The sequence below is a fragment of the Argopecten irradians genome, chromosome 12 (genome assembly GCF_041381155.1).
Source record: "Argopecten irradians isolate NY chromosome 12, Ai_NY, whole genome shotgun sequence".
NCBI classification, from domain to species: Eukaryota; Metazoa; Mollusca; class Bivalvia; order Pectinida; family Pectinidae; genus Argopecten; species Argopecten irradians.
The window spans coordinates 29,092,252-29,339,555 of NC_091145.1; the positions used below are offsets into that span (position 1 = coordinate 29,092,252).

Genomic DNA, 247,304 nt, shown 5'->3' on the forward strand with positions numbered 1-247,304 from the left:
AATTGATTCACTCTTACAATGAAATATAATATCTTTTTCATGTCTGAAATAAGGTCTTCTTAAAAGTAATGTATTCTCCATTAAAAATATGCTAACGAAATTATTTAATGTACCGAAGGTTTATGTGTCATATACAACTTCCAGCACTGCGGACATGTCAGCACAAATCGTGCCAATTTGGAAATCAACTACAACACAACTTTACGATTTTGAATTTGCAATAATTTTCAAATCAAAAATATCATCGTGGATTTTGTTTACGTGTTTTTAATACATTTTAGAACAATAGCTTTTTATCTTTTTTCATCATGTTATGCAATATCAAAATCAATTTTTATAATGATCTCTGTAGATATACATATTTTCGGGTAATATGAATTAATAAATGAATACAGCAGCATTGATATTAACAAATCATTTGTGGAGGACGAGATATACAAATTACATTAATATGGTATAACATGTGATAAACATACTTATTTATATTTAATTTATTTATGCTTATGACAGACATGGCCGCATCAGAAATGGAAATGGAAAATAAAGCAAATTAAAACCTCCATCATTTATAGATTGAAATCATATTCAAATATTACCAAACCGATCATCGTCAGAATTATTCGAACGACGGTAATTTCCTATCAATTACTACATTTACAACCCATTGGCAAAAACTTTTAGACATTTACCATATTAAACTTATAACAAAAATGCATCTTTGTTTATGTTTCATGTTGAAATATTGCATCGTTTTGAATGAAAACAATTTATATACCTGCACATCTATAATCTACATCTTTTGGGAACAAAGCATTACTGTCGTTCTGTTTAAAGATATTTGATTGTGTAACTCGTATACTTGTGTATCGACTAATTCTAGAGTAGATTAAATCGCTACATGTCAAAGGTAAAATTAACGCATTGTGATTTTGCTGAAGGTGTATATAAATAAAAGGACGTTACATTAAGAACGTCGTTTTACAAATGTTCACATAAATAAACTTTGAAAAAAAAATTTTTGTAAATCAAGTATTACGCTACGTAAAAAAAACCTAACGCTTTCTCTCGCGCTGTAAAAATACATGACTGTTTTGATCAGGGTGTTTTTTTTCGTATGCACCTTATTTAGAAATAGAAAAATGGCCTTATTCTAGATATGTGGAGGCGTTGACGAATTCATATGCATTAGAAATGATTAAGTTCCTTGACGAAGCAATAATTGTAGGAGGAAGATTTTGGAAATTGACCTGTGTTTGCGTTTTTGCATAACAGACATAATTTGTGATAATAATCTTATCAGTCTGAATGGCCGACCACACTGTATGGACAGATAAAATGTTGCAATATTTCATTGCCATGAATCATATTCAAATATGTTTATTTGTCGAAGTTCACAACGGGATTTTAATCATGTTGATTACGGTACAAAACCAGCTATTATTACTGTGTGGTTATTTTTGTTTATCATGAAAACAATATAAATCTCTTTAAAAAGAACCTGTTTTATTGTGATATTTCGTAAAACACTGAAAAAATGTTCTGATGACCCATTTTTACGAATGACTGGTATCACGTGGTTTATTGTGCACACATCTTTCTCTTCTATCTTTTTGGAACACTGCATTAGAGCCATATTCATGCGATAGTACTGACTATTTGCAGATTGTAACATGTGCAGATTCAATCATCAACTTAGTAATCGGTTACAATAAAACGTAGCAATGATTTTTGACAAGTAAATGTATATTTAGTAATATTAAGACACAATACCAATATAGCTGATAAATCCGAGCTCGTCACGTTTGTTACATGCGATATAAATTAGAAAATACTAAAATCAATTCACACGTCGCACGTCTTATTTATATGTGAATTGTCAATAGCCTTTTAATTGACTGTATATGAGTAAGATGTTGAAATATTTTAATTGAAGTTTTGCATTACGTAAATGACCATTGTAGATTACTGAAGGCAAATATCATTGTGTCATCAATACTTTTTATTAGTAACTCCAACTTAACCACATATGAACAGATGTGACCAATGTGATTTGTTTTAAACATCGCCAGAAAACAGCTGCAACGTTGTGAATTATAAAAATACCGCATGTTTCTGTGATGGACACCGGTTTTACTAATTGAATTTAGTAGTAAATATTTCATGTAAATCAATACGCCATGTCATATTTCTTTTATCTACGGACGATGACGGTTATTTCCAGCAACTCGGAAATATTCGAGCACCATTTTGTGCATGTTGTTACTTATCACTATGTGGCCTCGCATAAGATCAATATTTGTGTTTTACAATAGACTAAATACATTTGCAATGAATTTGCTGATTATATGTTTCTCTGCAGAAAACACTCAAAATTGAACCCGGCATCAGTGATAGAATAAAGCACAGATTAGGATACAACTATTGGTTGATCGTAAATATAAATATTTTGAATGAATACAGCGTCCATTGAAAAGCATATTTCCTTCAGACCATGTGCTACGGAAATACTAAACGAGGTTTCATGTGATCATATACATTAATTTTCTAGCTCACCTTGAGTAACATGGTAAGATACTAATGTGAAATTCACTTACCGTCTGAGAATGCCGCATCAGATGTGCAGTAACGTATGGGTTATACGGGATTCTTAGCAACAAGTAATAAACCATCTCATCATTGTGCATCATGACGTATTTGTAGCAAATATTACCAAACCGATCGTCAAAATTTCTTGCAACGGAATTTCAACCTATGTAAATATACTAAATTAATACAGTTTACAACCTAACATTATGAATGCAAAACTTATTAATTTACAATGAATGATAATACATAATAACTTACCCGTCTTTGGCAGCAATATCTGTTTCGAAAAAGATAATGCTTGATACATTTACATCATTGCCAATGAAAACAAATTTATATACAACAAAAATCTTGCAACGGAGTCTTATCAATTACTTGATTTTAATGGGAAGTTTGGCATACTATTAAGCATATATGAATTTACAAATACTATTATAGAACAACAAGAATCCATCTAATATTTTCATAGGCGGTTGACTAATAAAACTATTACAACTACTTTTTGATTTACATGTTAGATAGCGAATATTTCTTAAGCATTGATCAATTATATGCTAAATAAACATGAAGATGCTTTCCGCTTCAGTAACGTTTCCCTTAGCGGTTTACATTCGATACAAACAAAACCTTCGCGATAAATTTAAATCATTCATCATTATAATTAACATAATCACGTATGTCCTAACCGCTTGATAACGATGTTAGATACGAAACAAATGTTTTAAATTGTAGACTATATAATAATAGTGTTTAAAAGCGTTTAAAAGATTGACATTGTTAAGTACTGATAAAAGCGAAATATCCTTGTGGTCAGGGGAGGAGAAGTTACACTCATATTTTCAAGAAGAAGAGCAATTTATTGTAAAATCGTACATGAAAACACTACGGTTTATAACTTTAATGTAAAAATAATCTGGTTCTGATGGCGGTCCTGGATCTAGGTTGGTATCACTGTGGACTACCTACAGATGTCCCTACTCTGATTTATGTGTACCACAGCCAAGAATAATGGCATTCGCCATTTTAATGAATTAGCAGTGATATATACGCTTCCCTGCTGACCACATTCTCAATCGGCATCAGTTGGATTAAAAAAAAGCACCAATATACAACTATTTGCATTCACTCGTCAGCAGCCGATCGAAATAAAAAATCTTTCCCAATGACCCAAAAAGGCAGTCATCTAAAAGTAATGTTTCTCTATTGAAAGTGCTACGGAAATGACCTAGACTAAGGTGTATGTGTCATATTCAACTCTACCACTTCGCATGTCAGCCGTGTCCAATAATAAATCCGACAAACAACAACGTGGAAATTTGCCAATATTTGTCGAAACGAAACATCACATCTCCACTTGTTTGTTACAACATTATTACAGAAACAGCATCGTACCAGTTACCGAAACATCACATCTCCACTTGTTGTGTTACAACATTATTACAGAAACAGCATCGTACCAGTTACCGAAACATCACATCTCCACTTGTTGTGTTACAACATTATTACAGAAACAGCATCGTACCAGTTACCGAAACATCACATCTCCACTTGTTGTGTTACAACATTATTACAGAAACATTATTACAGAAACAGCATCGTACTTGTTACCGAAACATCACATCTCCACTTGTTGTGTTACATCATTATTACAGAAACAGCATCGTACCAGTTACCGAAACATCACATCTCCACTTGTTGTGTTACAACATTATTACAGAAACAGCATCGTACCAGTTACCGAAACATCACATCTCCACTTGTTGTGTTACATCATTATTACAGAAACAGCATCGTACCAGTTACCGAAACATCACATCTCCACTTGTTGTGTTACAACATTATTACAGAAACAGCATCGTACCAGTTACCGAAACATCACATCTCCACTTGTTGTGTTACAACATTATTACAGAAACAGCATCGTACTTGTTACCGAAACATCACATCTCCACTTGTTGTGTTACATCATTATTACAGAAACAGCATCGTACCAGTTACCGAAACATCACATCTCCACTTGTTGTGTTACAACATTATTACAGAAACAGCATCGTACTTGTTACCGAAACATCACATCTCCACTTGTTGTGTTACAACATTATTACAGAAACAGCATCGTACCAGTTACCGAAACATCACATCTCCACTTGTTGTGTTACAACATTATTACAGAAACAGCATCAGCATCACATCTCCACTTGTTGTGTTACAACATTATTACAGAAACAGCATCGTACCAGTTACCGAAACATCACATCTCCACTTGTTGTGTTACAACATTATTACAGAAACAGCATCGTACTTGTTACCGAAACATCACATCTCCACTTGTTGTGTTACAACATTATTACAGAAACAGCATCGTACCAGTTACCGAAACATCACATCTCCACTTGTTGTGTTACAACAACATTATTACAGAAACAGCATCGTACCAGTTACCGAAAACATCACATCTCCACTTGTTGTGTTACATTATTATTACAGAAACAGCATCGTACCAGTTACCGAAACATCACATCTCCACTTGTTGTGTTACAACAACATTACAGAAACAGTACAGAAACAGCATCGTACTTGTTACCGAAACATCACATCTCCACTTGTTGTGTTACAACATTATTACAGAAACAGCATCGTATTTGTTACGGAAACATCACATCTCCACTTGTTGTGTTACAACATTATTACAGAAACAGCATCGTACCAGTTACCGAAACATCACATCTCCACTTGTTGTGTTACAACATTATTACAGAAACAGTACGTACTTGTTACCGAAACATCACATCTCCACTTGTTGTGTTACAACATTATTACAGAAACAGCATCGTACCAGTTACCGAAACATCACATCTCCACTTGTTGTGTTACAACATTATTACAGAAACAGCATCGTACCAGTTACCGAAACATCACATCTCCACTTGTTGTGTTACAACATTATTACAGAAACAGCATCGTAGTAGTTACCGAAACATCACATCTCCACTTGTTGTGTTACAACAACATTACAGAAACAGTATTAGTACGTACTTGTTACCGAAACAGCACGTACTTGTTACCGAAACATCACATCTCCACTTGTTGTGTTACAACATTATTACAGAAACAGCATCGTACCAGTTACCGAAACATCACATCTCCACTTGTTGTGTTACAACATTATTACAGAAACAGCATCGTACAGTTACCGAAACATCACATCTCCACTTGTTGTGTTACAACATTATTACAGAAACAGCATCGTACCAGTTACCGAAACATCACATCTCCACTTGTTGTGTTACAACATTATTACAGAAACAGCATACGTACTTGTTACCGAAACATCACATCTCCACTTGTTGTGTTACAACATTATTACAGAAACAGCATCGTACAGTTACCGAACATCACATCTCCACTTGTTGTGTTTACATCACATCTATTACATTACAGAAACAGCATCGTACCAGTTACGAAACATCACATCTCCACTTGTTGTGTTACAACATTATTACAGAAACAGCATCGTACTAGTTACCGAAACATCACATCTCCACTTGTTGTGTTACAACATTATTACAGAAACAGCATCGTACCAGTTACCGAAACATCACATCTCCACTTGTTGTGTTACAACATTATTACAGAAACAGCATCGTACTTGTTACCGAAACATCACATCTCCACTTGTTGTGTTACAACATTATTACAGAAACAGTACGTACTTGTTACCGAAACATCACATCTCCACTTGTTGTGTTACAACATTATTACAGAAACAGCATCGTACCAGTTACCGAAACATCACATCTCCACTTGTTGTGTTACAACATTATTACAGAAACAGCATCGTACCAGTTACCGAAACATCACATCTCCACTTGTTGTGTTACAACATTATTACAGAAACAGCATCGTACTTGTTTCCGAAACATCACATCTCCACTTGTTGTGTTACATCATTATTACAGACACAGCATCGTACCAGTTACCGAAACATCGCATCTCCACTTGTTGTGTTACAACATTATTACAGAAACAGCATCGTACTTGTTACCGAAACATCACATCTCCACTTGTTGTGTTACAACATTATTACAGAAACAGCATCGTATTAGTTACCGTACCAGTTACCGAAACATCACATCTCCACTTGTTTGTGTTACAACATTATTACAGAAACAGCATCGTACCAGTTTACCGAAACATCACATCTCCACTTGTTGTGTTACAACATTATTACAGAAACAGCATCGTACTTGTTACCGAAACATCACATCTCCACTTGTTGTGTTACAACATTATTACAGAAACAGCATCGTACTTGTTACCGAAACATCACATCTCCACTTGTTGTGTTACAACATTATTACAGAAACAGCATCGTACTTGTTACCGAAACATCACATCTCCACTTGTTGTGTTACAACATTATTACAGAAACAGCATCGTACCAGTTACCGAAACATCACATCTCCACTTGTTGTGTTACAACATTATTACAGAAACAGCATCGTACCAGTTACCGAAACATCACATCTCCACTTGTTGTGTTACAACATTATTACAGAAACAGCATCGTACCAGTTACCGAAACATCACATCTCCACTTGTTGTGTTACAACATTATTACAGAAACAGCATCGTACCAGTTACCGAAACATCACATCTCCACTTGTTGTGTTACAACATTATTACAGAAACAGCATCGTACCAGTTACCGAAACATCACATCTCCACTTGTTGTGTTACAACATTATTACAGAAACAGCATCGTACTTGTTACCGAAACATCACATCTCCACTTGTTGTGTTACAACATTATTACAGAAACAGCATCGTATTTGTTACCGAAACATCACATCTCCACTTGTTGTGTTACAACATTATTACAGAAACAGCATCGTACTTGTTACCGAAACATCACATCTCCACTTGTTGTGTTACAACATTATTACAGAAACAGCATCGTAGTAGTTACCGAAACATCACATCTCCACTTGTTGTGTTACAACATTATTACAGAAACAGTATCGTACTTGTTACCGAAACATCACATCTCCACTTGTTGTGTTACAACATTATTACAGAAACAGCATCGTACCAGTTACCGAAACATCACATCTCCACTTGTTGTGTTACAACATTATTACAGAAACAGCATCGTACCAGTTACCGAAACATCACATCTCCACTTGTTGTGTTACAACATTATTACAGAAACAGCATCGTACTTGTTACCGAAACATCACATTACAGAAACAGCATCGTACTTGTTACCGAAACATCACATCTCCACTTGTTGTGTTACATCATTATTACAGAAACAGCATCGTACCAGTTACCGAAACATCACATCTCCACTTGTTGTGTTACAACATTATTACAGAAACAGCATCGTACCAGTTACCGAAACATCACATCTCCACTTGTTGTGTTACAACATTATTACAGAAACAGCATCGTACCAGTTACCGAAACATCACATCTCCACTTGTTGTGTTACAACATTATTACAGAAACAGCATCGTACCAGTTACCGAAACATCACATCTCCACTTGTTGTGTTACAACATTATTACAGAAACAGCATCGTACCAGTTACCGAAACATCACATCTCCACTTGTTGTGTTACAACATTATTACAGAAACAGCATCGTACCAGTTACCGAAACATCACATCTCCACTTGTTGTGTTACAACATTATTACAGAAACAGCATCGTACCAGTTACCGAAACATCACATCTCCACTTGTTGTGTTACTTGTTGTGTTACTCATCATTATTACAGAAACAGCATCGTAGTAGTTACCGAAACATCACATCTCCACTTGTTGTGTTACAACATTATTACAGAAACAGCATCGTACTTGTTACCGAAACATCACATCTCCACTTGTTGTGTTACAACATTATTACAGAAACAGCATCACAGTAGTTACCGAAACATCACATCTCCACTTGTTGTGTTACAACAACATTACAGAAAAACAGCATCGTACCAGTTACCGAAACATCACATCTCCACTTGTTGTGTTACAACATTATTACAGAAACAGCATCGTACCAGTTACCGAAACATCACATCTCCACTTGTTGTGTTACAACATTATTACAGAAACAGCATCGTACCAGTTACCGAAACATCACATCTCCACTTGTTGTGTTACAACATTATTACAGAAACAGCATCGTACTTGTTACCGAAACATCACATCTCCACTTGTTGTGTTACAACATTATTACAGAAACAGCATCGTACTTGTTACCGAAACATCACATCTCCACTTGTTGTGTTACAACATTATTACAGAAACAGCATCGTACCAGTTACCGAAACATCACATCTCCACTTGTTGTGTTACAACATTATTACAGAAACAGCATCGTACTTGTTACCGAAACATCACATCTCCACTTGTTGTGTTACAACATTATTACAGAAACAGCATCGTACCAGTTACCGAAACATCACATCTCCACTTGTTGTGTTACAACATTATTACAGAAACAGCATCGTACTTGTTACCGAAACATCACATCTCCACTTGTTGTGTTACAACATTATTACAGAAGAAACAGTACGTACTTGTTACGGAAACATCACATCTCCACTTGTTTGTTAGAACATTATTACAGAAACAGTAGTACAGTACCGTACTTGTTACCGAAACATCACTTCTCCACTTGTTGTGTTACAACATTATTACAGAAACAGCATCGTACTTGTTACGGAATACATCACATCTCCACTTGTTGTGTTACAACATTATTACAGAAACAGCATCGTACCAGTTACCGAAACATCACATCTCCACTTGTTGTGTTACAACATTATTACAGAAACAGCATCGTACTTGTTACCGAAACATCACATCTCCACTTGTTGTGTTACATCATTATTACAGAAACAGCATCGTACCAGTTACCGAAACATCACATCTCCACTTGTTGTGTTACAACATTATTACAGAAACAGCATCGTACTTGTTACCGAAACATCACATCTCCACTTGTTGTGTTACAACATTATTACAGAAACAGCATCGTACTTGTTACCGAAACATCACATCTCCACTTGTTGTGTTACATCATTATTACAGAAACAGCATCGTACCAGTTACCGAAACATCGCATCTCCACTTGTTGTGTTACAACATTATTACAGAAACAGCATCGTACTTGTTTCTAATAGTTACCGAAACATCACATCTCCACTTGTTGTGTTACAACATTATTACAGAAAAAGCATCGTACTAGTTACCGAAACATCACATCTCCACTTGTTGTGTTACAACATTATTACAGAAACAGCACGTACTAGTTACCGAAACATCACATCTCCACTTGTTGTGTTACAACATTATTACAGAAACAGCATCGTACTTGTTTCCGAAACATCACATCTCCACTTGTTGTGTTACAACATTATTACAGAAACAGCATCGTACTTGTTACCGAAACATCACATCTCCACTTGTTGTGTTACAACATTATTACAGAAACAGCATCGTACTTGTTACCGAAACATCACATCTCCACTTGTTGTGTTACATATTTATTACAGAAAAAGCATCGTACCAGTTACCGAAACATCAAATCTCCACTTGTTGTGTTACAACATTATTACAGAAACAGCATCGTAGTAGTTACCGAAACATCACATCTCCACTTGTTGTGTTACAACATTATTACAGAAACAGCATCGTACTTGTTACCGAAACATCACATCTCCACTTGTTGTGTTACAACATTACATCTCTACTTGGTGTGTTACAACAACATTACAACATCACATCTCCGCTTGCTTGTGTTACAACATCATTACAGAAACAGCATGGTGGGATGTGAATATGTATGCAACACTTAATCATACTCTTTGTGATAACAGTTCATTACTAATTTTAATGTTGTAAGATATGATAGATTATAAATAGTTGGAATGATGCGTCCTGTAAGCATACAAAGTTGGAGCAAGGTTTTACTAATTTATCTGGATATAGATTGCATGGAATGCCGCTGGAACGCCACTTTGGCTAATGTCAGATACAACAGGTTTTCCTCATAAACAACTCAACACATATTTGGATTATTCAACATTTTAATTGATGAAAGCAAAAAATAAGATAACTTTAGTATAATACATTGGAGAAAACATTACATTTTTTTTTAATTTAGCTTTTTTGTTGTTACATATATTCTCCATGTTACAAAAACACAAGAAGAAGCAAAACAGTATACATGTACTAAAAGTTCAGGAATTTGTCAATTATAAATACATACATATTTATGTAAATTTAATTAGCATATTTTCTTCCACTTATCTCCAAAACAATTGGCCACAAAAAGATTTTGATGTTTGGGTGTAATATCACCTTAGTTACTGATTAACTCAGTCACATGAAAGCATTAAATGAAGCCATATTATGTATACAAAGAAATAGCCAAGCAAGAATGACATAGAATATACAAGACAAACAACAAGTACACAACGTTATCATTTTCCTATAATGTCCAGTTCTGGTTTTTCAAAATTATTAAAAAAAAAAAAAAAAATGAGAATGCTAATTAACTGGAAAAAAACTGCTGTCCACAGCTTATAGTCTGCAAACAAATCAAATTAGAAATATTTTATTTGCAATAAAGAACACGAAGGTATGGTAGAAACATATACATGTATACAAGAACATAATAAACATGTTTAACATAAGATGTCATATACTCATATTTATATTACAGACAGTTCAGGCAGTTGACAAAAGAAAGTGTAAATAATGAAATGTAACGATAACAATAAAAAACAAGTGTGACTTAGATAAAAGCTACTGTACATTAAATTCAGATTGATAATTATAACATTATGAAGTTGAGTATTTACTGTAGATGATCAAGGTAATATTTTGGACTAGAAACTTTGACCATATAATTTTGCAGAAATTAGCAAGATTTCTAATAACTCTGACTGATGTCATAACTTGCAAAAAGTGTATGTACATAATGTAGCTCGTACAAAAATGGGCATCTTGTAAAGTATACATTTATTTTTTCCGTTCAGCATGGAAAAAGGGGCATACTATGATATTGTGACATTCATCTCCCACATTGTCGCCATTGCATAGTGGACAGATACTACTACTTTAAGGATGATACTTGTTCATACAAAAGACCCGTCTATGCTGCAAAGAAATATTATTCAAATAACTTTCATATTCACATTTATACTTTATGCATCTATTATTTTATATAAATTCGTTTAAGATACATATTAGCTAAGCTAGCTGGTTTATTGTTTTTCAGACGTTTTACAACTTTCACCACCTTCATAATGAAATCACTATTGATAAATTCATTTTCAGACGAGTTCAGAATATGATTGACGTCATTATCATCTGCTGTCCTGGTCTAACTTTTGCTGGCAACTCTCTGGTCCACAAAGTTATTACCCGGGCAGCCGAACGCGAAGGGTTCTTACTCTAGTATGCTAAAAATAAATTTTATGCGTGTAGCTGGCTTGGTCGTGTATAAATAAAGTTCAAGAACTGATATATGGAATTCTTTTTAAGTTTTTGACATAAGTTTTTGAAATAAGCTTTTGAAATTTAAAGATTCTCTTTTAAAAAAAAATTAAAAAAAAACCAACAACATTTGAATAACGTTGTATAAATTCTACTCTAATTATCCTCTGATAAAGATATACTTGGAGTATTTTGTTGAGCATGGTTGTTTTAATACGATTACTTTGTTTTATTCTATATACAGCATACACTTATCTTATTAAAAGAATATACATGTATATTTTCAATTATTTTCAGGAAATTTAACAGTATTGAGAGCAATGACAAGTGTATATACACATGGACTGTTGGTCATTGTCTGTCAATATCTGAGCAACATTTGGTCTAATTAGTAATATAACATGTTCTTGTATTAAAATAATAGCTGTATTTGTATTATGTGTGTTGTGTGAATGGAGTATGCAAAAGAGTTATCTCCCTTTATCTGTTGTAAAATTTCATTTCAAAACTTAAATATAATATCTATAATTGATGTAAGTTTAAACTATTACTTTTGCCACCATTGGAGAGAATTTATATAGGCTTTGCCTGTTATTTAATTCATTTGACTTGTAACATCTTTGTCAATAAAATTTGTTGAAATGAAAAAAAATATATGGAATTCTGTTTATTACGTTTCCCTTTTTCCATAACTCCATATAACGTAGAAACTACGTTATTAGCAAAGTACATGTACATATATTTGAAACCGATTACTTTTATGTCATAATTTCAGCCGATTTTCATCTTGAAGCGGGCGTTTTTTCATTGTTTTTGTGTGCCCGATATCACTTCCGATGACGTAGGTTGTCCCCATTGATGAATATTGTGAAATATGTAAACATAAACATTGACAATTCAAAGGAGTAAAGTGAAACCGGAAGTAATTCCGAGAAACAGTTGAAATCGAAAGTATAATTTTCCGAGAAAATTATTATACTAGGCCTACATGATCTTATAAATGACCAGAATTAACACTTGTATGGCCAGATTTAACACTATCTCAATACATCTATGCATATGTGAAATACTAAACATATTTTAGTTACATCAGTTAACATCAAATGAAATCTATGCAAAGAAATATCATAACCTTAGCTAGAATGTTGAAACGTTATTATAAACTATCTACGGAGGAGGGGACGTAACTCTTATACACACATGTTATGTGCGCGGGAACGAATGTCAATCCCTTCAACAATAATATAATCAAATATGATAGATACTGAGGAACATGCAGGTTCTTTAGATGCGTAAACATTACACCATAATATCTCAAAATAAAATGCACATATGTACCTTATTCCCTTACAACCAGCAGCTATTATTTAAGTATAATTCGTTGTGTTTCACTTCCATAGTGCACATGGCCATCTTCTTGTTTCCGGAAGTTACAACAGAGCATGCGTGGACAAACTAATATAAAAAGGCATACTATCAAATTTCCGGAAAATGAAATTTGCAATAAAAAATATTGAGTACAATTTTTACAAATAAAAAACATTTACAATGCGGAAGGTGAAGGTCGTTTTCAGAACCCTCGTAATTCGGAAAGTTTGTTCAGAGTTAAAATGACGGAACGAGGCTGGCCGTTTTCATTTATTTGGAACAACCGGTTCGGCCGTTTGACAAAGTGATTATTTCAAGTATAAATGCTGACTCAACTGCAGGTTTGAAACAAGCAAATATCACGTCTGCTGTTCCTCGTTCCAGTTTCTATGTTTGTAGATCTTTGCTCGACGTGTCCCGGGTCCGTCTGGTCCTGGCTTTTGGTATACTTGGTTTTAAATTAAGTAATTTTACTCAAAAGATCAGTCAGAATTTGAATTCTGATAATAAATTTTATTAAGGATTAGGATTAACACAATTTTACAAGGTAGAAAATACCTATATATCTTATCTCTATAACATGGACACTGTTGCCGATTATTGGCGAATATTGGCGAATTTTGGCGAAATTTCCAAATTAGATAATATCTATATATTTACCGACTCCGATTATATGAGAGTACCGTTGTTATAAAACTAATACTTATATTGTAAGAAAATACTTTAAAACTTGGGGATTGGAGAATAAAAATGGCGATTGGATCTAAAGGTTTGTTTACAAAGTGAATTTCATTGATTATTATAATTGTTCTTTATACAAGAACTCTAATAATCACCTTTTCGTCTCGTTCCATCTTTGTATTATACGGGGGTATGATCCGCACAAGGTATTGAAGGCTAACTTGAGAGATTCAAGTTATCTCTTGAGAGGAGTAAATCGCTCTGATCGAAAATACCGCCGGTCGCAACTTTTATAGTAAAATTTTCCCGCCCCTAATTATGATTTGTCAATTATAGAAATTGATGACGTAATTAAACTCGGAACTCTTTAACAGTGATGTGGATAAAATCCGAGAGATCCGAATGTAAAGTAAACAATATGGCGGAGCAGATGCTCGTAGAGTTGCATATAGATGTATGATGTGGAATATTAAGTAAAATATGATAAATTAAGCTATATTATTGGATGCGATAGTTACCTGGTACTCTCTGTGTTTAAATCATTCACTCCTCAGAACCGGTAAGTAAATCATATTAGATAAACGAAACAATAATCGCAAGTTACTTAGCCTAGCTCAATATTTACTTCAGTAAAATAACCAATGTATACCACATAATACAACTATTCTAGAGAAATAACATCCTAAATAACTTTGCAGGAACGATGTATTATATTGAAATATATTTAGAAATTCTGTTATATCTATGTAAATAATGGAAAGGCATAGCCGTTACACTTATAAGGGTTGTGTCAAGACTCGTTTGAAATAATAAAAAATCATCAGATCCGTCTTTAATTCATAAACAAACAACTAGAGCTCCAACCAGTCTAACCATATAAACGAAAACGGTCTTACTCTCGGAGTGAAGCATTCGGCTGACAGAGAGTATGACATTTCTATAAATAACCTCATACATACTCGATAGTTGCCAGTCGAAGGCAACCCTGTTGGAACCGAATCGACCCTATTTACACTAAAGTCCAGAATGAAGAACCCGAATGACGTGAAATCCATACACCTATTTATCGACACGGACATTGACATGACTGCACGGACAGTACCAATATCACAAGGATGGAATGAAAATAAAAGTGTGATAAAATGACGAAATGTAACAGACACAAATAAAAGTATGGAAATAGATAATACACATCTATTTTTAAAGGTGCAGTATTATTTGTGTGCAAGGAGCGGACCTGGGAAATAATTGTGGATTGTATATCGAGAACATGGAACTAGCTCTTGTTTGGTCAGACAGTACATTTCAGTAGCATTAGTGTTTAAATAAGCGGACATTATTCCGAATCCACTGAGTGTCAACATAAGAACATCACATTTCGCGAGAACAAAAAAGTCAACCACTACTTTTCTGTAGCCCTCGTCCAAATTACCCCCGGTTGTTTTCCAGTCGATATGAATGATTCGTCCTTCCACCTCTATCAGGAGGGGGAATAACTCCTTTGCTCGATCTCTGACAAATTGTGCGTCTGTTGCAATAAAAATGCTATAATTTCTGTTTTCAAATCTCTTTAGTAGATCCCAGATAAATTTAAGCTGTGATTTGTCCGTGTGTTTATCGTCTCCTGGTATGGTTTTACTTCCACCCATACGAATATGAGCACAGGCAAGTTTTTTTGCATTTTTCACAATACCATTAACTGCTTTAGTGATTAGTTTTGTTGGCTTGAAAAATTTATGAAAGAAGGTGGAATAAATATCAGCATAATGCAATTCGAACAGCCATGGAATAACACTATGTAAACCAGGAAATTTCCTAAAATATTGAGTGTAGTCCCAGTTGATTCTCACGAAATTGACGTCTTTTGAGAACATGCTTCGAAGTCCAGTTATACTGCATTCTCTGATTTCTTTTGGAGTTTTGATAATTAAATTCGTATAGCCCCATGATCTCCCCTCAAGAAGGGAAGAATTGTATCGCCAGTCAAGGGAGTTAGGACTGAGATAGTCAGTTAATTTTCCAGAAATTGTATATTTGATAAGAAAATGCTTACTTAAAATAACGGAAATGACATAGGCACTGTACATACCGGACATCCGGTCTGACCACCCTCCGCAACCTCCCGGATGTTCATTGTCACATTCGTAAACAATGTAGCCTTTTAACGGAAATGTTTTGATGGGATTTACGCATGTTTCTGCCATAGTTTTCTTAACTGCAGTTTTGGAAGTTATCTTGGGTACAATGTGGAGAGATGAATCCTTTCCAGATGCCAATGTCTCATTTTTCTTGAATGGATCTTTGACAACTAACATTGTCCCATTTTGACTGATTATGTTCTTGGTTGCAGATGTTGTCGAGTTACGCTGGGAAACAGTTTTGATAGATGGTACTGTCTCTGGTTGATGGCGAACGGTGTTTACAGAAAAGACTGACATTTGAATGTTTCTACTCGTGTACATATATCCTGTTAGTAACACCAAGACACATGCTAAACTGCAGACGAGAATGATCCACCTGTTCTTGCTCTGTTCCAAACAAAAAATAATAAAAAATGAACGCGAGACTATCTGTATCTACTTACATGTTAATATATATATAAATAATGTAACAATAATACAGTAGACATGTGATATTAATATATAATAATGTCGAAGAGTTATGGATCAGTTGAGTTGGTCAACATAACATAGCATGGACCACAGGGACCTGGCACGAAATTTTTTAACCAACAGTATATATCTATATATTATAGTATCAAGGGTATGAACTCGGCGGTCGAGAAAAACTGACCTATTTTCTTAAAACCGTGATTATTTTAATAAATGGGCTATATACAAAATTGATGCATATCTTATCTTAAAGAGAAATAATTTATCTTTCCATTGAGTGCATGATGAACAAAATTGGCCAAGTATTGGCGAAGTTATGGCTTGATGAATCGGGAAATTTACGAAAAATATGCTAGGTAGACATTTCCCTGTCCGGTCGAAATGTCGTTTCGGCTCTAATGGGTACCTCAAAAACCAAGCCAAAATCACAAAATCTACGCTTGTGGTGATAAACAGTACCCATAACTGTGTTCATCCACAATCTCCTTTGGAGGTGTCATGTGCCGTACTTTGTAGAAATTCCGTTTAAACATCGTGTAGCTCACTTACTTTCACCATCACCGCCATTTTCATTTATTCTTTGGAACGCTTCTTGATTTTACATATCGTTACTACATTATGCAAATTTGAAGTGTTGTGCTTGTAGGTAAAATCGAGAAGCGTTCCGAAAAACAATTGAACATGGCGGTGATGGTTAAAGTAATTGAGCTACACGATGTTTAAATGGAGTTTCTACAAAGTACGGCACATGACACCTCCAAAGGAGATTGTGGATGAACACAGTTATGGGTATTGTTTATCACCACAAGCGTAGATTTTGTGATTTTGGCTTGGTTTTTGAGGTACCCATTAGAGCCGAAACGACATTTCGACCGGACAGGGAAATGTCTACCTAGCATATTTTTCGTAAATTTCCCGATTCATCAAGCCATAACTTCGTCAATACTTGGCCAATTTTGTTCATCAAGCACTCAATGGAAAGATAAATTATTTCTCTTTAAGGTACGTTACGCATCAATTTTGTATAGATCCCATTTATTAAAATAATCACGGTTTTAAAAAAATAGGTCCGTTTTTCTCGACCGCCGAGTTCATACCCTTGATACTATAAATATATATATGTATACTGTTAGTTTAAAAAAAATCGTGCCAGGTCCCTGTGGCATGGACCTGCGAATAGGTATCGATAAGAAAACCATGTTCAATATTATTATCTTTTTTAATATACCTCTACTTTATTGACGCTGTACAAAAGTTACTTAGTTAAATTGACTAGCTCCCTACTTTTTAAAAAAAAAAACCTCGCTCAACTGTGTGTTGGTCTAGCCAGCACACACCCGGATTCGGCTATTCCCGTTTAACCAATCAGATTCGAGGTGAGCGGGACTTGTTTCCGATCAAGCCATCACTTACCAGTCGACGTAACAATTGGGCGGAGCTAGTTTCGGATCACGCCATCTCCGTTGACGTAATCAAAAGACGTTAGTATTGATCGGAAACTGTTACCGAACACGTCGTTACGTTTATCTTGTAAGTGAAAGGTTTGTGAAAAATAAAATGGGGTCAGAGGACAATATCTTTTATATGTAGATGTACGTAAGTTGTCATGTACATTTTTAGGCTCTATAAGTGGTTAACGGCTCGAAATTTCAACAATACATGTATATAAATTTTGCATACTGCATAGTGATATAAAATGTTGAAATATTGAGAAATCATAGCGGAATCAAGTTAAAACTTATTGTTTGAATAAAAGCAAAACAAAACGGACATGGAATCACAATTATCATCTCGGAATAATTTGAATGTTTGAAGCTAAGATTATGTAGATCTGTTACAATGTAAACGTGTCTCAATCTCTAATGACCGTGACCGTACGCGACAGTAATATAGCGTATGAGAGAAACACTATTTCTCTCATACCTACAAGTCTAATACTGGATGGTCCAGGGCATTACACTCATGTCGCCTGAAGCTGTATTACATGGCTACCCATGCAATAAAGCCTCGTGACGTCCCAAAGTCAACAAAATTACTATTTTCTAGGCACGATTTTAACAATTTCTTATTGAAATTAAGCTGGATTTACTTTAAAAGATACAAACAAGGGGATCGGCATTGAAAATATCACGCATTTTTTATGTATGGAAATTTGACTTGCGGTCGCTTTTTTAAAATGTATTTCAAAATGGTGGAAATTGAAAATTGCAAGAAAACGTCGAGGTATGAGAGAAAATTATTCGGGATCACAAAATCGGCAAACCTCGGGTTTTACAACATTTTGTGACCCTCAGGTAGAATATCCCTATCCTTCATATCCACGTATAAAAGAGTCTTGTATCATGTCTAATCACAGCTTATGTATATATCGGTATATCAAACGAGTTTAAGTATGGGATTGAGCGATATAGCAAGTCTCTTTGGTTTCCCTCAAATATGCCTATTTCTTTCGGCTTCGACTCGGGAAATTTACTTTATCTCTCAACCGCATACTTTAACTGTATAATAATATATTTTTTATATAGGGATTGGATTGCGCTTTTATGTTAACCATGCTTGTATGGAGCAATTCATCTAAGAATATATTCTATGGGGCGCGTTAGCGCGTTAATTGAGCAGCGAAAATGACTCTTCACGTAAGGTAGAAATATTCATCCGCGACGACAATAAAGTTTAATATTTCATTGTAAAATAAACATGACAAACAGAGTAAATTTCAGAGAAAATTTTATTATTTCATCAGATCAGAACTTTAATATTAAATATTAAATATTTTATATATTAAATTTTGCTAAAAGTTAATATATAGCGTAATAGCATAAAGAATTTGTACTCGACCACATGTGTGAATTCAATGACCGTTTTTGTGCAGCGAGGCGAAGGTAACGCAGGCTTACACACTGGAGTTTGCCGAAGTTGTCAAAACACCGATGTTCAAGTAGCTCAACGTGTTTGAGATTGTCGTCTGACTTGACGATATTACATTCTTGGGAGCCATGTGATTATATAATCTACGCTTAGATCCATCGCCATCTACAGACGGAACATTTTCACTCGTGTTCGATGGGTACAATGTATTTGTGGTGACGCGTAACTGTCAATGCGTGGATTACTAGCGGTGCATGTTTTATAATACACATGATTAAATTCTAAAAGAACAAAGACAAGAGGATATGTTTATAACTGACCTCTGTCAGAGGGTCTCAAGCCCGTCCACCCCAAAGACGCGATCGCAGGATGAACACATACACAGAGGTAATGTTACATTTGACAGCACTTCACGTCGCCCCGGTCGAGATATTTTTCCCGTTTCTTATTAATTTAAAAAATGTTGGTATCATATATAAATATAAAACATATATGTATTGTTTACATTTCCCCAAAATTCTATGAAAAACAGCAATATACACGTAATGTTGTGTCAAAATGTAAACAAAGCCAGTAATTTGTAATTGTGTGTTTAGGCATAAGGACTTATATATATAGATGTTCCTCAACAAATGACTGCTGTTTATCATGTTTATCAAACTCGAGTTAGTTAATTTCCAAATTTTGAAAAGACACGAGCTTTAGCGATAAACATGATAAACAACAGTCACGCGTTGGGGAACTTATTTATAGCATTAACTTTAACTCTATATTTATACCGTGGTGACCATTTCTTCGTCTTCTTACCAAAGTACAACGTGTAGTGATATATTTCCGCCATAAATATAGTGCCTAAATAGAGAGACAATATTCTATTGTTTAATACATATATTGTGAATAAGCAACTACCTGTTAGACAGTAAATACAATGATATTTAAAAGAAAATGCACTGTAAAAAGTAGTCCGAAATTGAGAGCCAATCGGAATCAAGAGATCTTGAAGTTGACCAATCAGAGGCGCTGTAGGTGTTTACAAACTGGAGTGTGTAAACATAAACGATAACCAACTGCTATGGAATTTATCACATGGATTTCCCATTGTGAAACATGCTTAATTATGGGATAAATACCATTAAATCATAAGAACTATTTCATTATCAATTTCACTATTTATTACTCTATTATGGAATCCGAAAAGCAATGATTCTTTATGAAATCTAAAAGGAATAAGCAGAGCATCAATACAATATTCCAAAGTGTTGTAAAACTCTTGTATTTTGTAACAGTCCCAAAATGTGTGTTCAATAGTTTCTATTTCATCATTACATAGTGAACAAAGAGGGCTTTCTGTAATACCTAATCTAAAAAGATGAACATTTGTTGGAAGTATATGATGGTTTTATGGTTTATTGTAGCCACTGCAGTTTTGTATTTTGAGAAACAAAAGAAAAGGGGTTCTATCAATCGTTTTCCATTTATCATTGTCAAAGTTAAAAATGTCTTCCCATTTTTTTCCATCCTGTTGCAATATATTGGCATGTAAGGGGAATTCAGAGTTACATTTGTCAGATCACGATTGGCAATATATCTTCTAATACTAGTAACAATGCATTCAAACTGGAGAAAGGTGATATTAAAATCATACAGTTGGCAAAATTCATTGAAATAATATAAAATATTATCTTTTTTTTTATAAAACCATTAACTACAAAAATCCCTTTTTTGTACCAATTGTGGCAAAAAATACTTTTGTTTTCAATTTTGAATAAATTGTTATGCCAGATAGGTGTCTTTAATAGTGATTCAACACCTTTTTCCAGTGATGTATTTTTTTTGTTCTAACATATACTAAGCTTTTAAAACATCTTTCCAAAAAAGGTTTTTACATTTTTTTTCACAATGTGAAATATATTAACTTCCACAATATGCAAGTTTATTCAAATCAATAAATGTTATAACAATGATCTCAAAAGATAAATTTAGTATATACCACAAACGCGCCAACGTATCGAATAGCATAACGTTTGTATTTGCTGTTTCATGAATGAAGCCTCTTCAAACTTTCATTAATTAAACATGTTTTATTCATGTCTGTTCTGAACACAGTGTAATCCTATTGCTTTGTTTTATTATAGCCGGAACGCTTACTAACATTTTCAGATTAGGAAATACCTCTTATGCTCTTAACCTAATACCACCGGAACACATATCAATTTATGGAAAAATCGTAAAAAAATGTTTGTTGTAAATCTATTGTTTTTCAGTCTCCCGTTTCAGTCTGTTCGCTTTCATGGTTCATTGCCTCTGCCTGCATAATCGATTCGATTAATGGACAGATGCATCATTTTGTAGTTTGGATGATTGCGGTTAGACACTACTAAAATTCGGATGGCATGTACATTGTATTTGCATATCTAAACGAAAATACGGACGTCCCTTTTCAAGATCTTTTATTGGAAAAGATGTGTTATACATTTTGAATATAATTGAACAAAACCGAATGTTTTTTAAAATCATTATGAAACAATGAACAATAAAGTTTTCGATCGAAATGGTTTTTAAATGGTTGTACAATGGTTACTAGAACATTATAAAGCAAGCTGGTCTCACAAGTCACAATAAAGTATTTAGACTAAATGCAACTTTGTCCTTGTGATTATGAAAACCACTTTCATTGATTCGGAGAATTTCCTAATATGATTAAACAAGATAAAAGAATGTTGATAACATACAAGGGATTAAAGATATCGCATTGAATGTAAATCGTCCAATATATCAATATCTCAATGGAAAACAATATAATGGTGATCCCATATATAAAGGGGCTGATGTTATAACAATATTTAACGTGAACCTTCCAAATGTATACATCTACTTACATCTGGAAACGTTAAGAAATAAGCCACATATTCTGGTGAAATTTAAATCGACTTCAAATGAATCAAACAACTCTACAGTTATGTCAAAAGATGGAGAAAATGGAACATGCTACTGTCGATATAAAAAGTGGGGACAAGTTCCTCAGGACAAGTATTGACTGTTTGATACATGAAGAATAGAAACAGGAGAATCGTAATCATGGTCTATTTAAGTCAGATTGAATTTCTATCCCTTTTAGTTATACAATTCCTGTACTCGTTATGTTCACTTACAACAATGCATTGAAACAATGTAAACATGCTTAATACATACCATTTTGAACTGTATCCTATGGGCGGATGCTGTGTAAATACCTAAAACTACCATACGCAACCTGTTCTACGACATTAATCAGAACATAACGCGTACGCATGCGTCAATGTTAATTGGCTTTTAGGTGTGATGATCGATGACAATCTATTTTTGGGGTATACAAGCACAAGATGTTTTGAAATACACTACGAATTATTCATTATATGTGTAGATTATATAGTGTTCCCAGTGGACAACCATTTGTCAAATTGAAATGGCTGCCTTTCACCCATAGAGTCGTTTGAATATATCTTGATGTATAAAATTATAAATAATTTGTGTCCTGCCTACCTATATTGTAACATCCAAGTCAGTAGTGTGCATCCCATTTAAACAAGATCATCCAAAATAGCGAAATTTGTTTTAACAAGACATAAAACAGCCAAGTTCGGAAATTCTTTTAAATTTAATAGTCCAGTACATTGGAATAGTTTTTGCAAGAGTCAAGGAAAAATCACCCCTGAACACTTTCAAGGTAGAATGCAGAAGACATTTCTTTGAACATTATAACAATATAAATTATTGATGGACTACACTAAAGTCCGGAGTGATGAACCCGAATGACGTAATAGTGCATCGACCTATACATCGACCCGATATGGACAACACCAGTATCACAAGGGTAAAATGTTGTGGTAAAAATAACGCGTATCATTTTGAGAAAGTGCTTTATAGATGTTGTCAATTGTATATCGAGATCATGTAACATTTCAGTAACATTAGTGGATATAACTCTGAATTCACTGAATGTCAATATCAGAACATCACATTACGTGAGAACAAAAAAAAGCCCACCACTACTTTTCTGTAACCTTTATCTAAGTTACCCCCCCCCCCCCCCGATTGTTTTCCAGTCGATATGAATGATTCCACAAACTGTGAGTCTGTTGCAACAAAGATTTTGCTATTTTCTTTTTCCATCTTTTTCATTTGATTCCAGATTTATTTAAGCTGTTACTTGTTTACGAGTGTGTCATCTCCAGGAATAGTTTTACTTCTACCAATACAAATATGATCACAGGCAAGTTTTAGTGTGTTCTTGAAAAAGTCGGAATAATGTAAATTAAACACCAATGAATTGATATTTTGTGAATCAGTAGATCTTTGAAAATGTTGAGTGTGGACCCACTTCAAACGCACAAAATTAACATACAAACGGTTCCTCTGCCAACTGGGATGTTCCTGGTCAAATTAGGTTAATTACATGGAGAACTCTATGACTATTGACTAGTAGCAATTTAAAAGATTTACTCTAATTCCCCTATTGGTCCCCGCCCCTCCTGCCCCCGAAGGGTTAGAGCCAAATTTAAACAAACTCTGTTCCATTCCCCCCAAATATGTTCCCTTTCCTCCAAGGATTTGGCCAAGTTGGTTACATTCAATGCAGAATTCTATGACTGGTAGCAAATTAAATTATTTATTTCTATTTTCCCTATTGGGTCCCGCCAAATTAGAGCCAAATTCAAACAAACTCTGTTCCCTTCCACCCAAAAATGGTTCTGGCCAATGCAGAATTATATGACTATCGGTGATTTAAAGGATTTACCACCATTTTCCCAATTGGGCCTACCCCTCCTGCCCCTGGTGAGAGGGGAGCCAAAATTTATATTAAGATTAACTTCACTCCTTGAGAATGTTTCTGGCGAAATTTGGTTACAATCCATGAAGAACTCTTTGATTAGTAGCGATTTAAAGGAAATGTTGACAGACGGACAGACGGACGGACGACGCACACCGCGCCATGACATAAGTTCACTATAACTATATACTGTTAAGCATAAATATACAAATTAACTATGTATTGGAGGAAAGAGGAAAGTGTGAACAAAATATTATAAAAAGTTATTGAACTTTGCTTTGAAAAAGGGATCACTTAATGAAATAGTATAAAACACTGTTTCCATTATACACACATTAGATATATTTAGCATAGTGATTCAGAAATCCCTTACTTCGATTTCATTTTTTTATCTGAAAACTGTCGTCATACAGTTGTAATATGCTGATGTGCGTCGTAGGTATACCTCTCACGTGAAGAGATAAAGCATTTTTACAGTATTATCGAACTCCCGAATTACCGGTATTGAATACCATCAACATGTATTATAGTTTTTGGTTTGTTTGTGTGACTAAATCAATGTCGTACATCCAGGGTGGTTTCAAGATACTATGTACACCGCTAACAAATGGTATTTTTCTCTATAAAAATAGGAGCAGACAGGAATTAGCATTTATTTTCAGTTATAAAAGTTTCTTACTTTATACCATTATCGAAAGGTGATATTATGTCATAACATCGATCACAAAAAGTTGTGTGGCCGATATTGAATAGGTTTACCTCGGTCAGTCAGCCAGTCCTTAACAAAACTCGTATTCAGACTGCACATTCATACTCATTTTCGCCAATTTAATCACTGCAAATAATATTTTTACACCTAATTCAGAAGAAAATTGGTTGATTCAATCAATACGATTATCTGCAATGAATAGTTACTCAGAGGAGTTAAGCTTAATACTTAAGCTTAAGCTTAAAATCTATCCCTGGTTTATTAGGTTGCCCCTAGTAGAAAATACCTTAACTTGATACCAGTGTGAACGCCCCCAGAAAATGGTGTCCCCGATATAAAAATCGACTTGGTAAAGTTAATCCTATAATTGTATTGGTAGTATCTATCGACAATGTACCTCATGTATAACCTGATACCTGATGGGTCATACCGGTTAATTATAGACAAGTAGATGTAGTTATCAGCCTATACAACAAGTCTGTTTGTAGTCGTAACGATAATTCCCAAGGTTAGGATATATAGTCATAATTTCGGTTGTAGGGAGTTTTAATGGATATATCATGGTTATGATTTGATTGCTTTGTATTAGGATGAAAGTATTAGCAGTATCAAAATAATTGAAATTTAATTTTTTCTCAAAGCATTTAGTCCACTAAACATGCCTATATTATTTGTTTTTTTTTCTTCGTAACATATACATTAGGGAAAAAACTAATAATATCTTGCATTTGCATATTATAGAGTTATCTGTCCTTGTCGGTAAGTATTAATTATGACGTCATGTGTTTGCGAGCGTAACGTCATACTTTTCACACAAAAAACGACGTGAAGTGCGCCCACAAAATAGTAAGGTCACAATGGATACCAACTAGCAAGTATGAAATATGCAAAGACGGAATAGGCAGGTCTACTGCCGGACTACATAATTGTGTATAGGAATGTTGTAGTATCAGGTACGGGCCTGGATAATGCAATTAAGGTACATCTTAACTACAACACAATTTATGTTTATGTTATAACCATGTGACTAATTGGCATACATTCGATTATTTCCAATATGTTTTAGCAATGCTAATAAAAATAACCCTGAGAACTATGATACTGTAATGGAATGATGTACATGTATATGTAATTGATAGGCTTCTCCTCCGAATGTTATCAAATACATTACAAAAAAATAATACTATATAATTGGCTTATGGCAATTGTTTTTAAAGAGTAGTCCCTGTGAAACTTTTGGGGTATACAAGCACAAGATGTTTTGAAATACACTACGAATTATTCATTATATGTGTAGATTATATAGTGTTCCCAGTGGACAACCATTTGTCAAATTGAAATGGCTGCCTTTCACCCAAAGAGTTGTTTGAATATATCTTGATGTATAAAATTATAAATAATTTGTGTCCTGCCTACCTATATTGTAACATCCAAGTCAGTAGTGTGCATCCCATTTAAACAAGATCATCCAAAATAGCGAAATTTGTTTTAACAAGACATAAAACAGCCAAGTTCGGAAATTCTTTTAAATTTAATAGTCCAGTACATTGGAATATATTTTTGCAAGAGTCAAGGAAAAATCACCCCTGAACACTTTCAAGGTAGAATGCAGAAGACATTTCTTTGAACATTATAACAATATAAATTATTGATGGACTACACTAAAGTCCGGTCTGATGAACCCGAATGACGTAATAGTGCATCGACCTATACATCGACCCGATATGGACAACACCAGTATCACAAGGGTAAAATGTTGTGGTAAAAATAACGCGTATCATTTTGAGAAAGTGCTTTATAGATGTTGTCAATTGTATATCGAGATCATGTAACATTTCAGTAACATTAGTGGATATAACTCTGAATTCACTGAATGTCAATATCAGAACATCACATTACGTGAGAACAAAAAAAAAACCCACCACTACTTTTCTGTAACCTTTATCTAAGTTACCCCCCCCCCCCCCCCCCCCGATTGTTTTCCAGTCGATATGAATGATTCCACAAACTGTGAGTCTGTTGCAACAAAGATTTTGCTATTTTCTTTTTCCATCTTTTTCATTTGATTCCAGATTTATTTAAGCTGTTACTTGTTTACGAGTGTGTCATCTCCAGGAATAGTTTTACTTCTACCAATACAAATATGATCACAGGCAAGTTTTAGTGTGTTCTTGAAAAAGTCGGAATAATGTAAATTAAACACCAATGAATTGATATTTTGTGAATCAGTAGATCTTTGAAAATGTTGAGTGTGGACCCACTTCAAACGCACAAAATTAACATACAAACGGTTCCTCTGCCAACTGGGATGTTCCTGGTCAAATTAGGTTAATTACATGGAGAACTCTATGACTATTGACTAGTAGCAATTTAAAAGATTTACTCTAATTCCCCTATTGGTCCCCGCCCCTCCTGCCCCCGAAGGGTTAGAGCCAAATTTAAACAAACTCTGTTCCATTCCCCCCAAATATGTTCCCTTTCCTCCAAGGATTTGGCCAAGTTGGTTACATTCAATGCAGAATTCTATGACTGGTAGCAAATTAAATTATTTATTTCTATTTTCCCTATTGGGTCCCGCCAAATTAGAGCCAAATTCAAACAAACTCTGTTCCCTTCCACCCAAAAATGGTTCTGGCCAATGCAGAATTATATGACTATCGGTGATTTAAAGGATTTACCACCATTTTCCCAATTGGGCCTACCCCTCCTGCCCCTGGTGAGAGGGGAGCCAAAATTTATATTAAGATTAACTTCACTCCTTGAGAATGTTTCTGGCGAAATTTGGTTACAATCCATGAAGAACTCTTTGATTAGTAGCGATTTAAAGGAAATGTTGACAGACGGACAGACGGACGGACGACGCACACCGCGCCATGACATAAGTTCACTATAACTATATACTGTTAAGCATAAATATACAAATTAACTATGTATTGGAGGAAAGAGGAAAGTGTGAACAAAATATTATAAAAAGTTATTGAACTTTGCTTTGAAAAAGGGATCACTTAATGAAATAGTATAAAACACTGTTTCCATTATACACACATTAGATATATTTAGCATAGTGATTCAGAAATCCCTTACTTCGATTTCATTTTTTTATCTGAAAACTGTCGTCATACAGTTGTAATATGCTGATGTGCGTCGTAGGTATACCTCTCACGTGAAGAGATAAAGCATTTTTACAGTATTATCGAACTCCCGAATTACCGGTATTGAATACCATCAACATGTATTATAGTTTTTGGTTTGTTTGTGTGACTAAATCAATGTCGTACATCCAGGGTGGTTTCAAGATACTATGTACACCGCTAACAAATGGTATTTTTCTCTATAAAAATAGGAGCAGACAGGAATTAGCATTTATTTTCAGTTATAAAAGTTTCTTACTTTATACCATTATCGAAAGGTGATATTATGTCATAACATCGATCACAAAAAGTTGTGTGGCCGATATTGAATAGGTTTACCTCGGTCAGTCAGCCAGTCCTTAACAAAACTCGTATTCAGACTGCACATTCATACTCATTTTCGCCAATTTAATCACTGCAAATAATATTTTTACACCTAATTCAGAAGAAAATTGGTTGATTCAATCAATACGATTATCTGCAATGAATAGTTACTCAGAGGAGTTAAGCTTAATACTTAAGCTTAAGCTTAAAATCTATCCCTGGTTTATTAGGTTGCCCCTAGTAGAAAATACCCTTAACTTGATACCAGTGTGAACGCCCCCAGAAAATGGTGTCCCCGATATAAAAATCGACTTGGTAAAGTTAATCCTATAATTGTATTGGTAGTATCTATCGACAATGTACCTCATGTATAACCTGATACCTGATGGGTCATACCGGTTAATTATAGACAAGTAGATGTAGTTATCAGCCTATACAACAAGTCTGTTTGTAGTCGTAACGATAATTCCCAAGGTTAGGATATATAGTCATAATTTCGGTTGTAGGGAGTTTTAATAGATATATCATGGTTATGATTTGATTGCTTTGTATTAGGATGAAAGTATTAGCAGTATCAAAATAATTGAAATTTAATTTTTTCTCAAAGCATTTAGTCCACTAAACATGCCTATATTATTTGTTTTTTTCTTCGTAACATATACATTAGGGAAAAAACTAATAATATATTGCATTTGCATATTATAGAGTTATCTGTCCTTGTCGGTAAGTATTTATTATGGCGTCATGTGTTTGCGAGCGTAACGTCATACTTTTCACACAAAAAACGACGTGAAGTGCGCCCACAAAATAGTAAGGTCACAATGGATACCAACTAGCAAGTATGAAATATGCAAAGACGGAATAGGCAGGTCTACTGCCGGACTACATAATTGTGTATAGGAATGTTGTAGTATCAGGTACGGGCCTGGATAATGCAATTAAGGTACATCTTAACTACAACACAATTTATGTTTATGTTATAACCATGTGACTAATTGGCATACATTCGATTATTTCCAATATGTTTTAGCAATGCTAATAAAAATAACCCTGAGAACTATGATACTGTAATGGAATGATGTACATGTATATGTAATTGATAGGCTTCTCCTCCGAATGTTATCAAATACATTACAAAAAAATAATACTATATAATTGGCTTATGGCAATTGTTTTTAAAGAGTAGTCCCTGTGAAACTTGATCTGGGTTTGAAATCAGAGATCAAACGATTTTGACAAGCCTGACTTGTTTTCCATTCAGTCGATTCGCAGTTAAAATGTATTATTTCAAAATAATTAACTGTTGAATGACGCATACAACGGTCAAGTAGACTTTGATTTTGGGGTTTTATTCTGAAAACAAAATCTGTTGCTGTTACAGAGAAAACACTCGTTAAAGGCCCACTACCTTTCCGAAACAAAATTTAAAGTTTCACAAAAACAACGATACGAAAAGAAAATATATATCGATGGCCTAAGAGAAGGTTACATGACCAAACAAATGCTAAGATTTCGTGATCTATGTTAACAGGAGATATTTATTTAACTAACGGTAATTAAGACGATGTCGGTAAAAATAAGGCGACCCGCGTTATGAAAAAATAACATTTTATTCATTTTTATTAAATTGTTAATAAGATGATGATGGGTGTAGTATTGACTAAATTAATTACTCTTGCAACTCTACAACATTCACATTAATTACCATTTTAAGAATTTAAACTGTTTTGGAAAGGTAGTTGATCTTTAAGAATCTATAATTATTAAACGCTTTGGCAGCCACTAGAGATATAAAATATTTTAAAAAGCTCTTCTTAATTCGTGAGTATGGAAATTACGGCATCTATAACTATAGGCATAATAGTAAAACCCCAAATCCAGTCAACATTGTACCATTAAACAAATAGGATGAAGCGTAAAGGGATCATGATCAGTATGTCTTGAAAAGAATGGAACATTTCAGTGTCTATAAATAACGTCCTCTTGATATGACTAAAGTGTTGACGTCATTTCAAACTCAATGTTTTTTAGCAGAATCAATATATTAATTTTCCATTCTATACAACAAAACTCTACATTGTACGTCTTAAAATTCCAAATATCATTTTCGTTGCAAACACATATCAGAAGGTAATATATATTGAATACGTAACATAATTTAAGGGATATCATCTTTGTTTTGTTTTGGGGTATTTTGTTTTGTTGCTATTTTAATTTCATTGTTTTGTGTTAGATTTTATGTTTTAAGGATCTGTGCTGGTGAAATTTTAATCTCGTTTTCTTCTCAATTCGTCATTAATCAGAGAGGTTTTGTGATTTAAAAAAAAATATTTTCTCTATTTGTAGCCAGTTACCATAAAGGGAATAAGTCACAACAATAGACTTCTATTGTTTGTAGATTTTGTTATACGCGAAGTTAAAGAAAGGACCAATTTAGTGGCCATTTTGTAAAGAGGTGACATTTTCATATATGTTACATTTCGAAATACAATTTTTTACCGTTGAAAATTTAATCTGATAATATTACTTAGCAGATTATCCATTTTATAGCTGTTTTAGGAATGCGCACTACATGTACGCAACAACCCCTTTATCCAGGGTTATTTAAGGTCAATCAGTTACGAATGACACCGCGTTATAGAATAATTACCACCAGGCCATTATTTACTTCTCTATGTATGGTGCAAAAAACCCAGCTAAATAACGAGATTTAAAATCGAGTGTACATGCTCGTTAAACATATCGATTGTACATATGCTCATTAAACACATTCAATACACAATTCTTTGTAAACCTGTTTCTCTTGTTTCACAAAAAAATCCTTTGCGTTCTTAATATTATTGAAAATTCTGATACCAAAATTTCAACACACTTTTAGTAAGGGTAAACAGGGAAATGGCGTCTCAAGTGTTTACCTGTGTGAATGAACACTTATATCATAAAACGATTAATTATGAAAATACTGTCGTAGAAAATGGTAGTTAATGATCTCTGTACGTGCAAAATTCCATCAAACAAAATATGGTCAATGGAAAAACGTCCAAATATATAGTATATAGGAAATCGTTATTATATATCCTTTAATGATTATGATAAACATTATTTATTCACCATCGTCTCGCAAACAATTGATTTGGTTTCATGCTTTAATCATGAATATATATATAAAAAAAAAATTACGACTGACTTACGCTCGCGCTGTTGCTCTAAAGGGAGCTCTCCAAAATGTCTGAAGAGCTCCTTTCGATGCAACGAAAGTGCTAACGTAAGTCAGTCGTTATATTGTTTTTATTTATTGTGTATATCTTTCGTCCGTATGGATTTTTCTATAGATGTATATATGATCTCCCGATAAACATCGAAGCTTCGAAAGCGCTTCAGATCGCACACCTGTTTAAATTTATGTTTTAATACATGAACCTGTAAATATAACAATATTAGGTAATACTGTGATATAAGCGCGTACTCCATTTATCTTTATTTTTAACAATAGGTCATGCTAGATTTATATTTAGTAGACAACTTTACCAGTTGTAGATTTTTCATAAATTTTCGTTATCTTCAGTCGACATAATTTTCAAATGATTAAAAAAATATTTTTCTTTACAAGAACCTGAATAGGGTGTAAAATTGAAAAATAAAATTGTTAAAGAAAGGTTCATACTTGACCATTTGACCAGTAGAGAAATAGAGGTAAATCCTTTAAATTTCTACTAGTCCTAGAGTTCTGCATGGATTGTAATCAAATTTGGCCAGAAACATCCGATGGGGAAGGGGAGCAGAGTTTGCATGAATTCTGGCTCTGACCCCCTTGGGGCAAGGAGGGCGGACTCAATAGGGGAAACAGTGGTAAAACCTTTAAATCGCTATTAGCCATAGAGTTCTTCATGGATTATAACCATTTAGTCAGAAATTGGTAATTGTGAAAGGCTAAGTATATATATGGACGATATCTTGTTTATTGTACATCTTAAAATCAGTAAAATGCATTTTCTAAGTACTATTGGCTCATATGATATTCATGGTACTTTGTATATGGTAAACAAGCATTAAAGTAGAAAGGTTTACATAGTTTGCTGATTGTTTTAACGACCTGAAACTTAGATACTGGCTACTATTGCGAATTATTAGGTGGATGGCCACTTGTTTAATTATGATATATAATTTTGTCTTATTGTTAACAAATCATTTTCAAGTTTACAATCGGACACCTATTTGTTTACACTCAAAGCAAATTTGCATTTTTCTATTTCTTTTGTACACTAAGATTCCTTTTCTCATCAATTCTAAAGTTCCTTTATTTTCGTTAAGTGCGTCATAAACGAAAGATAGCATGACAGGAATATAGATATTCTTCACTTAAAATATTATACCAGGTACAAGCGAAAATCTCCTCCTCTCTGGTGATACTGTATTCTAAAAACAATATCTCTTAATGGCTCATTATTCACTATGTGTACACGGATAATCAATAATGTTTTAATGAAAACACATGATAATTTTATGTAAAATATGATACATACCATTTTTGTAGGTAATAATACTAATAGTACGATGATTGTGTTCCCTGGTAGTATGGATATTAAAAATCCAGTTCCAATATATCCAACGTACTGTATATCGAGATCCCATACAGCGTGTACAAGTCGAGTCTTGTCCCCAGGTGAGAGCTTTTAAAGCGGACCAATCACAACGATTGATATCAGCATACGGTCTTGACAAGGGGATCTTTGATAGAGAATATGATGTGCAAAGATTGGTATCATCAGCTTAAAAATATTCAGATCAGTTGTACAGAGAGGTTTTATAGAAACATAAAGGTTATGATATTTATCGCAAACAGGTAGGAAGTTTTCACTCATTGGACAGTTCGCGATTATTTTTTTTTCAAATGAACCCCATAATGGTTTCCACACAAGGTAGAACTAGGTCGATGCAGGAAAGTGTCCATCTAAAAATACATAAGGCATAAAAAAACAAGAATTTTACATTGCATTAATGCTGTGTTGCAAATAATTATTATAATGCATCTTATATGTTTCTCTGACCTTTTCAATGATTTTCACAGCTTAATTCATCAAACCTGGTGGTTTGCAATAGATTAGTGAGGGAACAAAAGTATGTCAAAAGTTTCGCCCAGTTGTGGCACAAATCACTTTAAGGCACCAATAATACTTCTGTTTGAAGTTCAGAAATTAGTCGCTTAATGTTTATAATGTTTATAACTTAATTTTTATAATAATATATCAGTTATACAAACCTTTCACAGATATTCGTGTGAATTCTGTTAGTGTATATATGTATATAAGAAATGCCTTCAGAAGTATATATATATAGCTATTATTAAAGACTTCCTGACACATTTTTAATATCCCTTAATCAAGTCCAGTTTATTTTGAATTCTTAATATTCTCATAATCAAAACACGTTCTATAGTCTTTAGTGTGTGGTCGTATAAGATTGGTGCCACTGTCATGTCATTTGTCTTTCATCAAGAATTAGACATGATGTGATACATACTATGTTGAATGTCCAAGTTGATATTTTTGTTTTTTAAAATTTACTTCAATTTCACCAAAACTGATTTATAAAACGAATACTAAGGTTAGGCATAATTGGATGGATGTGGCATTGAATGTATTTATTCATGAATCTACTTGAGATTAGATCATGAATTTTAGTTATAACATGAGACGAAATTTGTTTACAATTTTACTAACGGTAATCAGTTGTACGTTTGATTCACTTTTGATTAATGTTACGGTCAATCTTATGATTTTCAGTTCATAATTTACCCTGTCATTGAGGTAGGTCTTTGTCCCAATTGGTATCTGACAATATGAAAGCCGTTAAAGTTTCGACGTAGCCATAACAACGTCCTAAATTTCTATGAATAATCCAATCGAAACAGACGTTATGTCAACATTATGCGGAGCACAATGGTTACAAAGATATGCTGATACCGTATGAAATGTCATCAATATTTAGATAGGTTTCACTCTTTGGACATTTCGAGATTGCTTTTTTCAATTGACGCATAACTATCCCATGAACGTTCACAATCAAGGTAGAATTAAGTCTCAATGCGGCCATGCGCACCCAGTCTTGTCGATTTCAAAGTTCATTGAATAGTAAGATAAATATGACATCATACATTTGGTTCACTTTCCACAATGATATCAGACCGTGATCCCGCTATTTACAATATAGAACTATCGCTTAAAAAACCTGCTATGCTTAATGGTGGTTTTTTATATCTTTTTTTCAATTATCTAAATTTCATACCACCAAAAGAATTAAAACAATATTGAAATATCATAATGGGAATATGATTTTAAGTATCCCTTTGCCACAATAAATGGAAACGGTAATTCGCCAGGGCAGCAATCATACGTGAAACAGCTATCTTATTAACTAGTAGGGAGACAGTAAGTCGCCAGGGTAGTAATCATGAATTGTATATCTGGAACAAGGCATCAGTCCGTCCTTTGTTAGACAGTACATTTCCGTAACGTTAGTATTCAGGTAGGCAGCCATGATACCAAACCCACTCTTCGTCAGTAACAGAACGTCACATTTTGTGAGAACAAAAAAATCTACCACAACTCTCCTGTAGCCACTAGCTAGTCCATCACCTTTAGGGTTCCAGTCTATATGGAGGATTCTTCCCTTTGCTTCCAATAAATTATTCAAAAACAGTTTGGCTTGGTCACGCACAGATTTAGAGTCTGTCGCTACAAATATGTTGTAATTTTTACTTTCCAATACCTTAAGCATGATCCAAATGTCTTTCAATTGTGACTCTGTCGTATGTATATCATCTCCAGGTATTGTCGCACTTCCACCCATACGAATTTGCGCACATGCAAGTTTGGGCGCTTTTTCTACAACCATTTTCACTTCTTCATCGATGCTCTTTGTAGGCTTAAAAAGGGTATGAAAAAACGTGGAATATAAGTCCGCATAATGTAATTCTAGTATCCACGGAATTACATTTTGTGCTTCTGTAAACTTTCGAAAATGTTGAGTAAAATCCCAATTAAACCGAACAAAATTAACATCTTTTGAGAAAAGGTTATGAAGACCAGTTAAATTCCTTTTCTTGATAGCATCAGGAATTTTGCTGAAGAAGTCTTGATAACCCCATGACTTTCCTTCGAGAATGGATGAATTATATCGCCAATCAATTGCTGTAGGACTTAAGAAATCTCTCAGATCGCCTGATTTCGTGTATCTGATGAGAAAATGCTTTCGTAGAAGAACGGAAATGACGTAGGCACTGAACATACCGGACATCCGGTCTGACCATCCTCCGCAATCCCCCGGATGTTGCTCGTCACAATCGTAAACAATGTATCCTCCACGTGGTTGTGCATGAGGCGTTGTATTGTATAAAAAAGCTTTTATATCTTCGTCTGTTATGTCTGGTGGTATCACAGGCTTACCGATAAGTCTGTTGTAGTATATCATTACAAGGAATATTATTGCAAAGGCTGCACTGCATAGGTACAGTGATTTCTTCTACAAAAAGAAAATAAGGAAGTTTTTAATAACATATCGTTTTATCATTCGCATACCTAGTAAAGTCATGTATTGTTCAACAGCCTTGGACCAGAAACATCGGACTCCATTATTATTATAACTTTTTTTTTTTTTTTATTTTTTTTTTTTTTTTGCAATTTTATCCTAGTTTAATTTGAGGTCATGCTATATATACTAACCTGAGAAAATTTGAGCGGGAATCATATCAAAAAGGAGAGTATACTTGCTGAATCCAACTGACATGAATACTTTACCTTTCTGCTCAACATACTTATATGGAATGTTTCTCCTTATAAGAATCAACAATTTAACTCAATATGATTTTTGGGGATTTCAACTATGGTCATTATATTTCCAATCTTTAATTCAAATAAACAAAACGATATCCTCTTACTAATTTGCATCATATTGTTATGGTATTAAAATAAATTCATCTTTAACATTAAATTGATTACATAACGTACAAACTTAAGTACTGTTTCAATCTTTTGATTACGACCCGGTTTAAACATTTAAAATATTTCTTTACGTGGCGAGAAAAGTGAACGGTCACGGCAGGATTAAAAGTAGTATTTGACAAGTCTACGATTAATTCCACATTTTATTCTCTAAATAAAAAAAATATTTCATTAGTTATAATATATCATGCATTATTTGTACACCAATTTTATTTATTCTACAACCCTGAATGGAGATATCGTTAATGAATACTTCCACGATCATCAGACTTTTTCAGTTAGTAATCAAATATAAAAGCATGAACATAATATCCTGTCATCGTTGACTGTCGTAGTTTATCGATTATTAAAAAATCCTTGAACTTATTGAATGACTCTTTGCGATCATATTTAATTCAATTCATACGACATGAATCATACAAATACATTAAATATCTTTATGACATAGAGACGTGCGCTGCTGTCACTTTGACTGTAAACATACAGTTGTCAAGTTAGGTTGTTGGATCGGTGTGTTCTCCATTTGCCCACTTTTTAGAGAACAAAGAAAAGTGTTGGTATAGGAGAACAATGGAAAACCAATTATAGTCAGTTTCATAATAATTTTTACCTGTGCTTACCTGTTTTCATTTACCTGAGCTACCTATAGTTTGTCAAAAGTGGGGAAATAGAGATATCAATATATACAGTACAGTACTATATATATATTTTATATGTTACATCTTTGTAAATTTCAACATTAAGATAAGAATAAAGAACAATTTGCATCCAAGTTTTAGGCAAAGTGTCATAGGAAGAGCAAATTGTTTTTTTACCAACTATTTCAATTTCAAGAATTAGTTAAACTCATAAAAACATCTACATCTGTCATTATTAGGAGAACCCAATCAAGACAATAATGCTTGTAATGTTGGCATGTGTACTTGTGTAGCTATATAGAGGATATATCACAAGAAACTGTTCAATTCTATAGGATGATACATGTAACAATACACATATAAAATATGCATGTATCTAATTAATTATATCATATACAGTTGTATTCCATATATCTTGTATATCATACTTTACTGATGTCCCGACATTCCAATTTTACAGTAACAAGAAAGTCAAACATACATGTACTGTATATTTGTATGTTAGACATTGACAAAATCAAGCTATTTTTCATCAAGGAAGATATTTTCGCAATTTTTTGGAAACATAAAATATCCTACATGAAATAATTACTAAGTATGAGATATTAATAAATTAAATATACTTTTTATTCAGAATTTAATATTTGGATTAATTGAGATATCTTTTGTTTACAGTAACCTGCATAAATTAGTAAATTTGCATAATTTGATAATACATGTATTATATATATCAATGCGCATCACTTTTATCACACTATAAAAAAAACTCAGCATTTCTACAGAAGATAGACTTCTGAAAACTGCAAATTGTTTGAGAGAATGCGAATGTTATACTATAACTGAAGAACAATGAGAAATTGTTCAAAGTTTTGCTGATTTTGAAATTTCGTTAACTTATATACAGTAAACCTCCGGATAGTTTGAACACGCAATTTTCCAAGAAAAACAGTAATTTTATAGCTAGTGATGACTTTTTATAATATATTCTTCTTCGGATAGTTTGCACCTGTCCAATGATGAACATAAAAGTAAGACTTTTGTCGGCAAATCGGCACAATGTGGCCCTAAATTGACAATATATTGCAGAGTATTTCAGTAAAATTGTCAAAAAAGTGATTTCTAATGAAAAGAGGCTATATATATATTATAAAATGTATGATACATATTACCATAAACTAGATGAAGTTTAATGTAGTTGTATGTATGTATATATTATATGTTAGAAAGAATGTCAAAATGATAGAAAGAACTTTTGAAGTTAGTACCAAATATTAATTCTATGTTTGATGTGTTCAATTAACATAAAAATATCAAGAACATAACTGAGATTACAAAAAGAGTAACATATTAATAGATGTTTCCATGTAATAAAATTTTCATGCATGTACATGTTATGCATAAATGATACCCTTACGGAATAAGTACAATAGCACAGGTGAAATTCACAGGTAAAACACAGGTAAATCCAGGTTTACTTCTCTGAAATAGACTATAATCCTTGTCATAACATTCTGCTAATTATCAGATTATAAAAAGTGGGCAAATGGAGATACAGCCGTTGGATCAATCGAACCATTTCTATAGAAGGTAATGATACCCCATTAACAATATATATAACGTGATAAGCTACCCGGCCAACTAGTCGGGTGACGGGTTTTGGTAATTGTGAAAGGCACGTGTATATATATGGACGATATCTTGTTTATTGTACATTTTAAAATCAGTAAAATGCATTTTCTAAGTACTATTGGCTCATATGATATTCATGGTACTTTGTATATGGTAAACAAGCATTAAAGTAGAAAGGTTTACATAGTTTGCTGATTGTTTTTTACGACCTGAAACTTAGATACTGGCTACTATTGCGAATTATTAGGTGGATGCCCATTTGTTTAATTATGATATATAATTTTGTCGTATTGTTAACAAATCATTTTCAAGTTTTCAATCGGACACCTATTTGCTTACCCTCAAAGCAAATTTGCATTTTTCTATTTCTTTTGTACACTAAGATTCCTTTTCTCATCAATTCTAAAGTTCCTTTATTTTCGTTGAGTGCGTCATAAACGAAAGATAGCATAATATAGATATTCTTTACTTAAAATATTATACCAGGTACAAGCGAAAATCTCCTCCTCTCTGGTGATACTGTATTCTAAAAACAATATCTCTTAATGGCTCATTATTCACTATGTGTACACGGATAATCAATAATGTTTCAATGAAAACACATGATAATCTTAATTAAGATATGTTACATACCATTTTTGTAGGTAATAATACTAATATTACGATGATTGTGTTCCCTGGTAGTATGGATATTAAAGATGTAGAAATATGATAGTTTGATATCCAGTGTACCAATATCCAACGTACTGTATAGGAGATTTCAGAAAAGATGGCGTGACGTCACAGAAAATTTACATCCGGGTTCTCAAAGGTACAAACACAGTATGGCGACTGATAAAAACAATAACAGATACGTACATCCCTGCTTCAAAATAGATACTTTGTCAAAAGTTTACGCTTTCATACTTGCAAATTCTGATTTTGAAATGGTTTCTTATTGTTTCACAGGTTACGGATGTTGACATTTTTATATTTTCATTTGTTTATTGCTAAATTTTAGTGTCGAAGCCACCTATCGAAGCGCTGCCGGGACATCACACGTAGGCCTACCCGACTTTGTTCATACGTATACATTCAGGTTGTGAAAAGGTGTTTATGAAAAGATGATCTATTTCAATGTATAATGTTTCTGTTATACATGAAAAACTGTTCACAATACGATATGATATAAACAAAACGTGAACCAGCTGACCAGACCACGGCCGCTCGTGGATCCATGGCTTCGTCGCTGGTAGATCACCGCAGGCCACAGCATTGTTGGGGAAATAAATCATATTAATAATTATCAACACTTTTATCTCAAAAAGTACTTGTTTAAGATATATATTCGTTATTTGATATGTACATGTTGTTTTAATGGAATACTCTTGTATCAACTACTGTTTTACACGTACACGTATGGCTGCCGATCTCGTAAAATAATATGGTGAAATCGTTCAGTTTTTATGCTGTAGATTTCATTTTTAATATTTCATTATCAGCCGCTTTTATGCCATGGACTGCTGTGTTAAGTCTCAAACTGAAGTGGTATTACTTTTAGATAAGTGGAATACATATTAGAGACTTCATTTAAATTGATATAAATTACAGATCGTAGTACTGTAAATGCTGACCAGGATACATATTGCGCACGGCTTCGAGAATCCTAAATACTCAAAGTTTTGTTTAAAAATATGATAAAAAGAACCTACAAACTGATTCATTTGTATGTTATAAACTAAATCCCAAAATTGATGACAAAAAAATAACCAGAATACGTAATTTAATGACACTGAAAATGGACGAAATTCGGGTTCTCGGCTGTACTGTAATGGCTGCCGTGAGCTTGGGGTAATCTACGAAAGCAAATGTTTAATTTTGCACTAATCACACATCGTAAAGTGTTTTATCAAGAAACACTTCGAAAACAGTAATTGCTTATAATTATATTTTGAGGAACTTTGAATTTAATTTGTAATTTCAAGTTGATATTTGCAATATATCTGTCAATGTTTATACGTAATGGCGACCGTGTTTTCTCGTAGCGGTCGAAAATGGAGTATAAACAGAGTAAAATATATGAATACTATATGTTTAAATTTGTATGTTATTGTAAAATATTTTTATTTACACTTTTTGAAATGTAAATAACGCAATAGTTCTCGGATTGGCGTACTATTTATTACAATAAAATGTAAACAAACATCGCAAGCGGCTGTGTTCCCATAGTATCCACATAACCTTTTTCTGAGTTATCGCCCTTTGTAAAGCGATAGTGGCGCCGAGAGTAATGCAACTGCCGGTTTACATGGACAGAGCATTGTATGGTAGTAGATGTCGGCTGATCTTTCGCGTAAAACACGTTAATTACCAAACTTTAAAGGTATATGTATGTTACTTTTTAATCTTGAACTGTTGGTTAAACCGCGTGAAAGATTATTGTTAACTGTCAAGTCATATTTACTACAAAAACTACCGATTCAAAAGTCGCCGGTAACGTGATAATGGCGGTATTACACTGTACATGTGTACCTTACGCGTAGATACATTACTGTTGACTGTGATTTGACAGCTGTATAGTATGTACAAATGTAACGTCTACATATCAGATTTGTTTGTAGGCATCTTACACCTAAAGTAATCGTTTTCAATGAAATTGATCAATAAATATTGTGTCTTGTACCACATATGTATGTAATACGGTTCTTGATATATAATATGTAGACCTACAGATCCACATAAAATACTCCTTTATGCTATAAAATAACATGCTTATGCTTATCATTATTGACAGAATGCCAAACTTATGTGTTTGAACTGAATAAAGTATTGAATGTTAACATAACATTTTGTTAAATTGTGTTATGTACTTTTTATGCTTGTAAACATTTCCCACGATCATAACAAATTGGAACAGACTACAAATATGAACCTCACTCACTCAGTAGACTGAGGTTGTTTAATAAACTTCATCTGGAAACATGAATGATTTAAATATTTAATCTTAAATCTATCATCATATAGTCTTTAATTAAATGAATTTGGTTATTATGTACATCATAACATGTACATATGTAGATGCAGACAACATTCAAAAGTGTATATTTATGATTTTACAACAATTATACACTGTATGTACGTTAAACAGGGATCAATTACCTGGTAAGTTTTAATTTGGTACCGTTTATGGGTAGTTCCCTCAAGGATTGAATTGCCTGAAAGTTGCCTCTAAACTTAAAAAAAAAACCTTTTGGAGTTAAAAAATGAAAATTTTATGACAAAAGTTCCCCTTTGTTTTATTTTTCATCATCTTTTAGACTTGTGGTTGTAAATGCATTATTTATCGTATATCTACTACATATAACTATTAAACTTGTCACGGTCATTTGAGAGCAACAAAATCTTCAAACCAAGGACATCGACACTTATAATCCTTGCTTGAAACTAACCTGAATAATAATTAATCATTTCTGGTAGCAATGGTGGGGAAGATGTCATCATAGGTGATTTATTCATGTCTGAAAGTGGACCTGAAAGAATTATTTTTCATAAATTTCTAATGTATCACCCATCTGTATTCCATTTTAAATAACAAACAATTATGTCTTCAAATTATCCTACAATCATCACTATTTATGATGTGCCTGACATAATATACATAGTGTATTTTTTTACAGTTTTCCTATGTGTCACGGTCATGGCCTTCCCTTAAAGGGACAATTCAGTGAGGCTAGTGAGGATGAGACACAAAATTTCTGTCAGTTTGAACAAAAAAAATAATTGGAAATATCAGGATTTGAAAATTGTTTTTAGTTTTTGATATATAGGATCCCTGATTCTGTTTTTTCTGAAGTTTGAAGGTACCAAACTGGCTAAAAGGTAATTATTGTATAGATGGATTTCTAGCATACTTACAATGTACTATGTTGTAAAAAGTAAAAATAAAAAAAGACTTTATGCTATGCATTTTTACATCAATAACTGCAGTATTATGCATCATCATAGTATATTTGTATCACAGCATGGTTTGATCTATGTGCATATTATATGAAAAAAAATATTTATATTTATCATCAAACTATAAATAATTGTTTAATTGTTGACAATCTACTGTAATTTATACAATGTAAACACATAAAAATGGAAGAGGTAACAGGTTTAACTTTTTCATGAAGGCGATGGAATGCAATTCACAGAAATGTACATGTACACACACAAGTACATACATGTACATTCTTCCAGCTTCCTCTTCATATAGACGAGCAACACCTATGAGTGATTACCTTTTGTTGTCATCTGTTTACCAACTTTTAATATTTACATGCAGATCATTTCAATTTTTTATATGAAATAATGTGCACCTTCAGGATTCATACATGTTTATTTAAATAAATCAACAAATTGCTATGAAGTATGTGTAAAGAGTGTAAGTGCATTTCATTTTGAATATGAATAATATTGAAATATATTAATCTACAATTTACCTAAAGGGATCATGAATGGCATTAAATATTCCATATTGGAATAAATAGAATATTATATTTTACTAAGTCTTTCAGAAGAAAGCAAACCTTTTAAGGTACAAGTCAAATAATCCATTTAAGATTTGGTTTCACATAAATGATTGATTCAAAGTATACCAGTAGCAGAAAGATTGACAAAACAGTGATGATAAGATTTAACAGTATTATTTCCAGAGCCTAGGATGCAGAAAAGAAATCTATGCACAAATATCATCCTATTTAGATTTTTGGATGGAAGGATGCTGTTTATAATAAAAAAAATCTTTAATCAACAGTATATTCTTCCTATATCAAATTTAGATACAGCAACATGACTCATATACCTTATATGGACAACTTGTATTATGTTTTGAGTAAAAATAATAATTCCAAATGACATGAAAGAATTCCATATTATAATAGCCATTGCCTATAACTAATGAAAGGTACATGTACACAGTACTAGTGCGTTATAAGTTATCAGTCATCAATTTTGATCATGCACTTATGAATGACTTTTAAAAGGAACTATAAACTTGCACTACATGTATAACATAAACCAGTGATCAATAGGCCTAAACAGTTTGCAGAGGAGCATTATGATTTTCAAATTTGAAATTTCGGCGTGACTTTCAAGTGAAATCACCGAGTTCTTTTTCTTAAGGTGGTTCGATACAGTTAGGCCTAAAAAATTCCCCTCGTTTAATTTTCTTTAAAATTTGCTCACTGAAAGATTGGTTGATAAACTGTTTATTAAGGCTTTTATTTGAAATTTGACCGTGCGGTTTTGGAAATATTGTACTCTCAATAACCCTACTTTACCGTCTGTTTTTCTCAAAATACAATTTTACACACATATTTTCAAAGCTTGGTAATTGACTGAAATATAACAAACAACAACATTTTTTATCTTTAATATGTAAGTTTATATGGCTATCAATGACCTCAATGTCGTTTCCACTCTTAAAAATACATTAATTGTGATTTTTTTACGCGAATGCGTGTAAATGAGGCCTAAAAAGGGCCAATTTTTGCATTTGAATTTCAACTTAAATACCTAATTTCAAAAAATTGTGTCGTTTAATTTTCTTCATTTTTTGTCCACATAATTAGACAGCTGTTTGGGTTGTGATGAAAGAATATAAAAAAAATTGACCGCGGAATTTTTGAGTAATTAGCCTTTCTATACCCCTACCCCCTAAAATGACCTTTTTCACAATTATATTATCAGACCAAAATCGAGCGGTAATATTTTTATAAACAACATCTTCTATATTCAACATTATAAAGTTTAATAGTCTTATAATATAAATTGTTATACCTGTTAAATTTATGTCACGATGCCACCGATTTGATGCTATGCAAAGCTAAGAAATTGCACAAATAAACCTATTTTGCCTGGATATAATATCTGAAAAATGAATATGGAAAATTCCATGTAAAGATTCCACTTTTATTACCCTTTAGACAATCCATGATTTTATATTGTTTTAGCGAAAAATATTTTATCAAAATCTATCTTTCCATCGTCAAGATATCTTAGCTTCAATAGTCGTTTGAGGCAGATATCAAGGCATAAATTTGAATTTGGCGCCAAAATTGTAGCGATGAAAAGTGTCTACGTGACAACGATCGAAGTTGATAACTTCAACTTAATCACAACAATGTCGATAAAATCGATGTCATCGTACACAATTGTTTGTCTTTGTATATATTTTTGAGGAGATATCTGCATATCTAATACATGTTGATATATATTTATTATCCTAAGTAAACTAAAACAGATTTTTGGATCATCAATATAACCTATACGGCAAGTGTACAGTTTCTTATTCTGAATCCTCGATCTACGTACAGCTGATTACTGTAGAGTGAGGGTACGTAATTTCGCACAGTACGTAATTTCGCACACCTGACGATTTTTCGCAATCTTCCTTTAAATGTCAGAAAGTTTTGCTCTGTTGTTTATGTTGTGACTAAAGGAGGCCTCTCACTGTGATTTTGTCATATTTAGTTAATTTTTTCAGGATAAGTTGGTTTTGAAAAAACGAAATCGGAACAATACGGCCCATCTCAGTAAAGAAATTTATAGAAAATAAACCACTTGACATAAAATAATTCTGGGTGATAAATAACTGATTCACGTACAAATATGTAGAGAAACTATCCTTTTTTAGAATACATCGAAACCCGTATGAAAATCCATCAAATATAAGCGGAAAACAGATATTTTCTGCGGACACCCTATGACTTTCTTGACCTCGTTTACATTGTTTACTATAGGGAGCGGTCATTTTTCATATCGAAAATGGCGGCGAAATGTCACTTTTTCATTTAGAAATATAATTGTGTTTTGATGTCATTTCAAGATTGGAACTGTACTTAATCTTTGTTTATGATGTTGTTGGTCCATGAAATGTTTGAAAATGATTATTTTCTCCAAAAACAAGAAAGTTTGAGGTGTGTGCGAAATTACGTCCCCCAAACCCGTTCAACTACAGGTTAACATCAAGTTAATAACAGCTCCCATGCGCAGTGATACGTCTGCGCATATCCGGTTACATACTCGTGTGTTGTGAAGCACTTGTACATCTGCCGATGTAAGTTCAGCCTTTTTGGTTCGGAATGAAAGTATTTGAAATTCATTAAAATCAATGCCAAAAGTGTGCGAAATTACGTACCCCCACTCTATACAGGTAAATAATTAGTTTATGCCTACATGTACATGTTTAGTTTCTATACCACAGATATAATACTGATGTTGACACTAGCTTACGTGTGCTTTTTCGTAAGATAATATTTGATCAACCGAATCCGAGTACTTCCATGCATTTTCTCAAAACAGGAAATACATGCATCATCTAATTATAGTAGGCCCTAGTTAGGCCTATGTCTTATCGTACATGTATACAGTAAATAAAGTCGTGTTTCCCGAACGTGTTAGCGCTTATTGAAAATCATATTAGCTAAACATGATACATATAGACATATACATACGCAATATTCAAATATACTAGCTTGTACAAATTGAACGAAAAGCAGGGGTGGGGCGATGGAGAGATGGCAATATTTCTGTGTCTGTAGTTTTATACTAGAAGATTACTCGGCAAAATTGGAATATCTTGATTTCATTATGCATCTCCCTTGAAACACATGTATATTAAGTGTCAAATATTCACAGTTTAACGGAGTTGAAAACAAAATGTTTTAATCACTTGATTGTTATGAAATCTTATTTTATTCAGTACAAGATTGAGACCGTATCGGCATATATCAGCCCGTTTGTATGAGTTATGTAATTTGCTTCTCAAAACAGGGCATCCAGTAACCCGAGATCTCGCGTCATTGACGCGTGAAAATTGTATTTGACGCACCGATAATCCTTGCCACGGGTCATTCTGACGCGTGACTTATGACCCGCGACCCTCGACCCTTGTTATCATCGATCAGCAGACTGTTCTGAGGCCTCGCTGCTCTGTGAAAATTTACCAATACAATACAATACAATATTTTATTTATTAGAGTGTCACACATTTTTACAACAGGGTAAAAAACAGCCATGATAAATAATTTACCAATTAGAATAAAAATGCCCAGCCAGATCTGACTTACGAGACACTTAAAAGAATATATATATATTTAAAAAGTATCAAATTATCCAGTTAAAAAATTCGTCACGATCGTTAAATGGTGTCTGTTCTATCGTATATCGGTAAGGAGATACCTGATCAGTATCGTTATCTAGGTTGGGATTCTTAAAAGCATGTACTAGTACATATTATTATTAAACAAAATCAAAACATAATCTTCGTCTGTACATGTTATATAATGTGGCCGCTAACGTGGATTGAAGGTTCGTATTCTGCATAAGAAATTGTAATTTAAGAGAAGAATCAAGGTTTGTGAAGTTTGGTAAATAAAAAGATGCTTTGTTGTACAGAGAAAGTTTCAAATCTGAATAAAAGTCACAATCTATCAGAAAATGAGTCTCATCTTCTATAGAGCCTGAATTGCACAATGTACATTTTCTCTCCTGTAAAGGTATAACAGGATGAGAATACCGTCCCGTCTCTACTTTAAGTTTCAAGTTCCCACAGCGAAATTTGGCTAAGGTTTGTCGATGTTTATAGTTCATTATTAACGTCACATATGGTTCCGGAGCAAGATTATTTTTATACGTTCGGTAGGTCCTAAGTTTATTTCTGTTGTCTTGACCAGAGTCGTTCCACATTTGTCTATACCAGTTAGTTACATCCTCCTGTTTGAATACTAGTTTTGCATTATTGAGACCTAATAGAGAGTTCAAGTTCCATATATTTAACATGGATTCCACTCGTTTATCCCAGCTTTACCTGTAAACTTATCGGGTCAGTGATTTTATGACAAGCACAGCGGGTATCCGACAATCACTGTCGGAAAAGCATACAAATAACACAGTTAATCAATTGATTGGCGCGTGTGAAAGTCGACTTATTGTAAAGAGCTTACGTAAACAGTAGACGGGCACACGTGGAATGGTTTTATTAGCGGAGACTTGTCACAACATACATGTATGGACCAGATGTGAAGTTAGCTTGGGTTATGTGACAAAAGATACATGTTGCTTCATGTTGTATTAGCCTAGCTAAATTCAAAGATCTGACAATATTATTTTTTCTATTATGTCGAAACTAGGTCCTACACCTACCGTACAAACTTTGATTTTCACCCGGTATCAAGCTTTCGGCAAACCGAACTAAGTACAATATCGACAAATACTTCATTTATCGACTATACTATCCTGATTTTAACGTTAAAAGGTAAGATATCGTTAGACGGATAATATATAGATCGCTATTCTTCATAATCTTAGTCACAAAAGAGTTTTCATGTGTAGTTCCGAATGCACGCATTGACCCGAGGAAGTCCGTCTATGTTAATTGGCTTTTATGTCTGATGATCGACGACAATCTATTTTTGGGTTATACAAACACAAATATTTTGAGATAAACTACGAATTATTTCATGTGCAGATTATAGTGTTCCCAGTGAACAACCATTTGTCAAATTGCCTTTCACCCATAGAGTTGAATTCAATTATTATGTCTTAATGTATAAAATTATGAATAATTTGTGTCCTGCCTACCTATATTGTAACATCCAAGTCAGTAGTGTGCATCCCATTTAAACAAGGTCATCCACAATAGAGAAATTTGTTTTAACAAGACATAAAACAGCCAAGTTCGGAAATTCTTTTAAATTTAATAGTCCAGTACATTGGAATAGTGTTTGCAAGAGTCACGGAAAAATCATCCCTGAACACTTTCAAGGTAGAATGCAGAAGGCATTTCTTTGAACTTTATAACAGTATAAATCATTGATGGACTACAACTGGATTTCAATATTGGTATCTTGTTATGTGTTAAATTTTAAATCCTTATTTTAGTATTTCATGTTATTACATAACATCTACTTCTTGTTTTAATCTGTGTTATATATATACTCTGTTTGACTATTTCCGATTTGTGTGACCTCTCTAAATTTGACCCAGTTAGTGTATTCCATGCATATCGAAGAATTATTGTCGTTCCGAATTGGTCTCCATTGTGACGTCATTATTTTGTAAGCGAGTAGATATAATAGGACCCGTATTTGGCCTTAATTTTTCAGGCCGAAAAATATTAACTCTGATCCACATCAATTTCACATCAATAAATACTCTCATACTTGCCATTCATCAAAACATAACTTTTTATAACCATGTACACGATATGTGCTCAACCTATGACGTCATCAAATTGATGATTTTCCTCTTCTCGCCAAATTTTGCTAGAAATTCATCATCTTTAGGTAAGAAAAGGCTTGAAATGGATTTGGCCGCCACCTTGGAGCAACTTTATATTTTGCATGGATATGCGTAAATACACGATACACTCCGTGTGAAAATCCCTTTCTGCTCCACGAAGGCGGCCACATTTATTTTAAGAGAAAACAACTAAATAGCATGATTTTTCAAAGATTTTTGTGAAAAATGGTGGGAAACGGCATGTTGATGACGTCATAGTGAACATAATTGGCACATGCGGGATATTTTCTGGATGTAATGTGTTAGCAAATGTATTCAACTGTTATATGGGAAAAATATATTGTTCTTTACTGCAGAATTAATTTTGCGGCCATATTCGAGTCTTAACGTCCCTTCTCCTTTGACACTGTTTGTGTATTCCGTGCATATCGAAGAATTATTGCCGTTGCGGATTGGTCGTCATTATGACGTCACTATTTTGTGAGCGAAAACATTTTTTCTGACACATATGATGTTACCCTCGGATATACATGACGTCACATTCAATAAGTACCCACAAGAGCAGATAACTCTATAATATGCAAATACCACATACGGGGTACTTTGAAATGAAAATTAAAATATATCTGTTGCCCAAAGTTTGTCGTCTACATCGGAATCCGAATCGACAACACTTAGGTCCGGAGTGATGAACCCGAATGACGTGATAGCGCATCGACCTATACATCGACCCGGACATTGATATGGACAACACCAGTATCACAAGGGTAAAATGTTCATCATCACAGATAAAAGTGTGATAAGAAATACAAAAGATAAAATTAAATGTATAAATAAATAACGCGTATCATTTTGAGAAAGTGCTTTATAGATGTTGTCAATTGTATATCAAGATCATGTAACATTTCAGCAACATTAGTGGACATAACTCCGAATTCAAGTCGAGCCAAAATTTATATTAAAATTAACTTCACTCCTTAAGGACGTTTCTGGCGAAATTTGGTTAGAATCCATGAAGAACTCTTTGATAAGTAGCGATTTAAAGGACATGTTGACGGACGGACCAAGGACAGACGGACGGACGGACGACGGACACCGCGCCATGACATAAGCTAACTATAACTATATGCTGTTAAGCATAAATATACAAATTAACTATGTATTGGAGGAAAGATGAAAGTGTGGGCAAAATATTATAAAAAGTTATTGAACTTTGCTTTGAAAAGGGATCACTTGATGACATATTATAAAACACTGTTTCCATCAATACACACATTAGATATATTTAGCATAGTGATTCAGAAATCCCTTACTTCGATTTCATTTTTTATCTGAAAACTGTCGTCATACAGTTGTAATATGCTGATGTGCGTCGTAGGTTTACCTCTCACGTGAAGAGATAAAGCATTTTTACAGTATTATCGAACTCCCGAATTACCGGTATTGAATACCATCAACATGTATTATAGTTTTTGGTTTGTTTGTGTGACTAAATCAATGTCGTACATCCAGGGTCGTTTCAAGATACTATGTACACCGCTAACGAATGGTATTTTTCTCTATAAGCAGACAGGAATTAGCATTTATTTTCAGTTATAAAAGTTTCTTACTTTACACCATTATTGAAAGGTGATATTATGTCATAACATCGATCACAGAAAGTTGTGTGGCCGATATGGAATAGGTTAACCTCGGTCAGTCTGCCAGTCCTTAATAAAACTCTTATTCAGACTGTACATTCATACTCATTTTCGCCAATTTAATCACTACAAATAATATTTTTACACCTAATTCAGAAGAAAATTGATTGATTCAATCAATACGATTATCTGCAATGAATAGTTACTCAGAGGATTTAAGGTTAATACCGGGTGAAAATCTATCCCTGGTTTATTAGGTTGCCCCTAGTAGAAAAAAATCTTAACTTGATACCAGTGTGGACGCCCCCAGAAAATGATGTCCCCGATATAAAAATCGACTTGGTAAAGTTAATCCTATAATTGCATGTTAGAGTCTATCGACAATGTTCTTCATGTATGGTAATTATAGACAAGTAGATGTAATTGTAGTCGTACCGATAATTCCCAAGGTTATGTTATATAGTCATAATTTCGGTTGTAGGGAATTTTAATGGATATCTCATGGTCATGATTTGATTACTTTGTATTAGGATGAAAGTATTAGCAGTATCAAAATAATTGAAAATTTAATTTTTTCTCAAAGCATTTAGTCCGCTAAACCTGCCTATATTATTTGTTTTTTTCTTCGTAACATATACATTAGGGAAAAAACTAATAATATTTTGCATTTGCATATTATAGAGTTATCTGTCCTTGTCGGTAAGTATTTATTATGACGTCATGTGTTTGCGAGCGTAACGTCATACTTTTCACACAAAAAACGACGTGAAGTGCGCCCACAAAATAGTAAGGTCACAATGGATACCAACTAGCAAGTATGAAATATGCAAAGACGGAATAGGCAGGTCTACTGCCGGTCTACATAATTGTGTATAGGAATGTTGTAGTATCAGGTACGGGCCTGGATAATGCAATTAAGGTACATCTTAACTACAACACAATTTATGTGACTAATTGGCATACATTCGCTTATTTCCAATATGTTTTAGCAATGCTAATAAAAATAACCCTGAGAACTATGATACTGTAATGGAATGATGTACATGTATATGTAATTGATAGGCTTCTCCTCCGAATGTTATCAAATACATTACAAAAAAATAATACTATATAATTGGCTTATGGCAATTGTTTTTAAAGAGTAGTCCCTGTGAAACTTGATCTGGGTTTGAAATCAGAGATCAAACGATTTTGAAAAGCCTGACTTGTTTTCCATTCATTAGATTCGCAGTTAAAATGTATTATTTCAAAATAATTAACTGTTGAATGACGCATACAACGGTCAAGTAGACTTTGATTTTCGGGGTTTTATTCTGAAAACAAAATCTGTTGCTGTTACAGAGAAAACACTCGTTAAAGGCCCACTACCTTTCCGAAACAAAATTAAAAGTTTCACAAAAACAACGATAAGAAAAGAAAATATATATCGATGGCCTAAGAGGAGGTTACATGACCAAACAAAGATTTCGTGATCAATGTTAACAAGAGATATTTATTTAACTAACGCGCGGTAATTAAGACGATGTCGGTAAAAATTAGGCGACCCGCGTTATGAAAAGTAACATTTTATTCATTTTTATTAAATTGTTAATAAGATGATGGTGAGTGTAGTATTGACGGTAAATTACTCTTGCAACTCTACAACATTCATATTAATTACCATTTTAAGAATTAAAACCGTTTTGGAAAGGTAGTTGATCATTAAGAATCTATTATTATTAAACGCTTTGGCAGCCACTAGAGATATAAAATATTTTAAAAAGCTCTTCTTAATTTGTGAGTATGGAAATTACGGCATCTATAACTATAGGCACAATAGTAAAACCCCAAATCTAGTCAACATTGTACCATTAAATAAATATGATGAAGCGTAAAGGGATCATGATCGGTATGTCTTGAAAAGAATGGAACATTTCAGTGTCTATAAATAATGTCCTCTTAATATGACTGGAGTGTTGGCGTCATTTCAAACTCAATGTTTTTTTTTGGCAGAATCAATATATTAATTTTCCATTCTATACAACAAAACTCTACATTGTACGTCTTAAAATTCCAAATATCTTTTTCGTTGCGAACACATATCAGAAGGTAATATATTTTGAATACGTAACATAATTTAAGGTACATCCTCTTTGTTGTGTTTTGGGGTATTTTGTTTTGTTGCTATTTTAATTTCATTAATCAGAGAGGTTTTGTGATTTAAAAAAGGTATTTTCTCTATTTGTAGCCAGTTACCATATAGGAAATAAGTCACAACGATAAACTTCTATTGTTTATAAATTTGTTATACACGAATTTAAAGAAAGGACCAATTTAGTGGCCATTTTGAAAAAGTGCCTTTCTTACATTTGTAAAAAGGTGACATTTTCATCTATGTTACATTTCGAAATACAATTTTTTTACCGTTGAAAATTTAATCTGATAATATTACTTAGCAGATTATCCATTTTATAGCTGTTTTAGGAATGCGCACTGCATGTACGCAACAACCCCTTTATCTAGGGTTATTAAAGGTCAATCAGTTACGAATGACACCGCGTTATAGAATAATTACCACCAGGCCATGATTTACTTCTCTATGTATGGTGAAAAAAACCCAGCTAAATAACGAGATTTAAAATCGAGTGTACATACTCGTTAAACATATCGATTGTACATATGCTCATTAAACACATTCAATACATAATTCTTTGTAAACCTGTTTCTCTAGATTCACAAAAAATCACTTGTTCCTTTGCGTTCTTAATATTATTGAAAATTCTGATACCAAAATTTCAACAAACTTTTAGTATGGGTAAACAGGGAAATGGCGTCTCAAGTGTTTACCTGTGTGAATGAATACTAATATCATAAAACGGTCAATTATGAAAATGCTGTCGTAGAAAATGGTAGTTAATGATCTCTGTACGTGCAAAATTCCATCAAACAAAATATGGTCAATGGAAAAAAGTCCAAATATATGGTGAAGAATACTTGCCCATTGACTGTATAATGATATATAGGAAATCCTTATTATATATCCTATAATGATTATAATAAACATTAGAAGAAAAAAACACTACGTGTTTTATTCACCATCGTCTCGCGAACAATTGATTTGGTCTCATGCTTAAATCATGAATATATATAGAAAAAAAAAAAGAAAAAAAACAGTAACGACTGACTTACGCTAGCGCTGTTGCTCTGAAGGGAGCTCTCCAAAATGTCTGAAGAGCTCCTTTCGATGCAACGAAAGCGCCAACGTTAGTCAGTCGTTATATTGTTTTTATTTTGTGTGTATATTTTTCGTCCGTATGGATTTTTCTATATATGTATACATGATCTCCCGATAAACATCGACGCTTCGAAAGCGCTTGAGATCGCACACCTGTTTAAATTTATGTTTTTAATACATGAACCTGTAAATATAACAATATTAAGTAATACTGTCATGTAAGCACGTACTCCATTTATCTTTATTTTTAACAATAGGTCATGCTAATAGATTTATATTTAGTAGACAACTTTACCAGTTGTAGATTTTTCATAAATTTTCGTTATCTTCAGTCGTCCTAATTTTCAAATGATTAAAAAATATTTTTGTTAACAAGAACCTAAACAGGTGTAAAATTAAAAAATGAAATTGTTAAAAATAGGTTCATACTTGACCATTTGACCAGTAGGGAAATAGAGGTATATCCTTTAAATTGCTACTAGTCCTAGAGTTCTGCATGGATTGTAATCAAATTTGGCCAGAAACATCCGATGGGGAAGGGGAGCAGAGTTTGTATGAATTCTGGCTCTGACCCCCTTGGAGCAGGGAGGGCGGACTCAATAGGGGAAACAGTGGTAAAACCTTTAAATCGCTATTAGCCATAGAGTTCTACATGGATTATAACCATTTAGTCAGAAATTGGTAATTGTGAAAGGCTAAGTATATATATGGACGATATCTTGTTTATTGTACATTTTAAAATCAGTAAAATTTATTTTCTAAGTACTATTGGCTCATATGATATTCATGGTACTTTGTATATGGTAAACAAGCATTAAAGTAGAAAGGTTTACATAGTTTGCTGATTGTTTTAACGACCTGAAACTTAGATACTGGCTACTATTGCGAATTATTAGGTGGATGGCCACTTCTTTAATTATGATATATAATTTTGTCTTATTGTTAACAAATCATTTTCAAGTTTTCAATCGGACATCTATTTGCTTACACTCAAAGCAAATTTACATTTTTCTATTTCTTTTGTACACTAAGATTCCTTTTCTCATCAATTCTAAAGTTCCTTTATTTTCGTTGAGTGCGTCATAAACGAAAGATTGCATTGCGGGAATATAGATATTCTTCACTTAAAATATTATACCAGGTACAAGCGAAAATCTCCTCCTCTCTGGTGATACTGTATTCTAAAAACAATATCTCTTAATGGCTCATTATTCACTATGTGTACACGGATAATCAATAATATTTCAATTAAAACACATGATAATTTTATGTAAAATATGATACATACCATTTTTGTAGGTAATAATACTAATATTACGATGATTTTGTTCCCTGGTAGTATGGATATTAAAGATGTATAAGTATGATAGTTTGATATCCAGTGTACCAATATCCAACGTACTGTATATCGACATCCCATACAGCGTGTACAAGTCGAGTCTTGTCCTTAGGTGAGAGCTTTTAAAGCGGACCAATCACAACGATTGATATCAGCATACGGTCTTGACAAGCGGATCTTTAATAGAGTGCGAAGATTGGTATCATCAGCTTAAAAATATTCAGATCAGTTGTACAGAGAAGTTTTATAGAAACATAAAGGTTATGATATTTATCGCAAACAGTTAGGAAGTTTTCACTCATTGGACAGTTCGCGATTATTTTTTTTCTTCAAATGAACCCCATAATGGTTTCCACACAAGGTAGAACTAGGTCGATGCAGCCATGCACATCCATATTGATCGATTAGAAAAGTCTTGGGGACAGGTAATATGAATGTGAGGTCGAGTAGGGGCTGTCAGGCGCATCCGTGACTGTAGCCGTATCACTGCTGGTACCGGACGTCTGCGGTCGTACCGGATATCAGTTACTAGACTGTTTCGGTGCATTCGAATGGCACTTTGTAGATAATGTAAACAGATAATAAAGAAAAGAAATCGTATAACTTACACCCCTGACTATACTCATGCTATACAACACATTTAAATTAAGTCTTTGTCTAAAGATGTACTATACAACATAAATAACTTACATCCCTGACTGTACCTGTGCTTTACAAAATATATAATTTACATCCCTGACTGTACCCGTGCTATCAAACATATTATATACAATTACATCCCTGACTGTACCCGTGTTATCAAACATATGATATATAATTACATCCATGACTGTACCCGTGTTATCAAACATATATAACTTATAATTACATCCCTGACTGTACCAAACATATAGTTTTAACTTACATCTCTGACTGTATATAAGATATAGAAATATTGACTTTTTGTGTGTTTATCAGCTATCGCAGGTTTAAAAATTTCTTGTATTAACCTACACAAAGTCAATAATTGTTTTTTTTTTATATGAAATGATGCCTATAATACAAGCTTTGCTGTTTGAAATAAAACTTTGAAACAAGGACAGCACAACGACTAATAAAAAAATAATATTTATAAACTTTTAGTACTTTTGCTATGCTTCTTAACAATATAACATACAGCTACATAAAATGTGTATAATATTTTCCATGATGGCGTCTATTTCTCTATGATTGTCGATGCTCTATTTTGATTGGTCAAAAATGTAATAGACATGGAATTTCCAGTGTCTTTTGATCACAGGTTACCGGATTTGCAATGGCAATCTCTGAACAGGTTTTAATCGGTTGCAGGTTGACATTGCATTTTTAAAGACCTGACCGATCGTCTAGATCAATCAGAAAACGGGAAAACTCGCAGTCATATAAAAAAGATTTCTGACTGTACCCGTGCTATAAAACATTTAAAGTTATATGTGCCGTATTTTTCATACTCACGAATCAAGACGAGCTTTTAATATGTTATTCAACACCAAAAGTTACCAACATTTTGAGAATTACAACACTTTCAATCCACAGGTTTTAATTTACATGTACAAATAAGAGCTGAAAATGATTTTTGGCAGTACTGCCAAAAATCATTATATTAAAGGCCCACTACCTTTCCGGAGCAAAATATAAATATTTCTTAAAAACATTAATTACCTCAGAAAATATATACCGATGGCCTAAGATGAGGTTACAACACCAAACATATGCAAGATTTCCTTCGTAATATATGATAACAGTGGAGAGTCATTTCGCTGTTTTACCGTCTGCCGCAGTGATAGTCAACTACCGCGCGGTATTTAGGCTAGGACGACGGGGGGAAATATAAGACGACCCGCGTTATGAAAATTAACATTTTATTTATTTTAATTAAATTGTTTATGAGGGGATAATAAGTGTAGTATTAACGTTAAGTTAATAACTTTTGCCTCGCGACAAAATTATTAATCTCGTTTTACATTCCCATTTAAAGGTAGGTTTCGCCCAATGAAATATAAAGACTACGAAATTGAAATTTATCCTATACATAGATATAATCTACAGATCATTTTCAATGCATACAGCGAACGATATGGGTGGTCAGTTGCCTAGCTTGACCAGGAAAATACTCCTCTAAAAATAGAGCGAAGTCAAGCTTTACATAGAACATGACGTATTTTTTCCAAAACGAGGCCGCAGCAACAAACGGAAGCGTGCAACAAAATGTCAAATAGAAGTGACAGTCTTGCCACGGCATGTTTAGTTAAAAAACAACAACAAATCGAAGTGCGAGGGACTGTTTATACATATCATATAATCTAGAACACTTCATGTTACTTACATACGCTCGCTAACTTTGTACACCAAATATACATGTAGTTAGTCTGCGGTTGTTTGTGCGCTGGCATATGTGTTGAAATTTAACTCACCACGTGTAATGCCGTTACATGAGTGCCGTTAAACGAGTCCCAACAGATCCCGGCAAGTTCCGCTTGAGATGTGGCTTCTGTTTCTTCTATTGCTACATGCCATCTCTGAATTCAATTCCCTATAGATATCCTAGGGTGCTACCGAATCCATTATAATTTCCTCCACTTTGTTGCCGATTCAGATATATTTTTTTCATCTCACACACTTTCGTTCAGCCATTTTGTTTACTTTAAGTGCGTGACAATGCGCATGCGCCAAACTTCGACAACACAATCCATCGCAGCTTCATTTGCATATTATTTTGTCTGACGGACACCGTAATAAATCAAGGATTTCCTTCAATTTTGGATTCAAGACACATTTGTTCAATCACAAACACATAAAGAAATTAAATTGAGATATTCTAATATGTATTTTCATCGTTTCTTCCGCTTATCGAATTTCACAAAAAATATTTATTTGGTTTGGCGAAACCTACCTTTAAAAAATCAAAAATCGTTTCGGAAAGGTAGTGGGCCTTTAACATTTTCAGTGTAGTGAAATGAGTACATAAGGTCAGACCATGAAGCCACATTGTTCTCTACAATCAATTTCATTTCACATTTGTACAGCATTATTAATTATTGTAAAGTGATTTCTGAAGGTATGTTTTCATCAAAACATGTATAAGGCTTAAAAAACAAGAATTTCACAGTACATAACCTATGTGTTCTAACTAACGTTTATAAGACATCATATATGTTTGTCTGTCCATTTGAATTATTTTCACAGCTTTATTCATTAAAACTTATGGTTTTAAATGGATAATTGAAGAAAAAATAATATGTCAAAATTTTCGGCCAGTTACGGCCCATATAACTTTAAGTATTTATTATGGGTACATGAACACGTGTGGGGGAAGCGGGGTTAAAGTCATGTGTGCCGTAATTTTCATACTCACGAAGCAATAAGAACATTCAATATTTTATTCGCCATCGCACATTACCAACATTTTGATAATTACAATACGTACAACGTATATTTTAATTTTACAAGTAGAGCTAAGAGCTGAAAATGATTTTTGGCAGTGCTGCTAAAAGTCATTATGTTTTTATGTACAATACAGTAAAATATGTGCATACGGTCAGACCATGAAGCCAGGTTGTGGTCTACAAATACATTTCACATTTTTAATAATATTGTTATTAGTAATGATAAATTGATTTCTGCATGTATGTTTCTAGGTAAAGACAAAAGGCATACAAACAAGAATTTACAGTGCATATAAGGTAACATACATGTTTGTTTGTTTATTTGAATGATTTTAGCGGCTTAATTAATCAAATCTGGTGGTTTTCAATATATCACTGAGGAAAATAAAACATGTCAATTTCCGCCCAATTACGACACATAACTTTAAATACGTAATCGGTCGGGTGGATAGGGTAATTGTATCTTTTCCTTGTACTGGTGTTTGTAAGTAGGGTCTTCGGTCTCAATACCCCGCCCCTCTCCAACTCAACCCTGTATTAAAATAGTTCTTGCACTATTGTCATTTTCCAGAATATCTTCGCCACATTCCATTGATGTCATCTGAACATAGTTCAGTGTTTGAACGTGTGTGTATTGGACGGAGTGCATGGAGTGCGTCTTTTCCCAGAGAAGCTAGGTCGTACCCATCTCAACTGGACCATTCGACAGGATACAAAAACAATCATCCCTTTGTTCACGTCCGTGTCGATTTCATTGTAGTAAATCGCTATTAAATCCTGCTGAAGCTCACCATAGAAGCTTCCTCCCCCCACAAGTGTTTGTGTTTTGATAAATCATTTATATTAATTTGAAATGCTCTAATAAGAACTTATTTAACTTACATCCCTGACTGTACCCGTCACATACAAAATCCTTACATCCCTGACTGTACCCGTACTGTACAACGTATATAACTTACATCCCTGACTGTACCCGTCACCTACAACATATATAACTTACATCCCTGACTGTACCCGTCAAATGCAACATATATAACTTACATCTCTCACTGTACCAGTCACATACAACATATATAACTTACATCCCTCACTGTACCCGTCACCTACAACATATATAACTTACATCCCTGACTGTACCCGTGCTATACAACGTATATAACTAACATCCCTGACTGTACCCGTGCTATAAAACTGATAGAAGAGATATCAAAGTAAGAGAAAATAGAGAGAAAGGGGAAAGGAAGGGGAAAATAGCACCGATTTCAAAAAAAAAAAAAAAAAAAAAAAAACAAGTCCCACGCGCAGGTTTCTGCCTTCCATGACCCGTGCGTGGTGACCTTTAGGGGACTTCCGGTGACTGTTTTTACTTGTTTGTAGTGTGTGCTGTTTGTTATCATCGTGAAAATGGCATCAAACCGAAATCTAGATGCAAACTGCTTTCATAGATGGCATTTGTAATAACCTACTATCAAAATTGAGTCAAGTTCGAATCCTGCCGGCCGTCGAAAGGATATCATACAGTGTAGCATGCACGATGAAGAAAAAATGAGAAGGGGTGGTGTGTGTGTTCATTTTCCAAAAGGCGAAACAACAACATGACATTAGCCAGTCACGGAATCCTATTGATATTTAACTCTAATAATTTATGAATTTCCTAAAGTTCTTGGCCCGGTAATGAAATATACGACTATTTGAAAGCTAAATTTCTTACTGAAATATCGTTTTTTAGGTCACCTGAGACGAAGTCTATTCTAATCGCCTTTTGTCCGTCGTCGTCCGTCGTCCGTCGTGCGTCGTATGTCCGTAAACAATTTACATTTTCGACTTCTTCTCCAAAACTGCTGAAGCAATTTCAATGAAATATTGCCAAACCTTCTAAGGCATAAGATCAATCAAAAGTGTAAATTATATGGTCCCCACCCCCAGGGGGCTGTGGGAGGGGCCAAAAGGGGTAAAATTGAGTAAAATTTCAAAAATCTTCTTCTCTACTCACATATATGGTAGAATCAAATACTCTTCACAGATAGAAAGGTCTTAAGGTCCTTTACAAAAATTGTGAATTATATGACCCTGGGGTCTCACGTTTCCCCCTGTGGAGGGGGTCAAGTTTACTATAGTTTATATAGGGAAAACACATTTATGAGCTTTCTTTGCTCAATTTTCTTTGAAAATGAGTCAAACTTGGTTAGAATTATTAGCCTAAGATATAGCATTTTAACATCCATATCAGTCCTCGATGACCCCCTGGGGGACCAGAGGGGCAGGACGAAACGGGGTCAAAATGATTAAAATTTCAAAAAATACTTCTAAGTTCACAAGTTTGATGGAAGCAAATACTCTTCATAGACTAAAAAGTCAAATTTATAAATCACTGACCAACTTCAAGGCCCAGCATATAGTATTTATATGTCTTTAATTTGTTTCGTTATTTGATTCATTATATATTCTAACTCAGGTGACCGTTAAAGCCCATGTGCCTCTTGTTTCCAATTACACATAATATGATTATATTATTAAAAAGCTGACAATGCAAGTTAAAAACATGCATTTGAAATTAAAAAAAAGTATATTAACGAATACAAAAATTGTTTCTGAGACATCCCCTAGTTATGACAGTGTGGTATCTAAGGAAGTGGCAGCCATTTTTCAACCTTGACTGGCCAACCCCCTATATAAAGCACGGGACACTTGACACACGTGTGTCATTCTAAACATGTCTTGTCTCAGATACACATGCCCCGGTATTGCAAATAACAATGTCAAATTGAAAATAAACACTGCACTCACCTGACAATATTCCATTGAAGTAATAGATGAATGTGTTGTCAGCTATATCCCAACATATGTCCAATACGAACTAATAAAACACTTCAATATACACCAAGTTTTAAACGTACATGCACATCGACACGTGTGTGTCCTTGATAGTTGTCGCTCGTTCGGGTCAGGTACGTAGTCACGTGTACATGGTCAGTTGAGTGCATCGAGTACGATGATATACGTGGAGATATGTGGACGGATTATTGTTTGGATTTCTATTCACTTGCGTTGGAATTTTATTTTGAGAAACATCTAAATGACAACTTAGAGGAGTTGACATGTTTTCTTGCTAAAAAAAGTCCCATATAGTTTTTACAGGTGAGGGTTTTGTTTACCTATTTGTAGGTGATATATACTGTGGACTGTTAGGTGTATGGGTACATGAATGAGCGCACGTGTGTCGATTCACGCGCTTTACATAGGGGTCGGTGAGTCGTCGGAATGTAAAACAAAAATGGCTGTTCTCAACCGGGGAATGTCTCATAAACGATTCTTGAACAACGAGTATACTTATTTTAAAAAAATCATTTTAATAATTTGAACTTGCATTGTCAGCTTTAAATCTACCATTACTCTGAATAACAATCACTCATTCATTACCAAACAGACACAACCACGCACATGCGCCGACTATGCAATCGCTTTTAGTTTGTCAAAAATAAAAGCTGTAAGCCTACATGTAGAAGTATTTTTCTTACTCGTGCTAACAGTAAGTTTAGCGTAATTAATGTTTACCATAACATAATATTAACTAAATTAGAATACCATGCTATCTATTAGATCAACTTAAATTCAGTCTTTGATTGTGTTTGATGCAAAAATCAAAATGTTACTAAAGCTCTAAAGAAATTTCCGTCATGATGGGATACGCCGGTTATGCTTTTTCGCCAGATCGCCCAGTCGTCGCCCAGTCACGTGACCGGCGTACGCCGGTAGCCGCTTTTCAGAACGAATCGAGCAGGGGTAGTGACTTGTTACGTAGGTTGTGAGAAAGTCTGTTGTGTATAAAAGGAAAATGGAACCAACGGCTCGCTTGGAAGAGGTACACCTGTCTCTACAAAAGTTGCCCGAATTCCGTCAAACATGGATAAATATATACATATTTAATACCAATATATTCTCAAATGAATTTTCGACACGGAAAACATAATATGTTAACATACCTTTATTTCACTATGAACGTGGGAAATGCAGTCAGATTTTCCGCTGTCGTTATGCCTGTCCAGTGAACTCTAGGTCAAAAGCACTCATATTTCCTAGTAACAAATTTTGTAATAGAAAATACACACAATATGAATAATATGTCACCATCAAGAAGGGGTTTGAATATTTTCCTTTGAACTTTTTCTTATATTAGATTTTATTCAGATTTTTTCATCAATACAATGTACTGTACAAATAATAATTATTATCAATGGTCATGCTTATTATTGATCCATCATCCACATCCTTACACTCGCACATATTATTTAAATCCATTCATCCATACACTTACATCCATACCCAACACTTAGATACTTGCTCTCATAGCACTTTCAGACTTGACAAATATTTCATTTCATTCTTCTATGTACAATGTACATGTGTACATATATTATATTCATACACAGCACTTTTATGTACTTTTATGCATCTATGCGCTTACATTTATACACAGTACTTTCTTAATTGACATAGTTAATACATTTTAAATAAACAAATAAAAGTCCTTGCTATACTTTTAAATATACTCGTATATAACCGAGTTTTCAAATAATTAAAAGCTGACAATGCAAGTTAAAAAATATTCATTTGAGATAAAAAGAATATAATGAAGTTTTCAATCGGACACCTATTTGCTTACACTTAAAGCAAATTTGCATTTTTCTATTTCTTTGTACACTAAGATTCCTTTTCTCATCAATTCTAAAGTTCCTTTATTTTCGTTGAGTGCGTCCTTAACGAAAGATAGCATGACAGGAATATAGATATTCTTCACTTTATATTATACCAGGTACAAGCGAAAATCTCCTCCTCTCTGGTGATACTGTATTCTAAAATCAATATCTCTTAATGGCTCATTATTCACTTTTTTAAAATCTCCAATGTATACTTTTATCTTGCATTGTCAGCTTTAAGTCCACACATTACTTCCTTCAACGACCTCTCCGTTCGATCCAGTATAAGTTTAGCATACTGTGGTAATAGAACTGGACAATCCTCAACATTTATACTATTCGCATTTTTATTATTAATTAAAGGTATTTAACATTTTCGTAGAGAGGATAAGTAGATCTGGTGGAAATGGGTTCCCCTGTCTATAGCCACTCTTGATATAAAAAGACGCTAAGCTTCGTCCTGATTTATTGCAGAATGTTATAAGCCAATTTATGATACTTCTGCCAAAGCCAAACGGAAAAACAACTTTGTTCAATAAATATCCATGAAACAGAGTCAAATCCTCAATAGCGTACCAGGTATATTGATTTTGATTGATTTTGTAAGTAAATTTTTGAAATGCTTGGACGAAAAAAAACTATTGGAGTAATTGGCTTAGACGCAAGACTTTTAGAGCTTGTCCATGACCAGATTGTCCATTCATTAACTTATATTTTGAATATGAGTATAAAAACATGTTAATTTCCTGATCAGAGGAAAATGGCCTTTATAATAGTGGTTGTTGTGCAGATTTCAATAACTACAGGCCCATATCTGCCTTACCTATTTTATCTAAAATACTGGAAAGACATGTTCATACACACTTCAAATTTCTTAATGATCACAACCTTCTGGTTACTGTAAACCAACTTTTATTTGCGTGCGATTTACTTTCGCGAATTTCGCGATCGACAAAATCAATGGAATCGTACGTTGCATTTTATTTTATCAAGTAGTCTGAAAATGAATTATAATTATTGATGTCACTATTTTTTAACTTTGTCGGGTTATAAAACATTGTTTGCAAAGTTTTGTGAGAATCCGCGCTTCACACAGTTTGCAAGCAAAATGTCTTTCATACTTTTATAGTAGTACATTGAAAGAACATAAGAAATAATTTGGGTTTTTTTTGTTCATTTTGACAGATATTCAAACATGACGCACGAATGCGCGTCATTTAGAATATCTGGTCATAAACCAGTGAACAACAAGAAATAACAATTATTTCTTATGTGAACCAGTTAACCATTTTAACTAGTAGGGAGACAGTAAGTCGCCAGGGTAGTAATCATGAATTGTATATCTGGAACAAGGCATCAGTCCGTCCTGTGTTAGACAGTACATTTCCGTAACATTAGTATTCAGGTAGGCAGCCATGATACCAAACCCACTCTTCGTCAGTATCAGAACGTCACATTTTGTGAGAACGAAAAAATCTACCACAACTCTCCTGTAGCCACTAGCTAGTCCATCACCTTTAGGGTTCCAGTCTATATGGAGGATTCTTCCCTTTGCTTCCAATAAATTATTTAAAAATAGTTTGGCTTGGTCCCGCACATATTTAGAGTCTGTCGCTACAAATATGTTGTAATTTTTACTTTCCAATACCTTAAGCATGATCCAAATGTCTTTCAATTGTGACTCTGTCGTATGTATATCATCTCCAGGTATTGTCGCACTTCCACCCATACGAATTTGGGCACATGCAAGTTTGGGCGCTTTTTCTACAACCATTTTCACTTCTTCATCGATGCTCTTTGTGGGCTTAAAAAGGGTATGAAAAAAAGTGGAATATAAGTCCGCATAATGTAATTCTAGTATCCACGGAATTACATTTTGTGCTTCGGTAAACTTTCGAAAATGTTGAGTAAAATCCCAATTAAACCGAACAAAATTAACGTCTTTTGAGAAAAGGTTATGAAGACCAGTTAAATTCCTTTTCTTGATAGCGTCAGGAACTTTGATGAAGAAGTCTCGATAACCCCATGACTTTCCTTCCAGAATGGAGGAATTATATCGCCAATCTGTTGTTGTAGGACTTAGAAAATCCTCCAGATTGCCAGATTTCGTGTATCTGATGAGAAAATGCTTTTGTAGAAGAACGGAAATGACGTAGGCACTGAACATACCTGACATCCGGTCTGACCACCCTCCGCAATCCCCTGGATTTTGCTCGTCACAATCGTAAACAATGTATCCTTTACGTGGTTGTGCCCGAGGCGTTGTGTTGTTCAAAAATGCTTTTATATCAGTATCTGTTATGTTTGGTGGTTTCACGGGTGTTTTGTCAATTCTTCTGCTCATAGACGCACTAGTAGCACTGTCATTTACTCTGTTGTATATCATTATAAGTAAAGCTATTGCAAAACCTGCACTGCATAGGTGCTTTGTTCTTTTCTTCTGTAAAGAAAAAAAACGGAGATATAAGATAGTTTTATGAAATGACTATTTTATCAATTGTAAATTTTCTTCCGGTATTTTATTATCAGCCTTTGATAAAACCTCTGCGAGATGGTATTCATGACAACACGAACGTTCATGAATGATTCATGAACTTTCAAGATTATTTACACATTGTGATTCATGAAAAACTGTTCATGAATATTCATCTCTCATTACTTTCATGAACTTTTCATGAAGTTTTATAGAGTTTTATGAATCCATGGAATATTAAAAAATGACCATGATCAATAAATCAAGAATAATTCACGAAGTTTTATGCATAACTGATATTCATTAAAATTCTTCAAAATAAATGAAAAAAAATTCATTCATGTTTTTTTAAAAAGAATTTTAATGAATTATTCTTGACATGATATTTCATTCATTTTGATGAATTAAATGAATATCCACTAAAGTCACACGACTTGTTACATTACCACATGAGTCACATGACTTCAATATATAAATGTATATTTCCAACCAAAACAGTCACCATCCAAAATTGCTGCTGTATCTGCTGCGGTGTGAAAGGGAGAAACATTATTCATCTTAAAATGGAGGTTTTGGCATATTAGTGAAAGGATTATCCCATTTGTATTTATATGCAGTACCTTTTCAACATGAAATTTTTGCACACTGATATTGCTATAGTGTTTATGCATAGATATTGGTTTGTGAAATGCTGTCAAATATTGCTATAGTGTTTATGCATAGATATTGGTTTGTGAAATGCTGTCAAATTGTCCATATAAACTATCATGCTTTACGAATATAGGTTTATTTTAGACAAATACTCATTTACTTTGAATGTATTATGACATTGGTTGCTGCATATCCCTGAAACAGATTTTTCCCAGCGCTTATGATATCTGTGGTATTATGAAAACAAAAATAACACAGTAAACTGTTGGTGATTCATGTTAAACTCTTCTGATGTTATATATTAATATATGGAATATACACATTTTCTTAAGAAATTGTTTCGTCAAATATTGAATTGATTCCAATAGAATTTCCATTGGTTTGGTAGTAAATTTCAATCCTGACAATTCTGGGCCAGTAGAGTTGTTCATATGTTGCTGTTTCCAACTTGCATTCATGAAACTTCTTGAACACAATACTGACGTGGCTCAAATTTCCATGAATTGTTCATTAATTGTTATGAATATTCATGAATTACTTGAGCATACTTCTGCGAGTTGTAGTTCATGACAAATTCATGAATTATCACAAATAAATATTCATGATCATTCATGATGGTTTTAAGTTCATAAATATTCTTCAAATATTCATAAACTTCATGGGTGGGTTGTTCATGAATAAAAGCAGTTCATGAATGTTCTTGATTTTATGCATAAACTAGATTAATGAATGTTCATGAATTCTTGATTGAAAGGATTTTGGAATGTTCATGAGATTTTTTAACATTAATTTATTATATTAAAATATTAATGAAGAATTGAAGAGTATTCATACATGATTCATGAAGTATTCATCAACATCTCGTAGGGGAAATTAACTGGCTTTCTCGCCCTTCCTTGTTAATTTGTTTCAAAACAGCAAAGGTAGTAAAATGACATTATTCTTCGAATTATATATCGTTCAAAGAAAGGTGAATTGGTCATAATTTGCTCACGAACCTTCCCAACATTACATTTGGGTCGAAAGTCATTTTTTGGTTATTTCTTTGAAGTTCTTTTTATAGTAATTTTCGTCAAGAAACATGCAGGGTTAAAAGAAATATATGGCAAATTTATATTTCATATTTAATATGTTTTGTAGCTTGAAATGAACGAAAAACTTGTTTAAACAATAAGACAACAGAGTTCATCATAAAATTTAATGAAAGGCAATGTTCATTATTACTTCTAATGACTACATTTTTCAATTATTTTGCTGTTTCAAAAAGGTTGTTGTTTGTTCATAACTGTTTGTTCATAAATCAGTGTCATAACTTTTTTGATGTTTGTTATAAAAAATGTGGTAAAAATTTACAAAAACATACCAAACGGTTATTAATTTCAAAATTTTTCACACAAAAAAATACAACTGAAATGAACATGATGTAGCTAAAATGTTGTCGCATTGGAGATTTAAGATTCTGAAGTACAAATATTAATTTCTCCTGTTTTCAAAACAAAAGAGGCAGCTCTTTTCAAAACGGCAGCAAAACATTAATTTCTTAATCTTTATATGTATTTTTACAGAAAACAGAAGTCTACGGATTTTAGGCCTTCCTACCCTGGAATACAGAAGATTGTTGGCGGACATGGTCGAGACCTACAATTAATTAAATAGACCTTGTCAACAGTGACACAATATGTACCCCAATGGCTCACACAAGGACCAGAGGACATGTGAAAAACTATTCAAAAAACCGTTCCGTCTAAATATTACCAAAGATGTATTCAAAAAACAGAATTATAGAGGTATGGAACGCCCTCCCGGAGCATGTGGTCAACTCTGGAAATATTAAACATAGACTAAATAACCACTGGAAGAACCACGTTATAAAATTTCTATTATCTACCTAGCCCAGGACAACTATGTATCCAAGCAGTGTATATTTACACGATCAATATATATATGTGTGATAGAGTTCTAGAAAGTACCATTAACGATTGTATATACAATCACACTTTGTAATTGGTAACTATGTAAATATTACCATACAACTGGACAAGCCAATAGGCTTTCTATTGATGTTGGACTGGTGTGATATCTGGTATGATATAGCGACTTGATGCAAATAGAGACAATTATTTTTTGAAAATAACAAAAATTTATAACATTTATCAAGGTTGATTTTAACAAGCATAGAAGCATAAAATAAATTTCTACATAAACTGTTTTCAATACATCAACTGCTGGTTGCTATGGAAGATATCAGTATTTACAACATTAATGCAATTTTACAAAATTAATGTACTTACAAGACTATATATTACAACATACTAGTAATGACGAACTAGTAATATAATAATAAAACATAATTATATTATCGTCTTAAATATATTCAATGGATGATCTAGTGCCCCATGGATAAGCAACCGAAATCAGAGAACATCATTAAGTAAAATATCATACATACCATTTCTGTAGATATCTATGCGAAAGTGTTTTGAGTGTTTCTGTCAGTCCGTGTGTAATGGCAGTAGACACGTTTCAAACGTTCTGATGTACCAGTAAATGTTTTTGTCGGTGGAAATACTCTGTATCGAACCTTTAACGGAACTAATCCCGTGTAAGCCCCTGACAATATTTTATGGGCCCCGCTTCACTCAGACATAAAGGTACATTATGTTCTTAATCCTGATTGTAAACATCAATGCGACAAATATAGAACTGTTACATCACAACCAACCTGAAACTGGTTTGATCGGAATAGACGGTCATGTGATATCATGACCATAGCGTTATGTACATAAAACACTTTCAGAAAGAAACTCTAAACCATGCTTTGTAATTGGATGTTTTAACAGATTATGGTCACCTTGATTTATACGGGGCTACACATTAAATGTTCAATGCCAGGAGTTTTATTTGCAGTGTTAAATAAGTTCCAATTAAAGCTGACAAGAATAATATTGGATGGCGTTTGAGTACAGAATAGACCACAGAACCATTTGTCATTGGTTTACTTACAAACTTAGGTGTTCTTGTCTGAATATTGTTTGGTATGGTAGGAGCCCATTCCATCCTTACTTATCCTTGCCCTAGTAACGGAGTGTCTATCAGCCCAAATACATCCTGTTGTTTATTACCAAACATGTCCTGCTGATTGTGTTGTTCTGTTTCAAAATTAACTGATTTTCTAGGGATTTCTTTTGACCTTTCCACGTTAGAGAGGGGGTTGTTATAGGTATGTCGTTTGGAGAGTAGACTCGGCTACGCTGTGTATAGGCATTGTAACATTATTATACATCTGAATTACCACAGGTACATTTACCTTTGATTCATTGCCTGAATCTTTCTGTCACTTCATGGTATTCTTTTGGTAAAGCTAACATATTAAGTCCGAACAGAACCTTGGGCCCCAAACCTGGGTTGACCCAGCACAGTGACCGTGTGCTCGTACACGTGTGACTACTGACCTTGTCAGCTTCAGCCCCCTACTACCTATGCCTAGCTTCTCAATGAATCCCTAACCAACACTACAAAGGGATACACTACCACGAGAGAAAAGGAGGGGCAAAAATACTCACCAAATTACAAAATACATGTCCACACGGGAGACCTAACGGGACGCAGCCAACGAATGGTTTTTGGGAGGGGAGCTGAAGTCACAGTTAAATGGAATTCTTATACTTGACTAGAACTGGCTGGAGCAGGCCTTTTTATACCCCTTCCTAAGGCAACATAACTCCTACACAAAAAGGTACATACAATTATCCAATGACAAAGGGTTTTACTCCCTAACTTTGGTTTTCCATAAATTGAGATGCCTGTATGAGGGACAACTTCCTGTACAGGTATCTATTCTACAAATATATATGTCTAATTCTAAAATACATTCTGATATCTAAAATCTAATTCTTTTACAATGGTATATCATATCACTACAAGTTGACCGACTGGTGACCAGCAATGTCATTAATCCGTTCGAACTGACCAAATGACCATGGCTTAAATCTGATGGCTTTAAAGGTATGAATAGTATTATCAAGTACCTTTGTTGACAATGTTTTTAAATCGAACGTTTAATTGAAATAATCCAATCTAAGTCCTTTTCAATGATTTGTAGAGTAGTCTGACCGTGAAAAGGCCATAGAAATACAGAATATATATTGGCGAAATCCATATTGTATCACACAAAATAGTCATTGTCTAGAATTTCTCGTCATGCGTTGTAATATAACAATCCCAGGATATGGATATTGGATTTAGAGCAAGCTATGTATTGGCTAATCATATAAGCACGTTATGTCCTCAGGCCAACAAATGTAACATGCCACGACATGTCAGACCAGTCCGTCTAATATAGATTCCTAGCTGTAATAATGGTATGCTGTCGACAATATTACAGTGAGCTGTTGAGAGTCTGCTCCGCCATTAAATATGTCATAAATATTACAGTGAGCTGTGCGGAGTCTGATCCGCCAGTAAATCTGTTATAAATATTACAATGAGGTGTTTGGAGTCTGAACCGCCATTAAATTTCTTAAAAATATTACATTGAGCTGTTGGGATTCTGAACCGCCATTAGATCTGTTATAAATAATACAGTGTCTAATCCGCCATTAAATATCGTATTACAGTGAGGTGTTTGGAGTCTGAACTGCCATTAAATATCTTATAAATATTACCGTGAGCTGTGGGGCGTCTGATCCGCCATTAGATATGTTATAAATATTACAGTGAGCTACGGGAAGTCTAATCCGCCATTAAATATGTTATAAATATTACAGTGAACTGTTGGGAGTCTGATCAACCATTAAATGTTATAAATATTACAGTGAACTGTTGGGAGTATGATCCACCACAAAATCTGTCATCACCATATTACAGTGAGCTGCGGGAAGTCTAATCCGCCATTAAATCTGTTATAAACATTACAGTGAGCTGTTGCGAGTCTGATCCGACATTAAATATGTTATAAATATTACAGTGAGCTGTTGGGGGCCTGATCCACCATCAAATATGTAAAAAATATTACAGTGAGCTGTGGCGAGTCTGCACCGCCATTAAATCTGTTATAAATATTACAGTGAGCTGTTGGGATTCTGAACCGCCATTAGATCTGTTATAAATATTACAGTGTCTAATCCGCCATTAAATATCTTATAGATATTACAGTGAGCTGCGGGGCGTCTGATCCGCCATTAGATATGTTATAAATATTACATTGAGCTGTAGGGAGTTTGATCAATCATTAAATATGTTATAAATATTTCAGTGAGCTGTGGGGAGTCTAATCAACCATTAGATATGTTATAAATATTACAGTGAGCTGTGGGGAGTCTGATCAACCGTTAAATATGTTATAAATATTACAGTGAGCTGTGGGGAGTCTGATCAACCATTAAATATGTTATAAACATTTCAGTGAGCTGTTGGGAGTCCAATCCACCATTAAATCTGTCATCAATATTACAGTGAGCTGTTGGGAGTATTATCCACCACAAAATCTGTCATCACCATATTACAGTGAGCTGCGGGAAGTCTAATCCGCCATTAAATCTGTTATAAATATTAAAGAGAGCTGTTGGGAGTCTGAACCGACATTAAATCTGTTATAAATATTACAGAGAGCTGTTGGGAGTCTGAACCGACATTAAATCTCTTACAAATATTACAGAGAGCTGTTGGGAGTCTGAACCGACATTAAATCTGTTATAAATATTACAGAGAGCTGTGCGGAGTCTGATCCGCCAGTAAATCTGTTATAAATATTACAGTGAGGTGTTTGGAGTCTGAATCGCCATTACATTTCTTAAAAATATTACAGTGAGCTGTTGAGAGTCTGAACCGCCATTAAATTTCTTAAAAATATTACAGTGAGCTGTTGGGGTTCTGAACCGCCATTAGATCTGTTATAAATATTGCAGTGTCTAATCCGCCATTAAATATCTTATAAATATTACAGTGAGCTGTGGGGCGTCTGATCCGCCATTAGATATGTTATAAATATTACATTGAGCTGCGGGAAGTCTAATCCGCCATTAAATATGTTATAAATATTACAGTGAGCTGTGGGGAGTCTAATCAACCATTAGATATGTTATAAATATTACAGTGAGCTGTGGGGAGTCTGATCAACCATTAAATATGTTATAAATATTACAGTGAACTGTTGGGAGTATGATCCACCACAGAATCTGTCATCACCATATTACAGTGAGCTGCGGGAAGTCTAATCCGCCATTAAATCTGTTATAAACATTACAGCGAGCTGTGGGGAGTTTGATCCTACATTAAATCTGTTATAAATATTACAGTGAGCTGTTGGGGGCCTGATCCACCATTAAATATGTGAAAAAATATTACAGTGAGCTGTGGCGAGTCTGCACCGCCATTAAATCTGTTATAAATATTACAGTGAGCTGTGGGGGTAATCCGAATATTCGTATTATTAGCTGTATAGACAACTTGTCTTCATTAATCTTATAAATGTTGAACCGCGTTAAGGGAGGCAACTCTTTGATTTTACTAAACATAGTACATGGTACAAACTAGCAGGACGTACGCGACATAGCGTATGAGACAAATAAATATTTTACTCTAAGCAAAGATTTTGTATGTATCGGTATATTAAAACAGCTAAAGTTTGAGGTTGAGTGTCTGGTTTCTGGTTGATTTTCTAAGGGATTTTTTAGCTCGCCTATTCGAAGAATAGGGGAGCTAATGATGTCACCCCGGCGTCGGCGTCGGCGTCCGATTTCACGTTAAAGTTTTTTGAGCAAGTTTCTGTTTCGTCAATTGTTTAAGCTTAAGTCATCATAAATGTTTATGATTTTATATTCCTAATGTGTATGGATGCTGAACGTGATAATACAACCAATTTGGGGCCCTTTAGGGTTTTTTTGAGTGTGTTAATTTGTCATATTTCAATGTTAAAGTTTTTGAGCAAGTTTCTATTTTGTCTATTGATTAAGCTTAGGTCATCATAAATGTTTATGATTTTATTTTCCTAATGTGTATGGATGCTGAACGTGATAATACAACCAATTTGGGGCCCTTTAGGGGGTTTCTGAGTCTGTTAATTTGTCATATTTCCATGTTTAAATATTAAATACTTGAACATCAACTTCTTCTGAATAGGCGAGCTTTGCTGTTCTCCAACAGCTCCTGTTTTAAATCACTTCCCAACGTCAATGTCTCTATTGTGACGTCACGATAACACCGGGTCTACGCACCATGCTCGGATTTCTTTCTTCGTTCAATTAATGTTTTCATACGAAATCCAACTTACTGGTAGGTCGATTATTTTTCTTCATACTACCATAATTATTTTTTTCTTGGTTTCATACTTGATATTGCTTTCTGATTGGTTAATATTTTTTGCATACAATTGTTAAAAAAATTCCGAGAATGGCGCCAAACTCCGACGTTATCGTGACGTCATAATAGAGACATTGAGGTTGTGTATTGATCGGAAAAAAATCCCTTGAAAAATCACTAGAATAGTACATTTAAAAACATTCTATTTTATCAGATAGGCTATGAAATTAATGATAAGAATTGATGTCACTTTTTTTTTTAATTTTATCGGGTTATAAAAAATTTTTGTGCCTTACGAGGATTCACACAGTTTGCAAACAAAGTTTCTTTCATACACCGATGAAATTAAATCAATGCTTATAATGAGTAAAAGAAACCAGAGAATGGTGCAAAAATCCGATTTTATCGTAACGTCACAATAGAAACGTCGACGTTGCGTATTGATTTGGAAAAAAAAATCCATGGAAAAATCAACGGTATCGTACGTTTAAAGTGAACAGTCGGGCAAGGGTGGCTAAAGTCGGTTAAAATGGTGTGGATGTATCCAGTATAATTTCTTATGAAATAGAAAAATAAAATCTCTCGTCAAAATCTGTCTGCGTACGAAGAAATTAATTTAAAGTATGGGAATTCTAAAACGTCCTCCCGGCTCACTATGTCCGTGGTTACATTTCCACACAGCCTCGCTTTTAATGTTTTCAACTTTTCTTTACTTTAATGGTCAGAACTGGGAAACTAAGCAGAACTTGACCATTGTATTAATATATGAGAACTTTTGGAAGGCCAATGAACGCATTTAGACTGGTTTTCTTTGCCCGACTATTCACTTTAAATGTATTTTATTTTAAAGTAGTCTGAAATATTTATTATAAGCATTGGTGTCACAATTTTTTACTTCATCGGGGTATAATAAATTTTGTGTGCAAGTTTCTCGCTGACCGTCAATGGAACCTCTTCTTGTGACGTCATAAGTAACCCCGACGACATTCGGAGCAATAGAAATAAGTCATTGGAATGCATATGAAATCATCAGTAAACTTTCACAACATAGGATGTACATGATTTTAAAATCATAACTATAAACATGTTTTCTTCAGACCTTATTGGCTCATCCATGGTCATGTGGAGTCCGATATAAAGCATAAACGTCCCATCAATATTTATCTATTATTGCCTAGTTGAGGGGGCACTATTGCCTCATAGAATTGTCGAGGGATGGGATAGTGTCCGAGCCGAAGTCGAGACCACTATGTCATCACGTGACAATAATGGTTTAATAAATCACCCTCACATATGTATGAGCCCATTTCATTTCATCGTAGAAAAAGCATTTCAAAGGAAATCTTGTAACTTTCATTTCCACACCATGTTGTTGAATGTTGTTACATTATATAAATTATCGCGGTATGCGTTTCTTTAAAGGAGATTCAGTTTCGTGAAGATCGAAATTAGATTAATATTGCACTAGTAAACTGTCTTCTGTAGAAAGCAACATAAGTTTCCCTCCCCGTACTCAATAGTCTGATGGCCATCTTGACATCATGGTTGAAGCACAACGCTATAATGACATTATGTAATAATGCCGTCACAATACATTCATGTCAAACGCACCACTTCAATAGTGCCCGCTTCTCCAGACACTATTGCAAATATAACTCATATGTGTAGCCAATCAGAATTCAGTATTCTGTCACGTGATGTACTAAAAATGAGTAATTTTCTCTCATACATCGACATTTTATTGCAATTTTACTGCTATAATTTTCCGAATTCGAAAAATTTCGTGATATTTTCAACGCAAAATACCGTTGCTTGTATCTTTTAACGTAAACCAGTCTAGTTCCTGAAAAAGTGTTAAAATTATACCGAGAATATAGTAATTTTGTTAACACTATGACGTCACGAGGCTTTATAGCATGAGTGTATTGCCCTAGACCAGCCAGTTTTACATCCTCGGGATCACAAAAAGTAATAAAACCCAAGGCAAGCCTCGGGTTTTACAATATTTGGTAACCCTCGGGTAGAATATCTTAAAAAATCTTATTTCTTATATCATTCATTTTGCAAGAGGGATGAAACATGATGATTGGGAAACAATATCTATAATTTCACGGCCCTGCAGGTAGGGCGTTAGAATTGTACCTGTTGCCCCTATTGCATGATCGTAAAAGGCGACTAAATTTAGGATCTTATCTTTTCTCTTCTTCCTAACTGACTTTATCTTTCCTAATGCCTCCCTTGGCACCGCCTCATTTTTGGCTTTGAGTTGAGCGTTTGCCCCTGTGAGGAAGGCTCTGGGTTCTGTCCCCTGGCCGAGACACACCAAAGTCTATAAAAGTGGTAGTTTCTGCTCCTGCTTAGCGCTCAGCATACAGGGAGTGGGACGACTGGTTCGCCCGTTGTCAGTATAATGTGACCGGGTGGGGTGTGTTGCTCGGTGTCTTCGGCGGCATGCTTCAGTGATATAGCACTATAAAAAGGGCAACAGTTCCACTATACAAGAAGACACAACAAGAACATACCGCAGTCTCCCAGTACACTCACCTCGCACAACATACACGCAACATACCGCATACATGGGAGGCCGTCCTTACATGACCATAGCTGTTAATAGGACGTTAATAAATCAAACAAACAAATTGTAAATACATAACGTGCACGTCAGTGAATTCTTTTGACGATCATTGAAGAAACTAATATAAAAGATAAAGACCTCTGTTTCGGTCTATATGGTGTTATACCGCCCAAGTAGAATGTACGCAATGTCATTATGTTTCTATCAGGGCTATATAATGCCATATGGACCTTAACAAGAGTCCATAATTGATATATAAGTAGAGTTCATTTTAATTATTTTCAAATCATCCTGTCTCAAGCGTTCTGATCTATTAACAATACTTGTTGTAAATTATTGATACTATTTTTTTTAATTTAAGGTAAATGAGAAATTTAAAGTACATGGGGGATACTTCTAACAGAATAGACAATTTTCTGTTGTGCCTATTGAAATAAGTCAGGTGTTAAAACGAAAAGGTAATGATTTCCCAATAGAACTCGGGACAATTATGGAAGTGTGTTACATACTAAATTAGTATTATGGTAATACTATAGGTGTATTCTTACAACGTCATAGACTTTACCTGGAGGTTACCGTGCGTCCTGTACGTCTCAAAATGTGAAAACATAATAAATAGAACTATTGCTTTTCTAAAATGTTATTTCAGTTAAAATAATGTTTTCTATTTTTTATTAAAACAAATTGTGTTATTTGTTTGCTTTTATTGCTGTTTAATTGTTTGATTTTTTTTTTAATTTTGTTATTCCAAGCAACTCATTTTCTTTCAGTTTCATACAGTTGTATCTACATATTAGAAAATGTAATTACCGATTGCAAAAAGGAAACAGTTACTGACATTACCATAAAGTAATGATTCCAGAATAAAACGGTTTACACTGGGATAAATGCGGGTAATATTTTAAATCTCAATGGTTAAATCTAAGAAACAAAATAATTCAACAAACTATTATATAATTCTTACTTACTATCGCAAACTCTTTACCATCACAAACGTACATGTACGGGCCTAGTTGCATAGACATTCCATAACCTTCTCTATAGAAAAGCATTACAGACGATTAGGAAATACATTAAATCAGAGAGCCTTCCTTAACATTGAAATCATAACTTTACAGTTAAGGAATTCCTTAAAGTGCAGGAATGTTGATGAAAATGCAAGGGTCCAGGTCATGCATAGCAGGAATGATATGGATGAAAACAATGTCAAAAGTATGAACAACATTAACAAGTAAAATAATAAAGAATGACAAGTAGTTTACTGTGTGGCAAACGTTAATCCTAGTAAACCTGAGTGTTTCATAAGATTATTCACGAGATACCAGTATACTCTGTTGAACGCGGTTTCCTACTTTTTCATATTTGCAGAGATATAAGATTTATTCAATTCAGCCTTTTCTGCGAATTATTTTCGCTTCTGCATCAGAGTTACTATGTCAATTGCGACAATACAGCCAGCCACTGTGCTTAACACAGTGATGCCTAACGCGCCAATTTCAGCCGAGGAGTCTCTCTTGTCCCAGACACTGATCAGAGTACGAAGATAGTTGTTGGTGCTTTTTCTGGGAACGCTTTTTCAGTAATAGTTCATGCGAAACGGTAGTGTTTCTATAACAAGAACATTTCAATGAAGATAAAGTCTGTGTCGCTTGACTTATGCTATTATCGGTCGTAGCATAGGCCGAAGTAGGCACATCTGTCAATGTAGAGGTTTCTGTGAGAGAAAATTAAAATGAAAAATAAATGTATACTAAATACACTTATAACACGAATTCGCTGTAACATCATGACAAATTGACAATCGATGTGTTGAAACTTTAACAGAAAAACAATGATGTAATATTGATGATATAAGTAACATTTTTAAAAAGATAAAGGAAAGGTACATATATTACCCGAAACACTTTGAGTTGTAGAGGCATCGGTGACGGCTGTAGTCGTGTATGGTGTCGTATAAAGCTGTGAAATATAGACAAAGGGTATCAGTCAATTACCCTATAACGGTAAATTCTAGAGTTCGTAATATTTGCATATTCGTGGAATTTCGCCAATTTAAATTTTGTCGATTTCTCATTAACATGAATTTTGTATTTCAGCATATTACGAACATAAAGTGGATTTGTCATTTTCATTTTCGCGGTCGTATTTCCAACGACAAAATAAATATTGATTTTTTTTTTCTGCAATAAATGCAATAGCAGCCAAGTCTTTGCGCATCGAATCAGTTTAAATTTTGGATTAACAGTTATGACAGTATGAGTTGGTTGTACTCACCATAAGACAAACAACCATAGAGGAAAACCGCTGCGCTGAGCAATACAGTCATACTAGCCGTTAACGAGTCGCCTAAATAGAAAAAAAAAATAACAAAAAAAAAAAATAAAAAACTCTGGTACATGATACATCATCAGTGTATATATAGATATGTTAACCTGACCAAAAGGAGGTAAAATTTTGACTCCAAAACGAAAATACTGATTGTGGTATTTTTTTTCGGCGCGACAGAGATTATACAAATATCAATAATATGCAAAATAATAACAAAAGCCTATTTTGTTGGCAATATTTAACTATTGGTCATCACCATATGCCTTGGTGCCTCATTTGGGACTTTATTTCATAATATTTAAAAACAACAACAGATAAAATCAAAATCAAAACTTTAAAGTAAGAAGACTAATCTATAAAAAAAATCTCTAAAACACTATTATCGATTTTGGCATGGTTTTCTTTTTCTTTTTCCATTTGTTGATTAAACCAATCCTTTATAAAACATTTTCAATAATATCTTACATTCCGTTTACTATTTCTTTGTACATTGTAATAAAAAATGTATATTAAAAGTTGAAGTTCTTGTCGAAATTCTTACGAATGAACTGTACCACTTTGAAATCTCATTTATTTAACCGTAATCTTGTAGAAAGTCCCCTCTGTTCCTGTAGTCAGGCAGACCACCGAACACTATCTTCTGTATTTCTCTAATTAAAGAGATATCAGACAAACTGACCTCCTAGATACAGTCTTGATATTTTATTATACGGAGATCCTAATATGTCAATTACTGACAACAAACTCATATTCTGCTGCTTCCATAATTTTATATCTCGAACAAAACTTTTTTTTATATAATAGTGATTTTGCAGGTCTCTAAACGAGGTATTGTTCTCATCTTTTACATACAACCTCAGCTCTGCTTCACCGGTCCGTAAATTTTCTTCCTTACATACTAACCCAGTTTAGCTACAGGTTCAAATTTCGGGTTCATATAATGTGATATGCTCACTAGAAGTATCCATTGATATTCACTATTTCACCTTGTCTTAACTCCCCTATCTCTCTCTTTTTTCTACCTCCCCTCTTCTCCTTTCTGTTTTTTCTCTATATTAGAAGCATCACTTGGTATTCAAAACCTGGCTAGTTCTATATTTATTCCTGTCTATACTAAGGAGACATATTAATATAAGTATTTTTTTCTCAATCGTTACTTTATAATATATTGTTATTTATGTACTTAAATGAAAATCAAATATGGTTTAAACTAAAGACTTACGTTACACCAATGTGATATATGATGATAATACCCTTATTATCGGTTTGAAACAAAATAGTTTCACCATTTGCAGAATATCATCCCAGTGCGTTGTTCTATTTCCTTGTGTCCTCAAACAATAACCTTCGGCTTCAAAAACAACATTCCAAGTGCCCAGGGGGTTAACGCTTTGCTAAATTGTGTTTACTCTTACTGTAAATATTATCTAATTAAACGAAAATTACTTTGTATATATTTACTGTGCATTCCCTAGTTAATAGTTACTAACCAGTGAAATAATAGACATAGTACAGCACCATAGGGAAGCATTCGAAAATAAAGGTATTGGTTCGTTTTCGTCCAAACGTGTGGGAAAAGTTTAAAATAGTCTTTAAATAATAATAAAAATAAACAATACACGTTTTGGTTAAATTATAAATTTCGTCTGGGATGAATTATGATATTGATCATAGTATGACTGCTATCTTGGACAACGCCAGCCTTTATGCCATAAATTCCGTCAAACATTTTCCGTACATATTTTTACAACATTAACATATCAAATAGCTCTGATTGATGTAGCGTAGGGAAAAAAAATCTTCCACTTATTGTTTTATTATTATTATTAATGAGCAAAGCATGCAATAGACTAACCTCGGGTTATGTAAGTCCAATAAAAATATGGTTTTACTCCAAAATAATTGCAACAGAATTTGTTTTATATAGATTTGAGTGTGAGTTTTAACAGATAAAAATACATTTAGTATTGAATGAGAAATCAAAATTCAGGAAAGCGATTTCTCATCACCAAATTACGCGAAGTGTAAGAGAATAATAAGATCAATTGCTCGGTGGACAAACCTTGAAGCCAAAGATAAACCTGATTTATAACAGAAGATAGAAGAAAATTACTGTATGACAAGTACAGTTGATGAAAAACACAGATTGTCAAAAAGTGAATGAAAGCCAGCATAAGTTAAAAGGTATGACATATTTTAAAATATAATGGTGTTAATTTTAGCTTCAAAACTTATAACGATCAATATTTTCATTGATACTGGTTTTTACGGTGGCTGGAAGCGGACATGAAATAAATAAAATTATTGCGTGCGAACGAAATATTATTGCATGGGAACGAAATATTATTGCGTGGGAACGAAATTTTATTGCATTCGAACGAAATATTATTGCGTGCGAACGAAATAGTATTGCGTGCGAACGAAATATTATTGCGTTCGAACGAAATACATGTAGTATTGCGTGGGAACGAAATATTATTGCGTGCGAACGAAATATTATTGCGTTCGAATGAAATATTATTGCGTTCGATAGAAATATTATTGGGTGCGAACGAAATATTACGGTGTGCGAACGAAATATTATTGCGTTGGAACGAAATCATATTGCTTTCGAACGAAATGTTATTGCGTTCGAACGAAATAATTATTCCGTGGGAACGAAATGATTATTTCATTCGAACGAAATATCAACGGCTCACCTTTGGCTATTTCAAATGTGTCAGTCTGCAATTTCATATCAATATTCTTTGTAATTGGTCATTGGAAGTGGTTTTGTGTAAACCTTCTTAATAAAGTGAATTTTATATAGTACATTTTGCTTTAAAACCATTAATTTAAAGTTTATTTCATATATTGTTTTGGTTTGTGTTCTATTTCAGTATTTGCTTTGATTGATTTGCATTAAAATTGTAGAAAAAGTCATGGCAGTTCATTTTTTACTTTTTAAAATTAGTTGACTAAGTATTAATACAAAATAATGTTCGTTGTAACACAAATTGCACACATTCAAATGGAAATATTGAAACAAAATAACCCAATGTATTAGTCATATAAAAGCACAGACTGCTTTAATTAACGGCAGCGTATTAGAACCAATATATGATTTTATTTATCATATCCGTACAACTTATTATCATGTACGTATAACTTAGTATTTTATTAGTATCTATTGTTACAGTATCGTGTACGTTTGTACGTACGTATGCACAAATTATTATCTTGTACGTTTGTACGTACATCGTTGTATCATGTACGTACAGCTAGTACATGTATCTTGTACGTACAAGTTATTATCTTGTACGTATAACTTCATATCTTACAAGTACGTACATTTTTATACAGTATCTTGTACGTACAAATTATTATCTTGTGCATTTGCACGTACAACGTAGTATCTTGTACGTACAGCGTAGTATCGTGTACGTACAAGTTTATATACTAAGTTGTTCATACATGTACAAGATACTATGTTGTACGTACAAGATAAATACAATTATATATATTTCATTGAATATATAAAGTATTAAACACTAAACAAAACTTTAAATCGTTGAAAATAAGGAAAACATCTTTTAGATACATTTGTAAGGTGACGTTTCATAAGTTGTAGGCCATATCATATTACTACGGTGGCATGATTACTGTAATACCATCCATGTTTGATAATGAGCTTGATAGTTATTTCGTTTGAACGCAATAATTATTATATCCGTACAACTTATCGTTCGCACAACGTTCGCACGCAATACTATTTCGTTTGAACGCAATAATTTTATTTATTTCATGTCCGCTCCCAGCCACCGCAGGTTTTGGTATAATGTTTGTAAACAAGTTAATGTCATCGTTGTTGACATCGTTTACCGCCTTGAGGGACTCCACTTGATGCATGGATTGACCTTGAATACTTACCGTTAATTACAACTCATTGTTCAATACCTTGTAGAAAGTCACTTATCCATTTCCCGATGTTATCGCCTATTCCATAGCATTTCATCTTGTCCATGAGCCTTCTATGCGGAACCGAATCAAGCGCCTTGCTGAAATCCAAGTCCAACTTTCGGTGATTTCCAGTAGTTGTAGCTTACATATGTTTGTTTCTAAAACATTACTGCCTATCGGAGAATAAGCTGTTTTGTGCCATGCGCTGGAATACTTTACCAAAGAATGACATATGTTGAACTTATAGATCTATTGTAACAACGCTTTTGCTTTCCCTTTTCTTAAAGGTTGTCGTGAAGTTTGCTCGTTTCCATTTGGATGGTAAAATCCTTCCTTCGCCGAATAATAAAGAGTATACGTAGAGAGTAAAGCAATATGTTCAGGGTTTCAAATTCGGGGAGAATATTTTCAGATCATAAGGATTTCACTTCATTCACTGCTTTTAATTAATGCATCAATTATCTCATTATTTATGATGAGCTCGTCGACTAACACATTTTCAAGATACGTAGGTCTAAATGGTGGTATATATCACCTTCTGTCCCCTACGTGTGACCACTGGCAAAAACATCAGCTTTTTACCGACACAGCTAATAGCAGGACGTCGCTGCTACTCTTAGTTAATACCTCCAAAGGGCAATTATGCCCGACGACCACCCCTTTCCTCCTCAGTGATATATGTTTCCAGCTTTGCCATCGTGGATGAGGATAGATTGGTGTCGACATTACTGTTCGAAACAGATTCCTACGTTCGATCTATTGTGCGTGATTGAGGCATATTGAAGTCTTTATTACTGTGTTCTCGCTATACGAGGATTTTTCACTTTCCCAGGCAACTTAGACTTCGTCTATGTTGTTGTATATAATGTTTATCGTTATGATGCAAACGGGCTCCCAGATTGTTCCCAAGGCGAATAGGACTGATGACTTGAGTTTGGGTATCCATATATCTCAATGTACTACTGAATTCCCAATACATTGTTCTTGTTTTTCATCAGCTTTTTTGCGCTCTTATTACTGAGTGTCTTTCTTTGTTGCACAGGCGCACATTCATAAGTTACGTTTGGCGCGAATTATCCTAGCCTCACTTAGCAAATGCTTCCCCTGGATTTTACTGTCTAATTTACGCACAAATGAACGATGCGTAGTGTAAAGGTATTTCTAAATTAGACACACCTAAGTTCGTAATTAGTTCACGTAACAACTTTTCACCGTGTGTGTGATTTGTCTCCATTTTAGGATTCTGGGAGATTGAGAAGTATTATATTGTTTTCCTCGTCCTGTCTAAATCTGAGTTTCTTTGTTCTGGCATAGATCTACTCACTCTAGCTCGTTCACTTCTTCCCTATTTCATGACAGCACTCTGTCTCAATGAGGAATGATGTGACTTCCTCCTTAATTTGGGTAGATTTTCATCAAGCATGTCCTGTCATAATTCAGTTTGGGACTGAATTTTATCAAGAGGAGTCTTACTTATGTTTACAAGTGTTAGACGTGTTGCTCTACAGCTTAAGACAAATCATATGGAATAATTTCCGACCACCTGTCGAAACTGACAGGAACATTGGTCTTCATAGACACAACAGTTCACTAAAGAGTTGAATATTTATAAGTGGGCTCCTACCATTGTTGATATAAAACATGTGGTAGTCATTGATGTTAAATAAAGTAAAGTTCAGACAAGGAACTTTAATCTGATGTGTTTTACACACTTGCCTTGCTGTGGGTGGCTGCGGTATGCATCCTCGGTCATAATTCACAGTGATGTTTCACGACGGTAACGCAGAAGACCCAATGTCGTATTTCACTCTGGTCACTAGTGCAATATATAATGCCACTAAACTCACTGTTAAGCAGTTGATAAGAAATCGTTGATATTGTTCGTTGACAATTCCTGTTCTGATACATGCGAATACTCCCGTTGACACATCCTTGATACCCCATGGGTTACTATCTCTGATGTTATATCCACCCCTGGACTATTCCATACTAACACTGAATACACAAGAAGACACATGTAGCTAAATTGTGTGATCCTGTAAAATTAAGTACATCAAAGGAATTGTGTAAATGAACACCGTGGTAGGTTGTGTTGCTTTGAATGTGGGCGTCGCTCTCTCCGTCATATCCGTAATCTTCAAAAGAAGTCTGTCGGTCTGTGACTGGTAAGTCTTTTCTCCTGAACGGCCTCCAGTTTTACTATGAAATAGTCCAGGGGTGAATATATAACATTAGTCGAATGGTAACCCCTGGAATATTGAGGAATTTTTATTTGATCATAAAGAAAACATGTTCCTATTATTATTTTCCACAATGGAAACGCCAATGAGAAAGGCTCTGGGTTCTGTCCCCTGACCGAGACACGCCAAAGTCTATAAAAGTGGTAGTTTCTGCTCCTGCTTAGCGCTTAGCATACAGGGAGTGGGACGACTGGTTCGCCCGCTGTCAGTATAATGTGACCGGGTGGAGTGTTTTGCTTGGTGTCTTCGGCCTAATTCTTCAGTGATATAGCACTATAAATAGGACAATAGTTCCACTATACAAGAAGACACAACAAGAACATACCGCAGTCTACCAAAACACACACCTCGCACTTCACCGAGCTACACACTGCGTGCATGGGAGGACGCCTTACATGACTCTGGCTGTTAAAAGGACGTTAAAATAATCAATCAATCAATCAAACAAACAAACAAAGATCTCATTCTGTAAATGTATTGCTTTATAATTATGATGATTTCATTGTCCATTCTATTAGATTTACTATGGAAATAATTTTCAAGCAAGAGTCCAAAAAGAAAGGATTTTTTATTAACAGAAAAGGGAATTAAGAGAGCTTATAATAAAATATAATCAAAATATAATCAAAACTTTAAGTAATCGTTGCACTTTCTCAGACCCCCATAATATGTGTGTAGTAGTTTCATGCTCAGTATTGCAGATTACACAAAGAGGGGAGATAACTAGTCTGAAAACATGAATTTATTGTCAAAATAAAATGGATTAATCTATATTGGAACCACTACAGTTTGGTATTTGTTGCAATATCAAATGGAGTTTTATGTATTTTACATCATGCTTCACAATCTATATGGTCAAAAATTGTATTCCGTTTTCTGGGACAAGATGGTATTATATCTGACTGATTTTATCTGATAGGCATATACACATGTACATGATAATGGATAATGAATTTGTTTTCCCTGTAAATCATATGAAAAATAATGTTTTGGTAGATTTTTTTTTTAAAATAAAAGACAATTTTACAATTAATTCTACAAGCATTGATGCATAAAGGTCTTAAAAACTCACCAGGAGAGTGTGGCTTAAACGGCAAAATTCACATAAAAGCCAATATTTTGTCAAATACAATGTAGGTAGACTATCTTTTGAATGTCAATAGCTCAAAAACGAGCACACGGACATGTTTCTTCCATTTTCTTCTATGGTATGAACTATTACGTTTGTATTTCGAAAAAAAAATAAGTTTAATAGGGTAAAGTGGTGTTATTTCGGTCAGGTATACAATTTCGGACACATGTCTTTTATTGCTTGTTTATGACTATTTTTTATTTTTATTTAAAAAAAATTGCATGCTATATTAGAACGTGAATAAAACTTACCTTTTGGAATTTGTGTTTGTGTAATAATTTTGTGTGTCGGCGTTCTAAATGGAACTGGAGCGCGAGACATTCCGACCTTCAACCTTACTAGAAAAATTTTGATTTTCAGAGATTTCTAGAGATTGCGAAAAATAACAACAGATACAACCAAAGGGAGGTAACTCTGGTAGATCAAAATGGAAGCGGTGTAAACTGTGTTATCTCCCTTGAATCAGGATGCGTAACTTTAGGTGAAACGAAAGACATATAGTAGGACTACTAAGTACAATATTTTTTTTTAAATTTTGATTACGCTGAAAATTCGAACTTGATGATCTGAATGTAACATATGCCTATATATTAGATATATTACCTTGTCATGCGCGTAACTAACGTTAACGTTACCCCCTGATGGCCTCAAGGGGAATCCCCAACCAGGAAGTAATGTTTCCACACGGAAAAATGACGTCACAAAAAATCCAGACTATGAACTTCCGAAAACATGGCGACTGGTATGCATCGCGATAGACAGTCGACGTTTCTTTACAATTTACCCTACAGTATAACGATAGAGTTGTGTCGAGGACTCGACATCGATCACGCTTGGGAACGTTTAGGTAGGTTGTCCTGAAAAGAGTTCATACTATAACCACAAGTTAAAACCAATGGCGATTTTATAATTTTCATCAGATGTCAACAACATAATTTGTCATTACTTGTCCCCTCTAAAACGTGGTGTTCTGTCTGTCTGTAAACACATATAACGACATCTAATTCACACATCAGTCTCACACCATGTAAAGATATTTATCATTTTATAGAATAACTTATCCAATAAGTGATATTCAAAGACCGTTTTACATAAGTTTTAAAGTCAGGCCTACTAACGGTAGTATTATCAGTAGCCATACCCCATAACTCTGTGTGATAAATGATCGAGGCCAATCCCTTAGCTTCCTTCTGTCCTAGCTGCTGCACTTCCTTGTGTACACTGTATAATGTACTTAACGTTCATTCTCCACTAAATGTACAAATTCCATTATTAAGTGTCCTCTATCAAGGATTTATAAGTGAGAAGGATTCGTGACTGTCTCTTTACATTACTAAACACCACGCGAGACGCCTATGAACCGGGAATAAAAACCGTTTTTCTCAACAAATACTTGTCTTATCGAGTCAAACGAAACACCATTGTAAAGTTTATTAAATTTCACGACGTATATTACTTGCTTTAAAGACGGAATATTTAGAGGATATGTCTTAAATTTTCGTTAAAAATAATCGACAGCTCATGAAATGACGGCCCCGCTTCAGAAAGTAAGACGGTAACCCTCGCACCCGCAAGCTACATCAAAGGCTGTGCCGGCGGATATCAAAGGAAAATCAGTCGTCGCCCAACGTCACGGTCAGTGCACAAACACAAAAGCGCCTGCCTTGGACTTCCCCCAAACCCAGTGTGACTTATCCTTCTCATATACGTCCTTGCCTCTATCAATATCGGGACTTAAAAACCATGTTTGTATATCATGTTTGTTTCACACGTAAAATATATTGATTGATCTTCGAAAATAATCAAGTGTTGTTCCTCTGACCAATTAAGATTTTTCTCATCATCACATTAAATATGGCTCTCGTGACGAATTTCGACTGTCCTCTTAAGCTATAATGTATTTCATAAATCAACTGTGACTAAGGAAATGGGTAAATGTTACATTTTTTTCTATCATATCATAGATATTAGCATACGCAATGAGAATAGACAAGTATTGGCACACAAAATGCTTAGATATTTTTTATATAAATCATTTTATCATTGTCACAAACTATGCTGGCAGATACGTTACAAACAAATAAAATCATGTACACAATTAATGTATTATCAAATGTCCACGTTTTCTCCGTGATAATAAACTTTAATATGTATACTAACTTTTACCTTTATGACAAGGACACATCCATTAACAATTAAATGGACAGGTGCGATCTAATCTTGAAAATATACATGTTACGCAACGACATCAACAGATACGTTACTACTATGTACTTGATTACCTAAGATGCCACTTTCCCACAGAGATAAATTCACATCACAGTTTGTAAAGTATATAATACTAAGTGTTACAATGTTTGTGGTTTGGTCAACAAGTCACACGGTGCCATTTAAATGATGAGAGGGGTTAATGTCGGTCAGTACGTTACCGACAGATACGTTATGGAAAAATACCCATATCGACAGAAATTCTCACGCTTGTCATAAAACATTCGAAATTAGCTTAACCACGTGGCAAGTGTCCGAGAGTTTGTCAATAGTTTACAAGCGGGAAGATTCGTTGTGTTGCCAGTGTTGGGAAACTCGAAATAAGAAAAATCTTTACTTTCCTTTAGTATATACCTGTACATAGTAACATATATATACATTTCTGATAATAATCACGTGATTTCTAACACTAGTTAGCTGTATTGATTAAGCTATTAGGTATATAATTAATTGTTAAATGTATAAATCACATATCAAAATAGTAACGTATCTGGTATAAAAAATCACGTATCTGTTTGATTAAAGATGTACCGTTAACTCTAATATTTAGTTTAAAACTAATAAAAATACTGTTACATCGACTAATTCAAATACATTTTATAGCCAGATATTGTTAGAATGTTTGTTATACTAATGATACGGTAATGTGATATATAAACATGGAATAACGTATCTGTTTATTTGGTAACGTACCTGTCATATTTGGTAACGGATCTGTACTTTTGAACGTAAACCTTAATTTGAGTGAACTTGGTTTCGTTTGTAGCAATTTGTTTCAGACTAGATATGGTCAGAAATTGTAAGTTAAAGGGTTGTTTGTGGCAATTAAGTATGACGGAGACTGATACGTTTCTCAGATGAAGGAAGGCGAGGACAATGAGAATGAATTATTCCTTTTCTTCATGTCAAAAAACATCAACAAAGGACAAGTGAGGTTTTGTTGGCCAATAATATTAGACGAACTGTTTATCCTGAGTTATCACATCTACCTGTCAGCCGTGCGGGTCGTTTTTTCCCCCAATTAAATGACAAGAACGCTGAAACCATCCGCAGTCAATGGGAATCGGTGTAGACAGATACGTTACCAATATGGTACAAACATAATCATCTCTTCATCGATGCCGCTTTCAATAGTTTTGATCTATCGTTTGATAATTTCGATGTTGCAGTCTTGACTACAAGTTTTGAAGCAGATTCGTGTTGTTGAATTCGTTTATTTTCTAATACTTCATAAAGATATATACCAAGAGAACAGATACGTTATCGCTGCTAATTTAGGCAAAAATCATCTAAAGTATTGCAGAGAAGTGAGACCGCTGAAAAGTACGTTTTCTTTGATGCATTTTGACGAATTTATGAAACAGAAAAACATAATAATCCTGTCAGATTTCTACAGTCATATATTAAGTATGTTGTAACATATACGTTACTGTTTAAAGCAGGATTTTAATGTCCTATACAGTAATTTGTGATTTATACAAATACAAAATTACTGACATGTACTGATGCAGATAAAGGTACAGTTTGATAATAAGGAAAAATATAGAAACAAAATACTTTGGTACTATTTTTATATGAAACTATTCGAACACACTTATGAATCATACAAACCAATATTCACAAATGAACTTTTCATAACTGCAATTGATAAAGACAAGTTGCTTTCGAGACGGACAAATGGCTTTGAATGGAAAGAAAAGACCTAAACCAAAGCAAAAATTCAGTTAAAGTGTATATTTTGTGGCATTTCTAATGACAAACCTCAATTTAGTTCATTTTAACAAAGTCACGTATCTGTTATTTACCAAAATATTACGGTTGACTGTAACAATTATAACTTTTCTTTGAGTAAAGATAGGAGCCAGCCCTTTTGGATTTAAAAAGTAGAGATATTTGCCAAACAAATGACAATACATAAGAACTTTGTTTTCAATTTTCATATTTTATGTTTTCATTTCTGAAAACATGCAAATTAGTGGAGAATGAACGTTAAGTATGAGGATATATACATGTACATATGTATATATAATCCTTGAAGGACCAATACAAAAAATGTATTTGTCACGGTAATCAGATCCTCTTGTATATCAACAAAACAGCAACAAATCAAATGTACCAATTCTATTAATACAAATATATTATATTTTGTCTTACTTGTACAACAAGTTGTCTATCAATTCGTTATTTATATCTATCACGATTTATGATACGAAAGATAGAATACACATTGTTAGTATTTCACGATACATTAAGCTTAATTTTTTTTGTGAGACTTAGGAAAATGGAGATGAAAAAGCTTTGCTGAGTTATCTCAATTTTCTGTGTTGAGCACCAAAATAAAACTTGTATTGTAAGATACTATAAACGTGTATTCTGTGTGTACCTTATTGTAACCATTATGTCATTCAAAGCGAAAGCAAATTGCCAGTTCAGACTTGCGAAAGTTGAAAAATATGGCCGGCCATTTGGAACGACAAGGACTTTGAGTAAGCCGGACCGAACAAGATTTTGCCAGACCGAACGTAAATGTTCACAAATTATTGAAGTAAACAGAACTTCCTGTTATTAGTATCCAGGCAGATAAATTTCTATCTGCTAGTTGCTGGCCAACACAAGGGGGGCCTGCACTGTTTGGCTTAAAATTATTGTTGCGAAAGTTAAAGTCATTCCAAATAAATGTTGAGCAGCACATTTATGAAATTGTATTTAAGCTGATAATTTCTTATTGTTACATCGATTTTTAAGTCTTTAAACCTATTTGTCATGAAAAGTGATTAACATCTATGATAATACATAGAATAACGTTATGTTTAAATCATTTCCACACCTAAAATTTTGGGTAATTGAATCACCATATCATTTTGAATATTATTTTGGGCTATGAATCACGTGATCATGTAGGCATGTGCACGTGACTTCCTGTACTTTGTTGACAAACTGCTGATCAGTGTGTTTAAAATGGACCTAAGAAAATACCTTATTTTATGGGTATATTGCTGCATCATTTTTATAAATGTACTTCTTTATAACACACATACATATGCAGCCTACACTCTCTTTTAAACAAGACAACAAAATTTTCCATGACTAAATTTGCTTTGGCAAACAATATTCTAAATGAAATCAATCAATAATTCATGAGATATAAGCAAAATTGGAAACATGATGAAAACAGCTCCCTGATGAATTGGGGGCACCTGACCATAGTTCTGTATATAAGTAGAGGGTCAGTGATTATATAGTGATAAGGGAGGTCTCTGTTACTCATCAGATGACAGAGCATGCTTCTTTAGCTCAGTTGATAAAGCCATATAGTTTTCCACATCAGAGTCGAGACCTGGGTTCATTTTCTAGTCAGGGCACTCAACATGAATCGTGTATTTTTCCCGGTCTTTACGGTAAAACTTGCCTTAGTGACCATCTCTGCTTATAAAGACCACTTTTCTAGGGTCTCAAATTGTGTACTTGATGAAGACCATCCACATTTAATTTGGTACATTTTTTTCCTTTAGATGGTCTTTTGACTGTAAAACTCTTTATAGACAGGTTTGACTGTACTTTAATATTGATACAGTATAGTACTTAAGTTATTTTAATTCTAATTAAACTGTACTATGTGTTTTGTATAGCTGGAGAAATTGGGTACCTCCATCAAGATGTCAAAGTGTTTGAACTGGCTTACCATGAGCCTGGCAACAGTCCTACCAAAAAGCTGCTGTTGGACTGGGGCTGTAAAAACCCCACTGTAATGGACCTGTATTCCTACCTCCAGAGGCTGGGCCGACGTAGAGAGATGCAAATCCTAGACGCTTGGTGTAAGTATTGATTCTTCTTATCATTGTACTGTAAACATAGCTATTTTAGCGTTAGTTTCATCTCAGTGATTTTAGCGCTGTCTGTAAAGCGCTTATTCATGCAAAGCACTAAATTCTACAAAGAGTTCATTCCATTATTTAGCCATCAAATATCGCTAATTTACATCCATACTAATGAAGAATAATTTTCAAATTTTCGGTTTTCGCAAAAAGTTTACTCCACTAAAGTAGGTATGTCTACAGTATGTCATAGAGATGGGGACATATCATCTAACAATGTATTTATACATACGGAATATATAAAATATAAACTTTATTTATTTTAAATCGTTTGAGAAATAACTTATACAACTTATGTAAATCACTCTCCATGGCCCGGATGTAAGTGCATAAGGAAACCGGAGTGCCCGGAGAAAACCCACGTGATCGGGCAGGTGACCATGACCTTTTCACGTACGTGCCGGGGATCGAACCCCAGCCGGCAAGGTGAAAGGCGAGCGGCTTAACCACTACACCACCCGATCACACAATATACCCAATACATACGGAATAACTACAAGCGTGTATTGTCAATTACATCATCAATGTTAATGCATAACAGCATTCTAGGGATGAACAAGCTGGAAAGCAACTGAAATTTCATACTTTTTTAATTAATTATGAGAGAAAAATAATCCATTGAACATGTAGACAATCCAAAATTTTCACTCCAATTGAAATATCTCTGACAACTTGACAGATTATTAGTCCCTATAAGGACACAATCTGCTTGGCACACTAACATCTTCAAGATTGGAATTTTGGTTCTTTTAACGTCATAAGCATCACTGACAAAATTATTCTATGAGAGAGATTCAGGAAAACTGTGGTGATGTGCAATTAAATACTTTGAATTACTAAAACTGACAGGTGAAGGGAGGTAATTCCTTATTACTTACATGAGTATAAGGACACAATAGTGGTAGGAGTTACCTCCCCTATCACTTTCAATGAAACTTTTTGCAATTATAAATCTAAAGGAATTTTCTTTTGATGTTTATTGAACATTTCATCAAATCCCTAGAATCTCAATAAAAGTGAAGTCATTTTTGAAATTATATACCTATATCCAACATAAAGATTGCAAACAGAAATCATATGAGATCAATAGAGTTTACATCCACTCAACACTTCCATGAACTTTATCCAGTATAGTTTACCCTGATATATTTAGCCCACCATCATCAGATGGTGGGCTATTCAAATCGCCCTGCGTCCGTGGTCCGTGGTCCGTGGTCCGTCCGTAAATAATGCTTGTTATCACTATTTCTTAAAAACTGCTGCAGGGATTTTGTTCAAACTTCACATGGAGGGTCCCCTTGGTCCATATTTGTGCCATACAGATTTTGAGGCTGATCGGAAAAACAAGATGGCCGCTAGGCAGCCATCTTTGATTTTGGCAGTTGAAGTTTGTTATCGATATTTCTTGAGAACTACAGAAGGGATTTTGTTCAAACTTCACATGGAGGTTACCCTTGGTCCCTAGTTGTGCCATACAGATTTTGAGGCTGATCGGAAAAACAAGATGGCCGCCAGGCAGCCATCTTTGATTTTGGCAGTTGAAGTTTGTTATCGATATTTCTTGAGAACTACTGAAGGGATTTTGTTCAAACTTCACATGGAGAGTACCCTTGGTCCCTAGTTGTGCCATACAGATTTTGAGGCTGATCGGAAAAACAAGATGGCCGCCAGGCAGCCATCTTTGATTTTGGCAGTTGAAGTTTGTTATCGATATTTCTTGAGAACTACTGAAGGGATTTTGTTCAAACTTCACATGGAGGTTACCCTTGGTCCCTAGTTGTTCCATACAGATTTTGAGGCTGATCGGAAAAACAAGATGGCCGCCAGGCAGCCATCTTTGATTTTGGCAGTTGAAGTTTGTTATCAATATTTCTTGAGAACTACGGAAGGGATTTTGTTCAAACTTCACATGGAGAGTACCCTTGGTCCCTAGTTGTGCCATACAGATTTTGAGGCTGATCGGAAAAACAAGATGGCCACCAGGCAGCCATCTTTGATTTTGGCAGTTGAAGTTTGTTATCGATATTTCTTGAGAACTACTTAAGGAATTTTGTTCAAACTTCACATGGAGGTTACCCTTGGTCCCTTTTTGTGCCATACAGATTATGAGGCTGATCGGAAAAACAAGATGGCCGCCAGAATTTTGATTGTTAAGGTTTGATATCCCTATTTCTCAAAAAGTGCTGAAGGGATCTTTCTCAAATTTAATATGTAGGTTCCCCTAGTGCCCTTGTTGTGCATATTGCATTTTTGGACCAGTTGGTGAACAAGATGGCTGCCAGGCCGCCATCTTGGATTTTGATAGTTCAAGTTTGTTATGGCTATTTCTCAGATAGTGCTGAAGGGATCTGTCTCAAATTTCATATGTAGGTTCGCCTAGGGACCTTGTTGTGCATATTGCATTTTGGGACCGATCGGTCAACAAGATGGCCGCCAGGCAGCCATCTTGGATTTTGTTATTCAAAGTTTGTTATCGCTATTTCTCAGAAAGTACTGAAGGGATCTGTCTCAAATTTCATATGTAGGTTCCCCTAGGGACCTTGTTGTGCATATTGCATTTTGGGACCGATCGGTCAACAAGATGGCCGCCAGGCAGCCATCTTGAATTTTGTTATTCAAAGTTTGTTATCGCTATTTCTCAGAAAGTACTGAAGGGATCTGTCTCAAAATTCATATGTAGGTTTCCCTAGGGCCCTAGTTGTGCATATTGTGATTTGGGACCGATCGTTCAACAAGATTGCTGCCAGGTAGCCATCTTGGATTTTTATGTTCAAAGTTTGTTATCGCTATTTCTCAGAAAGCATTGAATGGATCTTTCTCAAATTTCACATGTACGTTCCCCTAGGGCCCTAGTTGTGCATATTGTGATTTGGGACCGATTGATCAACAAGATGGCCGCCAAGGAGTCATCTTGGATTTGATAGTTGAAGTTTGTTACCGCTATTTCTCAAAAGGTACTGAAGCGATCTGTCTCAAATTTTATATGTAGTATGTTTGAAAAAGTTTAAAAAGTAGAGAAAAGATCCATATTTCCTTTGTCAAATATAGATCATTCTTTGGTGGGCGCTAAGATCCCTCTGGGATATCTTGTTTATAGCTGACTTTTAATTGTTTGCCCTATAATTGCGACAAATTACTGTTTGTTTCCAATTATATATATATATATATAATACCAAATAATATTTTAGATTGCCTAATCAGCATGCTAAAATATGTAGTAATTTTCAGTACCATGTTTTTTATAGCAAACATTTGCACCTAAATCTAATCACTACAATACTTAGGCTGATTTTTTTATATGTTTTATATAAGTTTTGAAAGATGGCAAATACAATGATTATAGTTTTCAAACCAACAAACTTTATTTGGTTGCTGTGGTTACCAAAGGAAACTGAGTGATTGTAAGTACATGTACATGTTGTTGGGTTAAGGGATGACAATTACAATGATCCAAATATTGAATCTAAAATGGCCTATGTTTTTGACTTTAATAAGGGTGTATACATATATGTAGTTAGTCACTGTATGCATTGACTTACAGCATTGTCATGATATAATTAATTCAGCATCAAATTTTGCTTTTGTGAGACAAAACTATATTCGTTTTGGACAAGTCAAATTAAATGATATAAAATAGTAATAATAATCGGAGTATATGGACCGAGATACCGTACACAAATTGTGAACTTCAGTAAACCTATGCTTGTACTAACTATCAGAGCTCTTGAGAGGTTGTACCTCTACTGGAAAATTCAGTGATTCCAAAACTCCATTAGTAACTTCATAAATATTCCAGTGGCAATTTCAATAAAACAAAACCACTGTTGCTTGGAATTCCAGTGACTGTAAAATTCCAGATCTATTGTATGACATAATTTGCAGACCTAATTACATACCATTTATTAAAATTGAATTAATCTTAATTGATAGGTGTTGATAATTATATGTATAACGAATTAAATACTAAATAAATCCATTTCTTAGCATGCATTACATGTACTTCATTCAAATCAAACATATAATTTGAATATTGATACCGCTGATGTTATATTGCAGCTTTGATTGCACATATATTGTTTTATTACATAATTTGTTTATACCTATCTATATATGAGGAAATATAATATTTTCAACTATTATCCCGACCGTTCAATGAAACCTTATTGCACAGTTCGAAGTTATATTGCACGCTTCCATGGAAACGTTATATTGCACTGTTCGAGATGTTATATTGCACGGCTTTAGGAACATCTCGGTGTTGTTCTCAAGTATTGTATGAAAATCCTGAGGAATCGCGCGTAACAGTGAGTTACGTTATTATTACGTCACAAAGGTTCACGCTCAATTTTGCGCTTGCTTTATAGATCTTGAATCAAGCACGTCATGTAGATGTTTATCGAGTAGAGGTCGGACACGGCAAATGTATTAGATTAAAAGGCTGCATAGAGGTCTAATAATGTTAAATAAGACAATAAGACATCCAAACCAGAGTTGCAACGTGACGTACGTGGGCTATACGTCAAACTTCAACAGGATTTGAAGCTTTTCCGTACGATACGGTACTGATGATTTTGTTAAGTGATCGTCGTATTAGTTTTATAAATATGTAATAAAACAAATATTTCATGGGTTACTGTGCTCTAGTTCATAATATTTAACCCGAGGTGGTGGTAATCAACGAATGTTATATTGCACGAGGCCGAAGGCCGAGTGTAATATAATATTTGTTGATTACCACCACCGAGGGTATTTTACATATTATTTGTGTAATATGGTTTTGAATGCACATTGTAATGGTTTTGAATACACGTTGCAGATTATGTTGTGTGTACCTATGAAATTGTACATCCTGGAATGTGTATTAAGGGAACAGGAAGTTAAGAATCCTGATCATTCATTGGTTGGCTGCAAATATTGATTTTGCTATAGGCCATGATACTTATAGTGGCAGATCAGTATATACACATGTGTCTACTAATGGCTTTCTGGTGATTTGTTTAATTTGGTTGTTAAAAAATCCATGGAAGATTGAGTTTATTTGATTTTAATCATTCTTATAGAAAACACATACATAGATATGTATAGTTTTGAAGAACAAAGTAAATTATTTTGTATACTGTTAGCAGTCTCTAGAATATTGAATTACTGACTTAGAAATAGATATAGAAGAGTCTAAATGTATCACCAAGGGTTAATATCACTCACATTTATAGATTCACACATTATTCAAATCCCTGGAAACAATTCATTGTTAGACTGCATGGCTGCAAAGGCCAAAATTGTTAAAAAAAATTCTCAGTCAAGTTCTTATTTAGATTATCTCCCCCTAGTTTGAAACTTGTAGGTCTCTTAATAATTAGGTCTAGATCTATACACGTCAGACAACAGTCATTAGCTATGATTTGACAATTTTATCTATACATCCTGCCTTCCTTCATTTCATTTACTGACTGCATTAATAATACTATATAACATGGGATAAAAAAAATGATTCTGCATGTTTTTTTACAACAATTATTTAATGGTTAATGTGAAGATCCCTCAAGGATAGAATCATAGCAAAATGATAAGGATGTTATACAGATACCGTAGATACTGTAATTAGCACCACCCAGGGTTTTTAAAAATTGTAAAATGGGGGGTTGGTTGCTTGTTAGTGAACCAATATGTAAGTTGTGAATGAAAAATGTCAGTCATAACTGTTTTTGTACTTATGACACATTAATCATGCATTTGCTTATGCCTTTTAATCTTTTAGATGCATCATAATACTATATGTCATGTTTCACATGTAAAAGACTTGCAAGTTTATGTAATATAGGATACAATGCTGATGTTAGAAGCATCATACATTGTTAAAAATTGTTAAATCCCTGAGATGGAACGCTTACACAACAGTAACTCCTTCTTCAGGAAGGAGAGGGCCGCTTACAGGGGCAAGGGTGCTAATTACCGTGATTACAGTAGTAAATTTATCTACTAATTAAAGAAATATTAGATGTCTGTGCAGATTGTTACAGGATACAGCATGCCACACACCAGGACAATCCTTAAACAGGATGTGGCACAGCTGATTCAAGTTTCATTTTCCACATCTAACTTTCAATTCTCTATGTCGTAGTAAATCCTGTCAACAGGAAGAGCAAGGGTGTGAGTTCCATTTTCATTGGTTAGTGACACTAACAGTTGATCAGGATTGGTTATATATTAACAAATGACTGAAATATTGGTAAGGAAATCCCTATTCAGAACAAATGCTTTTCATGGGTCAGTATAATAGTTTGTTTGTATAATTAATGTATGTCCTGTACATTGTGATGAGTTGACTGTCTGCATTGGTGCTCTTTAGGCTGTATAATATTACATATACACTGGGTCAGGATACGTAGCTAATATGTCATGCTCCAGATATTTCCAAATATTCAGGATAACCTTTCATTTATTATAAGTTTTGTTTACCTATATATTTACATAACTTTTCTATTTGTTTTTGCATACTTAAAACACCAGATAGCTATATAGCCTATAGTTTCTGTTGCCTCAATAATGGAAATCAGTTAGGGGATATGTTTATATTGACAGTTCCTGTCTGGAGAGTCATCTAGATAAACAGTGAGGCTATTTAGCACTGTTGGCTAAACTTACAAACAGACTACATAAGATTATAATACCAGTTGCATTGGGAGTGAAAAACTTATCTGATTATCTGCTGTGCCGGGATCCAGGATATTTCTATATGCATATAGGCATTTTTGTGCAGTACATGTACTAGTGGTACTAAATATGCATGTGTACAATATTGCAGTATCTGCTGACAGTCAGGATGGTATGTATCATTACATATTACAATGGGTCAGAATGGTAAAAAGTAAAGGAAAAAAAGTAATGTAATAGAGATTTTTCTTTCTTTGTGTTTCAAATAATTTGTTAACTATTTCCAAATAGATATAATGTTATTCATTAAGATTTAATTATGCTAGATTTCTAGAATTTTTGTTCTTTCTCAGTTGGTATTTTCTTTAAAATAAAAAATAAATACAACAATAGGAAGTTTCCTTCCTTAATCAAAGAGAATTTAGAAAGAAGACAACTGGATCACAATTGTATGCTACATGTACCTGGTATACTGGTATACATTTACACATGCAGCAATTTCAAGTTGTTTGCGCTTTAATTACAATCAATTAACAATACATATTTGGATTTTGTTTTCTTGGAATGATGAGATATATTTATCATAATCAATTTACTGATTTTTACAAACAAGTTTCTTTAATCATTGTTTTCCTTTGATTTTAAAAATTCACCTTAAATCTGGAGTTATTGCCCCTGGTTTATATATATATGAACATTTTGTTTCCCAGAGATGTAAGAAATACAAATATCTGCTGATATTGTAATTCATGATAGAATGTATAAAAAGTAAAATGTATGAATTGGAATCAGTCTGAAGCTTTGGGATATCAATGTTCTACAAGTTCACTAGTATGTTTCAGGGAAGATATATAATATTATTAAATTCACTTTAGTTGGAAATAAGGTACTGAATATTCTGTATTAATTAATCAGAAATCCTAAGGAATGGTATATATGTTGTGTTCTTCCTCTTATAAATTTCTATAAAATTTACTAGATAAAATAAGACAATTTATATTGCATATCTTATAATTTGTTACCACAAAATTGTTTTATGGGGGTCAGTGAAGAGTATGCTATATTTAAATGATTGATGTGAAATTAGTATTTTTTTCCTTTTGAATACAGCCTTAGGCTTCTAGCCCATGTAACTATTATAAACCTATAGGTGAATGGATTGTCATTACACAAATGACACCTTCTGATTGACAATTAATATATGAATTTACAACTTTTTAATAATCTTTTCCTTTTGAAACCAAGCTAAATGAATAATTGCACTCATAATATGACTCCAGAAGTCATTTTTTGAAAAATTTTCAGGTTGAATAAATTAATAACTGTATGTGTAGATTCATTTATAAGCATATCAGACTTTTTGTCATTGGAACAACAAGTGAATAATTATGTAGTGAATGTCTGTCTGGCATGCGGACATGACATAGAAAACATCCCTGATTGGTCCGTAACCTGTGTTAGAACTGTATTACTGCTAGTAGGACAGGTGGGAGGGGTCGAAACTTCAGGTAAACACAGGTAAACTATCTAACGACTAAATGAAGATTTGATGGATCAGTCACCATATTGGATCTATAAAGTCACCATGTTGACCTGGGAATTAAGGTTTTGTGTGATATAAGTTTGTTTTCTTAGATTCTCCTGTAGGATAAAATACATAAATACAGAAATGTATTGCACAGTGACAAATGTGGCTGCAGATGAGTTATTGGATGTATAAAACCGTCGCAATGATCGGGAAAGGATTTGTGTGATACATTTATGCATGTACGCTTGTGAACAATAACAGGATATCTGATTAACATAATCAAATTGCTATTATGAACTGTAAGTAATATTTTCATTTATCTCATTTCATAGTGATGAATTGAAGTTGTTATCCATTTATATTTAAAACTTTATATAAACAAACTATAAAATAAAACAGAAAATATTTGGTTTAAGACATAGATAAACAATTAAGACTGACTATTTGATACTTGATTACATTTACAATGTGTGGCATGGAAAAAATTGTTAAATATATATATTTCCTTTGCTCTTATCACTTTTCATTTGATTCATACTAGTCTGGTATGTAGATATTCTTGCTTGTATACGTACTGTATTAAACCCAATGAGCACCCAGGGCACTTCGAAATTGAAAAAGTAAGGAAGCGCTTAATAGAACTAAATTTCATAGAATTAATGAATTAGCATAAAAGATTTACATGGTTTTCATATTTTCAGCCAACATTCGTTTGAGGTAAAGAAATTGTGGCCCTAAAAAGGTGGAAGGGTGTTTTGGGGATGCCCTGTTGTACCTAGGAAAAAGATATCTCTATCTTAATTAAACAGGGGTGTGTAAGACAGCTCACACGCACTAGACAGTTATATATTGTCATCGATACATGCAGTGTAACCACAACAAGCAACAATTTTTTTTTATTTTTCTACATAGAATGGGAGAAAAATAATCAAATATGGATCGATCTTGCCTTGGCAAGCCTTGGGTTGACCAGCCAAAATCTTTCATGAGAGTTGAGATATCCCTGTCCACTTGACAGACCCATGTAAGATTCTACAACACACATACTTGTGTGAAAGGTTCACCTAGGTTTACAGGTTTAATGTACCTGAAGAAGATCAAAGCAATCTTTCTTTGACCTTTGACCTATAAATGCAAAATGAAGTAATATTATAGACCTTCTGAATCAGTTGGATTTAGTAACAATATTTTCCCCAGTTAGGATACAAAATGTAGTGACTATTATAAATCACAGAAAATTACTGTTTAAAGTTGGTCAATGTATCACTTCGTTTAATCTTATATATATAAAAAAAAATTGTATAATTTCACATCTGATGAAGTCTTAGGCCTGTAATTCACTTTTGTGTAGGTAGTCATCTTTAATAGAAATTAATGTACTTATAATAATTCAAAAAACCATGTGATCAATGATTTAAAGATGCTCCACCACCAACAGAACATTAACGATAACAAACATTTGAACAATAACTGATGTATAATCATGTTGAGATGTGTCTAACTAATACACAAATGCATATAAAATAATTTGATATGCGTTTGGTGCACACACAATTAGTACTTTATTCCGTATAGGGCATAGTGTCATGGAATTTTTTCGAGACACAATTAATTACTTTTTACATTTTTATCTGGAATTAAAATAAGAGGCTCAAACTTTTAAATGGTGATAACGGTTTAAAATAACTTTTTGTAACTCAAGAAAAATACAAATGCGTCTTCTCCTGTTTTTGGTAGAGAAAATATACCATTCATCAGCGATTGAGCGTCTTCAGTGATTTTTTGACTAATTTTGATGACAAATTTTTGTCTGTATTAGCTTTAATATGTTTAACTGTAGACCCTGGAGTCTGATTGGTCCATTTTGTGTTTTGTAGTTACCAGCAGCAGTTACATGTTTTCCTGTAGACCTTGTCTGATTGGTCCATTTTGTGTGTTGTAATTACTGGCAGCAGTAATACAGCATGTTTTACTTGAGTCTGATCTGTCGATTTTGTATGTTGTAGTTACCAGCAGCAGTAAGAAGTTATGTGACCCACATCCTCTACCTCAACACCAGTTACACCACTACAACCCTAGCAACAGTAGTAGTCATGGAGCTGTTGGTGGAGCGTCCCCATCGCCCAGAGACATGATCAGAGATCTTAATTCTAGTAAGTAGCTATCAAAAGCAGGCAGGAATTTAGTTTGCACTTTTAATAGTTATCTGCCCTTGGCGAAGATTTTATAAGCAGGAATGTATTCTATTTAGTTTGCACATTAGTTACCACACTTGGTGGTGTATAGGTATTGGTTGTGACGTCATGGGTGTTGTTGGTGTAATATCATATTAAGAGAAAATGACATGAGCTTAGCTCCTTCCGGCAAGGAAATATGACAAAACATAATACTATTACGAAGTATATTCTCTGTATAATTAATGTTTAAATAAATGATCTTCTATCATTAAAGATAGTAGTTGACATGTCATGGAATCTTGAACATTACCAAAATGTAGTATAAGGATGCCTTGATATGGAAATTCAATTTAAATATTTAAGTTAAGTAAGCTATATATATTTGATAATATGATTGACCAGTGTGAATATTCTTCAGGCACATATTTCAGAAATACATTTGATACGTCGTGTATATGTCCCCAGGCCATAACATGACAGATTTGTCAGTTTTACATGTCCGATTAAATGTTAGTGTCTGGTCAGATGTGACATATACATGTAATATGTAATAACCTTAATATGTTGTATTGACAAGTATGTCCATGTCGTATCTATTCTGACAAACTTGTCCACACGTAGGCACATATTCACATAGGTTATAAAAAGGCCTGACAGAGATAGGCAGATAGAATCTTAGGGAGTCTTAGAGAGTCTCAGGTCTGCACCGCTCCCTCGGGAGTACGGTCCCACTTGGGATTCAAGATGCTAGGCACGGCATGATTCTGTATTCACGTATATTGTAAAATGTACCACACGAAATAAAACGTCGACACTACATTGGAGTCCTTCGTCTTTCATCAACACAGCAACTACGTGAATCTTCACAGACGATGAACCAACAACCCACATCCAGCATACTCCATAAATCAGCAAACTTGAAAATATTATACTGATGCCGTGACAATGCGATGGAATTTTGGGTTTCGCGGATATCACCAACGGAGCTACGCCACTATACGATCATCAGTGCCACAACAACACAGCCACCCAAAGCCATCACCACAAACCACACAATGAACGAAACAAGAGGAACCAAAATGCAGAGACCACCAACAAGACCTTATTGACCACGACCACCATGGACCAACCGGTACGAAGACAGAAGAAAGAAAAAAGAAGAAAGAAAATGAACTGAACTCTGTTTGAAAAATTGTGATTTTTTTACCTTTATTAGTGTATTTTGATATATTGGAATTTAGTTTTCGGTAATGTATAGTGTTTTATTGATTTTTAAGCTAATATAATTTTACATCTTTTCTTTAATTTGTTTTCATTTAAATATCATATGTTTTAAGGTACAACGTATCAGTAAAGTTATTATTTTTTACATACATATAACAGGATGATAATTGTTCTAAGCGAAACGTTATGAAGTAATGTAATACATTTTTTTTAATTCACTATGGTTAATATAATTTACTTCATTACACTTAAATATTTAATATTACCATACTATCAATTTCATTTTTATCTTTTTTTTTTCCTAAGCTAACAGAATTTTGAGATTTTTGGATAAATAATGTTTTGTTAATTTCATTTCTAAATTTCATTTTTATTAATATGTTCATGACTTGTGCTGGTCATTTATGTCATTCACAGAGAAAGTTCCTCAACATACCTTTTTGTTTTAAATCATTATTTTTCATTTACACAAATACATTTTTATACAAATATATATTTAAAACGTCTGGTTTGTTCTGCTGACATGGTTAACATGCAGTATTAAAATGTAAATTGGAACAACCAGTATGTCTTGAGTACAATAGGGTGGTGAGCTATCTCATTAAGGCCCATTGTCTCGTTATTAATGACATATTTACGTTTATATATATTATTTCACGTTGGGAGAAATACCCGATGCAGTTTAATGCCGGGCACATACAAGTTTTTTATGTTTCTCTCAGCGTTTACATACACAAACACACAATATGGAACTTTCTTTGTAAAATGATTTTCATTTCCATTTTATTTATTATAAGATCTTAGCCTGATTGGAGTGCAAGATTTCACGGCTTGATTGTTAAGACGGTGTGTGCATATTATGACCGATCGGTCAACAAGATGGCCGCCAGGCAGCCATCTTGAATTTTGTTATGTTCAAAGTTTGTTATCGCTATTTCTCAGAAAGTACTGAAGGGATCTGTCTCAAAATTCATATGTAGGTTTCCTAGGGCCCTAGTTGTGCATATTGTGATTTGGGACCGATCGTTCAACAAGATTGCTGCCAGGTAGCCATCTTGGATTTTTATGTTCAAAGTTTGTTATCGCTATTTCTCAGAAAGCATTGAATGGATCTTTCTCACAAATTTCACATGTACGTTCCCCTAGGGCCCTAGTTGTGCATATTGTGATTTGGGACCGATTGATCAACAAGATGGCCGCCAAGGAGTCATCTTGGATTTGATAGTTGAAGTTTGTTACCGCTATTTCTCAAAAGGTACTGAAGCGATCTGTCTCAAATTTTATATGTAGTATGTTTGAAAAAGTTTAAAAAGTAGAGAAAAGATCCATATTTCCTTTGTCAAATATAGATCATTCTTTGGTGGGCGCTAAGATCCCTCTGGGATCTCTTGTTTATAGCTGACTTTTAATTGTTTGCCCTATAATTGCGACAAATTACTGTTTGTTTCCAATTATATATATATATATATAATACCAAATAATATTTTAGATTGCCTAATCAGCATGCTAAAATATGTAGTAATTTTCAGTACCATGTTTTTTATAGCAAAACATTTGCACCTAAATCTAATCACTACAATACTTAGGCTGATTTTTTTATATGTTTTATATAAGTTTTGAAAGATGGCAAATACAATGATTATAGTTTTCAAACCAACAAACTTTATTTGGTTGCTGTGGTTACCAAAGGAAACTGAGTGATTGTAAGTACATGTACATGTTGTTGGGTTAAGGGATGACAATTACAATGATCCAAATATTGAATCTAAAATGGCCTATGTTTTTGACTTTAATAAGGGTGTATACATATATGTAGTTAGTCACTGTATGCATTGACTTACAGCATTGTCATGATATAATTAATTCAGCATCAAATTTTGCTTTTGTGAGACAAAACTATATTCGTTTTGGACAAGTCAAATTAAATGATATAAAATAGTAATAATAATCGGAGTATATGGACCGAGATACCGTACACAAATTGTGAACTTCAGTAAACCTATGCTTGTACTAACTATCAGAGCTCTTGAGAGGTTGTACCTCTACTGGAAAAATTCAGTGATTCCAAAACTCCATTAGTAACTTCATAAATATTCCAGTGGCAATTTCAATAAAACAAAACCACTGTTGCTTGGAATTCCAGTGACTGTAAAATTCCAGATCTATTGTATGACATAATTTGCAGACCTAATTACATACCATTTATTAAAATTGAATTAATCTTAATTGATAGGTGTTGATAATTATATGTATAACGAATTAAATACTAAATAAATCCATTTCTTAGCATGCATTACATGTACTTCATTCAAATCAAACATATAATTTGAATATTGATACCGCTGATGTTATATTGCAGCTTTGATTGCACATATATTGTTTTATTACATAATTTGTTTTATACCTATCTATATATGAGGAAATATAATATTTTCAACTATTATCCCGACCGTTCAATGAAACCTTATTGCACAGTTCGAAGTTATATTGCACGCTTCCATGGAAACGTTATATTGCACTGTTCGAGATGTTATATTGCACGGCTTTAGGAACATCTCGGTGTTGTTCTCAAGTATTGTATGAAAATCCTGAGGAATCGCGCGTAACAGTGAGTTACGTTATTATTACGTCACAAAGGTTCACGCTCAATTTTGCGCTTGCTTTATAGATCTTGAATCAAGCACGTCATGTAGATGTTTATCGAGTAGAGGTCGGACACGGCAAATGTATTAGATTAAAAGGCTGCATAGAGGTCTAATAATGTTAAATAAGACAATAAGACATCCAAACCAGAGTTGCAACGTGACGTACGTGGGCTATACGTCAAACTTCAACAGGATTTGAAGCTTTTCCGTACGATACGGTACTGATGATTTTGTTAAGTGATCGTCGTATTAGTTTTATAAATATGTAATAAAACAAATATTTCATGGGTTACTGTGCTCTAGTTCATAATATTTAACCCGAGGTGGTGGTAATCAACGAATGTTATATTGCACGAGGCCGAAGGCCGAGTGTAATATAATATTTGTTGATTACCACCACCGAGGGTATTTTACATATTATTTGTGTAATATGGTTTTGAATGCACATTGTAATGGTTTTGAATACACGTTGCAGATTATGTTTGTGTGTACCTATGAAATTGTACATCCTGGAATGTGTATTAAGGGAACAGGAAGTTAAGAATCCTGATCATTCATTGGTTGGCTGCAAATATTGATTTTGCTATAGGCCATGATACTTATAGTGGCAGATCAGTATATATACACATGTGTCTACTAATGGCTTTCTGGTGATTTGTTTAATTTGGTTGTTAAAAAATCCCATGGAAGATTGAGTTTATTTGATTTTAATCATTCTTATAGAAAACACATACATAGATATGTATAGTTTTGAAGAACAAAGTAAATTATTTTGTATACTGTTAGCAGTCTCTAGAATATTGAATTACTGACTTAGAAATAGATATAGAAGAGTCTAAATGTATCACCAAGGGTTAATATCACTCACATTTATAGATTCACACATTATTCAAATCCCTGGAAACAATTCATTGTTAGACTGCATGGCTGCAAAGGCCAAAATTGTTAAAAAAATTTCTCAGTCAAGTTCTTATTTAGATTATCTCCCCCTAGTTTGAAACTTGTAGGTCTCTTAATAATTAGGTCTAGATCTATACACGTCAGACAACAGTCATTAGCTATGATTTGACAATTTTATCTATACATCCTGCCTTCCTTCATTTCATTTACTGACTGCATTAATAATACTATATAACATGGGATAAAAAAAATGATTCTGCATGTTTTTTTACAACAATTATTTAATGGTTAATGTGAAGATCCCTCAAGGATAGAATCATAGCAAAATGATAAGGATGTTATACAGATACCGTAGATACTGTAATTAGCACCACCCAGGGTTTTTAAAAATTGTAAAATGGGGGGTTGGTTGCTTGTTAGTGAACCAATATGTAAGTTGTGAATGAAAAATGTCAGTCATAACTGTTTTTGTACTTATGACACATTAATCATGCATTTGCTTATGCCTTTTAATCTTTTAGATGCATCATAATACTATATGTCATGTTTCACATGTAAAAGACAACAAGTTCATGTAATATAGGATACAATGCTGATGTTAGAAGCATCATACATTGTTAAAAATTGTTAAATCCCTGAGATGGAACGCTTACACAACAGTAACTCCTTCTTCAGGAAGGAGAGGGCCGCTTACAGGGGCAAGGGTGCTAATTACCGTGATTACAGTAGTTGATTTATCTACTAATTAAAGAAATATTAGATTGTCTGTGCAGATTGTTACAGGATATAGCATGCCACACTTCAGGACAATCCTAAAACAGGATGTGGCACAGCTGATTCAAGTTTCATTTTCCACATCTAACTTTCAATTCTCTATGTCGTAGTAAATCCTGTCAACAGGAAGAGCAAGGGTGTGAGTTCCATTTTCATTGGTTAGTGACACTAACAGTTGATCAGGATTGGTTATATATTAACAAATGACTGAAATATTGGTAAGGAAATCCCTATTCAGAACAAATGCTTTTCATGGGTCAGTATAATAGTTTGTTTGTATAATTAATGGATGTCCTGTACATTGTGATGAGTTGACTGTCTGCATTGGTGCTCTTTAGGCTGTATAATATTACATATACACTGGGTCAGGATACGTAGCTAATATGTCATGCTCCAGATATTTCCAAATATTCAGGATAACCTTTCATTTATTATAAGTTTTGTTTACCTATATATTTACATAACTTTTCTATTTGTTTTTGCATACTTAAAACACCAGATAGCTATATAGCCTATAGTTTCTGTTGCCTCAATAATGGAAATCAGTTAGGGGATATGTTTATATTGACAGTTCCTGTCTGGAGAGTCATCTAGATAAACAGTGAGGCTATTTAGCACTGTTGGCTAAACTTACAAACAGACTACATAAGATTATAATACCAGTTGCATTGGGAGTGAAAAACTTATCTGATTATCTGCTGTGCCGGGATCCAGGATATTTCTATATGCATATAGGCATTTTTGTGCAGTACATGTACTAGTGGTACTAAATATGCATGTGTACAATATTGCAGTATCTGCTGACAGTCAGGATGGTAGGTATCATTACATATTACAATGGGTCAGAATGGTAAAAAGTAAAGGAAAAAAGTAATGTAATAGAGATTTTTCTTTCTTTGTGTTTCAAATAATTTGTTAACTATTTTCAAATAGATATAATGTTATTCATTAAGATTTAATTATGCTAGATTTCTAGAATTTTTGTTCTTTCTCGGTTGGGATTTTCTTTAAAATAAAAAATAAATACAACAATAGGAAGTTTCCTTCCTTAATCAAAGAGAATTTAGAAAGAAGACAACTGGATCACAATTGTATGCTACATGTACCTGGTATACTGGTATACATTTACACATGCAGCAATTTCAAGTTGTTTGCGCTTTAATTACAATCAATTAACAATACATATTTGGATTTTGTTTTCTTGGAATGATGTGATATATTTATCATAATCAATTTACTGATTTTTACAAACAAGTTTCTTTAATCATTGTTTTCCTTTGATTTTAAAAATTCACCTTAAATCTGGAGTTATTGCCCCTGGTTTATATATATATATGAACATTTTGTTTCCCAGAGATGTAAGAAATACAAATATCTGCTGATATTGTAATTCATGATAGAATGTATAAAAAGTAAAATGTATGAATTGGAATCAGTCTGAAGCTTTGGGATATCAATGTTCTACAAGTTCACTAGTATGTTTCAGGGAAGATATATAATATTATTAAATTCACTTTAGTTGGAAATAAGGTACTGAATATTCTGTATTAATTAATCAGAAATCCTAAGGAATGGTATATATGTTGTGTTCTTCCTCTTATAAATTTCTATAAAATTTACTAGATAAAATAAGACAATTTATATTGCATATCTTTATAATTTGTTACCACAAAATTGTTTTATGGGGGTCAGTGAAGAGTATGCTATATTTAAATGATTGATGTGAAATTAGTATTTTTTTCCTTTTGAATACAGCCTTAGGCTTCTAGCCCATGTAACTATTATAAACCTATAGGTGAATGGATTGTCATTACACAAATGACACCTTCTGATTGACAATTAATATATGAATTTACAACTTTTTAATAATCTTTTCCTTTTGAAACCAAGCTAAATGAATAATTGCACTCATAATATGACTCCAGAAGTCATTTTTTGAAAAATTTCAGGTTGAATAAATTAATAACTGTATGTGTAGATTCATTTATAAGCATATCAGACTTTTTGTCATTGGAACAACAAGTGAATAATTATGTAGTGAATGTCTGTCTGGCATGCGGACATGACATAGAAAACATCCCTGATTGGTCCGTAACCTGTGTTAGAACTGTATTACTGCTAGTAGGACAGGTGGGAGGGGTCGAAACTTCAGGTAAACACAGGTAAACTATCTAACGACTAAATGAAGATTTGATGGATCAGTCACCATATTGGATCTATAAAGTCACCATGTTGACCTGGGAATTAAGGTTTTGTGTGATATAAGTTTGTTTTCTTAGATTCTCCTGTAGGATAAAATACATAAATACAGAAATGTATTGCACAGTGACAAATGTGGCTGCAGATGAGTTATTGGATGTATAAAACCGTCGCAATGATCGGGAAAGGATTTGTGTGATACATTTATGCATGTACGCTTGTGAACAATAACAGGATATCTGATTAACATAATCAAATTGCTATTATGAACTGTAAGTAATATTTTCATTTATCTCATTTCATAGTGATGAATTGAAGTTGTTATCCATTTATATTTAAAACTTTATATAAACAAACTATAAAAAAAAAACCAGAAAATATTTGGTTTAAGACATAGATAAACAATTAAGACTGACAATTTGATACTTGATTACATTTACAATGTGTGGCATGGAAAAAATTGTTAAATATATATATTTCCTTTGCTCTTATCACTTTTCATTTGATTCATACTAGTCTGGTATGTAGATATTCTTGCTTATATACGTACTGTATTAAACCCAATGAGCACCCAGGGCACTTCGAAATTGAAAAAGTAAGGAAGCGCTTAATAGAACTAAATTTCATAGAATTAATGAATTAGCATAAAAGATTTACATGGTTTTCATATTTTCAGCCAACATTCAATTTGAGGTAAAGAAATTGTGGCCCTAAAAAGGTGGAAGGGTGTTTTGGGGATGCCCTGTTGTACCTAGGAAAAAGATATCTCTATCTTAATTAAACAGGGGTGTGTAAGACAGCTCACACGCACTAGACAGTTATATATTGTCATCGATACATGCAGTGTAACCACAACAAGCAACAATTTTTTTTTATTTTTCTACATAGAATGGGAGAAAAATAATCAAATATGGATCGATCTTGCCTTGGCAAGTCTTGGGTTGACCAGCCAAAATCTTTCATGAGAGTTGAGATATCCCTGTCCACTTGACAGACCCATGTAAGATTCTACAACACACATACTTGTGTGAAAGGTTCACCTAGGTTTACAGGTTTAATGTACCTGAAGAAGATCAAAGCAATCTTTCTTTGACCTTTGACCTATAAATGCAAAATGAAGTAATATTATAGACCTTCTGAATCAGTTGGATTTAGTAACAATATTTTCCCCAGTTAGGATACAAAATGTAGTGACTATTATAAATCACAGAAAATTACTGTTTAAAGTTGGTCAATGTATCACTTCGTTTAATCTTATATATATAAAAAAAAATTTGTATAATTTCACATCTGATGAAGTCTTAGGCCTGTAATTCACTTTTGTGTAGGTAGTAATTTTTAATAGAAATTAATGTACTTATAATAATTAAAAAAACCATGTGATCAATGATTTAAAGATGCTCCACCACCAACAGAACATAAACGATAACAAACATTTGAACAATAACTGATGTATAATCATGTTGATATGTGTCTAACTAATACACAAATGCATATAAAATAATTTGATATGCGTTTGGTGCACACACAATTAGTACTTTATTCCGTATAGGGCATAGTGTCATGGAATTTTTTCGAGACACAATTAATTACTTTTTACATTTTTATCTGGAATTAAAATAAGAGGCTCAAACTTTTAAATGGTGATAACGGTTTAAAATAACTTTTTGTAACTCAAGAAAAATACAAATGCGTCTTCTCCTGTTTTTGGTAGAGAAAATATACCATTCATCAGCGATTGAGCGTCTTCAATGATTTTTTGACTAATTTTGATGACAAATTTTTGTCTGTATTAGCTTTAATATGTTTAACTGTAGACCCTGGAGTCTGATTGGTCCATTTTGTGTTTTGTAGTTACCAGCAGCAGTTACATGTTTTCCTGTAGACCTTGTCTGATTGGTCCATTTTGTGTGTTGTAATTACTGGCAGCAGTAATACAGCATGTTTTACTTGAGTCTGATCTGTCGATTTTGTATGTTGTAGTTACCAGCAGCAGTAAGAAGTTATGTGACCCACATCCTCTACCTCAACACCAGTTACACCACTACAACCCTAGCAACAGTAGTAGTCATGGAGCTGTTGGTGGAGCGTCCCCATCGCCCAGAGACATGATCAGAGATCTTAATTCTAGTAAGTAGCTATCAAAAGCAGGCAGGAATTTAGTTTGCACTTTTAATAGTTATCTGCCCTTGGCGAAGATTTTATAAGCAGGAATGTATTCTATTTAGTTTGCACATTAGTTACCACACTTGGTGGTGTATAGGTATTGGTTGTGACGTCATGGGTGTTGTTGGTGTAATATCATATTAAGAGAAAATGACATGAGCTTAGCTCCTTCCGGCAAGGAAATATGCCAAAACATAATACTATTACGAAGTATATTCTCTGTATAATTAATGTTTAAATAAATGATCTTCTATCATTAAAGATAGTAGTTGACATGTCATGGAATCTTGAACATTACCAAAATGTAGTATAAGGATGCCTTGATATGGAAATTCAATTTAAATATTTAAGTTAAGTAAGCTATATATATTTGATAATATGATTGACCAGTGTGAATATTCTTCAGGCACATATTTCAGAAATACATTTGATACGTCGTGTATATGTCCCCAGGCCATAACATGACAGATTTGTCAGTTTTACATGTCCGATTAAATGTTAGTGTCTGGTCAGATGTGACATATACATGTAATATGTAATAACCTTAATATGTTGTATTGACAAGTATGTCCATGTCGTATCTATTCTGACAAACTTGTACACGTAGGCACATATTCACATAGGTTATAAAAAGGCCTGACAGAGATAGGCAGATAGAATCTTAGGGAGTCTTAGAGAGTCTCAGGTCTGCACCGCTCCCTCGGGAGTACGGTCCCACTTGGGATTCAAGATGCTAGGCACGGCATGATTCTGTATTCACGTATATTGTAAAATGTACCACACGAAATAAAACGTCGACACTACATTGGAGTCCTTCGTCTTTCATCAACACAGCAACTACGTGAATCTTCACAGACGATGAACCAACAACCCACATACAACCAACTCCAAATCAACCAGCAAACATGAAAATATTATACTGATGCCGTGACAATGCGATGGAATTTTGGGTTTCGCGGATATCACCAACGGAGCTACGCCACTATACGATCATCAGTGCCACAACAACACAGCCACCCAAAGCCATCACCACAAACCACACAATGAACGAAACAAGAGGAACCAAAATGCAGAGACCACCAACAAGACCTTATTGACCACGACCACCATGGACCAACCGGTACGAAGACAGAAGAAAGAAAAAAGAAGAAAGAAAATGAACTGAACTCTGTTTGAAAAATTGTGATTTTTTTACCTTTATTAGTGTATTTTGATATATTGGAATTTAGTTTTCGGTAATGTATAGTGTTTTATTGATTTTTAAGCTAATATAATTTTACATCTTTTCTTTAATTTGTTTTCATTTAAATATCATATGTTTTAAGGTACAACGTATCAGTAAAGTTATTATTTTTTACATACATATAACAGGATGATAATTGTTCTAAGCGAAACGTTATGAAGTAATGTAATACATTTTTTTTAATTCACTATGGTTAATATAATTTACTTCATTACACTTAAATATTTAATATTACCATACTATCAATTTCATTTTTATCTTTTTTTTTTCCTAAGCTAACAGATTTTTGAGATTTTTGGATAAATAATGTTTTGTTAATTTCATTTCTATATATATATATATAATATGTTCATGACTTGTGCTGGTCATTTATGTCATTCACAGAGAAAGTTCCTCAACATACCTTTTTGTTTTAAATCATTATTTTTCATTTACACAAATACATTTTTATACAAATATATATTTAAAACGTCTGGTTTGTTCTGCTGACATGGTTAACATGCAGTATTAAAATGTAAATTGGAACAACCAGTATGTCTTGAGTACAATAGGGTGGTGAGCTATCTCATTAAGGCCCATTGTCTCGTTATTAATGACATATTTACGTTTATATATATTATTTCACGTTGGGAGAAATACCCGATGCAGTTTAATGCCGGGCACATACAAGTTTTTTATGTTTCTCTCAGCGTTTACATACACAAACACACAATATGGAACTTTCTTTGTAAAATGATTTTCATTTCATTTTATTTATTATAAGATCTTAGCCTGATTGGAGTGCAAGATTTCACGGCTTGATTGTTAAGACGGTATGACGTCAGCACAAGCATTTTTTTTTCTTTTCATTAACGTCATTTTTTATATACAGCACAAGTCTTAACAGTACTAGATCAGGATAATTGATTTTTTTCCCTTTTGGATTGAATAACTATTTATAATTAATTTTTATTTTGCTTACGAACTGTTATCATCCTATATTTTACAAAATCAAGACATTTCAAATTTGAACAATTACGCTATTCATTTCAGTTATTTAAAATTTGTTGTCTTATAGTAAACACATTTTGTAATGGTTGGTCAGCTATCTGCCTTAAGATATATCTGTTTTCGCTCTGCAGATTTTTGGAAATTGTGCCCAAGGTCAAATAATACCTAATCTTATTAATATATATTTGATAAATATGGTAGCTTAACTGTTCATATTAACAGTACAATTTTTGTTTAAAGTTTTATAACGTTTTATTTCTAAACAACTAATACGCGTAGCATTTATCTTTTTATATTGACTTGTTCATGGGTATGCTGTTGTTATAACTTAATATTCATATGGAAGTTCTTTTAATAATTCATATCTTACTCTATTTGTTGACACTTATACACATTTTACATATTGTTATATACTTATGGGAAGTTATCTCACATGCTAATGCATGGAGAATGAAATGTATATATATTAACTTCCCATTGTTTATGTTAGAGGCGGAGTAGTGATGTGATATAACACACATTTAATTGTTGTTGCTCCGACCCTCTAATAACAAATTAACACACACAATTCACTACATTTTTACACAAATAAGAAAGAACTTCCTTTGAATTATATCATAACGTTAATATACTTTCATTTTTATTCTAATAACAGCATAATTATCATGAATATATCGAAGTCATATGGTTTTTTTTCTCCGTATTTTGCTTACACAAACATTTCTAACTACCTAAGGATGCCTTGATATGGAAATTCAATTTTACTTTTGATATGAAAATTTAATTTAAACTTTTGTAGCATTATGATTTCAAATTTTAACTAATTTGAAATCATATATGAGTAAAGGGCGAATGTAGTATAAGGATGCCTTGATATGGAAATTCAATTTAAATATTTAAGTTAAGTAAGCTATATATATTTGATAATATGATTGACCAGTGTGAATATTCTTCAGGCACATATTTCAGAAATACATTTGATACGTCGTGTATATGTCCCCAGGCCATAACATGACAGATTTGTCAGTTTTACATGTCCGATTAAATGTTAGTGTCTGGTCAGATGTGACATATACATGTAATATGTAATAACCTTAATATGTTGTATTGACAAGTATGTCCATGTCGTATCTATTCTGACAAACTTGTACACGTAGGCACATATTCACATAGGTTATAAAAAGGCCTGACAGAGATAGGCAGATAGAATCTTAGGGAGTCTTAGAGAGTCTCAGGTCTGCACCGCTCCCTCGGGAGTACGGTCCCACTTGGGATTCAAGATGCTAGGCACGGCATGATTCTGTATTCACGTATATTGTAAAATGTACCACACGAAATAAAACGTCGACACTACATTGGAGTCCTTCGTCTTTCATCAACACAGCAACTACGTGAATCTTCACAGACGATGAACCAACAACCCACATCCAGCATACTCCATAAATCAGCAAACTTGAAAATATTATAAAAATCACCAAATGAATTCACTAGTTGGCCAACTGGCTCTAGTGTAATTCAGTAATAATGTAAATTCATAATATCTATATGATTGTGAGAATGACAATCAAATTAACATTAAATTAAATTATGCATTTATTTGTTTCGTAAAAATATCATAAATACCAAGAGTTTCACCATTCACATGGACTTATTTTGCATAAGAAATGATGCAAAATACCAGATCAAAAGAAATATTCTGTTAACGCATATTTCTGGTCTCGTTAATCATAATGTAAAAATTATATAAATATTTGTTGAATACATGATAAACTGTAGTAATGATTGTCAACAGAATTGCCAAAACCAAGTCCTCCTGGGGCACATCTTCCTGGACCTCCACAGAAGGACCACAACTTAAACTTCAACATGCCCGATAAGTCAGCTCAAGGGTCCAAGTTCATGTCCAATAAGATGATGGAGGGCAAGCACATCCCGTCGATCGAGAAAAATTACGATGACAAGGTCATACCGGGGCAGAAGGTCATGCCTGGTCAAGACAAGGTCATTCCTGGTCATAAGTCCATGCCTGGACAAGACAAAGTCATACCTGGGCAAGATATAGACAAAGTATGTTGAGTTAAATAATTCATAAAAATGAAAGTAACTTTTGGTATAAGTAAGATTATTTTAAAAAATGTTTGAGTTGTTACAGTTATGTACTTATAATTAATTTATTATCACAGGTATTTAACTACAATTTTGCTACTAAGTCAAATTTTAGTAGAGTTAACATCCCATATTCTAGATGATGCCACCATTAAAACGAAATCCTCTTTTTGTGCTAACTTTAAGAGCTAAAAAAAAGTACTGAAGCCTCGTAGTAAAGGCGAAACTGGTTGAAAATCAAAGATAAACCAATGAGGTCACTTGATAAATGATATTTTTTATCTTATCTGTTACCTCTGTTAATCAGAACACATCAATAGGGTATCTGTCGGGAAGCGACAACAGAGACAAGTCCATCTGCTCGGTACAGGAGAATGAGGTTCATACAGAAGGGCCTGCCGAGGACAGCAAGGGCAACATGGGAGAGCCCAGCATGAACCTTGACTTAATGGATAGGATGAAAAGTCACGAGGGGTTGTCTACCCTGAACCAGAATGGCAGCTGTGATGCAGACACTGCCATGGCAATCATCAACACACCAAGTTTCACATACAAAGAAATCAACCATGCCACCAATGGTTTCAGTGATCAGTACAAAGTTGGACAAGGCAGTTTTGGAGAAGTGTATAAGGGCCGCCTAAAAAACTCACAATGTGCCATTAAACGTCTTTTCTCAGTAAGTAGGATTTCGTTTATTCATGAATAATTCAATTTCATATGTTACACTCATTTCTATTCGTTAGACATTTGAGGTTATTTTTCCATAGACTAAAAGAAATGTAAGGTGAGTAATATAATGTCATACATACGGAACATTTTCGCAGGAAATTTTAAAATAGGCACAGTCATTGGTCAAACTAAACTATTGACTAATATATCAATACGCCACAACTCAAATTGTTTTATTGTAACAGTACTGAAAAGATCAGAAATAAATGCCTAATTAATACTTCATTTAGTTATTTAAATTAAATTATGAGAATTAGTATTATTCACAGTATCTTTTGGGTTTATGACATCATAAACAAAAAACGGACAGACATTCTTTTTCAATGTCCTTCCATTTTCTGTTTGACTACATAAACCCAAAAGATACCATATTGAGAATAATAGTTATGCTGAAGTTTTCTTTGCCAAAGATTATTTTTGATCGGTAATGAGATTAAGGCCCACATGCCATGCCCAGTACATGCACATTATATTACTAATGATATGTTCCTATTAATACAAAAGTCTTTTAAAAACTATGATCTTGTGTACAGGGAACTGAAGCAGACCAAGAATCGCAGAGTCATTTGAAAACTGAGCTGAAGACACTGATCCGGTAGGTATGATGACTGCATGCTGCAATATTATATTCATCACCAAGCATATTTAGCATATACATGTACCAATAACAAGTAAAGAAATATTTTCTAGAAGATCCATTATGTATTAATATTTTATCCATGATATTTTCATGTTTCAGATACCGACATGAAAACATTGTAGCTCTTTACGGATATACACTAGAGGGCTCTGACGTCTGCCTTGTCTACCAGTTCATGCCCAATGGATCGTTAGAAGACAGACTTAGTTGCAAGGTGAGAAACGACACCTTTATAGAAACAATGACATTTGTCCTATACAGTGTTTGCATGTACAAATTTTATGTTTGTAACATTGCTGTTGTCCTATATATCCATGTATATGGTCAGTCTTTCTTCATACATAATGTTATTATTGAGTCAAATATTAATGATAGCAAATTGGCGAGATTTTGAATTGTTTATGATTCGGAGAAGTATACTTTACTCATGGTATATTTCCACTGTGTTGCACAGCCTTCTTTAGCCAATTGTATTATTGAAAAGTGGTCAGTGTTTGTTAGAGTTGCTAGGAGAGAGCTCAAGTTTCAACTCGTCCGGTGGTAGGTCCAATACTAGGAGAGAGTTGTACACCCGTCCGGTGGTAGGTCCAATACTAAGAGAGAGTTGTACACCTGTCCGATGGTAGGTCCAATACTAGGAGAGAGTTGTACACCTGTCTGGTGGTAGGTCCAATACTAGGAGAGAGTTGTACACCCGTCTGGTGGTAGGTCCAATACTAGGAGAGAGTTGCACACCAGTCCGGTGGTAGGTCCATTAATACTAGGAGAGAGTTGTACACCCGTGCGGTGGTAGGTCCAATACTAAGGAGAGAGTTGTACACCTGTCGGATGGTAGGTCCATTAATACTAAGAGAGAGTTGTACACCTGTCCCATGGTAGGTCCATTAATACTAGGAGAGAGTTGTACACCCGTGCGGTGGTAGGTCCAATACTAGGAGAGAGTTGTACACCTGTCCGGTGGTAGGTCCATTAATACTAGGAGAGAGTTGTACACCTGTCGGTAGGTAGGTCCAATACTAGAAGAGAGTTGTACACCCTTCCGGTGGTAGGTCCAATTCTAGGAGAGAGTTGTACACCCGTCCGGTGGTAGGTCCAATATTAGGAAAGAGTTGTACACCCGTCCGGTGGTAGGTTCAACCCCTTGTCTGTGTTCAGGTGTCGAGTGACTGTCCACTTACCATATAGGTGACACTACACTGACTTTTTAGGTGCACAATCAACGGAAAAAAAATTGTGCTATGCAGTCAAAATATACTAGGAGTAATGTATACTCAAGAGTTATGGAAAATTTGAAACCTTATACATTTCTAGAGAATAAAACCCATCTATTACAGTATTATTAAAGTTGTAAAAGTCTGAACTGACAAAAAAATAGCTATTGTTGTTGGTACCCTGCAGTCTTGACCCTTACTCTGCCATATGGTGACCAATAATTAAGACTGGGTTGTAACCAACATTGTCAGATTTCTTGTAGACTAGTGCAAATATCGGTTGATAAACTAGATCATTGTTTTCAGTGTGGGACACGGGCACTGACATGGGGAGAAAGGCTGATGATTGTACGAGGAGCTTCCTGTGGACTTCAGTACTTACATACCCTTGGCACAGCTCCACTCATTCACGGGGACATCAAAAGGTATCAGCATTTAATCTCTTATAAAGTCGCACAACCAATAAAGGTCTTGATAAGTATACATGCTTGAATGAGTATGTACTTTTTCTTCTTTGCCTCACAGTTGACATTGCTGCTGGTGTAAACAATACTAATTTAGCACTGGTCCATTGCTTCTTTTATCTGAATAGGCTTAAACAGTCTTCTGTTGCTAATCAAAGCAGACTTCTTCAGAAAAAATCATGTTTTGTCTGTAAAACTAGAAGTTTTACAACCCGGATACCCCTTATAAAACTATATATAACTTGTTTCACTATCAATATAAAATAAATATATACCGTATTTTCCGGAGTATAAGTAGCAACTTTTTTCCATGAAAATTAGGAGTGCGACTACACAAGTAAATGAAAAAATAATTTGTAGACAGACCATGAATCTATAGCCTTTACAATATAATTTCAGTGCTAATATTCTTCTGGACAAACATTTGGAAGCCAAGATTTCTGACTTGGGGATGGCTAAACATGCCCAGAAAGGGTCGACGACAGGGGCACTAACCCATATCACTAAGCAACAAATGGGAACCAAGGAGTACACATCCAAGGCGTACCTTCCTCCTGAGGCCCAAAGGGGATCACAGATGTCTATTAAGGGCGACGTATTCTCATTTGGAGTGGTATGTCATTTTGATGCTGGCATCTTTCAAATTTTATAAAAAAAAAAAAAAAAAAAGATAAAATAGATTACTTCAGTAAATATTTATTTCCTATTTAATTTACTGTAAATTAATGGTTCTGCTATGAAAAAGAGAGCAACTTTATATAACGTCCCATTCCAATTACATATGGCGGTAGTGGCATTTACATCTTACAGACAGTTTCCCCCATTTCATTTGAATTAATTAGTACAAAAAAAAATGTAAGTAAAACATTTTTTAAATGAAATGAAAATTAAGCGGGGAGGAACGAAAGGAGGGAGTTGGCAAGCTATAGGTTTCGTTTGATAATTTTAACGTCCTAGTATTAATATCCATGGGTCTTTTAAGGACTTGCCATGTTTAGATGGTTTCTCTTTAGGAAAGTTAGAGTACCGGAAGAAAAACACCGACCAGTTGTCAGTAGATGGCAACTGCCCCATAGGAGATTCAAAATAGTGACCAAGAGGTTATATAGAATGTTTTCATTTGTGATTAAATCAGGTGATGTTTGAAGTTTGTACTGGAGAGCAAGCTTATGATGAGAAACGGGAAGGTGGAGACGCCAAATACCTGGTAAGGAATAATAATGTGTTGATTAAACAGAAACTTAAAGGTAAAAAGCTACATGTGTTTAACCTTTCTACAAAGCTTCATTGTGTCCTTAGTATTACTGTTTACATTTGAATTAAATCACCTTACAGATAGTACATACCAGGGCCTAGTTTCATGAACATTCCTTAACTTTAAGGAATTACTTAACTTACATTTTCTCATAGAAAAGCATCACAAAAATTAAGGAAAAAAACTTAAGTTAATTAAGGAGCCTTCCTTTAAATCTGTAATTAATGCTTTCCTATGGAGAATTCTAAGTTAAGGAATTCCTTGAGTTTAAGGGATGATCATGAAATTTGGCCCAGTGTCCATGTGTCAAAATAATACTTGGTAAATCCTGTAAATAATTTTATTATGTGTACACAACATTGTGCATCTACGTTATTTTCAACATCATTTTTGTGAATACATAAATATTACAATAAAAGGCTCTTACTGACAATAGTGCATTCATATGATATATTTATGTTGATACAATTACAACATACAATGTGTAACATTTCAATTTACTTGTTTACTTCAAAGTTGTTTACGCTATGTTTAAATATTATCAGTATAGATGTCTTATCTTGAAGGTATGAGATAACTTTTCCTTAATTCACTATCAATACAGGAACGTTATGTTAACGAGTACCTTGAGGACAGCCAGGCGAGTTACGAAGACCTCTGTGATCAGAAAGGGGGCGGGTGTCTAAGCTCTGTATATAACAAACTCTTCATGATTGCTCTCCAATGTACACAGAAGAAGAAAAAGGACCGGCCAGATATGGTCAAGGTAGGATGGTACAAAAAGAAAAACAAAAAATGTTATGTACTGGTCGAGCAAAAATATAGATCATTAATATCACAGAATTACCCTATATGTACATGTACCAACAGGTATAAGTTTTCAATGGAAACCTTTGGTCAATGTTCATATATGTATACGTCATTCTGCCAGATAAAGAAATAATAATAGAAATGCCTGGAATTATATATATGCCCTATGGCCTCTTAATATAAAAGTGAATTTTAGTAAGGTTTAAATATTTCATGACCCTGTGTCTTACCTCTTTAGACTCTGTATCTTACCCCTTCAGACTATGTGTCTTACCCCTTTAGACTCTGTATCTTACCCCTTCAGACTATGTGTCTTACCACTTTAGACTCTGTATCTTACCACTTTAGACTCTGTATCTTACCACTTTAGACTCTGTATCTTACCCCTTTAGACTCTGTATCTTACCTTTTTAGACTATGTGCCTTATCCCTTTAGACTGAGTCTTACCCTTTAGAATATGAGTCTTATCCCTTTAGACTGTATCTTATCCCTTAAGACTCTGTCTTACCCCTTTAGACTCTGTGTCTTACCCCTTAGGACTCTGTATCTTACCCCTTCAGACTATGTGTCTTACCCCTTTAGACTCTGTATCTTACCACTTTAGACTCTGTATCTTACCACTTTAGACTCTGTATCTTACCCCTTTAGACTCTGTGTCTTACCCCTTTAGACTCTGTATCTTACCTTTTTAGACTATGTGCCTTATCCCTTTAGACTGAGTCTTACCCTTTAGAATATGAGTCTTATCCCTTTAGACTGTATCTTATCCCTTAAGACTCTGTCTTACCCCTTTAGACTCTGTGTCTTACCCCTTAGGACTCAGTATCTTACCTCTTTAGCCTGTGTGTCTTACCTCTTTAGACTCTGTGTCTTACCTCTTTACACTCTGTATCTTACACCTTTAGACTGAGTGTCTTACCTCTTTAGACTCAGTATCTTACCTCTTTACACTATGTGTCTTACCTTTTTAGACTCCTTGTCTTACCTCTTTAGACTCTTATTTTACCCCTTTAGACTATGTGTCCTATATCTTTAGACTCGGTATCTTACCTCTTTAGACTGTGTCTTACATCTTTAGACTCTGTGTCTTATTCCTTTGAACTCTGTGTCTTACCTCTTTAGACTCTTATTTTACCTCTTTTCACTTTGTGTCTTACCTTTTTAGACCTGTGTCTAACCTCTTTCGACTCTGTGTCTTACCTCTTTAGACTATGTGTCTTATCCCTTTGGACTGTGTGTCCTTCCTCTTCAGACTCTGTATCTTACCTCATTAGACTCTTATCTTACTCCTTTAGACTCTGTGTCTTACCTCTTTTGACTTGGTATCATACCTGTTTAGACTGTGTGTCTTACCTCTTTAGAATCTGTGTCTTACCTCTTTACACTATGTGTCTTACCTCTTTAGACTGTGTGTCTTACCTCTTTAGACTGTGTGTCTTACCTCTTAAGACCCTGTGTCTTACCTCTTTAGACTCTATGGGTGTCTTACCTTTTTAGACTCGTTGTCTTGCCCCTTTAGACTGTGTTTCTTACCTCTTTAGACTCTGTATCTTACCCCTTTAGAGTGTCTTACCTTTTTTAGACCCAATAAACAGTCATCAATTTGAATGTAACAACGATGAAATATTTTGTGATATTATCTTGTACTTTTAATAATTATAAAGTTCTGTCTCATCCTCCACTGTCCAATATTGCTTTCCGTTTCATTTTAATATGAAGACAGGGACAGTTTAACCCAGTTTGTCTTAAAGCACCCTGGCCCCAGGATTATTTAACATTCTTAGAAGTTTTTGCTTAGCCGATCAAAAATGACACAACTTATGATAATGTCGACTGTGATTGGCTAACTCAAAGCTTAAGATCTTGTTAGATTTAAGACTGTTGAATCATGATTCTAGGGCAAGAGGTCTTTTTAGTTACTAGATAGTGAAATTCCATGTATATTTATAGGTATATCTTGGTCTAGAGGAATTGGAGACACAGTTCACAGAGTTAGCCTTCTCAGCACAAGATCAACAGTCGACCCAGTCTCTAGAAGAGGGGATCGCAGATCTGAATCTGGAAGGACAGATTGAGTGTGAGGACAGTGAAGCTATGGAACTCCAGAGACAAGTTCTTTTAAGAACATCTGATCCAGAGGAAAATGAAATTCTGAAATCAAAACGTGACAATTTCTTCGGCTCCTACATGGACGCTGTGGACGAGGGGGAGTATGTGTATGAGGAAGGTACAGAGGACTTTGTTACCATGGTAGCAGCGGGTGACCAGCAATATCAGGAATATGATGAATCGGCCATACAAAACATGGAGAGTCCTGGCGAGGGGAATATGGTAACGGAGGACATGGATCCAGTTAACATGAAAGAGCAGAATCAGGAAGCAACAACGCTGTTACATCAACATCAACAGAAAGTAGCCTACTATGAAGGCGTTGCTTGTGAAGAAAACAACGGCAGTGTGCAGGAAACTGGTGATATTTCTGAACAAACAGACCTGTCTGTGGAAAATAATATCAGTTACACAACCGAAGACACTATCCCAACGCAGGAAACAAACTCTAATGAAGGTCAAGGTCAGTTTGAGGTGATGCAAAATGATACAAAGGAAGTGGCATCTTTGTGTGATGGTGGAACCCAGCCTGATATGATGTACCAACAATCTGTCGATACAGAGTCGGCATACTTACAACAGAATGACAATTTGCTGTTTGCTAGCTGTAGAAATATATCTCCAAACTCTAGTCAGCTATGGCAACAGAAACGTGCAGAACCCAGCGAAAGTGAATGTTTTGTCTAAAGCAAATGGAGATGCTGCTTGCCAATCGTACATATTATGGCCATCTTCATCCAAAGTCCTAAGTCACATATCTTGTTGTTTTACTTATATTTTAATATAAAGAATCTTATTTAAGTTAAAATGATATTTTGTATGTCTATCTGTTATTACATGATATGTTATCTATTCCAAATTCTATGTGTGCATTACAACAAAACCTGTCCTATCCATTAATTATATAAGAACTGGAAATTTTCATGTCTCCTGAATTGGCCTCTCTCATTCTAGAACATACCAGGTAAAATAACTTCCAATCACTTGATCTGTAGCTCTTTAACTTTTTAAAGCACTCTCTGTCTATGATTTGGAAGATCTTCTAAATAAACTTCATAGAAGAGGGCAATTGAGTTGTCCTCAGGGAAACGGTCAGATTTACGAAGAGTTATCGCCCCTGTACCACCTAATAAATCTTAAACCCGACATCTTGTCTAAGTTGTTAGCTCATTTACAGGTGATATATAAATGATAAAGCTACACATGGAAGTGAGTGATTTGCCTTAAGGTTTTTCTTTCAATGATATATGTTTCCAATCAGTATCCGGAGAGAGCCTGTGAGATATCTAGTATGTATCTTGTTTGGGATACATTCATGTTATCATCTTAGGATTTATATTTGACCAGTCATCTTTGTTATCATTTATCTACTTTGTCATGTTAGGATCCTGTCAGTATACATGTCTAGTGTGTTCTATCAGAATATCTCGTGTATCTTGTCAGGATGTCTTGTGTGTTCTATCAGAATATCTCGTGTATCTTGTCAGGAGTCTTGTGTGTTCTATCAGAACATCTTGTGTATCTTGTCAGGATGTCTTGTGTGTTCTATCAGAATATCTTGTGTATCTTATCAGGATGTCTTGTGTGTTCTGTCAGAATATCTCGTGTATCTTGTCAGGATAGCATGTTGTCAGGATATCTAAGCTATGATATTTCTTTTATCCTGTCAGGATGTCTGTTCTGTATTTGCATATTATTGTTATCTGCCCTTGTTAGTAGGCATTTATTGTGACGTAATGTGTTTGCGAGCGTAACGTCATATTCTTTAATAATAATGATGTCACAATGTATAACTACCCGCAAGGGAGGTAACTCTGGGATATGCAAAGACCAAATATGGCATTCTATTGTTATATCCATGTTAATCAAATCAATAAGATACAAGTTTTCATGTTAAGATATCTGTATAATTTTAGGATTTCTATTTTGTCCCGTTTGGATTACTTACAGGTTGTTAAGTGTTTTGTTTTATCATGACAGCGGTTGTTACAGATAAGGTCAGTAGGACATCGACTACCAGTACATTGTATTTAGATTATGTATGTATGATTGGTGCATTACATTTGTTACCATACGAGATGTTTATATTGTAATAGTTTTATAAGTGGTTAAGAATAATGTTTATCAATGAAATGTATATTACATATTATTTAGAGTTATTTTGCAGTGCTTGTGCCTTCCTTTAATTAGTATTCAGACATTTTAATCAGCATTGTTCAAAATGACTTTTTGATACGAAACATTGATCATTGTAATTAAATCTTTTCTTGTAGGTGAATTTCAAAGCTGTACATTCATTATATCCATTAATCGAAACAAATCACAGGAAATAAAAAAAAAATATATATAAGGGTAGTTAGACAATTTGAATGAAAATCATTTTACCACGGTAATTTTAGAATGAAAGCATATATGAGAGCTGAGAAGGTAAATAATGTATTAAATAGATGTAATTATATATTCAAAATGTGAAAATAATCAAAATGTTTTGTATGAATTTTTTTTAGAACTATCTATCTATATCTATGATACTTCTCTAAATTATCATTTCATTCAAGACCCTGAACATTAAGTGGTAGTGTATGGTAATTAAATTTAAAAGTATTGTGCCTTGCCTTTACAACATTCAGCACTATTAAATAATAATAATATTATAATTTGAAATTTTTAGTGTCCTACCAGGTATAACAAAATTGGATACCTTATAATTATTATGAAGCATTAATTAAGTATGTCTGATTCAATTGATGTCTTAATTTAAAAGAGAAGGTTAAAATAATTTCAAACAGGATCAGTATTATTGAGGATTTCCACTTTCTATAGGGACCACTTCGTAGTCTGTGATTCGTATTTTATATGGTTGTGTATTTTAAAGGCATTTTTGGGACACTAATGGGTATGTAGTCCTACATGTGTTTGTTTTCTTTAAAGGGTGGGGATGGGGATCACACTAGAAGAAATTTTATTCCTTTGGTTTTTCTGATAATTTGAATTAGTTTTAGTAGTAACTTAGAATCTAATGAGAACGTCTGAATGAAATATGTGTATATAAGCTTGGCCACCTAGCCGTAATATTGCCACTCTCACCATCTCCTTATCTATAGATATCAGATGTTTAAGTGGGAAGAATTGTAAAATGAAAAAAGTCTATAAGATTAATTATAGGACTTAAATTGAAAATGATTGTGTGCTACTATCAAACCTTGTTTTAAAACTCAATTACGCCATTGGCTCCATGTTAAAACGGTTTAACCCCTGAGTCTAAATGTGCTTTCACGGGTGATAAGTTACATATTGTGTTAGCTAAAAAATTGATGGGAATCATGAACAATTTGAAAATACTTTTATTTAAACCCATGCAGTCTTTGAATGGTTTGTTTGGGTTAACAAGGTTAAACTCTTATCTTATTTCATGAATCCTATTCTATATTGACTGTTAGTAAATGTCATTTTACGACTTTTAATTAATAATATTTCCTAATTAGAAAATTATAAACACCAATTAATTGGCTTGAAAACAGAAAAGAAAATTGTTCATTTATTGTTTAATAAGTGCTTGAATGTTACTTTGTTACTTTCAAGGTATTTAAAGGAATCATTCAAAATTCAATATACATTGAGATCCTACAATAATATACATTTTGTATATCAACATTTATTTCATTCTATCATGACTTCAAGTGCTAACCATAGAATTGTAACCACCGAAATGATTGTGAACAAAATTACTTGTATTAATTAGAAATTGTTTTTAATATGCAAATTCATTTGAAATAGAATTTAATATTTTTCTACTCGTTTCATTTTGTGAAGTTGTATTTCATGTTTTCTGTTTTTTATTAAATATGCTACACCGCCAACAGAGCATAAATTATATTCATCATTTGAACAATAATTGGTGTTTAATTGTGTATATATATGCCTAGTTAACACAAAAAAATAATATTAAATAATTCATTTCGCCTTTCCAAATAGGATATAGTGCCACGGAATTTTTTCGGGATGCAATTAATTATTTTTCATATTTTAAACTTTAAGTAAAATTAGAAGCTCAAACTTTTCATTGGTGGTAATGGTGTAAAGTAAGTAACTTTTGTAACTGATGAAAAATACTAAATCGTCTGCTACTGTTTTTGATAGTGAAAAAATACTGTTTGTCAGCGGTGGAGCATCTTTAATGATTTAATTTAATTTCATTTTATTGTTATTTTTCATTAATGGGTATTTGACCAGTTATTCAATTTAAATAACATTATAGTTTTAGAATGTGTGTCTTTATTTTCTTGTTAATCTGATCATAAATCAGTAAAGTTTTGGATATAGCATCTAATTTATGATTTATGGTCATACAGGCTTCCCCCCCCCCAAATCATGTATACTGACCATCTCTCAGTAATTATTTAATACCATGCCATTAATTATTTTTCATAATAAACGATAAAAATCCACGCCAAAGAACAGAGGATCTTGTTTTGTTTTTACCTCCAGCTTCTACGAAATAGGAACAACCTGAACTTTATTTTGTGTTTGTTTCTCCAACGAATCTGAGTGAAATAATCTAATTATTTGCTTTTACACTAACTTGCTACACTTGAACATACTGGAAAGTAGTACAAAAAGGGTTACATTCAGAAAATCACCTTGTCAGACTAGATCATCACAAGACTATCATACAGAGTACGTACATGTAGTTATAAGGAGCTAGCTCTGGTGGCCGAGTGGCTAAGATATCCCGACCACAAGCTCTCCACTTCTGGGTTGAGAGTTTGAATCACATGTGGGGCATGCGCAGGTTACGATTCTGGAAGCCTCTTCTGTCTAAGAGCTGGGAGATTCTCTGAAAAGACTAAACTTTTCAGAGAAGGGAAATTTCAGTTGACTTAAGCTTATAGGAAAGCCATAGCATTGGATATGCATCAATATTAATAGACTATTTTAATTAAAGGAATTGCGGCTTTAACTTTTATTATTCAATGTGATCTCCTTTGAAACACATTATTGTCCGATAAGATAGATCAGTAACGAAGAGAAATTAAAATCAATATTTAATTTTCTGTACATATTACACATAAACATAAATCTGTACAAAAAAAGATATCTTTGTACAGCATATATATATAACTTAAGGGAATTTCACTCACTCTCGCCCTACATACAGAACTACTAATCTGGTAAAATGTATCAGATCTTGGAGAACTTCACAAGTCTTTAATTCCTATACCCCATCCCTCCCTCCCATGGTTTTAAGCACTATATTTGTACTGGTGAAACTTAAGCTTTCTTTTTATTGAAATTTAAGTCTTGCATACATATAAATAGCATGTAGCCATTATATTGCTTCATCCCAGTGAGAACTGTCAAATATTTTCATTTTCACGAATGGAATAGAATTATTTCAAAGGCAGCATTTTTCAACATCTGTACTCGTTAATGATGTCAGTGTCGTTATCCAGATAGTAGAATAATTACAAACTCTTTCTTACTCTTCATGTTATCTGTGAATGCCTGACATGCCACTTTAGTTAGTTTCTATTTTTTACTCGGACCACATCAGTCCTGGGATCACAAATTCAAACTTTATAAACTGATCACACGTATCAGAAATTGATGGCTTTTCCTGCATATGCTGCTAAGTTAGCTTCTCGTAAGGCTTCGGCTACCGTCTGTAAAACAAGGGGAATTCATTAGTAATATCTCTGTAAAGCATAGGGATGTAATAGGTAAATAATAAAAGTAATAAGGAAGTAATTTAGTAATACTATCATCATTTTTGAGGTCTTTTTCAACAAAAGTTTAATCATTGCATTCCATGGATATTTTGAAATATTAATGACTATGAATAATGTAATTAGTCAAAAACAATGACATAATTTGAAATATTACCCCAGTAATGCAATTAATCAAAAACAATTACTTAATTTAAAAATTATTTTTAAAAATTATAAAGAATGCTCCATATGATGTACAGATCTAATGTACAGTGTAAAAAGTATAATTCTCTGGCTATGACTTGACACTTTCTATAAAGTAATACTCCAGACAAAAATTGACCAGAGAGATGACTTACTGGGTGAGCGTGACAAACTCGTGCAATGTCTTCACATGATGCTCCATACTCCATAGCTAGCACTGCCTCGTTAATTAATTCTCCAGCAACCTAAAATACATAGCAATATACTCATTAATTAATTCTCCAGCAACCTAAAATACGTAGCAATATACTTGTTAATTAATTCTCCAGCAACCTAAAATACATAGCAATTCTCATTATTCAATTCTCCAGCAACCTAAAATACATAGCAATATACTCGTTAATTAATTCTCCAGCAACCTAAAATACATAGCAATATACTCATTAATTAATTCTCCAGCAACCTAAAATACGTAGCAATATACTCGTTAATTAATTCTCCAGCAACCTAAAATACATAGCAATATACTCGTTAATTAATTCTCCAGCAACCTAAAATACATAGCAATTCTCATTATTCAATTCTCCAGCAACCTAAAATACATAGCAATATACTCGTTAATTAATTCTCCAGCAACCTAAAATACATAGCAATATACTCGTTAATTAATTCTCCAGCAACCTAAAATACATAGCAATATACTCGCTAATTAATTCTCCAGCAACCTAAAATACATAGCAATTCTCGTTAATTAATTCTCCAGCAACCTTGAATACATAGCAATACTCGTTTATTAATTCTCCAGCAACCTAAAATACATAGCAATATACTCGTTAATTAATTCTCCAGCAACTTAAAATACATAGCAATATACTCGTTAATTAATTCTCCAGCAACCTAAAATACATAGCAATATACTCGCTAATTAATTCTCCAGCAACCTAAAGTACATAGCAATTCTCATTATTCAATTCTTCAGCAACCTAAAATACATAGCAATATACTCGTTAATTAATTCTCCAGCAACCTAAAGTACATAGCAATTCTCATTATTCAATTCTTCAGCAACCTAAAATACATAGCAATATACTCGTTAATTAATTCTCCAGCAACCTAAAATACATAGCAATATACTCGTTAATTAATTCTCCAGCAACCTAAAATACATAGCAATATACTCGTTAATTAATTCTCCAGCAACCTAAAATACATAGCAATATACTCGCTAATTAATTCTCTAGCAACCTAAAATACATAGCAATATACTCGTTAATTAATTCTCCAGCAACCTAAAATACATAGCAATTCTCATTAATTAATTCTCTAGCAACCTAAAATACAATTTGTAAACCTCTCATTAATTTTAACTATTTAAGGGTGATACTTAAAACAAGAATTTGGAATTAGTTCTTATTACTGTAAATATAGAAATTTATGCGAGGAGGAAAAATTTGCTTACTACGATAAGGCCTTTCTACTGCAAAAATGTCCACCTCACTAGAAGACGAAAGTTATGAAAGTTATTTAAAGATGCTCCACCGCCGACAGAGCATAAATGATATTCTTCATTTGAACAATAATTGGTGTTTAATGGTGTATTTATATGTTTAATTAACACAAAAAATAATATAAAATAATTTATTTCGCCTTTGGTGCATGCGCAATCAGTACTTCATTCCATATAGGATATAGTGACACGGAATTTTTTCGGGATGCAATTAATTATTTTTCATATTTTTAACTGGAAGTAAAATTAGAAGCTCAAACTTTTCAATGGTGGTAATGGTGTAAAGTAAGTAACTTTTGTAACTGAAGAAAAATACTAAATCATCTGCTACTGTTTTCGATAGTGAAAAAATACCATTTGTCATCGGTGGAGCATCTTTAAGGATTAATTTGAATAGATTTTTTGTGTTATGGAGATATAACACACAAATCTGAGTGTACTCTTAATTAACCACGAAGCAGTTTATGATGAGAGTACACCCAGATTTTTGTGTTATACCTCCATAACTTAAACAAGAGATCCCAGAGGGATCTTGGTGCCCACCAAAGAATGATCTATATCTGACAAAGGAAAGATGGATCTTTTCTCTACTTTTTAAACTTTTTCAAACATACTACATATAAAATTTGAGACAGATCGCTTCAGTACCAGTGTTCTCCCCAGGATTTTTTCACTGCACAATGGTAATTTTTTCCCGTTGCAAACTGCGCGGCGCAGCGCGAATAATTTTTTTGTGCCCGATTTAATTTTAATGGCCTAGTGTAATAATAAAAATTAAAATAACAAAAAATATTAACATTTTATCTCACTGTCACATTTACTGAATTCAGATTTATTGCATTTAAAAATTATTAGAATTATTTAAATTTTTAAATTAAGATTATTTTAATGTGTTTCACAGTTCTAGATAATTATGGGATTATGCCCCCAATTCCATCACTATTTGTGTATTTCAAATATCTAAAACAGGCTGTAGTTACTGTATGGTACTGTAAATTTAACATTAAGATCTAGATCAAAAAAAATATTGATAAAACACTGCATAAGTCTTTTCTAACACATATCTGTACAATTTTATGACATGTTTCTTATCATCCAATTATGCTTAAAATTTACAAATTACAAATTTTGGAATTTTTTTCAAATCCGGATTTCTTATACCCATCGATCTGGCTCCATTATTACAATTACCTAACACCAAAATGGCGGCCATTTCGGTTGCAAAGTTTGTGGCATCTTTCAGCGATATATGCCTATTTTGACATTAAAAACGTGAGTAAATCATTTATAATTGCAAGCAGTGTTTGTTTTTGGGATGATGCTCACTAGCTATAATCAAAACATCTGTTGAAAAGGTGTCAGTTTGTTTCCTAAACTGCCGATGTGCTGCCTACTTCTGTTACGTTGCGTAGCTCACATGATTGAAAGTGATTTGATCAATGATTTCTCCTCTCTCTAGCTGACCTATATCCCCAGACTGCTAAATAGAACCAGTGAGGTCTTGGTTAGGGAGTAGTCACACCTCTTGTGTTTACTTATCAATGCAATTTAACAGTACAATATGGCAGGGCACCCCTGCGGATCACAAGTAATCAACACTGTCACGGTCGTAAAAATGGACCCAACCACATGGCATAACGGCATGACAGACATCGTAAATTTATAAGAGTACTACATGTCAGGTAGCAGGAGGGATTTATTATGAGGTTTATATTCAGTAGACCTACTTAGAGAAAATGGGGGTCTGATTTATTGATGTGCAACGGGAGGCTGAAAGTGCGCTACGGATGATATTTCCGTGCAACGGCTCAAAATTTCCACGTAACGGGACCGTTACGCGGAAAGGGCCTGGGGAGAACACTGAGTACCTTTTGAGAAATAGCGGTAACAAACTTCAACTATCAAAATCCAAGATGACTCCTTGGCGGCCATCTTGTTGATCAATCGGTCCCAAAACACATTATGCACAACTAGGGCCCTAGGGGAACCTACATGTGAAATTTGAGAAAGATCCATTCAATACTTTCTGAGAAATAGCGATAACAAACTTTGAATATAAAAATCCAAGATGGCTGCCTGGCAGCAATTTTGTTGACCAATCGGTCCCAAATCACAATATGCACAACTAGGGCCCTAGGGGAACCTACATATGAATTTTGAGACAGATCCCTTCAGTACTTTCTGAGAAATAGCGATAACAAACTTTGAATAACAAAATCCAAGATGGCTGCCTGGCGGCCATCTTGTTAACCGATCGGTCCCAAAATGTAATATACACAACTAGGTCCCTAGGGGAACCAACATATGAAATTTGAGACAGATCCCTTCAGTACAATCTTAGAAATAGCCATAACAAACTTTAACTATCAAAATCCAAGATGGCGGCCTGGCGGCCATCTTGTTCACCGTTTGGTTCAAAAATGCAATATGCACAACAAGGGCCCTAGGGGAACCTACATATTAAATTTGAGAAAGATCCCTTCAGCACTTTATGAGAAATGGGGATATCAAACCTTAACCATCAAAATCCAAGATGGCCGCCTGGCGGCATCTTGTTTTTCCTATCAGCCTCAAAATCTGTATGGCACAACTAGGGACCAAGGGTAACCTCCATGTGAAGTTTGAACAAAATCCCTACTGTAGTTCTCAAGAAATATTGATAACAAACTTCAACTGCCAAAATCAAAGATGACTGCCTGGCGGCCATCTTGTTTTTCCGATCAGCCTCAAAATCTGTATGGCACAACTAGGGACCAAGGGTAACCTCCATGTGAAGTTTGAACAAAATCCCTTCAGTAGTTCTCAAGAAATATCGGTAACAAACTTCAACTGCCAAAATCAAAGATGGCTGCCTGGCGGCCATCTTGTTTTTCCAATCAGCCTCAAAATCTGCATGGCACAACTAGGGACCAAGGGTAACCTCCATGTGAAGTTTGAACAAAATCCCTTTAGTAGTTCTCAAGAAATATCGATAACAAACTTTAACTGCCAAAATCAAAGATGGCTGTCTGGCGGCCATCTTGTTTTTCCGATCAGCCTCAAAATATGTATGGCACAAATAGGGACCAAGGGTAACCTCCATGTGAAGTTTGAACAAAATCCCTTCAGTAGTTCTCAAGAAATATCGATAACAAACTTCAACTGCCAATATCAAAGATGGCTGCCTGGCGGCCATCTTGTTTTTCCGATCAGCCTCAAAATCTGTATGGCACAAATATGGACCAAGGGGACCCTCCATGTGAAGTTTGAACAAAATCCCTGCAGCAGTTTTTAAGAAATAGTGATAACAAGCATTGTTTACGGACGGACGACGGACGGCGGACGACGGACCACGGACGCAGGGCGATTTGAATAGCCCACCATCTGATGATGGTGGGCTAAAAATCTATTCAAATTAATCCTTATAATTCAATTTACTAAAATTAATCTCTTCAATACTCAAAATTCATTTTGGGACTCTTTTGTCTATGAAATCATTATGCCGTCATCTCAGCCAATCAGAAGCAACGTCACAAACTGCAACGCCATTTTTTCCATTATGGGCTGATAAAGTAAATTTTGAAGCCAATGAAAATGCTCGTAACAAGCAAAATTCAATTATGAAGGTATAACACAGATGCAAACTGTTTTCTCTTTGCAAATCACGGAAATAAGCATCTGCTAAAATATCCAAGTTTACAGTATAAAAACTGCACGTTCATATTTTAATTTTCAACTCTTGGCCATGTCAGAGAAATTACTTACCGATCCTATAAAGTGAACACCGAGAAGTCTGTCGGTCTCTTTGTCAGCGAGGACTTTCACCAGACCATCAGCATCATCGTTTGTTTTTGCTCTGCTGTTAGCTGCTAACGGGAACTTCCCTATCTTATAATTAACTCCCTATAAACAAAAACAAAAAAGAAACTCTCTCAAGATCTCGATCTCACTGGTTATGAAATTCTCCACTTTAGACACTAAACTAATAAATTGTTCTGTCAAAGTAAGCAAACAAAAGGACTAGCATTTTGGATATGTATTTTATTGTAGCGGGACTGGATCAGCGACCATGTGTAGCACAATTGGTAAAGCATCCGGCTAGTGTTGGGAGGTTCTGGATTCAAACTCCATCCTGGTCTCTACAGACATCGTTTTATTTCGTGTTACATTACCAGGTATATTATCTGGGTATATAAAGTTCTGTATTCTTACACATTCAATACCTCACTCTACCATAACCCCTTCCTGTAAAATTCTGTATTCTTATACATTCAATACCTCACTCTACCATAACCCCTTCCTGTAAAATTCTGTATTCTTACACATTCAATAATTCACTCTACCATAACCCCTTCCTGTAAAATTCTGTTTTCTTACGCATTCAATACCTCACTCTACCATAACCCCTTCCTGTAAAATTCTGTATTCTAAGTTACACATTCAATACCTCACACTACTATAACCCCTTCCTGTAAAATTCTGTATTCTTACACATTCAATACCTCACTCTACCATAACCCCTTCCTTTATATTACACTGTATCTTCCTACACTAACCTCCTCCTTTATATTACACTGTATCGTCCTACACTAACCTCCTCCTTTATATTACACTGTATCTTCCTACACTAACCCCTTCCTTTATATTACACTGTATCTTCCTACACTAACCTCCTCCTTTATATTACACTGTATCTTCCTACACTAACCTCCTCCTTTATATTACACTGTATCTTCCTACACTAACCTCCTCCTTTATATTACACTGTATCGTCCTACACTAACCTCCTCCTTTATATTACACTGTATCTTCCTACACTAACCTCCTCCTTTATATTACACTGTATCGTCCTACACTAACCTCCTCCTTTATATTACACTGTATCTTCCTACACTAACCTCCTCCTTTATATTACACTTTATCGTCCTACACTAACCTCCTCCTTTATATTACACTGTATCGTCCTACACTAACCTCCTCCTTTATATTACACTGTATCGTCCTACACTAACCTCCTCCTTTATATTACACTGTATCTTCCTACACTAACCTCCTCCTTTATATTACACTGTATCTTCCTACACTAACCTCCTCCTTTATATTACACTGTATCTTCCTATACTAACCTCCTCCTTTATATTACACTGTATCTACCAACACTAACCTCCTCCTTTATATTACACTGTATCTTCCTACACTTACCTCCTCCTTTATATTACACTGTATCGTCCTACACTAACCTCCTCCTTTATATTACACTGTATCTTCCTACACTAACCTCCTCCTTTATATTACACTGTATCGTCCTACACTAACCTCCTCCTTTATATTACACTGTATCTTCCTACACTAACCTCCTCCTTTATATTACACTGTATCGTCCTACACTAACCTCCTCCTTTATATTACACTGTATCTTCCTACACTAACCTCCTCCTTTATATTACACTGTATCGTCCTACACTAACCTCCTCCTTTATATTACACTGTATCTTCCTACACTAACCTCCTCCTTTATATTACACTGTATCTTCCTACACTAACCTCCTCCTTTATATTACAATGTATCTTCCTACACTAACCTCCTCCTTTATATTACAATGTATCTTCCTACACTAACCTCCTCCTTTATATTACACTGTATCTTCCTACACTAACCTCCTCCTTTATATTACACTGTATCTTCCTACACTAACCTCCTCCTTTATATTACAATGTATCTTCCTACACTAACCTCCTCCTTTATATTACACTGTATCTTCCTATACTAACCTCCTCCTTTAACATTTCCTCTGTCTTGCCGACCCAGGCCACCTCTGGGTGAGTGTAGATAACAGAGGGAACACAGTTGTAGTCAATGTGTACTGCTCCACCATTCATTCCCTCCACACAGATTATTCCTGTAACAAAACACACAAGTAGTAAGTTCCATAAAATTGACAAGCCATGGAAGCCATAAATTTTATTAATTTACTAGATTTGAAACTCATATTTTCTGTCATATCATTGCATGGGATGGGTTCAATTACATAGCAATGTAATTAATTAAATTACACATTACATTTTAAAATGGCATTACTATTACCATTACCATTACATGTTTTTCTGCAATGTAATTAATTAAATTACCATTACTTTATAAATGTAATTAATTAAATTACACATTATTTTCATTTTTTACTAAAAGAAAAAAACTTTTATACCATGGACTGGGCACTATGTAAAAATAGCTATCTTTATACAATACATATCCATGTACATTTCTATACTAATTTAAGATATGCATTCATTAATAAGGTACTTTAAATATCCAAATACATGTATTACATCTATAAGAACAGTTGTATTAGTATGTATTTATATTTCACCGGTCAATACAATCATGTTAAAGTACATTTAATTTTTGTGGTTACATTGATAATTATCAGACTTTCAAAATTGATGAGACCAGAAATTTACATAGTACGGATACTAAGACGGTCTACATTGGTAGAAGTAACAGAAATAAAAAAAAATATAAGGTAATAATTGTGATATATTATACCTTTATCACCTTTAAAATTCTATAGATGTGATGGTCAATGTAATGCATTTTACCCCACATTTTCGTCTATATAAATAAATGTATTCTTTTAGTTTTTAGTGCTGGAAATTAAATCTTTTATTAAGCCATATATACCTAGTGTCACTTTGAATGTCACATTATGTGGGATTCTAAGATAAGATAATTTATTAATGTCTCATCTTCAAAGATTGAAAATCATATTACAACATTAAAAGGTACAAATCTTAAAAAAAGCCACTCTAAAAAGAGTTATGAGAGACTAATCCTAAAAAAAGTCAATTTCAAACTTATTTACATAAAAAATATTGTACTTTTCTCTTTAAAATATATCATACATGTATAAAGGTATTAAAAAAAAAAACATATTGCGCCTATTTCATCACGTGATTCCGTGAGTAAATATAATGTATTTAAATAAATGTATGGCTTTAGTGAGTGGGACAAGCGAGAGTGGTTGGGTCCATCCCTACCTACAATTTGCTTATCCCACATCAAAGTCAATATATAGTGTATTAATATAGATTCACATCAGTTAATAAAAATGCAAAAATTTCGTTACCTTCAGAATCATATGGTAAAACAGGCATAGTATGTACAAAATAATGTCAGTTTCATTTTACAGGTATCAAATAGAATAACGTAGTAGCATAGGTAGACAGCATTACTTATATATACATTCACTGCGGTTTTTTTTTCAAAATCCCAGTCTGTTTTCAGCAAGAACCACAGTAAGTTTATCCAAAGTAGACATATTATCAAAGTTTTGCATGATCTCCCTAGCTTCATGAAATAGTTCACTTCTGATATCATTGTATACCACACATTCAATAAGCACATGAGTTTCTGTTTCTACATTTTCTAACATCGTACCTAGCTACTTGCCCAGAAATAGTGAAAGTAACAATCAATTGTTCACACTTAATATATGCTGTTTGCCCACAAGGTATGCATGATTATATATATTACAGGTAGCTGGTCTAGACCCTCTATTCTTCAAATCAAACTTTATTTTGTACCTAATTTAATACAATTAAGGGCATAGGTGGGAAAGACATTGTTCTCACTATTGATCATGAATGCTAAATAAAGAACTGTTTTTAAACTATATGATAGACAGTAACTATAAATCATAAGGATATTAAAGCTAAAATAAAAAGACAAAAAACTTAAGTGAGAACAGAAATATGGAAAATGTAATCTGACAAATCTATCTATATTCTTGTCCTTAAATAACATCACATGTAATTGAAATGTAATTGAAAAGTAATTGAGCATTACATGCATTTTTGTAATGTAATTAATTAAATTACCATTACATGTAATTGAAATTTGCTTCAATTACACATTACATTCAATTACTTGAAAAATTGTTATGCATTACAATTAATAACCATTATATTTTTAATTACCCCACGCCTGAAATTCAGGCAATTATTATTAAAACTCTGCCTTAGGGACCACATACTTAATATTAAGACCGTATTTCTAGGGTCCCAAATGATCAAATTCAACACAATTCAACCTGTGGATAAAGACCATGAGCTACATAACCATCTCTGTCACTTGGGTGGTCTTTATAGACAGGTTTGACTGTATTTACCTTCGTCTTCGGCCTTGTGAGCCAACATTGGGCCGTGTATACAGTCTCCAATGGCAAAAATACTGAAAAATAAAATAAAAACACACTTACACGTAGCACTAGATATCATACTATAAATAATGAAGTTATGTCATTTATCTATTCCATCTTTGCATATAACAGAGTTCCCTTTTGGGTAGGTATCGATTGTTACCTTGTTATTTTAGGAGCGCAATTCACATCATTTTCTCTGTAAAGTATGACATTACGCTCGCAAACACATGACATCACAATCAATTACTACCCGCAAGGGCAGATAACTATGCCATAAGCAAATACAGAATAATCAAAATGAATAACAAACACCATAATTTTCAGTTAGTAATTTCACATTTTTATTTTCTAAACTGCATTCAATTTAAGGATGGCATTCTGCTTGTTAAGTCCAGCTATCTGTTACCCAGGAATAGACAACAACTTGATCTTTGGGCAGGAGAGAGGAAGATTTACATTCAATTTCCTTCCAAGGAAGATTCGTCTCAATATAGTTTAATTGTACACAATCTAGAGTTGAGTTAAGGTCTTCATACTAAATCAAATCCGCAACTAAAAGAGAAAAAAACAAACAACCCATCATGACATGAATTCTAGTTTGGTTCCAAAAGAAGATTTTTAACTTTTTAGTATACATACCTGGGGACATCTGTTTGGAATCGAGAGTTAACCTGTACTCGTCCACGGTTGTCTAGCTGGAGTCCGACTGTATCCAGTCCAAGATTATTCGTGTAGGGGCGGCGACCAATACACACAAGTAATGTATCACAGTCAATCTGTAGGGTAAATTATCATTCATAGAATTTCACATCCATTAACAAACAACCCATGAGACTAGGGTCAAACTGTCGTAATAATATAGCTAATGAGAATAATATATTATTCTCGAAGTTAATTTAAAGAGACAATTCACTCAGGTTAATTCTTTTACATAACCAAGAAGCAAACTATGGCATAAATGTATTGTTCTACATTTCTTATGAAATATATAACACAAAATATTGACAAATTCCACGTCAATGTTTAGTATTTTAATTGATACCGTTGTAATTACAAATCGTTGATCAATACGATTAAGCAGGTACAATATGTACGCTTTACTCATACCCGAGCCAAAGTCACGAACGTTAAACAAATGAACTACATAACCACTAAGGAGGTGATGAAATGATTTTGAGGCAAGATAATTCACCTAATAAGGTAAACACACTACTGTCAGAGCGATTTGAGCAGTTCTAGACAAAAGTTGCATTACTCTACGAGCAAGGGAAAGGGTTCGGCATACAAGATGTTCGACCACAATGTGTAATGGCGGATAGCGAGCGAGTTTGAACATTTCACCACCATGGGCTTTTCTGGCATATCACAGTAAAACCGACTGATCTAATTTCCATTAGAACAGGGGTTTTTCCGATATTTGTACAAATTTTAATGTTCTCTTAGACTGAATTGTCCCTTTAAAAGTAATAGTTATGTATGCCATAATTATGCAAAAATCTTGACGTGTTATTTTTTCTTTAGTAATATATTGAAAATTAGTAATATATTGAAAACCATTAGGTTTGATGAATTAAGCTGTGAAAATCATTCAAATGGAAAGACAAATATGTATGACACCTTATAAACATAGTTACCACACAGAATTGAGGTACACTGTAAAATTTTATTCAAAATTTTTGTTCGACATCAAATCAAATATCGTGTTCAGACAGTAAAATTTCTTCATAAAACAAAGATTACAAGATCAATTTGGAATACTGAGTATCAAACCCTCTCTTTTTTTTTTTAGACTATTAGGTTTGGCTTTATTTCGTAGCTTTTGAAACATAATTATCCTTATTGAAAAGCAAAGTAGTTTTAGCATGATTTTCATAGTGGGAAAATCAAGAACAACCACTCAAAAATAAATACCATTAGTTTAGAGTGAAAGCAATAAGGTAATTAAAGTGAATAACCAGGCAAAGGAAGGCTAAAGTCGGTAAAAATGGTGTTAAGATACTTAGTCTAATTTCTTATGAAATAGAAAAATAAAATTTTCCATCAAAATCACTCTGTATGCGAAGAAATAATTTTATATTTTAGGAATCCTAATACGTCATCCCGGCTGGCTATGTCCGTGTTGACATTTCCACACAGCCTCGCTTTCAAAGAGTTGGGCGAATATTCACTTTAAGTCGTGACCTTAGGACCAGAAATTTATATCAGTCCAAGATACTAAAATTTTAATCCTGTCCTATCAGATGGTGTTCTGAAGTGAAATCAAAAGAAAAATTTGAATTTAAGATGAGCAATAACTCGAAGTTAAAGACAATTTCTTGACTGCAAAACCAGTATTCCAGACCTATCAGTATATAATCCATAAAATCAACTCTGTAGCTGAATGAGATATCTGTTCCCGAAATGTCTTACCTCTTCTGCTTTCCCAGATTTTACATTTTCTATGGCGACTTTAATGTTGTCTCCTTCTTTGGTGGCTGCTGTTACTTTTGTGCCTAATTTGAATTTTAAACCCTGTTTTTGTAGAATGCGCTGAAAGTTCTTTGATATTTCCATATCGATACCCATTCCTCCTACATGGCCTAGAAATTCAACACATGTCACTTGTGCTCCAAGTCTTTGCCACACAGATCCCTGGAGGGATAAAAAGATGCTTTAAAAAATGTAGGTAGGTATGACCTTGACTATAAATGTATCATCAATATTAGCATGGGGAGAAATGTCAAAGAGGATTCTCTCTCAATTCAAAACTGGCCTCATTTTTCGGAAAAGTCAATAAAAATAAAAAATAATATCTAGAGGAAACTTAGGAAATGAGCTAGAGTTATTTTATCTTCCATTGAAAATAGGGCCATTGCATGACTTGGAAAAAGCTCTGTCAAAATTTGATCATTTTTTACTAACCTGAAGATTTATTAACAATTAATAAATACAGAACACATTCAAATTGTAAATATGTAGCATTGTTACTAGGAAACTTTAACACCAGATATACAGGGGGTATGACAATCTTATTAATTAGCAGCAATAAAAACAATGAAACTTCAGGACATTGTTTTTTATGTAACAGAAATGGAATGTTTGTTAGAAATAAGAACTACTGACTAGTTCTACTCCAATGACTCCAGCGCCGATCACTACCATCTTCTCCGGGACTTTCTTTAGGGATAAAGCTCCTGTTGACGAGACAACAGACTCTTCGTCAACCTGAAATAAAAACAGGAAATTTGAAAGGAAATCTCCAAAAAGATCATAATCTTTTTTTTTTAATATTAAGGACTTTTTTCAAATCTAAAAGCACAAAAATTAAATAATCCAAGAATACTAAATGAATTAACTTCATGATGAATTAATGTTATATTTCTTTGTACTGGGTTTCATCAAAATTTGAAAATTAGTGTTCTGGATCCTACATAAATTGCTCATTTAAATGATACTGTTACAATCAATTACTTTTACCTACCTCAATACCAGGAAAAGGAGTAACTTCTGAACCTGTGGCTATCAGTATATTCTTTGTTGAGATTTTTTCCTCTGTGCCATCATCTTTAACCACTGTAACCTCGTTAGGGCCCGATATCTTACCAAAACCTTTAGCATGTGTTACCTAAATTGTAGAATAAATCATACACAGTTTTCATACCATAATAGTCTTTATAATAAAAGATGTAAAAACTTTCTCACAGCTTCATAGAAAGGAAATTTTGAAATTTTCTTTTAAGAACTAAATATATTATTTCTATGAATATTACAAACTAGTTATCTGCCTTTGCATGTAATTCTGGATTTCAATAACTCATGACGTCAGAATCAATATCTCTACTCATAAGAGCAGATAGCTTTGTATTAAGCAAATACAGAGTATGCATTTTAAAGGTAGGTTTCGCCCAACCAAATAAATATTTTTTTATGAAATGCGATAAGCAGAAGAAAAGATGAAAAAACATATTAAAATATCTCAATTTAATTTCTTTATTTGTTTGAGATTGAACAAATGTGTCTTGAATACAAAATTGAAGGAAATCCTTGATTTATTACGGTGTCCGTCAGACAAAATAATATGCAAATGAAGCTGCGATGGATTGCGTTGTCGAAGTTTGGCGCATGCGCATTGTCACGCACTAAAAGTAAACAAAATGGCTGAACGAAAGTGTGTGAGATGAAAAAAATATATCTGAATCGGCAACAAAGTGGAGGAAATTATAATGGATTCGGTAGCACCCTAGGATATCTATAGGGATTTAAATTCAGAGATGGCATGTAGCAATAGAAGAAACAGAAGCCACATCTCAAGCGGAACTTGCCGGGATCTGTTGGGACTCGTGTAACGGCATTGCACGTGGTGAGTTAAATTTCAACACATATGCCAGCGCACAAACAGCCGCAGACTAACTACATGTATATTTGGTGTACAAAGTTAGCGAGCGTATGTAAGTAACATGAAGTGTTTTAGATTATATGATATGTATAAACAGTCCCTCGCACTTCGATTTGTTGTTGTTGTTTTTTAACTAAACATGCCGTGGCAAGACTGTCACTTCTATCTGACATTTTGTTGCACGCTTCCGTTTGTTGCTGCGGCCTCGTTTTGGAAAAAATACGTCATGTTCTATGTAAAGCTTGACTTCGCTCTATTTTTAGAGAAGTATTTTCCTGGTCAAGCTAGGCAACTGACCACCCATATTGTTCGCTGTATGCATTGAAAATGATCTGAAGATTATATCTATGTATAGGATAAATTTCAATTTCGTAGTCTTTATATTTTATTGGGCGAAACCTACCTTTAATATTAGAATGTCAAATCAAAATGTAATATATTGTTAAAGTTAAAACCAAAGCTATAACAACTTTGATAAATAAAACAAAATTAATATATTGTATTATTCTGATATATTTATACAAATAGCAAAGTACATATCAAATTTGAAACATTGTATTATAAAACCTTTTCTTAGATCAAAACAAAATTATAAACATACTGTGTAGTCTCCAAAAACATAAAGACATTCTCATGTACAACACATTGCATCAAATGGAGGCCGTCTTAAAATATTAGCTTTTAATTATAGAACATTAAGCCAAATCAACCAATCAACAAAAAAAATATCATTATGTAATTGTAAGCTATCTTAATCAATTATATCTCAATGTCACAGACAAATGAGTGTATATGGTATACAAACTTTATTTTGTTTGAAGAGATGGGCAATTCCTCCTGTCAGTGCAGTCACAGCCTTGACTTTCTGATTCATCATCTTATCTAAATCTAATGTCACATTGTCAACTGAAACAAAACCAAATAGTAATTCTCTCATTCAATCGTAAAAATAAAAATAAAATTATACAACAAGAAAATAAAATGATGAGGCAACTAAAAAGAGATTGAAGAAGAATGAAATATGACAAAAAAATTACCCGTAAGTGGGAGTTCAAATATATTATACTAATTGTGTATCAATTAAAATCTCCAGAATATGTTAAGTGCAAAGAATATTAGGCTTCTGGAAGGGTGTAGCATCATCTGTTATTAAATTATCAACTTTGCTTACAAATCTCAAAACTAGATCTCTGAAAGCTGTAGTCAGCTAACTAATATATAGTGTCTAAGGGAGCACATGTTTCAGTCCTTATGTTCAACAAAATAAAGAAAATATTCTACATACAAACAATTCCTCTATCATTAAGATCTTTTCCCTTGGCCATATGGTAGAAGTGGGAGTTGTTAAGTAGAGCCTTTGATGGGATACAGCCCACATTGAGACAGGTACCACCAAGGGTTGCATTTTTCTCCACACATACTGTCTGTAGAGACAAGGAAATCAAGTTAAGATAACTGCAATCAATTAGTATAATATCATAGCCTTCTTCCATGGATTCTGTAGTCACAACTTTTTCTTGTGATTTCTTTTAAAGAGTCAAGGACTTGCGTCAATGATTTACTCACATTTATTAATCACTAAAAATTATTAATCACTCATGTTCAAAGAAAACTAAGTCAATACACCTCAAGCATTTTTTTCTCTTACATAATTCACTACATGTATATGTTAATAAACGCTAAAAGTGACTCTCAAATGAAAAATCTAAATCACATATTTTTCTAATACTTTATGAATATTTCATAATTAACTTTTATAAAAGTATTCAAAATCAGCACAATAGACTATAATCAGCAGCATTTCAACATACTTTCATGCCAAGCTGGGCAGCCTTGATAGCAGCAACATAGCCACCGGGTCCAGATCCGATCACCACCAGATCATTGTCAGCTGTGGATAGAAAATAAAAGCAATTTTGTTAATCATTATATAATGCCATTCATTTTCTTTATGTCTCAAAATATATCAATTCCTTATTATGAAACATACTTTATATTATAATTTCAAAAGTTGTGTTGTCTTTGATGATTAAAAGGAAGGTATTTAGCATTATACTTTTACGTAAATAATTCTGAACTCAATTTCTTCAATCAAACCATAATTATGGTAATTTAATCAAAAGGCACACTTTTTTTTTTGCAGTCCGTCAGTTCAAAAGAAATATGAAAAATAGAAGATTTATTTTGTATTTTTCACATCAAAACTTAAAGAAACTCAATACCCGGGAAAGTTATTTAAGAACTTTCAACACAGTTGCAAATTACTGGAAATCACAACTGTATAAATGTCTGCAATGTATGGCACACCATTTTGTCATAAAATACACAAAATATTTAATGTCAAATCTTTGAACTTAAGGGCCACACACATTTTTGCCATTATGTACATTTACATTCCATTATGTACCTTAAGGTCAAAAAACTTTTTTGTCCTTAAAGTCAAATCTTTTGCCCTTACAGTTTAGCTGGTTACATGTACATAATAGCAAATAATTAATTTACAGAAGTCACTATGCTATTCATACCCCTAACCACATAATTGACTTGTCCACATTCTGAACAATATGAAACACCATTATTTATGTAATATCATATAGTCTTACGTGTAGTGGAATAGTTTCGGCTTTGAGACACTGCGAAACATCTGTAGATATGCCCTCCAGTTCCAGACTAAAAAAGGGAACAAAATAATTCCAATTAAATAATGAATAAAGTTAGTATACTATGTATGGCCAAGTGCCCTAAATTCGTCAGAGACCTGTTTTCGTCATGTTTTCAATTTGCTTATATTTCATGAACTATCGCATGATTTTGTAAAGAGTGTCGTCTGCCAAAGCAGATTTGATTTAAAAGGAAAATTTGTCTTGCTTAAAAAAGGTTGTATGCTATAACCAAGTGATTTTATAAAAACGATGTAGCAATATACCCCAAAATGAAGGTATTTTCTTAAGTCCATTTTATATGAAACTTTAAAACCCTACCGTCGGCATTTGACTGTCCATGTGCACTGATCAGCAGATTGTCAACAATGTACTGAAGTCACATGTCTGATCATGTGATTCATAGCCCAGATTTTGGGTTATTACAAATTATTTTGGCGATTCAACGTACCCAAACTTTTTGGTGCGGTATTGTTGAAAACATAACGTTATTCTATGTAAACAGAGGTGGTCGCCACTTTCCATGACCAAGAGGTTTAAAGACTTAAAAGCGATGTCACAAAAAGAAATTTTCAGCTTAATCATGATCTCACAAGCGCCTGCTGCTCAACATTATTTGGAATTACATCAATTTTCATAATAAGCCAAAGCACCCTTGACGAAGGGCACAAAGTGCGAAGCACTTCTAAGGTAACACATACATGCAAATACAGAGGACTCCACATAATCGAATAACGGTTATTCGAATATTTCGGTTATTTGCATAAAATTCTGTGGTCCCGATTTTTTCCTTCTTTATCTTTGTTTTTCAACTCCGTGTATTTGCATAGACTTTTACATGACCTCCGGTTATTTGAATAAAATATTTGGGAAATTCTAAAAATAAAATCGAATATTTTTAAATTTTGCAATATATTTGTAGCAAAATTCGCCTATATATGTTTCAAAATACTTCGCTTTTACTAGAAATCATCCTGGTAACAGATTAATGTTATAGTATGGCTTGTTATTTTATGCATGAATCTGCAAAGGTATTCGACGCTGTTACGATTTACATCAGCAGCGGTTGATCATAACTTTAGTATATTCACCATATTCGCCATTCATGAGTAGTCTCGTTCAACCAGAGTCTTGGTGACTACGACAGACATGTGCGTATCAAGCGTCTCGTTGAACGAGACATAAAAGCATGCAAAGTCGGCGTGCAATGACTACCGCAAGTTTCGTACAGTATGTAAGCTTAGGATACAAAAGATACTTGCTACGGTAATTGTTATGTATGACACTAAATACATGTAGTTATGAGATAAGGGAGATAACTCCTATAGTTTTTTTTTATCAATACATCCTATGAAGGTCATATCATTGATTTAGGTTATAGAACTTTCTAGAATATAATCATGTATAAACAAATATGTTTGTAAACATGTTGATTTTAAGTAGAGATCTAGAATGATCTATTTCCAGAAAGTTATGTGTGTTTACTTGTTTACTGTTTTTAGTTAGATATTTCTAGAAGTAGGAGGTTCTCCAATATTCTTGAATTACGGTTTAGCTATATATACTCCAGCTGCCCAAGGCTAATCAGAACTGTAATGAGACCTGTAATAAGACATATCAAGAATTGTACAGCGCCATATAAGATTCTATTGGGAGAGCTATTGTGACTTTATCTGTGGATTATTACAACACTTTGTGTGGATTTATTCATATTGCCTGGAACTTTACAAATCATCTGTGGACATACAATTTTCCTTGTGGATTTGTGATTATTGTTAATTTGAAACCTGGAAGGATCAAGGATTATACCAGGACATTCGCATACAGATAAGTAACACTTTAAATCATCGTACTAGTCTTGTACCACCACCAATTACTTTAGATATCGTAAACCATCTCTGTATAATATTGTATATATAATTAAATTGTGTTTTGAATTTAGCTGCTGGTTTCTCCTTTCTGTTATTCGTTCATGTAACAGGAATTGGGGGCTCGCGTCCGGGATCGATATTCAATTTGTGAAATCTAACTTTGAAAAATTAATTAAGAAATTTTCAAAATTTGTGTACAAACTTTGAGTTTACATTTGAAACCAACAGCTAGATAAATATGACTACTATGCAGGTAGAACAGTTTGTTAAAGCGCCATCCCTGGAAGTTCTTTTGCAAGTTAGTAAGAAGGATTTACTATTATTGGGTAAACATTTAGGCCTTACTATCAAAACTAATTTGAGGAAAGCTGAAATTAGGAATGTAATTATAAGATATTTTGTTGACAATGGCAAATTTGACTCTAGTGCATTAGATAGTATAGAGGAAACAGTCACTTCAGAAATCCAAATTAGACAAATGGAACTTGAACATGAAATGAAAATGAAACAAATAGAGAATGAAATGAAAATGAAACAAATAGAGAAAGAAATGAGAGAAAGAGAAATAGAAAAGGAGTTAAGAGAAAAAGAAATAGACAAAGAAAGAGAGTTAAGAGAAAAAGAAATGGAAAGAAAATTAAAAGAAAAAGAGATCGAGAGAGATCAGATGTTAGAACTAGAGAAGCAGAAAATTCAAGCTGAAACAGAACTTAGAATTAAAGAATTAGAGCTAGCTTCTCAAGACGGTTCAAGTAATCCAACTTTTAGGGGTTTACAAGGAAACAGAGGTTTTGATGTCAGTAGAAATATTAGGTTAGTTCCTCCTTTTCAAGAGAAAGAAGTTGACAAGTATTTTCTACATTTTGAGAAAATAGCTGATAGTATGAAATGGCCTGAAGATAAGCTTACAATGCTTCTTCAGAGTGTCTTGATTGGTAAAGCTAGAGACATTTATTCTTCTTTATCTGTTGATGATATTTCAAATTACCAAGTAGTCAAGAAAGCTATTTTGAAAGCTTATGAGTTAGTTCCTGAGGCTTACCGCCAGAAATTTCGAAACTCGAGAAAGAGAGATGAACAAACTCATGTAGAATTTGCCAGAGAAAAGGAACAATTATTTAATAGGTGGTGTGATTCTAAAGAAATTGATGAGGATTTCGGTAAATTGAGGCAATTATTGTTGATAGAGGAGTTTAAACGTTGTGTCCACACAAACATAAAAACTCATTTAGATGAGAGAAAAGTTGAAACACTTAGTGAAGCAGCTACAATGGCTGATGATTACGCTCTCACCCACAAAGGCTCATTTGTTAAAAACAGTTCTCAAGACAAAAACAGTACCACAGGTACTAGTAAATTTGGTCAGCCTAGGAACCCAACCTTTAGTGGCCCTTCTAACGACAAACCTAAATTAGGTGATAAGACTAAGTCTGATTCTAAAACAGATCATAGGGCAGGTGTGGGGTCTCCTTCTGGTCCTGTTTGTAATTACTGCAAGAAAGTAGGGCATACTATGTCTGAATGTTATTCTCTCCAGCGTAAGGAGCAAAGGCGTAAACAGTCAGTTCCTTCTGTGTTAGCTATGTCAAAGCCTAGTCAGAAACTTAGTAATATTGTGGAAGATTCTAAAGTGTCTGTTGAGATTAAGAGCTCAGAGTCTGATAGTGTCTTGGAGAAGTACTCTCCCTTCATTTCTGAAGGTTTTGTTTCACTTACTAGTGATATCACCAACTTGAAACCTGTGAAGATTTTGAGAGATACTGGGGCTTCTCATTCTTTAATATTAGATGGTGTAGTGCCTTTGTCTGAGGAGACCTCATCTGGTAGTAGTGTTTTGCTTCAAGGTGTAGAGTTAGGTTTTGTTAATGTGCCTCTCCATTGTGTTTATTTAAAGTCAGACTTGGTTACTGGGCCTGTCACCATTGGTGTTAGACCGGAACTTCCGATAGAGGGCGTGTCGCTCATTTTAGGCAATGACTTGGCTGGAGAGAAAGTTAGGGTAGATCCCTTAGTGTCCAGTATCCTTGATAAAACAGATGATGCTGAGTCTATTCAACAGGAATTTCCTGGTATTTTCCCTTCTTGTGCTGTAACTCGTTCAATGAGTAAGAAGGTTTCTGATGTTGCAGTAGTTGAGGATCATTATAGTCCAGGGTTAGGTGACACTTTCTTGGCTCATGATATAGAGGATGTCGGGAGCAAGTGTGATCTTTTGAGCAATCCTGTAGACTTTGATAGTAATAGAGTTGTTCCTAACAAGGGTACTTCTTTGTCTGACATGATGAGTAAATCATCTTTGTCTAGAGAGGAGCTTATAGTAGAACAGGAGAAAGATCCTGAAATCTCCTTATTGTGTAATCGGGCTTTGAGTGAGGAAGAGGCTGAGAAAGTCCCGGTTTGTTACTTCCGTCAGTCAGGTGTGTTGATGCGCAAGTGGCGCCCCCCTGATGTGTCTCCCGAGGAAGACTGGAAGGTTGTCAATCAAATAGTTGTCCCACCGAGGTATAGGCAAGATATTCTAAGTTTGTCTCATGACGTACCTATGGCAGGGCATCTAGGTGTGACCAAGACTTATAACAGGATCTTAGATCACTTCTTTTGGCCCAAGTTGAAACGGGATGTGGCTGATTTTTGTAGGTCTTGTCATACTTGTCAGGTGGTAGGGAAACCTAATCAGAAAATCCCTGTTGCACCATTGCACCCCATTCCAGCATTTGAGGAACCATTTAGTAGAGTCATTATAGACTGTGTAGGTCCTCTACCCAAAACTAAGTCTGGGAATGAGTATCTTTTAACTATTATGTGTGCTTCCACACGCTTTCCTGAAGCCATTCCACTCAGGAATATTAAAGCCCCTAACATAGTCAAGGCTTTGGTTAAATTCTTTACACTGGTTGGTCTTCCAAAAGCTGTCCAATCGGACCAAGGTTCGAATTTCATGTCTGGTATTTTTCAACAAGTCATGTACCAGCTCCAGATCAAGCAGTATAAGTCTAGTGCTTATCATCCAGAGTCTCAGGGTGCTTTAGAACGTTTTCATCAGACATTGAAGAATATGATGAGATCTTATTGTTTTGAAAACAAAAGAGATTGGGACGAAGGTATACACATGTTGTTGTTTGGCGTTAGAGAATCTGTACAAGAATCTCTTGGCTTCAGTCCCTTTGAACTTGTGTTTGGACATACTGTACGTGGTCCTTTGAAAATTTTGAAAGACAAAATTTTGGACGAAGATTCTAAAGTGAATCTCTTAGATTATGTGTGTAACTTTAAGCAAAGGTTGACAAGGGCATGTGAATTGGCAAAAGAAAATTTGGCCCTTACTCAAACCAAAATGAAAACATGGTATGATAAAGATGCCCGTGCAAGAAGTTTTGATCCAGGTGACAAAATTTTGGCTCTATTACCAATACCGGGTCAGCCTTTGCAAGCTAGATATTTTGGACCTTATATTGTTGAGAAAAAGGTTGATGATGTTAACTACATTGTACAAACTCCAGGGAGGCGCAAGAAAACTCAATTATGTCATGTTAATATGCTTAAGAAATATGTAGATAGAGAAGAGAGCAAGACCTCTCAACCTATTGCTACTTTGGCCTCTGTACCATCACAAAGTGAAAGTACAGCTGATATTTGTAAATTAGACTTAGATGGTGGTGTACAAGATGTAGGTTTAGACTGTGGTGTTAAGTTACGGAATTCAGATGTGCTCGCGAACTTGGACAAGAAACTGTGTCATCTATCAGAAAAGGAACGCAATGAACTGAAAGATTTGATACTTGAGTTTAATCATTTGTTTCCGGATACACCAGGCAAAACAGATGCTATCTATCATGACGTGGATGTAGGCGATGCGCCACCTGTCAAGCAACATCCTTACCGTGTCAATCCTTTGAAAGAAGAACACTTAAAGAAAGAAATTCAATACATGTTGGACAATGATATTATTGAACCAAGCAAAAGTGAATGGAGCTCTCCATGTGTTCTGGTGCCAAAGCCAGACAAGACATACAGGTTCTGTACTGACTTCAGAAAAGTAAACTCTGTCAGTAAAACAGACTCTTATCCAATTCCAAGGATTGACTCGTGTATTGACAAAGTTGGCAAAGCCAAGTACGTAAGCAAGTTTGACCTGTTGAAAGGGTATTGGCAGGTGCCATTAACAGAAAGAGCTAAAGAAGTGTCGGCATTTGTAACCTCACAAGGTTTGTACTACCAGTATAAAGTTATTTGCCGTTTTTTTGGTATGAAGAATGCCCCGGCAACATTTCAACGTCTTCTTATAACAGCGTGATATCAGACTGGAAGGCTGTGATGGATACATCGTTTTTTTTCTTTTTTTGTTGGGGGGGGGGGTGGGACGTCATCAACTAGCCCACGACACGTGGGAAGACAATCATCTACGCGGGATTCGTGAATTTCTTCGAAAGACTCACTACCGGATTCGTGAAATTGACTGTCAAACCATGATAATTGACTGTAAACTTGTTGAAATGTGAATTTTGTCATGCAACTGTTGAATTTTTAGGCCATGTTGTAGGACAGGGGCAGGTTAAACCTGTTCAGGCCAAAGTAGAATCAATTATAGATTTTCCATCTCCTGGAAGCAAGAGAGAGCTGATGAGATTTCTTGGTATGGCTGGATACTACAGAAAATTTTGTCAAAATTTCTCTGTTATAGCAGCTCCACTCACTGCTTTGTTAAAGAAAAATGTGAAATTTGTTTGGTCAGACGAATGTAAGTCTGCATTTGAGAAATTGAAAGCCATACTATCAAACTCACCAGTTCTGACTGCTCCAGATTTTAATAAACAGTTTAAACTGTTTGTTGACGCCAGTGATGTAGGTGTTGGTGCTGTTTTGATGCAAGAAGGTACTGAACAAATTGACCATCCAATTTGTTATTTCTCGAAAAAGTTTGACAAACACCAGAGAAATTATTCCACCATTGAGAAAGAATGTTTAGCGTTGATTTTGGCCTTGAACCAATTTGATGTGTATCTCTGCACTACAGTTGTGCCTGTGTTGGTCTTCACCGACCACAACCCTTTGACATTCATTGGGAAAATGAAAAACAAAAACCAAAGAATTCTCAGGTGGAGTTTGACTTTGCAAGAATACAATCTTGACATCAAACATATCAAAGGGAAAGACAATATTCTAGCTGATGCTTTATCAAGGATTTAAATATTACTTGATATGTCAAGAAAGTTTCCTTTTCAAGAAAACTTTCTTTTCTTTAAGGAGGGGTGTGTTATGTATGACACTAAATACATGTAGTTATGAGATAAGGGAGATAACTCCTATAGTTTTTTTTTATCAATACATCCTATGAAGGTCATATCATTGATTTAGGTTATAGAACTTTCTAGAATATAATCATGTATAAACAAATATGTTTGTAAACATGTTGATTTTAAGTAGAGATCTAGAATGATCTATTTCCAGAAAGTTATGTGTGTTTACTTGTTTACTGTTTTTAGTTAGATATTTCTAGAAGTAGGAGGTTCTCCAATATTCTTGAATTACGGTTTAGCTATATATACTCCAGCTGCCCAAGGCTAATCAGAACTGTAATGAGACCTGTAATAAGACATATCAAGAATTGTACAGCGCCATATAAGATTCTATTGGGAGAGCTATTGTGACTTTATCTGTGGATTATTACAACACTTTGTGTGGATTTATTCATATTGCCTGGAACTTTACAAATCATCTGTGGACATACAATTTTCCTTGTGGATTTGTGATTATTGTTAATTTGAAACCTGGAAGGATCAAGGATTATACCAGGACATTCGCATACAGATAAGTAACACTTTAAATCATCGTACTAGTCTTGTACCACCACCAATTACTTTAGATATCGTAAAACCATCTCTGTATAATATTGTATATATAATTAAATTGTGTTTTGAATTTAGCTGCTGGTTTCTCCTTTCTGTTATTCGTTAATGTAACATAATTGTTTCATTGCTACTTGAATATGCATTAATTTCTGAAATGTTATCAAGCTATTCGCCGTATAGATCAACAATACAGGGAGAATTCTCAAAAGACATTTAGGTCGAGTGAACGCATGGCTTCATCACCTGCCGCCATTTTCGAATTCATATGCACATGTGTAAAAGCAACACTACTAGTTGATCGGCACTTTGAAGTTTAATCACGATCGTAAGTTCATTTTGCCAGGCAAATGTACGTAAATTTGTTTATTATTTAGGTTTAGAATTGTAGACACAAATCCAATCCTGTTTAGTAGAATCTAATTGCATTTGATATCGATCATTTAGCTGTTTCTCAAATATTCACGTGTCGATCTAACGTAAACAAGAATCTAATATTGGAATATTTTTTGTTATTAAACAATTAAAATCGATTTACAACTTCGAAAATAATTACTTGTGGTTCGTTTTAAGTGTAAATAATTTACGTATTTATCAAGTAAACGAAACGATATCTATTTGCCTATTCACATACATATGTGTGGGGTCAAACGGAGGTGCAAAATGTCATCTCCGCCTATTCGAATACTCCGGTTATTTGCATATTTTCTTCTGGAAAATGACCTATGCAAATAAGTGGAATCCTCTGTATAAGAGAAAAACTCAATCTTCAAAATTCAATCCTACACACCGACAGCTTCAGTTTGCGACCGCCATTATTTTACCTACTGTAAAAAATCCCATCAGCATGAATGCGATGCTTTGAAGTGAGCTCATGAATATAATCAAGCATTTCAAATGCTTTTATGATCCGACGAACGTAATTTTCATCCGGCAGAAGCTCAGTACTATTGCTCTATATTTGCAAGCGTTCAAGTGATAGACCACCTTCCAATATAATCAGCTGACCAAAAACGGAATATCTATTACGGAAATATAATTTCTTCCTTCTCTTATGTGGATTTCCTTCTCAAATGGGGGTTTTAGGACAAGAATAGAGTGTGAATATATGAAAAAAAAATAAACAGAAAATTTGATTTCGTTATTTCCATAAATCGAACTTTTTGACAGTGCATTATTAATGGTTACTGAAACATCTGGCTGAAGGCCTTGCCTTCATTCATATTATATTTGTGTTGATAAAATTGGTACATTTTATTTCTTGCTGGTTTGCTGATATACGGAAGATTTGATTACCCTGACGAATATTGGTCCTTCAAGGGTCAGTTAATTTCATGATCAGCTGTCTTTTAAGCATCAAATTCAAATATTTGCAATAATCTGGTTATGGCATAATTTGTAATCTTCACATAGGCTAGCTTATTATATTGCTGTTAACATTTAAATTTTCCTAACCATATAACCTAACTAAGTATCATGTACTCCTGCTAACACTACTAACACTAGTAACAGGACAGTCCTGTATATGAGGGACAATTTTGTTACGCAAACGTAGGGTTCTGTAAAATGAAAACAGCACTGCAGTCTGTTGTGACCATCTATCATTTTTCAAACGAGAAATGAGTCCAGTGTTTTATGCTCCGCCAACTTACTCTCAAAATAGGCAGATTCTTAATCATAGACGAGGCCAGCATCTTCAAAGGCGATGTTCTTCAACCAGCGTGAATGATAGTTCCTAACTTATTCGTCAGAGGTCGTGATGTCCTTGACTTCCGGTGACAACTTCCGGGAGGGCATTTTCTGTTTGGGGGCGAGCCGATTCCTGAATGAAAAAGTTGGTTGTGGCCTTGATTTTAAAACAATTTTTCCAGTTCAAAGCTTAGCCATGTTTAAAAGGTTACGGAATAAGAAAGACAATGAAAAGGTATGCCCTTATTTCGTGGAACTTTAATTCGACGCAGTTACAAGCACCTGTCATGGAAAGGGGAGCGGTCATTATTTATGTTTGTGTACATAAAATCGTGAATTTTATTTGTGCTTTAGTTTATACATTTTTCATGCATATATGTAGTCGATATCCTTTGATCTTTGTATTGCTTTCTTACAATTGCTAGATTAATTCAATAAAATGCATCACACGTCTACTTTCAAATTATATTATGTTAACACTGACAGAACATCTGGCACTGCAGTATGCAGTTTATATAGTTGCATACGATGTCACTGTTGAATATTGTGTAGATGAATGCAAGCTTACTAACACCTGATTAATTGATTAAAGCAGAGATATATATATCTTACCCGTCAACGACCTACAAATAGTACCCCAACCTCCTAACCCCCCTCCCCTCCTTTTTATAGACCAAATATGTAATACTGTACATGTATCCCCAGGACAGTTATATATACATGTATAATCACTTGATATATAGAGAAGTACATATACCAAAACTACTGACACATGTTTCTGCTCAATGTTGAACACTTCTGAGCTGTTATTGCACCAAGAGTTATTTACCATAGAGTCTGTCTATAGATCTGTGGTCAAATTAAATGTGCAGTTTTTATCGTACTAGCTGTATCAAACTCAGCACTTGATTTATGATTTTTACTAAAATCATTTTTTTGCACTATAAATATGTGTTAACTTTTTTTTAATTGATAAATTTCAGATGATTGCTTATTATTACAGATCTAACTTAAATACAATGTACTACGTGGTTATATTTTATAATATTTTTATAATAAATTTGATGGAGTTTGAATTAAAAATTATATGAAAAAAATTGTATAGCAACATTTTAGCTAGTCTTCATATTTATAGATATATAGCTAGATTCTATGCTGTAGAGAAAAATATACTTACTATAGACTAATTAGAATGAAATTATCATAAAATCTCCTGGAAACTTTTGTTTGATATAGATACCAGTGAATGCAGAGAATAATGTTGCGAAGGTAACCATTACCCATCATCATCATTCAATTTAATTATTGTTATAGCCAGAATGCTTCATATCTGTTAGCAATGCCTGCTTTGCATAAGTCATTCAATCTGTCATCAAAGGCCTATAGACCTCCAATTGTTCCAAAGCATGCCTCAGAAGATCATAGCCATAGGCTATAGCTAGTGCTATCTTTTATCTGAAATATGTGCACTAGCAATTGCTTTAATCACTTCTGCTATAATTGAATCTTTTAAGAACCAGGATTGTCATAACATGACTGTCACACCCTCCAATGAAGTTCTAATTTGGGTGTGGTATATATAGCATGAGTTCCAATTGACACTGAATTCAATTGTTGCAAACATTCTGATATATTTGAAATATACATATTATTAATTATTTTACAACAAGTCAAAAGTCCTACAGAATAATTTGTATAAAATGATTATATTAAAAGTGTTTGTAAGAATTAATTAATTCACAATTTCAAGAAGAGATATACATGTATATGTATATATGCACAGTTTGAGCATTTAAGTTTTTAATACAAATCTGATTCACTCCAGGGATCTTATAAGGAACAAAAGTAAAATGTCATTTTACAAATAGTTAAGATTCAAATAAAAGTCATCTTCATCACAATGATCCTTCTTGCACAATTTTCCATTATTGTCCAACCACTGCACTTGTCTGCTTACAGCCATCCTCGTCCACATCCTCTCCCAGCAGATTGCCTTTCTTCTCCTTTGGCAGTGGTGACAACAACCAAGTAGATACAGAGGCTGGAGCTCAGGTAATTACTAAGTACACAGACAAGTAAATACAGAGGCTGGAGCTCAGGTAATTTCTAACTAAACAGACAGGTAGATACAGAGGCTGGAGCTCAGGTAATTACTAAATACACAGACAAGTAAATACAGAGGCTGGAGCTCAGGTAATTACTAAGTACACAGACAAGTAAATACAGAGGCTGGAGTTCAGGTAATTACTAAGTACACAGACAAGTAAATACAGAGGCTGGAGCTCAGGTAATTACTAAGTACACAGACAAGTAAATACAGAGGCTGGAGCTCAGGTAATTACTAAGTACACAGACAAGTAAATACAGGTGCTGGAGCTCAGGTAATTACTAAATAAACAGACAGGTACATACAGATGCTGGAGTTCAGGTAATTACTAAATACACAGACAAGTAGATACAGATGCTGGAGTTCAGGTAATTACTTACACAGACAGGTGGATACAGATGCTGGAACTCAGGTCATTACTTACACAGACAACAGTTAGATACAGATGCTGGAGCTCAGATAATTACTTACACAGACATGAAGATACAGGTGCTGGAGCTCAGGTAATTACTGACACAGACAGGTAGAAACAGATGCTGGAGCTCGGGTAATTACTTACACAGACAGGTAGATACAGATGCTGGAGCCCAGGTAATAACTAACACAGACAGGTAGAAATAGATGCTGGAGCTCAGGTAATTACTTGCAAAGACAGGTAGATTCAGATGCTGGAGCTCAGGTAATTACTAACACAGACATGAAGATACAGATGCTGGATCTCAGGTAATTACTGACACAGACAGGTAGAAACAGATGCTGGAGCTTGGGTAAATACTTGCACAGACAGGTAGATTCAGATGCTGTATTTCAGGCAATTACTAACACAGACAGCAGGTAGATACAGGTGCTGGAGCTCAGGTAATTTCTTGCACAGACAGGTAGATTCAGATGCTGGAGTTCAGGTAATTACATACACAAACAGGTAGATACAGATACTGGAGCTCAGGTAATTACTTACACAGACAGGTGGATTCAGATACTGGACCTCAGGTAATTACTTCCACAGACAGGTCGATTCAGATGCTGGAGCTCAGGTAATTAATTACACAAATGGGTAAATATAGATGCTGGAGCTCAGGTTATTACTTACACAGACAACCAGTAGAGTCAGATGCTGGATCTCAGGTAATTACCTGCAAAGACAGGTAGATACAGATACTGGAGCTCAGGTAATTACTGACACAGACAGATAGATATAGATGTTGGAGCTCAGGTAATTACTTACACAGACATGAAGATACAGATGCTGGATTTCAGGTAATTACTGAAACAGACAGGTAGAAACAGATGCTGGAGCTTGGGTAATTACTTACACAGACAGGTAGATACAGATGCTGGAGCTCAGGTAATTACTTACACAGACAGGTAGAAACAGATGCTGGAGTTCAGGTAAATACCTGCACAGACAGGTAGATTCAGATGCTGGAGCTCAGGTAAATACTAACACAGACATGAAGATACAGATGCTGGAACTCAGGTAATTTCTTACACAAACAGGTAGAAAAAGATGCTGGAGCTCAGGTAATTACTTACACAGACAGGTAAATACAGATGCTGGAGCTCAAGATATTACTTATACAGACAGCCAGTCGAATCAGATGCTGGATCTCAGGTAATTATCTGCAAAGACAGGTAGATACAGATTCTGGAGCTTAGGTAATTACTTACACAGACAGGTAGATACAGACGCTGGTGCTTAGGTAATTACTAACACAGACAGCAGGTAGATTCAGATGCTGGAGCTCAGGTAATTACTGACACAAACAGGAAGATACAGATGTTGGAGCTGGGGAAATTACTAATACAGACAGCAGGTAGATTCAGATGCTGGATCTCAGGTAATTACTTGCACAGACAGGTAGATTCAGATGCTGGATCTCAGGTAATTACTTGCACAGACAGGTAGATTCAGATGCTGGAGCTCAGGTAATTAATTACACAGACAGGTTGATACAGATACTGGAGCTCAGGTAATTACTAACAATGACAGGTAGAAACAGATGCTGGAGCTCAGATAATTGCTGCACAGACAGCAGGTAGATTCAGATGCTGGAGCTGAGGTAATTTCTTGCACAGACAGGTAGATAAGATACTAGAGCTCAGGTAATTACTTACACAGACAGGTAGAAACAGACGCTGGTGCTTAGGTAATTACTAACACAGACAGGTAGATTCAGATGCTGGAGCTCAGTTAATTACTAACACAGACAACAGGTAGATACAGATACTGAAGCTCAGGTAATTACTTGCACAGACAGGTAGATACAGAGACTGGAACTCAGGTAATTATTTACAAAGTCTGGTAGAAACAGATGCTAGAGCTCAGGTGATTACTGACACTGACAGGTACATTTGTAGATGTAGATGATCTGATGCTGGAGCTCATGTAATTACTGACACATGTTTTCATTGAATTTATATTAACAAAGAATTTTTTTCATGTAATTATATTTTAGATGTCTATATAGATATATAATATTTTGTATATTTAGTCAGTTAACAATGTTTGATTCAATATAATAAATTTAATGATGAACTATTTTAAATATATATGTTTACTTATCTTTAAAACATGTACATCATGGATTTTAATGTTCACTGTTACTTGTTTGGTATATTTCAGGGATTTATTTGTCCACTATGTATGACATCTTTGACCTCCCCAGAAGCTCTCCAGACACATTTTGACAAAGAGCATGCTGAGGTTCCACCTAAAACAGAGGAATCACAAGGGGTAACATCTATAAAAAATGTACTACTTCGATCACAGTATACATACTGAATATGTCAAACATTTGAAATCAAATAAGAACATGATAATATAATTGTAAAGCCTACTTACAGTATTCCTACACGATTACCTAGAATCTCATGGTAATACATATCTCTTTGGAGCTACACTAGTACTGCTGCACCTTATTTGAAAGAAGACAAAAATAGTAAACTTAAGCTATGAAAGCTAAAATTTAGTTACTGCAATTTTTGTCAGATTTCTTTCAAAAATTATTCAAATAGTATATCCATGGACTTGTAATTTTGTCTTTAAAGATCTGTAAGTGAAGACAAGTTAATGATATCATTGTTTTTATTTTTGAAAAAAAAAATCAAATTTTATGTTATTTGTTTTCATCAAAAGTTCACTTTTAGTGTTTGATTTAATGTGTTTGACAACACTTCACCTCAAATTCCATCTACACATATGATATGTTACCAACAGGAGGGGTTTCTCTGCCCTATCTGTAAGAAATCCCTGCCATCCCCTGAGGAGCTACAGGCCCACTTTGACTCCGCCCATGACGATAAGCCAGCCTTCTCAGAAAACAGGTACATGAACATTGCCATTGAGAGCCACAACAATGATACAGTTTCTTGAATTATCTGGTGCTATTTGTGGCCATATACATGTGCTTATAGGACTTTTAGTGATTTCTTAGAATATCTGTGATTATTTACATTTAGTTGTCAATTGTCTTTAGATCTAATAACTATAGAGCCTCATCAATGCCTTATTCAAAGTACTGATAAGTTTCAGCTGTCCTACATTAATATCAAGTTACTTCAAATGATCAACGCATAAATTTATGAAACAAAAATACTATATTTTTAAATGTTCTGTTTCCAAAGAGATGGCGATGTCCTGGCGATGAGACAAGAGATTGATGATCTGAGAACGTCTCTAAAGGAAGAGCGTTGGTATACAGAACAACTGAAAACAGAATTAGAGAAAAACACTGAGGCAGGAGCCACTCCAAATATACCTCTATCAGCACAGGTATCTATAGCTACACCAAACATGCATGGTGCACAGGTATCTATAGCAACACCAAACATGCATGGTAGTTTTGTTTTTAGCATACTAGGTAACCATGGCAACATCTGAAGCTGTAAGTCTGTCAGCAAAGACAAAAGGTAACAAATGAAATGATAAATGATCACAGCAATAGCATACAATGTACATTGTATCATGATCAATGTGCATAATATATTCTGTTTGCTAGCTATTTGTAGCTAAGACTTGCATTGCTACAAGTGGTTAAGATGTCTCGACATATTACCACAAGCCCTCCTCCTCTGGGTATACTGGTCGCAAATTTGAATCCCATGTTCGGCAGTTGATCCTCACTTGACCCTGGCTGTTAATAGGACGTAAAACTAAACAAACAAAACATTACTATAACAAAATAGTAGTACAGTGATAAAACTTGGTCAAGTTTTATCTATAAAATAAATGAAAGGAACTGAAAACTAATTGCTGATTGACTAAGGATGAAGTACCTCCATAGGAGATTGACCTAAAAATGATAAAAATGAATATATTGTATTAAGAGGATTTTTTTTAAGGGAGGTAACTCTTTCATTTTTCTACAGGAACGAGCAGAGCTAGAGATGTGTCGGTTACAACTGAGGGGTTCAGAGGAGAGCAGAACATTGTGTATGTATTTTTTATGTTTCTAGATATAGAATTGACAGTGTGATCTGAGTTGGTTGATTGACCTAAAAAAGTTATCATGAATTTGCTCTTTGAAGAAAAATTTAAATCAGTGATGAAACTGTTGAATGTGTAAAAATTTGTTGATTATAAATAAACGAAGGATAAAAGTTAAATTTTATAATTTCCATGAAAAAAAAAAAGAAGAAAAATAATACTCAAAATGTACATGTGTACTTCTGTTTTAAATTAGTGAGTTCTGAAGTCCACCATCTACAGTCAAAGATTGCCGAGCTGACGGCAAATTCGGAAAGTGTTACTGTGGAGAGGGACAGACTACGGTCAAAGTCAGGAGAACTGGTAACTGTTCCATTTTTTAATGTATTATTACTTAAAGCCTTATGAACTATCATTTGTGAAGGATTGATCTGTGTCTTTCAAAAGATCAATGACTTTGTGCATTTCTCACTGACAAAATTTTTAACATAATTTCTATATAATATTACTTAATACTATTTGAAGTTGAACTTTGACTCATTCACAGTTTATTTCGGTGACAATGACCATGATAAAGGTTTTAAGATTAAAAATGTTTCTTGTAATATGATTATTGTTTTTTATACCCATATACATTTATACGATGTGTAAGTTCCGTAAATAGATGGCATATGATATTTCGTACATTTTAACACTGACTAAAATCTACTAATTATATGATGAGCAAAGACATTTTCTTCTAACTCTTTTGGTAGTAATTTTGTGTTATAAATACTATAGATAAAAAAAAACCTTATATGTGTACTGTATGTGATATAAATCGACCAAATTAAAGGAAATCATATAATTATTAGCTCTGTGTAGTGAGAAATTGCATCAAATTACATTAATTTTCAAAAATATAAATCTTTGTTGTTTTTTTTTGTAACATAGGCAGGCGACCTAGTTTCAGTTAAAGCAAAAGCAGACGAGGTTGAAGGTCAAAGGTCAGCCCTGGAAGACCACATTATGACACTGAAGGTAAACCATAGGTTTTGTTGTTTTTGTTTTTGTTTTTTTGTTTGTTTTTTTGTTGAAAATTAACCATTCACAGCTGTTAATTGTTACTGACATATCTTTGACAATCTGATGCTAAAACATTTTAGGGTGTTTTTGAATACTATTACTGTCATATTTTTAATAAAAAAGTGTATATTAAATAAATTAAGTGCCTTAACAAAATGTTTCAAAAAAGAAAAAGAAGACAATTTTAAGACATACAGTCGAGACTGTCTGAGCGACCCCCTGTATGTAGCGACTCCCTGTCTTATGTGACCTTACTTGAGACCCCCCAACGTATTTTGCTATATAATGGGTCTGTTTTCAGCGACTCCCTGTCTTACGTGACAAGCGACCATGTTTTTACAACCCAAACATCATCAAAAGTCTGTCTTGAGCGACTTTTCATTCGCCTGAGGCCATAATTATGATACATAAAGAGGTGTGAACATCGAACTAAACATCGACTGTTGTCACTGTTGACCACGATAAGAGTAGTTAATGTGTAACCAGTTTTGACGGATCATGAAAGATCGTTTTTTTCCCACAAAATTTTGCCTTAAACTATTAAAAAGGCTAGATATCATTCAGATATCTCTCAATACTAAACAATGGTAAACATTGACAATTAATAACGGAACACATTAAATAAATCGGCATGTTTTATTTTGCCTACCGTATCATCCTATGGCTTGGCGTGGGTGACTCTCTTCTTGTTTTGTACATGGCATTTACGACCAAACATAATTTCGTTCTTTGATATGAGTAAACAGTCATTATAACTGCCATCCCATAGTCAGAAACCCTATATTTTCTTCAAAAGTTTCTCATAACACCAAAAAGTCTTGTAAAAACAAATGCACACGACTTGGGCTTCTGTAATGGCCGCCATTTGGTAGCAGTGTACAGTAGATTTGTAAAATTCAGCAAAATAAAGCCCAGGTTTTAAAATGGTACCTCTACTGTACAGTAGTAATGTTTTTTAATTTACACAACATCTGCAATTGTTTTGCAATGGTTGTTTTCTGACAAGTGTGATTTTTGTATTTTTTTTTTCAAGCCTGAAAAACCATGACACACAAATATTTTTTTTAATTGCAAAAAAAAAATGAGATTTTTAACCAAAAATTGCACCCCCTCCAGATAGAATTTTTTTCTTGAACAAAGTTTAAAACCAAGCATCAATGTATGTCTGCGTGTAATTTATAACTAGATCTAAATGGTTTTTAATTAAGAAAAAATTAAATAAATTTTTATATTTTTTTTTTATTATTTGTCTATTATTATTTTTGATTTATCTTTTAAAAATCTGAAAAATTGATATATTTATAATGAAGAATGAATTAACAGACAATTAAAGACAGATTTTTGTACAGTGATGTTGCGGATGAACTTGGACTGCCTTAAGTGACTCCCTGTCTTATGTGACTTTTTTGTGATGGTCCCTTGGAAAGTCACTTAAGACAGTCTCGACTGTATTTTGATATATACTGATAATGGGGAAGAATTTCAGAATAAGTATTGTTATTTTTTTTTTTTTTTTTTTAAACTTTTTAATATTAGACATACTCTATACTTATAATGGGGAAGAATTTCAGAAAAAGTATTGTTATTTTTTTTTTTTTTTTTTTTTAACTTTTTAGCCCACCATCATCAGATGGTGGGCTATTCAAATCGCCCTGCGTCCGTGGTCCGTCGTCCGTGGTCCGCCGTCCGTCGTCCTGCGTCCATCCGTAAACAATGCTTGTTATCACTATTTCTTAAAAACTGCTGCAGGGATTTTGTTCAAACTTCACATGGAGGGTCCCCTTGGTCCATATTTGTGCCATACAGATTTTGAGGCTGATCGGAAAAACAAGATGGCCGCCAGGCAGCCATCTTTGATTTTGGCAGTTGAAGTTTGTTATCGATATTTCTTGAGAACTACTGAAGGGATTTTGTTCAAACTTCACATGGAGGTTACCCTTGGTCCCTAGTTGTGCCATACAGATTTTGCGGCTGATCGGAAAAACAAGATGGCCGCCAGGCAGCCATCTTTGATTTTGGCAGTTGAAGTTTGTTATCGATATTTCTTGAGAACTACTGAAGGAATTTTGTTCAAACTTCACATGGAGGTTACCCTTGGTCCCTATTTGTGCCATACAGATTTTGAGGCTGATAGGAAAAACAAGATGGCCGCCAGGCGGCCATCTTGGATTTTGATAGTTAAAGTTTGTTATGGCTATTTCTTAGAAAGTACTGAAGGGATCTGTCTCAAATTTCATATGTAGGTTCCCCTACGGACCTAGTTGTGCATATTGCATTTTGGGACCGATCTGTTAACAAAATTGCTGCCAGGCAGCCATCTTGGATTTTTATATTCAAAGTTTGTTATCGCTATTTCTCAGAAAGTATTGAATGGATCTTTCTCAAATTTCACATGTAGGTTCCCCTAGGGCCCTTGTTGTGCATATTGTGATTTGGGACCGATTGATCAACAAGATGGCCACCAAGGAGTCATCTTGGATTTTGAAAGTTGAAGTTTGTTACCGCTATTTCTCAAAAGGTACTGAAGCGATCTGTCTCAAATTTTATATGTAGTATCTTTGAAAAAGTTTAAAAAGTAGAGAAAAGATCCATCTTTCCTTTGTCAGATATAGATCATTCTTTGGTGGGCGCCAAGATCCCTCTGGGATCTCTTGTTAATATTGTGCATACTCCTGCTAGCTATATATATATATATACATGTATATTAAATATGCTCCAATTTTCCACCATTCTCATTGGCTAATTCACTGTCATATGGGGGGCAATATTTAGCTTATTGACTCAATGTTTCCATTTTTAGAAAGCATATTGACTCAATGTTTCCATTTTAAGAAACATCAAGTAAATATTCCTATTGTGATGTCTTACCTGAGTTGATATTTCTATTGTGATGTCACTCCCAAGTTGACATTGCGATTGTGACGCCACAATACCCCGATGTCAAGTTCTTCAGGAAGATGTAGTCGAGCCAGTCTTTATTCATTTCTATATTACTTAGCACGAAGCAAACATTTTATAATGATTATCATATCTAATATAAGAATTAAGGACCTTTGATTCGGTTGATATGGTGTTATAACGCCATATGGACCTCAGCACAGGTCCATAATTGATATATACAGACTGAAAGGTAAATCAATATAACTTTATATCCTTAAGCAAACCATAGAGACAAAGACATCCCAGATTGAGAGTTTGGAGATCCAGTTAGCACAGAGGTAAATATATTCTCACAGTCTATTTCTAAACCAACTTAATTGGTTCAACATCAACATTTTTAATCATTACTAAACAGGGCAAACTGTACAATAAAAGATATGTGCTTCTTAAAAACTTCAGCAAGGGTAGTGAAGTGATTTAATAAACCATGTCTCATGTCTTGTTTACGTGTGACTAAAGTTTGTTTTATGGAGTTTTGTTTACAATTTGGTTATCATGTATTTTCCTTGTTTTCAGACCTGGGGTTGAGGATGTGAAGGTCCTGAAGGAGGAACTCATCTCGGTACAGACTCTCATGGACAACATGTCCCAGGAAACAGAACGGGAACGTGATAACCTGGAGAAGCAGCACACGGCACTACAGGCAAAATTTGAAGAGTGAGTACCAGGAAATGTACACTTGTAGTGAACTCATGAATGATTACTTTAAATAAATGATTCATGGTGAACTTTCGTGGTTAGCATATTGTAAAACATAGTGCATTCAACAGTAATAACTTCACATACTGTTAATTTTCAAGACAATAAAAACTGCCGTTAAATTGTTAATATATTTTCACATCTGGTAAAGCGACCTCCAAAGTCTACCAGATGGATGGTGATTCTATTTAATACCTAGATACCTATCAGCTGGCCAGAGAGACATTTTCTGAAACTGTAGCTTGATCAGTTGAGCATTTGACTAGAATAAAACCCAGAGGTCCTGAAATTGGTTCCTAGCCGATCTAGAGCTAGACAGTAATTTGAAAAAATTAATTAATGTTATAAAGTCATTAGTTTTACTAAATCAGGATTTAATGTTACTGATGATTGAAATATTAAACCATCAGCTCTCACTAGTCATCAGCTCTCACTAGTTTTAAAGAGTTTTTCAGTTGTGTCTCCTGGGCACCAATGTGTTTGTTACACCACATCCTCGATATTCCAGGGGTTTCGATCACTTACGATCTCTACACCCCTGGACTATCTCATAGTGAAACTGGAGGCAACAGAATAGAACAGGTAATTTAGTCCTTTGATGTACATCAAAAGAGCCGTATAACGGTACACTGTGGTTGACTGTGTGGCTTTGATGTTAGGCGTCGCTCTCTCTGTAATCTTCAAAGGAAATGTTTGCTAGCCAGTGATTGGTCAAATATTTTCAGCTGAGCTGCCTTCAATTTCACTATGAGATAGTCCAGGGGTGTCAGAGATCGTAAGTGATCGGAACCCCTGGGGTATCGAGGATGGTTACACCATGGCTGTATAATTTTGTTTGTGTGATTGTATATGTAGGTCTGAGGCCAAAGTAAAGGATTTACAGTCACAGATTGGATCAGCTCCAAGAGTAGAAGAAGTTCATCAGTATATTTTTAGCCCACCATCATCAGATGGTGGGCTATTCAAATCGCCTTTCGTCCGTGGTCCGTCGTCCGTCCGTCCTTCCGTCCGTCCGTCCGTCCTTCCGTCCGTCCGTCCGTCCGTCCGTTAACAATTCTTGTTACCGCTATTTCTCTAAAAGTACTGAAGGGATCTTTCTCAAATTTCATATGTAAGTTCCCCTAGGACCCTAGTTGTGCATATTGTATTTTGGGACTAATCGGTCAACAAGATGGCCGACAGGCAGCCATCTTGGATTTTGATAGTTAAAGTTTGTTACGGCTAATTCTCAAAAAGTACTAAAGGGAATGTTCTCAAATTTCATATGTAGGTTCCCCTAGGACCCTAGTAGTGCATATTGCATTTTCGGACTGATCGGTCAACAAGATGGCCGCCAGGTAGCCATCTTGGATTTTGATAGTTAAAGTTTGTTACCGCTATTTCTCAGAAAGCACTGAAGGGATCTTTCTCAAATTTCATATGTAGGTTCCCCTAGGACCCTAGTTGTGCATATTGTATTTTGGGACTGATCGGTCAACAAGATGGCCGCCAGGCAGCCATCTTGGATTTTGATAGTTAAAGTTTGTTACCGCTATTTCTCAGAAAGTACTGAAGGGATCTTTCTCAAATTTCATATGTAGGTTCCCCTAGGACCCTAGTTGTGCATATTGCATTTTGGGACTGATCGGTCAACAAGATGGCCGACCAGCCGCCATCTTGGATTTTGATAGTTAAAGTTTGTTACCGCTATTTCTCAGAAAGTACTGAAGGGATTGTTCTCAAATTTCATATGTAGGTTCCCCTAGGACCCTAGTAGTGCATATTGCATTTTGGGACTGATCGGTCAACAAGATGGCCGCCAGGTAGCCATCTTGGATTTTGATAGTTAAAGTTTGTTACTGCTATTTCTCAGAAAGCACTGAAGGGATCTTTCTCAAATTTCATATGTAGGTTCCCCTAGGACCCCAGTTGTGCATATTGCATTTTGGGACTGATCGGTCAACAAGATGGCCGCCAGGTAGCCATCTTGGAATTTGATAGTTAAAGTTTGTTACCGCTATTTCTCAGAAAGCACTGAAGGGATCTTTCTCAAATTTCATATGTAGGTTCCCCTAGGACCCCAGTTGTGCATATTGCATTTTTGGACTGATCGGTCAACAAGATGGTTGACCAGTGGCCATCTTGGATTTTGATAGATAAAGTTTGTTACCGCTATTTCTCAGAAAGTATTGAAGGGATTGTTCTCAAATTTCATATGTAGGTTCCTTTATGACCCTAGTTCTGCATATTACATTTTGGGACTGATCGGTCAACAAGATGGCCGACCAGCAGTCATCTTGGATTTTGATAGTTAAAGTTTGTTACCGCTATTTCTCAGAAAGTATTGAAGGGATTGTTCTCAAATTTCATATGTAGGTTCCCCTAGGACCCTAGTTGTGCCTATTGCATTTTGTGACCACCATCTTGGATTTTGATAGTTTAAAGTTTGAAAAGCAGAAAAAAGAAGTGTAAGTTTGAAAAGCAGAGAAAAGATCCCTCTTTCATTTGTCAGACATAGATCAATCTTTGGTGGGCGCCAAGATCCCTCTGGGATCTCTTGTTATATCACAAACTTGAGAAACGTCATAATTTATTATTTTATTTTGATTTGCTGATAATTTTCATCGTATGGTTTCAATAATAATGTGTCTATGACAACCATGTTATTGGTGCTCAAACAGATTCTCCATTATCTGGAATTTAACATTATTTAGTAATAGAATCTCATTCTAAATAAAAAAAAAAGATATTTTTGAAATCTTAATGCTATTTGAATAAATTAATATCTTTTCTATCTTATTTAACAGCCATTTATTGAATCTGAGAATGTTACACATGTATGTTACATCTTATAGTGTGTAATATTGTGTGTTTTAGACTGAAGTCATCAGTGTCCACTCTGGAAGGCAACAAGGAGGAACTAACCAACACAGTGAAGGAAAAAACCGAGGAAATCCAACAACTGCAGGAAAAACTTCAGCAGGTTATCATCATCTTGTATATAAATTGGTTTACATGTATATATCAAGAATTGCTCTGTTTGTATTTAGTTTGTACTGTAGGCTTGTATAGCCCCCACCCCCTTCTCAGTAGTATCACTGTTTGCTCCAACTTCCAAACTTAATCACTTGTAGGGGGCCTCCTAAATTCTCAGTACCAGGTAATCTTTTAGTCTACATGATTTATTTCATATCCACCTAATGTAAGATTATTTTACATTGTCAGATGACCTTGAAGCTGACAGAGGCTGAGAAGACAACAGAGGTCAAGGATGCAGGGACTGTGAAACTTCGAGGTGACCTTGACTCCCTCAGTAGTAACCTAGCAACCACTCAGAACCAGCTCAAACAGAAGGAGGAAGAGTATACTACACTACAGTCTGACCTCAAATCGGTTGGTAATGATAGAGAGCTGTATCAAAACAATTTCTAGCTACCGTAACGCAACATATTCTTGTTGTGACTTTTAACGTTTTGATGCTTATCCATCATGGTGATTTAATTTTCATGATTGTATGGTTTTGCTGATTTGATATTGTAAACTATATATAGCTGTGAATCGTTTTGTGACAATCCATTTTCAATTGTGATTTCTTATCTATAAAACTGTGAAATGTAACTGCATGTAAAAATAAGTTAGTGAAAAAGATGTTTAATTACTTTATCTTTATCTTTAAAGCGCATGAAAGTCTTCATAACATAGAGATGAATTATGCAAAACACTTTAAGTGAAGTACTGGTATATCTAAATATATATGAACCTCATTGAGGATGTTAGGTGAGAACCATGATAATGATTATGAAGTTTTAGATATGGCTATTGATGTCTGTATGTAATTTTGGATGATGTGAATGTCCATTTCAGGTTACACAGAAACTAGAAGAGACAGAAAAGCTAACTGAAGTAAAAGAAACAGAGATTGCCAAGCTTCAAAGTGACCTAGACACTATGAATGGTAACCTAGCAACCTCTCAGACTCAGTTAACAGAAAAAGATGAGGAGTGCTCACAGCTGCAATCAGAAATCAAATCGGTGGGTAAAGGCACACATGAAGTGATGATTCATGAATTGTTAGTGAAAATTTGCTATTTAAGTATTATAAAGAAATATTAAATTTCAGTAACTGAAAACTGTAAACCAGCATGCTATTTAATTTTGCGACCAGAGTAAATTAATTTGTGAACGTTATCTCAACCAATTAGTATTTATACACCATTTATATTGTATTGGAATGAATTTCAATTTAATTTGTAGATCTGAAAATTTAAGTCTTCGCGAACTTGTTTTGAAATAGAAATCGTGAAATTTAGTAGCCACAAAAGAAAAGTTGGTTTACAGTAATGTAAAGATCTGTTATTGAATGACCTTGAAACTCATTCAAGATCATTAGGGATTGCACCATTAGAAGAATAGTAGAGTAATACTGAAGGAAGTAGATGATCGATGGGGCATTTTGTTTCTAAATTGTTGATGATTTACATCACAAATAGGACAAAATGAGAAAGAAATAATGATGGTTAAAAGTTTTCCAGCAATTATTTCCAATAATTGTTCTTTAATGCAATACAGAAATTTTCTATTTAATTTATTATAATTTATGATATTTACTGAATATTTTAAACACAGAATAAAAATAAATATTTGGTCTCTTTATAGTTAAAGCAAAACTTAGAGGCAGCTGAGAAGAACATAGAAAATAAGGATGCTGAGGCTGTGAAGCTACAAAGTGACCTTGACACAGTTAGTGATGACCTTGCGACCTTGCAGACCAAGCTAAAACAGAAGGATGAACAGTACAATCAGTTACAGTCAGACCTGCTCTCAGTAAGTCTATTACCATGGCAACATCTTAGACTAAATATAGTTTGAAAAAATAACATCAAAACGCAGATATTTGTGATGGATTTTAACCTTTATGAACAAATGAGATGAATATTGTTTGCAAAAATGCTGGAGAATGAAAAAAATATTTAGCTGGAATTTTCAGAAAAAGCCCACTCTCTTTGTTCTTGTAATGTGTAGCAAGATAGCAGGAAACGCAGAACAAATTTGTTTCTTTGAATACTGACAACTTTTATTATAAACAAATTGCTTAAAATGAGGTTTAAGATGGCATTTCATCTGTTCAATAGGGAAAGGAACAAAGTAGCACCATTCAGGAACAGTTGTTGGAGAAAGCCAATCAGATTTCAGATCTCCAGGTAGCCCTAGACAGACGAGAGTCAGAACTGACCTTGTCCAATCAGAATTTGGAAGAGAACAAGACAAAGGTCAAAGACTTAGAGGAAGAGTTGAAGCAGGTGACTTGCTCTTATTCTAATAATCCCCTGTTTCCAGAACATATTTCACAGGTTACCTTTAGAAAAAGAAATATGTACAGTCGAAACTTGTTATCTCGAAATTCAACGGACCAACGAAAATAATTCAACTCATCCGGAATTGACTCAAACGTATGGTCACTAGGTTTGATCAGAACGTGGTTTTTAATGGTCCTTATCTTATGACTATTACGGCCGGGCACATATCTATTACGTTGATCAGCATGTCATCGTGATTTTCCAACTGACAAGGTTTGTATTCAATCTTTTTAGTTACATGTTTTCAGTTGTTTTGGGATTTTTTTGAATAAATAAAAAATTGATTTACGATAATATGATCGTCACGATAATAGGTATGCACTCTGATTTCCCGGTGGTATACTGACTTCAATGGTTCATACATCAAACAAATAAAAACAAGCATCTTTCTTATTTCAGAATTTAATGGTACTTCAAAATAATAACATAGCAAAATAAACAATAGTTTTCACCTACCGTGAGCAGACTAAACTCTCCGTTTCCGGCTCTCACACACATGTTCACTCATACTGGTTAATATAACTTATGGTAAATAAAACGAAACTGCGTATACCAACGCAGAAATACATTGTATGACTAAGATACTAGTACATATGCAACGACTACCCGTAATTAAACATTTAACATTTTGGGTTTGTTAAATTATTTTGCACTATCAACATTCCATACAAGCCTTAGAAAACACTTTTGTTTCTAATGATTCCTAAACAAACATGCTTCCGGTCATGATCAGCCACGCTGATTGAGCCATGCTTAAACACGTGTTGTGTCTATGTACAGTTAAGTCACTATTATAAAGTGAGACTGATTAGGAAGCCAGATGTGAGAGGATTATTAAACAATTCATAATTAGCAGTCATTGTTGTCATATGTTCCCATAGGCCTGCGTATAGCGATCGGGATATGTGCAGGTAAACCAATCACGTGTTACGACAAACCATAGGTGAATTTCAATTGTTTGTATCCATGTTATATTTACATAATTGATTTTTTTTAATTTGAAATTTTGACTGAAATAAAATTCGAGATAGCGACTATTTTTTCTCATTGCATATCTGTGCTAGGGACCAGGAATTGACTTTGACTCAACCGGAGTTTCGAGTCATCGAAATTCGAGTCATCCGATCTTAAAATACATACACAAAGAAGAAAAAAAACAGTACTTCAAAATTAATTCGACTCAAGCGGAATTTTGACTCAAGCGATTTTGAGATAACGAGGTTGGACTGTAATTAGAATGTATCACAGATGAACATAATTATGGTAGCATCTTGATTAAAATGTTTGTACATCATGATTAAAACACGTTTTGCAGATTGAACCAAAATATAAGTGAAGATGGTTCAATTTTAGATTTTTGGTTTGTTTCAGATGTTTAAATGCTGGATACACCAATTTATATTCCTTTTTAGCCAATGATCACCCAAAACTGATATGACATAAATGTAAGACTTATTAATATATATCTATTTTCTTTCCTAGGTATCACAGTCTGTTCATGACAAAGAAACTGCCATCTCTGATCTTGAGAAACAGCTCACTGATCAAAGGTCACAATCACAGGAACTCTTGCATCAAAAGGAACAGATGTGTAACAACCTAAAGCTTGAGCTGGAAAAGGTAATCTTTAAATTCTGATATCAAGGTGAAACATACAAAAAAATAACTGTAAAAAGGGGATATAGGGTGCATTGACCATTCCAAAAATCATTTTATATTAATTGGCAGTTCTTCTTGGACTGAGATGTTATGAGCCAGAGGTATAACTGTATAGGACCTGCATATATATTGATTAAAATATGAATCATGTCACCATAAATTTGGATGAATTTAATTGTGATCATGACAAGCAGGTTACTATAAATGAAAGTTTATTGAAGTAGTACAGAATGAAGACAATTTGCTGTACTTTTAAGTGTACATGTATTGTTTAGTCTTGTTCTATAACAATTGAACATCAAATGATATGAATCTAGACCGGCCACCAGACCCTAAGTTGTTGATAAGATTTTCTCAGTAGAGTTCTAATACTAGATTATCTCCCCCTAGAACGGCCACCAGACCCTAAGTTGTCACTAAAACTTTCTCAGCAGGGTTCTAATACTAGATAATCTCCCCCTAGACTAGCCACGAGGCCCTAAGTTGTTGATAAGATTTTCTCAGTAGAGTTCTAATACTAGATTATCTCCCCCTAGACTGGCCACCAGACCCCAAGTTGTCTCTAAAACTTTCTCAGCAGAGTTCTAATACTAGAGGCCCTAAGGTGTTGAAAAGATTTTCTCAGCGGAGTTCTTATACTAGATTATCTCCCTCTAGTTTGAAACTTAGAATCTGACATGTTGTAGAGACCAAAATGGTCAAGCCCAATTTCAGTGATGTTTTTTAAAGAGGCCAGTTTAGAAATATATGTGCCATGCTGATTATAAATTAAACAAACCTCATCATTCAAATTAGTTGGACTTTTTCAAGATTGGTGGTACCCTGGGGGACACATTGCTAGAAATCAATTATTTGACAAGGAACTAAACATATTTTGATCAATATGTGTCCTGTGTTTTGTAGGAACAGTCCAGCGGGGAAGCTCGGTCATCAGAAGTGGACGGTTTACAGCAACAGTTGTCCAGTATGACACAACACTACCAACAGGAGGTCAGTCAGAGTGGAGTTATCAACCTTTGAATTTATAATTTATTTATGATTAAGATCTCTTGAAATGTTAATATTGTACAGGACAGTTTGATACAATCAATTCATGTCCCACTGATAATTGTAATGATCCATGGGTTTATTTTTTTTTAATTTTTGTTTTCTAAAGATTTTCAACGTATACATGATATTTAGACATAACATCAACAATCACATCTGTCATGGGGTTATAAACACACACAAAAAACAGAAATCCAAGTTGATATTTACTCTATCTTTACATCAGAAATCTATCTGTTCAGCAGAATTACTTACCGTTGCACAATTACAAAATATTGTTTTTGTTTCTCTTTAGTGTACAGCTAATGATGAGCTAAAAACGACCTTGAGAGAAAAAGAGTCCTCACTACAGGAGGAACAGAGGAAGGTCACTTCTAAGTAGGTCACTGTGTCTATTAATAGATTATTTTTGATGATATGATTAATGAGATCCTTTGTGTTGGTATTTTGCGGATTAAATATCATTGTACAGATAGATCAATGTTGTAAAAAATGAAAAAGAGTGCATAATTTTTAAATAAAAAAGTTGATAAATTGCAATTAAGATAGAATTTAGATACAAATATTAACTGATTTTCGCGGTTTGTATGCTGTCTTTCAGAATGAAGAGGTTTCATTATTTTTTATGAGAGGCGGTACAATTGCAATTTCAGAGGATACTTTTCTTTACTATCTATATGCTATCCAATGTAATTGAGCCCAAATAAGGCGGTACTACAGCTTGGTTAAACTGACATAAAGTACCGGGTACTGCCTGATATTGAAACCCCTGAGTATGGTTAAAACAACCAGACACATGGAATATATAATAATATCTATCAACAGTATACAGTGTATGCAGACAAAGATACTTTCCAACATAGCCCCGATGCTTCATAAATTCTACTAGATACAAAGATCCCTTAATATTTCCAACTGAAATGTAATATAGACCCATTTTGTGTTGATACCAGAGAGGAGAAGATCATCTCCCTAGAGAACCAAGTAACATCAAGTAAAGAGGAAGTGACAAGGCTGGAGACTGAGAGGACTAACCTCATTGCCAAGGTAACACTAAGAAACAACTGCTGGGCCAGGCACCATAAAACTATTCTCAGACAAAATATTTACTCAAGCATATACTTTTACATAGGCTTGAGTAAAAAGTTTGTCTGAGAAAGTTTTATGGTGCCGTGCCCTGGTCAATAACTAGGTCAGAAAAAATAATAATCATTGATCCATAGATAATTAGGTCAAATGACCACCTCTGTATAAAGACCATCTGCGTAATAAGACCACTCTCTCAGGGTCCCAAATGGTCAATTTCAACACAATTTCACTTTTGTATAAAGATCACTTGGCTATAAAGACTCTGAAGAACCTTTCTTTGTTCCTGTGGTGATCTTTATAGACAGGTTTGACTTTACATGAGTTACAAATTGTTTTCTTATTTTATAGATAGAAGCTGGAGAAGGTACAGAAACCGTAATTGTTCAGTTAAAACAAGAAAAGGTAAGGAAAAGCACAAATCACAGATTAATCCTATCAAAACTTGGTTATATGTACAAACTTTCAAGTTGCTTTGCAGGATAAGGATATTAAAGAATTCCTTCTACAATTTGTTGAAAGTGCTTATCCCACAATTTATACCAATTACCATTGATACAATTGATACTCATTTCCAACTGTTAACATATGGAATTTTCCTACATGTAGCTTCATATGTATACACTAATGTAACCCTGGTAAATACTAGCTGCAATATACCACTTGACTAGACAGCTGTTCGTGATGTTACAATGCTATATATAAATACCAAATCTTTCCATCACCACATTTTGAGATAACGATTTGTGACTTTGCTGCATTTCAAAGGTTTTTGAGTTGGTGCACTCTCAGTACCATATTTCCCTTCATATCTATGATAATAAAGATTTTTTTTACTTCAGGAAATGTTACAAGAAAAGCTGACCACCATGGAACAGTCTCTACAAACACAAACCACTGAAAATGAGGTCAAAGTTGAGAGCTTACACAAGCAAATAACAGAGGTTAAAGGTCTTTTAGAGGCAGCAGAGGACAAAGGTCAGAAGTTACAGGCGACATTGGAAGAACGTGGAGAACAGTTGAACACCGCACAGCAAAAGGTTCAGACACTGGAAGGGGAGATCAAGGTTAAGGTTAGTTGGTCAAGGTCAAAGTTGAAGGTTCTAGACATCACAGCCTTGAGGTGCAATACAATTTATCAGCTTTTACTCCACTTATATCCAAACTCATTATTTGAATATGTTTTAAAATTTTATTTGAACGTGTACACCAGTCTTTGTACATTCTACGAACTATTCTTGAAAAAACACTTTAGACAGAAAATTTTGGGTTTTGATTTTTGATAGTTGATACTTGCAGGCTGAAGCTCTCCTGGGTTTGGAGGCTGCAAAGACAAGTCAGAGAGTTGACCTTGAGAACCATCTTAAGACAGCTCAGAACATGGTGGAAGAAAAAGGAGCCGAGCTGGATAAACTCCGTCTCCAAGTGGATCAGGTTAGTTTCAAGTTGAAGTCACTGATTTTAAAGATGTTGAGTAAATGACTTGATAGAAAATGGAATCTTTCTTAATTTTCACCATGATAGAAAACTATGATCCACGTTTTGTTTTACTATAATTGACATTGATTGAAATCAAAATTATTTGATAAGCATTTTTTACTACAAATTAACTTCAAGAATCATTTGTGGTTTCATTGTACTTGTAAAGGTACAAAAAGATTTATCATCAAAGAAAGAGAAGATAGTTGCCTTGGAAACAACACAGAAGGAACAGCTGGAAAAGTTTACAGTGTTGTCACAGCAGCATACGAGTCTAGACAGACAACATAAAGAAAAGGTAAGGGGCAGATTGCATTATCAATAGCATTGTCAATGTATATAATCTTACTTCAAAATCAGGTATGCTGAAAAGTATTTATACTGATTACATGAGGATTTTCAGTCTAGACAACTTTTTTTTTATATTCTAAATTATTGTTGGTATTTTCAGAAGAGCTATTAATTAAATTTCAGTTTTTGATGATAACATAATTATCAATTTGATTAGTTGGCAGTGCTAGAGAAGTCAGAAAAAGATGTGAAAGATACCAGAGAACAATTGGCTTCTACTAAGAAAGTTCTGGAGGAGAAAACTGGGGTACTGCTACAAAAGGAACAGGACCTGGATATGGTAAAATGGCTATCAATTTATAGATTTTGATATATTATAATTATTGTTGTTAAAACTTGATCTTCACACTTTTTATCAAAGATAACATGATTTGATTTTAATTACAAAAATTATCCTGATGTCAAAATCCAAGTCAAAATCATGTCTTTATGTCTGTTCCCTGATTTCAATGAAACATCGCTACAGTTGTATTAAAATAACAAAATGGGTACTGCAGAGTATCATACATGTAGATAATCATATAGATGTCATATAGAGTGAAGATGGAATACATCAATCAAGTTTTAAATTTTATCAATTTATCTGAGGCAACTTTGAATTTTCAGACAAAGAAAAACAACAGTAAAGAGATTGGGAAATTGAAAAGTCAGGTAGAAAAACAAACTAATGAAGCAGCAGGTTTGAGTCAGCAACTTGGCACAGTGGTGAGTCTATTATTCAGAAATGAAATACCAAGTATAATTTGTTATTTTAATAGCAGCAGAATATTGCTTGACTTGATTTTTGAATGAAGAAAGATAATCAGTTGTCTCCAAATATAATTATTAAAATTATTATCTTAGTTTGTTTTTTCAAAATCATAAATTACATCAAAATATTGTTTGTCTGAAATCATAAATTACGTCAAAATATTAGGGAATAGTGAAGTTCGAACTTGATAAATACTGAATTGATTTCAAGCCAAGACATTTACAATCAAACCTGTCCTAGCGACCACCTCTGTAAAAAGCCCACTTGTTTAATAAGCCCACTTGGCTAAACAGACCATTTATTCTCGGTCTCTAGGGTGGTCTTTATATACAGATTTGACTTATATCAATATCACAATAATGGATAACATTTGTAAGTGTACCTGTTCAATCTAAATTTCCTGCAAATTTGTGTTAGAATACTTGTTAATTGACTTTTGTTTCGTGTAGAAAGCAGATTTGGAAAAGAAGGAGAAGTCATGCCAGGATCTTACCAAAGAGTTGGATATGACAAAAAAATCTCTTACAGAAAAGACAGCTACACTTAAGGCCCGAGAGGAGGAGATAGCAAAGGTTGGTCTGATTAGATGATAACTAAAGAAAAAAATGCCTCTGCAAACTGTTATTACATCCTTATGATTTCAACCAAAATTGCATGTATTGTCTCTTTTTATTAGTCCCAAACTAATTAGTAAATTAGTAAATATGCATGACAATACATTGGTGTTGTTGAAGTTCCTGCTTGCATGTTACCTAATAAAACTCAAACTTAGGTTGTTGTGTCTGTACTGTAACATGTTATTTATTTGTATTTTATATTAAATATAGAACAATTTGCTCTGAATTGTCAGATGGAGAGGAAACATAAAGAAGACATCGGTGGATTAAAAGAAGATTTAGAAAAGACAAAATCAGTGGGAACAGCATTACAGGAGAAACTACAAGGGGAGGTAATTCAAGTTTTAAACAATTTACACACACACACAACCTTATGTATAGCAACATCTTGACCATAAAAAAAAGAAAAAGAAATGTTTTAGAAATTTTCAATTCTTCTCTCTTTGTTTTTATTGAAGCTTTGGAACATCTCTTTGTTCTTATTGAGGCTTTGGAAGATTTCTTTGAAGTGCTTTTGTTAATTCAAAAGGGAAAATATCACTGCAGGAAAAAGGAAAAATCACGTTGTATTTTTCAGCTGAGTGGTTTACAGAAGGAGAAGGAAAAGCTGCTGGTGGACTGTTCACTGTTAGAGAAGAGTGTCGAGGAGCTACAAAAATCTCTCACATCAAAGGAGGAGTTAATTCAAACAACAAACGAAACAAATAAAAAGGAAAAGGTAAGTGAATGTTATCAAATTTTGCTAGATTCACTCATAAAAATTAGAAAATGATACACAGGTACGACTCATTATCCAGAAAAAATGGTATTATTTGATTTCAGAAATAAAATATTTAGTATCTATTATATTCAGATTAACTGATATTGATTAATTTTCTTTCATAATCAACAAAAACATCATTTTGAATTTAGAAACATATACTTCATATGTGAGGTTTTTTCAAGGTATCTCAATAGGGGCACATTGATATGATCTATCAAAAATATTTTCCCAGAACCTAATTAACAGATTGCTTAACTGTCAATGATGAAAGAATGAAATTGTGATGAATATTTATTTATGATTATGATTGCTTCACACATAGGCATCATTAGAAGATGAGCTGAAGAAAAGTCGGGACCAGCACGAAGCAGACAAAAATAGTTTGACCTCAGAACTACAGGAACTGAAGACACAGCTTTCCACAGAAAGGGTTAGTCTTAAATCCAACCATATCTATGATTGATTACTGTTAAAAAATCTTTAATGTTGCAAGTATTGCTTGTTCAATTGACTGATGATTTCCTGCCTACATTTATGAGAAAACAAATTTTTGAAGTACATAACCACAATGTTTCATCTTGTTTAATTTAAGAATTGAAGGATAACGCTTACTGAATCAAATTTAATCCATCATTGCCAAGTGTAGTTGCTGTAATTGCTTCCTTCATTTGGTCATGGTTGGAGTGGTGGTCTTCCTGCTATTAAGTAACTTTGGTAGCTTACCTCAGTATGGTTAAAGAATTTATATGAAATCAACTTTATTTCCATGCTATCTCTGTGACAATGAGCTAAATTCAACTAATGAAGTGAGCATACTAGATATTTCACAATGATCTTTTCAACACTCATGCCTTTTGTTTCCTCAACAGGAGTTAGTGACAAACAAATCCTCCACTGAGACCAATTTGAAATCTCAGGTAATGTGTTAGTTTTCATTCAATAATATCCGAAACTCTGAATGAGTCTTGACTGTTATAAAATCTTAAAGGATCTAGGACACACACATACATTTGTACAGACTTGGTTTCTCCTGAAAATTTCATACAGAATAATCTAAATTATAATAGGAAAACGTTATTCCTAAATTTGACAGATCAGTTTAATTAACTTAACAAAAATTACAATATTAAAGACCATTATGTAGTCTATGCACATGCACTACATTGTATAATGTTGATCATATCATCTTTAATTATCTAAACAAGATGAAATTTCCTGATTGCTCATCAGAAGTAGTAAGATACCAGACCTTTTAATTTGATATTAATGGCTACAGGTCACTTGCTTGGAGGGTGAAAAAACAGCTTTACAGAGTAATGTAGACAAACTACATGCTGAAGTCACTGACCTCAAGGACAAACTCGAACTTCAGGTAAGGTCAAAGTTTAAGAACAAACTGGAACTTCAGGTAAGGTCAAAGTTCATGGACAAACTCGAACTTCATGTAAGGTCAAAGTTAAAGGACAAACTGGAACTTCAGGTAAGGTCAAAGTTTAAGGACAAACTGGAACTTCAGGTAAGGTCAAAGTTCAAGAACAAACTGGAGCTTCAGATAAGGTCAAAGTTCAAGGACGGGTTGAAATGTTAAGTAAGGCAAGCTTTATGCAAACTTAAAATTCAAAAACAAGCTAATTAAAGCTTCAAATTTTTTTAAAGATAAAAACTGTATCATAGAGTTACAGGATTATAGTAGAAAACAGAAAGGCTGGAGCTTGGGATGAGTATATTTAAGGCCAACTGTAAAGGCCAATACAGGTACAAATAATCAAGAGATTAGTGAATAATTTTAAAGATAACTTGTAGTTGAGAAAAGATTAAAGGTTGAAGAAGGTACCACTGTGAATTGCTTTTCATAATTAAGTTAATGTTCTTTAGTTCATTCAACTTTGTAATCTGTGATTCCAGAAGGAGCAAATAGATTTAAAGGAACAGCAGCTGAAGGCTATGATAGAAGGCAAGGTGTCCGAGGCAGAGGATCTCCAACAGCAGATCAAGGTCAGGTCAAGGTCACAGATGTGATGTCTGTCCTAATGACCTTGCCATATTTTTTTGCACGGTGGTCTAATGACTAAAATTGAAGCTGGTCATATGATTTGATTCATGGACCTGTTTTACACAAATGTTTTTTCATCTCCTAAATTAATTGTAAAAACAACAGGAACATGTTTCAAACATTGATTTCATATTTTAGTCTGGTACTTTTTGAAATTTTAATTAAATAATGAAAGTTAAATTTACATGACATTGTAAAGAAATAAAATAGGATGGCAAATACGATTACCCAAGTTGTATAGAAATCAAAAAGGGTGGGAAATTTGATTATCCTATTAATATAATAAGGCAGAGAGATATATACCTACAATATAGAAATCAAAAAGGGTGGGAAATTTGATTATCCTATCAATATAATAAGGCAGAGAGATATATACCTACAATATAGAAATCAAAAAGGGTGGGATATTTGATAATCCTATTAATATAATAAGGCAGAGAGATATATACCTACAATATAGAAATCAAAAAGGGTGGGAAATTTGATTATCCTATTAATATAATAAGGCGAGAGAGATATATACCTACAATATAGAAATCAAAAAGGGGGAAATTTGATTATCCTATAATATAATAAGGCAGAGAGATATATACCTACAATATAGAAATCAAAAAGGGTGGGAAATTTGATTATCCTATCAATATAATAAGGCAGAGAGATATATACCTACAATATAGAAATCAAAAAGGGTGGAAATTTGATTATCCTATCAATATAATAAGGCAGAGAGATATATACCTACAATATAGAAATCAAAAAGGGTGGGAAATTTGATTATCCTATTAATATAATAAGGCAGAGAGATATATACCTACAATATAGAAATCAAAAAGGGTGGGAAATTTGATTATCCTATCAATATAATAAGGCAGCAGAGAGATATATACCTACAATATAGAAATCAAAAAGGGTGGGAAATTTGATTATCCTATTAATATAATAAGGCAGAGAGATATATACCTACAATATAGAAATCAAAAAGGGTGGGAAATTTGATTATCCTATCAATATAATAAGGCAGAGAGATATATACCTACAATATAGAAATCAAAAAGGGTGGGAAATTTGATTATCCTATCAATATAATAAGGCAGAGAGATATATACCTACAATATAGAAATCAAAAAGGGTGGGAAATTTGATTATCCTATTAATATAATAAGGCAGAGAGATATATACCTACAATATAGAAATCAAAAAGGGTGGGAAATTTGATTATCCTATCAATATAATAAGGCAGAGAGATATATACCTACAATATAGAAATCAAAAAGGGTGGGAAATTTGATTATCCTATCAATATAATAAGGCAGAGAGATATATACCTACAATATAGAAATCAAAAAGGGTGGGAAATTTGATTATCCTATCAATATAATAAGGCAGAGAGATATATACCTACAATATAGAAATCAAAAAGGGTGGGAAATTTGATTATCCTATCAATATAATAAGGCAGAGAGATATATACCTACAATATAGAAATCAAAAAGGTGGAAATTTGAATATACCTACAATATAGAAATCAAAAAGGGTGGAAATTTGATTATCCTATTAATATAATAAGCAGAGAGATATATACCTACAATATAGAAATCAAAAAGGGTGGGAAATTTGATTATCCTATCAATATAATAAGGCAGAGAGATATATACCTACAATATAGAAATCAAAAAGGGTGGGAAATTTGATTATCCTATTAATATAATATGGCAGAGAGATATATACCTACAATATAGAAATCAATAAGACCGTGTTAATGTTAATTAACCGGTATCAGTACCTGGTAATTGTAACCATAGACAGATGGTGTAGAATAAGTTACATATGGACAGATGGTCTTTGTTGTTGATAGGGTGTTAAATAATACAAGCCAATCTATGAATGTTACAGAATCTCACAGGAAAACAGGAGGACTTGCAGACCAAACTATCATCCACAGAGTCTAGTCTACAGGAGCTTCAGACTAAACACGCCGATACAGAGGCAGAGCTCGTCAAGTCTAGAGAACGGGAGACTGAGCTCAATAACTCATTTGACGAGCTCAGTGAGGTTAGAAAGACTTAACAATTCAGATAATTCTATACAAGTAATACCTTATTTTGAGGTTTGAAGAAGTATTCAACAATCAAGAATAAAAGAAACCAAAACTTGAATTACATGCTGTTGTAGAGAGCTTGTCCATGACACAGGTTCTGAACTTTTGGGTAAATGCTGTTTCTATACCAGGTATTAATATACATAATGAAACAAAATAACACTGCAAGATACTCATTTATTATTATGCTGGCTGAAGTTTATAATTGCCTTTAGAGCTGTATTTTATATAAAGCAGCTACATTTTGACATGTTCATTTGCATACGAATCCCTAATATGTGCCTATTTGAAATACAAATGAATATATTTTTTTTCACTTATGCAGGTGAGGAATGCCATGAATACACAGATGGTAGAATTGGATAAAGAACTGTCAGAGAGTAGGTCAAAGCAGGAGGAACTCTCTAAAGAGAAGGTAAGAAAAATTAGTTGTCTGAACTTATTACAATATCAATGTGTTCCTTAATGGGACAATTCAGTGAGGCTAATTCTGTTACATATATGAAGCAAAATTTGACATAAATGTATTGTTCTACATTCCTTATGAAACTATAACAAGAAATATTGACCGATTTCACGACATTGTTAAGTATTTTGATTGATACCGTTGAAATTCCAAATTGTTGATCAATACGATTAAGCAGGTACAACAGGTACGCTGTATCCATATATACCCAAGCCAAAGTCACGCACGTTAAATAAATGCAATACATAACCACTAAGGAGTTGATGAATTTATTTTTGACAAGAACATGCATCTAATAAGGTAAAAACACTACTGTAAAAGCGATTTGAGTAGTTCTAGACAAACATTTCTTTACTACACTGGCAAAGGCCAGGGTTTGGCATGCAAAGAAGACATCTGACCACGATATGTAATGACGGATAGTAAGCGAGTTTGAACATTTCACATACATTTCACTACAATGGGCTTTTCTGGCATATCACAGTAAAAACAGCTAAATTAATTTCTATTAGAACTGGTTTGTTTCCGATATAAGTGCAATTTTTAATGTACTCTCAGACTGAATTTTCCCTTTAAAGTTTATGGATTTTAAGGGTCAACAAATTTATACATTGCCTTGACCTCATGTCTTAAGATTTCATAGGGTTATAAAACTTTGACAAAGGCATGCTTGGATATTACAATGACATATTTTGTGTCAATGAATGGGACTAATTTACATACCATATGATACCCGATAAGGTTTGTGTGGGACTATTGCTTCTATTGGTGATAGAATTGATATATTATTCCCACACAAACATTGTCCGGTATCATGTGGTACATGATCATGGATTAGTCCCATTAACAAATGTGGCAGCGTATTGGCCTTTTGTTCAGTTAGAATACTTTGCTAATCCACATTGTTTACAATGATGTTTGCCTACAGGAGACCATGGAAATAGAACTTGTGGAACTGAGAAAGAATTACACAGAAACAAAGGCTGCAAATGAGTCTTATGAGAACGACATCAAACGATTGTCTTCTCAATTAGAGAATGAGAGACAGGAGAGGAAAACGGTAAATATATAACAGGCCATAGGATATAGAATGAAAGTCAAAGATTCAAGAACATGTGTAAGATTCCAAATACTGTATCACATTTATTTTAAAAAACCGAAGCAGCTTTATTAATCGCTTTTATGTTTTAAATGAAAATTTGCCATTATCTAATCTGTAGTAGAAAAATACTATTATAAGCCTTTGAATAACAAAGTGTTTAAATATTCCAAAATCAGTTATTTCTTCAGTTGAACAAATTGGTATTAATGTAACAGCTATATGTCTGTTAAATGATTTCAAATAATGAAGCCATTTTGTACCATTTTGTTTATATGAACAGGAGGTTTTGGAATTGATGGAAGCAAAGGAAATTCTGATAAACCAGAAACTGGAAATACAAAACAAAATGAAAGAGTTTGAGGATAAAGTTGAAAAGGTAAGATATTTAATTTATAATTAAATATTTATATTGTAGTAATCTGTCTTGTTGATCTTCATAGATTATAATTATATGGAGCCTTATCAATAAATCTGTTCCATCTATGCATATTACATACCTCATTGGTGGGTAGGTTTCCATTATTGTGTGAGCAAGACTCACATTGTTTTTTCTGAAAAGTATGACGTAACGCTTACAAACACTAAACATTACAATCAACTTACCTCTAAGGGCAGATAACTATGTAAGATCCAAATACAGTATAGCATATGACTACAAGATTAATTTCTGGTATTAAATAATGGTATATAGCGTCGAGTCTCTGGACTGGTGACCAAAGGGTTGCTAGTTCAAATATATATTACTTTTACTCACTACTTTCAGGAGAAGTATCTAGTAGAATTCAATCAATCAAGGGAGAAAGACACAAATGAAAGAACAAATTACAAACAAATGCCGGCATGAATAAGCAAATGTCTAGACAATAAAATTGTCATATTTGAAAATAAGGTGATAACAATGAACACAATGCATTGCATTATGTTTTGTTGTTTACAGATTGAACAGGGAAAAGAAGAGACAGAGAAAAAGGCTGCTGAGCTCCAACTTGTCTTGCGTGAAGAAAATTCTGGGCTACAGAACAAACTGGTAAGAGTATTTGATTATTATCTGGTTCAGAAATCCTTGAAATGCAGTTGCTCTCATCTGTCTCATTATTCCTGTGATGTGAAAAGTTCATTTAGATTTTAAAAATACTGTTTCCAGTAATTCATCATTTGAAATATTAATTCTCTATATAAATAGTGCAAGTTTCATTGTATTTTAGATAGAAGAACAAAGAAAAAATGCTGATACACAAAGAACATTGGATGAAGAAAGAGCAAAGTTTGAGCTTCAGACGACGGTTCTTAACGAGAACTTGACCACAATTAGGGGCGATCTTGTTACAGCACAACAGAGTGTGGAGGATCTGACTAAAACCAACGACGAACTTTCTGGTGAAAAACTAGGTATCTGTCAATACAAAATAGATTGTATCCATATAGCTAGCGAGGATAATCAAAATATTTTGTGATATGAAATTGTACTTCTTATATTAATACAAACATTTTCTCTAGGAAATTGCTTAGTGTGGATACCACAAAAATATTTCTTCATGACAATATTGTTTTTATTTCATTAGTTAATGTGTCAAAATCCACACCTATGATGTTGCTTTGCTTGTCTTGAAAACAATAGTATTGATTGCTTGTTAAGTTACAGTACAGTCCAAACAAATTTTGTAAAATCCCCCAGCTTGGTGGTTTGTAGTGGTGCATGTATAACCAAGAAAATCACTGTGTTTTTCTTTTATGGCAATTAAGACTAATGAATATTTAAAATGCTGACCAGAACTTCAAAGACGGGGCTTTTGAAAAAACATCATTGTCTCAATATGTTTTATTATTGTGTGGTTTCATCCATAACGGATTCATTTTCCCATATGTTCATTTTCCCAATTTTCTCTAGAACTAGAAGCTAAGTTAGAGAACAACAATGACGAAAGGAGGATCTTATTAGAAAGGTAAGTTTGAAGGCATCATTAGTAATACCAAAATATGAAAATGTAATACAGAGGGAAATGAAAAAGTATAATTATAATCAATCTATATTAGGGAAAAATTGTGTTATTTTTTTAACACTGACAGCCTTTAGAGAAAAAATGTACAATGTTTTACAAATTACTTGTTGATAGCTGTCTTTACAGATCCTAAACTTTCAGAATTTTCATTATTTGCAAATTTTGTTGATACCGAAATAAATTTAAAACAAAATTCTTGCCCACTGATATGGTCTCTGTATAGGTGTCTGAAGAGTGAAGAGGAGGGACAGAAACTGAGAGAGAAGGCTTCAGAATTGCGGAGGAAATTTGACGATACCCAAGCAGCTCTTCAGGAGTTAGGACGAGAGAACCAGTCATTACAGGTGAGAAAGATGTTCCATAAAACTTAAAAAAGATATCCATAACTGATAGAAGCCGTTAACACCCAGTCTATTACACTTAGAAAACCAAGTATCTCCTGAATTGGTTCAATAAACAAAATCTAGAATCCACCAAGGTTAAAAACACCAATAAAACACGAGAGCTTCAGTGGCAATTTTTTGACAATGTCCTTTTACCTAAATCTATCAAAATTCACTGCTATTCACAAACAAAGAAGTCCAGAAAAAATAACAATATACCTTTTCATCACTATGTAAAAAATAAGACTTGTCATAAGACTTGTCAACTTAAAACTTAGAGTCAATACAATTTCAAAGAATCACCAAACAGATTTTAATGGCATATTTTCATTACCTGGTAGTTTTTGAAAGTTTGATGTTACTGGTCTTCTCAGATTTTTCTTGCATGACAAATGGAACAGTTTATAATCTTACATATTTTCTGTAGATAACTACCACCAAGGTTCAGAGCCGTAAGTGGACAGATGACAGTGAGGTCAAAGAATGTATGAACTGCAATAAAAACTTCTCTGTCACTGTGCGTCGGGTAAGTCTGCTTAAATGATAGGTTAAGATAAAAAAAAATATTTCCCATTCATTTACCAGCTCATTGGATAAAGAGTTGACAATTGCTATGCAAGACAGATATCCCAAGCTGAGGCTATTGAACAATATAATTTTAATTTAGCCTACATTTGTTTTCAGGATTAAGATGAATATTAATAAGGGTCAAAGAAGTAATATCAACAGGATTTTCCAGACGAATATTAATATTAAGAATAAAATGCTGATGCATCTTCATCTTACATATTTGGGAAAATGGATTGTCCTGCAAAGAACATTCCTAAATTAGGACATAGTTATAATGTGAATAGATGGGTCATATTCACAGAAGTGTTATGTATTTCTTCAATGTATCCATGTGTCATTTATTTTCGAAAGTATAATTCTTAACTTCATGAAGCTAACAAAACAAAAACAAGACAAAGAAATGGATGCATAAATTTGAAAATGAATGTTACCATTATAGAAAATACTTATTGTAGAGAAGAACAGTATGTAAGATAACAGGTCAAACAAATGCAGTATTTTGAAGTAGATTGATAAAACACAAATCAGAGTAGAGTTAGATAGTGTTTACCTGGTAATAACTTGCACTGTTTTACCATCATCGGTTTTCCTATTTGACAGCACCACTGTAGAAATTGTGGGAACATATATTGCCAGGAATGTTCCTCACAAAATGCCAAGCTGCCGTCCTTCAAGAAGCCTCAGCGTGTGTGTGACAATTGTTACATAGAAATCAACAAACGATGACCCAGTTCTTTCGAGAATTAATGCTATAATATTGTACAATTATGTTGAAGTAGTAATTGTCATTATTAATAAAGGGGATTAATATGCCATGACACACACATACTCTGGATAGTTGTATTGTTACTGTAACATACTTATATTAGCGTAAATTGTTTAGGTATAGTGAAATCTAGCTCTTCTCAAAACGGTTTATTGAATAATTCGCTTATTTGCATAAAATTGTCTGAACTCGATTGAACATTTATCCTTGTATTTCAACTTTAGTAATTAAGTAAAGTTAAAGTAGAAAGTATTATAACTATATATTCACTCTATCTAATGTATTATTTTGTTAATGCTACTTTAGAATATCTGTTACGATTATGAATCTCATACGCAGAACGTCGATTGTTTTGCCGACTGCGCAATAAACCAATAATTAGCTAACTGTTTTCAGTACAACAAAGTAAGATAAAATAATCGCTAAGATAGTATGTTTACAGTGTGTGCGCCTTAATTATACTGCTTGACCTATAACTGCTGTGATTTTACGATGAGAATCAGTTGTGATAAATGCTCGATGGAAACCTTAAAGCCATCAATGCAAGTACTTAATATCAAATAACTGGCTGTAAATATACTTTGCCTACAAATTAACTGCTTTATTTTAAATACTAGCCTTTTTTCCAATTCCAAAATTTTGAAATAATTAGTATACCTTTTTTTAGATTTAGATTCCATTAATAAGCCTTTGACTTAGTTCATTGCTTTGTTTTAAATAATTGTTTTAGACTGGAAATCAAAAAAGCAAAATCGTTTTAAATTCTAGTAATAGACTAAGGTATATCTTACAGAACACAACAATTATCATAAACTGTTATTAAAAGCCGAAAACTTGAAAGTTTTAAAAGGGATCTCATTTTTCTCACTTTGTTCATGTTATTTTAACCTGGGTCATTGATTATTTTAATTATGATAATCATAGAATATGTTGTACATAGATTGCATAATTATTTTTAATTAAAACAAAACATTATTGTATGTGTGATTATTAAATCTATATGGATTTGTGGTTGGGGCAGCTGTGATATTGTTATCAAATAATAATTATATAATATTAATGCATACTTCAAGTATTAATCCAAGTATCCATGTTATATTAAGTTACATTTAAATATTCCAAACGGTGAGTGTGATTTTACTGTTTGTCAAATATAGTTTTATTGTGTTGTGGATTTTGGAAGATGAAAGAGAAATTCACTGAAAGTGAGTTGAGAATAAGACAATAAATGGGAGGATGAGAATATGATTATGTTTATGTGTACACCAAGGCAAGGCAAAGTTCTTAAGACCTGGCCCTAATGTCCCGAAATAAAAGCAAAACAAAAGTGACCTTCAAAGTCAAAATAGTTATTTCTGTTATGTAACCTAAGTAAAAATTTGACTAAAGTTTAGTTTTTAATTATTTTTTATTTAAATTTTTTTTATTGAAGTTTTTTTTCGAGAAATCAGGGCCAGATCATCTAACTATGCAGATTCTAGTACTATGATATATAAATAGATCTGACTAAAAAGGCTATTGTTGGTCATCTTATAACATATGTCGTTATTGTAACTTTACCCTTGCCCTTTTTCTTCTTTCTTTTTTTATTATCTCTCCTTTTAGAGCTCTTTTATATGAGAAGTTAATTAAGTAAAAATGCACATGCCCTCACAAAATCATGAGTTTTGTGACCTAATGCAAATTATTTTTGAAAAGAATCAATCGTTAGTTAACATATGGTATCTAATTATGCGAGTTGGTATTGGTTGTCACCAACAGATTGATATGAAACTGCAAATCGATACCTGGTCACAGAAGCAAAAAAATCTGCATACATTTTTATGCCACGGGATTTCGATATTATGATACTTATCCATGCATGAATTATTTTGATTTTCAATCGTTGTTTACAAAAACTAAAATTTCGAATTTTAGGCAGAACCATTTTAAATGTGTTGTCTGTGCTTACATATTCAACGACTCATAATGTATTAATCCTATTTATTGTTTAAAGTCTTTGTTTTTATTCTTAGCTCTATAATTTTAACAGGTTTAAAAGACATGGCGTTATGAAGGGTTGTGTATAAAAATTATGAGTTACATATATATTGTGACTTATTTCAGTTCTTAAGATGCCAGGTGTGTAATCATCAAAGACTTACTTGTTAAGATATTATATTTGGACCATGAACTTGCAAACATACCTTTGTATAATGTGGTTTTGTCTCTTGTATTTTTCTGCAGCACCATTGCCGACAGTGTGGCAACATTTTCTGTAATGATTGCTCCTCCAAGGAGGTCCGTCTAGCCTCGTCAAAGAAACCTGTCAGAGTGTGCAACGCTTGTTATAGAGATATCACACGAAAACAATAGCATTAACGTAAGAAATTTTGATCACCATTCGCTACATCTGATTCCCTTTCCAATGATACCCATTACCAATACACAACGCACTGCACAATAATCCTCCATTATACAATTATATCTAAAAAAATTTAAAGGTGTACAAAATTTTGACATCAGCATGTTATATGTTATGTAATTTATTTACATAATCAATTTTGGTAATGCCATAGAAATGAATTGTTTTGAAATTTCAGCATTTGATATATTTTATTATCCATCATAGATGCATATGATTGCGACCTCATCCCGTCTAAATGCCGTATTATGAATCTATGCACCTCTAGATCTGTCCCAAAATATTTAGCCTTCCCAACATCCCATTTTGAATATCATATTATTTGTAAAAAAAATTGTTGTGCATAAATTAGCATATTTAGATAAAAAAAAAACTTATCGTTCTGAACCCATAGAAATACCATGTAATCCAAACACACTTGCCTACACTGCTAGACAATGGACTGACATGAAATCTACACCAGACTATGTACCTGAATGACACCTTGTTGCACTTCAATGTATTATGAATATATTTGTACCTGTTGTATAAGATGCCATATAATGGTTGTTTGCTGATTCCACATATCTTCTGTTAACATACATGTACTTATCTCATTCGCTCTTGACATTTCATAATAGACTGGCCTTGTCTATGATTCAGAGTCTGAATGTATCTTTCGGGGTAAAAAATTAAATCTTTAAAAATTTATCAGGTTTTGGTGTTAAACCCAAATCATATTTAAAAAGGATATGTTGAACACCATTAAAATGTTAAAAATGTTGAGCATAAATGAATACAAGACCAAAAGAATAATATCACCTTCATCATCGTATAGCAAACTGATTTCACCATAAATGTGATAATAACATATCTATGCATACAAGATTTTATCAGTATGATCTTTTTATTATTGCTGATTTTCCAGCACTATGATGCTATTGTTGTAGATTTCTATGAAATTTGACATAAATACGACAAAACGGTATAAAGGTATTCTGGAAAACTAAATTGAATGGCATTTTTGTAAGGATTATAACCCAAAATTTAAAACCTTATCTATTAAATGAATTCAATTCATTAGATATTATCTATTCTTAATCGATTTAAAATTCAATATAGAGATATTATATTCAACTTTACATTATCAGCGGAAATTCAACGGTCACAGTTTTCGTGTTTCCGTTGTTATCACTTTATCATTTATTAATTAAATAACAATATCGGCTTTAAAGTGCAAACTAACTAGAAAGATGACATTGGTGTTAGATACCAGTAGCATTGCAATACAAAGTGAAGCATACGAAGTATGACAAACCCGATGGAATCGGAGTCTCGGTACTGATGTTGACAAACATCAATAAAAATAAATATATCATTGATTAAATTATTAACTACAGAGTAACTGTATACAATAGATACATTCCCTGTCATTTGTGTAACACGTGCCAGTTGTAAACATTTGTTCACCTGCTAATAATGACATTCTAAACATCCATTTATTTGTGATAATATTGATAATTGAAAACAATTTTACAAATGATATTATTTTCCTTTAGATTTAAAGTTTGCTCTTTTATGTTGTTCTTCACAAAAAGGTCTTTTGATAGTAAGTTTAAAACATGTGCAAGCAGAAAGAAAAACAGTATCAGTTGTATTCAAGTCACTTAGGCCAGATATATTCATGGATCTTTCGGGAAAATATAAATGGACATCATGTAATGTTCGTTTTTTCATGTTTTTAAGCAACACGTTTTCATATTTTAAGGCAGTGTTTTATTATTAGTCACGTGTGCCATAATGTAAGGCTTAGGTTTTTAATGAAAATCTTCATTATTTTGTAATGATATGTAATGTGGTGCTATCATATTAATATGCATTTTGTCAGTTAAAAGTAATTAAAAAAGGTAATTAAATCTCGTATGTTACATAATATTTTATTCCATTCAGAGTTATTTACTTTATAGAGTGTTTTAAGCACATTATATATCACTTTTATATACAAGGACCGTCAATTATGAAAAATAAAAAGTAAATCATACAATGCATTTCTTTTTTTCCTGTGTCATGAATACTTCTATCCGAATGATCTAACGAGGTTTTATATACAAGCACTGTCAGGAAATTAGTTTCTGGGCCAATGGTTCATGTCGGTGTACGATTGAAATCTCGGTTTTGCGTCATTATCACCTACAATGTATATACATAAATGTGTTTCAGGAAAGACTCGATTTCGGAGTCATTGGTTTTAGTTAGCATTCGAAAAAAAATTGGATTCGTTGACGGAATATAATTTTAGAAAAGATAAAGCTACTGACTGATGGACCGTATTGTCGTTCTATGGTTTTTTATATCAATTTCGAATTTTTTTTTAACTTTTTAGCCTACCGTCATCAGATGGTAGGCTATTTAAATCGCCTTTCGTCCGTGGTCCGTCCATCCGTCCGTTAACAATTCTTGATATCGCTATTTCTCAGAAAGTACTAGAGGGATCTGTCTCAAATTTCATACAAACGTTCCCCTAGGGCCCTAGTTGTGCATATTGTCTTTTGGGATCGATCGGTCTACAAGAAGGCCGTTAGGCAGTCATCTTGGATTTTGATAGTTAAAGTTTGTTATTGCTATTTCCCAGAAAGTACTAGAGGGATCTGTCTCAAATTTCATACATACGTTCCCCTAGGGCCCTTATTGTGCATACTGCGTTTTTGGAGCGATCGGTCAACAAGATGGCTGCAAGAAAGCCATCTTGGATTTTGATAGTTAAAGTTTGTTATTGCTATTTCTTAGAAAGTACTGAAGGGATCTGTCTCAAATTTCATATGTATGTTCCCCTTGGACCCTAGTTGTGCATATTGTATTTTTGGACCAATCGGCAAATAAGATGGCCGCCAGGCAGCCATCTGGGATTTTGATAGTTAAGTTTGTTATCGCTATTTCTCGGATAGTACTGAAATGATCTTTCTCAAATTTCATGTGTAGGTTCCCCTAGGGCCCTAGTTTTGCATAATGTGATTTGGGACCGATCGATCCTTACCTAGGTCAATTGAATAATAGATGCTAGGCCGTCGACGAAAGGTATTTTATTATCTATCAAAAACAGAAGCAGACGATTAGTATATTTCTTCACTAAGAAAAGATACTTACTTTACACTATTATCATCATTGAAAAGTTTTAGCCTCTTATTTCACTTCAGAATAAAAATATTTAAAATAATTCATTGCATCCCTAAAAATCCATGGCATTTTGCCTTACATGGAATTAGGAACTGATTGCACAGACAAGAAATGCAAACATATATATTTTAATGTTACAAAAACATATTTTGTTAAAAATGAAATTATAAATGTTGTTAGTAATATTTTCCTATTTCAGTGGGATTAGATTTTCCTTACCATATTTGAGATTATATGGACATTTACAACGGCAGTAGGATTCATATACCAGAGTAGACAATATTGTTGTTGTCGAACAGCTATTATCGTGACAGGAAATCCAGCTGATTGGAAAAAGCAAATATCTGTGTTAAAACTTTTGACATATGCCTCTTAGGACATAAGTTAAATATTTAACTTGAGAAAAATACTAATCTTCTTCCTAAGAAAGAGATGGCGATTTGTGCTCATTGGTCCGTTCCTGTTCCTCATTCGTCCAACAGCCATAAACTCTAACGAGGATTTGTGTTCAAAAGACTAGTACGAGCCAATACAATGTCGTTGCTTCATCATTCATCAATTACTTTTATTATCACAATAACAGGCTAGTGTATAACCTAAACATTCCAACCAAATGTTAAAACCTGTTTAATTACTTTCCTTCATAATTCAAAAAAAAAAAAAAAAAAATGCCGTATGCATGTGTCGTCTGCTTCTCCTGGAATCCGACACTCAAAATCAAGTGGAATCGAATGCACTAGATCAACGATGTTACTACAGCAACCAGAATTATCTAGAAGCACTATAGATATGTTAAAAACACGTATAACAGTCCTTGATAGAATGACTGATTTAAAATACCAGTCTTGTGTTTGAATATTTGATCGGTATCAATATTTTTGTATTATTCATATACGGAATTACGGACAGCCAAAATGTATTGATGTCCATTTATAGTTAATTCATTTATTTCCCTGTTAATTTTACAGGATTTTTTTTTGTCAGATCTGTGTGAAATTCACATAAACAACCATGATTTAAAAATTCAATGCAAATTGACCTCATTCGCAGGTAATTCTCAAAATCATTGTCAGGTTAAAACCGTTCAGGTAAAATTTAACGATATTTATTCGTCAAGTATGAAGTAAGAATCAACTATGATAATATCTGAATCAGTCTTGTATTGCTTTGTATACAATATCCACTTGAAGACATTAAAATATACAATGTAACATTAATTACGACATATGTTTTATTGTTTATAGTGTTTCTATCATTTTAGAGCTATTGAACCGGTAAAGTAATAAAATGATTTATGCGCTAATGATATTATAGATAGAAATTTATTGCAATTGTTACATTATATTTTATATAATAAATATTTGTTGAAATTTCTTTTGTTTATTACATATACAGACTAGGTGAAATAAAGTACATGTATATTAGCTTATTTTTTTTAATTAAAACATGATATTTACTCCCTATGTATATATGATTAAACTCAACTTTTTTTAGAACTGATTCTCTTCCAGCGTTATAACAATAGCTTATTTTTCCGAGATAAAACGTTGTGGTAAACACGATCGAACAAAGTTCTGTTTACAATATCAGTATTTTTTTCGTAAAATCAGTATAACTGAATTATTCATCTTAAGTTTACAAACATATTGTTTGAATAATCTCCCTTTAATCGAAGTTAACACGATGCTACCAAGATAGTTTTCTTGTTTAAAGATGGGCACCTGCGTAGTTACGTTTAGTTTTACTATCCGCAAATGTATTTGATTTTTGGTATGATTTTTGGTATGCCTTTGATGTATTAGTTATGAAATCTAATAACACAATTTAGGTAACATGCACGTGTATAATTTACGAACGTCAATAAATTGATTTTGTATTTATTATATGTGTGTTAAATAATTCTGAGAAAGAGATACATCTTTTGATAACTTATATATTGTACCTGATTAAATTTGTATTGTCGCAATGCTTATTACTTATGAAAAATAAAAAGAAGATAAAGATATGACAAAAAATAATAATAATTTATTTGTGGAGAATATGGATAGAGCGCAAATAGGCTTGTACGCATCATTTCCAACTTTTTTTCTTGCCATTTCTTTATCCATCATGAAATTAGAGCAACCCAACGATTATCAGATCAACAACAACAGATATAACATAAGGTTTCTATTTATATTTTGGCCTGTTTCTCCTAGAAGATATTAAGCTGCCTGTTCTAATTTAAACTTTTTCACTGAGAAAATATAACAGGCAGCTTTGAGAAACAGGTCAGAATGTAAATATAACAGTGTGATGACATAGTGGATTTCACACAGTAGAAAGAGAGAATACAATATCAATAATAACTAAATAAGATCTCCATTGTAACAGAAAGTAAATACAAACACTGCTGGCATTATAAATCCTGGAAAAGGTGAAAAACAGGCGTGTCGGATACATCAGAAGAAAAATCAAATCCTGCAATTGTTACATGACTTCAAAATGAAAGTGATCTGAATTGAACTATCTCCATTTTAAGAACGTATAGTCCCGTGGTATAATGGCTATGACATAATATCGTAACAACAGTGGAAAAGACACAGGTTTTCATTATGATTTTGTTGTATAATAAAACCTATGACCCTTTCCCGTATTTTGACAGGACTGTGTAAGACTTCCTCCCTTAGCTCCACTGTTGCCATCCCTGTTGTGATATTGCTACTAAATCTGTGTAAATCACTACGTGTAAGCTTGTTACCTATGTATATGAACAATTAAAACCTTTTACACATACATGTTTATTTTATATATATATAATGGAAGTGTTCCGGTCAATGTTTTCAAAACCATGATAGACGATTGTTACATAATGTTAACATTATAATGTATTACGAATATTGTTTGATTCTAATTGTTAAAAATAATTATAAACGAAAATGTATATTAATGGCCTCAGAGAATGTTATAAAACTAACCAAATGCAGGATTCCCTGCATAAACTATGTTAACAGTGAAGAATCATGTCGCTGTTTTGCCGTCTGGCACAGTAATAATCAACCGACGCGCGGTAATTAGGACGACAGCGGGAAACATACAACGACCCGCGTTATGAAAATTAACATTAAATTTATTGAAATTGAATTGTTCAGAGGTGATGGTAAGTGTAGTATTAACGGTAAGATAATAACTTTTGTGAATCTATAAAATTACCAATTTCGTTTACATTCCCATTTTAAAAAGCCGTTTCGGAAAGGTAGTGGTCCTTTTAATTGCCTTTAAAAACCAGAGGGAAAACTAGAACACGTAGGGCAAGTATCACGACAGCATTCCGCTGTTACATACTTAGTAGACTTGCTAATGACGTCACATTTAAAACATATTGAAACATTTAATTTATTATCATGGACAAAACAATTTATTGTAACATAATCAAAACATAACAAAGATATGCAGTGAAACTCTTAAAAAGACTTAGTAGAACCTACCTATTCCAGTAGAATAATTCCTCTGTACATATAAGGTATTACATGCCAATGTAGATATGCATTGTATAGTTGAACTGATTTAATTTTATATGAAAATAAAAAAATAACATAAAACATACAAAAAATTCAGTACAAAGTATATTTTAAATAAAGAAAATTAATGCTATTTTTGAAATAATGAATTAATTATCCTTGGTATATATCCAATCACGTGGCAGTGTTTTAATTCAAACTTGTTTAGCACTTCTTCTTAATGCGTCCGTTTTGGATCCATTGATACAATTGAATTAACATTTCAAATCCTGATGACGTGACCAAGATTTGACCTTGTTGCATATCGTGATTTTCGAGAACACATGTGCTATATTGTCGGTATACAACAAATATGTAAACACGAAGGGTTGTAAAAGCATGTAATATACAATATCAAACTCCTTAAAAACAATCACGATTGCAAATGAACAGGTACTTTTGTTTGCTTATTGTATAATGAAAACTTTTCTTTAAATGTATCAAAACCATAAGAGACAATCACTACCGAAATTCATAAAATTTCCTCTAAAATTACTATTTCGTTGTTATCAGATTTATTTACCTCAAAAATGACATTCCATGTTCAAAATTAGTATCAGCACAAAGAGTATAACTTGTACAGCACAGGAGAAATATGAGTGTAAATGCGCGGAAATCCAACTTGAAGTGTTACACATGTAAGGAACAGTCGAATCACATCAAGCGACAACGACACCGCCGATACTCTGGTACCCCATTTTACGATACAACGGGTCTGATAACCTATATTTTATCTTTATACTTATCATCTGGTGAAATTAGCAGTGTGGTTGTAATCATGTGGACGGAAGTGTATATTTTATGTTATTATAAAAAGAGGAAACGGTAAAAGTGTTTTGTTTTGTTTTATTTTTCTAATCATGAAGTCGAAAGCATTTTAAACTTATTTGCAATGTGTTCAAGATATTTCAAGTTAAAACAAATGTCTCATATTTCATCTTGTATACATATCAATTACTTACACTTAGAATCACTTTATAAACATTATACATACATACGTATTAACACCATGTTGGTAACATTGGGCAAGAAGAAAATGGATTTAATTTGTCCTTTCCCAAGAAAATTATAATACAATAATTCATCTTTAAACATTAAAGTAAAACCAGTGCCAGAACTCATGTTATGCAAGGTTTAAATACAAAACCACTTTTGTTATTTTTTTCTGAAACGATTTTGAAGTTAAGAAATTTTATTGGATTTTTATTAAAGAAATATGAGATACTTGTTTTAACTTGGAATATTTTCCGTGTATAATTCATATTGACTCCTTCGTTCTGCTATTAAACGTGCAGAATATTTGGTATTGATGCTTAATTCTTAAAAACTCAATTTACATGGGTGTGAGAAAAGAAATCGTACCATACTTAAAAAATGGAAATAATTATACTTGCATTGTACTATAAGATTTGTTACATTTTTACTATATAATGCCTCCTGTATCGTTTACAGTGTATTGTCAATAAAACGTATTTAGTAATGCCTACTTATATTGAAGAAAATGGAACTGAAAAAAAAAACAATCTTCAAAAACATCATTTTTTATTGAAAATGCTTCAGTTGAAAATATTGATTTTCAGATATCCTGAATATAATCCACATTTTATTATTGAGTGGTATCTTAAAGCAGGTTCGTCACTGGTAAGCGTTAATTTTAATTTTAACATTTGATGATGGAAATGATACAAAAAGATGATAATTTGAATTTTTCTGAATACCGATGGCTACCCTTGAGATATTACGTAAGGAAATTTTACCCTTGAGATATTATGTAAGGTAATTTTACCCTTGAGATATTATGTAAGGTAATTTTACCCTTGAGATGTTATGTAAGGTAGTTTTACCCTTGAGATATTACTTAAGGTAATTTTACCCTTGAAATGTTATGTAAGGTAGTTTTATCCTTGAGATATTATGTAAGGTAATTCTACCCTTGAGATATTATGTAAGGTAATTTTACCCTTGAGAAATTATGTAAGGTAATTTTACCCTTGAGATGTTATGTAAGGTAGTTTTACCCTTGAGATATTACGTAAGGTAATTCTACCCTTGAGATATTATGTAAGGTAATTTTACCCTTGAGATATTATGTAAGGTAATTTTACCCTTGAGATGTTATGTAAGGTAGTTTTACCCTTGAGATATTACGTAAGGTAATTTTACCCTTGAGATGTTATGTAAGGTAGTTTTACCCTTGAGATATTATGTAAGGTAATTCTACCCTTGAGATATTATGTAAGGTAATTTTACCCTTGAGATATTATGTAAGGTAGTTTTACCCTTGAGATATTACGTAAGGTAATTTTACCATTGAGATGTTATGTAAGGTAGTTTTACCCTTGAGATATTATGTAAGGTAATTCTACCGTTGAGATATTATGTAAGGTAATTTTACCCTTGAGATATTACGTAAGGTAATTTTACCCTTGAGATGTTATGTAAGGTAATTTTACCCTTGAGATGTTATGTAAGGTAATTTTACCCTTGAGATATTATGTAAGGTAGTTTTACCCTTGAGATATTACGTAAGGTAATTTTACCCTTGAGATGTTATATAAGGTAATTTTACCCTTGAGATATTATGTAAGGTAATTTTACCCTTGAGATATTTTGTAAGGTGATTTTACCCTTGAGATATTATGTAAGGTAGCTTTACCCTTGAGATGTTATGTAAGAAAATTCTACCCTTGAGGTATTATGTAAGGTAATTTTACCGTTGAGATGTTATGTAAGGTAGTTTTACCCTTGAGATATTATGTAAGGTAATTCTACCCTTGAGATATTACGTAAGGTAATTTTACCGTTGAGATGTTATGTAAGGTAGTTTTACCCTTGAGATATTATGTAAGGTAATTCTACCCTTGAGATATTACGTAAGGTAATTTTACCCTTGAGATGTTATGTAAGGTAATTTTACCCTTGAGATGTTATGTAAGGTAATTTTACCCTTGAGATATTATGTAAGGTAGTTTTACCCTTGAGATATTACGTAAGGTAATTTTACCCTTGAGATGTTATATAAGGTAATTTTACCCTTGAGATATTATGTAAGGTAATTTTACCCTTGAGATATTTTGTAAGGTGATTTTACCCTTGAGATATTATGTAAGGTAGCTTTACCCTTGAGATGTTATGTAAGGAAATTCTACCCTTGAGGTATTATGTAAGGTAATTTTACCGTTGAGATGTTATGTAAGGTAGTTTTACCCTTGAGATATTATGTAAGGTAATTCTACCCTTGAGATATTACGTAAGGTAATTTTACCCTTGAGATGTTATGTAAGGTAATTTTACCCTTGAGATATTATGTAAGGTAGTTTTACCCTTGAGATATTATGTAAGGTAATTTTACCCTTGAGATGTTATGTAAGGTATTTTACCCTTGAGATATTATGTAAGGTAATTTTACCCTTGAGATATTATGTAAGGTAATTTTACCCTTGAGATTTATGTAAGGAATTTACCCTTGAGATATTACGTAAGGTAATTTACCCTTGAGATATTATGTAAGGTAATTTTACCCTTGAGATATTATGTAAGGTAATTTTACCCTTGAGATATTATGTAAGGTAATTTTACCCTTGAGATATTATGTAAGGTAATTCTACCCTTGAGATGTTATGTAAGGTAATTCTACCCTTGAGATATTATGTAAGGTAATTGAACCCTTGAGATATTACGTAAGGTAATTTTGCCCTTGAGATATTATGTAAGGTAATTTTACCCTTGAGATATTACGTAAGGAAATTTTACCCTTGAGATGTTATGTAAAGTAATTCTACCCTTGAGATATAATGTAAGGTAATTCTACCCTTGAGATATTACGTAAGGTAATTTTACCCTTGAGATATTATGTAAGGTAATTTTACCCTTGAGATATTATGTAAGGTAATTCTACCCTTGAGATATTACGTAAGGTAATTTTACCCTTGAGATATTACGTAAGGTAATTTTACCCTTGAGATGTTATGTAAGGTAATTTTACCCTTGAGATATTATGTAAGGTAGTTTTACCCTTGAGATATTACGTAAGGTAATTTTACCCTTGAGATGTTATGTAAGGTAGTTTTACCCTTGAGATATTATGTAAGGTAATTCTACCCTTGAGATATTATGTAAGGTAATTTTACCCTTGAGATATTATGTAAGGTAGTTTTACCCTTGAGATATTACGTAAGGTAATTTTACCCTTGAGATGTTATGTAAGGTAATTCTACCCTTGAGATGTTATGTAAGGTAATTCTACCCTTGAGATATTACGTAAGGTAATTTTACCCTTGAGATGTTATGTAAGGTAATTTTACCCTTGAGATATTACGTAAGGTAATTTTACCCTTGAGATATTATGTAAGGTTATTTTACTCTTGAGATATTATGTAAGGTAATTTTACCCTTGATACATTATGTAAGGTAATTTTACTCTTGAGATATTATGTAAGGTAATTTTACACTTGATATATTATGTAAGTAATTTTACCGTCGAGGTATTATGTAAGATAATTTTACCCTTGAGATAGTATGTAAGAAAGTTATGGATTAAAAATGCTGTATAGGAGGTTATTTTCGCGGGGATGTTATTAACATCATTTTGCGGAACTTGGTTATGATGACGAAAAGATAATCCCTGAAATATTGAAAAATAGTTGAATCATTAATAATCTTTAAACCGGAGCGAGGAAATTTAAACCTGCTTGAATTTTAAATTTCTTGTTTTCAGGTGAAATTGCTAATGTTGACACGCGAAGATAACCGGCTGTCGGTAAATAAACATATATAAAATATATCTGGTATAGGCGCATATTTACAATTGTTTTGGCGAAATTATTCCATTTGATATGTTTTTGGAAAAAAGGCATGGAAGTGAAAGGATTACTGATAGTAATGACTACTTGGCTGACTAAAGTGCTCTATTAACTTCTCCAGTTACTGTCCGCTATCCCAAAGACAAGTTTATGTCCACTGCACTTAAAATACCACTCATGTGATAATATTCTTCAAGCGGGATTGTTTTGTTTTCTTAAATGAAGACCAAAAACTGGACCGCTGACGTCAGTCACGGTCAGGATTTCCAGGTAGATGGAAAAGATATATAGACATCAAACAAGCTCTCTCAGTCATTGGAATCTGAACATTTGCTTTCACTGCGGACAGCTCGTGGGAATCTGCCCAGGTATGTTAAAAATGCTCCAGAGGCATGCCGCAGAACTTTGATGGTACGGTTCACAAGTGTTAGAGTCAAGGGTTTTCGGTTAGTTCTACCAGATAAAGCCTCATCTAGGCCTAGACACATAGACCCCTCCCCACAAGGGAGCCGACATACTGTCGGAAAATGTAGTCCACCGACTCAAGCCACAGTCGCTGACATACCTGTATTGTCCGAGGTGGACGTGAGAAACACACACTGTCATGTCAGACTTGGCCGATAGAGGTCACTTATCACTGTGACGACAGTGGCTTTATCGACGATAGGAAACTATGTAATAGTAATTATGACTACAAATAAAGGCGGGATTGTTTACTAGTCAACACGATTAAGCCCTAATAGGCTATTGCGCGACAGCTATCAGTATCTACCTGGCAGTCAGACTCAGGTGAAAATGAGATATTGATACAGTTAGTGCGAGTATCTCAGGGTTTATATCACACCGCAGAAAATAGGGATCTGGGGTAGATATAGTTCGGGATATATTCGGAATGTCGGGATTAATTCTGATTTCATAGCTATGTATCGCCCTGTTATCACTGTGATGACAGCCAGTTGAAACTGTCAAAGGGAGATAATATTCTTCAGATTGGTAAAATAATACATTCAACGTTTTTTCTCCGTGAAGACGTCTCAAAATAAGTTGTATAAATACCAAGCTAAGCGAAGTTGTCATTGGCATCAATATAATCTAACAATGTGAAACTGCGACGAAAAGCTGTTCTTTTTGTAATTATTGTAAATTGTTTGGTTGGTTTTGTATAACGGGTCATCATTCAAGCAATTATGGTCGGTGAGGATCAAACTATACAGTAACAGGATGTTAACATGATCTTTATCTATTTAACACAGATACCGTATAAGCAATTGTTTTGGCGGGAATTTTATTTTCACTCTTTTTGGACAATCGGCAGGGTCGAGAAAATTTTATCTGTAGAAAATTCGGAAAGTTAAGATTAATTTTGATAGCATCCAATGGATTGAAGTCAAAATTCTACAAACCTTTTTAAATGAGAGTCAAGAACTTTTCACCCGTGAAAATATGCGCTATACATGTCTTAACCGACAGATATATATTTTTTCTTTCTTAATAGAACACGAATGTTCAACGAATTTGATATTTATTTTACATTATTGAAAATTTAATTTCTTTTTATTCCAATAATGAGTGGATTTTGAATTTGACATCACGTGAAAATAATCTGTATGGAAACAAAAATACTTATCCTTCTTTTACATTAACACACATTCCACCATGTACCACTGAAAAAAGAGTGATAAACTACAACATTGTTCTGCGAGATCAAAAGAATATGATGATATAACATGTAAAACAGGTTTCTTGCCTATTATATAATTAAAAGGGAAAAGAGAACAATATAAACAATACAAAGAATAAGTTTGCCTCCACGGCTGTTGTCTAAGCTGCTGCATGAAATAAACTTGTTAAACCTATTGCAACAAACCATACTCGCAAAAACTATGCCAAATAACGCAAGCACTTGCTCTTTTTATGTCGGTCATCTGTGTAATAATTAGGACACAGATACACGAGGAATGGTTTTGATCTAACATCAAATACAGGCACACCCACATATCTTGATTCTTAAGTAAAAATGATTAGATGTCTAATTTTCCTAATACGATGTAAATATGAATAAAATGAAGTTATCTTCCCGGAATGATCTATTACTAACGGCTGTTTTGAACGATGGCGTACCTTTGTTCCAATCCTTCTCGATGTGTTTGACCAAGGAGCATTTTTATATCATATGCTTTAAAAAAAAAATAATAATAATCGTTCCCCGCAGCCTCTAGAAGTCCTCGTCTGATATAGTCTATAGAAGGTCGGATGTATTTTGAGGAGTTATTGCTGTATCGTATATAGATTATGACCGATAGCCGGTATATTTGTTTACGCTACATGATGACGTTTGTAAAATAAAGTGGAAAACATAACGAAGTAATGAAAGTGTTATGGAACATTATATTATAGTAAATTTATAATTCTACGTTACATCGCGGACGAATAATTATTTTGTTTGTATTTGCACTCTTTTAAATCTGTTTTTGAATTCTGATTTTGTAATTACTGTACGTTTGTTGTCCTAAACATTCGTAAAATCCTATATGGAAAACTGTGTTTTGAATCTATTCTTAATATTTTTTTATGACAGTTAATTAATATTATATATGTAAATCAAAATGACAATCTTTCATCGAGTTTGAAAACAGATTTTGTGCTCTTCAACAACATTCGATCTGTTTAAGATTATTAATGATTAAGCACCAGGGATCAGAAAGAAAAAATATCTACAGTTTTATATCTATTTTTTTATCATTTCTTTTACTATTTTCGACGTATACACTGTTTTAGAGCTTTTAATATACGCATGTAAACAGAGTAAAGATGCATATTTATATTTAGATAAATCTACATTTAAATTCCAATAGTCATTTTACGTAGCCAATCTTATGTTGCTTTCGATTTTTACTTATATCCGAGCACTTCTTAAAAATCACACACGTATGCGATACAGACTACAAATAGTTATCTGTTTTAAGGTTCTGGAGTTGCACGTAGAATTGAATTCCGTTCTCCAATTTATGAATCACATTATCATACTGTAGAATTTTAATGCATTCCAACATGCTTAAACGTCTTCAAACACAAAAACAACGTGACTATCTTCCAAGTGAAAGCAGAACAGTGTATAAACATATGGATTGGTACATTACTTAGACAAACGCTTTTTGTGTTGTAGACTACATTGATAAAATATTAACTTGAGAGAAATGCACCCTTAAAACAGGATATGCAAAAACATGCTGATTAGATGTAACAAATTGGAGAGTTTGGCTTGACCAGAGAGTATCTCAACCGATTTATTGTACAGATACTTGACAACCTGAAAGTGTCTTGTAACACGACATAGCATAAAAAAGTCATTTTCAAAAAACATGAAACATAGATAAAGTTTTGTATACACCGAAGAACAAGGTCAGGTGAATTTGTGTTTGAATAAATTGCACTAACCCTTTATATATGTAACCGTAACTATAATGTGGAAAAAGTGACTACTAAAGAAAAAACTGATTTATAATTTATCAAAGTGATGATATAACCCTTATTTTTCAATAAAATGTCTGGCTTTTTATTAATATTTTTTTTATTAATTTTTATCTATTATCATTAACAGTATCTTTTTTGTGTGGACAATGGTCTATTAAATAAGTAATGAAACTAATTGCAATAATACCGGGATATTACTTTAGAAGTTAAAACAAGAATATTTTTCCCTGTCGACTGACGTTCGTACTTGGCACCTAATGGGACTTTTATAGAAAAAAATAATGAAATAAGTATAGATAGTTATTTTCCTCTATATACATGCTACATATTTATGATGTTCAGATAAAACGGAACACAATACAAAAAAAACTCTCAGTTTTTCAATATTATGGAAATGGTGTAAACTTTTGTAGGTTTTGATATTTATTGCCAATTAAAAGAATTGCTGCAAGCAAAATTGATTTCTCTTTCCATTTCCAAGTGATTATGATTTCAAGCTATTTTTCGCACTAATACATTTATGAATAATTACAGTGAGTTTTCACTGACCGCGCAAGATTATCTTTTTGTGATTTATAACACGGATATCATGAAATTACACAAAAACTGCAAAAAGAACAAAAAATACTGCAATGTACCATTTTGCTTAAAAGATATTAAAAAATATTTTCGGAATTCACTTACCATAGCTGTGAATGTATGCGCCCAAATATCAATTTTAGCTAAACTTAAAAGAGGAAATAAATCGGGTACTGCTCATTGATTATATACGTGCACATGTCAAAGAAAAAAATATGAAATTAAACATGATTCAAACATATTCAAAAAAAAGGTGAAAAGACAAAAATTAGATCACAAAAACCACTATAATTAGGATTTTTTTTTTGTTTTTTTTTTACATTTTTTCCTACTCATTTTTGATATTTGATTTTGCTCATTTCATTTCATTTCAGAAATATTTTATTAACAATACAAATATAAAGAAAATTACAAAGTATTGCTAAAAGAATTAGACAACAGGCGCAATGCCTATATCGGTCTCATTTGCTCATGATTATTTTTCACATAAGGAGACGAATTGTGTTGAAAAGAGTGTGCTTTTTAGTTCATAATTTAAGACAATCGATTTGATGATGTTAATTGCCTTATCGAAAATTGTGTTCTTTTCTAAATCCTTTGCATTGAAATCGCCAATACCATAACCCATTAAAACGTCTTAACTGTCTTTGTTCCTGTACAAACGATGATCTAACATGTTATATATACGGTAATTAAGTCAGATTTGTTTATAAACATTCTAATCTCGACGTCAACAGACAAGATAGTGATGATTGCCCAGAAACTGACACACTGGATTCAAAATCAATTTAGCTCGTGTCAAAAGCAAATCCCTGATAGTACAGTACGAGATTCGGGAAACTGATGATAACGTTACGTAGAGGTGAAAGTGCCACCGTACAATGTGAACTAGGTACTATGGTCACTGATGTGGGGTTTTTTACGTTATTAAAATGTAAATAGGTCAATAAATTCATTATATGAAGCGATTTAGGTATATACTTTTCAATATCCATATTGATATTGACTGAGTGCTCTTTTCCAATCTGCTATTCTTAAAACGACAAATCAGTTATGTGGCTCAACCTTCAATTGTCTTAAGATTTCGGTTAATCCGCTATTATGATTATGCTTTCTTAACATCAATGGTATTAATTTCGAAATTTTCAATCGGAATTTTCATGAAAATGTCATCCTCAATATACGTGCTTTTTGGGTGTTTTATACAATGCAAATACATTCAAATGATTTTTAATCGTGTTTTCAACAAACAATTTTATTTTACGAATTTTTCAAGCCCCGAATAAATCTTAAAATCATCTTTGAATTAAAAAGGCAAGCAACATGATAATACGATTTTCTAAGAAGATTTATATTAATAATGTATTATGGAAAACGCTTTATATAATATAACATCATCAAAACTATATTGAAAAAGAACAATCAAATACTTTAAATATAACAATAGTTGCGTAAATCAATTTTCTCCTACGTATGTTTCATTAAACATATTCTTTGTCATATATTAATAGGACAACTAATTAAACAGAAGCAATACTAAATAATTCTTTTGGTGGACATTTACATAAAATATAGATATGAAAACGATGCACAAAATAATCATTGATAATTTTTCATGCAGAAAGGTTGTTTAATGAAAATATTCAGTAATTTGTTTTACTTATATAATCGTTATGAAATTGTTATATTCAATAACTTAATGATATAGACATTTTTATCAATAAATAAGTCCATTCGGAGCAATTTTCCTTATCATGTGTATGTTTAGTTACCTCAGATGTATTTTTAAGGTAGATATTTTATACTTACTCTTACAACATCCGAAGCAAACAAAACAATTCTATTTACACCTTTCTCTTCTTCTGTATTGTTATTTTCCATAGAAATAAAAAATAGGATGATAATAAAAATTATCTCCCTCTTGTTATGTCTAGTTCATATTTATCTCCTTTATCCGACATGGATAATACTCGAGGCTGGAATGCTTAGTTTTACTTTCGCATCTTTATAAATTTATCTGTCACTCGAAGAATTATCATAAATTTATGTCGAGTACAAAACTGTTGTCAGTAATTTTAGCATGATAAGTACTATTGAAAAAAACATCTTAGTTTCTTCATTTTCGAATAATTTGTTTTTATCTCTGCAATCCTGGAAATTATCCTAACACTTTAACAAATCAACGTATTGCATTAAAAGAAGAAACTGTGATAAAACATCAGCATTGTTTATTTAAGATATATATATTTAATTATTCAACAAGACAATATATTCACCATGGACAATTAACTTAAAGTCACTTCTTATTAAACATAACGAATAAAAGTAATAATAATGCATCATGTTAATAATAACAATATTACAAAGTATGACTGCATATAATTTAATTGTATATATAATGCTGTCTGCATATATATATATTTTTGAATGTGTTCTTTCCCCCACAATAAAATGTATGATATAGTATATGTTTCTTTTTACACCTAGAAATTAATTTAATTTATATTTTGATGATTTATAGAAAAAAAGATAAATACACAAAGTATACAATAAGGTTAATATCATAGAACTTTAAAACAGACGTATTTGTATATTGATACTAATAATAAGTAAACAACAGTTGGTTGTCTCCAAAATAGCACTGTCGCGCTCTGAAAAGACATCAAAAAGTGTATCAGCAAATGTTATTTTCTACTTAATGTAAAATGGTTTCCTCAGTTTGAAGTGCTAAGTATACGTAGTAACTTACTTTACTATGAAGAAGCACTATATTTTCCTTTTTAATTTTAATATTTATACGTGTCTTCAATCAATAAATTTTCATTTCACAAATACTATATTTTTTATACATATGTATCAAGACCATTATATGACGTTCTGATACAATAATAATATAGTTAAATATATATTACCAAATGGCATTCCAATTCACGGAGTAAGAAGACTAGGGGAGGGATCCGGAAAAACTGACAAGTCCGTGGAACGTGTGATAGCCAATCGGCAGTTTGATCAAACTTTCCAATTAGCTTTATCATGCTAAGGTATTAACTGAACACACCCGATAACGTTACTTTCGCTGACAGCCCAGTCGGCATGTCATGGAACCGTATTACAGCCCAAACGACAACCACGTGACCGATATATCCCTCCCCGACCTAGTTACAGACAGGTAGACAGGTATGCTCTACTGCACGATGTTTTCGGGAGTCTGTTTTCCAAATACTAGTATGGATGATTGTGGAATAATGAATATCCAATCTGATACACGTGAAACCACTTATATTAAGATACAATAATTTATGTATCTCTTGAGATGTGAACTAATCTATTTGTAAATGAATATTGATAGTGTTTAATAAATGGTAGTTTACAAATGTTTGTTTTTCATATATATAATCATGAAAATGGAACAAACATATCTATCCAAAGCGGCGCGTAATGTTTCATATACCGAAAATGATAAATCAAATTCTTTTCTTTTTCAAATGAAAGTATTAATTGTCACTTACAATACATCTTTGCAGAATTATTTTAAAGGCACGATTTCGGCACTGTGAGGCAAACGCCATCATCTACTGACGCAAAAATATTTCCATGTACACGTGCCTTTATTGCAAATTATGTATTGTAAAAAAATCATTGTTTTCGTATTTCTTATTTTATCTTATCTTTTTTTTCATCTTTTACTTTATTTACTCTTTTACGTTTTATTTTATTTATTTTGATTTATTTTTGCATTACATTAAATCGTTAATGAAATTTTAGAGAGCTTGCTGATGTCCATTCCAGTATTAATTATATTAAATAATACTCCACGCAATCACATAAATGAAAATGTAACAATATTGTCAACCGGGAGCAGACAGGCAATTTCTTAATTTCTTTCTTGATGCTAATTCACCAAAACAGTTATTAAGCCATTGTCACTGATAATAGAAAAATATGTCCTACTCGTTCTGTTTTATTAGCGAACATTGAATTTTGGAGAAATGCACTTGAACGCAATTAAAGCGAAAATAAAGCCTCACAAATATAAATAATATACACTTATAGTCTAAATATTACAGTAAATCATTAAAATATAATTTTTATCACACTTTCGGCGTGTCGGTTGCTCTCAGAGTAAACGGTTTGTGTTGATACACAATATGGTGTAACTTTTTGTTTTAATGGAATATATTATTTACAATATTTTACTTTTTTTCTGTCTAAATAAAGCATTCCTTTACATCGATTTTATTTTGTCATATTTATTTATAAAAAATCAATACATGGATGTTTTAAGTATAACTGCGTTCAGCTAACACATCTTCCATAATGAAGCTTAGAGAACAAAAATATCAGATGGTGACAAAAGCATATATAAAGTTAGACTTAGATATCAAGATTTTTTAGAACAACACTTGCTCTTCCTACATTTACTTTGCTTTAAAAGTGGGAGATGTCTTGTTAGGTACAATCACAGGTTATAACTCTATTAAAGATAAACTGCGTTATCCACAAGTTTATTTATACGTCACACTAAAGCAGTGTGTAAGATCAATAAGAACTGTTCAGAACGTGATAAATATCAATTCAAATTTCATCATATTATATAGTTACGTCAGGTACTGCTTTTCCGATTAACTAGATTTGATTTCATATGACAAATTATTATCATTGAATAATTCTGCGGAATCCTTAGCTGTAGCGATGTATTTACAGAAAATCTTGTAATACTTGAATTTTTTGCTGTTGTTGTTTTTCTTATTATGTAAAATTAAAAAAAATCTAATATATAAATTGAATTGCTTTATCACTTTACACAAAACAGCAATGGAAGTAAAATTTATTTACTTCTGTAATTTATACAAGTAACCATATTTCAGCACGACATACTCTCGAGCCAATGAAAATAATTATCACTATATGTTTCTGCCCGAAAAAAGGTATAATTCAGTTTTGCTTGAGTATATTCATTGTGATTAAAATAAATATATTTTGAAAATAAACAGACCGAATAACTACAGATATTTTCATTTAATATTTATCGACAATGGACATATCCAATAGATAACAAATCAAAATGTTACGTTGACTTCGACGTGATCTCCGTGAAATCTCATTAGTTATATTTGGAATATTTATTCTTGACAACGTCATTAGAATATGTTCTGAATTGATGAGTTAATGTTATGAAAAACGAATCAGATTTACTTCTTATCGAACATTTTCTTCATACAATAATGTTTTGGTAATCCCCTTAAGTGAAGTAGCCAAATTGATTATAATTGTATTTTGAATGGTTTAAACCGTCTTGTGATGCCAGTAAGTAACATCTCGCCTTAGAAAGAATTGTTACAGCCCCAAAAGTATACATCACATAACACACAAAGCCACTGGTTTTATTAAAACATCCTTTTATTGAAACTAGTCGAAGCCATGTTTGTTTAAAACATGACACCTTGGTGCCCTACACCTAACATAGGTATATTTGGATATTTACGCTAATAGATACCTAAGACGGAGTGATTTTCCAGATCCCGGCACGACTCCGAGAGGGCGGAGAGGGTCTGTTATAACAGAAACCGATGGTTCGGGTCCGTTGGCAGAGTCTATAACAGTAAATAGGGTCGTAATTGACGTGTTTACTCCTGTGTTTAGTCCTACCGTGATCTGCGGCGCCTAACACACGCATTTGTAATGTGATTCTCCACAGACATGACTGGAGGCTTAGGTCCCCGTAATGGCTTCAGGGAAAACATAGTCGCCAACGCTCTCCAAGGAACTCGATTTTGGAGTTCATATCACATGAACTTGCGCAAGACTACAAGTGGTTGTTCCAGCACTCAACCCAGTACTTGAGGTATCTTTCTGAACTTTTCCACAATTACCACTTAGGACAAGTTCTAGAGCTTACCCCTGAGAAAGGATTTGGTCTGTGTAACGATTGGCCTGGCTATAGATCAATCCACAATAAGTGCGCTGTTGATTTCTGTTTTTCTTTTTCAGAGATTAACTTTATCACTCGAATTGATTGCAATATATTTTTGGAATAAAGTTTTGACACTTAATGCGTTGAATTGTACAACTGTTTGATTTGAGGTTAAAGAAGATTATCATTTTATGTAGCAAGACAATTATCATTTCCTGTGTATCACGAAACAAACCTTCAATAAAGTATGCTAATGTTATTTGCTCATAAATTGAAATTAATTCTCTTACTTTGTTTTTGTGGTTTCCTAAAAGAAAAAAAATATATATTTACTGTTTTTCTGTTTCAGTAGACCTACTGACCTAATATCCTTAAAGCAATAAAAAAGATTTCACAACAACCATCAACCAACGACATATTTATATAAACTGAGTATCTACATACGCATATACAATATGGAGAAAGGGCTATGTATGTTTTGTGCCCTTTTTGGCCTGCAAATTCATCATATTTTAACCTATAGCTAGTGTTAAGAAAGTAAGTGTATTTGAAATATACTATGGGTTCTAATTTTGCAGCTTTAGTAGTTATGATAACCATCTGAAATCACTGTAAAGCTATAGTCGCGGCGACTTTATTTCGCGCTATCACGCCTAACGCTTATTTCACGCCGACTTTGTTTCGCGTATTCACGCCTAACACTTATTTTGCGCCGACTTTATTTCGCGCCATCACGCCTAACGCTTATTTTGCGCCGACTTTATTTCGCGCATTCACGCCTAACACTTATTTTGCGCCGACTTTATTTCGCGCTATCACGTCTAACGCTTATTTCACGCCGACTTTGTTTGGCGCTATCACGCCTAACGCTTATTTTGCGCCGACTTTATTTCGCGCCATCACGCCTAACGCTTATTTTGCGCCGACTTTATTTCGCACATTCACGCCTAACACTTATTTTGCGCCGACTTTATTTCGCGCTATCACGTCTAACGCTTATTTCACGCCGACTTTATTGCGCGCCATCACGCCTAACACTTATTTTGCGCCGACATTATTTCGCGCCATCACGCCAAACGCTTATTTTGCGCCGACTTTATTTCGCGCCATCACGCCTAACACTTATTTTGCGCCGGCTTTATTTTTTGCGAAAATAAGTTGGTTTACAGTCAGCGTATTTGATTGATTTATATTCATCGTCCTCTTGATAGAACAGAAACAAAACAACAACAAAAAATTTATAATATTAGATTTTCATGAAAAAGTTAATGGGTTCTCTAATCATTTCGATGATATGGCCTATCATAAAATAAAGCAAACTATTTGTTTCCGATACAATCATCGTTTGTTGAAATTGTTTTGCGCACAATATTTGGTTCGACATATCTGCTTAGTTTGATTTCATTTTGACTTTTGTCACATGGGAAATAGTGTGCTTATTGATATTGGCATTTAACCATTGAAAGATGATCTTGTTTTCAATTAATATTTAATTAAAATATGCACATTAACAGAACATTGAATTAATTTATATTTTTTGTCAGGATTTTTTTTCTTTACTCGTTGAAGCAATTTCACATATCAGGTTTTTCTTCAAATTCGTTTAAAAGTTTACCTCAACTTGAAAATAGAAAAGGCAAAAATACAATACAAACGGAAAATATGAGATTTATTATTTTGAAAATTTAAAAGTATTAAAAGTAATATACATGCATTTCAACGACAATTTTTATTCATTTAAATTTTTGAAGATCGATGGCTTTATCAATGTTTTTATTGTAAAGAAATGCTCGCGTCTTTGATATATTTTATCATTCTAAAAGGAATGGAAATTAAAAATTGAACAAAAACAAAAAGTTGCCTGATATGAACGAAGCATGGAATATTAAGACGCAGTATCACAGTTAACATTTCATAGTCTGATTGTTTGTTTCATTCCAATTATACTTTGGTCGCTTGCCCAAATTAAAAATCGTAAATTAAGGTTTCGGAACAAATAGTTTTCTTTTTTTTAATGACCACAATTATACATACGATCGTAACCACAATGAAATTAATTGATAATTTTTGTATATGACTTTGATAGTAATCAAATGCTGGTCCAATAAATTGAAGAAAAAATGTAGATATTATGTCCTAGGAAAACACAAATCAACCTATCCAAATAATCAGTTTATTCAGAAACAACTGAAATGAGAAAATACGACTTTTTTCTCGAAAAAACTTGTTATTTCGGATAAAAAGAAAACACATTGTATTGTAACCTACTTTATTTTTACGTATACAATATTTTACCGTGCATTCATATAACGTTTTATACAATTATTCGCGAAAATCCTGTTCGATCGCCTTTGCGAAATAATGCGAAAATTTGTATCCCAGATAACAGTGTTTTACAGTACACAATTACCGTTGCTCAATAATATCCTAGATCCAACACGTATCTTCACTTGACTTTCCTGAATCGATAAAGAAACATAACCGTTATCCAATAGCTAACAATAGTTTTTAAATAAAAAATAATATACTAGCATACATTTCATCTATATATATCTCGTGATTACAAGGTGGTTAATTAATAGTAAGCAAACCTTCCAAAAGATTTCGGCAAAAGACACCTGGTGATTCAGAAGCGTGTTTTTTTAATGGTCGATACTAACCGTACATGTCAAGAATACAGATATTCGGCTCGCAACATTAATAGCGCATTTATCAAAATTGGCACCATACAGTTTATACACTTTATAAGTGGTCAAAAGACGTTTTTACATAATACTACTACACTCACACGTTGGTTGTACCGCTACTGACCGTAGGTCGTTTTTTTACTCTGATTTTCCTCCAATTGTTTAATCGGATAGTCCTCAAATGACCATGACTGTTCATTGTACGCAAAACAAAATAAATCAAAAGTTATCATATCTTAAAAAGGTTACAGTTTCATGATGTATTTCCATATTTATAACGTGATCATGTTTACTGGCCATTTTATGCCGACTTTAGTCGGTGAGACAGCCTAATACATGTAATAGGCGGGATCATGTAGGCGATACAATAAATGACTGACAGGGCCCAGTTATGGAAAAAGTATTTATCTTAATTACGTGACTAGTGAAAATTTCATTTCTCATTTGCTACAAAAACTGCGATTATATTGTCAATTAGGTCAAAAATTGACTATTTTCGAATTATATAAAATTTTGTTATGTGAGTTTTACAAAAAAAAACCCACATATTTTATCTTGATTTTAAAATTGTTGTTAAACTGTGATTAGACTAATCAGCTTTTGAGACATTAGGGGTCCTGACCTTATAAAATGCAACCATGCAGGAATGTATTTAACATAGATAAATTGTACTGTATGTTTTCTTCAAACTTTATTATAATACAAAAATCAAATGTCCATGCTATATTGGTTCATATCCAAGTGTTGACTTTCAATTAAACGTTGTGTTATCACTTACATGACATTTTCAATTTTCTTCTGCAAAAAAAACAAATCATTAATATCATGTAGAACGAAAATCAATGCGTCTAAAATATTCATCAGACATGGTCGACACGTATGTTACTTTTGAGGGACGAGTGTCAGTTTCAAATATTTTCAGATATTATTGAAACACGCTGAATCTACATGCATTGAGGCCAGACATATCACAGTCCTTGTAATTCAAGCTTTCACATAACCAGAAGTTGTTGTGTGAAAGTTTTGTATTCAAGTCAGTTTAGAACAGGATCAGCATAGCTTGGAATTCCAAAACAATTTTGAGATCATTCTAAACGTTCTGATTTCATTGACAGTTATTATCCAGGAACCCATGTTTCATTTTTTCCAAATTATTTTATCAATGAATATACCCCAATACCTTCATAACTTCTTCTTTTAAAAATGTTAGTTTAAACGTATTTTATTGCAAACAAATTTACAAAAGGATCGGACACAAGTTATTACAACTTATAAAAGCCCTTTCCCAACAACATTGACATATAAATAATTACAATTGCTTTAAATACATATAAAGTTAGATAATGAATAAATATATGAATATATTTTTAGAGAGAGAGAGAGAGAGAGAGAGAGAGAGAGAGAGAGAGAGAGAGAGAGAGAGAGAGAGAGAGAGAGAGAGAGAGAGAGAGAGAGAGAGAGAGAGAGAGAGAGAGAGAGAGAGAGAGAGAGAGAGAGAGAGAGAGAGAGAGAGAGAGAGAGAGAGAGAGAGAGAGCATAACATTTTTATTATGGATGGGCAAAAAAATAAATATATATATTATGCAAAATAATACAAGCAACAATAGTATATATTCAATAAAGCATATACTGTGTAACGATATTGATTTCTCAAAACCTTTTGCTGCCCTTTATAAAATTTTGAACACATATGAATAGTTCCGAATTGGTATTTGAAGATAGTTCTTGACTACCAAATAGCAGTAAGTCAAGATCTAAGGGAATATTCAAATTTAAATTATTTAATTTCTGAATTAAAATGTTTCTTTCTATATCAAAAAGGACACACTCAAAGAAAAAATGATAAGCATTCTCACATAAATGTCCACACAAACAGCCGGAGTTTCTGCAAGGTTCACTCGAAATAAATCATAATTTAAGGAACTACACTGGTGCCTGAGCTTAGTATGAATAATATTAATTTTGCGGTCGCCGATACCAAAGAAGGGAGGAGGAGAGATATGGTTAAGAGGTTTTAGATAATTTTTGAAAATGGTAATTGAAGCTGACGATCTGACAGAATTGTCTAGGGAGTTCCAACAACGAAGTGTTGACGGTAAAAATGAAGATGAAGTTGACGATTATTTACATTTCTCAATGGATATCTAACATTATCTTGAACAGTAGAAGGAAGTAGGGAAGAAAGATATTCTGGAGTTTGATTGTTATGCATCTTATACAAAAGTTGAAGTTTTCTTCTCTTTCTTCTATCCGATAAAGTTTCTAAACCAGTTTCAAATTGTAAGGCATGAACACTTGCATAAGATGGAAGACCCGTGACAATTCTTGCAACTTCGCGTTGAGCTTTTTCTAACTTTTCAGCTTCTAAAATAGTACAACCATCCCACAATTCACAAGCATACTCTAAGATTGGTAAATTAAACGTTAAGTAAATTCTCAAGAGATTATCTCTTCTTAATATAAATTTCAATTTTCTCATAACATTTATTTTCTTCATAACTGAAGAGTATATAGCTACGACATGGTCCCCCCATTTTACACTAGAGTTCAAAGTTACAACCAAATGTTTATGACTATCCGTAAAGTCTAAAATATTTCCGTCAAACACAAGTTCTAACATTTCATCTATTTCATTTCTATTTGAGATAAAAAGTACGTCGGTTTTATCAGGGTTAAAAGTGACCAACCAGGTTTTGGCCCACGTATTCAGAGCTTCAAGATCTCTATTTAGGATAGTTTGAATTTCAAAACAGGAAGATGAGGAACATTGGAGAGAGGTATCATCAGCGAACAGACGAGATGCAGAATAAAAAATATCGGATATATCGTTTATGTATATCAAAAATAAAAGAGGTCCTAGGATAGAACCTTGCGGAACTCCGGCATCAATAGAGCTCAATTTGGAGACGGATTCATTTATACAAACCATTTGCTGCCTTTAAAAATGTTCTTAAATATATTTTCTTCATGTGTATATTCAAATGAACCCAAATTTCCATTAGAATTTGGTATTTGCATTTTTTGCTCTAATGGATCGTTTTGTTTAAAAAAGTTGAAAAAGAAGATGATTGGTTAATGTTTAGTTATTTCAAAATGTCAAAGAATTGAGAGTGTAAGATTCTGCGTGTTATTTAACCTATATAAATGCCAACCAAGCGAAAGCGTATAACTTATTCTCTTTTATCATACAATCACCAAGTATAGCAAATATAAAAACGTCTTAGGCTCGCTTAATCATATAAGACTCTTTCATATGTGGATATGAAGGATAGGGATATTCTATCTACGGCTGAGAGTCAATTTTTCATACATGGAAAATTACGTGATATTTTCAACAAAAAATCGTTGTTTGCATCTTTTATAGTAAAACCAGTCAAGTTTGTGACAAAAATGTTAAAATTTTACCGAGGAAATAGAAGATTTGTTGACGCCGTGACGTCACGAGGCTTTATTGCATGGGTAGCCATGCAATACAGCCTCAGACGGCATGCTTGTATTGCCCTAGACCAGTCAGTATTATTGTATGAAAGAAAATGTCATATGAAACGAACACTCATATAAGAGATTCTATATGTATTCTTTTTTAAAAAGACGAATTCGACGTACAGTTTTTCTTTATAATAGAACAGTTAAATTACGATATTCTAATTGGATAAAACAGGATATTTCTTTCAAAAAGTTCTTTTTTAGAATAATTACCATCTAACAAATTTTTGCGCAAAATTGACATTGAATAGATTTGCGCAGATATGAATTTTAATAATATACAGACAATACATTTAATGCTATCACCGTTTATTCCAAACGGATTGTCGCAAAAAAAACGCTTAATATTATTACTGCTAAAATATGTCCGTTTACAATATCAAAATGAACATATTTTCGCCAGTCAGGCCGCAACTGCCTTAAACACAGATAATGATATAGACGTATGTTTTCTTTGATTTGTTGTTTTAGCCTTACGCTCGATTATGTTATGTTATTAGAATTTGACTTTTAATCCCACAGAAAACACCAGGGATTACACGTAAACACTCATAAACATTCCAATCAGTGTCCCGGCGACAAATATTAAAATATTTATCTCTAGTCGTTCTGCCACCTGTCAAGCCATAATGACGTACAGAGGTCGTTTATTGAGAGGGATTGTTCTTAATATACTCTATCAGACGGGAGCTATTAGGACCAAATATGTCTGATATGGCAGTTATTAGCTGGAATTTAAAACCTTATGTTCCCAGCGAGGAAGAAGGCTTGTTTAGAAGTGAAATCATAGCGATTTACCAGGCTCAAGTCCAGTCGAGCACCATCGGACATTGCTTTGTCGAGACAAACCACTCAAGTCAAGAGCTCTCGTGACCAAGATCTTCAGCAATTATCATTAGCCTCGGTATGGCCATGTCGTCTGCTCAGCATTCACACGGGTATATATGAGGATATGACACGTAATAACTGTCCAGGTCAACTCAAAAACTAAAATAAATAATTCGATGGGAAACCTATTATGATAGGTACATTGGTAACAATGAAGAATAAGTTTAAACAATTAATTGGTATCACATGGAGACCTAAAGTTTATTATTATTTAATCCCTTGAATGGCGTGTGAAATGTGGTAAAAATAAAGTTTTGATTGTTTTTGCAGTTAATAAATAAGAAAATGCATGATTGCGATTTTGTTAGACGACTCTTCACTTGTCAATTCAGCTTTTAAAAAATATATATCAATCTCGGGAGTGTCAAAGAAGTGTGCAACAGTATTTTTACAAAATGTTTTTCATCATTTTTGGCAAACTTTTTAAATAGACAACAAATTGTACATTTTTAATATAAAACATAACAACTTCATTGTGGAGTCCTTTTCAAAGTAAAGGTATTATATTTTATATCTGTATAGTTGTAAGTATAGAAACAAAATAAAACGAAACAAAGTAAAGTATAAATGCTGAGTTATATATAAAAACCTAGAAAAAGAAGCGAGATTATTAGTATATTAGTCTACCAGTTATGTATTAGGCCTGTAATATTTGAGATATCTAATGATTTTCATAATTCTATAATATAGCAGATAATGTTTTACCATGCAATATATATCCCCGTTTGGCCTGTACTTTTCCACGTTTCCTAAGCTTATCTGTTTAGTATTATCTTTTCCTTCGTTTATCCAATTTTGCTTTCAGATTAAAATTTCCTAATATTATCTTTTTTCTTTGATCATATGCATGGAACATCTAATAAATATACATTCTGTTTATTGTATTTTCTTTAAATGCCATCTTTAAACCATAAAACCTTCTTATCTTGAAACAAAACGTCAAACGTTTCACTGCCACGTACAAATATGCTTGTTTCTATTCTATATATTCCTGACCCCGCCTTCGTTCCGTTGTTTAGTCCTGTTTTGTTTCGAGAGTGCCCTGTTAGTATCGCCGATCTGTTTTATACAGTTGTTTTGACTTTATTATCACTTGTTGTTTTCCTTAACGAAGATTTTACTTTCAATTAAGTTGATAAAAGAAAGAGGGATGCTTTTCACCGCTAAATCTCCGGATGTTGGTGTTTTCTATTTTGTGTTTGGATGGAAGTTCTGCTGAGAATGAAAATAAATAACTCGTTTATTTTTGATACCGCTTGTCGCCATGTATGCGTGAATTTCAAACTTGAATTTCATAATTCCTTCATGATTATCATGTTGATTAACAGACAGAAAGAAAAGTGAAGGATACGAAGCATTTGAAAATAAAGTGCAAAGTATTTAAAAAATATTAAGAAACTTTTGCTAGTCTGGTTATGATGTTAACTGGGAAAGACATTCTGAATCATTGATATATGTAAGTAAAACAATAATTTCCTTGAGTTTTTTTTCTATTTAAAGTAATTTCGAACATATGCTATAACTTACATAACCCGTTATTTTTTACACTTAATTAGCTTTTGGATATAAAAATACTCAGAATCAGGTTTATGTTGGTCTGGAGTACAGGCTTTTTCAATAGCGTCAATGACAAACATTGAAATATTTAATGATTGTGTATTTGGTACATAAAGTTATTAGTTCTGTTGGCTTCTCGTAGGGCAATACCACCAAGCATGTATGGTCCCTAACATTTAGCATCAAGCAATACTCGGTTAATCTTCTTGTCAAATATTAATTTATTGGCACAGTTTCCGTAAAACACATTTTTACTTTATTTATTTATTTATTATTGCTATATTTCTATGTTTAATCACTTTTTCTTTCTAAATGACTGCAATGTTCATAATAGTGAATTTCGTAAAAAAAATATATATCTTTTTTTCATAGCTGATGATATTTCTATCATTAATCATTTTAGCCATTACTGAACGGTCCTGAAACGGCTATAAGTGTAAAGTGCGTCGCTTTTAGCCAATGTTGAGCGAAGATGTGTAAGGCGAATATGATACAATGTTGGTTTTTTCCTCTCTCTTTTCTTTATTTGTTTAATTTTGTTTATGTACTTAGACCTGCGGCATGGAGCGCAATACAATTCATCGCAAAATAAATATATTAAGGTGAATTTGTATATCACCCATTTATCGAAATTTTGCATTAATACGGAACGTCAATGTTTCTATTGTGATGTCACGATAACGTCGGGATTTCACACCATTCTTGGAAATTGTTTTTTTTTTCATAGTGGTATGATTAATTTTTCTTTGTTTTCATACCAAATCTGGCTTTCTGATTGGTCAATATTTTTTTGCATACCACTATGAGAAAAAAATCCGAGAATGGCTCGAAACTCCGACGTTATCGTGACGTAACAATAGAGACATTGATGTTGCGTATTGATTCGGAAAAAAGAATCCCTTGGAAAACCACTATAATGTTACATTTAAACATACGTCATTTTATCAAATATAGTATAAAATTAATTATAAGTATTGATGTCACTTTTTTTTAATTTTATCGGGTTATGAAAAAAAAATTGTTTGCAAACTTTTGTGAGAATCCGCTACGCGGATTCACACAGTTTGCAAACAATTTTTATTTCATACCCCGATAAAATAAAAAAAAATAGTGATATCAATGCTTAAATGTAAAAAAAAAAATCGACCAATTAGAATGCCAAGTTTGGTATGAAACAAAGAAAAATCAGTATTATAAACCAGCTGTCTTTCGCGAATTTCGCGAAAATTTATTCATCCGTTAATTTATATAAAGATTATTAATATCAATTGGGATTTTCATTCAATTTTTTATAACTGTGATGATTATTCATCACGAACTGGTATTGAAATGGAAATCGCGAATTTTAGTAGCCGCGAAAGAAAGCTGGTTTAATTTTGATTTTTGAAAAGGAAAAACAAAACCAATATTTAAATTGCATTATTTTATTTTCATAAAACGTGTTATCAATAAATAAAAACATGTTGTATTTTTTCTAATCGACAGATTTGCATAAACATGTTTCATAATTTATTACATTTAACACATATATTTACAATTTATACATTCATGTACAAGCAACGCTCAGAAAGATTAAGTCTAAGAGCGCATTTTGTTCTCTTGCATATAATATACTAACATACATTTCACCATCTGTATGCGTAAACAACAAACCACATATTTTTCTTTCTGTATTGCTAGATCAAATATCAGTTTAGGAAATGCACACCCATATACATGCCTTGATAATTTATAATAACTGCTCACAAAAAACTTTTTATAAGTTTATTTTTATTATCATTTCATAGAACATACAAATTCCAACTCGCTCAACGAAAATAAATACATGCTCGTAGTATCCATCTGATCACCTGAAGTTGACACCCGGTTCTTTTATCGTCATTTCAATATTTATAAAAATACATTTTGTAATATTAAAACATATTGGCTTATAAGAATATTATATGTTTGATTTTACAATGCATTTAAAAAAATAATAATCCCGATACCTCGTTGTATTTTGGATTGATCCAATACAAATATTTTGACGTAATCCAAACAGAATTGCATCGAATGTCAAATTTCTATAAAATTATCCATGTATTAGGATCGTGTATTTGTTTCCAAAGTGGAAGTGGAAAAATAACAAATGAAATACCAGTATCTCTTAAGAATATTAACTTTGAACTCCAGATATGATTAAATTATTAGATGAAAATAATCCTTTCAGGAAACATTTAAAATCCAACCACCTGGTTCAAATTTATTTGATGGAGGGAATGATATAGTGATAATTTAAAATCGGATATTAACGTAATCATTAAGTCAACACTATAAAACAAAAAAATATAACATATACACTAAAGATGTTCGAAGAACGTCATTTCTGTTACATCGGGTGACAATTTGATTAGAAAATCACAAATCATGCTAGATTTGTTTGCTCTTATAGTGTTTGAAGTACTCTACAATCACACAAGATCTAGCTTTGCTCCATGTCTACAATACTCGGCTATTGTTTTATTTGCACCCGAAAGTAAAAGTGGATTCCTACAGGAACGGTCCGTCGCTAAGCGCTCTGGCACTCAGCGACCAATTCGGTAGTACGCCATCGACCCATATTGCTCAACGATGTCATTTGTTCTCACAGTGGACTGTTGGACATTCCTGACTTACTAACTCTTAAAACCTCAGAGATATTGTCCCACGGTCGGTTTGAGCTAGCTTGGGAGAAGAAATGGGATGATGATGGTAATTTGTATTTAAGAGCAAAGAAAAGAATGGCAGGTGGTATACATAGCAACTGTATTTTTCATAATCTTTAACTTGAAATACTCTTTTAACCTTATGACAGAGTGAACGTTAAAAAGGAAACGTTTTGAGACGAGTTAAAAATTGATACATCAATGTGTGTACAAAATGTGTGAGTCACTTGCTGAATAGAGGCGTTCAGAGACTAGAGAGGTTGCTCTTTGAACTCCGGATCATTTATTAGAAGTTTCCTTCAATTTTAACCGCCACTTATCGCAACTGATACAAAGATAACGTAATATATAAGTGGTCAATGTCAATCAAATGCTTGACTTCCTTCAAAATGTGGTCATTGTCGATCAGAAGCTTGACATTTCACTACTAGTACCGCCTCCCAAGTCGCTCTGTTGACATGAATGACCATCAGTCACGTAGCTTCCTTAATATAGTTACTGTTTGTTTTTTTGGCTCAAAATCATCATTTTTTCTAGCTTGAATTATGATCACTCAGCGATATGAATACTCTAAGTGAAATAAATCTGGTGCTACTGTAATTGTAATCCGACCTTGTGTAATTACCTTCTCTTACATATACGTTAATACTTTCTAAGGCTTCTTTTAAAAAAACCAATGACACTCTTGAATATGATAATGAAATTACATGTATTTCTTTAAAGTACAGAATACATGTAATTGATAGCAATGAATTTCATTTGAATTTGCTCATTATCTCCCAAATTGTTTAGAAAGATTATTGTCCGTAAAAGGTATAAATATGAAGAAATATATGAACAAAAATGGATTGTTTCCTGGTTTGCTTCTCATGCGATACTGTCAATACTGAAGGTTTTCATACAATATGATTTTATTTCATTTTATGTTGTATTTGATATTACATATTGCTTTGTTACAGTTTTAACTCTTTGTAACTAGTATTATGACTATAGCTGTAGTCTTTCAATGACATGCCCGATTTTATTGATGGTGAAAAATAGGATTTTCTGGAGAAAAGGAAAAACACAATTAATGACACGTCTTGGCACAGCAAGTCAATGTTTAAAATATGTTGATTTCTAAAACAGAAATATAAATAATAACATTCATTGGTACAAAGTGCATAAACATTGCAACTCTTGGTACCGAGTCACAAAAGACCATTTTTAGTAGAATGTCAGACATTGCCATAGTAAACAGTCATTCGATCGTTATAATAACAAAATGTCTTGCCAGAAGACAATCACTCAGAAAGGTTCCGCGGCATCACCGCTCTGGTTACTGTAGATATAAATTAAAGTCTCGGATTGTTAATATCAAGACAAACACTCATCCAAAATCTCCAGAAACTTTCCTTCCGCCATCCGAGATCCAGCACAAATACACACAATCATTGCTTATGGCGCCAGGCGCCATGCGCTTTTAATCCCGTAATCTTTTCGACCTGCGTCCCTATCCTTCCCGAAAGGGGCCGAGGGCGTCTCTCCAGCTGAAGCACCCGGGGGCTTACACCAAAGTGGTTGTCGAATAGTTCCTGAAAGACGAATCAAAGAGATTTGCAAACATTCCAATGCATGGAAGTGGATTATTAAGCCGTCTAAGGGTACTCTGGGCCAAGGATGACAATTAAGAATATCTCACTCGCCGAATCAAAAACCAACAGCGGGCTTAGTAGCAAATTTACATCTGATAAAAGTAATCCCCCATGCAGATCAAACTGAAGATAGGAATGATATTAGTATACACGCGCATGTTGTAATAGTTTTACATAATGAGATACCAGGTACCAGTTTGTGCGCAAACTTCGATGAATATAACAAAGAATTACTGTAATTATTTATCATACAAACATTCACAAATTGAATTTGCACATCATCAACAGTACCATCAACACCACTATCACCATGTTATATTACTGCCTAACTCTTTCAAGATATATAACAAAATATAAAGATTTTCTCCGGTAAAGTTTGAATGTCAAGCAAACACACATCCTTTAATGTGCATTTTATATTGTGTATTTTCATTATTTTAAAGACAAGCTGAATGATTATGTGAAAATAGATTTTCGATTAAATGAAAAGAAAAAAAAACTTACTTGAATGAATTTGATCGATAATTGAGCGTTTAAAATATTTCAAAAGTTTCAAACAGCCTATTTATTTAATTAACCTACTAGAATATATAAATGCGAATTAACTATAAACTCTGAGATTTAAGAATGATTAAATTTGGCGAACTTGAAATTTAGCTAAAAGAAGGCAAAGCAAATAATTTCTGAACCTCGAGTCAATTGACATGACCGGGGACACGATCATTGTGAAATCATACTGACACCTAAGTGGATTAAAAGGATAAGTATATTTCCTTGTTATCTGTATACAGGTGTCGGAGCCGTGTGTTTTGTTTATTTACGTTAATTGTCAGAGTCACAGGTGGGCTGTACCTGTGTTTACGGCGGATTGTAAACATAAACAACATATATGCTCTGTGTTGTTTACAATACTACAGTGATTGGAAAGATGTTTAATATTAATTTTGCTCCTTCAACATATTCCATATTTATATGTGAATTTCGTACACTCATCTTTGATTTATGCATCATAGTCTACTTTAGGCCAGCTAAAATACATATGAAGTAAAATTCAAATTGTGTAAACGGTTTAACTTGTTTAAAATTTGAAATGTTTCTGTTTTTATAGTTAATTTACTGTTACTGGGGGACCATAAATTGCTTGTTAGATCTCGATTAAATACATTTTTAGTTAACAAAATTTTGCAATGTAATAAACAATTAAAAATAACTGACCTAAACGTCTTATGGTTCTATGAATACTATATGTGTAGCTAAGTTTTTATGTGTATTGGTATGGTAGAGTCTTTTGATAAATATTTCACTGATGTTCCGCGAATGTGATAGAAAGAGTTGGTTTCATTGAGTTGGTTCCGGGTTTTATTATTCCATTCGCTCAAAGTTGAAGTTAACATGTTACAGAATTCTCTGCTGATTTCATACTTGACTTCAGTCCTTTTTTCTTTCATCCAAGTCATAGTTCCAGTTATTCTGAAATATTGATATTCTCGGATATTCGTGTAAATACCGTGACCATATTAATCTGTACTTAAAGTGAACAGTCGGGCAAGGATGGCTAAAGTCGGTAAATATGATGTGAGTGTATCCAGTACAATTTCTTATGAAATAGAAAAATAAAATATCTCGTCAAAATCTGTCTGCGTACGAAGAAATTAATTCAAAGTACAGGAATCCTAAAACGTCCTCTCGGCTGACTAGGTCCGTGGTTACATTTCCACGCAGCCTCGCTTTCAATGCTTTCAATTTTCTTTATTTCAATGGTTAGAACTGGAAAACGTAAGCGGAACTTGACCGTCGTTTTAATATGTGAGAACTTTTAGAAGGCCAATGAACGCATTCAGACTGAATTTCTTTGCCCGACTATTCACTTTAAGTTAACAGAATCAGGGAATTACTTTTTTTCATTTTTGTTAACATCGAATTAATAAAATTGTTAATGAAAATAACCACTTTTCAAAATAATGATAAAAGTTCTATTGAATATTACTGTTACATGTATAGCAAAAGAATTGTGATTAGATTGTGAGTAGGATTTCATATGACATCAAAATGCCATTCCTTTAATGTATTTGAATATTTTTGAATAATCCACATACATATATGTATATTTCTGTTTCATCAGCCACCCATAATTCATATTGTAGGTCGTTTTTAATCAAAGACTTTGTTTTTCCATTTGAAAGAATCGAAAGAACAATTTAAAATGACATTGTGTATTTAGATAGACTATAGGTTCAATGAGGGAGTGTCTATTCCGAAAACAATCAATAAACAATCCATTTTGTGTTCAAAATATCGTGTAACATCTGTAGGTAGATTAGTATAATTCATGAACGAATGTTCGGAGTTATCTCCTCCGCGTTTGTCTTCTTTATCGTGATTCAGATCTTTGAGATAAATGAAAATATTAAAAATAGACCATTCTCTTTATACTTTATATAGTGTTTGAAATCATTAAGGCTATTGAAGTGTAAATTGGTGAATTTGTTTCCGGTAGTCCATATTATCACATAGTTTGAATGGATCGAGCGGCAAGCTGGAAAATTTCTTCAGTCGAAAAAAAAACAAACCGAAATTTTGAAATGGCGACTGGTTTAGATAGACATGACGCAGGACTTTGCTCATAAATAATTTTCACAATAATTTACTTTTATAGTATTTCATGATGACATGCAGTTTGAATTGGCCTTTTCATTCATAACCTATTCTTTTATTAAGCAAATTGATTAATTAAATGGGATTACTTAAATAAATATATATTTAACTTTGATTTTTTACAAAAATATATTTTAATCAAAGTATGCCTATTGATGTGTCAGGGGATGGGACTGGCGCGACAGAATGACTACAACATTTACGTTACAAAATATTATATGTATCAAATCAATCTAGGGAGGAGTGAACAGTTATCATTATACAAATAAAGACTAATAAAATACTTCCGAGGGTCGGAACGCCTACAGGATGGACGTACAATATCGATAGATACATATGTGTCAACACCGCAGTGGTCAGTTACTATCTCTCTAGACCAGGGTTGGGTTCAGATGGGGACGCCCCCACTTAGATAGAGGTGTCAATATGTGGAGTGATGGCACGACTAAAATAGGGTTCGGTTAGCGAAATTATGGGTCAAATTGTCCGCATTGAAATAGCAATAAATCAGGACCTTTAATAAGGTTTCAAGAAAAGATAATAAAGAAATGAAAAAAAAACATAAACCTAATACCATAACTCGACTAATACACGGATATGAACATTTGATATTTTTGTCAGCTCATTGAGGAGGACATTTCAATTGTGGTGATTTAATTAAGGATTAACATTTTACTTTGTTTAGTTTATGAGATGATAAACCTAATGCATAGTGCAAAAGGTATAAGGCAAAACAGTGACAATTGAATATATTACAAATTATTCATAAGAGACACTTGATTGAAAACATAACATAAAAACATCGAGTTCCAAACGGAAAAAAGATTAAACTCAACTTTAACGAAGATTAATGTAACTAACATGTAAATTTATTTATTTTCATTTCTCCTGATAAAAAGATTAATTTATCACAAAAAAATATGAACAGGCCAAACTTTTTTATTGTAAATTCGAGGAAAATATCATTTCATACTAAATGTTCTTTTAATTGCTATTTAAGCGTTGATTCTTGGTTTAGTTCGTTTTCAAAACGGTCATTTATAAATTAAGTTTAAAATTAACCGTTACATTTTTATTCGTTTTTGTTGTAATCATACCAGTCAATTATCAAAAGCTAATTATTTCAAGAAGAAAGTGATCAATTATTTTCATTAGTGAATTGGATAGTACCGATAAATTATTGAGATATACACTAAATATAATGCATCACATCATCGCTTATTTCCAGAACTTGAACAATAAACGAAACAGAATTCGACCATAGAATATGATTTCTAAGATAGAATTTTCACATTTGTTAAGAGAGTCTAACATTTTTATTCACTGGATTAACTAATAATAAAGCTTTTAAATAGATGAAAGCAGTGGCCAGGAGTATATTAAAACTAAGCGTTTTAATGGAGGGAGTCGACTGAATGTTTCATATCATGTGATACTATTAAAATGGGAACGTTTTTTTTCTTTTTCTTTTTTTATTTGTCGGATAAAACGAAAGTATACTGATATGCACAGTATTATTCACTGTTATAATGATATGTATATTGAAACATGGCGTTATTAAGTTTTGAAAATTTCTTTGCTCTGGGAAATATTTTCTTTTAACTTTTATTGGATGTTTGCATTGTATACATTATTATATTTAAAAGTGAAAAAAATAATGATAGTTCCAATTTAAGATATAGAATATTGAAAGGTTTCCTTTCACATCCCACAAAAGATGGGGATCTTACCAAAAATGCTTTATTCTTTACACGGAAAAAGATTCTTTGAAACGTGATTTAGTTTCTGACTACTCACCTAGAGAGTGAAGGGTTGAGTTGGTAACTTTGGTCCCCGTACCCCTGCCACTGTGACGATGGGGAGTTCGGATACATTGTTGAGTTACAGCCTGTATTCTGTGAAGTGTTGTAGCTGCCGTTCGGAACACCATTGTGGTACCACTTCATGAAGGGATTGTTCATACTCTGGCGCAAAAGCGCCTCGTCTAGTCGATACGCTCGGCGCTCAGCATCAGTATAGGGCGAATAAATGGAACTGAACGGCGCCGTTGACGGACTGAAGGGAACACTGGGCGCCAGTGGTGCATATCCGTTTGCCATGTGGTACATACCGATGTCACAATCCTTCTTGCGTCCCCTACGGCGGGAGCGCCTTCTCTGGCGGAAGTCGCCCCTCATAAAGTCCTGGATGTTGGCGGGATGTATTGCCCAGTAATTGCCCTTACCATCCTCACATCGCCCTGCTTTGATAAAACAATCGTTTAATGAAAGGTTATGGCGGACGCTGTTGCGCCAACCCTGACCTCTGTTTAAATAATATGGGTAATTTTTCTCTATCCAAGAATATATAGAGCCGAGACTAAGACGTTTTTGCGTTGACTCCAGTATTGCTTTGGCTATAAGCGCTATGTATGACAATGCTGGCTTTACATCAGCGTTCCCATGCGCCTTTTCATCGTGTCCCTTTGAAGGATCGGCAATGTCTATGGGTTCAATTTCCTTTTCCACTTTAAGTGTTTCGTCCTTGGTTTCAGATGGAATTTCCGATTCTGTAATTCCAGGAGACAATCGCTGTTGTTGTGTCATTGTTTGAATCTCCTGTTTATATTCATGATTTGTCTCTAGTTTGATATGTTGTACCTCTTCATGGTGATTGTTCAGTCCACTCTCGTTCAACCTGGCTTCAGTTTCTCCTCCTCCCCCTCCCAACGCATCGTATCGATGATGAATTTGGTCAAGCCCATGAGCAGAATGTCCATTATCAAGAATGTCCGATTTGGTCAACAGACCGTCTGTATTCCGTTGTAATCCATAATCGCCAATGTCCATTTGGCGCCCTGTGGGCATTTTGTAATAGGCACTATTAGTGTTGGGTACGAATCCGCCATGAAGGAGAGTAGATTCCGCGTAAGACGGAGGTTCCCGGGAAATATAATTTCCAGGAGACGATGTCGGAGACAAGAAAGAGTTGTAGCAGGTTTCCGGTGTTTCCTGAAAGTGTCCATGATGAAGTTTTATAGAAGATCCGTCGTAGGAAGGAGATCCACCGTACAGACCGGACTGGTATCCACTTGGTTCAAAGTGCTGCATTATGGTGACCTATGAATGGAATAACTATAACCAATTAGCCACCTATTGTGTATCTCAATAATTGTCCCCTGTGTGTTCCTTTGTATACAAATAAACAAATTCTCATTCAATCTCTTACGGTACAAACAATAACTGATGCATATAAGCGACTACGTATACTAATACAAGTCCAGTGAAACATTTTGACCAAATTGTTGTTCAGCAAACTGAGTAAACTCTCCAAACATTTGTACCTACTATACCCGTAAGTGGAGGCTCATTTTGTTTTATTCTCTACCCGGTAGCTGTCAAACTCAAATAGTTTCGTGTCCAGAAAGATACGGCCCCATCATCCAATGAAACGGATGCTCTGATTGGCTGGAGTAGTAACGCCCATAACGAGGCGAACCGCATGTTGGATGTTCCCCACCACGGGGCGGAGTGTAGATAACTGTATGATAATTGTTGTGAAGTGTTTAACTTTTGTCTAAACAGGTAAACACACGAGGATCTTCCTCTTAAGCCACTGTATAGGTAGCTAATCAGGACCTAATCCGAAAATCCAGTTATCTAGTACTATACTGAAGTAATACCTGGGAAATTAGACGGCCATTTGTACCATGATACAGTTAGACAACATAGTTCTCCTTCAGTCTACTGCAGTTTCATTGATTCATATCAATTAAAAAAAAGTATAGTAAGTTTTAGAACTTTATCAAGCTTCAAGGCACAAAAATTTAAGATCTTGTTCAGAAAGAATTTGGCAACTTGGTTTAGCCTAAGTCCCAACAAAAGAAAGATTCATCAAATATTTACTACCATTGGATTTGTTCAGCGTTCACTTATAATCATAATCATCATACTTTCTGTCGATATCTTACTTGTCCTATTTTATCACGTCCAAAAATGTACTTTACGTATTTTTTTCCGGTCTAGACTAGGCCGAATTATTCTGCCATAATTACTATACCAGAAACAAAATATTCGACTTTAATATCAGCAAAATCAAGTTTACCGATGAATATATTATCGATGCGATTAAATATTCAATATATATGTATAATATTCAATATATAGTTTCCCTGTAAAACAATACAGCTTTCTTAAAATATGAAAACGTGTTTCTAGATTTAAGATGTGACTGAAGAGGAATGAGATAATAGATGACTGTTGATGATGTCATCGGCATTCTCCCAACAAATACTATCTTCGTCGATACGGCAGTGCGAGCGGTATCCGACAGTTCAGATTCTTCCCAATGTTTGTATACCCCCAGCTATCCAAACTAATGTACGTTACATTGTGACAATTCGCCGTCTGTGGAGCGTTTGAAGGCTAGGTTTATCTCAAAAAACAAATACGTTGATTAGGGATTGAATCACTTCGTACTTATGTTTAGTTCACAAAGGCACATTTCTCCTAGGTACAGTGGTGTTTCAATTTATTTGATTATTACAGTCACGAAATAATAATTATATTGGGGGAATCAAACAATTAATTTGTTATCTAGAATAATAGTGTTGGCTTCACCTTAGTGAAGTATGCTGACACAGTTTTAATCACAATTGGTCTCAGGCTAGCTGCAATATTGTAGGTCAAAAGACTTTTTAGACAGATCATCGTGTCGTCTTCAGACCATATAGTGCCGGCCGAAATATCTCATAAGCCGGGTACGTATATGCGTTCTAATCCAACGCATCCTTTGGGAAGGCCGTAACTAGTTACCTAATACATACTCGACATCGAGTATAACTTCATTTTATGTAGAATCAACAGTTTAGATGGTATTAAGCAATATTTATTTCGATGACAATATTTACAAAATAAACAATATTGCTGTGCGTCCGTAAGGATTTCTGAAAGTCTGAATTGGTGATGTTTAGGTCCTAAAAATAGTAAATCTTCTTTCATAGGACATCCTTCCTTGTACATGTGAATTGAGTGTGTGTTTAACACAAGATAGCGTTTAACAGTTGCTTACATTATGGTTCTATCTCACTGAAGCATGTCTCAAAAAACTAGAGCAGGTTAAAGCCTGGTCATATTAAACTGAAATAGTATTCCTATTCTTTATACTGGGACCCAACCGGTAGTCGTGACGGTTCGTCCCGATCCACGAATGTCTGGAGCCGCTGACGAATACTTCTTAATTGTGTTGTTTTGTTTACGTGGAAATATGTTTCGTGAGTTGCAAATATTTTTTCCCCCAAATCACGATCACTGTTCCTTCACGACAACTGGTAAGGGTCCCAGTACCACCGGAATCAGCATTTGTAAATTTGGATGGTTTCGAATAAGATACTGAAGCAAGCGTCTTCAGCACAAAGGTGAACGCTCAACTCACGACTGGCGCAATGATGTCAAAGGATACAAAAGGAATAGAAAATTCGTATAGAAAGGAGGAACTGGAATTTGTTATGCTTTGATATCATTGAACGTGAAAAGCAAAAACGATTTGTATGTCCAACTGCATGGAATGCTCTTTAATTTAACATTTTGTTGGACTCCTCTGTGGATTTGCGGTGATATCCCGTTTTTCTTCATATCAAAGACGGTACTAGATTCATCGAACAAAAACGCATTCATCTGTTGTATGTTGGTCATATTAGTCAATTAGAAGCTAACTTTTGAACAAATGATACGTTTTTTATCTTCTGTCAGAGAAAATAGATATATATGAAATATCCCATAGAGTCACTACAGATGTATGAAGTCTTTCTCTTAGTTTTTTCATGCTGATTTTTCATGCCCTGATGCCTTCTGTATATGTTCCAGTATGACATTTGCTCTTTGTATTTCCTTACGATTCGTCCATATGATTCTAGATGTTGATTCCTCTTTTACGCTGGTCGTGCATGCATGGAACTAAGAATATTTTCTTGTCCTCGTCCTCATATATCGACTCCAGTTTTGTTTTGTTTTAATTTTCATCGTGTGAATATTTCCATACCGACGCTAGTTTCCATCATTGCTACAGGATTCAACCACATTGTTTTGGAATTCAAAACACAGCGGATTTCTGTTCGATGATGTATTATCTGGATTGAATTAATTCAAGCTATGACAGAGGTGGTTCCATTTGATGGGAATAACTAGTCAACGAGTTTAAACCAGAAACTGGAGACTATTCTATATACACAGTTAGAATTAACAGCAATGTTTTGTGCTACTCTTAGAACGACAATGTGATCTTTATTCTGATTTTCAGGACTACGACAATTGTTAATTACTGACGGCGATATTACAATAAAAGTGTCAGAGAATATGGTCTGATTGGTTTCTGATGACCTTAATATGGTTTTGTGATCGAGGTAAATATCTTTTCCGATATTAAACTTTTCCCTCTGAGATATATGACCAGTTACGTTGTTCCAATGCTTTGTATTCCTTGTGGGTCCTTTATTTCTTCAAATTAGTAGGCATGTTTTGTAATGTAAATGCCGTCGTGAAACAGAGAACATCTGAACCTCTGGTTCTATATTCGTTGTATTTATGAGTCTTAAGTGTACTTTATATGCAAGTTTGAACAATTTAATCTTGCTTGTGACGAACAATTTTATTATGTATCATCCCATAAATAAAAAGATGACGTCGTTCTTTGTAACGCCATATTTGACTGAAACAATGTTGCAATGTTTCCATGGAAAAACGGGTCAATCAAAAATTTGGAATTTTACGGGATCAGATTGAATTATAAAGATTAGCTTAAATATGTTTTTATTATGATGGGGGTTATGGAACTTTAATACACTAATCCGAGTGTACTTTCATTATTAACCACTTGAAGGTTTGTAAAGAGTACACTAAAAAATTCTTTTATATCTCCACAACAAAAGTATCTATTCAAGTCTATTCTTAAATATTATCTAATCATCGAACGTTTAATATCATAAAGATACAATGGCTTATGTGTTCATCATGGACTCTTTAACAGATCACAACGCTAGATTATTAATCGAAATTTCAATTACTGATTCCTTAACATCATTACAACAATCAGATCTTCCATTGTCCTTTACAGGAGCAGACGATTTAGTATTTTTCTTCAGTTACAAAAGTTACTTACTTTACACCATTACCACCATTGAAAAGTTTGAGCTTCTAATTTTACTTAAAGTTAAAAATATGAAAAATAATTAATTGCATCCCGAAAAAATTCCATGACACTATATCCTATATGGAATGAAGTACTGATTGCGCATGCACCAAAGGCGAAATAAATTATTTTATGTTATTTTTGTGTTAATTAGACATATATATACACGATTAAACACCAATTATTGTTCAAATGATGAATATCATTTATGCTCTGACGGCGGTGGAGCATCTTTAAAGTCTTTAAAAATAAAGAAAAAAATTAAATGTTTCAGTTATGATCGCGGAGACTTTTGGCAACATTATTAGAATTTACACTACTAGAAAACATCCTGTATTTATTCCAATGCTTGTTTATTTATGGTAATTATTGAGAAAGTCTCTGCTTCCCAGACACCGGCACCTCGATAAAACATATACACCGAGGGATACTGTTTATTCAAATTTCTCTTCAGAGCATGTTTCTATTAATAACTTACTTAAGTTAATGAATATTTATATAAAAAAAAACAAATCTGTGTTCAGGTTATTTTTGCTGTGTTGCAAACTTTATTTAATATGTTCCACTTTCCTAGTTTATGAACACTGTACTCTGATTAAACGCCCAGCGTTTTCGTTGATTTTCAGCCATCACAGCAAGGATATCGGAAATTCAGCAATTCTTTGTTTAATGGAACCACCATCACAATTTCCCTGACACAATTTTCCCACAAAGTAGACTTTCCCTTTGTAATTTGTCTCCAGTAAGCACCCATTGAGAGCCTTGTTTAGACGATGGTTTGGCGGTTTGGGAATAAAGCTTTCGTTTGTGATGCAGTTTGTATTCTGCTGAACCAAAACATCTGGGAAAAGTTTCCAGAAACACAGCTATGTAGAAAAGATAAGATTTGAATGTTGCAGCCAGTTTTCAAAATGTATTTAGTTTCTATAACCTTTCAGAACTAAACTACAAACTAGCACCATCAACATCGCACCACTAATGCTTAAATGAATTTACAGATGTTTTAAAAATCATGACAGTTTTCTTAAAACTTTTCTTTTGGACAAACTCTTTAACAGCTAGGTGTAAATCAAATTTCAATTCTATCAGAAACTCGTCCTCTCTCGAATTCTGAGCCGCTGTAATACTAAGCACGAGAAAAATCCGTTGAAAAGATCAACATATTACAATGCATGGGAAAAATTAAACACGAGGTATATACTATATTCCGAATAAATTTAATTTCCCATTCGCCATTATCAAATTATATATATTTTTCTATGAAATACCTTAAATGCACAGAGATATGTTCAGACAAATTAAAATGACCATAACATGTAATTGTGATTAGTATGTTTTTATCGTATTAGCACTATTCGCTCTATCCGTCGTTCAGTACTTAACTATTTTGCATGAAGAGAAATAAATTCAAATATTTAAGTAACTTTAAACCATTTTATCAAAATAAATAACAGAAATAAGAAAACGATGTAAAACAATAGTCTTTAAAATTTCGAAACTTAAATCAGGATCTTTTATATGTTTTAGGGCATTATTTTTATATTTGATACACCAGTATATTTTGTTCAAACGAATGTTACAGTTAAACGAAAAATAGCGCCACTGTTTATGAAATTAAACTGTTTTGTGTAGATATTCAAACAAATATTTGTTAGAGAATAAATGATATTTCAAAGCAAAAATTTCACCATTCGATAATTTATATATCCAAATGTTGTTTTTTATCACAATTAACGATATACAAATCAAATAACGAATAATATTGTCTACACTTTCCTTTGCGGATTTGTATATTAAATTTTGTTGATTGGATTTAGTATGTTATTTACATTCCTTGTTATTTAGAAGTTACTATAGTAGGTCTTTTCACTTAATCGTTTAGTTTTCTCCTTTTCGTTCCACCTTGGTGAATTTATTGCAAAATTCGTTTTTTACCCTTAGCAATGGTGTTTGATCTAAAATATTATAACCACTGTTAAGTATTAGGAGAAATAAAAATATGACGATAATAATTAATAATTTTTCGTCTGATCAGCTCTTATCCTTACATTTTGGTTTATAATCTGACTGATTATGCCTAGACGAACATGAATTTTTGCTAATCTACCAATAATACATAAAACGTGGCTCTGCCCAAAATTGAACACTTCAAAAACAGATGATACAGAATGGTCAATGTATAATCCAAACAAACAAAAACTACCCTGAACAAAAATCAAGGTACTGAATAACAACAGCGACAATTTTCAAAGTAATTTTTTCGTTCCAATGACTTATTATCTGCTCAATCCTGCTGAAACACAGGCCTGGGCCGGGCATGCTTCAAAGCTCTCCATTACGAAATTAAAACTATTAGAAACAATTGGATTCAAGAAAAACACTAGAACTTTTTTACCATTATTTTCAGAAAAAATGTTCTAATTTTGGTAGCGTCACGTTAAAGATATAGGTATATTCGGGCTAATTTCATTTTTGTTTCCCATAAAACAAATCTTAAATATTTAGATTTTTGCGAGCATTGAAGAGCAAAAAATTTTACACTTCGAGACCAGTAATAGAAAATCTTACATCAAACGTGAACAAATGAAAGATAATTTTGATCACCAAAAGAACGGTCAACATGAAAGAAAATTCAACTTCAAAAGATGTTGCGAAAATGAGGCATGCAGGAATATTTATTTCCATGCTCAAACAGTGCTTTTGGACTACTGATGATGGAAAACATGATATTTTGTTGAATAAGACAACTAAAATCTTAAATCTTATATTATTTATATATTTAGATCGAATAACAATATTTTAAAAGTACATCTCTTAACCAGGATAAAATCAAATATTTCATTTTGCGTATACTTTTTTTTATAAACAACTTCGTTTATTACCTTTTACTTAAAATTAAAGGGGCGATCGTTCATATTACTGTAGTACACTGCACATTTAACGTAGGTTTAGCTTTAATTACTACCATCCACTATATGATAAATCTTATCTCACGAACATCGCTGGATCCAATCATTCCACAACCAACAGCAACCAAACTTCGTAAGTACTGGTAATGTATATAAATGTATCAAAACTTCAAACAAAGCCGCAATCTTTAAGACGGATGACAAAATCATGCAAACGAACTCACGACCTTGGATTCCAGGGCGTCAGACTCTCTTAAGCTCTTGAAAGGTTAAGCCTGGTTGGTTCTCAGCTGACGTAATTAAAAGTGAGAACCAACCCCGGTTAAAATATCCGGCCAACCGGGAGAGTACTTGAGGAGGACTAGCCATCGATTCAAACACACCGCCGGTCTATTTACCTAGCGGGGCTCTATTGTTTGTGTAAACAGCATGATATATCTCTCCAAAACACAAAAACAACAGAATTTGTGCTAAAATGAGGATAAAATTAATCCATTTAATATCATTATCTTTATCTCGAGTTATACTAAAAACACCCCAGTGGCCCCAATTAACATTGCCGAAGAGAGCCCTCGTATCGTGTAAGAAAGATTATAATTCTTCCTTTGTGCCCTGGTATAGACCTGTTGTTGTTTTAAAAGTATTAACTTATGTCGGCGTCGGGTTTGAGTTTAAACCTGCAATGTAAGATATCGACGGGTATAATTCAACAGGCCAGACAATACCGATTAAAGCGAAACGATTTTAGGACGACGAAAGAAAGACTGTATTGAAATTTGAAAACTGTGAAATAATTTATTTTGGAAGACTTCTATATACTTGTTTCAGCGATTAATACCAATAACCTTACAACAAATCAATTACTTGAAGATCCAAGTGGAAGTTGTATCGTTAAGTGAATGGAGTTTAAAAATAGCAAAAATGTGAAAAGACTTTAGAAACTTTCTGGTATCAAATCGTTCCCTATGTTTCATTTTTTATTGCAGCAGGATATATTCAAGGTAACAAACCTATCTCTTTCTTGTCTTCAATGATTTGTATAAAAAATCGTTTTGTTGAAGCATATTAATTAAAAACATTTCAAAAGAATTTTACATTTTTTATGTTTTTCCATGAAAAAAAAACCCCAATAAGTAAAATTCGTAAAATATTCAAATAGCGTAATCTAATGATGGTTTCATATACATTGTAAACTGGTGTTACAGAAATAAAGGTGCATGTATTGATTACTTTTCAAATTTAATAATCAACGTTTTAAATCTGAAAAGAAATAGAGACTAACACTACATACAGTTAATAATGGTGGAATCTCCACCAACCACACTCGCGAACCTACTACAACAATAAGGGTATTAATTATATTGCCGTGATCTTCAGCCATTTCGTGTCCCACTTATTGTATCTCGAATTCTAATCTAGAATCGACATTTTGGATCAATTCGACGATACAATCTTGGTAGTGAATTATTCCTTGACAGCTGATGGAGATATGAACCTGTGCATATGTATAAGTAACAACAGGGATTCTTATCTGACAATTGTTTGCTTGACTACCCGGAGACCTTACCGCCAGTAATGTGACACTTCTAATAATACATCACGAATAAGTGATAGGATATAGCGAGGAATATCATATTCTATGAACTGAACATTAAAGATGCTCCATCGCCGACAGACCATAAATGATACTCATCATTTTAACAATAACTAATGTTTAACCGTGTATATATGTGTTCTATTAACAAAAATACATATGAAATAATTTATTTTGCTTTTAGTGCATGCGCAGTCAGTACTTCATAATACATGCATGTACGATATGGTGTTATGACGACTTTTATTGACGCAATTAATTATTTTAAATATTTTATTGAAGTAAAAAAAGAAGCTCAAACTTTTCAGAGGTGGTAATGGAATAAAGTAACTAACATTTGTAACGAAAGAAAAATACTAATTCATCTGTTACTGACAAACAAATGTCATTTGTCAGCAGTGTAGAATCTTTAAGGTACAATGTAGGTGTCAAGGTCCGCCTTTGTATTGGTCTGCAGGTGCTTCTCCAGGTATACGTCACAGGTAGAAGACTATGGCAAATGTCGAACTCAACATATGACAAACATAAACTCACTTTCAGGTCACGGAAATTAATTATTCTTATGGTAATAAATGATGTATTTGTTATGTATATACAGTAATCGCGCATTTTAAATATTATGAACTATTTTGATTATTGTTTTGGGGGAAATGATAACTGGATATGTTTAAAAGTCAATTAAGAATATTCATACGTCTGTATTTTCCATGTTTTTTTAACTTTAAGCAGCATTTTTTTTATTTTGTTTGTGGGAGTATATGTTTTCCATACTTATTTGTGTTAATTTATTTAGACATTGACCGTAATCCCAACATTTGATATAGCCATTCAACATGTAATAAATATCAACTAAAATGTATTCAAGAGCCTAATGGTGTTTTATTATCTATCCTGAAACATCGTTTTCTTTATTTTGATTTCATTTATTATTTATGTGTCCTAGAAAAGCGCTGCCAAGTTTAATTATAACATATTTATAAGTTCTGATTATACAAACGTAAATTATGTATGTGTATACCTTTCAAGTTCGATTACAAGTATTATGTGTTAATAACTCTTGGCTATTTAGACCATTCATTTGATATTCAGTCTATTGTCTTCGTTGTTTCCTTTTTGAAGCGCAATGCACATGCGCAAATTATTTCAATATAGATATATAAGTAATCACTTGTCTCTTTTTCAATGTTGCTGAATGATATCTAAAGATAATATTGTAGGATTTGCTATTCATTTATAATTATTTCTATTTGACAAAACTACATAGTTGACATAGATTTCATTGAAGCGACTTAGTTGAAAATGATAGGTAAATGTGTATCCTTAAGCTTAAATCTCAACAATTTATTAAAAAACGATCTTCGCAATGAAAGAACAGTTCATTCACCTCTTCATTATTATTTTTCTCACTATTTTTTACCTTTCATTTTAAACCTTATCATAGTAAAACATGAAAATTTCGATTGACTGCATTTTTCAACATTTTATTATTTCAAATAATAAATTTTGACAATCGACATAAACGTGTTGATATATTTTTCAACTCGGTAAACGTTGTAAAATGGTACATGCAGTAGCTTTTCTACAGATCAGGATCGGTCTTCAGTAAAATATTGTAAAGAAAGCTTTGGAATAATCATTAATGGATTAGGTTTTTGTTTTTAGATGAAAGATAAAAATTTCGATGTTAGAGATTCATAACAGTAAGTGAAAGTTATCGTTTAATTGGAACTCTTTTCCGAAGTTTCTTTACTTTCCTCTTTAAAGATGTTCCACCTCCGACAGAGCATAAACAATACCCATCATTTAATCAATAAATGGTGTTTAATCTTCTTTATAGATGTCCAATTAACACAATAAATAATGTAAAATAATTTATTTTGCTTTTGGTACATGCACAATCAGTACTTAATTCCATATAGGTCATAGACAACAGAGTTAATGATTTTTTATATTTTTGATTTAAAGTAAAATTAGAACCCCAAACTTTTCACTGGTGGTAATGGTGTAAAGAAAGTAACTTTTGTCACCGAGGAAAAATACCCATTTATCTTATCCTGTTTTTAGGGGAAAAAATTCTTCAGCTTCGGAGCATCTTTAGGTCATTCGAACGTTTTCTGTGTGTTTGTCGTAAAATTTTAACCCTTTCTTATATGCATATATGTAAAATAGTTCAAAACTATAAAAGTCTATAAATGTCTTTAATTGCAACCAGAATTAACCTTAAAACCTTTAAACTTAATATTTATGATAACTTTTGATTGCTATACAATTTTGTACATTTATTTTATTTAAATATAAACAATGTCAAAAAGACACTCGTTGTAGCTCTCTACTGCTGCTCTTGTCCCTCTTGAAAAAATGTTTGGTTGTTTATGTTTAGACTTCAGTGCCATTATATGTATTTTTAAAGTTGATCGCAACGAAAATTACTATTGATGTTATAACAAGTATTATTAAACAAAATCATAACAATTAGATGGGTAATACAAGTATCACACATTAAAGAAATGAAATAAATGTTTCCTCAAAAACAATCATTAGAATACCTATGGCTCTTTATTTTTAATTTAATGTCAAAAAATGAATATGCTTATCGAATATTGTACGGTATGAATTAATTAATAAGTACATGCATTTTCGCAACCTTATAAACAATTTTGGCGATAAAAACATCTTCTCAAATGATAAATGAAAATAAAATACAGCGTTCTTTGCATTGGTTCCGTTGGCGAATTCCTGATTTCCTGTTCTGTAACGTTGTAACTGATGGCTATGTCCCCATGTCCTTTACAGTGGCCCGAGCCCTTAATGCCGTCTAATAGCCGTCAATATTCTTGTTTAGTTCGTTTTGGTCGTACAAAGAGATTTCGTTCCACGAGGACGGACTAACACCCGGACCGCTACCGGTACGTGCAGCGACTTAGTCCGGCTGGCTCCCGTCGTTACGTCATACGCTGTAAGACTGAGGCTATAAAGGGGTGGGAATGATGGTTCACAGTATTAAATAACTTACCTTATTATTTCATTTATTTATCTATTTATTATTGTTTAACAGTATTCAATAATACCTTATTTATTTTTTTATTTTATTTATTCATTTATTTTGTAAAATTATAATTAGAATAATGATTAGAACATAAATAACTAATTAAAGCACTATTTTTACAAGAAATGAAATGCAAGATACTCAGTAAGGTTGATATCGTATAGGTTGTAGATCAATATTTGGGATAAATGAATTTATCGATATTAATGGAACGTTAATCAGGAAACAAACAAGCATGGTTATTGTTGAAACAGCAGTATCTTATGCTGAAGGTAATCTAATATGCCAGGACTTGTGTGCAGAGGCACACGTATGCACAACAACAAAATTAATTTTGTTAGAATAACTTAAGAGAAAGGTTGAGTTGGCACATGTATATTTACCTTTTACCTAGCAAAATAAAAATATCAATAGATATGAGTGACAACTATAGAAGAAGTGTGTCCCAAACGCCCAAGCAGTCCAATAATTACATCGGGTATTCCTCAGAACCCATATATACTGATGTTTTTACCAAACTCACTAACGGAGTAAAACCTATACTAGTAAGTCCCTCACTACGTTTGGACGACATTAATTAATGGTAATTGATTAACTTATTCACTTGTTTGTACAATGATATAAACATAAACTCTTAGACAAAAATGTCCAATTTTGATTATAATTACCTACTGGAGCCTCCTTCGTTGAATCGGCGAGGTTGACGGCAAGAGAGGTTTTTCGCCCAATACGAATTAAAGTTTCAATTACATTTAGTTAAGATCAAAGCCCATGTTGGAGTGGTACTGTAGCCTGAGTGACAACGTTGGGTCTGGATCACAGCAGTAAGACTTATTTGTTTGGTTTAGGTTACCCATACATTTAATTCTGAATGAGGGAGTTTTTCTATCTTTCTCAATAGGACCACTAGACTGTCACTCCATGTACTTCTGAGCTGCGTAGGGCAACCTGTTTATTTATCGTTTTGATGATCAAAGGGAGATAATAAAAGGGCAGAGATTTCATACCCTCGCTTCACATGTCTTTACAGTATAGTTTTTTTTCTGTATTCGCGGTCATGTTAAATTCCACAAACTAATTTACGCGAATAAAATAAGAAACAATTACCAGAAATATCATTTTTACTCCTTAAAGAAATTGATAAATGTGCAAAAAAAAATTTCCTTGACTTACTATCAAGTATTAAAGAGCAAATGACGAAAATAGATAACTGTGCCACACTTACAGGCATCAATGTTGATAACCGTTTTATCATCAAGATCAAAGTTTTCAATTAAAAAAAAGAAAATGATAAATAAAATAAATGATTCATCATAATATATTTTCCTATTCAAAATCGTAGAACGTTGATAACGATAGGAATCAACTATACTGTAGCATTTCGCACTCAAGGATCAGGTTAGATTCACTCTAAACTTATTGTAGTTGTTTTAATGTATTTTATGTGCTTGACTGGTAGATTAACTCAGGTTGAAATCAGAGGCCAAACATAACAAAAGAAAAAAAAATCATTGTTTCATAAATTTATTTTCTCTTCTTTTTTTCATTCAAATATCCTTTTATTTTCACAGTTTATATTTTCGGTGCAACTTATGAATAAAACATATTAAAATTCATTTTTGCAGTTGTTTAAGAGCTGATCTTATTACGAAGATAACAGAAAAGTTTCCTTGGGTGACGGCGATATAAATTATATCATATTTATAGTATAAGTGGGTACATCAAACTGGTATTTTTACTGTTAACCAGCTAAGCGTTTTTCTTATCTAGCGAACATTTTCCGACAACTTCATTTCGGATTTTTCTTGTCTAGCGACTATTTCGCGACAACCAAATGTCGCGTTTTTCCTGTCTAGCGACCCTTTAACGACAACTTAACTTCGCGATTTTTTGGTTTAGCGATCATTTAACAACAACTTAATTTCGCCTTTTCTTTTCTAGCGACTATTTCACGTCAACTTAATTTCGAGTTTTTCTTTTCTAGCGACTATTTTACGACAACTTTATTTCGAGGTGTTTTTTTTGTCTAGCGATCATATAATGACAACTTAATATCGCGTTTTTCTTGTCTAACTACCATTTCGCGACAACTTAATGTTGATAGGACATTTTGAAAACATTCAGTTTTAGATTTTATGTGATAAAAACTGATTACGTCAAAAGGAAGTACAATCGGCGGTCTGAAAAAAATCTCGGCAACATATGTTTCAAATCACATGTCATTCTCATATATAAGTACAATGATATATATGTACTCGACAACGCTTTTATTGTGAGAACCTTCCATGTGCGGTTGTCTATATATGCTAATCTAAGGCCAAGTTCAAGTTCACGAGTTCAAAAGTTTTTGATGAATCTTGTCAACCGAACATTTCACGACAACTCAATTTCGGGTTTTTCTTGTCTAGTGAACATTTCGCGACTACATAATTTCGCGTTTTTCTGATCTAGCGACTTTTTCACGACAACTTAATTTCGCGTTTTTCTTGTTTAGCGACTAATTCAAGTCAACTGAATTTCGCGTTTTTATTGTCTATCGACCATTTCGAGACAAATCAATATCGCATTTTTTCTTGTCTAGCGACTTTTTTCACGACAACTTAATTTCGCGTTTTTCTTGTTTAGCGACTAATTCAAGTCAACTGAATTTCGCGTTTTTATTGTCTATCGACCATTTCGAGACAAATCAATATCGCATTTTTTCTTGTCTAGCGACTTTTGCGCGGCAGCTTAATTTCGTTTTTTTCTTTTTGTATAGCGACTATTTCGCGACAACTTAATTTCGCGTTTTACTTGTATAGCGACCATTTTACGACGTCTTATTTTCGCGTTTTTCTTGCTAAATGACTATTTCACGACAAATTAATTTGGGGTTTTTCTTGTTTAGCGACCATTTCACGACAGCTTAATTTCGCGTTTTTTAACTTCATTTTGCTGTTTTTCTTGTCTAGCGACTATTTCACGACAACTACGATGGCCCGTTTGAGCCTGTCAAATTACAACTACCTGATTAAATAAGTTGTACATTTATAAATTGACAAAGTGTACATGACCATTTACTCTTAAGTAGTTGTACATTTATAAATTGACAAAGTGTACATGACCATTTACGGTGGGCAGGGCAAGGTATCGGCGTGAGTTATTGGGTGACTGGTGAATGGGGAATGTTGGATTCCAGTCTTGACCTTTGGTTCAGCTTTCATTAATATTGCAGCGATAACGTGACAAACAATTAAGCGCAGACCACGTCCCCTCGTTGTTTTCCGTATACAGACAATTATATCTGCTGAAGTCATGTTTTCAAGACA

At 33.6% G+C, this 247,304-nt stretch overlaps 7 protein-coding genes and 1 long non-coding RNA gene across 19 annotated transcripts; 3 read left to right on the top strand and 5 right to left on the bottom strand.

The window, feature by feature from the left end:
* Positions 1–11,266: 11,266 nt before the first annotated feature.
* LOC138336845 (uncharacterized) lies at positions 11,267–16,646 on the bottom strand. The gene has a single exon (XM_069286437.1). It carries the CDS (start codon positions 16,600–16,602, stop codon positions 15,355–15,357), a length of 1,248 nt encoding a protein of 415 aa, XP_069142538.1. The 5' UTR covers positions 16,603–16,646; the 3' UTR covers positions 11,267–15,354.
* Positions 16,647–34,328: 17,682 nt separating this feature from the next.
* Positions 34,329–36,662, bottom strand: LOC138336505 (uncharacterized). Its single transcript, XM_069286011.1, has one exon. The coding sequence runs from the start codon at positions 36,062–36,064 to the stop codon at positions 35,009–35,011; it is 1,056 nt and encodes a 351-aa protein (XP_069142112.1). The 5' UTR covers positions 36,065–36,662; the 3' UTR covers positions 34,329–35,008.
* A 13,025-nt stretch (positions 36,663–49,687) lies between these two features.
* On the top strand, positions 49,688–60,615 carry LOC138336851 (uncharacterized). The gene is made up of 3 exons (XR_011210476.1): positions 49,688–49,894; positions 58,977–59,021; positions 59,296–60,615. It is a non-coding gene; the product is annotated as an uncharacterized lncRNA (long non-coding RNA).
* Positions 60,616–64,715: 4,100 nt separating this feature from the next.
* LOC138336850 (uncharacterized) lies at positions 64,716–69,270 on the bottom strand. Its single transcript, XM_069286443.1, has 2 exons — positions 68,995–69,270; positions 64,716–65,861 (listed from the first exon to the last, which is right to left on the bottom strand). Exons 1-2 carry the CDS (start codon positions 68,995–68,997, stop codon positions 64,716–64,718), a joined length of 1,149 nt encoding a protein of 382 aa, XP_069142544.1. The 5' UTR covers positions 68,998–69,270.
* Positions 69,271–86,747: 17,477 nt separating this feature from the next.
* Positions 86,748–128,484, top strand: LOC138336858 (uncharacterized). Of its 6 annotated transcripts, XM_069286461.1 has the most exons (13): positions 86,748–86,905; positions 91,956–92,141; positions 102,390–102,536; positions 111,631–111,633; positions 116,494–116,768; positions 117,115–117,483; positions 118,070–118,131; positions 118,276–118,390; positions 119,694–119,812; positions 120,251–120,464; positions 120,987–121,058; positions 121,711–121,872; positions 123,868–128,484. In XM_069286461.1, the coding sequence occupies exons 1-13, from the start codon at positions 86,791–86,793 to the stop codon at positions 124,711–124,713; spliced, it is 2,685 nt and encodes an 894-aa protein (XP_069142562.1). In that variant the 5' UTR covers positions 86,748–86,790; the 3' UTR covers positions 124,714–128,484. The 6 variants fall into 6 exon arrangements, with proteins under 6 accessions (XP_069142562.1, XP_069142560.1, XP_069142558.1 ...); XM_069286459.1 differs by lacking the exons at positions 86,748–86,905; positions 91,956–92,141; positions 102,390–102,536; positions 111,631–111,633 and adding exons at positions 108,302–108,321; positions 112,286–112,432; XM_069286457.1 differs by lacking the exons at positions 86,748–86,905; positions 91,956–92,141; positions 102,390–102,536; positions 111,631–111,633 and adding exons at positions 108,340–108,359; positions 112,286–112,432.
* A 574-nt stretch (positions 128,485–129,058) lies between these two features.
* Positions 129,059–160,584, bottom strand: LOC138336859 (dihydrolipoyl dehydrogenase, mitochondrial-like). Of its 2 annotated transcripts, XM_069286463.1 has the most exons (15): positions 159,704–160,584; positions 159,261–159,303; positions 156,027–156,196; positions 146,601–146,667; positions 145,809–145,888; positions 145,283–145,421; positions 144,803–144,903; positions 143,083–143,226; positions 142,725–142,826; positions 142,032–142,253; positions 140,262–140,398; positions 139,590–139,651; positions 137,197–137,324; positions 135,190–135,327; positions 131,153–131,227 (listed from the first exon to the last, which is right to left on the bottom strand). In XM_069286463.1, the coding sequence occupies exons 3-15, from the start codon at positions 156,066–156,068 to the stop codon at positions 131,168–131,170; spliced, it is 1,422 nt and encodes a 473-aa protein (XP_069142564.1). In that variant the 5' UTR covers positions 156,069–156,196; positions 159,261–159,303; positions 159,704–160,584; the 3' UTR covers positions 131,153–131,167. The 2 variants fall into 2 exon arrangements, with proteins under 2 accessions (XP_069142563.1, XP_069142564.1); XM_069286462.1 differs by lacking the exons at positions 131,153–131,227; positions 159,261–159,303; positions 159,704–160,584 and adding exons at positions 129,059–129,689; positions 130,094–130,183 and having other exon boundaries at positions 156,027–156,214.
* On the top strand, positions 156,164–199,766 carry LOC138336857 (early endosome antigen 1-like). Of its 6 annotated transcripts, XM_069286451.1 has the most exons (45): positions 156,167–156,298; positions 157,300–157,332; positions 158,023–158,115; positions 160,794–160,904; positions 161,388–161,494; positions 161,795–161,942; positions 162,539–162,602; positions 162,853–162,959; positions 163,530–163,616; positions 166,821–166,879; positions 167,118–167,258; positions 168,156–168,224; positions 170,157–170,262; positions 170,505–170,672; positions 171,144–171,311; positions 171,936–172,103; positions 172,412–172,579; positions 174,119–174,256; positions 175,199–175,285; positions 175,638–175,720; positions 176,296–176,389; positions 176,780–176,833; positions 177,271–177,501; positions 177,728–177,862; positions 178,077–178,205; positions 178,416–178,538; positions 178,865–178,963; positions 179,459–179,581; positions 179,860–179,958; positions 180,204–180,344; positions 180,712–180,819; positions 181,259–181,306; positions 181,666–181,761; positions 182,295–182,384; positions 184,336–184,494; positions 184,866–184,955; positions 185,935–186,066; positions 186,389–186,484; positions 187,046–187,135; positions 187,314–187,497; positions 187,997–188,051; positions 188,332–188,452; positions 188,919–189,017; positions 192,054–192,189; positions 195,584–199,766. In XM_069286451.1, the coding sequence occupies exons 1-44, from the start codon at positions 156,260–156,262 to the stop codon at positions 192,180–192,182; spliced, it is 4,869 nt and encodes a 1,622-aa protein (XP_069142552.1). In that variant the 5' UTR covers positions 156,167–156,259; the 3' UTR covers positions 192,183–192,189; positions 195,584–199,766. The 6 variants fall into 6 exon arrangements, with proteins under 6 accessions (XP_069142554.1, XP_069142552.1, XP_069142553.1 ...); XM_069286452.1 differs by lacking the exon at positions 195,584–199,766 and having other exon boundaries at positions 189,662–195,554; XM_069286450.1 differs by lacking the exon at positions 195,584–199,766 and having other exon boundaries at positions 192,054–195,549.
* Positions 199,767–223,718: 23,952 nt separating this feature from the next.
* Positions 223,719–232,596, bottom strand: LOC138336862 (forkhead box protein D5-A-like). The gene is made up of 2 exons (XM_069286465.1): positions 231,081–232,596; positions 223,719–226,568 (listed from the first exon to the last, which is right to left on the bottom strand). Exons 1-2 carry the CDS (start codon positions 232,370–232,372, stop codon positions 226,541–226,543), a joined length of 1,320 nt encoding a protein of 439 aa, XP_069142566.1. The 5' UTR covers positions 232,373–232,596; the 3' UTR covers positions 223,719–226,540.
* Positions 232,597–247,304: the final 14,708 nt, after the last annotated feature.

Coding starts and splice junctions, on each gene's coding strand:
- LOC138336857 (XM_069286451.1), top strand. CDS start 156,260: ATGTTTAAAAGGTTACGGAATAAGAAAGACAATGAAAAG. Junction 187,498..187,996: donor ACTTTCTGGTGAAAAACTAG/GTATCTGTCAAT, acceptor AATTTTCTCTAG/AACTAGAAGCTAAGTTAGAG. Junction 188,052..188,331: donor AGGAGGATCTTATTAGAAAG/GTAAGTTTGAAG, acceptor GTCTCTGTATAG/GTGTCTGAAGAGTGAAGAGG.
- LOC138336859 (XM_069286462.1), bottom strand. CDS start 156,068: ATGCTGGCCTCGTCTATGATTAAGAATCTGCCTATTTTGAGA. Junction 143,227..144,802: donor ATCTCTTCAAACAAAATAAA/GTTTGTATACCA, acceptor TCTACAATTTAG/GTAACACATGCTAAAGGTTT. Junction 139,652..140,261: donor TTCCAAACAGATGTCCCCAG/GTATGTATACTA, acceptor TTTATTTTTCAG/TATTTTTGCCATTGGAGACT.
- LOC138336845 (XM_069286437.1), bottom strand. CDS start 16,602: ATGTACACGAGTAGAAACATTCAAATGTCAGTCTTTTCTGTAAACACC.
- LOC138336862 (XM_069286465.1), bottom strand. CDS start 232,372: ATGCAGCACTTTGAACCAAGTGGATACCAGTCCGGTCTGTACGGTGGA. Junction 226,569..231,080: donor CTCAACCCTTCACTCTCTAG/GTGAGTAGTCAG, acceptor TTCGTCTTTCAG/GAACTATTCGACAACCACTT.
- LOC138336505 (XM_069286011.1), bottom strand. CDS start 36,064: ATGATATACTACAACAGACTTATCGGTAAGCCTGTGATACCACCAGAC.
- LOC138336858 (XM_069286461.1), top strand. CDS start 86,791: ATGGCGACTGGTATGCATCGCGATAGACAGTCGACGTTTCTTTACAAT. Junction 120,465..120,986: donor ACGTATTCTCATTTGGAGTG/GTATGTCATTTT, acceptor TGATTAAATCAG/GTGATGTTTGAAGTTTGTAC. Junction 121,059..121,710: donor GTGGAGACGCCAAATACCTG/GTAAGGAATAAT, acceptor CTATCAATACAG/GAACGTTATGTTAACGAGTA.